This window comes from Puma concolor, chromosome A3, assembly GCF_028749965.1.
Source record: "Puma concolor isolate L17-30 chromosome A3, mPumCon1.1.hap2, whole genome shotgun sequence".
NCBI lineage: Eukaryota > Metazoa > Chordata > Mammalia > Carnivora > Felidae > Puma > Puma concolor.
In genome coordinates this window covers 125,487,396-125,773,584 of record NC_141669.1, presented here as the reverse complement: position 1 = coordinate 125,773,584, position 286,189 = coordinate 125,487,396, and the positions used below count along the sequence as shown (strand labels likewise).

Genomic DNA, 286,189 nt, shown 5'->3' with positions numbered 1-286,189 from the left:
TATAAATGGCTCAAAAAATTTATATAAAATTCAATGTATAACTAAAAAGCAAGGAGGTGATTACCCCCAAAATCAGCTTACTTGTTCCCTTTGCGTGAAGAAGGGGATTACAGCTGGGAAAAGGTGGATAGTGGCTTTGAAGTCATTAGAAATATTGAAATATTTTTTTCATCTTGATCTGAGTGGTGCTTACATGGGGTTTGCTTTATAACAACTCATTACATTGCATATTTATGTTTTAAGCACTTTTCTCCCCGTACTGTAGTCTACAACAGGTTAATTAATATGAATTAATTAATATGAATATGTTCGCAAATTATATATCAAGTTTGTACATTGGAAATATTAGAAATCACAAGTACATCAGAAAAAGCGGACCAGAAGAATATGGAAAAATCTCTGAAGTAGGCATCCATACCCCCTCAGAGAGAATGGAGACATTGTCTCAAGTGCCTGAATGTATTCTCTCCTGTGGGAAGTTGTCTCCATGTCCTAAACAGGAGGCGCGGCGGTAGCTGGCTTCTTCATCAGACAAACTCGTCTTAGGGCAGGCAACTCGCTGGCTGGGGTTGCAAGGTCAACTGAGAGGAGGGGCACAGGTTCCAAAACCGCGGACTAACACTTTCTTCTTTTTTTTTTTTTTAATTTTTTTTTTCAACGTTTATTTATTTTTGGGACAGAGAGAGACAGAGCATGAACGGGGGAGGGGCAGAGAGAGAGGGAGACACAGAATCGGAAACAGGCTCCAGGCTCTGAGCCATCAGCCCAGAGCCCGACGCGGGGCTCGAACTCACGGACCGCGAGATCGTGACCTGGCTGAAGTCAGACGCTTAACCGACTGCGCCACCCAGGCGCCCCAACACTTTCTTCTTTAAGGGTCTCAGTTTCCTCATGAATACACTACGAAGACTGGATCACATGACCCCTGGAAGATCAACTGAACGAAACACAGGCGTGCAGACTGTCTGAGCGGGGGGGGGGGGGGGGGGGGGTAGCAGAAAGGAGGTAAGAAATTGGGAAGAGATGGCGACGGGCTGCACCCTGGTGCGAAGACGGAGAGACTGGGGCTCTGAAAGGGCAGGGTGTCGCCCATGTGTTCATGGGGCATCAAGTGTGGGACAGAACCAGAGCCACAGTCCCAAATGCCCCTTTTCCTGACGCTGCCTGCCTTTCTGACCCCGGGGCAGTTGAGAGGCTGGGGCGGTGGAGGAGCTAATTGCTACTGGAGGCATGGATCTGAGGAAGGGAAGGCTGCCAGGTTCCAAAGAGGTGGGATCTGACATTTCGGGAGGAATCCAAGCCCTATTTTGTGGGAGCAGCACTTATTTCAGGGAAACGTTGTCTCGATTGTCCTATCCTGTCCTTCTCTGTCCCACCTCCCCCGCCCCCGGCACTACCTGAACCCTGGCCACTGCTTTTATCTGTTCCCTCCTCCCTTGGCAAGGACCAGCCGGTGTTTCAATGCAGCCCCAACAAACCACAGAGCATAGCTTTTCTTAGGTTCTACGTAGGTGTTAACATTGTTTCCATCAGGCATGGATCCATGCGCTTGAAGTCTGACTCCTGTTTCCTATTGTATTTCTGAGAAATTGTAAATGCATGTCCATGTGGGGGTTTTTACATATGCCTACATGTGTGTTTCTAGGTGCCTGTTGTGTCTTTGTGGCATACCTGCTTGGCACCCAAGAGGTAGTCCCCGGGCCAGCAGCATCGGCATACCTGAATGCTTAAGAAATATAGCAGCTCAGGTCCCATCCAAGACCCACTGCATCAGAATCTGCGTTTTGTTCTTTTTTAATGTTTATTTATTTTTGAGAGAGACAGAGTGTGAACAGGGGAGGGGCAGAGAGAGAGAGAGAGAGAGGCAGAATCCAAACCAGGCTCCAGGCTCTGAACTGTGAGCATAGAGCCCAATGCAAGGCTCGAACTCATGAACTGTGAGATCATGACCTGAGTCGAAGTTGGACGCTTACCTGCCTGAGCCACCCAGGCACCCCAGAATCTGCATTTTGTGGTTCTTTTCACATTAGAATTTGACCAGCCCGGCGTGCCTGTTTGTAGATTCCCAGGAGAGCATACACTTTATGTGGACGAGAAGGTCAGTACCAAGCGGGTGGGTGCATTTGTATTATAGATCTGTATGTTTACAGGCACCCTTGTGCATCTCTGTATGTAAGTGTGATGTGTCTCTTGTTTAAAGGTGGGCAGCATTTCTTGAGGGCTGACTATACGCCAGACACCCTGGGAGTTCCTAACATGATCATTTATATCCTCTGTCTCATTTGATTTTCATAAAGGCCTTGCAGGGAACAGAGAGTGAGGATGATTTGTGTTGAAAGCCTTAAAAATATCCGAACCCTTTGACCCAGTACATTGCACTTCCAGACATCTGTCCTAGCACAAAAATCTGAAATAACGAAAAAACGATTCACGTACAAAGATTTACATGTACATGCAATCTATAATAGAAACCAAGAACTGGGAATGACTGTTTGTCCAGTGGAGATACAGGAACGATGACACAGCCTTGAAGTGAGCAATGTGGCCATTAGCTGAGTTCAGCTGAACCATGGTTTCCTGTCCATGCCAAGTACATGCTGTGCAAAAGGTTGATAGGGCAGATCGACCTGGCCCCTGCTCTCATGAAGATCATGAGAGCTATGAGGTTTGCATAACACTGGGAGATTGTGTTATCATGTAAACCAAAAAAGAGGATCTGAAACGGTATATCAAATGTAATTGCAATCAAGGAAAAAATGCACTTGAATCAGAAAGAACAAACCATATCTCCCCTCCAGACTGGGAGCTGGGAGGGGGCAGGTGACCTGCTGGGCTGCACACACAGTCCTGTGAAAGCCTTGACTTGTTTTCTGTATAAACTGTTTCCAATTCCCCACAGTTGCAAGAGTCCCAGTTTGAAAGGAACAAAGGGAATGTTTTGTGAAATAACATTCAATACTAGCTCCTTTGTGGAAAGGATAGCTTTGCAAATTATGGGGAAAATTTTTAGGAAAATGTTTCTCTTTCTCTGTGTAGATTTAGACTGTACATTATCCGTGACTTGTCCATGCTTCAGGGTGTGTGTGTTGTAAGCCCGTCTGTCATCTGGTCCAACCAATACTCACTGGACACTTGGAAAATAAAGATTGCCTGGAAGTCACAGCAGATGGAGAGCTGAAGACGACTAACCATGTTATGTCAATGCCCACTCTGGATCATTTGAGGAAACTTGGAATGCCAAAGACCTCCTCCCTAGGCCATCTTGTGTCACCCTTTCCAGAATGAGGACCCCAGGCACAGGGAAATACAGTGCCGGGCTGTGCCCACACATCACTTCATAGGAGAGGGAGGCTGAGCCCTGAAAAGAGAGGGATTTCTGGGTTACACACAGAATGTGCTGCATAACTTGCTTGGCTCTTTGTCTTTCTACTTGTCTTCTCCAATTGTTTGGATAATCATTACGTAAAAAAAAAAAAAAAAAATGAAACTCTTGGGGCACCTGGGTGGCTTAGTCGGTTGAGTATCCTACTCTTGATTTTGGCTCAGGTCACGATCTCACAGTTCTTGAGATGGAACCCCACGTCTGCTGACAGTGCAGAGCCTGCTTGGGATTCTCTCTCTCCCCCTCTCTCTGCCCCTCCCTCACGTATTCTCTCTCTCTCTCTCTCAAAACAAATAAATAAACATTTAAAAAATGAAACTCTCATCAACAAATTAAAAAATACTGAAAGAGTTCAGAAATTATATTTGATTCCCTGATTTTTTTCAAGACAGGTGTTTTTTTTTAATTTTTTAAATATTTATTTAGTTTTGAAAGAGACAGAGACAATGCGAGTGGGTTAGGGGCAGAGAGAGAGGGAGACACGGAATCGGAAGCAGGCTCCAGGCTCCGAGCTGTCAGCACAGAGCGCGACGCGGGGCTCAAACTCATGGGCCGTGAGATCCTGACCTGAGTCGAAGTCAGACGCTCAACCAACTGAGCCACCCAGGCACCCCTTAAGACAGGTTTTTTAAAGAGCAGTTTCAGATTCACAGCAAAATTAAGAGACAGGGACAGAGATTTCCTGTAGCCTCCTCCCCCACATGTGCAGAGCTTCCCCCACGATCAACATGCCCCACTAGAGTGGTACATTTGTCACAATCCATGAACCTGGGTCGCCTGGAGTCCACAGTTTCCATTAGGGTTCACTCTTGGTATTATACATTCCATAGGTTTGGATAACTGTATAATGACATATATCCATCATTATAGTATTTCACAGAGTAATTTCGATGCCCTAAAATTCCTCCACCTCTTGATTTCCCCATCCCCAATCCCTGGCAACCTCTGATCCTTTTATCGTCTCCTTGGTTTTGCCTTTTCCGGAATGTCATAGAGCTGGAACCATACACCATGTAACCTTTTCAGATTGGCTTCTTCTACTTAGTAATATGTATTTACGTTTCTTCCCTGTCTTTCCATGTTTTCGTGGTTCATTTCTTCAGAATAATATCCCATTGTCTGGAGGTACCACAGTTTATTTATCCATTCACCTACGGAAGGATATCTTGGTTGCTTGCAAGTTTAGGCAACTATGAATATAGGTGATATTAACATCCTTGTGTAGTTCTTTTGTGTGGACATAAGTTTTCTGGTCCATTGGGTAAATACCAAGGAGGATGACTGTTTAGTCATATGATAGAAGTATGTTTAGTTTTGTAAGAAACTGCCAAATTGTCTTCCAAAGTGGCTGAACCATTTTCTGTTCCCGCCAGCAACGTATGGGAGTTTCTTGTTGCCTCACATCCTCGCCAGCATTTAATGTCGTCAGTGTTCCAGATTTCAGCCATTCTGATAGGTGTATAGAGTATCTCATTATTATTTTTATTTGCATTTCCCCAATGACGTATGATGTGGAACATCTTTTCATATGCCTATTTGCCTTTGGTATATATCTTCTTTGGTGAGGTGTCTGTTCAGGTCTTTGGCCCATTTTTTAATCAAATTGTTTTCTTGTTGTTGAGTTTTAAAGAGTTCTTTGTAGATTTTATGTAACGATCCTTTATCAGATGCGTCTTTTGCAAATATTTTCTCCCAGCCTGTGGCTGGTCTTCTCATTCTTTTGACATCGTCCTTCACAGTGGAGTTTTTTGGTTTTTTTTTTTTTTTTTTAACTTTAATGAATGTTTTTGCAGTGGTCCCTTTGAATATTCTTCCTTAGGTCAGATGCCCTGGGAAATGTGTCAGAGGCAGAGATTCATGTGCAAGAGGTTTACTGGGGTGTATTCTGAGGAACAACAGCTGTGAGAAGTAGAAGAAGTGGGGCTGGGTAGAAGGGACAAGTGCACTTGTGATGCAGTTACAACAGGGGTTCAGCCGATCCCATGGGGAGCTCAGGAGTTACAAGGGCCCTTCAAAGTTGTCCCTAGTCGAACTAGGAAGCTAGGCCTTTGTGCCCCCAACATCCACCAGTCAGCAGACACAGGTTGCCCCTGGGAACGGGGCATTACCCTTGGATGAAGCAGATTGCTTTGGCCGGAGAAATTCCCAGGGAGGGACTCAGCTGTGTGTGTCAGCAGCCAATCCTCCCTGCACTCAAAGGCATGGGCACCTCAGTCCCGTGGGAGGATCTGGACGGCACACCACAGCATCCACTATATCATCTGAAAAATATAAACTTGCAAATAAAGAAAAAGAACGTGAGGCTTTGAGTTCCACCACTGACTTGCTGCGTGATCTCAGGCACATCCTCTCTTTGGACCTCACTTTTCCCATCTATCCACTAAGACATTACTAGACAGACAGCCTCTGATTTTCTAGGTATTACTAGACAGACAGCCTCTGATTTTCTAGTTGTGGCTAATTGGGACACTCATAAGTCACAATCACGAGGCAAGCAGGTGTCCTGGAAGCTGGCCACGGCAACCAGAGAAGAGGAGGCTGAGGTGAGGCCAAGAGATGGGGGGAGTTCCTAGAACAAGATGAGGTGGCCTATCTTATCGGGGGTTTCCCTCAAAGGTACTTCTATGAATCATTAGTTCGTAAAACAGCAGAACAACGTGTGGCATTGAGAGTCAGCTGAACCAACCCTTCCTTACACAAATGAGAGGTCATGCCCAATACCACACACTGAGTCAACAGCAGATCTGGGGACAACCATAATTCCTGAAGCCTGGCCAGGTGGTTTCTCAATGTCCCTGCCACCTATCCCTCCGGAGACTGAGTCAAGGTTTGTTTTGGCTGAAAGAAAGGGATGCCCCCTCCAGCCAACTTCCACGAAAGGAGATCTATTTGAAAAGAGTCAGGATGAGAGGAGATTTTCCCTATCCTCTTCTTAAGAAGGGGAAAAACCAGGGGATTGGAAAGAAGCAGCTTGAGCACAGAGCTGTCGGTCAGTGTAGGGCAAGTTCAAAACGTACCCAGAGTGCTGGAGACGCACACACTCTCTTAGCGTAATAAGGTCAGAATTAATAGACCCCATGTCATAGGTCAGATTCCTTCATATAAACCTCAAGAGACTTTTGGGGAAAAGTTCAGATTAATTTTGTGGTCTAGGTATTGGATTTTAGACAAGCTGCTCACTCTCAAGTGACCTTGAGCCAGGGTGAAAGATTGCAACCTTTTCCCCTTACTTCCAAAAGATTGTTTTTTCTTCCTCCCCTCTTCTAGACGATCACTGCTCTGACCACACAGAATCCACAGACACTGAAATTTGAGTCCCATGCCTCCCCACCAAACACCAGAAGCATAGGTGAGAAAGTTACTTGCTATTTAGTGGACTGGAGGGGGTGGTTCACGTGTCGATGCATGGTATTCCTGTCGTGAGGGATGCCATACTCCAGGAAAAGGAGATATAGTAGCACAGAGAAGGGAACTTCATAAAAAAGGAAAAGGCTTTGAAAAAGAGCTGGGAAGGAAGGAACCCTTGGGGAGTCCTCCAGAGTTCTAGGGCCTATCCACAGGGATGCCCCAGAAGGCCTGGCCCCAGAGCAGGAGCCGGGGAAGGCACTGTGTGGTCTAAGAGAGCAGAGGGTGAATACCTGCCTCTCCTCCAGCAGCTCAGCATGGCTACAGATGGAAATGCCTGGTGAAACTGTCTAACCCCGCTCATGATCTGTCGCACATAATGTTGCATCAGGGAAGGTTCTCGCCTGCAGTTGACAACCTGGCCAGAGAGAGCAAAACTGAGGTTTCAGGTTCTTCTCTCTTCTTTCCCATCCCCAACCCCACCCAGAGATGGACTAGAAGCCCTTTCATAGGGCATCCATGATGAAATGAAGCATTACAAAAAACTCAAAGGCAGGACATGAAGCAAGGCCACCCAGGGGGCTGAAAACAGACTCCAAACAGGAGTCAGGAACCGTACGATTCACGTAACACACAAATTCCAAATCTCAGTGCCTTAACCCAGTACAAATTTATTTCTTGCTCATGTAGTAGTCCCAAGCAAGCGGGGAGGACAGGCCATGATCCACACAGAAATTAGGAATCCCAGACTCCGTCCTCCAGGTCCTTGACGTCCTCTCCATGACGCCAGCAGACGGTGAGAGAGTTTTATGGGGAAGGTCCAGAACTGGAACACATCACTCCCACACTCTTTTCACTGACCAGAGCTCAGTCACGAGCTACACTCAATTGAAAAGGGAGGTGAAAACCTCAGCCTAGCCGTGTGCCCGGGGAAAAGTGGGCACCGTGGGTACTGGCGATCGCTAAGGTTAGTTATCTTGAGTGCCGTCTCTCTGTGGCTGCAGGATCTTTGCTCTGGAGTAGTTCAGCTTTTCCAGAGAAGGATCCTCTCAGTCTCTGCCTGATGGCTTTAGGCTTGGCTGCAGAAGGTCTGCAGCTGGGGGGAGTGAGGCTGGGGTGCCGCTGAGGTGCCGGGAACCCCACCATTAGCGAGCAGCTTTTCACCACTTCCTGTCATTAGGGGACAGTCAATAGGTCACTCATTTCACGTGTTGTACCTCCCATCCTTATAATTTTATGGAATTCACACTGCTATTATCCTCCCCATGTTACAGATGACAAAACTGAGACTCAGTGGGACCAAGTCCCACAGATTTGCCTCGAGTTGCAGAGCCCGTAATGTACAGATGCAGGATTTCTTTTTTATTTTTCTTTTTAAATTTTATTTGAGAAAGAGAGGGCGTGGGGAGAGGGGAAGAAGGAGACAGGGAGACGGAATCCCAAGCAGGCTCCATGCTCAATGCGGAGCCCAACAAGGGACTTGATCATGACCTGAGCCTAAATCAAGAGTCAGACGCCCAACTGACTGAGTCACCCAGGCGCTCCCAGATGCAGGATTTAAAGCCATATCTGCTTGGCTCTGAAATGCTCTCTTCTTTTCCATTTCCTAGCTTGGGGGATAAAACCACACACAAGCAGATCTGTCTTTCTTCACCTCACCCCTCATCCCCTAGACCAGATGCAATGAGTCAAGGAAGACAGAGATGCAGAGAAAACGGTGTATTTATTTTTTCAAGAACCAGTAGACATTTCCCTCTTGTGTGCCAAGCCTCACGTTGGCTGCTGGGCACATGCAGATAAACCAAGCCCGACCTTAGGCCCCTGGAGGTGTTGGTCCCAAAGCCACACATTCATCAAGGCACTTTCCTCTTTCTCTGGTTTGGGGAGAAAAGGAATCCTCCAACCACACGTACCAGGAAGTCCTAATCTTGTTGAAGTGGTGAGAACGTATCTGTGGAAAGAAAATAAAACAGAACCTCAGCACAGGAACAATCCCAGTGATCCTCGTGTTCCTCCCACCCAGAAGGTCCTCCTTTCAGAGGGCCCTATGTTCCTTGGGATAAGAGAGAGAACACGGTGCTGGAATGGTCAAAACAGCAGTGGTCTTTGATCTAGGAATCAAGAACGAATCCATGTTGTCCGTTGACTCTCCGCTTCCATCTTCATTCTAGTAAAATCAGGGCATTGGGCCAGATAATTCAGGAATGGCCTCTACACCTGGGCATCACACTGGGCTTTCTTATGGTTCCAGGTGACCTAGCCCTATCGAGGCCACAACCATGGCAACGTTCTCTCAATGCACACAGCACTTCAAGTTTTAAGAGACACTTTTACATTTAGTATCTCAGTGGACATACTTGTATCCACTTTACAGATGGGGACACTGGAGCTAAGAAAGATACAGGCATTGCTCACCGTCACATAGTCAGCCAGAGACAGAGGTGATAGGAAAAGATCAACTTCTTGCCTTGGGTATCATGGCTCCTTTCGCCTGGCTCATTCCAGGAATCCTTCCCTCCCAGGACCCAGAACTGCCAGTCATAGGTGACCCTGGGGACTGCTTGTTTAGAAAACTGGGGGTGAATGGTGTCGAAGGGCAGTGGGTCTGCGTGGTGGGTGGGGGGGATACATAGGGAGAGGCCAAGCATCCTCCTTCACATGGAAGAGCACCAGGGAGTTGAGACCTGTCGTCGGCTAGGGAATATGGGTGTGTGCCAGACCTTACCTTTCAGTGGCTCAACACATGAATTCCCACATGGCCCCTTGCAGCACTTCAGACCGGTCAGGCAGTCACCGTCATTCAGGCAGGTGTCTAGGGGTTTGGGCTCCTTACACTCGCCAATGACCAGTGGACACCTCCCAGGATTGACCTTAACTGGTGAGAACAAGGCATGCCAATCACTTCCTCTCCACCTCGGCACCCAAACTGAGGCCCATGAGCGTCCCGAAGGAGCCCCCTTTCCGCCAAGGGGGCCCCAACCAGTGCTGCAAGTGTCTGACAGACAGAGTGACTCATTAGCCGAATGAGTGGCTGAGGGGCTGGCCGGCTGCCCCCACCCCCCCCACCCGCAACTTCTCCAAGATGTGTGTCCTCAAGTTGAAATCTCTCTTGTCCTCTCTTCCAGGACTCTGTTTCCTCACCTTGCTCTGATGGGTCTACAGGATCCAGGCATTTGTTGCTGCAAATGCTGGGACAGCATTTCTGATCCTTTGGACACTCCCAGTCATTCAGGCATTCGTGGGGCTCGTACACAAGGCATAGGCCATGAGGTCTGAAGGGGCAGGCTCCACTCTTAACTTTTTCTACGGGCAAGAACAAAGGAGGAAGAAGGAGATGCTTCTGAGTCATGACCACCATCCTGGACTGCCACCATGGCTGATTCCCAGCTACCAATGCAACGTGGACTGGCTCACAAAAGTCTTGAAAGTGTAGCCTTCAGCTGTTGCGAGCCAGTATGAGCCACCTCAGGCACGCAGCCGGATAGAGGTCATGGTCAGGTGCTCCCAGCCCGGGATTGACTGGGAGGGAGGCAGAGAGGGACTGCCATAGCAGGAGAGGAGACTCGTCAGAGCCCGAAGGGAAGATTGCAGATAGGTTGACAAGAAAATAGAGAAAGAGAGCAACCTTGAAAAAAGAAACAGTAAGAGAAAAAAAGAGAACATTTTGGAAGAGTGACCAGACAGAGACTGAAATGATGTGACAGAGAAAAAGACCAAACAGTAAAGAAGAAACTGTAGAGAAAGAAAAGCAAGCAATACAGGGGCTGGAGTCAACCGGTCCATCTGGCAGAAGGTGGGTTTCTGGACGCTCAGAAACTCTTAGCTGAAGTCTTCAGAGAGACACGTGAAATTAGGGGCCAGGAGGGCGCCTGGGTGGCTCAGTTGGTTAAGTGACCGACGTCGGCTCAGGTCACGATCTCACAGTTTGTGGGTTCGAGGCCCACATCAGGCTCTGTGCTGACAGCTTGCTCGGAGCCTGGAGCCTGCTTCGGATTCTGTGTCTCCTTCTCTCTCTGTCCCTCCCCGGCTTGTGCTCTGTCTCACGCTGTCTCTCAAAAATAAATAAATGTAAAAAAAAAAAATTCTTTTAAAGAAATTAGGGGCCATGGGCCGGACCACTGGAAAGGTGGCTACAGGGTCAGTCCCTGGGTTAGCAGGAAGAGGTTACTGCCATGCGGAGCCGTCACTGACCCTGGCACCTGGATACGGCCTGAGAGACTCCAACTCACCTGTGCTAGTACCTTCTGCAGTCCAGGGCGTGAGGATTTCAAGGGCAAGGAGCACCGTGAAGGTGATGAGGCTGCTGGGTTTCATAGTGACGGCAGATGGGGCAGTGGTGGCCAGAGTCAGCCTCTCCCTTTGTACCTCCGCCTGAGGGTGTGGTCCTTCCAGAACTGCCCTGGGCCCTCCCAGCTGCTCTTTGTAAGCAGGAAATTCAGGGGAAAACAGGAACTCCACTGTATTGATGACTCTATCCCCCAGAAGGGACATGTGTAGAACAGGGGGGGTGGGTTGTCACCAGGCTGGTCAGGAAACTTCTGGAACCACCTGCCTTTGGCCTTTGGAGTGGAGTGGGGGAGGGGCCACGAGGGGAGAGCACAGGGTGGAACAGAAGGACATTACAAAGGAGCCTCTCTACTTGCCTTGACTGTCCCACACTCCTGGATTACCGGGGTCACTCCCTTTCCCAGACATCAGGGGACAGATTCGCCTGCTCGCTCCAGACTTGTTTTCACGTAACACATGCAGTTCCAGGCACTCGGCCAGTCCCACCGGGGTTTCTCAAAGAGCCCCTGTAGGATGGTGAAGAGAGGACAACAACCCAAACCACTTCAGGCCTCAGTCTTCCCATCTAAGAGATGGGGTAATAATACCCAACTGGGTCACTGAGCAGGACTGGAGACAAAGGGGGTGGAAGAGGCTGGAGGAGAGGGAACACGTTGCCCCGAGCACTGGGTGGAGGCGAAGTGCATGGGAATACACCCATTTTGAGCAACTTGGCCCTGAGATGAGCCCATAGAACTCTTCCCAGCTGTCAACTGAGCAGCCGGGTAAGCAAGGAACGTCATTTAACATGCTCAGAAAGTTTCCCCACATCCCAAATTACCCCCACCGTGCTTTCATAATTACACGAAGGTTCTCATTTTACTGAGCATTGGCTATGTGGCAAGAAGTTCGTGTGGAACATTTCTAAATATCAAAAGGAAGCCCATTACGGCGTAACCAAGAAAAAAAAATGCATGGGATAGCCAGGCCAGACTGGAAAGGGTGGGAGGGCTCCAGGAAATTCACCTTCTGGAAGGTGAAATTAATAACACACCTGATGCATATGAGCTCATGCGGAGAAGATTTCGGCAACCAGTGAAGAGCGTGCAGTTGAAAAGCGGTATGTGCTGGAAAACCAAGAAAACACACCCCCTGACAATTTTTCATGTCAAAGAAAATACAAAGTTGCGCCAGAAAGGAGAAGTAGGTGGTTTGCTCCTAGCTCAGCTGTGGCTGGTGTTCACACAGGCATAGTAATGTAGTGCTGATCTCATCAAATTGTCACAGGACCCTCCCAGGAGGGAGGGGAGGGAAGGGTGAGCCTGTGCGCTAGAGGCGGAGGGGGCAAAGGCGGGGACGAAATCTTATTTTCTTTTTTTCTTTTTTTTTTAATGCTCATGTTTTAAAATTTAGTTTTGAGAGAGGGAGAGAGAGACAAGCATGAGCGGGGGAGGGGCAGAGAGAGAGGGAGACGCAGAATCCGAAGCAGGCTGCAGGCTCTGGGCTCTCCAGCTGAGAGCCCGATGCAGGGCTGGAACCCATGAACCGCGATGATTAAACAACTGAGCCACCAGCACCCCCAAAATCTCATTTTCTTTTTAAAAAAAAAATTTTTTTTAACGTTTATTTATTTTTGAGACAGAGAGAGACAGAGCATGAACAGGGGAGGGGCAGAGAGAGAGGGAGACACAGAATCCGAAACAGGCTCCAGGCTCTGAGCTGTCAGCACAGAGCCCGATGTGGGGCTCGAACTCACGGACTGTGAGATCATGACCTGAGCTGAAGTCGGACACTTAACCAACTGAGCCACCCAGGTGCCCCAAAACTCAACCAGTTTAGTGTGCGGTTCTGAATCTTGACAAAGGTGCGAAGCCACATAACCACCATCACAACCAAGAGAGAGAAGAGTTCCATCCCCCTTCAAAATTCTCAGGCACCCTTTGGAGTCCATCCTGTGCTCTGCCTTCAGCTCTTGGCAACAATTGGTGTGTTTTCTGTCCCTATCATCTTGCCTTTTGGAGGGTGTCATATGAACGGAATCAAACAGGATGTAACCTGTTGAGTCTGCCTTCTTTCACTTAGCAGAATGTCTATGGTCCCAGGAGTTTGTTCCTTTGCAAGGCTTAGCAGTATTCCCATTGAATGGAAATGTCCCAGCTTAGGCATTCCCCAGTGCAAGGAATTTTGGATTACTCCTAGTTTTTGGTATGATGAGAACAAAACTGTTGTCAGTATTCATGGACAGGTTTTTGTGTTCATGTGACTTCCATTTCTCTTGGGTAATATCTAGAAGCAGATTGATAGGTAGCGAAGAAATGTATGTTAACTTTATACTAAATGGCCATCTCCGGAGTGGCTGCACCATTTTGCATTTCCACCAGCAGTGGATTCCCACCAGAGCTGTCATTGCTTCGCATCACTGACAGCACTTGGTATTGATGGTGTGTGTGTGGTTTTATTTGTTTGCTTGCTTTCTGTTGTTGTTGTTGTTGTTGTTTTGGTTTTTGGTGTTTTTTTGTTGTTTTTTGGGGGTTTTTGTTTTTGTTTGTCTGCTTGCTTTGGGCCATCCTAATAAATAGGTAATAGATTTCATCGAGCTTTTACTTTACATTTCCCTAAAGACTAATCGCAAAGTGATGATTTTCGTGTGCTGATCTCCTACCTGTATGTATTCTTTGGTGAAGTGTCTGTTCAAATCTTTCACCCATTTTTATTGGGTTGTTTTCTTATTACTGAATTCTGAAGTCTTTGTATATATTCTATATACAAACACTTTATCAGATATGCATTTTGCCGGTAGTTTTCCCCAATTGGAGGCCCGTCTTTATTTTCTTAACAATGGTTTTCAAAGATCAGAAGTTTTTTAAATTTTTGTTAAATTTTTAATGTTTTTATTTATTTTTGAGGGGGTGGGCAGAGGGGCAGAGAGAGAGAGAGAGAGGGAGACACAGAATCTGAAGCAGGCTCCAGGCTCTGAGCTGTCAGCACAGAGCCCCACGCAAGGTCTGAACTCACGAGCCGTAAGATCATGACTTGAGCCAAAGTTGGATGCTTAACCGACTGAGCCACCCAGGCGCCCCTAGAAGTTTTTAATTTTGATGAGATACCACTTATCATTTTTTCTTCATTATGATTTTGCTGTTGCACCTGAGAAATCTTTGTATAGCCCAAAGCCACAAAGATTTTCTCCGTATGCTTTCTTTTCAAAGTTTTATAGTTGTAATTTTTGCGATTATGTCTGTGATTGATTTTGAGTTAGTTTTTATAAATGATGTGAAGCATGGATCAAGGTTAATATTTATATATATATGGATGTTCAGTTGTTCTGGCATTGTTTGCTGAAAAAACCATTTTTTTTCCTCCAGTGAATTCTCTTTGTACTTTTGTTAACAATTGACTCTATTTCCATAAATCTCTTTCTGCACCCCCTATTGATGCACAGGCCTGTCTTTGGGCCAGTACCACAATGCCTGTGTTGCTGTAGTGCTATGGACTGAATGTTTGTGTTTCCTCAAAATTCATGTGTTGAAGCCTTGGTCCCCATTGTAGTGGCACCAGGAAGTAAGGCCTTTGGGAGATGTTTAGGTCATGAGGGTGAAGCCGTCCTGAATGGGATTAGTGCTATTATAAGAAGAGATGTGAGAGAGATGATCTCTCTCTCTCTCTCTCTCTCTGTCATGTGAAGACACAGTAGGAAGGTGTCCATCTGCAAACCGGGAAGAGGGTTCTCACCAGACACCAAACCTGCCAGCACCTTGATTTTGGACTTCCCAGGCTTCAGAACTGTGAGAAATCAATTTCTGCTGCTTAAGCCACCCAGTTTAGGATATTTTCTTATAGCAGCCAGAGCAGATTAAGACATGTAGCTTCATAGTAAATCTTGATTCCAGCTCAAGTTTTTTGACTATAGTTTACAATTAAGTTTTATAGCTGACCCTGTCTGTGCCCTGTCCATAATTTCAAGGCATTCACCATCCCGGTACCTTCTAGTGGCATCTAATATAAGTACTTGGGCTATCCTGCCTGAGGGTTGTCTCTCAGCCCAAGTCAGGGGAGCCAAATGCTTCAGCCAGTGACAGATAGGAACTGGAGGATAAATACCCCATCTTTTTAATCTGGATGGGAAATTCCAAGGCAGGTTCTATACCACCTTCCAGAGTTTTCTGATAGTATTGAGCCCCAGTTGCCCATAATAGCTATCTTCTCAGTATTGCACTCTTCTTGGCTTCCTTCTTCCCTGTCTCACAAACCTATTCTGTGAATAGTGTTCCTTGGATCACCTCCCAAATAAGTTACTTGTCCTCAAATTACTGCCCCAGGGTCTGCTTCCAGAATAACTCAACCAAAAAGATATATCCCAGCACCTAGCTCAATGACTGGCATATGTAGATTGCAACTGTCATCAGACCAAAGACAATACCTCTTTATGTAGTTCAGGAACATGACACGGTACATATTGAATGAGTGAAACAATAAATAATTCATTGAATGAACTAATGAAGGAAGCCTGGAAGAGCCATTAGCCAAGCATGAATCCCCCCTTCCCAATTCATGGTAGTCCTTGGGGACACTCATTCAAGTCCAGATTTGTAGGGCTCCTTTCTTATATTTGGAAGAGGTTCTCTGAAACACACTAACAACAATCTCTAAGGGGAATGAAGGGTGCCTCCACCGTGAGGCAGGTCACTTGAGATGGTGGCCTGGTGCCAACACGTTGGTGGAGGGTGTCAGGATACAAACCTGCTGGACTGAGCCAGAAGGTACAGATTGAGAAATGGGGTAAAAAATGAGGGAGCATCACATCAACCACACCCCCTCTCTACCAACGATCTGATGGACAATGGTAGCTGTCAGATCTCCTCCCACGGGAAATGAACTTTACAGATGAAGTCCTTCCTGCTCAGGTTTTCCCTACCCGGCTCTTCCTAGATGGGTCTTTTGAAGCTTACAGAAGGTTTGAAAGACCTCTCGACCACCCCCACAAATCTGTTGAGTCTGTGGAAATAAACTTGCACAGTGCCATGCCACGAAGACTTTGCAATTGCTTGCTAATGCAGCACCAAGTACATGGATATTAATTATATCGTGACTATTGGAGTTCTTGAATATATATTTGGCCTCATAAATAATCATGTATGTAAAATGAAAGAAGACCGCAGTTTTCATCAGTGATTGACAAAAATTTTAAAGTCTGATCATATATTATTATTTTTTTAAAGCAATAGATTTTTTTATTTCTTTTTAAAAATGTTTATTTTTGAGAGAGATGGGAAGTGCAAGTAGGGGAAGGGCAGGGAGAGAGAAGGAGGGAGAATCCCGAGGAAGCTCCATGCTGTCAGCACAGGGCCCGACGTGGGACTCGAACTCATGAACCGTGAGATCATGACCTGAATTGAGGTCGGATGCTTAACTGACTGAGCCACCCAGGTGCCCCATGTTGTAAGTGATTTTAGACTGAAGAGGGCAGAATGGTTTCACCTGCAATTCTGAGATCAGAAATTTTTTTTTAAAGTTTATTTTCAGAGACACAAGGCACCTGAGTGGGGGATGGGCAGAGAGAGAGAGGGAGAGAGAGAATCCCAAGCAGGCTCCATGCCATGAACAGAGCCCCACCCAGGACCTGAACTCACGAAACTGTGAGATCATGACCTGAGCCCAAACCAAGAGTCAGATGCTTAACCAACTGAGCCACCCCTGGAAACTTAATTTAAAAATAACAAACCACTAGGGGCACCTGGGTGGCTCAGTTGGTTAAGCCCGGACTCTGGATTTCAGCTCAGGAGATGATTCACGGTTGATGGGATGCAGCCCTGAGTAGGGCTCTGTGCTGGCAGTGTGGAGCCTGCTGGAAATTTTCACCCTCTCTCTCTGCCCCTCCCCCACTCATGCTAGCTCACTCTCTCTTTCTCAAAGTAAATATATAACATTACAAAAAATAAAAACGTTCTTTAAAAAAAAAAAGCAAAAAAAAAAACCCCACTAAAAGCAAAATATAGGTCTCCTCTGACACGACCGCACTCATTTTTATCCTCCCCTCCCAGAGGCAATCACAAACGTCAGAACACCAGTGGGGCTGAGGGATTCAAGAAATTCAAATACCTATAAAGAAGTAATCAAGGGGCGCCTGGGTGGCTCAGTCGGTTAAGCGTCCCACTTCGACTCAGGTCACGATCTCACGGTCCGTGAGTTCGAGCCCGGTGTCAGGCTCTGGGCTGATGGCTCAGAGCCTGGAGCCTGCTTCGGGTTCTGTGTCTCCCTCTCTCTCTGCCCCTCCCCCGTTCATGCTCTGTCTCTCTCTGTCCCAAAAATAAATAAACGTAAAAAAAAAGAAAGAAGTAATCAAGATGGGATAGTAATGCCTCCAGGTGAATTTCATTATAAAAGTTTCCATAATCAACGAACAGACTTTGGGCGGCTCCTCCGGGCACAAGGCACATACACCAGGTCAAGTGTGGAGAGAAGAAGGACGACCCAGAACCTACCTGTGCCAGCTACATAATCTGCGGGGCCCAGTGCAAACCAAAAATGCAAAGCCCCTTGTTAGAAACCGTTAAGGATTTCAAGGTGGGGGCAGCAGAGATTCACCCCAGTGTGACTGTGCGGGTTCCTGCACCCACGAAGCTGGCGCACCTTCTGGAAAGTCCCAGTGCTGCAACCAACCACCTCTGTGATGCTGGAAGAATCACCAGCCTTCTTTTTTTTTTAATTTTTTTTTTCAACGTTTTATTTATTTTTGGGACAGAGAGAGACAGAGCATGAACGGGGGAGGGGCAGAGAGAGAGGGAGACACAGAATCGGAAACAGGCTCCAGGCTCCGAGCCATCAGCCCAGAGCCCGACGCGGGGCTCGAACTCACGGACCGCGAGATCGTGACCTGGCTGAAGTCGGACGCTTAACCGACTGCGCCACCCAGGCGCCCCGGAATCACCAGCCTTCTGAGGCACGGTCTCCTCTTGCCTCCAAGGAGGGCTTTAACTTCCTCACTCGGTAGAGTTGTTATCACATAGAAAGCTGTCACCGTCACCGTCAGTAAATAGTGGCTATGATTTTTACCTTAAGGGCCCCGCACATATCACCGCAGGGGGTGCTGCTGAACTGCATTCGGGGCCTCAGGCCGTGGTGTCTGCACTGCGGTTGTTCTGTGCCATCCACCTCCTGCCCGCTCTTGGATCTGTTTCTCTCTGCTCTGACCAGCACATGCCCTCTTTGCCTTGGCTGCAAGTCCCTTCCTCCCCCCGACCCACTGACACGGTGTCACCAACTTGTGGCTGTGCCTGGGGCCACCTGACCTTGTCCAGATATTGTCATTTTATTTCATGTTATTTAAGAAGGCTATTTTTTTTAAAACGGGACTTCAGTATTTCTTCTTTTTTTTATGTTTATTTATTTTTGAGAGACAGAGAGAGGGAAGGGGAGGGGCAGAGAGAGAGAGAGAGAGAGAGAGAGACAGAGACAGAGGGATCCAAAGCAGGCTCTGACGGTCAGCACAGAGCCCCATGCGGGGCTCGGACTCATGAAATCACGACCTGAGCCAAAGTCAGACGCTTAACCGACTAAGCCACTGAGCCACCCAGGTGCCCCAAGGCTATATGTATTTTTAAAGGCAATTATGCCAATTCAGAGATAGGACAAGTAGAGAATCCTTTGGGTCAAGATCTGAGTGCACGTGGAGGCTCCAGGAAAGAAACCTGAGACCAGTGCCACAGAGAGATTTGGAAAGAGTGGGCAAAAAACAGGGAGTCTTACAGATAAAATTCTTCCCATAACACTGTATATTAGCTATACTGGAATTTTAAAAAAATAAAATAAAATAAAATAAATAAGATCCTTCCCAATCATCAGAGGGAGACAGCTGTGACCCCAAGACTTCCTACCGTCCTCACAGCCTCATCGATCCCCATGGCCAGATTCTTCCTGGTTTGAATTTTGGAGGTTTTGACAAAGCTGAATTCAATTCCCTCTTAGGCACTGCCCCAAGTCTCTGCTGAAATGGGAACTGAAATGGGTCCCCAGGGGAGTGGCCCTGGAGGGTGGTGAGGGAAAGAGAAAGTACAATCGTCTGGGGAGCCAGCAGAGAGGACGCGGTGGGACAGTTGGGGGACTCAGCCAGTCCCCCAACCACATAACCCCCAGCACAGAAGCTCTGTTAAGGGTGCTGGGACTGCACTGGAAGACTATAACCTGCCAGAAAGCATAAACGAGAAGATAAAGCTTGCCAGCTGTTTCATTATAGATACTCAATATTCTCATGTATTTACCCCAGCTTTTGTTCTTCTTCTTTTTTTAATGTTTATTTATTTATTTTTGAGAGAGACAGAGCACAAGCAGGGGAGAGGCAGAGAGAGGGAGACACAGAATCTGAAGCAGGCTCCAGGCTCTGAGCTGTCAGCACAGAGCCCGACGCAGGGCTCGAACTCACAAACTGCAAGATCATGACCTGAGCCGAAGTCGGACGCTTAACCAACTGGGCTACCCAGGCGCCCACCCCAGCTTTTGTTCTGTGTGTTATTTTACAAAATTGGAACTATACTGTATAGAGTACCTCAAATTAATTTGTTTTCCTTAACGTAGCAATGCAGTACACAGCTTGAAGGTTAAAATGCTACTTTTATTGGTAAAATTCGTATTCAAGGATAACAAGGATAATTGTCACTGCTGGGTCAAGTTGTATGCCATGATTACATTTCATTCTTCGTACAATTTTTGTTTCTTCCAGAGATGAATTGCCTTATTATTTCATTTTTCTTCCCCTTAAAGAAAAACGATTCTAGCGAAGTCTGTGAGTCTCCAATGGCACCTGTAAAACGCCTCTGACCAAGACAGTAAAGATACAGAGGATCTAAACAACATAATTCACACCGTACTTTTGTAGGTGTGTGTTTAATTTTGGACACTGATAACAGAAACTGTACTGTTTCTCAAGCAGTGGAGCATTAAAAAATATTCATTATATACCAAATCACAAAGAAATCCCCAGTATGTTCTCATAAAATAGAAACAATACAAATGATATTCTCTAGTAGCCATGCAACGTAGTAAGAGATTAGTAATACTTTTTTTAAGTGATTTTCTTCCCAGAAATTTAGAAATTCTGTAAAACAATGGTTGGTTAGGTCAAAGAGGAAATAAAAACTAGAATCACAGAATTTCTAAAAATTACTCATAATGAAAATGTTGTATATGAGACTCTAAGTGATGTGAGTTAAGCAGTAATCCAAGAAGCATCCATAGTTTTAAATATGAATAGAAAAAAAAATTGAAAGGGTGAAAAAAAATTAAATACCCAGCTCAAAAAGTGTAAAAGAAACACAAAAGTAAACCAAAGTGAGAAAAAAGCATTACTATAGATAAAAGCAGAAAGTAACAAGTTAGGAACCCCAAAAGTATGCTGAACTAACCAATAAAATGGTATGTTCAGAAAAAGATCCATAAAAATAAATCAATGGCGAGCTAATCTAATCAATAAAGTAAGGAAGCACAAATACACAACATAAGAAATAACAAGGGAAAATAGCTACCTACCCAACAGGGAAAATTCTTTTTTTTTTAAGTTTATTTTGAGAGAGAGAGGGGGAGAGAGAGAGAGAGAGAACAGGGGAGGGGCAGAGAGAGAGGGAGAGAGAGAATTCCAAGCAGTCAGCTGTGCTGTCAGCACAGAGCCTGATGGGGGACTCAATCCCAGGAACTGTGAGCTTATGACCTGAGCCAAAATCCAGAGTCAAACGCTTAACCAACTGAGCCACCCAGGTGCCCCTCAACAAGGAAAGTTTCTAAAATCATGAGAGGTTTGGGGCGCCTGGGTGGCGCAGTCGGTTAAGCGACCGACTTCAACCAGGTCACGATCTCGCGGTCCGTGAGTTCGAGCCCCGCGTCAGGCTCTGGGCTGATGGCTCAGAGCCTGGAGCCTGTTTCCGATTCTGTGTCTCCCTCTCTCTCTGCCCCTCCCCCGTTCATGCTCTGTCTCTCTCTGTCCCAAAAATAAATAAACGTTGAAAAAAAAAATTTTTTTTTAAATCATGAGAGGTTTATTTGCACAGAATTATGTAAGTAGATATAAAATTTTCTCACAGATGCTGAAAAGACCTTCCAAAAAGTCAACTCTCATTCATTCTTTTTAAAAACTATATACACATTTGATAAACTAAAAAATTGACCAAGACCTACTTCATGGAGAGACCCAAATCCTTTTCCATTAAGGTTAAGAAGAAAGATATCCACTAACTTCACTACCATTTCATATTATACTGGAAGAATTAGCAGTGTGTTGTACAGGATTTTAAAAATTAGACACATGAAAATTACAAATAAATAATTAAAATTATCATTGCAGATGACATGATCGTGTATCTATCAAAGTCAAAAGATTCTATGCTAAACCCAACAAAGAATTTTGTATGAATATTAAAAAATCATTGCTTTTCTTATGTATCAACAAGAAGTTAGAAGATTTAATGTAAGGGAACATTTCATTTATAACACAACAAAACATTTAAACACCAGAAATAAACACCATAAGAAATCACCAAAATTTTAAAGCATTTCTGAAAGACTCAAAAGTACACTTAATTAGGAAGACATCTCTTGTCCTTGGATGGAATGCTTGCAGCATAATAAAACTGTCCAATTTCTTCAAGTTAATTTCACATGACCTCAACAAAGTACCGATTAGGTTTTTTTTCTCCCCCAGGGCTTAGAGGAGTTGATTGATTCTAAACTTCATATGAAAAGTAAACAAGCAAGAATAACTAGGAAATCCCTGAAAAAGGAAAGTATCAAAGGACTAGCCTTACCATATGTTAAATGATAGTATCATGTCTCTAGAGTTAAAGCAGTGTGGTATTGGTATACGAATAGATTAGTTAAAGGAACAAAATAGAAAGCTCCAGAGAAGACTCAGCTACAAATGGAAATATAATGTATGACAAATGTGGCATTTCAAGTCACTGGAGAAATGATATAAGGAAAACTGTAATAATTTTTCAATGCATGTCAAAAAAAAAGGAAAAAAAAATTATAGACAAAATCAAAAGACAGAAAAATTTGGAACAAATATTCTCCATTAATATCATAGAAAAGGAGCTAATCCCCCTGATATATAAAAAGCTTTTTAAAATAAAGAAGAAAATGATCAGAAACCCAAGAGGAATGTGGGTAAAACACAGGATAGAAGATTCATAGGAAAAAAATTAAAATTGCTCTTGAAATAAGGAAAAAAATAAATATCAGCCTCTCGTATAGGAAAACTACGCATTGAAATTATGCTCTGATACCATTTTCTACCAGACTAGCAAAAATCTAAAAGTTGAACAGCAAACTCCATTGGCACAGCCGTGAAGAAACAGTCTTTCCCAGACATAGCTGGTAGGAATCCAAAAGAGTGCTGTCCCCGGGGATGGGAATTTATCAGTGTTTAACCAAATTATGCATGTATCTATACTGTCAGTAATCCCATTCTAGGAATCTCCCCCGAGGACGTATGTCAACAATCATGCTAACATAATTAGTGACATTTGTAATAGCAAAAGATTGTAAATGCAAGACAAGGAAATGAGAGAAATAAACTTATGATCTATCCACACAATATTACAACACCATTAAAAAAAAATCGAGTGATGGTCTCTATGAGCTGAGATGAATTCTCAGTCACACTGCTAAGTGAAAATAATGTATGTACTAAGCTATCCTTCACCATAAGAGACAAATGCAAATAAGAATATATATTTTTCTATATCATAATATATATTATTATTATTTATATTATTATATATTATATATAATGAAAATGTAAGAAAGATAAAGCGTAAATGAATAAATGAGTGAAACTGTTACTTAAAGGGATTGGGTGGAAGAGGAATGAGAAAAAGCTGCTATAACTGTAGTGTTTTATATAATTCTGATTTTTCACCCCCAGCTTTATTGAGATATAATGACCTATAATGTGTAAGTTTAAGGTGTGCAATGTGATGATTGGATACATGAACATACCGTAAAAATTTTCCCACAATAACACTAGTTAACACGTCTTTTATCTCAAATAGTTACCATTTTTGTTGTAGTTGTCATTAGAGCAAGAACATTAAAGCTCTACTCTCATAGCAACTTTCAAGCATACCATACAGTTCCATGAACTACAGTCACCATGCTCTACACCGATCCCTGGCACTTAATTCCTCTTTTATTTCCAAACTTAGTTATCTTACTACTGAACGTTTGTACTCTTGGGCTATCTCCCATTTCCCCCACCCCTCCACCCCTGGCAACCACCATTCTAATCTGTTTCTATGAGTTTGATGTTTTCAGATTCCAAATGTAAGTGGGACGGGATAGTATTTGTCTTTGTCTGACTTATTCCACTTAGCATAATGCCCTCAAGGGCCATCCATGTTGTCACAAATGGCAGGATTTCCTTCCTTTTTAATGTCTGAGAATATTCCATTTTATGTATGCACCACGTTTTCTTCATCCATTCATCTGTCAGTGGACACTTAAGTTGTTTCTATGTCTTGGCTATAGTGAATAATGCTGCAGCGAACATCGGAATGCAGGTATCTTTTTGAGATGGTAACTCAATCTCCTTTGGATATATACTCAGAAGTGAGACTGCTGGATCATATGTTAGGTCTATCTTTACTTTTTTTTTTTTTTTTTAGGAACTCTCCTACTGTGTTCCCTAGTGGCTGTACCAATTTGCATTCCCACCAACAGGGCACAAGGGCTCCCTTTGCTTTACATCTTGCCAGACTTTGTTATCTCTTGTTTTTTTTGATGATGGCCATTCTATCAGGCATAAGGTGGTATCTCATTGTGTCTTTGATTCACATTTCTGTGATGTTTAGTAAAGTTGATCACCTTTTCATGTACTTGTTAGCCATTTGTATGTCTTTGGAAAAATGTCTATTCAAGTCATCTGTCCACTTTTGAATTGTTTAGGGTTTTTTTTGCTATTGAGTTATATAAATTCTTTATATATTTTGGATATTAACCCTCATATCAGATATATGGTTTGCAAATATTTTCTCATCCTGTAGGTTCCGATGTCAGGAAGCTTTCCCCCTATATTTTGTTCTAGTAGTTATATGGTTTCACTTCTTATGCTTAAGGTCCATTTCAAGCTAATTTTTCTGAGTGGTGCAGATAGGGGTCCAATTTCATTCATTTGTATCTGGATATCCAGCTTTCCCAACACCATCTATTGAAAAGACTATCCTCTCCCCACTGAGTATTCTTGGCTCCCCCGTCAAACATTAGTCAACCATGTACACGAGGGTCCATTTCTGGGCTGTCATTCCATTCGTCCATGTGTCCACCTTCATGCCAGTAATATGCTGTTTTCCTCTGTGCCCAATGTGGGGCTTGAACTCATGACCCCGCGATCAAGAGTTACACGTTCCACCAACTGAGCCAGCCAGGCGCCCCAATACTACACTGTTTTTATTGCTATGGCTTTGCAGGAGAGTCTGATATCAGAAGGGGTGATGCTCCTAGCATTATCCTTTCTCAGTATTGCTTTGGTGCTCCAGGGTCTTCTGTGGCTCCATAGGAATCTTAGGATTGTCTTTTCCATCTCTGTGAAAAATGCCATGGGAATTTTGGTAGACATTGCACTGAATCTGTAGATGGCCTTGGGTAGTATGGACTTTTTGGCAATATTAACTCTTCTAACCCATGAACACAAGATATCTTTCCATTTATTGGTGTCTTCTTCAATCTCTTCCATCAGTGTCTTTAGTTTTCAGTGTACAGATCTTTCACCTCCTTGGTTAAATTTATTTCTAAGTCCTCTGCTTCTTATCCTTTACAGTCCACATGCTTTTGCAGGGAGGCCACACACACAGATGTCTTGTCACTCATTTTCTCCATCCAACCACCAGACCAATGAAGCCGTATATGAAGAAGAATCATGTTCATTTGTTCATTTTCCAATCAACGGGCCTTTCCAGCATGTCCACTCTGTTACTCAGAGTGTGCAAGTCCTACCCTGGCTGCTAGGGGCACACAGATGAGTCAGGCCAAATTGGAACCCAAAGGAGGTATTAGTGATAAAACCAGGGCTTCATCAGGGACGCTTGGGAAGCTTTGGGGCTTAGTGGGGAAAGAGAATTCAGAGACCACATACACCAGGGATTCGTCTGTGGAGAGAAAATCAGGTCAGAGCGATCATACTAGAACTAGCCAGGTTACCTCCAGGTCCATAGGCATCCGTGGCCACCAGCCCCCCGCATTTCCTTAGGCCAAGCAGAGAGGGAGAATGGAGGTGGTATAGTTACATGAACACTGCTCATGAGGTCAGGACGCTGACCTTCAAATCCTAGCTTTTTACTGCATCAGTGCCTTCATTTTTCCATCTGTAAAATCTGGCCATTGGACTAATCCAAGGAGTTCTTTATATTCTGGTCCTATTGGGTTTGGCCCTTGGTATCAGACTAGACCCATTCGACCTGGGGAATGACCACAGCCATGGCCCTCCAGATACATGAGCTCCGCAGCACACAAGATTCCCTGCACCACTGTTGCCTTGAAGGATGCGATTATGGCCATTGTAATGAAGAAACTGAGTGTCACTGAGTCTCAGAGAGGTGCTGCCACCTGCCTGAGGCAACAAGCAAGTCAGAGGCAAAGCGGACATTCAAACCTCGGTCTCATGAGCCCTGTGACAGGGCTGCTTCTCCAAGCTTCTCCCTCCCAGGGCCTAGGTCAGAGAGATCGGGCCTAGAAGCACAGGCACAGGCGACCCTCTAGGTTCTGCACCTGGAGGACGGCAGGAGGTGGTGTGGAAAGGCAGAGGTTCTGCCAGCTGTTAGGGGTGAGGCAGCCCCTGGCCAAGGACAGCAGAGCATCAGCGGATTTAGGCCACGCTGGGGGAGGGGGTGGCCGGTGTGTCCTCTATCTGAGCCTAGCCCTTCTTACCTTCCTCAGAGTCCTTGTATCAGAGCCTCAGCCCCGCCTCACCCGGCCCCACAGAAGCCAACCCCTCTCCCCAGCCCCCAGTGCCCCCAGGCTGAACCATCTGGTAGAGGAAGGCCTGATTCCTTTAATCCAGTGGGCCCCCTGGTGGACCGGCTGGTGGTTGCCCTTCAGTCAAGAAATAAGATTTACAACGTGGGCAGTGGCAGGGACCTAGCCAGGCCTTGTCCCCAAGCAGATACAGAGCGAGCCCTGTTGCACCCCAAGACTCTGTCCTCAGTCTCAGCCTTTGCCCCTTCCTTGTAGATAGGAGCTTCTCCCCCAAGTCCAGAACATTCGTAGGATTCCTGCACTTCACGCAACAAGCACGAGGCCAGCATCGCTTCTTCTCTGAGCATGGCTGGTCATCCTGGCACAAAGCTGAGGGCCGACAGACCTGGCACCAGTCCAGGGAGAGGGGCAGGCTCTAGCTTTTTCTGCTTCTGCAGAAGGACAACAGGGACAAGGAAGGAGTGCATTTGACAAGTGTGCAAGAGACCATCTTCCCAGAAGCCCAAAGGAAGGGGGGAGTGTCAAGATCCTTCAAGACCCAAAGCAGCCATGACCCAGAGACGGGCGAGGAGAGAGTGCCAGGGACCAGACTGATAGGTGGGCAATAGAGTCACCGGCTCAGGAGGGAAGGTAGAGGGTTCAGATTCTGGTGCTCCTGGCCCAGGGAAAGAGACACACAGAACAAGGAATGGCAAAAACAGAGAGAGGGAGGAAACGAAGACAAACATCTGGAAACATGATGAAAACTGAGAGTCAGAGACAGAAGGACAGGCAGAGAGAGAGAGAGAGAGAGAGAGGCAGTAATAAAAATTTAAATGACCCAGAACTTAAAAGAAATCCAGATAGATATCGAGAGGGAATGCGGTGAAGAATAAGGGGACAAGGAGATATACATGAGGTGACACATATACGTGGAGATATACGTGAAGTGAAGGACAACAGAGAGACAGAGGGAAATGTGGCAGACAGAGCTGTTTGGTCAAAGGATGATTTCAGGTGGTCCAGACACACTAGGAAATGGGGCCCTCACAAAGAACTTGCCACTGTTTGCCAGGGTGCCCTTTCTTGGCCTGCCCAGTAGAAGGACTTGACCGAGCTCCTGCCTTGAGAAAGGAAGAGAAGGTCACCCCCAAGCTAGCCAGGAGCCCCTCCATCTCTGACCCACTCGGAGAGATATAGTAGGTGAAATTCATTCAGGCACCCTCTGTCAGCGTGGCCGACGTTCTAGATTGTTCTGTGTTCTGAGACTTCCTCCACCATTCCCCTTCTTGTGCTCCTCCTCCAGAGGAGGCAGCCCTGCCTTGTGGTCTGGGGGCTCTCCTTGTCTCCTTGCCTCCCACTGACCACCCCTGTCCCCAGGCATTTCTCCCAAAAAACTCTTGATTATCTAATCTTGTCTTGACATCTGCTTTTCAGAGGCTCCAAAGAACGCACACATCCATTTGTTTTGGCTTCAATTATTCAAGCAGGGACGGAAAAGAAAATAAGGAGGCAGAAGAAGTTTTGGAAAAGTAAGAACATGTGTTTTTCTAATACATATCATTATTAAATGAAGACGGTTTTCAGATTTCATTAGAAACATTAGAATGAGTGAGGTCCCTTGGGTGCCTGGGTGGCTCAGTGGGTTAAGTGTCCGACCTCAGCTCAGGTCACGATCGCACTGTTCCTGAGTTTGAGGCCCTGCATGGGGCTCTGTACTGACAGTTCAGAGCCTGGAGCCTGCTTTGGGTTCTGTGTGTGTGTCTCTCTCTCCGCCCGTCCCCTGCTCGTGCTCTGTCTTTGTCTCTCAAGAATAAACATTGAAAAAAATTACAAAAGGAAAGAGTGAGATCCCCATTGTATTTATTTTTTTTAAAGTTGATTGATTTATTTTGAGAGAAAAAGGAGGGAGGGGCAGAGAGAGAGGAAGACAGAGAATCCCAAGCAGGCTCCGCTGTCACTGCAGAGCCTGACGTGGGGCTTGATCTCATGAACCATGAGATCATGACCTGAGCTGCAATCAAGAGTCAGATGCCTAACTGACTGAGCCACCCAGGCACCCCTCCCATTGTATTTAAATGAAAATACTCACCATATCCCTAAAATTTTAGCACTTGCAACCATGTAAGTTATGATGAAAAATATTATACGTCAACTTGAAACATTCTAGGCAACAGCAGCTTCACAAAACTTTGTTTCAGGTGTGTGTGTGTCCAAGAAAAATAAATTTCGTGAAGGCCACGCTCCCCGACCTGAAATCCTTGTGTGACTCCTAATCAAGACTGAATCACATAGCAGAAGGTAAGAAATGCAAGGGTATCATTTCATTATTAGGTAGCTTAGGGGCTGCACCCCCACACTAAGACTTAAGGTTGCTAAACTGGGTCACAGTGTTTCTTTTCCCGATTTATGATGGGTCTACATTTGAGACCCTAAAGTAGCTTGGAACAAAGGCACGACCTGCTCCATTTCCAGCCCTAAGTTCCAGACGTGGCCCGAGAACACGCTACTCGCACAAGTGGAAAGGCAGCAACACCAGAGACAATCATCCGTCTTCCTCATCCACCTGGGGGTAATGTGTACAGCTTTCACAGGATCCAGACCCAGAAGATATGACTCAAAAATGCCCCTGGAATCTGATCAACAAAAAATCTGAAGGTCAGGAGACATTGCGAGAGAGAAACACATCCGAAAAAACAGAAGTGCAAGAACCAAACAAAATGAAATGTGAAACAGTAACTTCTTCCCTTTTAACAAACTCTAAAGGACCCCCCCCCCCCCCCCCCGCAAAGGCTGAAGACAGAGAAGCGAGGTGGGGGGCGGGGGGATATCCAGGAGTCATAGATTTTCATGTAGTTTTAAATATACAACACTATTTCTTTCTGTTGTTTTCATATTAATAAGCATTTAACTTTTTGATGAAAGAAAGTTTGGGGAGTGAGAAGAGCGTGGAGGAATTGGGGGTCAGTTATCCAGGTCTCAGCCGGTGCCCATGGGTCTTCTCAGGTCTGGTTAAGAAGGGGTTTCTACCTGGGGAGAGAGGAGGGAATCAGAGATGTGGGAAGGTGCAAACTGTAGCGGGGTGGGGGGCATAGACTGGGTCCCCAGACCACCCAGGGCCTGAATCCTGCCAGCTACTCTCTTCCCAGGGGCACTGGGAGGTGCTGCCCAGGAATCAGGGACAAGGGAGAGAGAATTCCAGGAGAGACATCCTCAGGAATGAGAATCTTAGAATCCCTTACCTCACATTTTTAATGTGGAGAGGAAAGTGATTCACTATTATAAGCTGTAAGAAAAAACAATGGCAATTGAAAATAATCATACTAAAAATTCGGGAACAGTTGAGGGGCTTGGAGATCACTTCATCCAAACGGCACCACCATTCAAAAGAAAGGCGAGATGTCTATTACAGGAAATTAAACTGCGCCTTTTCCTCGGAAGGGGTTCTTGGGGCCTCCCTCTCTAGGGCCCACGAGACGAATTTCAGGGTAGATCCCAATTGTAAAGCTCTGTTCTCCAAGGTTTCTCAGGGCAGTGACGGTTCTCGATTCTCTCCGGGACACCGTGTTCTTCGGGAACATTCCTGGGGCAGAGGCTAGGGCAGCAGACGCGGGGTTGGGGCGGGGGTGGCGGTGTCTCACCTCAATCCCAGCTTGTCAAGGGCTCCAGACACTGCTTCTTGCAGTTGTAGAAACAACACTTCTTCGTCCTGCGGCAACCCTTATCGCGCTTGCACGCAGGGAAGAGGGTGAAAGGGCATTCAAGAAGAAACTCTGGGCAATAGCCAGGTTTCTGGTAAGCTGGGGAGAAATGCCACAGGGTGAGGTGGGGGCACCGGAGCGTCGTGGCCAGGCATCGAGGCCGGCAGGTCCCCGGGACCGCTCCGAGGAATGTTCCCCCACCCCAGCCACACGCGAGCCCGCTGCGCCCGGACACACTCACGCCTCTGCCGCTTCCGCTTCGCGGGCTGCGCCGTGTGCAGGCAGACGAGGAGGAGGAGGAGGAGGATCACGGCGAGCGCGTAGAGGCCAAGCAGCTTCATGGCGCTGCCAAGCGTGTGCCTAACGCGCGGTCAGATTCTTGGCTTATATCGCCTCTGGCGGGGGCCCGCCAGCAGGGGGCGGTGTGGTTCCCAGGGTCCAAGGTCACAGGTGCCTCTCTGGGACCAGGAAAGAGCAGCGGTTTCCTTCCCCACACCCCCCAGGAGAGGCTCTGCAAGAACTCCTAGGCGTCACTTTGTAACGTGCGAGAGCCCAGGAGAGCTCCCGCCTTTTCAGGGAGGGTCCGGGCTGGCCTGGCCCCTGATTCTTCGTGCTTTATGGAGTGGATTTTGAGGCAGTAGGAGGGAACTGGCTTTCCCCGGGGGCGCTCGTTAGATCGGACAGACTCCTCTCTTCTCACTGTGTATCCAGAACGATGTAAAACCCATACCTCTGAGCAGATTTCAGAAATGGGTACATTTGAAGAGCTTACTTTGAACAAATGAACATTGGAAACACACACAGGCACAACAACAAGGCAAGAAAATGAGCTATTAGCAAGATAATATCTAGATTTACGAAGACTAGATTTATGGAGACTATCAATACATTGGGCACTGACGAGACAGAACTTTAAGATGTGTGATGAATGTTTTCTACCGCCGGTCTTTATGCCTCCATGACCTCGTATAAACTTCATTTGCTGCTGAGGTCAAAAGTCTAACTGCAGGTCACTTTGGAATGTGAAACCAAGGCCCCAAGACCGTGCTGGCTCTCCCTGCCCTCCCATAAAAGTGTATGATGTCCCTGCTTGCTTGGTGGCCCTTTTCTGCAGCTGCCTCCCACAGCTGATCCCGATTCTCCTGTGTGTATCCATAAGTCTGCTTCTTCCCATTGCTTAAGATGGGTATGGTTTTTTTCAACACTATATGGTCGGTTTAACTCTCAGAAGTCGGTAGAATACTTCTTATTAACAAATAAAGGGAAAATCATGATCATCTTCACATCAGCAGTAGAATATATAAAAAAAAATCATTTCTCTGTTGATGGTAAAAGAACATACTGGCACAGGGTTAGAAGTTCACTGAGTTCATTTGATAGCAAGCGTCTATGAAATCCCTATTACGGAGGTAAGTACTTTCAGAATGCTGGAGTCAGAGCTGCCCCTCCATAAAAGCTGTTCGAATACTACAAATATTGTCAAAATCAACCTTTTCAGGATGTTGGGACTTACCAAAGGCTTGCAACAATCTATGAAGTGTTTATTCAAGAAGAACAGGTGAATCTCAACGAGAAGAGAGAGCGCTGTGGCCAATTGATTTGCCCCGTTCCCATCCCTTTCTTCCTGGCTGTGCGGCAGCCCGGGGGCCAGCGGGCTTGCGCTGCGGTAGCTCTGAGGACCAGCAGAATGGCAGGTGCAGAAACAGAGAATGGATTTGATGCTACTCAAAAGCTCCGTCTCCAGAAAATTGTCACTATTTGACCTGTCTGGCACCTTCCTTTTTTTATGAAGAGCCTGTATTTATTCCACATAACTCAGAGCTTGCTTTTTGTGCTCAGTCCTCTCCCTGGGTCAGTCCTTTTGACATCGTGGCTTCTTCAGACAAGGAGACCAATTGGAGCTAATGAGAGCCTGACCACAAACCCTAAAAGGAGGAAGTGGGGAATGAAATGTCCAGGAGGTTTTGAAGATTCTATCCTATTCACGAGAATTCATGGGAATCGAGAGGCCCACACACACGCGTGGGGTTGTGCTTCTGGCTGGGGCTGTGTACATGCCTCTGAATAGAGGCCAGCCTGCTGCTCCATTTACATATTGGCCACATCCTTAATCTCGATTAGGATTTTACGGAAGATTGTGATGGTTGTCATGAACTTACTATTCAGGTTGGATACCATCACTATTTTGGGATCTCTCTTGGTGTCCACCTTGTTGTATATGATTGAGTGGTTCTTGTTTTGTTTTGTTTTTTAATTTTTTAATGTTTATTTTTGGGGGGAGAGAGAGAGAGAGAAAGAGACAGCGTTGTGGGGGGAGGGGCAGAGAGAGAGAAAAGGAGACACAGGATCTGAAGCGGGCTCCAGGCTCTGAGCTGTCAGCACTGAGCCCCACGTGGGGCTCGAACCCACAAACCACAAGATCATGACCTGAGTGGAACTCGGAAGCTTAACTGACTGAGCCACCCAGGTGCCACGAATGGTTCTTGTTCTTGATATTAGCCTGGCATGTCACTGTATATAGGCCATGCCCTTGATTAGGATTTTGTGTCTGATTATGATCACTGTCACATACTTGCTTTAAAGTTAGGCTATAAAGTTGGTCTTTGGAGCCAGCCTGGTGTCTGCCTTTTTGTTCAGAATCGTGTGGACCTTGTTTTCTCTTTAGAAATCCATATGATCCATCTGGTAATTGATAATAAGAATCTTGGGGCTCAATAGTCTCCAAAGTTCCCTTCCATCTCTTACCACTACCCACCTGTTCCCAACCACTCATGATATTCCCCAAAGGGCTGTGGTTTGTGTGGTTTGGGTTGTGGAAGACTTTGTTCCAAAAAAAAAAAAAAAAAAGGAATTAGTTCCCATCAGGGAAGAGAGTATGTGGTTCTCTCCTAGCACCCAGGATACCCTTAAAAGCCATTCTCCTTGACTAGCTTTTCCCCTAAGCTCACCTCCTACACTCACTACTGAGTCCCTTCATAGCTGCTTGCTTCTTAAAAATGAAGAGCAGAGGAAGGACAAAGATGTGGGACTTCATCTTGCCAGGAAAACCTTGGCTGAGAGCTGAGTTGAGTTTCTCATGTATGCCTTCCCTTGACTGTGTGTGTCAGGGGTCAGCCAAAGTTACAAAAGGCCCTGCCCTTTCTTCGCTTATCAGTAAATGCCAACTTCCTCACTCCTGCTCAACAGGGGCCACTGTCAGAGTCCCCAGGGACTTTGCAAAGGGATACAATGTCGGAGGCCTTTGTCTTCCCCTATAAACTCCAGCAAATCTTTATCAACACGCATAGATCATCATGCTAAGCCTTCTGTATTTACAGAAGAAACTCAGTCCAGAGAAAAGAGACTTACTTCAGGTTACAAAACTAATCCTTCCATGATGCCATCATTTAAATATTCCATCACAGAAACGCCTGTATGGCTCAGTTGGTTTAAGCATCCAACTCTGGATTTCAGCTCAAGCTCATGAGATCGAGCCCCTCGTTGGGCTCCGTGCCGACAGCGTGGAGCCTGATTGGGATTTTCTCTCTCCCTCTCTCTCTCTCCTGCTCACTCTTACTCTCTCTCAAAATAAATAAACATAAAAAATTTAAAAAATATTTAAATACTCCATCACAAATATAACCCTGTACTTCTCCTTGTTTCAAAATGGTCTTGAGACAACATTCTATTTTACTGAGGAGGAACAGTCACAGAGGTAGAAAGACATTGAAGACAAATGAAAGCCAAAGAAAGAAGACTTCAAGAAGTAAACAGTGTGCACCAATTACAAAACTGACTGTGAAGTTCATCACAATAAAGACTGACATGTGCCCAAAGCTTTATTGTCTCCAGCTGCTGCTAGTAACTTTAATTACAGAAGATTAATACAATTGTTGGGCTGAGTTGTCAGTTGGAGGATAGAGAACAGAAGTAGTCTTTTCAAGAAGTCCGAATTTGCAATGGCATGGGAGTCTGGGGTTTACCTGTGGGTAAGGTGAGCTCCAGAGATATTTTCAAAGGATGGGAGGAATTTGACAGGTTTTAATGGTGATGGCAATGAGTATTGGATAAAGAAGTAAGAGTGTTGGTTTTTCTATCGAGTTCTTTTCAGTAAATCTACCTAAACAACAAAATTAAATTTTTTAAATGTTCATTTATTTACCAAGAGAGGGTGGGGAGAGGAAGAGAGAGAGAGAGAGAGAGAGAGAGAGAGAGAGAGAGAGAGAGAATCCCAAGAAGCCTCTGTGGAGCGCAACAGAGGGCTCGATCTGTGAGATCATGACATAAGCCAAAATCAAGGGTCTGATGCCCAACTGAATGAGCCATCCAGGTGCCCCCAAATTAATTTTTTAATAAAAAAATTTCCTGCATCAATAGTAAACAGCTACAGCCCAATAGTCTGTGAAGAATGTTTGCCACCATCGATGAATTTATTAATATATTGAGAGAGGATGCAAAGAGAATATTTCCAACTTATCTAGAGAAGTGCAGCTTTCTGCAAATGTGAGAAGGTCCTGAATAGTCCAAAGAGCATTCCTTTACTTTGACCCATGACCCATGAAATTGGCTAGTGGACAGACCACAGGACCAGTGAAGCATCCCAATAGTGACCGTGTGTGGATTCAAAACACCATGGAAGGTGGTTCTGAAGGAAGGATGGCTTTGACAACATATTTCCAATCATTCTATCCTAAAATCCTGATCTACTTGTAGGGAATGCCATATGTAAATGCCATATGTAAAGATCAGCCAAGCTTTTTATGTAAAGAACAGAGATTAAAAATTACTAAGTTGTCAAACATAATGCATGTGGGCTAAATGGTTTCACTAAGCCATTCTGAGCTCCTACCAAGGTTATGTGTGTGCCCCAAGGGTGGTAATATCAAAAGCTGAGGGGCAAAATTTCCCTTGGTCAGAGACCTGAGCAGATTAGGTTGAAATGTTCCTGGACTATAATTGTCTACAGTGCCTATTGTGCCCTAATTACCTTTGTACTCCTTCCTGCCATTCCCTCAGGAAAATACCAGAAACCACTCTGTTCCAGGTGGGCCAGTAGAAGAAAGTATCTGACAGCATTAATTTTAGTTATGAATCCAAGAACAAAATCTTTGTCGCATCCTGTGTGCAGAAGATACAGATAAAACAAAGGGGCTGAAGATTTGCAAAAACAAACCAGAAAATCGCAAACCAAAAATAGCATGAGATTATGATATTCATATTAGAATACAATTCAGGGGTGCTTAGGTGGCTCAGTTGGTTAAGTGCCCGACTCTTGGTGTCAGCTCAGGTCATGATCTCATGGCTGTGGGATCGAGCCCCACAACAGGCTCTGTGCTGACAGCAGGGCTGACAACATGGAGCCTGCTTGGGATTCTCTCTCCCTCTCTCCCTGCCCCTCCCCTGCTCTCTCTCTCTCTCTCTCACTCACTCTCTCTCTGTCTCAAAAAAAAAACTTTAAAAAATAGAATTCAATGACATTTGAAAAAAAATGAATTTCAAAATTTAAAAAGAATGTATTGATACAAATGAAAGAAGCAATCAGTGCTTTCAAAAGCATAAAAATGGTATTATTGGTGAATAAGTCCTTGGTATGATGTCTTGATAGGGAAAGGAAAAGCTCCTCCTGGAAAAATCAAGAAGAGGGAGGAAAATATTAAAATATGTAAAATTTGATATGAGAATGGGAAAATAATACACCCAAAGGAAAAAAGAGGGGAATTTTACAGTGTTTTGCTCAGTTCAATGCAAAGTTACTTGACAACATAGAAAATGTTACAGAATGAATTACCTCATTGCTTTAAGAATAGACAGAAAACCCGAACTGTACAAATATGAAAGAGGTACAGGAAATTGTCTATTCATCTCTTGCCTTAGTGCCACAAAGCGCTAGGCCTAGATGATTTAATATAGAGCAACAGGATGAGAGAAATCATAGTAGAAAGCTCCTGCAGAAGCTTCCTTAAGACTGTGGAAGAAGAAATGGTTGCGGAGAAAGTACAAGCCCCACATTAACATGTACAGGAGCAGGATGGGTGACAGGGACATTCACCGGGCTGATAGTTTGGATCAGCTGATACAGCAAAGCCCACCCCTCTCTACCACTTGTATTTGGAGTAGTGTTCATCTCCAAGAGTTTTACAGCTAGCAAAACTACCCATCAAAAATGAAAGAGAAATTAAGACACTCTCAGAAAAATAAAAACTGAAGGATTTCATCATTGCTAGACATCACCTATGAGAAATGCTAAATGGAGTCCTTGAGGAGAAATGGAAGAACACTCCACAGTAATCCCAAGCCAGAAAAAGAAACAAAGAACAATAGTAAAGGTAAATATTTCATCCACATTCCTGGTTACAGCTGCCATAACAATTCAGCGTATACATGTGCCACCATTGATTAATCACCCTCCTTCCTGTGTGTGGGCATTTAGTTTGTTTCCAGTACTTTGCACTTGCAAACAATACTGCAATTAATGCATTTACTTTAATTCCACACTTTGGCTTATATTGTTCTATGGGTTTGGAATTGCTACTGGACAAGTATCACTCGCCACCGGAAGGTATAACCCTATACTTTCGTTCAGGGTCAGGCTAAACTAATGTGTCAATGGTCGTTTTTGAAAAACTCCTAAATCCCCCTGCCTTGGTCTACGTCCTGTGGAAAGAAAAATGATTTGAAATCAGAACAGACAGTTCCCGTTCCCAGCTCTGCTCCCGACTCCTAAACAGTTTTCCCATCTGTAAGGAGGATGCGGTTTTCTGATCCTGTCAACAGGGATTTCAACTCCGAACTCAATGTAGGGTTGTGGCTTGGGGCATCTGTTATGAGCTGCAAAGAACCTGGATGCCTGGGGACAGACACACATGGCTGGCTAGAACAGAGTCTGCAAGGTCCTGGAAAGTGGCTCAAGTGTAGCTAAGCTTATAGCGATACTCGTTCTTCTAACCCCGGGGTGCACAAAGACCCTGGAGAGGGGGTATCTGATTCTTTGTCTCAGCAACAGATAGGTGGTACTGGGGAACTGTGGGTGTCTTGTGGAGGGTGGTGTCAAACAATGACCTATTTTCTGGGCTCTTTACTCACAAGCCACACTGAACACTATCTCCAACACAGCTCCATGGATGTAGCTCAGAGATTCTGCCCAGGGTAAGAGGCAGTCTGTAACAACAGAGAGCTCTGAAGCTCTCCCCCCAAAACTGACTTTATTTAAAACAGAACGTGGGAAAGTTCAAGCCTATAGGCGCTCTTGAACACAATGAAGATTTTGATGGGAAGCAATTAAGAAGAAGGTGGCAGCTCCGTGAGAGCAAAAAGCTCAGTGACAGGCCAACTAGTTGACTAATTTACAACTAGTAATTCCCTGAGAGATTCATAGAAAAAGAACCCTCCTGGGTGGGAACAAATCTCAAAGACTGACCTCATAGACTACTTCTGCAACGGGGCTCAAATAATTGGATAAAACTGTGAAACAATTTCTGCCACAGGGAATGTTTGGAAAAAATAGAGCAATCAATTGTCAATTTCGTGGAGCCTACAAGCTGGGTGTGATGCTGACAGCCACACAGCTTAACAGACAGCCTGGAAGAATGATGGTGATCTTTCTAAAGTAACACTCACAGGCTGGGACATGGGAAAGGACCTAAGCTTGTTAGAAATTTTCAGTATTTGAGTGTTTTTGGTATTTGGAGGGATCCAACGTGCTCTCAACCAGGGCAGTTTTGCCCCCCTGAGGACACCAGACAATGCCTGGAGACATTTAGTCACACCACAGGGGGATGATCTAGGCAGAGGCCAGGAATGTTGCCAAGCATCCTACAATGCACAGGAAAACTCTGATCCCCACAAAAAAAAGAATTATCTATCCCAAAATGTTAACAGTGCCAAGGTTGAAGAATCCAGGGTTGGGTGTCGTGGACCAGTACTTGTGTTCATCAGGGACAGTTAAGGAAAGGATGTGATTGGGTGCTGAGTCCTCCCTGAAAGGAGCAGTGTCAAGCAGACTTTGGTCAGCTGTCCTTCTGCATCTTAGTCTTTTTTTTTTAATTTTCTTTTTTACATTTACTTATTTTTGAGAGTCAGAGACAGAGCACGAGCGGGGGAGGAGCAGAGAGAGAAAGAGACACAGAATCGGAAGCAGGCTCCAGGCTCTGAGCTGTCAGCAAAGAGCCCGATGCAGGGCTTGAACCCACAAACCGTAAGATCATGACCTGAGCTGAAGTTAGATGCTCAACCAACTGAGCCACCCAGGCGCCCCTGCATCTTAATCTTTATGAGACTTTGGTTCTTCCAGTGACTCTGTTGCTCACAATACGTAACGGTGTCCTAATCCATAGATTCCAGATTCTCAGCAGGAGATCTTCCGCTCTTGGTTTTATTTTGAAGATCAATTTTTTAAACCAGGAGTTTGTTTTGATTTTTAGTTTATTTACTTTTTAGAGCCCATTGAACATATTCGGCAACATGCTTGCAATCTTCTAACTGGAATTTCCCAATGCAATTAATGTTTTCATAGCAAGTGCCCTATTTCAAGTAGAAGCCTATTTATGAAGGGACAGGACAAGTCTCCCTTTACTTCAGCTGTTAAGTCCACCCACAAAATTGTTTGAAAATTTTCAGTCTATTTTTAAAGGCTCTTTATCTTTATTTTGTTACAGATTTGGTTCTTTGTGCAGTTTACCCTTGAGAGACAGTGTTTCTGAAATGGCCCTAGTGTGTTTCCTGCTTTTCTAGTGCTCTCAAGGCTATTTTAAATAAGAAATTACCATATTTCATAGATCAAGTAACTTTCCTACATTCAATAACCAGTGAGAAAACATAGCAAAAGATAAGATTCCATTCACAAAAACAGATATCTATATATAGATATATAGATATATATAGATATATATATAATTTTTTATTATTATTTTAGAGATAGTGTGCAAGCATGGGAGAGGAACAGAGAGAGAAAGAATCCCAAGCAGGGCGCACCCTCAGTGCAGAGCCCCATGCAGGGCTCGATCCCACAACCTTGGGATCATGACCTGGGCCGAAATCAAGAGTTGGATGCTCAACCTACTGAGCCACACAGGCAGCCCAGATACACTATTTCTTACACTATAAACTTGATGCATTGCAATGAAATAACCAATAGTTAGGGTTTCTAAATGATTTAAAATTGTTCTAAATGCCACCTGATAAAGAAAGCATTTGAGATTTGCCAGGACAAAACTGATGATAAATTATCATGGGAGGAGTTACCCAATGACACATTTTCCCCCTTGTGCTAGACTGTCAGGAATTTTATTTTATTTTGTATTTTATTGAGGTATAATTGACACATGACATTATATTAGCTTCCAGTGTACGGCTTATGATTAGATATAAATATGCACTGCGAAATGATAACCACAGTAAGCTCAAGGACACATAAAATTTTTTTTAGTGTTTATTTATTTTTGAGAGAGAGACAGAGTGTGAGCGGGTGAGGCACAGAGAGACAGAGAGACACAGAATCCGAAGCAGGCTCCAGGCTGCCTGGAGCCCGACGCAGGGCTCAAACTCATGAACCATGAGACCATGACTTGAGCTGAAGTCAGATGCTCAACTGACTGAACCATCCAGTGCCCCAGCTCAATGACACATATTAATGCAACCAAAATTATCATAAAAATACACCAACATAGTTAGGACATACAGTAATGGTGGGGGCATACAGACACATGTCAATGGAAGAAAAAGGAAATTCAGGGCCTATAGGAATTTATAAATGGTAAAGGCAGAATTCCACATCACCAGAGAAGTGTCAGAAAATTCAGTACGTGATATTGAAAGAGATGGTCAGCAATTCCAGCAGGAAATACTGGATTTCTGTCCCATCCGTTATCTCAAAACAAGTTTTAGATGATGAAGGATTTAAGTTATAAAAATACTCAAAGAAAACATGACTACAGTTTTGTATAATACTGATATGGAGACGACCTTCTGAAAGCCAGTTGATATAGCTAAACACATACAAATGGAAAACTTTTGTAGGGCAAAAATCAATCAGAGAGTAGGAAAAACAATTTGAAATTGGAAAAATAAGAGTAAAGACATATGATGGAAATATACATTCTATAATGTATCAAAAGACTGTTTATAAAATAATAAAGAAAAGAGATGACCTAATAGAAAAATGAGGGGCGCCTGGGTGGCCCAGTCGGTTAAGCGTCCGACTTCGGCTCAGGTCATGATCTCACGGTCTGTGAGTTCGAGCCCTGCGTCGGGCTCTGTGCTGAGAGCTCAGAGCCTGGAGCCTGTTTTGGATTCTGTGTCTCCCTCTCTCTCTGACCCTCCCCCATTCATGCTCTGTCTCTCTCTGTCTCAAAAATAAATAAATGTTAAAAAAATAAAAAAATAAAATAAAATCTTAAACAAATAAACATGACTCCTTTTTTATTTGGGCCTATGAGACTGGTGGTTCCCCACCACTGATTTGGGCCAATTCCGTCTGTCACTGGCCTTTGCCTCCCTTACTGTGAAATGGGTGGCTTAGTCGCTTAGGACCTTTCTTGCTTGAGAAACACTCCAAGAGTCTCAGCAAAGGTCTCTCTGCCCTGTAAGGAGGAAATTGGCAAGAGAAGAGCAGAAAGATCAACGTGAGGACATCAAACTGATGCAGAATGCCTCGTGATAATGGCTACCTGGGCCTTTTGTGCACTGTCTTCTTATCTTCTCCCCAAACCTGCATATCTTTGATTCTACTCTTTGTCTTGAGTGATGTTGTAACCATGGAATGCCTGCTGTGAACTTGATTTCTGGTTCAGGTAGAATGAATAGATCAACAAGTCTTTTTGGAAAGGTTACCAGTCCCCCAGGGTTAGTCAGCTAGTCGGCATCCTATGGAAAGAGAAAAAACAGTATCAGGACAGGTAGTTCCTGGCCCAGCTGTGCCCTTGACGCCTAGTGTGGACTTTGATGGCTCCCCTAGGCTTCAGGTTTCCCATTGCAGGAATCTGGATTATGGCGAAGGGGATTTCCAATCCAAATGCAGCAGAAGGTTGCAGCTCAGGGCATCTGTGACAAGCTGAGAAGCACGCGGTGTCGGTGCATGACCCTTGTCACGCTGACCTCCTCGGGGCAGACACACATGGCTGACTGGAACAGAGTGTCCTCGTCCGAGGATATTCTGCACAAGGAGAGCCTAGAAAGCGATCAAAGAATGTCCAAAAATTATCAGTGACCCTGCCTTTTCAGCCCCCAAAGTGCACACAGAGCCTGCAGATATGACATCAGGGTTTTATCTCAGCAAAAAAACTCCTCAGCTGGAGAACGTTATGTCTTCGGGAGAAGCGCGGTAGCAGTTGAGCTGTTCCCAATTAACCTCTCAGGGTAATTTCACTAATATCACACAGCCTCTCATTTCCCATCTTTCCCATCGTCACCACTGCATGCAGAGAGTTATGAGGCAGTGGGTGGTTTCGAGGATGCCGGCCAAGAGGCCTTGGAGACCCTCCTGCTCCGATCCCCTTCCTTTTCACACGTGGTTCAACTACAGGCAGGAAGTTCGGCCAGACCCTTGAGATGGGAGTGTTTTAGACAACGTTCATTTCTTGACTTCTAACCGTACAAACACCGTTCCTGTAATGAGGGAGTCTCCTGCCAGGCTAGTCTTGGCAGTGGGAGGCTGAGGCCAGGTCCCCCGAAGATGATGGAAAGTCCAGATGCCTGCTGTCCCTGCCTTCTCCGCAGCCACCAAGCAGAGCACATGCACGGACAGCACAAACAGCTGTGCTTCAAACAGCACATGCACGGACTGTCACGGATGTGAGGACTAGTGGTAGTAAGCCGTAGACACGGGGACAGAAAGAAGCGAGGATTTATTGCGGCAGCCAATGGCTGCAGCATCTCACTGCCAGGGAGGGGGGTGAACACGATGGCCAAGGCTTTGGCCACGTAGGCTAACAAGATGTGACGTCAGCTTGCCCGGAGGCAGCAGTGCTGTGCTTTATTGTGGTTCAGGAGGAAAAGACCGTGGGACAGTGTTATTGAATAAGTGTTCCCATAAAAACACCAGGCTGCAGACTAGGGAAGACCAAGCACCGTGTAGTGTGGAAAAGCGGAGAATGTAAACCAGGATTAAAATAGGAGCAGACCAGAGTCGGGCTCTGTGCTGACAGCTCAGAGCCTGGAGCCTGCTTGGGATTCTGTCTCCCTCTCTCTCTGCCCCTCCCCTGCTCACATTCTGCCTCTCTCTCTCTCTCTCTCAAAAATAAAACATTAAATTTTTTAAAATAGGGGCAGAAAATTGATTTGGGGTTTATTAAAAGTCGCCTTGTGAAATAAATGACTGTCGAGGGAGAAACTGGTAAGACAGCTGTCTTGGTGTTTAGCTCAGTATGAGAAGGCACTTTCCCAGGACATTCCCATGGTGACTAGGGAGTGTGGCCTCTGTTTCAGAGGCAGGAACCTTTATGCCATTCCCTTTGCAAATGTCACCTCAAAGAGCTTCGTGGGGAGTTTGGAACCTTATGGAAATCCACAGTGGAGAAGCTACTTAATGTCTGTTGACTGCCCACTGTGTGGGACACCCTTCTTATATGTTGGGCGCCCTTCTTTCTGAGTCTGTATTTGAGTCTGGATGAGAGGCAGAGACGGTTTCCCACTGCAGGAACTGAACAAACAGACTCACTTTCATTCGCCCCCGACACCCAGGGCTGCTCAGCAAATCCGAAGTTCCCCTGGCACGTCACATCTCCCCGAGTGGCTCCAAGCAGCAAGGACAAAGGGGGCATTCTTCCCCAGGGCCACACAGTATCACTGTCCACGCCAGCGCCCGAGTCACGGGCACCGGTGGCCCCGGGGAGTGTGCGGCAGCCAGGTGTCCCCATCACACAGCTGTGGAACTGGCTGTGTTTCTGGCTGTGGTCACACTGGACGCTCTCGTTCTTACGATACCCCCCTCAGCCCGAATCTTCATAAATCCCTGGAGGCACATTTTGCAGACTGGGTTCTTAGCGTAGCAGTCGCTGGGACAGAGGGAGGGGCGCAAGTTCCATTGCAAAGTGCCACCAGCAAAAGTACCAGAGAGAAGCAGGACTGGGCCCACGAAGGGAGCCAGCGCCATGCTGACCTGACCGCGTCTCTGCCGGCCCCACCAGGAGCCCTGGAGCAAGCATTTTCCATGAGGAGTCCTCCCTTGGGCAGAAAGTACCATAGCCCTACCCTGTCCCTGGCTGGGGGGCCCCAGCTCGAGCACCAAGGTGGTGCCTGAGAAGCATTCAGTTACGCTTGCGCAGCTGGGCCGAGAGGGGCTCCTTGAAGGGGGTCTGGGCTGCACCTGTCCCAGTCAGACCCAGTGCCCGCCTTGTGCTGCAGTCACACTGGGGGGCAGTACCTCCAGATGGATGCTTTTGCAGAGGGAGACCCCAGAGGATGGGGGTGAGTGGGACAAACTTCAGCACCAGCCCCTGCTGCTGGCGTCAGGCCCACAGCCACTCTTCCTCGTCACCCTCCTGGTCACTCCATTCCACGGCCTCCTTGTCCTTGGCCGCCATCAGTGTTACGCTCAGTGGCTTACCTGGTGGTGCGACCAAAACCCTTCTTCTGAGGGTCACCACACTTTTCTCGGGCCAGGCCGGCTGCACTTGTCCATTCACAGCCGCACGGGGAAGATGCCTTTGCTCTGGGCGTCTTCCCTGCTGCCCCCTGGCTCTGCTGGGCTGGTCCTCGCTGAGATCCGGTGCAGGTTTAGGAAACCTTTTCAGATTGGTTTCATGGATCAGCTCAAGAGTCTGCCCTGGGATTCTCCTGACATTTGTCCCCAGCCCCGCTCTGTAAAGCTGAAACATCATTCCCCATCAGCCTTGAAAATAGCAGCCTGCCTGTGCATCGGGGGAGACAGTCGTTGGTCCCCTCTGTCCTCACCCTGACAACAGCCATGCACGCAGCACCTGACAGCCTCCTCACCCTGAGGACAGCAGCCAGAAGCGGTGAGGAAGGAAGCTGGTCTGCCAAGTGGTCCAGGATGATTTTGTCTCTCTCAATAGCGTTTTCCACTGTTGTACTTCATTTTATTTATTTTTGCTTCCTTTCTTTTTATCAAAGAGGGGCGCCTGGGTGGCTCAGTCGGTTAAGTGTCCGACTTCGGCTCAGGTCATGATCTCGCAGCTCGTGAGTTCGAGCCCCGCATCAGGCTCTGTGCTGACAGCGTGGAGCCTGGAGCCTGTTCCTGATTCTGTGTCTCCCTCTCTCTCTCCCCTTACCCCACTCATGGTCTGTCTCTCTTCTCTCAAAAAATAAATAAATAAATAAATAAAATAAACATTAAAAAAAAGTTAAGTAGGTAGAGATTTGTCTATTTTGTAAATATTTTTAAAAATAAGATTTTGATTTATTAACCAGAGCTACTGTTTTCCTAGGCTCAACCTCAAAAATTTATTATTTTGCCCATATTATTATCACTTTTTTAAATGTCCTCTGGTTTACTCTGTCCTTTTTTTCCTGACTTTTTGTTTGTGTGTGTAAATTTTGATCTACTTGTTTTTTTTAAAAATGTGTATTTATTTATTTTGGAGTGGGGGAGGGACAGAGAGAGAAAATCTCAAGCAGGCTCTGTGAGGTCAGCAAAGAGCCTGACATGGGGCTCGAACTCATGAACTGTGAGATCATCACCTGAGCCGAGATCAACAATCAGACCTTTAACTGACTGAGCCATCCAGGTGCCCCCATTATTCCTTTTTCACTGATGTAAGTATTTAAGGATACTCTCCTCTGATCTTCTGTACCCTTATTTTTTGTTGTCCATTTGAACCATCTTGCAGTGATGGTGTGTTAAATTCTCCTGTGGGTGACCTTCAATCTATGTCTCCCTGCATATCCTGTAGATCCTGATTTTTTTTAATTGAAGTACAGTTGATATATGATATTATATTAGTTTCAGGTGCACAACATAGTGAATCACCGATTTGATACATCACGCTCACGATACTCACCACAGTAAGTGTCGTCACAATCTGTTGCCATACAAGGTTATTAAAATATTATTGATGGGGCACCTGGGTGGCTCAGTCAGTTGGGCATCCGACTTTGGCTCAGGTCATGATCTCACAGTTGGTGGGTTCAAGACCCGCATCGGGCTCTGTGCTGTCATCTCAGAGCCTGGAGCCCGCTTCCGATTCCGTGTCTCCCTCTCTCTCTCTCTGGTCCTCCCCTACTTGTGTGCTCTCTCTCTCTCTCTCTCTCTCTCTCAAAAATAAATAAATAAATAAATAAACATTTAAAAAACTGCATATCTTTACTGTGAATTGTGGTTATTAACATTAAAAATGTCCTTCTGACAACTTGAGCCACAAAGCAAAATACAACCCAAAATACATAATGTCTGTAAGTCTACACTGATATAAATGGATAGTTAAGTAAAAAAAAAAAAAAAAAAAAGCAAAAAACCAAGGAGAATAGACAAATCTTCCATACAGATTAATTCCAAAGAATGTCTTGAGCCTCCTCTCCCTCAAGGAGTATCGTAAGTGTGGGGTATGCAGAGTGACTTTCTTCCTGAGAGAATAACATGGAAAGCGAGGAAAAAGAATAACTTTACAACATAGAAGCCTGACAAACCTGACAGCCTAATCATCAGGTCAGCATCACCAGTGCTAAATCAAGTTGATAGTATGGACCCTGGACATGATGTGATGAGAAGCGCACTTCGCCTTGGTGGTCTTCCTCCGAAAAACCATAACCCCAGTCTAATCATGAGAAAAACAATCAGACACACCCAACAGCCTAACCAGTGCCCCTCTCAACTGTCAAGGTCATCAAAACACGGAAGGTCTGAGAAACTGTCACAACCAAGACCCTCAACAGCTAAATGTAACATGATATTCTGGGTGGGATTCTGGGGAGGGGGGAAGAACATAAGGCAATATGAATGAAGTATGGACTTTAGTTTGCAATAATGTATAAATATTGCTTCATTAATTGTGGCACCTGTACCATAGAAATGCTCTACTCGGGACTTTTTTCTGGTATTTTCACACTTACCAGAGCCATCTTCTTGGAATGATTTTAGTTCGGTCCTAAGCTCTCCATTCCTCTCGTCTTCTTTACAGATATTTCTGGACCTCGCTTTTCTCACAGAAAGGGGTAGAAGCAAGAATTCAAGAGACGTCTCCTTGAAAATCAGGAGTCTTTTCAGTAAAGGTAATTTGAAGGTTTTGCTATTCCCTGACTTCTGACTACATTGATGTCAGGGGGTTTATGTGGTTTTATTCTTCTTCTTGTTGGATTCTATAGTTACGGAAGAATGGATTTGGAGATTTAAATTTACAAGGACACCAGCTGCCCTGGAAATCTGGTGAATTTTTTTTCCCCAGTTATAGTGAGATGTCAGTGTCCACTGACAGATGTGTGAAGAAAATATGGTATATACAGTGGAATATTATTCAGCCATATAAAAAAAAGGAGTTCCTGGATTTTTGACAACATGGATGGAGCTTGAAGGCATTATGCTAAATGAAATCAGTCAGACAGAGAAAAGCAAATACTGTATGATCTCACTTATGGGGAATCTAAAAATATCAACTCATAGAAACAGAGTAAAATGGTGATATCCAGGTGATATCATGGGAGAGGGGAGGAAATTACCTGGTCAAAGGGTACACTTTCAGTTATAAGACCAACACATTCTGAGGAGTTAACATGGAGCTTGGTGAATATAGTTAATAATGTAGTATTATATCCTTGAAAGTCACTGTGAGAGAAGAGTATTAATGTTCTCATCATAAAAATAACAAAATGGTAATTATATGAGGTGAAGGATTTGTTAACTACCCTTATGGTAAACATTTTGCAATATATACATGAATCAAATAATCACACATACCCTTCAAATCATACCATATGTCAGTTTTATCACAATAAAGCTGGGAAAAAAGTCAATTGAAGAGGTAAATATTGGTATCTTCACCATGTGGCATCGGCATCTTCCCACAGATCAGTGAGTATTCAATCCTTTTTTTATGTACCTCGTGAACACTTGTATAGGTTTCTTTTTTAAAGTTCCTCCTGCCTCTTGTTACATTTATTTAAAGGAATGATATAGGGATGCCTTGTGGCTCAGGTGGTTGAGCATCCAATTTCAACTCAGGTCATGATCTCGCAGCTTGTGGGTTTGAGCCTCGCACTGGGCTCTGTGCTGACAGCTCAGAGCCTGAAGCCTGCTTTAGATTCATATTCTGTCTCCCTCTCTCTGCCCCTCCCCCACTTGCACTCAGTCTCTCTCTCTCTCTCTCTCAAAAATAAACATTAAAAATTTTTAATAAAAATAGATAAAGGAATGGTATAATTTTGTTGATAGTGTAAGTGCAATTTTAAATTTTTTATTCTGATTATTGCTTGTTTATATTAAAAATAAGATTTATCATTTACTAACTGTGTGACTTTGGGTGGTTACCAAACCTCTCATGGCTTCAATCTTTTAACGAAATTAAAGATGTGTGATAATACCCATTTGAGAGCGTTCTTCTGAGACACAAATAAGATAGTACATATAACACAGTTAGTATAGGGTCTGGAACAGAGAAATAGTACATAAAGTAATCCTCATGGGGTGCCTGGGTGGCTCAGTCGGTTAAGCGTCTGACTCTTGGTTTCGGCTCAGGTCATGATCTCACAGTTCATGGGTTCGAGCCCTGTGTTGAGTTCTGTGCTGTCAGCACAGAGGCTGTTTGGGACTCTTTGTGTCCCTCTCTCTCTGCCCCTCCCCTGCTCATGCTCTCTCTCTCTCAAAATAAGTAAATAAAACCGTTTTTTAAAATGTAATAAAAAAATAATCTTTGTGCCAGTGCTGCATTTTGCACTTGTCAGGCCAGAAGTTTGGGCACGGCTCTTGCCTACTGTCCAAGATGTCCTGGGATCACGGCTTCGGTGCAGTGCAGCCGGTCCCCTGGAGAACGAGAGGGAGCCCTGGCTTGCATGCTTCTGGAAAGGGCAGAGGACACTGCACTCCCTGATCTCTCACCCTGAGTCTCTGCCCCCCACTTCCACTCGCAGCAGGAACTCAACACAAAAAGAGTTGTCTCAGGTCCAGAATGGCTAAACTGTACTTCTGAATAATTACATCCAACCCCCTCAAATTTAACAGACAAATGAAGCTCAGGGAGGGAAAGACATTTGTCCGAGGTCATCCAGCAAGTGGGGAGGCTGGACTGGGACTAGAACACAGGTCCTCTGATTCCTAAGCCTGTGCACTTTCAACTCCAGCCCGAATTCTCCTCTTTCTGTGAGAGCCTCCTTGTTCAAGGGCAGTGGAGCAGGTGGGTCAACAGCAGAGCCATGAGGTCATTCAAGTTCGCCCAACACGCACCGTCCACGATCTGCACTACTCGAGTCTGCCTGCCCCCACCTTGTGTGTCTCCAGAGGACACTGTTCACCGTCCACACTAAAGGATCAAGGACTTAGTGCGTCTTGTCTCCTCATTCACATCTTAAAATAGAAAGCTGGGGGAGGGTATGGCTTAACCCAGAGGAATTATGGGTTAATGGAGGCATCTCAGGCACGGACAGGTGAGCAAGAGGGGATTTCCAGTGTCTCTCTAGGGCCTCTTGAGAAGATCCCTGGGGAACAAGAAAGGAAAGGAGGGAGGGCCACTGGAGCTGGCTGGTCACACTGTCGGGCTGGCAGTAGCGGGGTCAGGATGTGGGGTCGATTGGAAAGAAACTGCCTGCTGTCTGTGCAACCTTTTGTTTTTTATTCCCTGGTCTTAGGCGAAAGGCAGCATCCCCTAACGAAATGGAGACTCCAGTTGTGGGGTCAGTTAGTGGAGTTCTCATATGAAGCCCTAGGAATGGGCCTCTTCCACCCCTGCTCTCCTTCACATCCCGCTGAGGGGAGGGACACTCAGCCCCTCACCCATCTCCCTGGGGCTTCCAGGAGCACAAAAATCATGGGAGCCAGAAGCAAATGGAGCAGAAAGTGGTCTTTTATTGCAAAGTCAACGAGAGAAGCAGCCAAGTCCGGTCTCGGGCATCCTGAATGAGAGCGAGAATGCGCTGGCCGGAGAGGGTGGTGCGACAGGGCCAGGGCCAGCAGCCCTGGGGACTTCACAGGGGCAGCAAGGACACGCCCCACCTGGCCGGGAGAGAAGAGGACCAGAGAAGTGATTCGGCCGGTCAAAGCACTCAGAGGCAGTGGAGGGCAGGATCACGTCCACGTGACGGCCCTCTCAGGTCGTCAGTTACAGGCTCAAAGAGCCTCAGTCCCTCCATCCCCTCTCCACAGCCTCCCTCTCACCCACCCAGGCTCATTCCCATTGCTCAGCCTTCTCTGTGCCCTCGGGGTCTCCTCCTGCTCCACCAGGTTCTCACCTCACTGGGGATCCAAGCAGGCCAGCCCACAAGGGCCCTGACAGCACTTCTTGGCCCCGGGGCACTCGGTATCCCTCAAACAGCGGTTAGGGGGGTTCATCATGGCACACCGCATCAGAATGTTGGGGCAGGAGCCAGGCTTAGTGGACACTGGAACTTTGAGCAGATCTTTGGTTTTGACTGGGTCTTGACCTCTAACCGGATCTTGTCCTTTGACCAGAACACGACCTTTGTCTGTGCCTTGCCCTTTAGGAGGAACGGTTGAAAGAAGAAATGTAGCCACATTTAGACCCAGTGCGCTTGCTTCACTATCTAGTCTTTCCTCTTCGTCCAACCACTGCTCTCTGCCGTGTTTCCCAAACCATGGCCGGAGATGGGGCAGGGTCATCTGGGCTAGCTGGGGTCTGTGCCCTAGGAAAGCTGTGCTCTGGGCTTTGGGGAGAGGGTCTACAGGACCACGGTTCCCTTGGGTATCCATTTCTCCCCCTGCCCTCCATGACAAGTCCTCTCAGGAGGAGAGGCCAGACAGGGGTGACTTCCAGAGGTGAGAAGGACACATTGTCATCTCTGAGGCAACTTGGGGGGTGGGGAAAGAGCCCTGAGACATACGCCAGGAGCCCTGAGCTCCCTCCTGGCTCTGGAGGTTGTCTGGACAATCAATGTCCTCCTTGGTAAAATGGGGGTCTTCAAACGACAGGATTTCTGAGGTCTTGTTGGTGTGCAACCTCCTTTTAGAGGCTGATTACTCAGGTGCTTTCTGGGGGCAGACAGGCAAACCCCACACCCAGGCCCAGATTCCTGGGGTTCCCCACTTCATTGCACATTCTGCCCAGCCATCAACCCCTGAGGCCAACGCCACATGGCCACGCTTTGTCCGGCAATGGTCCTGATAGCTCAGTCTTAGCATGGAAAGCACATGATTCTACTGGACAACTTCTGCTCTCTCTGGATACAGCGGAAGCAGCCACAGACCAAAGCATGCGATCCAGCCCTGCCTGCTGCCCCAGAGTGCTCCCTGCCAGGGCCCAATCCAGCCTCACCCAGGCCATTTGTCTACTCACCTATGACAGCCGCCTGTGCTGCCAGAGTCCCAAGGATAAGGAACACCGCCAGGACCAAGAAGCTGCTGGGCCTCATGATGTCAGGAAGATGCGTGTGGCCAAGAGCTGAGGCCAGCCCGTTTTATGCTGTCCAGCGTGGCCTGGAGCCAGGGGGCGGGCCTGTGCTTGTCTCTGGCACAAGACCTACATTTTCTTAATTCTACCAGGAAGTATCCACCCCTATCCTGGGAGGGGCCGTGGGACTTTCCCCAAGGATTGTTCACGGAAGAGAAATGGCAGATACCATGTCACATCAGCCTGGGAGCTGTCCCACTTTCTCACAGAGAAGCAGGGCTGGCTGGCAGGTGCAGTGTTCTGAGTTCCCCCGTTACTCCTGTTCCTGTGGGCCCCACCCAGATCTGTCCTAACTGTTCACCCCTCCCAGCATTGAGGCTTTTCTTTCATGCCTTCCTGGCCCTGAGAAAAACTGTTGAAGGGAAATCTGCTTTGCAAGTCTAACGACAAATCACCTCACTTTGCTATTTCAACGGGTAGTCTCTGAGACGCACCACGAAAGTCATAGGGAAGGCGGGATTCTAGATCTCACAGAGCGACTCTAATCAAACTAATGCTGGGTGAAAAATTCAAGTCTCACAAGAAAATATTTTGAATTACACGCGTGTGTCTAAGGCTCAAAACGAAGGCAAACTAATAGATTGTCTAGGTGTACTTAGATATGCGGTAAAACTCATTTACTCGGGGGTAGATGAAAATGAGGAAGCCATATACACACAAAATCTAGAATCGTGGTTAACTCTGGAAGTGAGGGAAGAGACGTTTTGGATGGGTGAAAAGTACTCGGGTTGGTTTAAGTTTTTGGTTTCTGATAATGTGCTAGTACTTGGGTTGATTGGTGATTTCCCTTGGGGTGTGTGAGTGTGTGGGGGTGGGTGGGTGGGTGCACGCACCCGTGCGTGTGTGTGCGCGCGCGCGCGCGCACGCGTTTCCAAGGCTACAGGGTAAATCATTTATGAATTATCTTCACTTTCCATAAACCCACACCTGTCGCTGTCTCAAGTGGTTTCCAGTCTTTTACTATTACAAAATACACATGTGACTTTTTGCATTAACTTGCAAGCTTGCTTCCCAGAAGCAGATTTGTTAGTACAAAGATTAAATGCATTTGAAATTTTTTCCTGGCATAGTGCAGTACGGTTGACAAATGGATTTTATATTTATTTAATGTGTACGATATGATGTTTTCACGTGTGTGTACATTGTGAAGCGATTACCACAACCAGGCTCATGAACATATCCATCGACTCCTAGAGTTACCATTTTTTAAGTGCTTTTGAAATTTTTACAATCTTGGCTTAATGCGCTCAGTGGGGGCTGTACCATTTTGTATGCGCACCGGCAGTGGGCGACACGTCCTGTGCCATTCCAGGCACACACGGTGGGTCTGATGTGGGGATGAGACTAATGTCTCAGTCTGGTAGGTGAGAAATGATACTTTACTGATGGCTTTAGTTAGCATCTCTCACATTTCCATGTTTGCACATTTTAGGAGCCCCTGACGTTTCTTTTTCTGAAAGCTTCTTTTCCTTTGCTCACTTTTCTATAGATTCATTAGCCCTTTTCTTCTTCATTTTTAAGCACTCTTTATATATGATGGAGAAAGGTCCTTTGTGACATGGTGTGCAAATGAAAACTTTAATGTCATGCTAAGACCTGCTCAGAACAGCTCAGGCCACTGTCCTTTCCTCGTCTTACCTGGACATTACCTCCTATTGTTTGGGTTTTTTTTGCACATAGTGAGAGTGTGTTCTTAATATAGTTATATTAAACAAATCTGGCTATGGTTCTATTAAGAAGGCTGCACATCCTATTAGTAGAGGTTCACCAAACAGTTGATGAGGGGATAGAGGTTAGGAAGGTAGGATAGGAGAAGAAAAAAGGGTAAATAAAAGAAACAAAAAAGTATTGTTTCATCAAAAAACTCATCATGTCTGATGTGATCCTATTATACTTATAAATAGAAAAGGCATGAATATCACTAGATCTCTGTTTACTGAATCCTAGCAATGTTCACAAAATCATACCAACAGAAAAAAACAAGTTAGAGGGTAACATATGTGTTTGATAATACTTTGGTAGAAACACATAAAACTACTATGCATGGCTTTATTTATGTAGGAAAGAGGAGAAAGTTATGAAGGAATATATGCTACCCTATTAACATTGCTTACATCACTGTGATGGGAATAGGAAAAAGCAAGATAAGTAAGCTTTCCTTTTTTAAAAAAGTGTATTTATTTATTTTGAGAGAGAGAGAGAAGGGGAGAGGGAGAGCAAGAATCTGAAGCAGATTCCATGCTGTCAGTACAGTGTCCGATGTAGGGCTTGAACTCACGAACCATGAGATCATGGCCTGAGCTGATATCAAGAGAGGGACGCTTAACTGACTGCGCCACCCAGGCGCCCCAACTAGGTTTTCCATTATACATACTAGTTTCTCAGTTTTTCACTTGTCACAACAAAAAGTCACTGTTGTGATCAAAAATATCAAAGAAAATTATCATCAATAATTAAAAAAAAGAATTCAAGGGGCGCCTGGGTGGCTCAGTTGATTAAGCAGCTGACTTCGGCTCAGGTCATGATCTCATGGTTTGTGGGTTCGAGCCCAGCATCAGGCTGTGTGCTGACAGCTCAAAGCCTGGAGCCTGCTTTGGATTCTGTGTCTCCCCCTCTCTCTGTCCCTCCCCCACTCATGCTCTGTCTCTGTCTCAAAATTAAATAAAAAATTTTTTTAAAAAGGAAAAAAAGAATTCAAGGAAACATGTGAATGAAGAAAAGAGTGTAACGGACAGTAACATCTAAATAAACTATATACATGGAATATACACATGTAACCATTGGTGCCAATGTTAATAAGGGGTGCTGAAAATATAAGTGTCATAATGTAAAAATATAATAGTGTGTGTCGGGTATGATTCAGATGCAGTGGAAAGAAATCAGTCCAGGTAGTTCAAGCAGAAGAATCCAGCTATTGTGTGAATGCATTTGATTGTAAGAACTTGAATCACATCTGCAGTCCTGGAGATGAAAGAGTCTGGGACACATAGTCACTGGATTTCCAACTGCTGCAGGAAAGCATGCTGGGAGCAGCTGAAATGCACGTCGATGAAGACACTGAACAGTGCATGCCACCATCCACTCTTTTTTTCTCCTGCCACTGTTCATGCCCCTGGTCCATCCCCTACTTACACTTCCAAACATCAGCAAATATTCACCTCCTAGAAGGAAGAGTGTGCACCTTGAGTGGGAAGTTGAGGTGAGCAGGGCTGAGAACAAGAAAGGTAAGGTACAGTGCTGGGAGGTGTCGAAAGAAAAGAAATAAGAAAATGCATCCGGGAGAAGGAGGAGACGTATTGAGGAGAGAGGTCATCATCTTGAAACACCGGAGCAGTATCTCTCTGGCCATGGCTGATGGTAGGAGACCTCTTGTTTCAGACCAGTACGTAAGAATCGGGAAAAGCCCAAGTATTTAAGGAACTGCCCATTATTGTAGCAACGGAGGAGGGAGCCCTTGAGCTAAGAAACTAAGAAACCCCTTCTAACCCCCTTGCTAACCCCCCATACTCCCTCCCAACCCCCTACACCCGTACCCCCGCTCCTACTCTATTCCTTTCAATAGCTGGTCCTTGAATATCTAGTGATTTTAAAATAAGAAAGAAATTTGGAAATCACATAAGCCATACAAAAATACTAATTTTGAAGGCAGAAATGAGTCGCAAAACTTAAAAACATTTAAAATGGGATTTTGGGGTGCCTGGGTGGCTCAGTCGGTTAAACATCTGACTCTTGATTTTGGCTCAGATCATGATTTCACAGTTTGCGGGTTCAAGCCCTGCTGTGCTGACAGCACAGAGCCTGCTTGGGATTCTCTCTCTCCCTCTCTCTCTGCCCTTCCCCCCTGCCCTCCCCCCTCCCCTGCACACGCTAACGTGCTCTCTCTCCCTCTCAAAATAAATAAATAAAATGTCAAAAATATATACATTAAAATGGGATTTTAAAAGTCCTAAGTAAAATGCCACCACAAAACTGAAAAGATGGATATTCTAAAATGAACATGGAAAATTACTGAAACAAATTGAAAGTATGAAGAACCACATAAAGCAGAAATATAGAAATTCAAAGAAGCGATAGCAAGGTAGCAGGAAGATGTGAAGTGAAATCTGACGGAGCTCAGAAAAGAAATCGAAGACAAGGAGAAAAACAATGCACAAATAAAAACTAAGGAAGGAAAATAAGGAAAGCAAAGAACACAAAATAAAAATTAAAAACAGCTTTAAAATGATTACAGAGAAAGCCTTAAGTATAAAAAAGTCAGTAGAGACCCAACAGACATATAAATCAAGTCCCACAAAGAAGAAAACCAAAACAACAAAATAAAAGAATTACTTAAAACTGTAATTGAGGAAAATATTTCTGAAATAAAAGCAGGCTTGTGTCTACATATTGAAAGTTCACATCGTGGAAAACACAAAAGGCATGCAAGTCAAGTATTTAGAGTGTAAAGATAGAAAATAGAAGCCCTTAGGAAGCCAACACCCCTCAAAAAATCCAAAATCCGAGTTAATCAGATTAAATGATAGCCCGAAAAGAGCAGAGCCAAACTTGAAAGAAAGTATGCACTGAGGATTTTTTACACAGCTAATCTGTCTGTTAAGTAAAAAGGCTATAAGAATATATTTCTGAGCATGCAAGAACTCAAGGAAAATTGTTTCCAAGAGCTTTCCTGAGCGTTCTAAGGGATGAGATATACCTGACCCAGAAGGTTTGTAGGAATTACCAAAATGACTCGTGTTGAACACTGGACATTTTATTTTATCTTTATTTTTTAATTTTAATTAATTTATTTTTAAATTTACATCCAAGTTAGTTAGCATATAGAGCAACAATGATTTCAGGAGTAGATTCCTTACTGCCCCTGACCCATTTAGCCCATCCCCCACTCCCAAAACCCCTCCGGTAACCCTCAGTTTGTTCTCCATATTTATGAGTCTCTTCTGTTTTGCCCCCCTCCCTATTTTTATATTATTTTTGTTTCCCTTCCCTGTGTTCATCTGTTTTGTCTCTTAAGTCCTCATATGAGTGAAGTCATAGGATTTTTGTCTTTCTCTGACTAATTTCACTTAACATAATACCCTCCAGTTCCATCCATGTAGTTGCAAATCGCAAGATTTCATTCTTTTTGATTGCCGAGTAATACTCCATTGTATACAGATACCACATCTTCTTTATCCGTTCATCCATCAGTGGACATTTGGGCTCTTTCCATTGCTGCTATAAATATTGGGGTGCATGCGCCCCTTCAAAACAGCACACCTATATCCCTTGGATAAATGCTTAGTAGTGCAATTTCTGGGTCATAGGGTAGTTCTATTTCTAATTTTTTGAGGAACCTGCATACTGTTTTCCAGAGTGGCTGCACCAATTTGCATTCCCACCAGCAGTGCCAACAGGTTCCTCTTTCTCCGCATCCTCGCCAACATCTGTTGTTGCCTGAGTTGTTAATGTGAGCCATTCTGCCAGGTGTGAGGTGGTATCTCATTTGAACACTGGACGTTTTAACTGCGGAAATAAGACTAAGGCAAAGTGGTAACAAACAGTATGTAAACATGCCATGCTGCGAAAACATATAAACAGTAAAACTTCCATCAACAGGAGGAAGAGGGGAAGGAAGGTAGATAAAAGAGTAAGTTCGCTGATTGCTTTACATATAATAGTTTCAAGATGAAGGATATTTAAAACACAATAAACTTCAACAGAGTTCAACACTTCGGCACATCAAAGGCCACTATCGGGATAATGAAAAGACCACCCGCAGAATGGGAGAAAAGATTTCCCATTCGGGCATCTGATAAGGGCCTAGTATCCAACAACAGTAAAAAGATAAATGACCCAATTTTAAAATAGTCAAAGGCCTAAATGTCCATCAACTGATGAATGGATAAAGAAGATGTGGTTGAGAAAGAATGAAATCCTGCCATTTGCAGCAACATGGATAGAACTGGAGGGTATTATGCTGAGTAGAATAAGTCAGTCAGAAAAAGAGAGATCATATGTTTTCACTCATATGTGGAACTTGAGAAACTTAACAGAAGACCATAGGGGAAGGGAAGAGGAAAAAATAATTACAGAGAGGGAAGGAGGCAAACCATAAGAGACTCTTAAATACAGAGAACAAACTGAAGGTTGATGGGGGGGGGCGGAGAGAGGGAAAAATGGGTGATGGGCATTGAGGAGGGCACCTGTTGGGATAAACACTGGGTGTTGTATGTAAGCGATGAACCACGGGAATCTACCCCCAAAACCAAGAGCACACTGTCCACACTGTATGTTAGCCAACTTGACAATAAATTATATTTAAAAAATTAATAAAAATTTTAAAACATGGTCAAAAGACTAGAATATACTTTTCTCTGGAGAAGATAGACAAAAGGTTGATGAGCACGTGAGAAGGTATTCAACATCATTAGCCATTAAGAAAACGCAAACCCAAATCACAAGATACGACTTCACACCCTGTAGACTGACTATAAATTTTTTTTAATTTTAAGCTTATTTATTTTTTTTGAGAGAGAGAGAGAGATTGAAAGAGAATCTGTCAGCACAGAGCCTGACACAGGGCTAAATCCCACGAACTGAAGAGTGAAATCATGACCTGAGTGGAAATCAAGAGTCCGGCACTCAACCGACTGAGCCACCCAGGCACCCTAAAAATATTTTTCTTAATGGAAAATGCCATGTGTTGGCGAGGATGTGGTGTAATGCCCGAGGTCGCGAAACCCCCCCACAAGAGACCACCAGAGTCATAAGTCAAAGCCAAGCGGCAAGGGTTTATTGCAGGTTCGAACCTGGACCTCCGCGCACTCGTTGCCAGTGACGCTAAGAGGCCCCGATCAGGGTTGGTACAGCGTTTTTATAGACAGAGACAAATAGCATAGGGGAGGTTTCAGATTATGAGGGGCCTGATTAGTTGATTTTAAAGTAAGGACATTTGTTGTTCTCTGATTGGGCGTCCTTTGTCTGTCCTTTGGCGGGGAAGGCTTTGTCTGTTACTTGTGGTGGGAGAAAGAGGGGGAAGGGGGAAGGGGGAAGGGGGAAGGGGGAAGGGAAGGAATGTGTTAAGCAAGGAAGATTACAGAAGCGAGAAAATGCTGGTTAGTAAGTATTTCCATAATCTTAGGGTATAGCAAACTAAGTCTAGAAAAATTTAACGGTGCTCACATCGAACAATAGGCAAGACATACAAAATTTTAAATTCATTCTCTACAGTGGAGAAATTGGAACCCTTGTACATTGCTGTTGAGAATATAAAATGATGCAGCATGAACAATCCCAAAGATTTGAGATACGATAACCCAGAGCTTGGGCCTGGCTGAACAACACGGTTCATCTCTCTCCCACGCAAGACCACTCAGTGAAGACTGGGGGAGGTGGCTGTTTTATCTCATGCACAGAAACTAACATGGGGAGCAGAAGAAAGCGAGGTTTCCGCACTGACCCTGGGACATCCGGAAATCCCTGCCTCCAGGCAGCTCCCCACCCCCTCAACCCGCACCACCGCACACCCACTTTCTCCCCAGCTCCCAGCTCTGCCAGTCCTGCCATCTCACCAGACAAATGTGAGACCCACTCAGCAGCCCCCTTCCCTCCTTTCTCTATGGACTCCCAGTGCCCAAGTGTGCTCCAGAAATAGCAGGAAAGTCCTGTTGTAGCTGCCACTGGGAGGTCCCTCTCTCCCCTGTTAGAGCCCGAGAGTCTGTCTCCACTGGCGCTCCATGAGGAGGTGAAACACCCTGTCTCTGACACGTTGGAGTGATTTACTAGAGTGAGCAGTCCCCCCCTAGACACCTCTACTGGGGGCAGGACAGACTTGGGGGTGACAGGAGCCTAAAGCAGGGAGGGGTTCCTAGACAGCCTTGGAGGACCTCAAGGCTCTGCCATCTACGTACCAGTCCCACCACTCAGTTCCAAGCAAGCGCCAAGGAAGGCCAAAGCTCCAGCAGGAGCCACACTGAATGTTGCGGAGAAAACACTGGCCTGGAAAGTCACTTCTAGTCTCGGCTTTGCCCCCAGCTTGCTGGGTGACCTCAGGCAAATAGCTTTCTCTCTCTGAGCCTCAGTTTTTGTTTTTGTTTTGTTTTTCATTGGACTTGAGGGGCTTGGATGCAAAGGGCCAGACTAGCCCTGATATTATGGGGTCTGAATACATCAACTCCCCTACTAAGAATAAAACAAACTCCTTTTGAAAAAAAAAAAAATCAATAGAAAGAAATTCGACATGAATAAAGTGGAGTTTCCCCTGCCCAGTTTTACTGAAAAATCATCGACATACATCACCGTGTCAGTGTAAGTGCACAGCATGATGGTCTGCTTTATGTATACTGTGAAATGATCACCACAATAGGGTTAGTTAATATTCATCTTCTCCCGTGAATACAATAAAAAAAAAAAAAAAGAAACAGAAAAAGAAAAAGAAAAACACCTTAATGTTCTCACCATAACAACAACCACAGAATTGTAACTGTGTGAGGCAGAGGATGCACTGATCTCATCGTGGTAAGTCTTCTGCAATATGTGTGTTGAATCATCACACTGGGCACCTTAAGCTTACACAATATTATACGTCAATTATGTCTCAACAAAGCTGGGAAAACTGGTAATCGCTTAATATAAGTGATGGGGTATACAGGGCTTCGTAAAAGCACTTACTGTTCTTTTCGGTAGCTTTGAAGATTGTTACGGTAAAATGTTTAGCAAAAAACAAATTTGGTTTTGAAACTTAAAAAATTATTAGGGTCCTAGGGAAGAATGGAATCCTTGTGTGATGGACAATTGAAAATGTAGATTAACAAAGGGTAATGAATGCTACCGGTCACTAAAATGTTGTGAAGCAACAGTTACAGAAGTATTACTGGCTTAGGAATAAATAGCCAAGGAAAGAGGATAGAAAACCCAGAAACGGCCCCTGTTGCATATAAGATGTGAGTTTTTGATAAAGTTCTGACTTCCAATCAATGGCAAAAGTTTGAATTATTCACTAAATGACACCAGGTCAGCTGCTTAATAACCTAAGAAAAAAGGCATTTCCATATGTCACATGCCACACCAACATAAATGTCAAATAGACTAAAGAATTAACATGTTTTTCAAAAACACAAAAGAATTATAAGAAAATATAGTGAATATCTGACATCAGAATCAAAAAGATTTTTTTTTTAGCATAAAAACCAAGGGAGAAAATACAAATGAAAAGACTGGTTTGACTACCCCCCAAATTTAAAACTTGGGTCCAGGGGTGCCTGGGTGGCTCAGCTGGTTAAGCTTCCAACTTTGGCTCAGGTCATGATCTCACGGTTCATGGGTTCAAGCCCTGCATCAGGCTCTGCGCTTGACGGTGTGGAGCCTGCTTAGGATTCTCTCTCTCCCTCTCTCTCTGCCCCTCCCCGACTCGCACTTTCTCTCTCTCTCAAAATAAATAAATAAAAACTTTTAAAAAATAAATAAAATAAAACTTTGGTGCAAAGCAAAACCAAAGAAACAAACATTTGCAGGATGGGATTAAAATAAGTGTTTATTAAGCTCATCTTATTAAATCCTCAGAACGATCCTGTAAAATAAATATTATCTCTATTTTATAGAAAAGTAAACTGAGGTTTAAAAAAGTTAGGTGGGGGCGCCTGGGTGGCGCAGTCGGTTAAGCGTCCGACTTCAGCCAGGTCACGATCTCGCGGTCCGTGAGTTCGAGCCCCGCGTCGGGCTCTGGGCTGATGGCTCAGAGCCTGGAGACTGCTTCGGATTCTGTGTCTCCCTCTCTCTCTGCCCCTCCCCCGTTCATGCTCTGTCTCTCTCTGTCCCAAAAATAAATAAACGTTGAAAAAAAAAAAAAAGAAATAAAAAAGTTAGGTGACTTGGGGCACCTGGGTGGCTCAGTCGGTTAAGCGTTCAACTTTAGCTCAGGTCATGATCTCAGGGTTCGTGAGTTCGAGCCCTGCATCAGGCTCTGTGCTGACAGGTCAGAGCCTGGAGCCTGCTTCGGATTCTGTGTCTCCCTCTCTCTGTCCCTCCCCCACTCGTGCTGTCTCTCTCTCTCTCTCTCTCTCTCTCTCTCAAATAGATAAACATTAAAATTAAAAGAAAAAAAAAGTTAGGTGACTTGTCCAAAGTCACACAGCTAGAACCTGGTGGCAGTTGGATTCAAATCCAGGTCTGCCTGACTTCAGTTTACATTGGCTACCTACTTTACCATACCGCCTCTTGCGTATGACACCTTAGTAGTGTCCCTAATATGCAAACAGCTTTTACAACTCAATAATAAAAACAAATGCATTCCCAGTAAAAGTGGGCAAAGTAGGGGCGCCTGGGTGGCGCAGTCGGTTAAGCGTCCGACTTCAGCCGAGTCACGATCTCGCGGTCCGTGAGTTCGAGCCCCGCGTCAGGCTCTGGGCTGATGGCTCAGAGCCTGGAGACTGTTTCCGATTCTGTGTCTCCCTCTCTCTCTGCCCCTCCCCCGTTCATGCTCTGTCTCTCTCTGTCCCAAAAATAAATAAACGTTGAAAAAAAAAAAAATTAAAAAAAAAAAAAAAGTGGGCAAAGTATAAAAACAGGAAATACACTTGGTCAGTACAAACATATGAAGAAATGCTGTCACCAATTTCAGGGAAAGGTAAATTAAAATGAGATACTTTTCCATTGGTAAAGGTTTTATATACTTCTCTCTTAATATCCTATCTTTCTTTGCTGAGTATATCTGTTAAGGATCTTGGGTCGCAAGCAACAGCAACTGAAGTTTAGATTGTTCTCTTTATGACACTGCCTTCTCCATTCAGGATTTGAATGGAGGGGTGGGCAGGTAAGAGAAGAGTCCAGTTAACTCAAGCCTGAGTCAAATGCCCTCACCTGTAGCAGGGGAAGTATCTGGTGATTGACAGCCAACCAGAATTACAGGACTGGGGAGCAATGACTCCACCAAAGGAAGAGATACCAGGCAGACAAGAGCAGGAGATTCCTGCTACAGCGGCTCACACACTCATTTACATCTTTTCTGAGATGCAATTTGACCGGGTATTCCAAACCTGAAAAGAGATCACTGCTGTTGACCCGGTGTTTCTTTTTGTTTGTTATTTGCTTGTTTGGGTTTTTAAAAATTGGGTTTTGGTTTTGAGATTCTTTACTGAGGTATAATTGACACATAACATTATATTAGCTTCCAATGTACAATGTAATGATTTGATATTTGTATGTACTGTGAGATGATCACCAAAATAAGTCTAGTTAACGTCCATCACCACATGTAGTTACAAACATTTTTCTTACGATAAGAACTTTTAAGAGCTACTCTCTTAGCAACTTTCAATATGCAATACCGTATTATTAATTATAATCACCATGCTATATGTTACATCCCCATGGCTTATTTATTTTATGCCTAGAAATTTATACCTTTTGACTGACCTAGCATTTCTACTTTCACAAATTTACCCTAAGAAGATAGAGATGTGGGGGCGCCTGGGTGGCTCAGTTGGTTAAGCATCTGACTTCGGCTCAGGTCATGATCTCATGGTTCATGAGTTTGAGTCCTGCATCAGATGAGCTCGAGCCCCACATCAGGTGAGCTGGAGCCCCGCTTCCAGTCCACACTGTCAGCGTGGAGCCTGCATGGGATTCTCTCCCTCTCTCTCTCTCTCTTTCTCCCCCTCATTCACTCGTGCTCTCTCTCTCTCTCAAAAATAAACCTTAAAAAAATGACAACTTAAAAAAAGAAAAAGAAAATAGAGATGATTCAAAATGTATACACAAAGGTTGCTGTCACGGCTTTATTTGAGTGAAGAAAATGGAAACCTAAGTGCTACGATAGGAAACTATATGCTTTAGCATATCAGTCTTACAAAATACCATGTAATCATTAAAAATGATGAAATTGGAGAATACTTCATGACACAGGAAAATGTCTGCAAAATCATCTTAATTGAAAAAGCATTTCTTCAATATATATGTGTAGTTCGTAATCAGGGAAAAAACCCAGTCCCATAAAATTCTCCTATTCCAAAAGAAACATCACATCATAGAACATAGGGCCCTTCCCTCTTCTCCTGAGAGCTTCAAAGACAGCATGAGGGATTCTAGTTAAACCCAACGAAGAACTTCCCAACTGTGAGGGTTGAAAGGAATATCCTCTTTCTTTCTTGGCGTGAGATGAAGTTATACCTTGCTCCCAAGGCCTGGTAACTGATGGGGACCATGGAGAGGCAATGACAGAGGTCCCACCTTAGTTAGGAATTAACTGTGGTTTCTTGAGTCAGTTCCCACCCATCCCCGGCTTACAGTTTCTTCATCTTTCAAATGGGAGGGTGACGAGGAAGGCCTTGATCCCCTGTGGTCCTGGTAAGATGCTATGGTTCCACGGGGGTTTCTGTTTGGGGCCCCTTAAGACTCTGAGCCCTAGTGCCTCTTCCACCAAATGCAGGAGCCAAATAATGTGAAATCTAAGGTGCAGTCCTTGGCTCTGATGATTTTTTGCTCAGGATCTCTCAGGGCCAGGGAAAGAGGCCCAAAAGCCACCTACATCTGCTGCAACCGGTAACCTCAGCCAAACAAACGTCCACCCAGACAGCTGAGCCAGCCCAGGGCAGAGGGCGGTTCCACCAGAGGCCACTGGAGGTGACGTCATGAAGGTGGGGAGATCTCTCTCTCTCTCCCACCCAGAGAAGCCCAGGAGAGGCCAGAGCTACCCTCACTCACTGTGCCTGCCTGACCTTAACCCCAATTCCCCGTAGGCATCCAGAACTCTGCAACCCCCTTCTTGCCATTCCAAGCCGACCTCTATCTCCTGCCTAAGCCGTTGTTGGGGCTTCGAGACCTTCGAGAGCCAGGAAAGGGATTGTCTGTCTCAACAACCTTCATCCTTTAGACGAATGAGAAAAACCGAGAAAAACTGAAGAGGGAGCAGACTTGCCTGAGATCACAGCCCAAGTCAGCAATACAGGCAGGACTGGATCCTGGCCCCCAACACCGAGCACCTGCTCCCACCTATCTTTGGTTCTTGCACAAGCGCCCTTGCACTGGAGCTCTGGGGCACGGGGTGGGGCCAGGACAAGGCAAACAGGTGCCATTCCAGCCACCTCCTGTCCTTCCTCCCCTGACTCAGCTGCTCTACCCTCCCTGGAGCTGTGAGAGTTCATTTAAGGGCCCCTGGGCCCTGGATTTATTAAGTGCCGGCAGCAGAAACATGAGGGCCTGGGGCCTTCTCCTCCTGGTGGCCCTCCTGGCTTTGGGGAGCCAGCTGCCTGCTGCCTTGGCCAGGAGGAAGGGAGGTGAGTGTGGGTAGGTTTCTCTGCTCTGGGGACCTGGCAGCTCCTACCTCTCTGGGGAGAGTGAGGGTTTGGGGAAAGCAGGCAATGGTGTGTGTGTGTGTGTGTGTGTGTGTGTGTGTGTGTGTGCGCCTTTGCTGTGTCTGCACAAGTATGTTTAGGTATGGCCAATGTGTGTGTCTGTGCACCTGTACATGGGTGAACACACATCCCTTTGTGTCTCTGCGGTGGGGGGAGCAAACTTGTCTGTACCTGCTCTCCCACGTTGTCTCCATGGAGGTATTAGGGTCTGTGGGCCCCCATGGCAACGAGATGACCCTTTCTGTCATCTTCTGTTGCTAACAAGGCTGTGACGGGTCTGGCCCCTGTCCGTCTTGTTTCCGTCTTTCTCGAGTCCTTCCTGTCCCAGAGCCCAATCTGTGCAAGGGACTCTCGAACCGGGCAGGGATATGGTTTCTGGGATCTGTTGTTAGGAAGCTCCGCCCTCACCCCTCTTTTCCCCCAGCCTCCTTGAAAAGCCTGGGGCTTACCTGTCAACAGGTGAGGGAGGATGGGGCTGTTGAGTAGCTAGACAGGTGCCTCCCCACCTGGCCAAGGTCTCCACCTCCTGTCTTTCTGCGACGGGTACACTGTGACCTACATACACCTGTTCGTCCCTGGCCCTGCCTTGGGGGAAGCAGACAGTAATGGGGACAGGTTCCCTCCTCAACAGGTCCTGGAGAGCAGTTCCCTGCATCTTCTCTGCCCCCTCTACTCTAACTTGTGCCTTCCTCAGAGGCAGGGTTTGGGGAGTAGAGTGCTCAGAGACCCCAGGCTGAGGAGGGAAGGTTGCTAGCAAGTTCCAAGGCCAGACCCCTGCTGGCTGGGATTCATGTGTCCTCACCACATTCCTCCTCACTGAGATGCTGAGCGATCGGGACTATTTTTATCCCCCTTTTGCAGGTGACAAAACTGAGCCACTTGAAATGCCAGTCCTGACCCTCTCTTCCTGTCTGTTCCTCAAGTCTCACCTCCTGGTCCCTCCTCCTAGAAGCCCTCCTGGCTGTATGATAGGGTCCCCAACCCCAGCCCACAGGGAGCTCCTTCTCTGACTTCAGACAGCTCCTCCCAGCTCACTCCCCAAGGCTACCCCAGGGACCTCAGGGTCTTCCCACCCATCTACCACCAGCCTGGGGAAGAGGCGCTAATCCGAGTAGTGGCCTCCCTCACAGACTAGCTGTTCTTTCTCCAGCAGGGGGCAGCAATTTAGTATAAGACAACCCAATCCAAGCCAGTGAAGTCAGTTTTGAGCACTTACTGTGTGAGCAAGGTGCCTACTGTGTGTGTGGCCAGCATCCAGTCAGGAGCTGGAGGGGGGAGGTAGACACAAGGTAAAGTCCCAGCACCGGATCCAGCTGGTGCTGGGGACTCTTGCACCTTTTCTCTGATGCTAGACTAAATGAAGGCCTGGGACTGGCCTCCATCCTCTCCACAGGACTCAATGGTGGCCAGAGCAGAGGGGTGGGTCATCAGAGGAGTCAGAGTCCTAGCCCAGGCCCTGTGGGTCTGGGCAGTCAGTGCCCTATCAACCCTTGCTTTCTCCCTCCCAATGGAAGAAGGTACAGATTCAAGCCTTCTGCATGACATCTGGAAATGGCCCAAAATGCTAACAAGAAAAATGGCGGGATAAGCTCTGGGACAAAAAATTCTAGAGCCGTCTGAGGACTACCTTAAAGTCAGAGTTAATACAGATCCCTGAAACAACGCCACTTGGAACAGGACAAGCACACAGTGCGGTTGTGGCTGACTGTGGCTGTGTGACAATGCACCAGGCTGGCAGCCGCTGACATTGTCGCGATGCTGGACCCCCTTCAAAATCCTTTCTTTCAAATAGTCGCTGAGCCACTGGTGTTCTGCATTAAGGGCTGTACTAATGGTGAGAGAAGCAGGTGGGGGTGTATTCTCATAGCCTCCAGTCAAGTGAGAGAAGGAGACAAATAGAGTCGGAGTCACAGCGCTGAAGGAAAGATCCTCTGGGAGTGTGTGGGGTGGGGGACGGGGCTGACCTGGTTAGTCAGAGGCCGGAGAGGTAGGTCTCCCTACCGCTGAGACCTGATGAGTGGGGTGTAGGCCAGAGCACAGCAGAAGCAAGGCTCTGAAAAGAGAAGCAGCTGGAAGCAGAGCAGAAGCCCCAAACGGGAAGGTGTGGAGGCTGAGAACAGTGAGGTGGGCAGCCCCAGACCAGGCACAGCCTGGTGGCCCAGGTGTAGATTTTGAACTTCATTTTTTCCTATCCTTCATGTCATTGGAGTCTCAAACCAGCTCCGGGAGGAAGGAGTCCAGTTTTCCATTGCACAGACAGAACACTGACGCTTGCAGTAAAAAACAAACAAAAGAACAAAAAACCAAAAACCATAACCCTTGCCAGCCATTTGTAACACTGTGAATGGACCTCGAAGGCATTACACTAAGTGAAATAAATCAGCCAGAGAAAGACTAATACTGTATGATCTCACATTGGAATCTAAAAATCAAAACTAAACAACAACAACAACAACAACAGCAACAAAAACAACAAGCTCATAGGTACACAGAACAGATTGATGGTTGCCAGGGGGTGTGGGTGAAAGGTGGGTGAAATGCGTGAAGAGGAGTCAAAGGTACAAACTTCCAGTTATAAGAGAAATAAGTCCTGGGGATGTAACATACAGCCTGGTGACTATAGTTAACAATACTGTGTTGCTTACTTGAAAGTTGCCAAGCGAGAAGATCTTAGAAGTTCTCATCATAAGGAAAACGATGTGTAACTGTGTGTGGGGACAGGTGTTAACTAGACATGCGATCATTTCACAATATATACAAATATCGAATCATTTTGTTGTATACCGGAAACAAATACAATGCTATGTCAATTATACCCCAATAAAAATTTTAAATAAAAGTAAAAGCAAGTCCACTCACCCACCCCCCGCCCTAAAAAACAAAAACAAACTTACCAAAGGACAGGCAAGAAGTAAGGGGTAGAGACTTCAGACCTTGTGATTCCCAGGTGGGTGCTTTATGACGTGACTCTGGACTGCCTCCGGACTGCCTCCAGTTGCAAGATTCGGGGGGTTCTCTTATAGAGAAATCTGGGGGCTGCCCACCGGATGACGGGCCCTGCCTCCTTTCGGTGCCTGACCACTGCGTGGATGACAGCCAGTGTCCCGCAAGGATGAAATGCTGCTACAAAGCTTGCTTCCGCCAGTGTGTCCGTAAGATCTCAGGTAAGTGTCCTCCACCTTGCGGAGCGCCAGAGCCCCGAGCCCCACGCAGGGCTCAGCCAGGCCCCTGTGTTGCAGTCAAGCCCGGCAGCTGCCCGGAGGACCGCCTGCGCTGCGTCAGCCCCGTACAGCATCTGTGCCACCAGGACTCAGACTGCAAGGGCTCGGCTCGCTGCTGCCTGGGCGCCTGTGGCCGTGACTGCCGCAGCCCTGCACGAGGTACGCTACCTGCGCATGCGTGGCAGGGTCTTCCCTCTCTCAGCCCCTGCCTTAGACGTTCTTCCAGTTCGGTAAGCCTAACCGGATACCCACCTTCCCAGAGGCCTGGGGCTGCCCACACCAGACCTGGGGAAGAGGGTGGGATGGGAGGGGTCCTCGTCAGGCCCGTGGAGGAAGAGGACACCCTCCGTTATCTTGTGGACCTTGCTGTGTGTCCCCTGGACCACAACCCTAGACTTTTAGCTCTGAACTTTGGTTTGTCCTTGGGAAGGAGGGTGGGCCGTCCTGCCTTAGTGGCCCAGGGCTGGGCTCAGGGGGTGAATGGGGGATCAAAGTTTCTAAAGAACCCAGAGCCATATGGTGGGTGGGGTAACCCTTTCCTTCTCTCTCCTCAGGCTAATTCTGGTTTCGGATATTCAGGATGGGGTTCCTAGCAGGAAGAGGTGATGATGGGGGGAGCCTGGGACCCCGCCCAGACAGCACTATCTCTGCCAGCGGCAGTTCCAACCTTCTGATGAGCACTGATCTGCTGTCACTTCCCATCCACCCCTCGTTTCTCTTCCTGGGAGTCGAGGTGCACAGATAGACTCCTGTCACCCTGTGCCCCAACAATTTCTTCATACAGTTTCTCCTAAAATGCCCAATTCAGATAGGCCCTTCTTTTGGGGGGTCCTAGCCCCTCCCTCAGGCAGCCCAGCCACCACCAAGGTATGTTCTAGCAGAATTTTCCAGACATTACCTAGCCACATACCCCTTTCCACAACTTTCGCCACGCCTGCAAAATGGCATTGCGATATCTTGTGTATTCTCTGTACTATGTGTATAATGTTTTTCTTTAAGTGGAGTCGCTTTTGTATATAAATAAATTTATTTCCAAAGAAAAGCTTGCTACCATCACTATAAAATGGGACATGCAGGATGACTGCCTCAAATAAAATGTAACTGTAACAGCAGATGCAATGAAAATGGCGAAGTTCCATTAAAGTCGGTCTTGTCAGATCACACGGTATTAAATAATGGTACTGAATTCTACCTAAATGCTGCCACCTGCCAAGGCTGCTCTCTGTCTCTGTTGTAAATGAAGATGAGCGGGGGTTAAAGATGTGTTAAAGACACAAATCTCAGAACTGTGACCTCCCTCCTGGGGTAACTGAGTTGTACAATTTTGCACCCCAGGTACACCCTATGATCATTTCGAATTGCTGCCCATGTGGGGAATGTTGCTTGAATGGTTGGGATGTCGTTATTTTGGGGAGGGTGTGCCTCCCATTGGGCAATACCTCATTTACCTCGATTTCTCAAGGGCCGGTCTATAGTCAGGGCCTAAGGGGGCAGAGAAGGGGGTCAATGAGGGAATGACATGCTAAGGGACATTCCTGGACCCACACAGCTGGATTCCTGACTGTCCCATTCACCCAGGATTTGCTTTGGGGAGGGGAAGGAGGCAGGCAGATTTCTCCCTGTTTTATCTGCTGGGTTTCCTCTTGTGTCCCAAGAGAATCTGGGGCTGGGAAGTCAACTGTGCAGGTTAAGTTGGGAATCCTGGGTCTTCTCTCCTTGTTCCCTTGACCTGGCAGTGTGGTTGCAGGTGAGTCACCACTCAGGGATTCTATTTGCCCTTTGGAAGATGGAAAGGATTCTACTTCCTCTCTGCCATAGTCCTTCTCATGGGGTTCAAATGGCTGAGCTGTTGACTCCAGAGGAGCAAATGCTAATGTATGGATACATGGTGAAGTCCAAGAGAGGAGAGGGAGGAGAATAATCTATGAGCTTGGATATTTCCCATCTTTCTGGGACTCAGTCTCCCCATCTGTAAATTCAGGTGCTTGGAACAGATAATACGGTACATTGTACTGTTGCCCACAGATGCCTCTTCCCTCCCCACCGTTACCATGGCTTCCCTGTGGGGGAAGAGGTCATCCGTGGCCCAAAAAGTTAGGGCTTGGCCCTGGAACTGATGGGACACGGATGCAAGTGACAGTGTGCCAATTTCAAGGCAAGGCACCAGCCTTCTTGGAGCCTCTGCCCTCTGCCATGAGAAGCGTTTGCCCAGAAGCCCTCTGGTCTCAGGATGAAGGATAACTGGGACAGCCTGGGCTGGAGCTGTCAAGACTAACTTGGAAGAGCAAAATAAATGTTTGTGATAGGAAGCCAGTGAGATCTGGGGGCGGAGGGGGGCGTTCATTATTGACCTATAGCAGTCAGAGCTTGTGGAATTCAGATGATTGTTTCTCTTTAGCGAGTGCCCATTCTATGCCTCACACTCTAAACCATCATCTTATTCATCCATCCCATCACCCTGAGAAAGGTCGCCATTGTTATTCCCATTTGACAAGAAGAACCTTTGAGATAAGTGATTGTCTGAAGTGGGTTCCCTGGAAGCAAATCTTTAGATGAAGGTTCACAGGATGGTGATGCTTTGGAAACGTTCCAGGAAAAATGGGTCTGGGAGCAGAGAAGTGTACCAAAAAGGGAAGGAGGCCAGTAAGGGTGTGACAACAAGCAAAGTCTCACAGGGGGGTCTAGAGATGAGGTAGGTGACTCTTCAGAGCTGTCCCGCAGAGCAAGGGAGCTGGAGCATTTATGCCTCTGTATCCCTCAGGCATCAGTTAGTAGTACCTATGGGACGGAGGACATAAATTCCCAGGCACCTCAGGGACATCTGGGTGGCTGAGTCGATTAAGCGTCCAACTTCGTCTCAAGTCATGATCACACAGTTCTTGGGTTTGAGCCCCACATCAGGCTCTCTGCTATCAGCACAGAGCTTGCTTAGGATCCTCTGTCTGCACCCCCCTCCCAGCGCATTCAATTTCTCTCTCTCTCTCTCTCTCAAAATAAATAACCTTAAAAAAATTCCCAGGCACTCCAGGCTCTCCCTGTGTGTGGCATAGCAAGCTGCAGGAGGCTGAAGGATGCCAGTTGACAGATTCAGATACTAACTGTCAGAAGGGAAAGCATCCCAGGAGCCGGTGTGCACAAAACTGGAAAAGGGATCTGAGGTGATCTGGGCAATGCATGGACCTCACCTGCTACAAAGATGAGAGCCACATGAGGACAGTGGAGGAGGAAGCGACAAGGAGCCTGGGTCTTCAGTGCCACTCACGGACAGCTGCACCCGGACTGCTGAAAAGAGTCACCTCCCCTCCAGTTAAGCCACCAAGGCTCGGTTTGTATTCTTGCAGCTAAGTTGAATCGTACCTGAGATGGTGGGTGAAGAAAGGCAGGAAGAGTTGTTCATGGAGGAGCGACAGCGTGCGTTACTTCTCATCACGCTCCTGAAAGACAGGCGTTGTTCCCATTTTACAAATAAGGAAGCTGAGAATCCAAGAAGAGACATCACTGGGCCCATGATCCCACAGAGATTTAGTGGGAAAGGCAGGACACAAACCCACTGTATTCGTTATTTATCACTGAGTAGCAAATTACCACCCATGTAGCAGCTTAAAACAGCACGCATTTATTATTTCGTAGTTTCTGTGGGTCAAGGATCCAGGCACAACTTAGTTGGGTCCTCAGCTTCAGGGTCTCACAAAGCTGAAATAAAGATGAGCAGCTAGGGCTGGTATCTCACTGAGTCTCGACTGCAGAAGGATCCACTTTCAAGTTCATTAGGTTGTTGGCAGCATTTCAGTTCCTTGAGGGCTGTAGGACTGACTTCCTCAGTTTCTAGCTGGTTGTTGGCCAGAAGTTGCCCTCATGTCCTTGCCTTTCCAGCACGGCAACTTGCTTCGCCAAAACCAGCAGGAAGTCAATCTTATGTTACTCAATCCTGGAAGCAACATTCCCTCACCTTTGCCATATTCTGCTCATTGCAGACAAATCAGGAAATCCTGCCCATCCATGCTCAAGAGGAAGGGATTACACAAGGGCATGCATACCAGGAGGCAGACATCACTGGGGCACATTCTAGAAGCTGCCTGATGTGCCAGGTCTACTTAAGTACAAAAATTTCTGCACTTTATGCAACATCAGACTTACTCTTTGGGGTAAAGCCTCATGGATCCAGATGGCCCTTTCTGGCCAGAACTGAAAGAGAATTTGGGGGCACAGACCAATGTAATGGGTACGGATACTTCTTTTAGCCTCAAAAGCCCATAATGACCCTCTTCCCACTCTACGTTGGTGAATTCATCCAACACTCCATTTACTTCCCACATGATCTGGGGATGAAACCAGATCCTAGATTCAGTGTCTTCTGCCCTTGGGAAATAGGTCTGTCTTTTCTCTTTTTGGAAGCTACTGGTCCAACTCCGGGGTAGAGGGTACCTCTAAGTGGGGGCCGTGAAGGCTGCAGAGAGAGTACTAGGCCAAGAAATGGGAGACCTGCTTCTCTGCAGATCTTCATTTCCTTTGTTGGTAAAATGAGGGAATTGGGCAAGTTGTTTGTGAACTTCCTGCTCTAAGTTCTTACTTTGAGGGAAGAACTGAACTGGTAAAGTCTAGAGCTGCAGTGTCCAGTATGGCAGCCACTGGCCCCATGAGGCTACTGAGTATGTGAAATGTGATTATTCCAAATGAGAAGTACTGTATGTGGATATAGGAGTCAGAATTCTTTTTTTTTTTAATTTTTTTTTCAACGTTTATTTATTTTTGGGACAGAGAGAGACAGAGCATGAACGGGGGAGGGGCAGAGAGAGAGGGAGACACAGAATCGGAAACAGGCTCCAGGCTCTGAGCCATCAGCCCAGAGCCTGACGCGGGGCTCGAACTCACGGACCGCGAGATCGTGACCTGGCTGAAGTCGGACGCTTAACCGACTGCGCCACCCAGGCGCCCCAGGAGTCAGAATTCTATGATGATTCCCGGTGACCCTCCCCCCTGTATAACCTCCTCCTCTTCGAGTGTAGATGGAACATGTGAAATGTGTTATGTGAGGAAAGGGAGACTGTCCTGGGTGGGCCTGTCCTAAGCAGATGATGGTCTAAGAGCAGAGCATTCTCTCTGGCTGCTCACAGAAGAGGAAGTCCACACACTAGGTTGCCTGGAAGAAAGCAAACATCCATGCGGGGAACTGCCCATGGGGCCATGTGGCAAGGAACCACAGGCAGCCTCCAGAGGCTGAGAGTGATCCCCAGCAGATAGCCAGCAGGAAGATGGGGACCTCAGTCCTGCAACCACAAGGAAATGAACAATCTGCGAGCTTAGAAGTGAACCCCGAACTTCAGATGGGAACCACAGCCCTGGCTGATACCTTGACTTCAACCTGGTGAGACCCTGGGTTGAGAGTTCAGCCATGAGGTGCTCAGATTTCTGACCTAGAGGAACTGTGAGATAATAAATCTCTATTGTTTTAAGTTGCTAAGTTTGTTGTAATTCGTTACACAGCAATAAAAAACGAATATCTTGGATTTCCAAGACTTAGTACGAGAACAAAAATGTGGGGTGCCTGGGTGGCTCAGTCGGTTGAGCGTCTGACTTTGGCTCGGGTCATGATCTCGTGGTCCATGAGTTCGAGCCCCACGTCGGGCTCTGTGCTGACAGCTCAGAGCCTGAAGCCTGCTTCAGATTCTGTGTCTTCCTCTCTCTCTGCCCCCTCCCACTCATGCTCTCTCTCTCTCTCAAAAATAAATAAACATTTAAAAAAATGAAATTATAAAATACCTCCTTAGTAATTTCTTTATCGATCCCATGTTGAAATTATATTAATTTGAATATAGTGCGTTAAATAAAATATATTATTAAAATTAATTTCATCTGTTTTTAATTTTTTAAGTTGCTATCAGAAACATTTATTTAAAAAATTTTTTTAATGTTTATTTATTTCTGAGAGAGAGAGAGAAAGAGTGCAAGTGGGAGAGGGGCAGAGAGAGAGGGAGACAGTATCCAAAGCAGGCTCCAGGCTCTGAGCTGTCAGCACAGAGCCCAACATGGGGCTCAGGCTCATGAACCGCAAGATCATGACCTGAGCTGAAGTTGGACGCTCAACCGACTGAGCCACCCAGGCGCCCCTTGCTATCAGAAAAATTTAAGTCACATATGTGGCTCACAGACTATTCAGTGGACAGGTCTGTTCTAGAGGTCCTGGAAGTTAGCCATATGACCTTAGGAGTGAGTCACCTCACTCTCAAAGCCTTGCATTTCTCTTTCATTAAATTTTTTAAAGATTTTTTTTAATGTTGATTTATTTTTGAGAGAGAGAGACACACACACAGAGTGAGAGCAGGGGAGGGACAGAGAGAAAGAGAGACCTAGAATCCAAAGCAGGCTCCAGGCTCTGTGCTCTTAGCACAGAGCCTGACGCTGGGCTCAAACTCACAAACCGCAAGATCATGACCTGAGCCCAAGTCGAACACTTAACCAACTGAGCCACCCAGGTGCCCCTATTTTTTATTAAATATTTTTTTAATGTTTATTTATTTTCGTGAGAGAGATAGAGTGTGAGCAGGGGAGGGACAGAGAGAGAGGTAGACACAAAATCCCAAGCAGGGTCCAGGCTCTGAGCTGTCAGCACAGAGCCCGATGCAGGGTTCAAACTCATGAACCGTGAGATCATGACCTGAGCCAAAGTTGGACATTTAACTGACTAAGCCACCCAGGTGTCCTAAAGTCTTCCATTTCTTATCTTTGAATAATAATAGCACCTATCCATTTTGCAGCATGAATGAGATGAGGCCTGTAGGACCCGAGGCCCAAGGCAAGGTCTTAAAAAATGCTGGTTATTATGATTATTAATAATAACAATTAGTATATGTGAAATAGAAATCCTTTCTTGAACCCAGATCCTAGTCTCCAGCACCCTCTCTCCGTCCAGACACACAGTAGGCACTTGATGAATGCTTGTGGATTATATAATATAATCTTTCTTTTTAAAAAGATTTTATTTTTAACCTCTACACCCAACACGGGGCTCGAACTTGCAACCCGAGATCAAGTCTTACACACTCCATGGACTGAGCCAGCCAGGCACTCTGGATGACATAACCTTGACAAAGCTCTGACACAGTTCTCCTTTACCCTATCAACCCACTTGGAAGGTGGAAATCAGGGACCCATAGCTAGGGGGGAGACAGAACTTCTGGGGGACAAAATGATCTGTTTCAAGCTTCACAGCCCCAAGGGGCTCTCGGGGAATAAGGCCACCTTCTCTAACTCCCTAAGGCAGAGCCCCACCTGCAGTCCTGGAAGACATGAGACACAAGACCAAGCTAGGTGACCTGCGCAGGTGACTGAGCCTCATCTGTCCTCGTCCAAGTCTGTGTCAGGAAGGACTTGGATAAGTCACCTGAAGCAGAGTGCCTTACACATGTCAAGGGCGCAATTAAGGAAGGGATTATTACCGCTGTTGTTGTTCCTTTGTAGGCAAAACCCGGGCTGAAATCCCTCCCTAGTGGCACCTCAGTCTCCTAAATGACCCCTCCTCCCCTGGCCCCTGACTGGGGGGAGGGGGATGTCCTGGCTGTTGGGCCCAGTCTCCAGCCACCATCTCCACCCAATCGAGTCAGGAATAGAAACCACCGCCTCCGACAGCCCGCGGTCTCCCTCCCTCCCTCCCCCGGCAGCGATCGATGTGGCCTCCCCCGCGGGGGACAGAGGAAGACAGGGAAGGAGGGGCGGCGGGGCCTCCGGCAGCAGCGAGGTTCGGCAGCAGCGAGGTTCGGCGGCGCCGCTGGGACAGAGACGATCCCTGCCTGGCCAGCGGCTCCCCAGCCACGGAGCCCTCGGGGACTGAAGTACCTGGTGGGCGCCCTGGAGGGGCTTTGACAGGTAAGGGACCTCCCCTGGGGAGGGGCGTGGCCCGGGACGGGGCGGGGGCTGCACAGTGGGAGGCGAGGGTGGGGGCACTGCCCTTTCCGCTCCAGAGTCCCCTCCTTGAGACCCTCCCCCTCGCCTGGAGGGAGCGCTGTGGGGTGGCGGTGACCTGGGGTCGGTCCTGTTGGTTCATCTGTAAAATGGGATTAGAAAACCTCCCTAGCAGGGTCGGTGTAGGCATTGAACCGAGTGAAGCTGTATATAGAGCCCTGCGAAGTGACCAGCACATAGTAGGTGCTCAAAATAAGTTTGTGGAGAGAGCCTTCAATGGAAAAGCCTAGTTTCCAACCTTAACTGTGTGCCATGGACTAGCTGGGTGATGCTGAGCAAGTCATTTAATCTTACTGATATTCAGATTCTTGTTAGGGAAGGTTTGTTGAATTCATGATTCATAATCATAGAGCAGGAAGGTGAGTTCCAGAAAGAGAAAGGGATTTGCCCACCGTTATGTAGCTATAATGGGTGATGGCAGCTGGGTTAGAAGCTTCCTCTTTTGACACCAGGTGCAATGGAGGAGGTGGGAGTGGAACTGCGTCTGCGTCCCAGGTATTTACTGTGCACAGATTATGAACCAAGGGCCGTGCTGCCCATAAACATCTTGCCATAGTTAACCCTCATAACCTCTCAAGGGGAGTGTGATGTCCTCCAGTTTACAGATGGGGAAACTGAAGCTCAGAACGGAGCCCCTCAAGGTCAACAGTCAGCAAATGGCAGACTCAGAATTTGAACCTAGCTCTGACCAGAAGAAATTGCAAATGATTAACATTTATTGAGCACCAACTGTGTTCCAGGGGCTTTGCACATGCATTCACGGTTTTAAGCTTTCACCCTAAGTGCTATTGCTACTTTCCCTGTTCTATAGATAAGAGACCCAAAGCCCAGAGCAGGAGACTGGCCTGAGGACGCAGAAGTGACGGAGGTAAGGACACCACCCTGATCCCGACCAGCTTAACACGAAGCCCAGGGTGAGTGAAGGGCACCCCACCTGGCTCCCTGCCAGGCACCAGGCCAGCCGCTCCATGGTGTACATTCCACCCTGGGAAGCGGGCATTGCTGATGGGATGGGGCAGATGGGATTACTGAGGATCAGGAGGTGAGTCACTAGCCATCAGTCCCAGTAGAGTTCGGAGACATGGGCAGTGGAAGGACCCAACATCTTCTGGGGTCAACTAAGGCGAAGCACTTTCCCCATAAGCTACTTTAGTCCTCCAGCCTGCCTTGGGTAGGTGCTGTTGTCTGCATTTGGCATTGTGTAGGAAACTGAGACCTGGAGAAAAGCATCTTCCTCAAGGCCCTGGGGGGCATCAGGGATGGAGATAAACCCAGGTTTGGCTGACTCTGGGAGACAGTGAAACAGGGGGATAATTTACTGAACCCCTTCTGGGAGCCAGGCCTGATAAAGACAATAGTTCAATTAATCTTTTTAACCACACTTGGAGGTGGATCTTTTTATCTCCACTTGGCCGAAGCTCAGGGAGGTGACAGGACTTGTCTCTGGTCACAGAAGACAGTGTTCCATCTGACTGACTCCAGAGATGCTTCAAATGGTCTAAGCCAACGGCTCTCAAATTTGACCATGGATCAGAGTCACCCTCCATGCTTGTTAAAACCCCAATTGCTGAACTCCATCCCCACAGTTTCTGATTCAGTAAGTCTAGAGCAGGCTGACAATTTGCATCGTTGACAAATTCCCAGGTGGCACCGATGCTGCAAGTGCAGGGGACACACTTTGAGAACTACTGATCTCTTGGTCTCAACTGATTCTCCCAACACCCCCCCCCCCCCGCCAGGGGTGGTCAGTATTACTATCCCCATTTTGCAGAGGAAGAAACTGAAGTTCAGAGTGCTCATGTGTCCAAGATCCCACATTAAGCCCCTGGCATATGAAAATCCAAGTTTGGAAAAGGGAGACATCCTATCTGAGCACACCCTGGGGTGCCAGGACATCCTGCCATTCAGTCACTTTCATAACCCCCCCAAGATAGATCCCAGCATTTGTTCCGTGCCATTGAAATGGCGGGGGGGGGGGGTGGGCAGGCTCAATGATTTGGCCGAAGACCCTGAGTCGGGGGAGTGAGGGGCATTCAAACCCTAGTCTGAGATCAGAGGGCACTTACCTCCCGAGCGCCGTGTGCACACCACAGCTGGTAGAGGGGGCAGGAGGGTTAAACCCGGCCTTCTGGAAGGCAGGCCCGGGGACAACCCCCGCCCCGCATCCCGCCCTCCCCGTGTCCACAGGCCATGGTGAGCGAGTCCCCGGGGCCCGGCGCCCGCGTGCCCTGGCGGCGGAGCGACGAGGCGCTGCGCGTGAACGTGGGCGGCGTGAGGCGGCGGCTGAGCGCACGCGCGCTGGCCCGCTTCCCTGGCACGCGGCTGGGGCGCCTGCAGGCCGCGGCGTCCGAGGAGCAGGCGCGGCGCCTGTGCGACGACTACGACGCGGCGGCGCGCGAGTTCTACTTCGACCGGCACCCGGGCTTCTTCCTGGGCCTGCTGCACTTCTACCGCACCGGCCGCCTGCACGTGCTCGACGAGCTGTGCGTCTTCGCCTTCGGCCAGGAGGCCGACTACTGGGGCCTGGGCGAGAGCGCGCTGGCCTCCTGCTGCCGCGCGCGCTACCTGGAGCGGCGCGTGGCGCGGCCGCGCGACTGGGACGAGGACAGCGACACGCCGAGCAGCGTGGACCCGTGCCCCGACGAGATCTCCGACGTGCAGCGCGAGCTGGCGCGCTACGGGGCCGCGCGCTGCGGCCGCCTGCGCCGCCGCCTCTGGCTCACCATGGAGAACCCCGGCTACTCGCTGCCCAGCAAGCTCTTCAGCTGCGTCTCCATCGGCGTGGTGCTGGCCTCCATCGCCGCCATGTGCATCCACAGCCTGCCCGAGTACCAGGCCCGCGAGGCGGCGGCCGCCGTGGCCGCGGTGGCCGCGGGTCGCGGCACGGAAGGCATGCGCGACGACCCGGTGCTGCGGCACCTGGAGTACTTCTGCATCGCCTGGTTCAGCTTCGAGGTGTCGTCGCGCCTCCTGCTGGCGCCCAGCACGCGCAACTTCTTCTGCCACCCCCTCAACCTCATCGACATCGTGTCGGTGCTGCCCTTCTACCTCACGCTGCTGGCCGGCGTGGCGCTCGGCGACCGGGGCGGCGCGGGCGGCGAGGACCTCGGTGACCTGGGCAAGGTGGTGCAGGTGTTCCGCCTCATGCGCATCTTCCGCGTGCTCAAGCTGGCGCGCCACTCCACCGGGCTGCGCTCGCTGGGCGCCACGCTCAAGGTACGGCCTCTGGAACCCCGCGAGGAGGTGGGGGGTGGGGGGGGAGAGGTGGGGGAGGCAGGCGGGGGTGACCAGAGGACAGGTTAGCAGGTGAACTTACAAGCGCGTGGTGTCCAGACACACAGTGATCCAAGGCGACATTCTGTTCCTGTGCCAGGCACAGGGCTGGACACCAGGTGTACACGTCACATCTTTTCTGATGTTCCCAGCAGCCCTGGGAGGGCTCTTTCCCAGGGGTGAAAACTGAACACGGAGGTTTGCTTTTCTTTAAAAAAAAAAAAAAAAGAAAAGAAAAAAAAAAAAAAGCAAGGGGTGGGGCGCCTGGGTGGCTCAGCCTGTTAAGCATTCAACTTTGGCCCAGGTCACGATCTTACGGTTAGTGAGTTCGAGCCCCATGTCAGGATCTGTGCTGACATCTCAGAGCCTGCAGCCTGCTTCAGACTCTGTCTCCCTCTCTCTCTGCCCCTCCCCCACCCACACTCTGTCTCTCTCAAAAATAAACATTAAAATTTTTTTTAATTAAAAATATAAGACAAAGGTCACTTTTGGTCTGTCAAATATCAGATAATAAATAAGTGCAGAAATTTGCAAAGCAGAATGCTAAATGCCTTCTCCACTGAGCCTTTCCTCTGGCATTATCAGGGGGCACAGATATTGTAGGTCACCCTTGATGGGCCAAATCTAGCAGCAGCCCCAGAGCTAACACTTACTGAGCGTTAATTCTGTGCCAGTTTTACATCCATTATCGACGTTCTTAGGACAACTTCCTCAGGAAGATGCGGTTATTTATTCCCTTCCCGTAGATGAACAACCTGAGGTTGGAAGGTTGGCTTTTTAAAGCCTGGTTGCAATTTACTGAGCACCCTCCTTCTGCCGGGCCTTGGACTGGGGTGAATCACTGCCCTGGCAAGCTTAACCTTGAAGGGGTGAACTTAGCCTGGTGTGGAGAAGGAGGAAATGTGAACGGCTTGGACAGAGGCCTGGAGAGAGAACAGGATGAACGCTGGAGTGGGTGTGGGGGGGACATGGAGGGAGGGGTGTCAGTTGATGAGGTTGATGAGGTGAGAAGGACAGGGTACTGAAGGGCCATGGACTCTTGGACCAGGATTTTGAACTTTATCCCGAATATTAGGGGATGGAGCCTGTGAGGGGTTCAAGGGTTACTGTCACTACTTTGCAGATGTGGAAACTGAGGCTCCAGGAGGGGACAGGACTTGTCAGAGGTTCCTCAGTGAGTAAATTGCAGAGCCCAGAGAAGAACCCAGCTGTGCCTAATGCCATGACCTCCTGCTCTTTCTCCTAAAGCTCCGTGCAACCCTCCTGAGGATCCCTAGAAAACCCCTTCTACTCATGGCTTCCTAAAGCCCTTTTCATGCCCTGGAGGCAAGACAGCCAGGAAGCTGGGTACAGGCAGGGTGACGTGAGCAGAATGCTGGGGCATCGGGCATGTACGTGGGATTCAGTATCTGTCCAGGGAAGACCCCTTTGCCCCAGAACTCTGCCTTGTCTCCAGCCATGCAGGGATCCAGGGCCTGATATCACTAGCATTTTCTGCAAGGAGGGAAAAGGATATTGATGGAGGCTGCCAGATTCCAAGACACGGGTGTAAGTCTCCAGATGATAGCCTTGCTACTCAAAGCAAGGCCCTTGACCAGCAGCAGCTTTCTCGTTACCTGGAAACTTGCTTAGAAATGCAGAATTTCCAGCCCTACCCCAGACCCGCTCAATTGAGTTCTGCCTTTTTAACAAGATCCCAACATGATTCCTCCACACATTATAGTTTGGGACTAGGGGACTACAGTTCTAGGCTAGGAGTCTCAGCCTCAGCACTATTGATATTTGGAGGGAGATAATTCTTGGTTGTGTGTGTTGGGGGCGGGGGGGATGGCTATCCTGGCATCGTAGGATGTTTACCGGCATATCCGGCCTCTATCCAGTAGATGCCACTAGCACACCTGTCCCAGTTGCAACAAGCAAAAATGTTTAAGGACTTTGCCATGTGTCCCCTGGGGCAGATTGCCCTATTTGCGAACCACTGCTTGGCCTCCGGGGTAGGCAGGTGCATTCAGGAACGTGTATCCTGTCAGCTTTCTCGAGGGGCAGAATGTATTTTTGTACTTGTCAGAAATGAGATAGACCAGTCAAAAGTACATGAAACCAACGCTTTGCATTGTGGAATACAAACTGTGGTCCCCCCTTGGTTCTGCAACTGTGGAAGAGTCACAAGCTTCTTATTCACTGGCTGGTGCCGCCAGTGCCCCCTGCATTAGAAGAAACCACTATGGCTTAGTGGGCGCCCTGGACAACAGAAGTTAGGCCTGTGTTTGCTCCCAGGGAGCTGGCTGCCTCTTGTAGATGAAAGATCTTAGTTTGGAGTCAAGGGACCTGGGTCCTGGCACCAGCTCTACTTTGCTCTGTGACTTTGGACCTGCCCTTTCTACTCTCTGGGCCTGTTTCCTCATATGCTCCATACCAGGTCTGTGAGCCCACCCGGCTCTGACTTGGCTTCCTGCATTCTCTTCCAGCACAGCTACCGCGAGGTGGGCATTTTACTGCTGTATCTGGCCGTGGGCGTGTCCGTGTTCTCCGGTGTGGCCTACACAGCCGAGAAGGAGGAGGACGTGGGCTTTGACACCATTCCCGCCTGCTGGTGGTGGGGCACGGTGAGCATGACCACTGTGGGCTACGGGGACGTGGTGCCCGTGACGGTGGCTGGCAAGCTGGCAGCCTCAGGCTGCATCCTTGGGGGCATCCTGGTGGTGGCGCTCCCCATCACCATCATCTTCAATAAGTTCTCTCACTTCTACCGGCGCCAGAAGGCTCTGGAGGCTGCTGTGCGCAACAGCGACCCCCGGGGGTTTGAGGATTTGCTGAGCAGTGTGGATGGGGTGTCGGAGGCGTCTCTGGAGACCTCCCATGAGACCTCCCAGGAGGGAAGGTCTGCAGACCTGGAGGCCCAGGCCCCGAGTGCACCTGCAGACTCTCAGGTTTATTAAAGCCAGGGCTCAGTGTCCTTCCCACACCCCTACAGTCAGCTGAAGCAGCAGAGATCCTTCCCTGCTTACATGGTTCATGGTGGCCTCACTGCTCAGGATCACTCCCCCAGCCCTGAGAAATGGGGACTGGGTCCCTTCCTCTAAAGGCCCAGGTTAGGATGGTGTCACCCTAGGTTCTGTGAGCCTGGAGAACAGCCCAGAGACTTTCGTAAATGAACCTCCAAGCTACTGTGAAGCAGGCATGTGCTACAGAGAAAACCAAAAGGATGCTAACGGGTCATGAACACTCCCTGCCTGTCAGCCCTATCACACTCAGCCCTGTGTTGGAGGATGAGAATTGGCCCCATTTCGCAGATGAGGAAACTGAGGCTCAGAGAGGTGCAATGACTCGCCCAAATGTCTCCCAGTTAGAAGTCGTGGAGCCAAGTTGGGAATCCAGACTCTTTGGTCGACCAAGCCAGTGTTCCTTCCATGCTGTCTTTCTTCTGCCCTCCTAAAGTTTGCATGTGGTTTTAGGGGGTTCATGAATCCTGAGAAGATCCTCTATCAGGGCTAGGGAAAGGCCCAGACAGAGGATTCAGATGTAGGAGCGCTGGACCTCAGCTGTGGTCCTTTTCCATGAGATTCTTTTTTTTTTTTTTTAATGTTTATTTATTTTCAAGACAATGTGAGACACAGAATACAAGCAGGGGAGGGGCAGACAGAAGGAGACACAGAATCTGAAGCGGGCTCCAGGCTCTGAGCTGTCAGCCCAGAGCCCGACGCGGGGCTTGAACTCACAAACTGCGAGCTCATGACCTGAGCTGAAGTTGGACGCTCAACCGACTGAGCCACTCAGGCACCCCCTTTCCCATGAGATTCTAATGGCAGTCGGCTCTAGGTGAGGTTTGGGAGGAAGGAAGAAGACCTGCCTTCCTAGCTACTGTGTGAGCTTTGCTGAGCAATAGTCTTGCAGCTTCCCGCCAGGGCTGGCTTGAGATACAGACCCTGGAGGGGCCCCTGCCTGTGGCCTGAGGTCTAGACCCAGCTCTGCTAGGACACAGTGTGGGAGGTGGACGCCCCATCTCCAGGTCCCAGCCCACCTGTCACAAGGTCACAGTCTGTGCCCCGGAGGGAGATGAAAGCCAAATTCAGCAGGGAGTCACCGATTTAAAGCCAGCTCAGCTCTGAGAGGTTGGTGGCAAGAAGCTGCTATGCATGGACACCTGTGACCCCCCCCCCTGCTGTCCCCAGTCTGACTGTGGCAGTTCCCTTCTTTGCGCTGCATAGGCCTCCAACCCTTCCTTGAGTTACCGTCCAGGCAGACGCTTGAGACCTCTGCTCCTTTTGACCAGCTCCAGCCCTTCATCCTTGCCGAGGACTTACCCTTCTACTCACCTGCTGAATCCTTCCTACTTACTGAGACGTTGGGAGGGAAGGACTCCCGTAGCCCCATTTACATACTGTTTCTAGAACACTCATCACTGTACTGTCCTTGGCTGGCCATGGCTCTGTGCGCCGCCACCCCCCACATGCTGCACTTCAACACAGAAGACGTGTGGTGGAACCCAGGCTTGGTGGGGAGTAGGTGCTTAGTGAGTACCTAATGAATACCTACTGATGGATCAGCCAGTTCGAACAGCACACTGTGTGTCAGGCGCCGGGATGGAAGAGGAAATGACCAGAGAGGCCTTGCCCTTGAAAGGGTATGGACAGGACCAAACAGCATGTCCTTTGGTCCTGCCCCTGGTTCCTCCTTACTTTACGAGGCTTTTACGGCCATTTCTCTGTAGATTCTTCATTCACACATTCAACAAATATCATTGGAAGACTCACAAGCCTGGGCTTCATGTGTGGCCTGCAGAGGCGTTTTATTTAGCTGAACAGTACTTTTAGTATATTTTTTTCATTCAAATGCCTTTGAGTGAGGCATGTACTTTCCAGTTCCCCATAGCGTCTCCCCCGAAACACACACACACACACACACACACACACACACACACACACACACTACTGTGGTAGTCCCGCTGCTTCTCAGATTTACTTGCCACACCTGTCCTCTGATTCATTGACTGCTAGGTTCAAGAGATATAACGGGGAACCAAATATATATATATATATATATATATATATATATATATATATATATATATATATATATTCAAGAAGCTTACAGACTAGTGAGGGAGATGGATTTTAATCCAGTAATCACAGAGATGTGTAACAGTGAGCTGTATACTGAGTCCAGGAACTCCAGGCACACATGTAGCAGGGACCGTTAACGGGGGTCAGAGAAGACTTTCTTGAGGGTGACCATACAGATGAATCGTTAATTAGGCAGCGGGGGTTCCGGGAAGCATTTCCAAGCACAGGGCACAGCCACGGGCAGGCCTTGGGTATGACGTGGTAGGCCCCCGCGTACGGTTGGAACCCGAGTCTCCAGCCTGAGCAGAGACTAGAGCGGCGCCCGACCCCCCGCGTCCATACCAGCCCTCCTGCAGGCTCACCCCCGTATGCACCGCCCTTCCTGAACCGCTTAATGTGTCAAAGAGCCAGGTAGCTTCCAGACTTTCTCATCCCACAGACAAGTCCCTAAAGCCGGTATGGAAAAAGCTCCGGGGTGAACTGACCAGCCTGCGTCCCTCCCCAGGTGTGTGTCATCCTGGCAGAAAAGCAACAACTCACTGTCACTCCCACTCCTGTGTGTCTGTGAAAACTATTATGCAAATAAAGAGGCGGGGCGCGGGGACCTGTTTCTGCCTGTACTGGAGCTGGCTGCCTGGGCGTGTGTGCTGAGTGAATGGGGAGGGTGGGGAGGCGCGTGGAGTGACTCCTTCCACGTCCTCTGGTTCCAGTCTCGAGTTTGGCACAGGACGCAAGTGACAGGAATCCGGTGGGAACTAACTTGGTCAAAAAGAGTAACTCATTATGAATAAGTGATGAGCAACCATCACAATTATAGTCCTTTGGTTACAAGCAACAGAAACAGACTCTCTTAAGGAAAAAAAAAAAATTATTGGAAGGTGTATTCCTTTCCTGTTGATGGCGTAAAACAATAGAAATTTGTTCTCTGACAGTCTGGAGGCCAGAAATCTAAAATCAAGGTGTCAGCAGGGCCGCGCTCTGAGGCTCCAGGGGCGAATCTTCTTACCTCTTCCAGCTTCAAGTGGCTGCCAGTGTTCTAGGCTTGTGGCTGCATCCCTCCATTCTCTGCCTCTGCCCTGATGTCACCTTTCCCTCCTGCGTGTGTGGGAGTCTCCCAGTGCTCCTCTCATAAGGACTTGTGTGATGGCATGTAGGCCTCCCCACCCGAGCTAATCTAAGATGATTTCAAGACCCTTAGCCTAATCACATCTGCAGAAAGACCCTTTTCCCGAATAAGGTAACATTTACAGGTTCCAGAGAACAGGACTTGGACGTATCTTCAGGACCACCATTCTTCGCACTACAGAAGGGTACCAGTGATGCTCACCCGTCAAAGGAAAAGCTGGCTGGCCAGGCCTCAGGACACGCAGGAATGGGGGGAACTCTGGGGACCTCAGTGGTGGGACCCATGAGCCTTCTGCCTACGGCACCGCCAGCTAAATGCTCAGCCTTCAGTGGCCTTCCTCCCCTGTGTCATTCCACGCCCGGTTCCGATCCCAGCCTGCCTTGAGTCCCACGCCTCTCCCTTGGTGGAAGGGGGCAGGGCACCTGGGCCATGTGGGATGGAAGAAAGGTAGTTACCCAAAAGAAAAGGCCATGTGACGTCACCAAAATAAAGGGGAGGGATGTTAAGCAAAAAGAGCAGGCTGTCCACAACCCTTGGCTGCCCAGCACATTATATGCTCACATCTTCTCTCCATAAGCACAGTCTAAAAAAGTGTTTGTAACATAAGGAAACTATCTTGTATATAACGGAAAACACACTTGGTGTGTTTGGGCCCTATTAATGTGAGTTAATCAGTGTAGTGGATCAGTTTGATGTCTTGTGGAATAGGACAAAGTCAGAGATCTAATCAAATCTTTCCAGTGTAGAACTGGTGAACCAAAGTGTCCCTGAGTCAAACAGTAGAGGAAAACTGTTCTCTCTTCCAACTATTAGCAAAAGGCTTCCAGTGGTTTGTGTTTCTTGGAATAGAAAATGAAACCAATAGATGCATATTAGCTCCAGAGATTGTAAGGAATACATATCTAACACAGCAGTTAAAATTGGAGTTGTCACTTCATTAAAATCATCCACGGCCATTTTCCAACATCCATCTAATTTTACACCAGCCAAACAGGGGAAACTAATGGTGTTTTGATGGGAGTCCTCACCCTGCCGGGTCTTTATTGGAGGTACTAATCTCTGCAGCCTCCCCCAAGATGCGGTACCACTCTGAGTTTTCCATTTCAAAATAGTCGTTCAATTGGATTCTATTGGCCTTTTATATTATAATGGCCTCCCTGGGTCAGGGAGCCAATGTGGGGATCTTTTCCAGCTGTCACTCAGAAACTGGAGATCTAGCCCTCCAGTGACATGGACAAGGGCCAAAATCTGACTTTTCACATGATGGGTGGACCTACAGTGGTACTCTCAGACCCAGGAAATTGGCATTGATTCAAAGTCTTCGTCCAATGCCTCCTGAAAGGTTTGAGTATTTCCCTTTCTTCTCCCAGTTCCCCCGGTGAATGACCACAGGCGTTTTTGGAGAAAGCAAGACAAATGTTGCCATTACACTCGTGTGGTAGTATAGCGGACATGCTTCCCAAGGGCAAGTAGCATATCCTTCATTCAAGGGGCTTTAGATCAATAAATGAACTCAAGCCTAGGTGTTAGGTGATGGTTGCAGTGACGTAAGTTAGGGCTTTTTTTTTTTTTGCCAGGACTAGGTTTTGTTTTGCTTTGTTTCTTATGTTTTATTCATTACTCAAATCAAGTAAGACCGGTGGTCACCTTTACCTCTTCAGGGCCCTCTAGCAGAGATCCTGCCTCATTCAGAACCTGCTGAATATTATGACGACCACTTCACTTCATTTCTGAGGCACTTAAATGCCACCCCCCGGCCTCCCACACGTCTCCATTCTCCCTCCCGTCTGAGGTCAGTGAACCCATTTCACTGCAGTTGCAGCCCCACCACCAAGCTCTCCTGATGTAGACTTTCCTCAAAGCAAAGGTGAAGTGTTCTGGGTTCAGTGAAGGCCATAGAGATATTAATGGGAAGGAGGCACAAAATAAATCCAGTCTTCAGAAACTTTTGAATCCTTTCCTCTACGTGATGCCCAGGGGTTTCGGGCCTTTACATTGCATTTCATGTGGGCCAGGATTCGGTCCAAGTTTGCTTTAGCCAACCCATCAATGGTCAGAACGCGGCCAGCTCCTGGAGCTAGCACAGAGAATGCCGGATCCCTGACCCGTGCATCCCTACCAAGGAGACCAGCCTGGTCCAACATTACATTTCCCCTCCCCTCATCAAGCACCACAAAAATCCATTCTCACAAATATTGCCCAGATTTCCACTGGTATCAGTGAACAGATTTTTGCAGTTCTGTATGGGTCCAAGATTCTTTCCTACTCGGTCTGTTTTTCACACTCCAGGCCAAAACTCATCCCCACCATCCCGGGAGCTTGGGAGCTTTCTCCACAAGGAAGGTGGGGACTGCTTCCACCCAGTGTTTGAGATCACCTTGGATTTCTCCCACATTCTCTTGCGTGGCTGTTCTGCTGGTCATAAGCCACACATAAAAGTGTAGCCGGCCTGTCAAATCAGCAACCGGCATAATCAGTTACCAACTTTGGTTTTTGGAGATCTCAGCCCTATCGCAGGTCATGAAGTTCTTTTCACTGTGGTCATAGAAATGTTCTATGACCGCCACCCCCAAATTATATTTCGGCTTGCTTTGTTGACTCTCCGTTTACATTATTCTATGCAGTTAGAAACAAAACATTCTATCCCACAGCCTGGGCATTTCTCATCTCAAAATTGAACCGTGACAGAAGCTATCCTTTCTCTGAGAGCCACATTCTCGGTGATCAAATGATACCAAGCAGTACAGGAAACAACCCTTTCCTGCTGTATATACCGTGGGCTGCTCTTCAGGACCAGAGCAACAGCAGCAACTTCCCACTGTTTTGCCCCAGGAAAGCCCAACTGTTTTTAATACCCCACACTTCCTGGAGGACATGTGAACTATGACTCCATTCTTCTTCCAGTTTCTCTGTCAGGAGACTTGGGCTGCAAACAAGTTAATCCAACTCTGGGCAACTTAAGCAAAAAATGGGTGCATTGGATAGATACCAGTTGGAATCAAAGTAAAATTAAACAACCAGGCTTTGGAGGGGGGGGGGCGCGCCTGGGTGGCTCAGTCGGTTAAGCATCCAACTTCAGCTCAGGTCATGATCTTGCAGTTCATGAGTTCGAGCCTCACGTCGGGCTCTGTGCTGATTGCTCAGAGCCTGGAGCCTGCTTCAGATTCTGTGTCTCCCTCTCTCTCTGCCCCTCCCCTGGTCATGCTCTGTCTCTCTGTCTCTCTCTCTTAAAAATGAATAAACATTAAAAAAAAAAAAACCAACCAGGCTTTGAGAAAAAGATAGGAATGAGGGCAATATGGGGATGGAGGTACTTAGAACCCACGAATCACCTTTTTCGGGTGTTGCCATTAAAATGCTTGGGTGACAGCACTCTGCTCTAGCTAAAACTTCCCGGAGAAGTGGGTCTCCCTGGACTAGTTTGGGTCACATGCCCACCCCACGGCTGAGGGAATGGAGGAACTCCCACTGACAGTCTCCCCAGGACACAGATGGTGGAGGCGTAGTTTCCTGAAGAAAACGTGGGGTGCTTTCATTAAAAACGAGGGAAAGGGATCCTGAGTGGGCAAAACGAACAAATATTTATTATAATACCACCGATGGGAATGGTAGATAGGTGGCTTGGCTTCAGCAACAACAGAAACCAGGAATAAGAGAGAAAGACAGACATTGAATCTGTACGACACGGCAGACAACAGGGTCACCAATATCTCTCTCAGTTCCACATCTTGTGGCGCCTCCACCAGAGAACTTTTTCCCAGTTCTAGGTTGAAAACTGTGTCAGAGGAGATGACTGGCCCAGTTCTGGATGAGGTTGCGGGGTCACTCCACTGTGGCAAAGGGTTGGGTCTATGAGAACACAGCAGCCACCATGTGAACCCCTGGCTGGCGTGGGAGTCGAGCAATTTCTAAAAGGACAGATCCCATAGTTATCCCCCTTACAGTCTTGCCCTCTTGGGCCTTAGTTTCATGTTCTGTAAAATGGAGAGATGATGTCCAGAGATGTTCAGGAGTAACCGGGGCACTAGGCCTGGAGGGTACATGGGAAAGCTCAGGTCATTTGGAGCTCTGGGATGTGATGTCTGTGGTAGTTTCTCCCTGTTTCCAATGACCTGGGGGTGCAGACTTCCCTGGTTAGTGAGACACAATGTTCCTCAAGGAGGATCCAATTTAAGATCTTCCCCCTCCCCAGCCCCATGTTATAGATCAAAAACCAGAGACCCAGGGAGGTCCAAGGTCATACCTGAGTCTCTCTGTGAGGAGAAGAGATTTTTGGCTTAAATAAGGCCAAGAGGAGTGTTCCTATTGGAGGAAGGGGATGGAAGGGAATCTAGTTGCCTCCTAAGGTACTTCTTGAGGCTCCCAAGAGTGAAGGTGACCTGTCAACTAATAAAAATAACCACTCATCACTTACCTGTGGCACTCTACAGTTTACAGTATGATTTCATGTCCCTTATCCACTACTTCTCACAACAGCCCTATAAGGCAAAGTCAACAATGAAATAGAATAATCAGTTTTTGGACAGCTGAGGAAACTGGCCCACAGTCAGATGATCAGAAAGCAGTGCATCAGGGATTCAAGCTCAGGCCACCTAATATGGGGCTGTACTCAACTGGGCACCACAGCTCACTGTTCTCACTCTCTTTGGCAAACTTAACTCTCTGGGTGCCATTGAAGGAAGTGGTTTTGAAGTGTGGGTCTTCAAGCTCTGGACGTGGCCTTCAGGTGCTGGCTGGGATGGTCCTTGATGACTGCCAGATCTCATATTCCAGGCCAGCTAGGCCCTGTGCCTGAGTGTGGAAAGAATTCTCCGGGAAATTTAGTAAGTTGAGACACTAACCTCATAAGGCAGGAGCTTTTGAGATGAAAGGGACAGTGTCTTTCAGAATCTTATCTGCTAGAAAAGAAGACAAGGTCATATGTAGACTGGTGATTAACCTGTTCAAACGGAGTGGGTTCAGAACCTTCAGGAAATTCATGAGCTGAAGGGGAGGAACTGCACACACCTTGCTCCCAGAATCAGACCTGGGTTCTGACATTGGCCCTGCCACTTACCAGGTACATGACCCTGGACCGGATCTTTGATCTCCAAGAAGCATGTCTCAAGGTCGACCCCCAACCTCTGTCAGGCTGGTATCCAAAGCCCTCCCTGCTCCACCTTTTCCTGTCTTCTTGCATGGGTAAGGAAGCGTTCAGTTACAAATGACAGAAATCCAACACCGTGGCGTAAGTTCAGGTGGATCCAGAGGTTCCACAGAGGTCATCAGGTCTCCTCCCCTGCTGCTGTCCTAGCTCTGCATTCCTGTGTTGGCTTCAGTCTTAGGGGAGTTACTGGAATTACTTGAATAGGATGGAAGAACACGAGTGATACCACATGGTGAGGAGGAAAGAACATGGGCCCTGAGGCCAGATGGACTTGTACTTGAATCTCTGCTACCAACAAGCTGTGTGATCTTGGTTGTGTTTCTTGCCTCTCTCAGCCTGTTCCTTCACTTGTCTTGATATAATGACCCCGACACCTCAGAGTGTTGATGTCAAGTTCAAGTGAGGTAACCTATGTGAAAACGCCTGGCACAATAAATGTTAGGAAGAAAATAACACACATGAAGGAAATGTAAATCCAGCAGTGCTCTGGTTTTCTTTGGGAATGGTAGAGCAACTTCGAGCAGAGGCTGCTGGGAAGGGAAGTAGTCTGCATGTGTAGAGATCACAAACCAGACGCATTCTTGTACTTGAAGCCACAGTTGGGGTCTCAGAATGAATAGCGGGGTCAAGAAGTCTGGGGTGGAATCCAGACCCGACATGGCCAAACCTCGGGCCTCAGTTGCATTGTCTGTAAGGCAGGAAGCTGGCTGAGAGTAAGCATCTCTTACATTGCACAGGGTGGGGTGGTTTCCCTCTGATGCTTCAGTCTCATCAGGAATGACACCCCTTCCCATGGACCACAAGGCCCCACCTGCTCATCTTCACTCACCCCTCTGATGTCGCTGCCACCTACTCTGTCCTTTATTCACTGTTCCAGGCAGGGTGGCCATCCTTCCAACAAATCAAACTTCTGTCCTGGCCTCAGGGCCTTTGTTCTTGATGCTCCTTCAGCATGGAATGTCCACCATCCATGGGCTCTGCCTGGCTGGCTTCTTCCTGTCATTCAGGTCTCACTTCAAAAGCCATCTCTTCAGAAAACCTGCCTGGATCACTCTACGTAAAGGTGTCTCTGGGGCGCCTGGGTGGCTCAGTTGGTTGAGCGTCTGACTTCAGCTCAGGTCGTGGTCTTGCAGTTTGTGAGTTCAAGCCCCGCGTTGGGCTCTGTGCTGACAGCTCAGAGCCTGGAGCCTGCTTCAGATTCTGTATCGCCCTCTCTCTCAAAAATAAATATTTTTTAAAAATTAAAAAAAAAGCTGTCTCTCTCTGCATCTTCGTGCATGCACATGTGCAAACACACACACGTACACACACACGCACACACTCACATATTGCTCACAATCTCATTACTGTTTTATTTTCCTTATGGCACTTCATCCTCCTCTGAATGATGGTTTATTTATTTACACGTGACACAGACTCGCTGTGAATATGCGTTACAAGTGCACTAGTGACTCAACTATTGCCGGCATCGGTGCCGCGGATGATGTGGTTTTCTGAAATGGAGACCAGCTCTTGGGAAAGCTCCACACAAAACAAACCGCAAGTGTCCCTTCATTCCACATAGTTCATTCTTGGAAAATTAATAGTGAAACCTTGCACAAAGTACTTTGTGTCTAGAGGTCAATGAGGTTTGGTTTTGAATGAGGTGTTGATAAACAAGTTTCTCACCAACAGAAATGTCCAGTGGGGTTTGATGCTGTGCAGGACTGCCCAGAATGCACTGCAGGACACCTAGCATCCCTGCCTCTGCCCATTAAATGCTGACCGGATCCTGCGGTCATGGTCACAACAAAACCATTCTGAAGCATTTCCAGAATGCTCCCTAGTGGTCAGTACTGCACACTATTAGAATCCCCTATCTATAGAAAGGGCGTAGGACTAGGGGCACCTGGACGGCTCAGTCGGCTAAGCGTCCGACTCTTGGTTTCGGCTTAGGTCACGATCTCACAGTTCATGAGTTCGGGCTCCACGTTGGGCTCCACACTGGCAGTACGGAGCCTGCTTGGGATTCTCCTCCTCTCCCAAGCTCTCTGCCCCTCCCCCACTTGCTCATGTGCGCATGCTCGCTCGCTCTCTCTCTCTCAGAATGTAAATAAACTTAAAAAAAAAAGCGTCTAGTACTAAATACCTCAGAGTCTGTGCAAAAAGATGAAACAACCTGAAAGGCTCGGCCGTGTGTCTGATGTCTAGTAAGTGCTTAGTAAACGGGAATTTACTTCATCTCTTCTTTCCACCTTCTGGCCACAGGTTCTGAGTCTGAGCAATAGGAAACACCTGTCATCAAACCCTGGCAACAGGAAGGAAGACACTGACTCTTTCAGGGAATAAGGGGAGTAAATTAGGCAACAAGAGACACACATCACCCCCACTCCCAGAGGGCTGACAGAATAGCACGACGTTATGCAGAGAGACTGTGGAACTATTATATTAAACACTGTAGAGCAATTTGACTCAAGAGACCCACACTCACTTTTTGGTGTAACTCCGTTCCTTCCCTGCTTTGGTATAAACTTTGAGACTGAGAAAACCTGGGGTGGGGCGGGCTAGCGACGTATTTCTGGATGAGGATGGGCCACAGGAGGACAGCTCCGCTCTGAATGCTGGGCTGTGCCTGGCCCAGTTCCATGCAACAACAGAGATGAAGGATGTCATGGTGACCTTACATCCAGACTCTCACACCAGACCCTCTGCATAGGCCGGTCACTCTGCCCAGGAGGTCTTCGATCCCTCACTTCTTGCCCTTCCTTGACCTGGCCATCTCTTGCCTATTTCAAGTTCAAGATGCACGATTTCCAGAAAAGCTTCCTTGGACACCCCAGCAGAATTGACTCATTCTCTCCTCCTGTGTCCATGGTCGGTGAACTTCTTTCCACTGTGGTATTTCCATATGCACTTGACTGACTCCCCATCTGGTCTGCAAGAACTATGTCTGGTTTATCTTTATCTCCCTGACGACTAGCTCAGACTGGGCACACAGTCGGCATTTACTCCCTACCCTACCTACTTCTCCCCCAGCTTTGGATTCTAAAATAAACATACGACACAGTCAGTGTCGCAGAGGTTCCCAACACCATTATCCAGGCTACAGAGGGAGGATCTCATTTTTAAAAAGAAGAAAGTCTTGTGTTCCAAAGGACAGTTTATTTAAAACAAAGGTGACAATGTGTAGGAAGTAGGAAAAACAACAATTCTAACATAAAAGCACACAGGAAGCACCTCAAATTAAAAAAGGTGCAGGGGAGGAAGCTATGTTTCGTACATATACAAACTGCTGACCTCAATTGATTATTTACATCCAAACTTTATAAAATAGCATTTCAAGTCAGCACTTAAGCCAGTGTTATTAGTTTTTATTACAAAAAGTTAAAGCTACAAACTTCACATTTTTAAGTTGTACATCTGCAACAGCATTTAAGCTTTTTCCAAGTTGGTTCGAGTGCAAGCTGGTAGAGGAGATTTTTTTTTCCCCCAGACACAAAAAAGAACATGGAGTCCAAATACAATGAATATAATCCTGATGAAAACACAGAGTGCATAAGAAAGGATGGGGTGGGAGGCTGAGGACTGGGAAGAAACAATTTTCCAGGAAATAAGGAGCTGCAGTCTTTAGAGGCAATGTGGTGTGCTAGAAAGGGCACTGGAATAAGAATCAGAAAACCTGCATTTGAATCCTAGCTCCACCATACTTTAGCTGCATGACCTTGAGCTTAAAAGACTTCACCTCTCTGAGTCTCAGTTTCCTTATCTGTAAAAAGAGGACAGTAATACCTATACCTCCCGGAGCTATTAAGTTTTAACAGATATAAGGCTATTCAGATTATCTATTTTCTTCTTGAATGAGCTTTGGTGTTTTGTATCTTTCAAGGAATTCGCCTATTTTATTTAAGTTACTGAATTTATTAGCATAAAATTGTTCATGATATTGTTCTTAGCCTTTTAATATCTGTAGGAGCTTACTGATGGCACCTCTCTCATTCCTGATATTGGGAAGAGCTACTGAGTTTTAAATGGTATAATAAATCTCTGGCATCTGACAGGTGCTAAAGAAATGTTTCCTGGATCAGAATACACAGTCTCAAGGAGTCAAGCTATAGCTCTCCAGTGGCTTCAGAATTTTGGTTCTCTCTATCTATCTATCTATCCATCCAGTCACTCATCAGCCAGCCCCCAGCCAGCCAGTCAGCCAAACATTCATCCATCCATCCATCCATCCATCCATCCATCCATCCATCCATCCAGTTGGTGACTGGGAGAAGGGACAAAGAAAAAAGGAAAAGAGAAATTTCTTCATAATTACTGATGAGGAAGCAATCAAGATATTCTTGGAGAATTTGAGATTTTTAAATCTCAAATATGAATCTTTTTAGGCTACAACTAGGTGAGGGTCCTTGTTTCTTAAAAGTAGAGAATAGGCGAGGTGCAGAGTCCCTGGAAACTTGAGTCAAAAATGCTGAGGCAATTACTGAAGCTCGGGACTCAATGAAAGCAAGCTGACCTAGCCTGAAGTTGGTATTCAAGGGGAAAAAATGACTGGGACTTGCTCCTCTGGCTTTCCGTCACTAGAAAACAAATACACCTTGTCAGGAAATGTATGTGGTCCAAAGAAATTGACTTCTGGCCAAAGAGTTCTGTCTCGCTAGACTGGTGAGCAGTGTTCTTTGTTGGACCAGCATGGTGGGTGCACACATGCCTGAAAGAAAATAAACTACGGATCAAGATTCATGACCCAAGAATATTTACGGGGAAAAACGAAAACCTTTTACTTGGATCTAGCTTAGGAAGGAAGAAATGGGCATTCCTCTCCTGTCTGGCCAAGTGCAAAGTCCTTTCTAAAGAGAAAGAGGCTGAGGCAGGCCTGTTCGTTAGCACAACAGATGGTGTGGGGGAATGCACGCTCCGTGCTGTGGTTGGTGAGACTCGCTTGGCTGTCAGACTTGACTACTAACTCAGCTGTTTCCCAGCCTAAAAATGCCAGTGAGAGTTATTTATTCTGTGCGAGAAAGGTGGTCACTTCGTTTTAAAGATTTGTGACTTTCCTTTTCCCTGTAAATATTGGTCTCACATGGTGATGCTATGAATCCTGATTCAGCCACTTACTAGCTGTATTGCCCTGGGAAAGAACTTTTTTTCTGTCTGAACTTGCTCCTTCATCTATGAAGTGGAGATAAAGTACTTAACATATGGGGTTATCCTGAAGTTTGGATCTCACATATATAAAAAGCCCACCTAGCTCAGTGCCTGGTGTATACTAAGTGGTCAATGAATATTAGCTGCCATCGATTATTCTAGCGGGATCCTCTAGTCGTCCTCTGTTCTCTGTACCTAACACATAACTGCCTAACTGGCCAAACCCTGCAGATCAACCACTGCCTCTTACATTTTTAAAAACTTGCTTTAATTGCAAAGAACAGAATCTGGCCAGAGAAGAGGAACATCCCCTGCCTTTCCATTGATTCCCAGGTTTGGGAAGCAAAAGCAATTACGGAGTCGAATTACACTATCCTTAGGTGCAACCCAGTCAGTGCTCTCCCAGCAGGGGCGTGGGGGGGGGGGGGATAATTAAAAATGAGCAGACATTTGCCTTTCCTCACTGTCTACTCTTTGCTGTGCGATGACAGGACATGTGGCCTTGAGCCCATGCTGCAGAGGGATGGCCAGTGCTGTTCTGTGAAGCCCTCTGATCTTAGGCCCGAAATTGCCCACATGGTGCCTCTTACTGGCCAGCAGGCGCTGCAGGGCTCCGGAAGGGCCGAGACTCAACCATCAGGCTCCCCCTGGGGGTCTCAGAGCCAGTAGCCCTCTGAAGGGACCAAGCAAGACCAAGTCTGCCTTGTAGACCTCTTGGGGAAACTTTACCAAAACTGACACAGGTTTCTCCCCTTGGACGGGGCTGTTTGGATCAGGGCCCAGGGGTGAGGAGCTCTGGTCTAGTCTCAGCTCTTCAGCTTGCTTTGTGATCTTGTCACCATATCACTTCCCCTCTCCAAGCCTCATTCGGGCCAGAAGATGCCTATGGTCCCTTCCAGTTGTGGCATTCTGTGGGCCCAGATGGAGCCTCCTGGAGAAGAGATCTTAGTCTGATATTCAGGTATCCTTTCCAGACCCCTCAGCAGTAAAGTAAAAAAAGAAAACAATCACATATTGGAATATGATCACCAAAAGCAATGCCATCTACCCATGTCTGTAAGGAATGCGGAGCAAAATGCATGCCCCTGTGCGATCTTCACATGATCATTGAGAAGTCCGAAGACACCTTCTCTTCTGTGGCCTGCACACAGCCCCGTGTTTGCTGAGAGGACCTGGCAGGCCCGTTCCTGCACGGGGTCACGTCTCCTCTTAAGGCACTGGGCAGTATCTGTGCTGTGACTTTAGGCGGTTGGGAGAGTGGAAATGGATGAAAGGCATTGAAGCCACAAGGGGCAGTTTACAAAGAGGGTGCCAGGCTTCTCCTGGGACTCAAAAAGTAAACACAAACTCTCAAGGCTTTCCCGTGGACATGGTCAGTGGCTCCAGAAGCCAGAGATGACCCACCCAAGGCTCAAACCATGGGGAGAGAACTGGCCCAAACCTAATTTTTAATTGCAGCCCTGCAAAAGGGTGAGGTTGGCCCCTGGGAGCTGAGTGACCCCAACAGCCTCCCGCTGTCCCCTGCCCTTGTGTCCCACAGTACCATAATCTTACAGAAGAGGCCAACTGTTTAAAACTGTACCTGTACAGAGATGCCACCACCACACTCAGTGGGGAATCCAGTTATAATTTATATATATGTGCATATTTATATATTTTTAAAAAGTTTTCCAGAAAGAACAATCGAAAGCTATTGGAAGAAGAAAGACAAGACAACATGTAACACTTTCCCAGCTATCACTCATCTAGGAGTCTCTGTTCCTGGGGTTAAAAACTCTGAGTTTAAAAGCGCTGATATGAATCCTTTGAAATAATATAACTGATCGATTTAAATACATACACAAGATGGCGCGCTGACGGCAGGCAGCCCTTCCCACTGGTGCACTTCCTGAGTTCACGGAGGCGAAGGTGCCGTGGAAAAATGACGGGGCGGAAGTGTTGGCTGACAAGCCTGAGTGGCGAGCAGCCAGGGTTCACCGAAGGCCTGGTGCGCAGGCTGGGGCCCTCCTGGCCGGGCCTTCTCAGAAGTTCTGCTGCCGCCGCTTCTTAGCCTCGATGGCATCCAGGATTGGCTGCCTCTTGGACTGGTACTTCTGCCGGATCTCTTCGATCTCTTGCTCCATCATGGGGTCGAGGGCCAGGAGCCTCTTCTGAAGGTCCTCTACTGTCCAGCTCTTAAGCTAGAAGAAGTGGAGCGTATAGTCACGACAAAGCCAACGTCAGCACAGAATAGCCGAGAAGCCCAGCCTTTCCGGTCACCCAGAAGGGAAGGGTTTGTGGTCAGACCAAGATGGAGGGGGGGCAGTGGCTGGAAAGGGACAATTCATTCATAAATAGCATGCCACCAGGCTTTTTGGAGATAATTTATCCCTGGACAAGTTGTAAGTGCTAATCTCTTTGACTTACCTTGCTTTGACCAGAAACTTAACCAATAATACTTTCATCTCTCCTATCTTTTCAACAAATTACGTATCAATTTATTAAAATAACAGCCACTTGGTGTAGGCAAAATAATGCTTGCCCCCCTAGTTCTTGTCTCCTGCTTGTTCATGTTACCCGTGAGATGAGTGTCTGGATGGTGACCGTGTCTCTTTCTGGATACCACACCAGGGAGGAGGGATGCTCACTGAGGATCAGATGCCATCCCCTGTACCCCCAGTGTCTTGGCACTTGTCTTACTAATAATCATCGGGTGCTAATTACATACCAGGCACCACTCTAAGCACTTCCCATGGATTACCGACACAGGCGTCTTGAGAATGCAGATACAACCCTTGGGCAGGGAGTGCGAGGGGTAGTTGGAAACTTCTGAGATTAAGTTTCCATCATCCGGAGAAAAAAACAACAGAACTTGATATATAAATTAATAATAAACGGTAGCATTTATAGTGTTTTCTATGTTCCAGATGCTCCGTGCTTTACACACATTGACTCATTTCATCCTTGCGACAAGCCTACGATTTGCATGTATCATTATCTCCATGTTACAGAAGAACAAGCCAAAAAAGAGGGTGGTGAAGAAAACTGCCCCGGGTCTCATGGCTAGTAAGTGGCAGAATCGAGATTCAAACCCAGGCAGGAAGGCCCCAGAGTTCATGCTCTTAACAGGGATCACAGAAGAGCAGATGAGCAAAGCACAGGTTTGAGAACCAACTCAATCTGTGGTTAAAACAAACATGGCTCTGCCTCTTGCAAATGCTGAGATTCAGGCAAGTCACCTGTCTCTCCAGGCCGTCCTCACCCATAGAGATGGGACAGCCATGCCGCGTCATGCTTATTTTAAGAATTAAATGAGATCATGTCTGTAAAGATGCTAGCACAATCCCTGGTACACCGTGCACTTAAAGATGGCAGTGCGTGTTACAACCCTCCCTCTACCAGAGCCCAGGAGTGTGTTCATGTTCAACATGTGTCTGCAGCTGTCGGGCGAGTGGTTTCACTGCCATATGTAAGGAGGGTCACTGACTCCAAGCAAGGCCAGTCCTGGCTGCCAGGGATGGGAATGAAAGCCAACATTATCCACAGCGGGTGGTGATAAATTCTGTGAGCTCACAACCAGTTTAATAGGTGCCGTGTTTCAAGAACTCAAAGGCTCACTCAAGTCTTAGCACAGATTTATGGAATCAACATGTCCCTCAGCCCCTCCCTGAGGCCCCAACAGGGAAGTGGTAGAGGAAGGGGGTGAAGGAACCTCTTTCTGTCCGCCATTCCTCTACAGGGTGGGGTGTGACCGAGTGTGAAGTGCTTACAGTGGCTTCCCCAGGAATGGTTTAGTGACCTGTCGCCACAGGAATTTACGTTGGCCAGCTTCAGGGAGGTGGTCTGAGAAGCAAGAAAGGCCTAACAGTTCAAGACGAAAGGCTCTTTGTGATGTGGGAATGCAGAGAGCGAGTGTGGGGGATGCTAGAAAGTTGGGCTGAAGAAACTGCATCTCGTTTCCAGCCCAGCCTGTGGTTTTAGACCAGCAGGAGGGTGGTGTTCTGGGCCCAGGGACACTCCCCAAGAGCAACACTCACCTCGTCGTTGGCTTTTTCAGTCCCTTCTCCAGAAAGAAGCCACCCCAGACCTAATACCTAATGTTCCCAGCAGTTGAGGTGCTAAATCTTAAGGGTCACAGATCATCAGTCTGTAGAGGCTGTGCAATCTTAGACAAGTAACTTCCCCCTCTGAACCCCTCAGTGTCCTCCTCCGGAGAAGAGACGCCAGTTCTGCCATCCCTGGGCTCTAATGAAGATCAGATGACTTCACGGGTTGACGTTCTCAGCACAGAACTTCACATGGTATGCATTTCCCAGACAGTAAGCATGCCATAAACTGTAGTGGTCACCACAGTTATTAATGACCGCTATTGTTGCTGGTATTAATACTATCATTATTATTAATATTTTGGAAAGTCTCTAATTAATCTCCCATAAACAAGCTGTTCCTATAACCTCTGATCCAAGCCAGAGTCAAACAAGTAAAAAAGAAAATATTCTACTCTATCTTGGGCTAACAATGCCTAAGGGTTGGCATTTTCGCATACCATCTGTTACCTTATTTATAGTTTAACAAAATATGTTTTTATCCAGCCATCGTATATTCACTGAACACCTACCATGGGCCAGGTAGGCACACAGGATACTTCCGTGAAAAAAAAAAAACCCAAAACAAACCCCCCAAATCACTGCCCTTGTGAAGCTCACATTTGAATGAGGTGAGACAGGCAACTGAGAATTAAATGACTCAGAAAATGACTCTTACGTTAGAGGGCGATGGGGAAAGAAAAGAAACAACACAGTGAAGGAAGGGGAGCTGGGGATCGCGAGGCTTGCTCTTCATCATCCATCAGGATGAAGCGTCAACTGCGAGATGAAGAAATCAAAGTCAGTGGAGCAGCACTGGCTTTCTGGTTTGTTCGGCAGCTTCGGGCAAACCCCTTCTCCTTCCCAGGCCTCCGTTTCCCCACCTGTAACAGAGGGCTGCTGAGATGACCTCAAGATCTTGTTGGACTCAGTATTTCTCATCTATGACCCATGGATCCTGTGCATTGGAGTCACCCGTTAAAGGTTACAAGTCGTGAGCTACTCGATCACTCCCCCGGAGGTAAGGACTTTGCATGCTCAAGAAGCTACTGGTTTGTTCCTTGTAATTCCTCAAGTGTGATGAGCCTGGTTCTACATCCTCCTTCCCGTTTTCCTGACAGCAAAATTCTCACAAAGTAATTGCTGCCTGTCTCTGGTCAAGGCTTCTAGGTTTCCAGTTTCTGCACAGCCCTTCTGCCCTTGATCTAATCTAAAGGCCACAACATGAACCCCTGCTTTATCTCCACCACCTTTGGGCTAATTTACTTGCCCTAAGGCTTTGTTTGGGCTTAAGTTACACCTGACCCATTAGAACACTGCCAGCCAGTCACCGCTAATGCCTCAGTCACACTCCAGATATGGATTTTTCTGAAAACAAGCTCAGAGAATGGTTTCATGGCGCCAATGTAGCATCTCACCTCCCTGGTCCTTGGTGGCATAAATAAATTTCAAACGGATATCTTGCAGAAGAGGAACTGTGATGCTCAGGTTTTGCTATAGCCAGAGTTGTGACGGAGCACACCGCGGCCCGCCACCCCCCTCCCCGGACCGTGCAGGGGCTGAGCCGTTTTCACCAGCTGCAGGAAGTCCCACCCTGTAGCACACCTCATCTGTCCCCTCGCACTTACATAGCCTCTCTAGACTGTGACTCCCCATGTCCATCTGCAGACCAGCATTCTCCTCTGAATTCCAGGCTCACACACCCAGGGAAGGTCCTGCTTTATATCCCCATCCCAGATCAGCTCGTGGAAATCGGCACCTTAACGCCAACCAAAAGAAAACTCTCGAGTCCCACCCCTCCCAAACGGGCAGATCTATTCTCCTTACATCCAGGTCTTCCCCTTCTCAGGAGTGGTACCACCGTCCTGCCACGTGCACAGAAATCATCCCTGATTCTTCCTTCCCCTCACCACCCCCTGCCCACAACCCATCCTTCGATCTCATCTCTAAAACGCTGGGGTGACCCAAATCCAGCCCCTCAATCCAGGCCACCGTCATCTCACAGCAACGAGCATCATTAAAAATACAGAGATGAACCTGATCGAGTCCCCCTGTGTTTCCTGCCGCACTTAGAATAAAATCCCCGGGGCTACAAAGGCCGTCCATCTCTGGCCCCACAGTCCCCTCGAACTGCATCACCTACCACTCTCCCTTTTGTTCGGGACACTCTGGTACCCTGTATTTCAAATCGTCAGACAAGCTGCACTTTTTCTGGCCTCAAGGGCTACATGGTGACTGATCCTTCTGCCTGGATGGGTCGTCCTCAGTTCTTCCTTATCTTTTAGGCCTTGGCTCCAAGGTCAACTCCTCAGAGAATCTGAGAAAGCCTTCCGAAAGGGCGCCTCCCCTACATGCACTGTTGTGCCTCAGCCCATAGTTTGCTTCCTTCAAAACGATGTGGCACGAGGTAATCAATCAATCGTTCTTATTTATTTTCTTTCATTTAGTGCGTCTCTCACTAGGACAAAAGTCCCAGGAGAACAGTGACTCTGTCTTGTTCACTACACCATGTGCAGGAATGAATAAATTGCCCTTTGTTTCCAATCAAATAATAATGGAAGCCACTGAAGTCGAGGGCGAAGCTCCCCAAGCGCCGCCACAGGCAGCAGGGCTCTGGGAGAGGAGTGGAGAGGCCCCGGTGTGGAACAAGGAATGAGGTATGCCCCTCAGGGAACTTGTATTCCTCTCAACATTCTTTTGGCATCGAAGGAAGTCTCTGCTCCCTGGAATTCCATTGGTGTGTTTGATACTGAATGACAAGGAGGAGGTCTCCAGCCCTGGCTGAGTCACCTCTAATGGGCACGTCCACTTTAATTTTTCGTTCTGACAAAAAGGAACTACTACTTTGGAAAAGGATGAGGTAATCAAGAGAATAAGACCTGATCCCTGGGGACAAGACAAAATGAATGCCAAGCCCCGAGCCCCAGGCTCATTAATGAAGGTGGGTTGTGCTGAAGAGAGCAGACCAAGCGCAGGGAGAGGTCACAGAAGGAAAGAGAAACTAAAATAAGCCTCTTCACAACCATGGTTATTTAGAATTCTCTGACCACTCGGATGCTCATCAACACATCAGTCTTGAGTACGCGGCAGTGGGTGGGCTCCGAATCTGACGGTACTGAAGCTCTGGTGCTGTGCTCACTGTAGCTGACCAACACTTGGACTTCCCTCACCCAGTGTGACGTCTGTCGACGGATGTCTGAGCAAGTAAAGGCAACCACACACGCGCAGGGAGATTTCTCTTAGAGGCTGTGGTCTCCGGAAATGTTCCGTATCCTCAAGGAGGCAGTTTTTCAGTGTGAACTTTGGCCTCACCCTGTTTTAGCCAGATACGACGCCATCTTACCACTGGATTCTACACTTAGACATCGAGGCGGTACGTTAATTTCTTGAGCTTCTGCCATGCGCCCAGCACTGAGCTAAGCGTGTGTCCGCACAAATCAATCTATCTGCAAGGCAGGTATTATGACTGACCTCCTTTTACAAATGAGGTCAATGAGGGTACGAGTGAGCAAGCAGTTTGCCCAAACTGACACAGCAAGGAACCAGAAAAGACTGTAACCACCACCCTAAGGGTTTCTGGAAACAGGCCTATCTGTTAGGGAACAACATGGAAGGCCAGAAGAATTACAAATTCGGCTGATGTTAAATACGTGAGATGGCCTTCGCATTCAAAACTGCCACTGCTAGGGGCGCCTGGGTGGCTCAGTCGGCTAAGTGTCCGACTTCAGCTCACGTCACGCTCTCGCAGTTTGTGGGTTCGAGCCCCGCATCAGGCTCTGTGCTGACAGCTCAGAGCCTGGAGCCTGTTTCAGATTCTGTGTCTCCCCTCTCTCTCTGATCCACCCCGTTCATGCTCTCTCTCTCTGTCTCAAAAATAAACGTTAAAAAAAACCTCAAAATTGCCACTGCTAGTGATGATGGGTGACTTCAGGGAAGTCACCTGACCTCTCTGGGATCTGGTTTCCTCATCTGTAAAATGGGGATGATACTGTCTACTTGGCTGCCTTTCCTCAAGTAAAACCACCAAAGGCCTACTGTGTGCCAGGCACCACTGCAGAGGGGCAATGACTCAATTCACGTTTGCTAAACACGCTGCAAACTGAACCAACCAGCTTTCCTGGCAGCTCTACCGGGCCAGGCACACCGCAGGGCAACAGGAACGTAAAAGGCGGTATGTGTCGGAGAAGCAGCTGGGCTTTGGGGCAGGAGCACCGGCTTTGGGTCACACGGACCGGGGTCCCACGGCAGCTCTGCCCTTGGGAGCTGGACGCCCTTGGGCGAGTCACATAATGTGTGCCTCACCTTCCCCATTTTTAGAGAGCAGTATTTCTCCACCAGGGGAAGTTGTGAGGTTCAGAGGTGTTGGGAAAGTGTATAACAGTAGTGGTACACGCCAAAAACAAAGCGGATAAGTGGGAGCTACCACCTTAAATCCCTTCTTCGGGAAACGGAGAAACTACAGAAGTAATATAAAGAGTAGCTGCTGCTGCTGTCAGAGCTGAGCTTGATGAGCTCACGGTAGGGTGAGGACACAGCACACACACAGAGCTGTCTCTAGTGAACTCTGCGTGAGAAACCCCAAATCTCAGGAGTCGGGCTTGTCTCCCCTGGGCCAGACCACAGCGAGAGCCTCAGATTCCCAGCATCAGTACAAGTATAGAAGGCTGACGGGAACTGGTTTCTCCTCAAATGGACTTAGCAACTCTGAAATTCTGAATTACCCTGTGTCAACCAGCCTGAAGAACAACCGGGAAGATCCGGCTGGTTTCAGACAAGCGGGGACTCAGGAATCACGGTGACAGTTGGCCCACCTTGCATGAGCAGAGTGAAGCTGAACTAAACACATCCGAATATACAGCACAGGTTCACCCTGTCCTGGCAACAAGGCCCACGGTGAACAGACAGGTCTGGTCTATGTCCAAGGAACAGGGCTCAAAGTTCTGCTCCTCCGCTGCTAGAAACTCACCTCAGAAGTCTATTGTACAAATAGTGTCGTGCTACGTCCCTAAAAAAAACCAGCAGAGAGAGAGAGAGAGAGATGCCAAAGCGTTTGAGGACAAGCTTCAATTCTGTACTTACTGTATACTTAAGGACTCATAATTCTGCATCTAATATCACAACCAGGATTTCTCAAACACCTTGCCCCTTCTGAACAGGTGAGTCAGGCTGATGCCCTGTCAAAGGTGATGTTTTTATAGTGGCCAAGAATGAGGAAAGAACACGCCTTTGGAATTTAGCAAGACGACAAGGAAGCTCGACAGAGCTGAACGAAGCCACCAATGTGCCAATCCATACCTTCAACACCAGCCGCTAGAAGGTTAACAAAAATACACTAGAGAAAAGGTACCAAGGTCTGTCAAAATCATGTAGGGCATTGACTTAAATCCACCAGAGATACTTATCCTTCCTTGATGTAAATTTGTCTCTATCAAGGAATGGATTCTAGATTGGAAGGAGGTGACTCTCAGATGATGCAATAATCTCTCAGCAGATGACTGAGAACGTAGTCATGCAGAAAAGCAGGGAGCTGACAGTCAAAACAACTTGCGTGGGCTACGTAAGCCCTAGGCCACTGAATTTCGAAACATCTTACTGCTTAAATGAACCTTGTGAGAATGTTAATGGGAAATTTCCTCTGATTCAAATTATGGTCATGCCAAAGTATGCTTCCATCAGCCCCTTATAAAATCTTCCTAATGCAAAACTATTATTAATGATTACTTCAACCCCACTTTGAGTTTACAATTACTTCAAGTCAATACATGGAACTGTTGTCAGAATCCTAACCAAAGAAAACATGGCTGCATGTATTTAAAATATTTACCAAGAAGACTGGAATGAAATGCAGACCTTTGAACCTGGGTAAAACAAAGAAATGTGGCTCCAGGCAGGCCCAGTGATATAATGACACAAACTCTGATGCGGGTCAGAAGACCAGCCTCAAACAACCTGAAGATTGCATCCAGAGAGCCTCCCACCTGGAGAGCTCAGTACATGGTGCGTGTGCTGTGTGTATGAAGGATACAATTTGATAAATGGCATAAGCCAAAAGACGAAAAGCAAAAGTGTTTTCTTTAAACAATGGGGTTTCACTATTATATAAAGTATATTACTTGCATACTGTTAATTTTTTGTGATTTATCAAAGATCATCCGTCAAGTTACACAACAAAATTAATTTTTGTAGTAGTTTTGCGTGCTTAGAATTTACTCCAACGTGAACTTTCACCACTTACTCTTGAAAATCACAACGCCCCTGCTTTTGTTGTTATTTTGTTTTCCTTCTGTGAGTTTTACAACAGTCTTTGGCCAAAGGTAAAAATGTTTCGACCAAACACAGATTGTTTTCCTACCATCATGCCTCTGGCTTTCCAGAGCAAGAATGCATAAGGAACTTTCATACCCCAAACACAGATGACTAACAGATGTTAAGAGGCACTGCATTGCTGCTATGGAGAGTTATATCTTTAATCATGAAGATGTAGCGAGTACCGGCTGACACACGTGTGACGGGGGGCCTGGACAGGGCAGGAGTAGGGACGACAGAGGTGAGGGTGAGTAAAGGTGTGCATGGGGCAGAAAGAATATGGCAGGATCCCTGCACAGTAAACGTAGAGCTAAATGAGGTGGTCAAACGAGCTACAATCCATGGCGTTACCGACTCATGACTGCTAAGTAGGTGTCATCACAGAGCCACCTTTCATTGAGTGCTGTGTGCTCAGCACCTTACGTGCATTATTTCATGTAACCTCAGAACAGTCCATGAAATAAGTAGTAATATCCTACTCTACGGAGGTGTAAACTGAGGCATAAAGAAATACAGGAATTTGCTCCTGGCCCTGAAGCCAGCAAGTGTAAATGATGGAGTTAGGGTATGAGCCCTGGCACATCTGACCGCAAAGCCCAAGCCAACCTCTTGTCAAGGCAACGTGCTACAGGAGTTGAGACAAGGAAGAATCCCTGTGGTTGGAATATCTGAGAGACCTTCCATTTTCTTATACATTTATAATAGTGTGTATATATACATATATATACAATATAACAGAGGAGGAGCACTCACTCTGACTCAGAGCAAAGTCTGAATTGCAGAATTTTTAAAAATTACACGCAAATCTTGTTAATTCAAGTATTTATTGCATTCGAGATACAGGGGACTAATAAAATTAGGTTAAGTAAACAAAAGGGCTTAGGAATTCACTTGTCAATATTATTAAAGCCACTCCAAATTCCTTCAGGCGCCACATTTTTTCACACCTCCATGCACCTGCTGAATATAATCCTGTCTTCAGTTTAGGGAAAGCCCATTCCACCTTCCAGCCTAGCCAGAGCTCTAACTCCTCCCTCTCCCCAACTACCTTTTCCTTCCCTGGGGTGGGAGCTATTTCAGAGAAGGAACTACATCTATTTTCAGAGAGTCAGGCCAGCAGAAAAGAGTTCTCAATAAATATTTAATAAAGAAACATATCCTTAATCTTTAAGCATTTATTTGAAAATGGTACTGACTTTTTATTCGGTTCCCTCAAGAAGCTTTGGAAATAGATAATCAATAAACAAACCTAAGAGTATAAGCTTGTTAAATAAGATTATGCCAATCAGCCCAAACTGACCCCTGCACGCCAAAATCAAAATGAACAGCTCATCTGGTATCATGACTGCAATAAAGCTACAAGGAAAAAAATGGACATAAAAATCCACTCTAGTCCTGGTTGCTTATGACAGCTAAGAAAAACTCTATTTTAAGAGTATCTCTAAGCTGGTTTATAAATTTCACACTGGAGGAAGCTAAACTGTGAGCAGAAAACTTTCAGGAAGTCGGCAAACACATAATCTAGAGTGATGGCAAATGTCTAAAGAAGGCAGAGCACAAGAACAGAGTAGAGTGTGAGGCTCTTGACATCTGAAAGCGCTGAAGGGAGACACCCAACGTCCCATCATTCTTGAGGAAATATTAATCTTTCAAAAGATATGAAAACCTAAAGCACAAACTGTACCAAGCTACTGTTTTAATGTAGCTTAATAATTCAGGAAAAGAGCTAGCTAATCACCTGAGAACCCCTGCAAGCTGGGCCTCTGTACACTTTCTCGGGCTGGAAATTTCCAAGATAACAAAAAGGCCAGGCCTTTTTGTCTCATCTTGCCAAATGAAAGAAGCCCAAAGAATCCCAAGCAAAATCTGAAAGCTAAAATACAAATTGATCTCAGTTCATCTAATAAGGCAGTCTTGAAAGGGATCCTCGACTAAAGAAGGTCCAATTTAAATACACCCAAAGAACAAAATGTTTACAGAAAACTGGCCAAGAATGCAAACCAAAGTACTCTGAGTAAGCTACTTTGCAGGCCTGAATTTTTACAATTTGAGCTTTCTGATGTGGGAAAACTTGTAAGTGAACAGTACTTAATTTCTGGAAAGTATATAAAACCTCTGTACACTCTACTGCTGGGTAGTCCCATGTAATGAAGTGTCAGAGATTTACAACCTAAATACCCAAAAAGAAATATCCTCTCAATATCCTTTGAGGAAAAAAAGAATCCTGTAACAAAAGCAGACTAGCTCTATCTGCAAAGCATGTCACAATCCTTATATAATGGCCATTCAGTCTGGGGACCTGAGCCCCCTGCAGTGTCAATAACATAAATCAGGTTAGAGGGGTGGGGTGTGGGAGTGTGTGTGTGGGGGGGGTAGACTTTCAATTCTGCCAAAACCACATAATTGCTAAAGAGGAATCTGTATCATTTTTTCTTTTATTTTTCTGACTCAGGATTGTCCAAAAAGGACAATTAAGATGGCTTAATTCCTTATCCTGTCAAAGCATTGATATGTATATGTTCTTGGTACTTTGAGACGGCCCTTTATTCTTTTCAACAAGTGTTTAATTGGGTATGGATAATCAAATGTGATTTAATTTATGCCATCATAATACTTTTCACATGTGTACAAATTCACAAACCAGAGAAAACTCTTGGTAAAGCCCATGTGTCCTAGTTTTTTCATTCAGAAAGGATCATCACCATATTTCTAGCATGAGCTCATCTAAGCTCAGAGATAAAAACCACTTAGCTTTTCAAAAAACAACACTTGGTTCTTCTGGTATGAAGCTTTCTTTTAAATGTGTATCCTAAATGTTTTCTATAATGAGCAAGCATCATGAAGAAAGAAACAGCCTCTAACCCGCGGTCTGACACAAAGCTTTCGATCTATACTGAACGGGAGCGGGGAGAACTGTGATAATAGCATGATGTGTAATATACCATAATTCATATGATCTTTATTTGTGTCTGTAAACGTATTGTTTGCAAGTTCTAATTTTCATAAATCCTTGTCCCCTCATGGAAGTGTCTGTGAACAGCACAAGCACATGGGTACTGCTGTTCTGACTTGATGCTATTTCTCTTAAAAAGAACAGGGAGAGTCTGTCAGTTGCCAGTTCCTGGCCCCTCTGCTCATGCACTGAGGTGAACAATGGCAGTCTTAGCGCTACTCCTAGAAAGCGTGTGTGACGCTAAGCTTTCTCAGCAGAGAGGCTGGAGGAACAGTGCAGGGAGGAAAGGCTCTCCTGAGTCTCCAGCACAGGGGCTGGCAGTGTGGCTGGGAGGACAGCTGGTGAAGTACGGCCCAGCAAAAGTCCAGGACCCGTTTTCTCTGAGACCTTGAAGCCTCGGCTTGGCCATGACCTTTCGGCAGCCACGGTGACACGGACACCGGCACCCCACCAGGGCTAACAGACTCTGAAGGCCGCCTGCCCCCACCAGCACCCACCTCTCCTTTGCTCACCCATGCTGCTGGCTGCTGATCACCTGCTCCTCACCTGTACTGCAGAGGGTAGTCTATGGCGGGCCCGGAGCCTCTGCACCAGCTCTGGTCTAGCCAAACCAGCAAACTCCCCTGCTGTGCCATGGGTCAAACTCTACTTTCTCCACTGAGGCTGGAACCCCCGGTAGTTTGTCCCCCCCGTGGGCATGCTCCCTTAGCATGGGAGCCATGCTAAGAGTTTCCCTAGATCCCCAAACCACAAAGAGTTTCCCTAGATCTTATAGTAACTCCTTTATCATAGGCAATAATTCCTTGTATTAGTTTAACTCACTGTGTGGCTTCTGTCTCTTCACTGGACCCAGACTGCTACAGGGAGGAAGGCGTACGTGAGTACACATGAGCACATGCTTGGCCACTAACGGGAAGACTTCCAAAATGCCAAACCCCAAATACAAATTTAAACGTGAAAACTGCCCAGACAACCTCAAATCCAGAATAGTCTAGTGTATTTACAGCCTGCGTGTGGAATTAAAATACTCTGACTTGCTCCCACTGAAAACTGTATTATTGGTGAATAGATACACCAATTGTGGTATATCCATACAAAGAAAACTACTCAGCAATTGAAAAGAGCAAGTCCATATACTTGCAACGACACGGAGGCATCTCACAACATGCTAAATGAAAGTGCCAAACACAAAAGATGATATTCTGTATAATTCCACTCACATGGCCTTGTAGGAAAGGAGACTATTGGGACAAAAACCAGGGCATGACGGAACTTTTCAGGGTAATGGAAATGTTCTAGATCTTCATTATGGCAGTGTTTATACAACTGTATCCATTTGTCAAAACTCATCAAACTGTGCACTTAAAAAGGAGCAAATTTTATGGTATGTAAATGAAATCTCAATAAGCCAGACTTTACCAAACAAAAAACTATATATTAAAAATTGTGGAAGGTATTTAAAGTCATCCTTAAAGGGAATTTTATAGTCTGATATGCATAAATTAGAAAAGAGAGAGGACTGAAAATTAGTAAACTTAACTGTCCAACTAAAGAAGGAAGAAAGCAACCAGAATAAACCCACAGAAAGTAGATAAAGTAAGAACACAAATTTATGAATTTAAAGCCAATTCAATGGCAAGGCTCAATAAAACCAAAAGGTGGTTGTTTCAAATGACGAAAAGAAAAGAAAAGAAAAAAGAAAAGGAAAGGGAAGGGAAGGGAAGGGAAGGGAAGGGAAGGGAAGGGAAGAGAAGAGAAGAGAAGAGAAGAGAAGAGAAGAGAAGAGAAAAGAAAAAAGAGAAAAGAAGAAAAGAAGAAAAGAAAAAAGAAAAGAAAAACCTCCGATAAGTCTGATTTTTAAAAAAGAAGAAACAAATATTGGGAATGAAAAGCAAGCTGGACTTAAAGATACTGCAAAGTTTAACATTCAAAACTTTATGCCAAAAATGTTTAAAACTCAGATGAAATCAAGATTTCTAGGGAGAAAAAACGACTAGATTTACCTGGCAAAAAACCATAGAGACCATGGACTCAGAAATCTGGCCCCAAGGACAAAGGAGGAGAGCGGCATGTTCAGGCACGTTCACAACGTACACCAAAATGAAAGCCACAGAGGATGAAACAACCTTGCAAATACACACAACCCTGAGACTACTGAGCAAAGGCATTTCCCTATAAGCAGGAAAAACACATGAATTCCCAGAACTTCCAGTTCTGGCAACAAGGTCCCCACAGAGTTACCTCCCAGAACTTCTTCCTGGAAAAGAGGGGGAGCTCTCCAGAGGCCAGAGATATGGTTTGTGTGCCCACCCCCCTTCCTCAGAATGCTGACACTGCTATTCCCAGTAAACCAAGGAAGCATAGAGAAAGGTAGGGCAGAGGGACCAGCCGAAGCTCCACTGGTGCTGCCTTGCTGAGACCGCAGGATTTAAGGACCTGGTTGCGTAACGATGACGATAGTAATAATAACCGTAACGATGATTTAAGCCAGTGTTTAAAAAAATATTTATTCACCATTATTAGCTGGTCACTACATTAAGCACTCTTCCTGTGTTAAAATCTCATTTGTTCTTAATTAAATCTACAGCTATAATTATTAATCTGATTCTGTGGATGGGGAAATTGAGGTTTGCAGAATCGCATAATTTGTCTGGGCAAGAGACCCAAACTGAATCTGGTTCTGTCTGGTTCTGTCTAACCCTAGTCTGTACTCTTAATGAAACATCACTCAATATCTACTATTGGTCAGGTGCTTTGCCCCTCATAATCTGAAGTCTAGGGAGGATAAAGCACAAAGATACCATCAACGCAACACTAAATAAAGAAAGAGAATACCCAAGATTTCGTTGCTTGCCTTGCTAAGAGAGACTTAACATGAAGACAGGCAAGGTTTACTCAAGTCAAGCGACCACAATACAAAGTGGTTAAAAGCAAGAGACTTTCTTGCATTCTCTACCTGTAAAATGGAAAAGCCAGATAATCCTAACCAACTGTACAGTCTCTGTGAGAAATAATCAAAATAGACACATGGGTAGAAGTTCCCTGGGGACAAATTTTGGGCAAAATAAAACAACAGCATCTTTAGGCAGAGCTTTCGAGCAATGGCCTGAACTACTTCCCAGCTGTGGAATCCTCCCTTTCCTCTCAGAAATGACCAGACACAGTCAAGTGCCTCTTGTTGGAAATGCTGCAGGAGCTGGAACACGTACCCTTTAAGAACCCGTTCTGTTCTGACAGCCCGTCGTTCTCTGAGACGGTGTTGGAATAGCTTATTGAGAGATGATGGCTCCAAAACGTATACCACTCGTTACCCGTGCTTCCTGTGAAGCCACAAGGAAGCGACCTCAGGGCCTAAGGTGCCAAGAGATGATGTGCAGGTCTTAGGGTCCATTTCTGATCTTCTACGCTAAGCTACCTAGATTGAAATTCTTTATCACTGTTCTCACTACTGCTACCAAAACTCGCAAAACCATGGTCTGCACTCTGGCTCACCATGCGGATGGGATGAAAATCATCCTAGGGGTGCCTGGGTGGCTCAGTGGGTTAAGCATCTGAATTTTGACTTTGGCGCAGGTCATGATCTCATGGCTTGTGAGTTGGAGCCCCATACCGGGCTCTGCACTGACAATGCGGAGCCTGCTTGGGATTTTCTCTCTCTCTCTCTCTCTCTCTCTCTCTCTCTCCCTCCCCCGCCCCCCCCTCTCTCCCCCTCCCCCACCCACATGCGCGCTCTCTCTCTCTCTCTCTCTCAAAATAAATAAACTTAAAAAAAATCATCCTATATTTTAACAGCAGAGAATCAATGACCATGAAGAACGAACTTTAAAGAAAGGTGCCAAGCAGTCACAGATCAAGCAGTCTCAGAGCCAAACAAAGGGAATGAAAAACAGTGGCAAGTTCACAGGGCTGAGACCATTTAAGCAACCTCCTGGGGTCACAAACCACCAGCATTTAAAAGGTCTTCCTCTCAGTGCCATTTCAATAACTGAGTTAAAAACTAAGCTCAAACTGGCTAGCACGAGTCACCAGCAGAAGCAGGCTGCTGTGACTGGAGACAAAGGCGACATTCATTTGCTGTGTGGTTTCTCAGAAAGCGTATCTAAACAGCAGGTTTCCCTGGCAATGTTGGATACATACTTCTCTTTCAGACTGCTATTCTTGGCTGGTTTTCTGAAAGTAAAAAGTACAAGATCTCATTATAGTCCCAAGTACAAGTGAATTCAGCCTTAACATACTTTAAACCCAGCTTTACAGGAAAAATAAGAAATCTGAAACAAAAATAGTATACCTTGTCAAGAACAATTTAGGGCAGTCTTCTTACCAGAAACCGCTCGGTATGATTACCCAGTAAAGATCCATTAACATGCAACTGGTGTTTATCCTGGCTAGCTCCCCGGCATCCTCGTGGCCCTGGAGCTGGAGACCATAATACTAATCATGGTCTCCATTCATCTTTCTTCCAGCACAGGATTAGGAAAAGAAACTCACCAAAAAAAAAGTGAGAAAGCAAACAAGTATGGAGATACTCCAGAACAGAAAGGCAAGAGTCTGAGGGCACTGGGTCTCATGTTTAAAATGCTGCCTGAATTCACACTCGACAGACAAAACAACAACAAAAGCAAATGTGAAGCCTCAACTCCTAGAGCTGCCCACTGACAGGAAGACACCCAGGCTTCATAGGGCAGAGTGACCTAAAGGCAACCTAACTGCAACCAAAAAGGTTCCAAATACCGAATGCCAAATAAAAGGAGAATGATTAAGTCAAGCAAAAGAATACAATGTGAGGGACTATTATGTAATCGTCAAGTCATAATTTTATAAATGTTTTTAATGATATGAGAAAAAGTTTAAGACATTTAAGTGAAAAGGAATCAAGATGCCATATTACACACAGAATGATCTCAGCTATGAAAAACAATATGCAAGTATAGAAACCAGAAGCAGGTATGTTAACTGTAAATAGGGTAGTGGTGTGATGGGAGAAATTTTCTTCCCTAAGCTTTTCTTCAATTTCTAAACTGTCTACAACAGGCACGTATTCTTTTTACACAAAGAAGGGGGAAAAAACAGCATTGCAACATCTCAGGAGAACAAAGCAACAGTAAAAAAGATGATGAAAACCAACACTTATCGAGTTCTTACTGTGGGCCAGGCGCTGTCCTAAGTGCTTTGTTTTTTGTTTTTTTTTAAGATTTATTTTATTTTTAGAGAGGGAGAGTATGAGTCGGGGAGAGGGGCAGAAGGAGAGGGAGAGAGAGAATCTCAAGCAGGCTCCACGTTGTCTGTGCAGAGCCCAATGCGGGGCTTGATCTCACGAACCATGAGATTATGACCTGGGCCAAAATCAAGAGTCAGATGCTCAACTGACTGAGCCACCCAGGCACCCCTGTCCTAAGTGCTTTGTACACATTATCTCACATGATATTCTCACCAGTCCCATGAGACAGCTGTGACTTTTACCTATATTTGACAGGTAAGGAAATTCAGAGTTAGCCAGGTGACCTAACAGGTGCAAACAATGGGATATACAGCCAGAATGCTTCTGGTGGTTTTAACCACCACGTACACTGCCTTTAACCACAACTGTAGGACCTACCTCCCTGCCTGCACACTGAGCCTAAAACAAGCATTGATAATAAAATCTACCTTAAGAGAAGTTCCGATAATTTAGGAGACTATGACTGCAAAAGAGGAAACTGCCAAGATACTAAGATACTCAAGTAATATTTTCAACTACTGAAAGCACCTCTAATGAAAGCTATAAAGAGAATCTATGTGACAGAGCAACCCATCACCGTAGGGGAAATTATACCAGCACAACAAAGCCAACCCACAGCTAAGGTCCCCAATATAAGAGAAAGCTAGGACTATCTGGCAGAGGAAGACTTCTGCTATCTAGTCATCAAACAGCCAGGGAAAAAAAAAAGTACTTGAAAAATACAATTGGTAGGACTTGAACAAACAGGATCTGAATTTGCCCTTCCCTCCAGAAAAGTCCTCAGTTACAAGAGGCATTGACCACTGGAGGCTAGAGAACAGAAAGAAACTTACAAGAAAAGTAAGCATTGTCCTTGATGCCAAATTCTAACATGCAAGCAGCTCAGGAGGACCCCCTGACTCTTTTTTTCAGTCCAGCACTGAGGGCCTTTTGGTTAGAAATAATCAATTTTGCTTGGCAAAAAGGCATCAAGACATAGAAATATTCTGGATCCAATTCTGTAAAATCAGCCTATTTCAGAGGCATTAAAGTGAATGCCAAAACCAGTCTGGTGTTCTGTTCACAGATCCTTTCTAGAGGTTTTAACAGCAGAAAAATACTGAAACTCCGAGTTTTAAATGGAAATTTTCTATCTATAAAAACAGACACTATTAGATACCAGAAGCCATCAAGATTTGGTAATTCCAAATTCACCAGGGATATTAAAATTTTTTGGTTGTTAGGAAAACTGGCTAGCTGATAAGAAAAATATGAAGGTGGATTGCTACCTTACCCTTTACATCAACACAAATTCCAAACAATAAATAGTGAAAAAAGAAAAAAAGTATATGTTCTAAAACAAAGGGTTAACATTTTTATAATCTTGGGATATGAGAAACTTCTAAATATAGCTTAAAATTCCAGAATCCACAAAGGAAAAGCTGCTAAATCAAAATCAAAAATTTTAAATATCTGAACAGTTAGAGACTATCAAGTTTTTAAAAACTGGGAAAATCTGTATTTTTTACATGTACCCCAATGTTTTTAGCAGCATTATCAACAATAGCCAAATTATGGAAAAAGCCCAAATGTCCATCAACTGATGAACGGATAAAGAAGATGTAGTGTGTATACACACACACACACACACACACACACACACACACACACTGTAATATTACTCAGCCATTAAAAGAATGAAATCTTGCCATTTGCAACAACATGGATGGAACAAGAGTGTATTATGCTAAGTGAAATAAGTCAGTCAGAGAAAGACAAATACCATATGACTTCACTCATGTGTGGAATTTAAGAAAGAAAACAAATAAACATAATGGGGAAAAAAGAGAGGCAAACCAAGAAGCAGATTCTTACCTATAGAGAACACACTGAGGGTCACTGGAGGGAGATGGGTGGGGGGATGGGTTAAACAGGTGATGGGCATTAAGAAGGGCACTTGTTGTGATGAGCACTGGGTGTTATATGTAAGTGATGAATCACTGAATTCTACTCCTAACACTAATATTACACTGTATGTTAACTAACTGGAATTTAAAGAAAAATTTGGAAAAAGAAAAAATAAATAAAAATAAAAACTGGGAGGGGTTCCTAGGCGGCTCAGTTGCTTAAGCATCTGACTCAATTTCAGCTCAGGTCATCATCTCCTAGTTCATGAGATTGAGCCCCAAGTTGGACTCTGCACTGACAGTGCGGAGCCTGCTTGGGATTCTCTCTCCCTCTCGCTCTGCCCCTCCCCTGCTCATGCTCACTTTTGTGCATGCGTGCTCTCTCTCAAAATAAATAAATAAACGTGAAAAAATTTTTAAAAACTGGGAAAATACCTTTATTGTACATGTTAAAAGGCCTGTAACCTTACTTTGAAATCAATCAGGAAAATAAGAATTCCATTAATAACTGCATAAATACACAAACCGGCAATTCAGACACCAAAAACAATAGGAAAATCTGAGAACATGAATCACAATTTCAAACTTATAAACACTTTGGCCCAGGCATTCTACTTGTAGGAATTAATTCTAAAGCCATACATATCATGCAAAGATGTTTATTAAAGCAGCGTTTAATATTAAAAAGCTGGAGGCCACCTAAATGGCCACAGTTTGGGGATTAATTAAATCGGGGGTCACAAAAGCAGATGTTTTCAGGGGCTGGCACAGGCAATGAAAAAATAAGCTCAACAGGCCAGCTCTGAAACTGCAGACGGGAAGTGGTGCGGTCTGCAGTGAACTGGAGAGCTCCGGCCCATTTCAGCAATTCCCACCGTAAACACCGTGTGTGCCCAGGCCCCCCACCCCCCAGGGTGGGATGTGTGATCCCTGTGATCCATTGCCAGGGGAAGAGTACTGCTGCCTGGGGCTTCTCTCTGAGAGCAGCTGGGAGGATCCCCTAACTGCCAAGGTTCCTCAGGCTGGAGCAGCTCCAAGAGGATGGCGCCAAACCTGACAGGCATCTGCTCCCGCACGGAGCTGTCCTCCAGGCTCCGGCCACCCAGCCTGGTTTTACGGGCCCAGGCTCAGATCGCAGAGAAGGGAGGGGTAGGGGGGCGGGGGCCGGGGCGGCAGTCGGGGAGTGAACACTAGGCCTTCTGTGGGGTCTTCCCTCTCCAAGGGAACAAGATGGAGATGGGAGGAGTGTGAACGGGGGCGAACACATGCAGCACGAACCTTGCTGAAGGGTACATGAATCGCCATAGTGATCTCACACCAGCAACTCGAGCACTGTTTCTGCAAATGCTCACACCAAGTGCTGAATTCACAGGACGGTCGCTGGACATTCTTTCAGCAATAAACCTCTGGGCCGAGGCTGCCTTCAAGGGCCCAGCTGCCACAGAGAAGTGTGGCCACAGATAACGTGGTGGGTGGCATATGGTATTTTATCACAGGAGCTGGACTCATCCCAGGAACTGGTTTAAGTTAATCCTAGTTAATCCTGGTTTCGGTTTATCAGTACAGCCTTGGCAGCCCGCGAAAGCGGGAAGCTTCCACGTGGATCTGGAACTGTATGTTTCTTCACAATGCGTGAGGATGACCTTGTACTTGGGCCTGCCGTTTCTGGGAATAAGAACCCCTGGGAGAGGGCAGCAGATTTCCTGACTTCACTTCATTTGAAACACCACTCCCTTAAGATTTTTTAAACTCCAGAAGAGACACATCAAATGGAGAAGAGATTAGCAGTCACCAAGAGTTAGGAAACAGGGTGTGGAGGGGGTGCCTTAGCAAAGCCAGCAGGGGTGCTCCTTGTGACAATGAGCTGTCCTTCATCTCCACGTATTAATGTCATATCCTGGTTGTGATAAGGCACCGTAATTTTGCAAGATGTGTACAAAGGACCTCAACACATATTATTTCTTACAACTGTACGTGAACCTACAATGACCTCAAAATAAAAAGTTTAGTTACAAAAAGGGAATATAATCTTTAAAAGATACCTCCCTGTCTGAAGGCTACAAAATCCTAGAATAGTGTTTCATATTCAATAGGATTTTCCTGAACAAAGAGCAAATAGAAGGGACCGGTGGCTCTGTAATGGGGATCTGAGTTTGCCCTTCCCCCGGCAGCTGGCCACCCTCGGACCCAATGTCGTGCACAGTGCAAACTCAGCATTTACAAACGGAAGCGTTCGACAGGTGTGGGTGCCCAGATCCAGCTCTCGGTGTCTCTCTGGGGATCTGTCTCTTTTTCTCTGATCCTCTCTCTCTCTCTCTCTCTCTCACACACACACACACACACACACACACACACACACACACATCCATCTCTCTCTCTCTCTCTCTCTCTCTCTCAAGGGCACCATCAGGATTAAAGCGGTTTTGAAAAAGAACATCAATGTGGGAACTTCCCAGGTCTTACAGCTTCTAGGCAGGCACAGAAGGGATACCATCTGATCGATCGGAGAACACATAAAAGGTCTGTTTGAATCAGTGTGTGTGATATTTGAACTCTGTGACTAAGAAAGTCACAACAGAATTAGGCTCATCTTAAGTACTAAATAGACTCTTCAAAGCAGACAACATTTAACCAGGAAGTGGAGCTACCACAGCAGGGCCCTTGACAAAACCATTAAGTAAGTTGGGGACCTGGCCCCACCTCTGTGTTTTGGGCAGCCCACATCGTTATCTTTCACTCTTCCCCTGGTGGTTCCTCTCTCCCACCTCAGTATTATGCACATAAGTAAGATTTACTGAATGCCTGCTATGTCAGGTACTCTGCTAAGCACTTTAAAAGCATTTTTGAATTTAATTTTCTCAATAACCCTGACATAAATACGATTAGTATCTTCCTCCTAGGTTAAGTGGCTTGCTTAGGGTTACGTATCTTGTCAACAGTGAAGCTAGGACTGAATCCAGTCTCTTGGTCAGTATGTTATACTGCTTCCTATGCTCATTTTGGTCTCCAGGGCATCCAAGGCACGCCCTGCATTCTAAAAGGGTGGGGGGGGGTGGAAATCCTGCATAGACTGAACATCTTTTATATGCTTTACACAAGCTATCTCTTCTAGGCTCAAATAACCCCTTATGACAGATATGCATTATCTCCATTTTAAAGATTAGCAAACAAACACAGAGAGTCTGAGGGCCCTTGAAGAGTTTTAATCTCACATTTATTTAGCAGATGAAGAAACCAGAGCCCCAGAAAGATTAGGTGGCTTGCTGAAAGACACAAAGCTAGTTACTGTCAGAACTGAGATCTGATTCTCAATCTGTGGCTCTCTCTAACTGTATCGAAGTTGTTGCTCTGAAAGGAACCAGCATATGAATAATAGAGCAGGACTGCCAGGCACTTCGCTAAATGCTTTTCATGCTTTACCAACTCCAATCTAGGGGATTCCCAACACTTCAGTTCCAATCAATGTTGTCTACCAACGTCTTACCAAAGAAGTGGCAAAGAATTTAAATTACACATCAATCCAATTTATAAGCCAACTAACATGCTCCTACACACACAGATGAATGGCTGTTGCAAAAAAAAAAAAAAATGATGAAAAGATGTGGAAAGTTTTTCAAAGAACACACAGTGGTTTCAAACAACGTAATCAAATGACACACTCTGAGCACCTGTGTGTCATGGCTAAGGCTAGGCACGTCCAAGAAAGAAAATATGGAGCCTCTGAATTAGACAAAGGCTTACCACCAGTGCACACATAACACTTCTCACGTAAGTTGTGACAAAAACAATGGTCTTATCATCAGAAAATCAGGATTAAAAAAAACCTAAGGCCATCACTTATTCACCTCAAGTCTCTGGGCCTCACTGTCAAGTGCATGGGCATAAAACCCATTGTACGAGGGTTCTGTGAGAGGCAAATGGGAGAAAACATTTACAGGGACCAACCACACAACATGCACTCAATAACTGCTACTTTCACCATTTTCTCCTCGAATTCTACAACCTTAAGAGAACAAGTGTCCCTGCCAATAAAATTTAAAGACAAGGTAAAGGGGAAACAAAGACGTTATTAGTCAAAGCTTCAGGTAGACAAGATGACTGTGTCCTAGAGCTCTACTCCACTGCCTGATGCCTGCAGTTAACGACCTGTACGGTACCCCTAAACATTTGCCAGGAGGGTAGATCTTATGTTAAGTTGTCTTATCACAATAGTAATAATAATAAAAAAAGAGGGTGGGAGGAAAAGAAAGACAAATAACCAACATGAAGGCTACTACAAATATTCAATACCTACGTCTAAGGTAAGAAATGGAAATTTACAGAAAAGCTAGCATTGAACAGACAACAGAGTATGAGAGAAGGAAAACCGGGGACTGAGTGCCCAAATGACACTGACAAGCACACTGTGACAGAGATACAATGGGAGAGTATATCAAATGTTCGCCACAGCCATTAAGACTTCTCTACAATGGATACCTTTGTTTTCACAGAGGTTACATTTAGTCAAACTGAAAGTGTTCTGAAAATAATGCCTTTTTGGTTAGCATGACACTTCCTGAACAACAGCATAACTACTGCATAACCCATAGTTACAAAGTAAACAGAAACAGCAGAAGAATGTAAAAATTAAATTGTTCCAACAAAGAGAATTATTTATATAAACAATGAAATGTAAGGCCTGTCAATCTGCAGTATGTTCTGAATCAGCATGAAAAAAATCATTTGGTGTCAATAGCAAAGACTCTTCTAGTATCAAAGAATTCCCAGTAATACACAATAAACCTGAAATCAGTTTTCCTGGTCTCCATAGTCCCCATCACACATTATCTGAAAGAAGATTCTTTTACTGCTTTGTAGCATGGAATAAGTACCTAGTATGTGCCTGGAGTTCATTGTCGGTTTGTTTTGTTTTGTTTTCTTCATGTAAGAAAGCACTTGAGGATTAACAGAGACCGGAGGCAACCTGGGGATTTGGGTTCTAGGCCTAACTCTGGCATTAAGTAGGAAAGTTGCCTTTTAATGTCTCTGGACTTCAGCTCTTCAAACTCTGAAAGACATAAGAAACCTTGCCTTGCCTCCTTCACAGGAACACAATAAGCATCACCAAATTGAAGAGGAAAGTATAAATGCTCTTTTAACTATATTAAGTGTTATATTAACCTAACATGTGATGGCGGTGATAACATTACCACCATCGGCAAACAAAGGTATACCAGAAGTCTGAGCTTAACTACTCCCTTGGCCTTCTGCGTCTGGGTTGTTATTGTTTGAAGATATCATTTTCTTTTACAAAAGTAAAATAAAAAGTGAGATGCTAATAAAATAAGTAATACTTAATATACTGTGAACCAAAACCAAACATAAGCAATCTTACAATTCTCTGCTGGTAGAATTCTACCATAGTTCTAAAAATAAACCTAGTTCAAATAACCCCAACCTACATTTTCATTTGATCCTTCTTCTAGCTCTTTGGGAAAAACGGGACAGGTGGTATTATGCTTTTTACAGACCACAGAGACAGGTCGTATAATGCTTTTTACAGACCACAAATCTGAAACTCAAAGAGGAGAGTGACCCCTCCACAGTGCCAGCTGAAGCCAAGGCCACGCACCCATCTTCTGACATGAGTGAACATTCGTTCTGCTCGCTTCACACAATGTCCAACTTCCAGAATGATGAACTACTTTTATTACTCATTTTATGCAGCCGGCCACCACTCTGTACCACAAATAAGTTCCACACAGGAGGCTACATGCGTGAGAAGCGAGGGGGAGGCGTCTCTCGGCACCAGGTGTGTGCTGCAGCAGAAGCAATAGAAAAGTGGCCGATTTGAAAACTGCCAGCATGTTAACAATTTATGAAAGGAGGGGCGGGCGCAAAGAAAAACTATACGGAACAGAGAAGTAAGGGAAAGCAAGCAAGCACTGGGAAGCCCCAAGAACGGTACCCACGATCACCCTGGGTAATCCATTTCCAGCAGGCAACAGCTCTCCTTCCTCTCTCTTACAGCAGGTCGACGTCAGTGTCTCTGGGATGTATTTCTGGTTTTCAAGTGGAAGTCAGTGTCAAATCACCAGGGAAAGGGGATTGGGTTACTGCAGTTTCCTCTGCGGACAGTGTTTCAGGAAAGGCAGGAGGAAGGGAGGGAAGGAGGAGGAAGTTAACATTTATGAAGTGCCTATGTTGAGGGCACTTAATATGCACTACCACATTTAATTCTCATACAGACACAAAATCCATCTGATAGGTGCTAGGATTACCTCTACTTCGCAGACGAGGAAACTGAGGCACAGAGGGGAAAAGAAACTAGCCTAAAACTAGACTCGGTAAGTGCTGGGGTCAGGATCAGAAAAGTCTGACCGCAGGGCTTTTAACTAGCAGGCGTTAGCAAACCAGCAGGCACTTAGGCACAGGTACGCATAGGCAACTCATGTGTCCTCACAAACAGACCCAACGGCAACATTGTAAGACCTTCTAAACAAATGTGAAATACAACACTTGCCTGTCTGATACTTAGATGTGCAGAACAACCTATGTACCCAAAGAGCTCGATCTTTCTCAATAGTGTTTCAATACATTTCTCAATAAATATCAATATTTATTTCTCAATAAATTTCTCAGTAGCATTTCAATTAAACCAACCATTCCTCCTGTCTGAATCCTCTTCTCCCTACCCCTTCTTCCCTCAAAATCTCAGTCCCAACAGCATCCAGCTCCAACAGTGAGATGAAGAAAGGAAAAGAGACTTGCATCCCAAATGCATTCCATTCAGTTTCTGCTGCTTACAGTAAACGTGTCATCAAAGGCAGAAGACGCTCGATTCTATTGTATTTCATTTGAGTGGCGGAACAACAAGATTTTTTAAGTAAATGTACTCCCGTCAGAAGACGGAATGATACAAGGAATACATCTCAGGTAATGAGAAAAGTTCACATCATGTTTTTTCTTTCAAAGGCATGAGGCTATAAAAGCAAATACTGCTTTCAGAATTCTAAAGGAGATTCTTTCTTCAGATGGGGGTGAGAAAATTGGCATAAAGCTCCTTGTCTTCTCAGTATTTCATGTTCCAGAAATATAGATTACTGAACTGTCAGGAGTCCATGTGAGGAAAAACATGGGAGGTGAGGCTGAGAAGGAAGACTGGAAAAGTATCTTTGAAGCTCAAAGGAAGAAGAGTGAACACAGATACGTCGAGGTGAATGAGATCACAATTCTAAGTCATGGCTGTGGGGTCGGCAATAAAAAAAACAATTCACATTTGCCCCAGCTGAAAATGTCAAGTTCTGCTTTCTAGATTGATAAATAATTTACATTGAAAAATATTTTTTAGCCTTTGGAACCTTCTTACTGATGAAGAGTAAATAATACTAAACTTAGAATAGTTTTCCTTTCTCTCCTCTGACTTCAAATATAGCAAAATTAAAGGAACTGAACCAAACCTGGCTTTGGTTGTAATGAGATTCATACTCAAAGAAATTTCAGGTTCTGATTACAGCAATTAGGAAATCCCGTCCTCCGAGAATTCCTTCACTTGTTAATACCAACCCAAGAACATTCGGACACTGCCGCCTCTAAGTGTTTGCCAGGAGACTGATCACGCACCTTCCTGTGATACAGGTGCTATGACTACGTTGAAGTCTAATTGGTTTATATAAACAGCACCAGAGTGTGGCAGAGAGAGAACTCTGAATAAATTTACTAGCTGCCAATAAAACAGAAAACAAACAAACAAAAACGTTAACTACAAAAAAAAAAAGAGAAAGAGAAAACTATAAAGGCATAAGTATGTAACTCGCTTCTCAAAACTGAAAGACTAAAGCATGAGCCTTACAAAACAAAAGTGGCAAATTACAGAAAGCTTCGTTCTCTGTTTAGGAATGGGTTGATGAAGTGATCGACTTTAAAATCACTACGAACAACCTAAATGTCTATCGACAGAGGACTGGCTGAATCAGCTGTCATACAGCCACACAACACAACACTAAGCATCAGAAAAAATGGAATGAGGACTCTCTCTGTACCATGCTGCGGAGTGATTTCTAGGCTATACAGTTAAGTGAAAACAGGTAGATTAAAGTACATGATGAAAGTATGTGAACTATTGCTTATCTAAGGAGAGTACAAATACACGTGTATATGTAAATATATATAACCAAAACGTAACAACAAAAAAGGAGAGAGGCTTTAACAGAAGTTTTAATAGTAGAGGGTTTAAGGACAGAAGCAAAGTCCAAATAACTCTGTTCTGTAAATCTACCTTTGGAGCTGTATAGTTTATATAATTGTAAACTGAAACAATAAAAAGCAGTATCTAAAAACACAAGATGAGAAAACAAATCTATCTACATACTGTGTCTGTGGCATAACCACACAGACAGAAATTATTGCAAGTGACTTAAGCATACAATGATTTGACTGCACATGTCGCCGGGGATATGGCCTAAGGACAAAGAGAAGTGCAATACAAATATTAAACCGTTTTCAGTAATTATTGTTGGTGGAAGTAATGGTATTGTGATTCGGGGATGGCATATGTACTGTGGGACATAAAGCAGATGACAAGTTACATTGCAGTTGCTGAGACCGTTAGGGTGAGGCAATGAGTTACAGATGTAGGATCAATGTGTTTAAGAGCAAGCCCTGTAGTATTCAACCTGTACTGGAAATAGCGTAAGAACTCATGAGTTTGTAATAAACATACTTTCTGGTCTTACCCACTGAAAAGGCCTATGGGAAAATGATGACCTAACTGCGGTGAGCACTCCCTGTACCCAGAACATGGTCTCTAAATACTATTTCCCACTAAAAGGAAGCAGAAAATTCCTCCTAACAATGGCTGTTTCCATGAATTAAAAAAAAAAAAAAAAACCAAAAACCAAAAAACAAAGAACAACAATAACAACAACAAAAAACAGCAGAATGGTGGTTGCCAGGGACTGGGGGTCAGGGAAAAGGAAAGATGTTGGTTAAAGGGTACAAAGCTCTAGCTATAAGATGAGTACTCTCTGGCAATCTAATGTACAGCATGGTGACTATAATTAGCAATAGTATCATATACTTGAAAGTTGAAAGTAGATCTTAAAACTTATCAACACACACACACACACACACACACACACACACACACATAATTGTGTGTGGGGATAAAAGAGTTAACTGACCTGACTGTGGTAATCATTTCACAATATATACATGTATCAAATCATCATGCTATACACCTTCAACTTACATATATTCTGTGCCAATAATATCTCAAAAAAGCTTTAAAAATGTGGCTGCTTCCAGGTTTGGAGCAAGAAACATACAACATGAGCCTGGAACAGCTCATCACATTAGAAAGAAAGGAGGCCATGAGAAAAGTTGCTGGGGAGTATATACATCACTAAACCAATTTTTTTTTTTTTTAAAAAGAACTATTGGGGTCATAGCGAGATGGAAGAATTTGAACATAAAAAATAATAACTGCAAAGATTGAAATGCATCAAATATTTTAATATTGCTGCTTTTCCTATATAAATTATAGCTGAGATTACATAATTAATGAAGCACCTCACTATAGAAATATTTCAGTTGGTAAATGGAAAGGAGTGATCAAATGTCACAATTTTGCAACCCCTAGTGAAATAATGCATGTAGGCAATGACCCTCAGTGGCTTATAGAAGAGAAAGAGAGATGAGCATATATTCAGGTATTCTGAACCTCCTGATGGAAGTGCACATGCCATCTATGAAATATCCTTGCCAAAAAGAACTGATTTTAGTCTGAGTTAGCTTCTAGATCAGCAGTTCTTACGAGTACAGCCTGCAGACACCTGGGAAACCCCTCACACCCTCTTAAGGAAACTGTGGAACCAAACTGTCTTCATAGAGATACTATTTGCCCTTTCTACTGTTGCTGCCATTTACACTAATGGTACAAAAGCAACAGTGAGTAAAACTGCTAGCCCCTCTGTATGAATCAAGTGGCACTAAACGGTCCTAGCAGCTATTGAATTCTTCACGACCACAGGCTCCAGTTAAAAAACAAAAACAAAAACAGAAACAAAAAACCTAACAAGGGGCAACTGGGTGACTCAGTTAAGCATCTGACTCTTGATCTCAGGGTGGCGAGTTCAAGCCCTGCCTTGGGCTCCATGCTGGGTGTGAGGGCCCACTTAAAAAAAAAAGAAAACAAACAAACAATTTCCTTAAGAATGTCCTTGATGGGGCACGTGGGTGGCTCAGCTGATTAACTGTCCGACTCTGGGTTTCGGCTCAGGTCATGATCTCAACACTTTGTGAGTTTGGGACCCGCATCCAGCTCCCTGCTGACAGTGTGGAGCCTACTTGAGATTGTCTGTCTCTCTCTCTCTCTCAAAATAAATAAATAAACAAACTTTAAAAAAAGAATGTCCTTGATGAAGTAGTAAAAAGCAGTAATTTTATTTGAGTTCAATCTTGGCGTATGTCTTTTTAATACCATCTGCGATGAAATGGGAAGTTTGCATAAAGCACTCGGGCCGTGCCGTGTGCTGGCTTGAAGCGGAGTGCTTGTGCAAATAAGCTGTGATGCGAACGAGCTGCTTTTCTCATGGAACACTGTTTCTCCTTGAAAGAATGACACACCGTGGCCACTCGGAAACGTGGAAGCCACGTTCTCACAAATGAACAAAGTAAGGCTTGTCGCTTCACGGGAAACCACGCAAGAGTGTGCGCTGCCAGTGATAAAACTCCAACTTGCAGACATTAGGTTCCATTCGGCCAGTGGGATAGTTAAGGCTGTGTACTCGTCTTTTAAAACTCATTTCTAAATAAATGGGCAACAAACTCAAAGACAAATTGTTTGGACAGTGATTCTTTTGTTTCTATACAATGGCAGATAAAGTTTCAAGCTGTAGATACCTCGTTCCCAGAAAACATCAAGACGCATCAATTTAAACATGAGTCAATAAAGCATTCCTGCTACCATATTGATAATTTTAAATTACAAATAAAGTATTCATTCTTACCTCCCACCTAATGTCTAATTGCTGAAGTGCATAACTAAAAGCAAAGGGCGCAGCCTCTCACACAATGAATAATCAATTATGTCCTGACAGCAGCATAAAGCTTCTTTATAAAAACCCATAGAAATCTCTGCTTCACAGTCACATTTGGAGCCCTGACCTAGGAAAGGAGAGTTAAGACAAAGTTTGATCAAATCATAGGCTGTTGTCACCCTCCTGGGGAAACCTCAGCGCTAAAATTTATCTTTCCCTACCACAAAGAGCCATCTGAATGGCTTTAACTGCATAGGGAATCCAGACAATCAATCTTGTTCAGGTTCTGTTACTTTTATCAAATTAAATTTGAATTAACAGTTCAATGGTTTTACATCTTGATGGGCCTATTATCGCACAACTTCAGAGAGATACTAGTTTAGCTCTTTGAGTTGCATTAGGAGTCTATTATTAATTTTTCTGATACACCAAGGAAAAAACCTAAAAGACTACTAAATATTTCCCAAGAAAGAAGGGCACACGGGGCATTTCCTTATCGACCAGCTGGCCTTTAGTCCCGCACCTCTCCGCTCACACACCCACACCCGCTGGGCTCCAAAAAACGATCTCTCCGTGCTTCCCGGCATCCCACATTCCTCAAGGCCTCCACGTACCCTTTCCCTCCTCTAGATCAAGAATTCCTTTTCTTCTTTCAAAATACACTTCAAATAACTTCCTGATGCCTTCCCTGGGGTTCCTGCTGAGGTTCTTGCTCCCTCTTCTGGGCTCCTACAGCAATTTTTATATGCACTTTATAAACAGAATTTACCACAATAGCTTAGAGAAGGTGGTTCAGAGGATGGACTCCGGTGCCAAACTGCTTTGGGTCAAATCCCCGCTGTGCCATTTACCATCTGTACCACTTTAGCCCATTACTTACTCTCTTTAAGCCTCACTTTGCTCATCCATAAAACAGCAACAATACTACCTGCCTCCTGGGAAAGTTACAAGGACTGAGCTAATACATAGGAAGGACTTAGTCCAATGCCAAGCACATAGGAAGTTCTCAATAAATGTAAGCTATTATTAGCACAATGTATCAAAGTGATTTGATTTTTGCTACACTATCAACTCTCTCAGGATAGTGACTGTATTTGTTGAATTAATTCAGAGACTGTGTCAGTATAATCAAAATAGTGTGCTAACCATGGGGCTTTCTGCTGTCAGCGTAGAGCCCACTTCAGATCCTCAGTCTCCCTCTCCCTCTGTCTCCCCCATTCACACACTCTCTCTCTGTCTTTCAAAATAAATAAATCAACTTAAAAAAAATAGCGTGCTAACTTTAAGTCAGGCAATTGCTAGATGTTAGGAATACAAAGATCAGTTAAATCAGTCCTGGCTGTCAAGGATCTCTCAGCCTTGCCTATTCACACAAAGTATACATACAGAGGGCTTCAATGAATAGAGACTGAGTTAACGTGGGGGGCAACTACTATCAATTCTGTAGAACGAGTCGTAAGATATCTGGAAACAACTTCATTTGAATAAATAAGAAACTTGCTCCAAAAACTAACATACCAAGAACTAATAATCAATAATACTTAATAAAGTTATTAAGACTGAAAAGTACTAGATCATTTAGATCTGCAGAAGCTCTGGCTGACTCTATTTAGACTAGAACCAGGAGTGGGGGTGCACCTGGGTGGCTCAGTTGGTTAAGCATCCGACTTCAGCTCAGGTCATGATCTCGCGTTTCATGGGTTCAGGCCCCACGTTGGGCTCTGTGCTGACAGCTCGGAGCCTGGAATCTGCTTTGCGTTCTGTGTCTCCCTCTCTCTCTGCCCATCCCCTGGTCATGCTCTGTCTCTCTGTCTCTCTCCCTCTCTCAAAAATAAACATTAAAAAAAAAAAAGGTGGGGGGCACCTGGGTGGCTCAGTCGGTTGAGCATCCAACTTCAGCTCAGGTCATGGTCTTGCGGTCCGTGAGTTTGACCCCCACATCGGGCTCTCTGCTGACAGCTCAGAGCCTGGAGTATGCTTTGGATTCTGTCTCTCTGTCTCTCTCTCTCTCTCTCTCTGCCTCTCCCCTGCTCACACTCTGTCTCTCTCAGAAATAAACATTAAAAAAAAAAAAAACCCACACAGAAAAACCTATGCAGAATTTTTTAAAACATTCTATTTTTTCCAAATTTAAGCAATAGTTTAAGAGTAATAAATATGTTCTTGCTGTAAAAACAGTTAAAACTGACGCTCTCAAAGGTAATGACTCATCAGATCATTTCATATGCTGTTTTTTATCTCTGCAGTCACCTGTGTGCATATACGCAGAAATATGTACCATGTTTTGTGGTTATTAAAAAACAAAAATGGTATCACACTGTTCACGTTATTTTGCATTTTACCGTTGTTACACAGACTCCTATATATACACAGATATGTTTCCTGACTATTCTCTACACCTCTAATCTGTGTTCCATTCTTTTTTTTTTATTTTTTTTTTTAATGTTTATTTATTTTTGAGACAGAGAGAGACAGAGCATGAACAGGGGAGGGGCAGAGAGAGAGGGAGACACAGAATCTGAAACAGGTTCCAGGCTCTGAGCTGTCAGCACAGAGCCCGACGCGGGGCTCGAACTCACGGACTGTGAGATCATGACCTGAGCCGAAGTCGGACGCTTAACCGACTGAGCCACCCAGGCGCCCCATCTGTGTTCTGTTCTTATGCCAGTTATCACAATGCTTTCATTGCTGTGGTTTTGTGCGATCTGACGCCTGGTGGTATAGGTCCAACCTCATTATCCTTCTGGTTCAAAAACATCTTGATACATTTCCACATGGGAAGTAACTCTGGCCTACGTTTTAGACATCTATGTACCTAGGTTTTCAATTGTAAAGACATCACATCATAAATAGTAATATTCTCTTCCCACTCTGACATTCCTCTATCTTTAGTAACTCTCTCTTCCCTTCTCTCTTGCAGTTTTTTGGGACCTTCTTCCTTTTCAACTTGATCGAATCTGTCATGTGTGGGTCCTTTCCAAGAACCAGCATTTAGTTTTACAACTTTGACAACTCTGTTGTCTGTTTCCTAATGCACCGAATTCTGCTTTTACCTTTATCCTATTTTGTCTTATTTTCAGTCTTTCTTATATCCTGAAAATACACTTAAGCCTATAAATCTTCCTCAGAGTACCATTTTTGCTGCATCCGGGTGTTTCGGTTTAATTTACAGATCTGAACCCTGCAGGGTACTTGTAACTCATTTCTAAATAGCTTACAACTTCTACTTTATCTTGAAAACAATAAATATTTGGAGATATACTCTTACATTTCCAAATGGAACAAAGTGGTTTTAGCTATCTCATTGTTAATTTCTCATTTTCCTGTGTTATAGTCTGTGAACGTGGCCTGTATGATTTCTTTATGGGATTTTTTTCTGAGCACTTTAAAACATAGTCAAATTTTGTGACTCTTCCATATATGTTTTATTTTTTTTTTTAATTTTTTTTTTCAACGTTTATTTATTTTTGGGACAGAGAGAGACAGAGCATGAACGGGGGAGGGGCAGAGAGAGAGGGAGACACAGAATCAGAAACAGGCTCCAGGCTCTGAGCCATCAGCCCAGAGCCCGACGCGGGGCTCGAACTCACAGACCGTGAGATCGTGACCTGGCTGAAGTCGGACGCTTAACCGACTGCGCCACCCAGGCGCCCCTTCCATATATGTTTTAAAAGTGGCATGAGGATTTGAAAAGTGTTCCTATTTTCGGTTTTATCAACCTTGTTAACTGTAGTCCTCTGTTTTTTTTGTTTGTTTGTTTAACTGAAATGTCCAATTCTGAGAAGACAATTTATGCCTTCATCTATGGCTGCCGTTTTCTCATTGCCACCTGTGTTTCTAGCAATTTGGGAGAAGTATACATACTTACAGAAGTTCACGACTTAGGACTTCTGACCAAGCACAGCTCTTAGCAATAGAAAACATATCTTTTTTTCCCCATGCACTATGTCTTAGATTCTATTTTATCTGATATTAATATTCTTTCAGCTACTTCCTTTCAGCGAGGATTTTGCTGAGTGTGTCTTTTTCTTGTTTTAAACTTTTCAGTGATATTTTATTTTTGTTATTATCTCTTATTAACAAGATTTAGCTGGATTTTGACTGTTATTTTGATTCCAAGGTGATTTTAACACGCTCACACGTCTATAATTACCGAAGTGTTTACATCGGGGCTGCTATCAACCATGTCACTCTGCTCCCGCCACGACGGGCTTCGTTCTCTCCTGACATCACGCCCACCACATCCGGCTTCAGAGCCTTTGTACATGCTGCCCCTCTTCATTCAGGTCTTGGTAAATGTCTCCTTGCTCTGCAAGACCTTCTCTCATGCTATCTCTTTACTGTGGCTTTTTTTTTTTTCCTTCAATGCCATTATTACCTGAACAGATAGATTATCTGACCTAACGTCTGTCTCCCTCACCACTGCAAGCTCCAGCCGCATCTGTCTTGTTCACCCCTCCTGGCATTCGAGCCACCTTAGACTAAAAGATTACAGTGTGTTTCTGGAAGATTCGTGAGTCAAACTGGATTTAAGCTTATGGCTTTTTGTGGTTTTACAAATGGCAAAATGGGAGGGTCTGAATTCTCCTTGAAGCAACTTTCATTGCTTGCAATGTGTTTACAGACTCTGAAATGCCGATTTTAGAGAATATTGCATTTTCAAGCATCTTTTATTATACTTTTATTTATTTATTTATACTTTAATCACAATATATATTACACATTAAAGGAAACCTTTGTTGCTTTTCCAACGTGGCAAATAAGGTAATTCATTTAAAAAAATTTTTTTTTTCAATGTTTATTTATTTTGGGGACAGAGAGAGACAGAGCGTGAATGGGGGAGGGGCAGAGAGAGAGGGAGACACAGAATCGGAAACAGGCTCCAGGCTCTGAGCCATCAGCCCAGAGCCTGACGCGGGGCTCGAACTCACGGAGCGCGAGATCGTGACCTGGCTGAAGTCGGACGCTTAACCGACTGCGCCACCCAGGCGCCCCAAAATTTTTTTAATGGGTATTTTCCTTCTTTTATGTGCTTCTTTGGAAACTCCAATAGGAGTACAGGAGACGCAAAAGGAGAGTAAAAAAGAAATTTAAAAAAATCACACAAGGCTAATAAATCACGAATACATCCTTATTTCTGAATTTCTATACTGCCAGTAGGAAAGAAAAAAAAGCTATACCGCACTCTAAAAACCTTTAGACCAGGATTTAGCAAGTTAGAATCAAGTGTAAGGTAGGTTAGAAAAAAAACTGTACTGCACTCTAAAAACCTTTAGAGCAGAATTTAGCAAATTAGAATCGAGTGTAAGGTTGGTTAGAGCACAGATCACTCGGCACTGCCCCCAGAGATTCCGATTCACGAAGTCCAGGGTGGGGCCTGAGAAACCGCATTTCTAACAAGTTTCCAAGAGATACCAACGCTGCTGGCCTGGGGAAGACTCTTCAAGAAACTGTCTGAGGCCGTTATTTCAAATGCTCAGTTTGGGATTAAGGCAAGAGCTACCTAGCAAGAACTTGAAGGCATTAAAAATCATTTTCATCTGCTCTCTGGTCCTTTTTGAAACAGCAGCTCATGTACACCCCACCTAAACTTTCTTTCATTGCTTGGTCTGAGATTCTCTTAAAAGAGAAATTAAAAGTTTTGTTGAAATTTGGACAGTAAAAGTAGAATAAAATTTTACATGGTAGGATAGGTTGGTTCAGGTACAATGTGGACATATACTCATCCTAAGGATTTACAGCAAGAATCCCAGTCAAATGCCCCTAAATGCCAGACAGGTCAGTCAATACACATGAATAAAGGAGGCCAGACATTGAGAACCAGACCTAAAAAGGGCAGCTGCTGTGCAGCTGCAGACAGTTATGGTCAGGTCTTCCAAGTTTTCAAAATAAGCCAGCGATCCACCATTTTATCTAAAAGCTCTCAATTTTCAAACCTGAGCAACTACTCAAAGGTTTGTAAACACAATACAGGCACACAAAAAGGTCTGTGGGCCGGAGGCTGCCAGTTTACAAGCTCTGTGTACAGGGAGCCTCAGGACCCCCTCCCACCCGGGCCAGGCACAGTCCAGGTTGGGCAATGTGCTCACCTACTTGCGGCGCTCGTGGCCACTCCCTCCAGCAGCTGCCTATTCCCAGAATGGAAAGCACGCTCTCTAAACACCTATGAAAGAAAGCCTCTCTGCATAAGCAGCTTGCCCACCAAAACAACTTCTCAGCCAGTAATCCTAGTATGGGAAAACTATGGCAGAGAGAAGAGAATTCTTCCAACACTGGAGCTACCGATCCAAAAACAGTGATTAAAATGCCCGGAATTTCGGGATCACTAACTTTTATCAAAGAAAAGGACACTACACCTAGGAATACAGATTTGAGGATTCTGAAGCTTTCTGTCACAGTGATGGTATCTGGTATCCAGAAGTTATTTCATCTTTGCCTAGAGACTCACTCAACCGAGAAAATCAGTCCTTACAAATACGCTGAAGGCAACCACGTGGGCAACACCGAATCGCCAAAATAATTCAAATCTCACGAGTCTACTAATAAATGAGTGAACAGCTGACAGTAACACGTGATGCTGAAGAAGTAAATGAACGAACAGATGACAAGGCACACGAAGCGGGCTCTAACAGGGCTTCAGGGACTCAATAGTAAAACAGCCTCAGGTGGGTTATTCTGATGCTCAAATGACCTCTGTCACCGTTAGCACACACTATGACATTCCTGCTACTATACAGTGGTAGAAATTACATATGGGATAAGGAGGTCATTACCTCAAGGCCAGTGAGTAGGAGAGTAGAAAGACAGGGCCAGAAAGGCCTCCCAGAATCCAACCACAATGTCCAATCCAAATTCTTTCATAAGCAACATCAGAATGACGACAGAATTTAAGAGTGTAAAAGTTAAAAATCCCTAAAGAGAAAATTCTTTTCTAAAAATGTTCAAAAAAAGGAATGCAGACTCCTTAGCTTACTTTTTCCCCCAATTTTTTATTGCCTCTGCTCACTGAATCTCTGTGAACATTAACACGTGTCTGTGGTTGAGGGAGAATGTTCCACTGCAGAGAAAGGAAAAACACACCCAGTTTTTCATAAGAAACTTTGGAACAGTTTAATAGTCATCCTCAGGCAACATTCAGAATAGTCCTCTCAGAGAGTCTAAAATTAGGGTAATGATTAGCAAAACAGAAAAGACACCACACACCAGCATGAACTGCCCTCCAGTGTAATTCTTAACTATAAAGTCACAATCCCAAATCAACTAGAAATGTGGGTCCTTACTTGATGAGGATTTCTTTTACCATTAAGAATTCCAAGCTCGACAACAAGACAAATGGCAAGTGAATAAAGGATTTTTAGAGCAAAGAAGATGCCATTAGACCCAGACCTACTCAAATGTCAGTGAAGATGTCGTCTCGAACCCATGAGGCCCTCAGGCCAATGGCCAGAGGCTTACGCTGCACAAGAAAATGCTCTAGCGCTTTTGGTGAAGTGACAGAACCGGATGTGTGTTGTGGCAAATAACTCTGCCCAGCAGACAGAACCACTGGCTTCCAGCACTACTTACAAACTCATAGTCTCCATCCTGCGGCACTTTCCAATCTGAGGAGTTCCTCAGGGGGCCAGGTACACTTTTGCCGAAGCTATTGATCTGATTTTCCTTTTCTTTTTGTTCAAAGTATTCAAGGAACGATGGTTTTGCAGGCTGCATGGTCTCATCCCTTCCTGAAAACCAAGAACAACAAAAGGAGAAAAATGATATCTTCGACCTCAGATAAGTTTAATGGATACATCCATCTCCAGACGGCCTTCATTCGGCCTGTGTGTCAGTGGCTTTTTTAGAGAAGGACCCTGAGGAGAATCTAGTAAAAACCACAGGAAATGCACAAATGCTCACTCCAAATGCTTCTCATGGAATTTCAGAGGACTGTGGCCCCCCTCAAATACATGCAAATACTTCCCCAGGGCCCCTTTTTTTCTGGATGGAGAGACTTGGGTGATGTAAAGACCCCGAGTAAGATGCAAGTAGTATTTTGGGGGTCTCCGATGGCAACACATTCCTGTAACATTTAGACTTAAAACAGAGAAGCAAGCAAACACATTTACTTGTCATCTACGTAGACAACATTTTCTAGAGCCAACGGAGCAGAGAAGGGGAGTGATACAATAGGGTGACTCCCTTTTGATAAACTCATGATCGGACTGGACTAATAAGAAAAATATGCATGAAAAAGCAAATAGAAATGAATCATAATCCATCCACTCCAGGAAATATTACGTAACTTTTAAAATCTTATTTATAAACGGTTTACAATAAAGCTTAAAGTTAAAAACAGGATACGCTATTATATGTACAGAATGATCTCAACTCTGTAAAAGCATATATGTAGCGGGGAGAAAAAAAGACTGGAAGAAAATATACCAAAATGTTAACAGGGTTTGTCTCTCATAAGTAGATCTCAAGATCTCACAGAAGGAAAGATCTTGCAAGCTGGCATGGTCAGGGAAGACTGGTAGAGGGGGGCTTCGGCTGGGCCCCAAACATCCCTGAAGAAGAATCAGCACTTAGGTGGCAGGGCAGTTACACAGCAGAGGCAGCAGGTATGAAAACAGCAGTCAGTCACTAGTTAGTAACAAGGGCAAAAAGAAAAATTGTACCTGGCACGACTTAACAACCTAGCTAGCTGAATGTATCTACTTCACACGTCAAAGTAATCTGTACTTCTAATTAGTATTCTAATACCAGGAAGTACAGAAGTTTTTTCCCGGTGCTTTCCATGAATATGTGGGTTTATACTGCCCTTTTCCCCAGTAACCAGGAAAAAAGACCAGAAGGCTCAAAGCCTTGAGAAATGAATGGGGAGGGGCATCTGGGTGGTTCAGTCAGTTAAGCCTCCAACTCTTGATCTTGACTCAAGTCACGATCTTGCGATTCAGGAGTTCGAGCCCCATGTGGGGCTCTGCACGGACAGCACAGACCCTGCTTGGAGTTCTCTCTCCCTCTCTCTCTGCCCCTATCCCACTCGTGCTCTCTCTATATAAATAAGTAAACTGAAAAAAAATTTAAGAAGTGGATGGGGAGGGGTCTAGAAGAGAAACACCAACAAGTGTTTGTCCCATGCAACCTTATCTCCCGACACCCCCTGGTCCAGTGTCAAGCAGGCACCCTGACTGCCTCTCAGACGTTTGTCATCTCACTTTACCATTGCCAAGTTCAAGAGCAGCCAATCCTAGATCTGCCCACTTCCAGATGCTGCCCAAAGCCTACTTCACTGGTGCCTCCTCACTAATGAGGGATTACACACAGTATTTACTAAGATCAGTGATTATCTGGTGAGTGTGTGTGTTGTTTTGTTTGTTCTAGGTACCACATTAAGGGCTTTGCACGCTTATTTTATTTAATTGTTGAGTTAAATGTAAGGTATCATTTCATAATCTACTTCTGAAGGGACTGCAACAAAATAAAACCTGTAGAAGTGGAAGTGTTTTGGATTTGTCGACAAGTACTTTTGATCGGTCCCCCCCTCTGGGACCAGGAACAACCGTGCGGCAAGCCTCCACAAATCCCACACACAGACAAAGAGTACTTAGAGAACCTCCTGGAGCCATGTAACCATGGCCGTGCTAGCGACAGCTGTCACATATAGCACATGGTGTCCTTTCATACAGAATCTCCTGGCACAAACGATGTATGGTGTCCTTTCATATGGAATCTCCTGGCTAGACAGTCCAACCAGCTGACCAGGACAGGAAGTCCTGAAACAAAATAGAGAGCCCAAATGGCTTCAAAACAATTAGTTATTTAGAAAAACAGTGAATTGGATCCACACTTCACATCTTAAACCAGGAAAACTCCAAATGGGTAAAAGCTCCGACTGTAACAATGGAAACTATAAGCACTGTTAGAAAACTTGTGTGAATGCATTTAAAACCTGGGTGTGGAAGGGGTGCCTGGGTGGCTCAGCCTAATGGTTAGGTGTCTGACTTCAGCTCAGGGTCATGATCTCACGGTTCACGAGTTCAAGCCCCTGGTCAGGCTCTGCGCTGACAGCTCAGAGCCTGGCGCCTGCTTCAGATTCTGTGTCTCCCCCTCTTTCTGCCCCTCCTCCACTCATGCTGTCTCTCAAAAATGAATAAATAATAAACATAAATGTAAAAATAAAAAAAAACCTGGGTGTGGAAAAAGGCTTTCTACCTATGACAAAAACCCAGATGCAATGAAAAATGGAGAAATAAAAACCTTTTATGTAAAGAAAACATCATACATTTTTAAAAATTAGTAAGCACATATATAAGCTAAGACAAATGACAAACTGGAAGAAAATACTGGCAACAAGTACCATAAATTTGTTTAAAGAATTTAGGGGCACCTGAATGGCTTAGTCAGTTAAGCCTCTGACTTCACCTCAGGTCATGATCTCACGGTTCATGAGTTCAAGCCCCGCGTCAGGCTGTGTGCTGACAGCTCAGAGCCTGGTGCCTGCTTCCGATTCTGTGTCTCCCTCCCTCTCCACCCCTCCTCTGCTCATGCTCTGTCTCTCAAAAATAAATATTTTTTTTAAAAAGATCCAGATTTTGGTCCAACTATAAAATCCTGGGAAAACCATAGGTTCCAATCTGCAAAAAGAGGCCCCTGGACCATTATTTCCCACGCCCTTTTACAGCTCCGAAAATTTCCTAATCCTATGAGTTGGCAGTAACTTACGAAAACGTATTTATGCTCAGTTACTGATAACCATTCAAAAGAAGTTCTTATCTCCAGAGGGATTATCACACTTGATAACCACTAATCTAAAATATGCCACAGCTTAGATGTGTATGGGCATAAACCAAAGACCAGACCAAAGCAAAAAGTAGTTAGGACTCAACAAATACTTGTGACAAGACTGTCTCTGACTCTTTGAGTTTGTTGTTGTTGTTGTTAGCGGGTTTTTTTTTTGGAGGTGGCAGGGGAGAAGTTGTCTTTTTTAAAACAGATGGAAGAGGTGACCAAATTTTTCTTGGCCCAAACTGTAATAAAGATATCATCTAGAGATGTTGGTTATAAAAATGTTTTATATAAGTAAAGCTGAAGACATGAATGAATCTACTAGTAGGAGAAGCCAACTCAACTGGCAAGAAACAGCATGCCTTCAAAAAAGAAAAACAGTTAGGTGTATTTGTGATTCCTGTTATTTAGTGGTTCCAGAAATTAACTGACTGCATCACAATATTCTTCCTCTGTGTTAGACTGCTTCCGTATTAAGTTCACATGGATCAGTCAGCACTCCTGTTGTGACCAACATTTTCTTACTAACACTGTGATTATAGTACCTGTTTTCACTCTGATTTTGTAGACTGATAATTCTCAGTAAACAGATCTGTATTACTGTAATAATTAGTATCTCGGATAGAACGTTTGCAAAAAACGGCCATGAGAATTCCCTCCCAGTGTCATCGCCCGTTGGTAATGTCCTCCCGCAAGATCAAGATCATGACCTGAGCTGAAGTCAGATGCTTAACCGACTGAGCCACCCAGGTACCTCTCAAATTCAATTAAGATTTACTGAGTATCTTCTAAGTTTCAGGCATTTTACTAGGTACTTTTGCCTGACAGTCCTATCCAAACTTCATGAACACCATGAAATGAAGCAGGAGGGAGGAGGACCCGCATTTATTAGGCACCAAGTAGTAGATGATATACCATTTCACGTAATCCTCGAATCTTCTGAGGTATGTATTATTTCCACCTTATAGGTGAGAAATCTGCTTAAGATTACGTAGCTAGTTACCAACAAGAATGGGATTGTCAGTTTAAGTCTGACTGTCAATTTAAGTCTGGTGAGCTGCATCTCATACTGCAAATTCTCTAAAATTGAAATGAAAATTCTTTATATGTCAGAACTGCCATTAAGGTGAGTGTAGAAAGACTGAGGGAATGGGATTTTCCCAGTAACCTTATCTTTGAACTTCTCTTTTAGCGCTCCTGAGCTGGATAATCAAGTGTGCTGGACAACAGCCTGTCAGTACTGAAAAGTGTAAGAGAATCAGTCCAAGCTGATTAAAGGCAATGCTGTCCCCAGGGCTTCAGCTGGCTGGTGGGCTTTTTGTTTCGATGTGAGCTGGGATATTTTTTCAGATGTATCCCAGGAAATGAAGACGTTCCGCTGAATGAGAATTCCAGAAACCTGAAGCCGTAGGGAGAATAGACAGAGCCGAAAAGTCAAACTTTCTAAATGGCCGTCTCTTGCCCTGATTCTTTGATCTGACACAGGAAATGCATGAATTCTTATACTATGACTGACCCATTTTTCTTTGTAAGCAGCATCTGGCAAGCTCAATGGAGGATCTGTCTAAGCTCACAGACCAGGGGTGAATTCATAAGCAACTGTATCCCATGTTTATTTTTCTTTGAAAAATGCTATATAAAAGGAGAAAGACCTAACAAGCCAATGTGCAACAACTGAAGAATGGATACATAAAATATGGAATACCTATATAGTGGAATATTATTCAGCAATAAAAAGAAATGAAATACTGATACATGATACACGGATGAACCCTAAAAGCATTATGCTAAGTTCAAAGAGCCAGTCACCAAACACGACATATTTTATGCCTCCGTATGAAATGTTCAGAAAAGGCAAATCTGTAGAGACATAAAGCAGATTAGCTGCCCAGACCCATGGGGTGAGTGGGTAGGATGGCAAGTGACTGCTAATGGATATGGAGTTTCTTCTAGGGGTGATCAAAATTCTCTAAAATTAGAGTGTCAACAAAACAGGGTATTATCCATACAATGGAATCATTCAGCCATTAAAAAGGAATGAAGCACTGACACATGCTACACCACGGATGAACCTTGAAAACATTAAGAGGAAGAAACGGAACACAAAGGCCACATTTTGTAGGATTCCATTTATATAAAATGTCCAGAATGGCAAATCCATAGAGACAGAAAGCAGATGATAGTTGCCCGTGAATGGGGGCAGGGGGTAGTAAGAAGTGACTGCTAACAGCACTGTGGCTTTTGGGGGGGCAGTGAAGAAAATGTCTGGAATTCAACAGTGGCTATGGTTGCACAACCTTGTTAACTAAAAAAACCACAGAATTGTAAGTTTCAAATGGTGAATTTTATGATATGGGAATTATATCTCAACTAAAAAAGATACATTTTTTAAAGTTAGATTGTGGTGATGGCTGCAAAACTCTGTAAATATACTAAACCCCAATAAATTGTATACTTCAAATGAGTAAATTACATGGTATGTGAATTGTATATCAATAACTCAATTTTAGGGGTGCCTAGGTGGCTCAGTTGGTGAAGCGTCCAACTCTTGATTTAGGTTCAGGCCGTGATCTCTGCTCAGGTCATGATCTCACAGTCGTGAGATCAAGCCCTGCATCAGGCTCTATGCTGGGCACGGATGCTGCTTAAGATTCTCTCTCTCCCTCTCCTTCCACCCCTCTCCCGCTCACACACTTGCGCGCACACCCTCCCTCAAAAAAAAATTATTAAAAAAACTAGAGATTAAAAACAATAATTCAATTAAAAAAAAAAGAAGGACTTCTTTCCTCTACGGTTTACTTTTTTTTTTTAACGTTTTTATTTTTGAGAGAGAAAGAGACAGAGTGTGAGCAGGGGAGGAGCAGAGAGAGGGAGACACAGAATCCAAAGAAGGCTTCAGGCTCTGACTGTCAGCACAGAGCCCGACACGGGGCTCCAACTCATGAACCATGAGATCAATGACCTGAGCCGAAGTCAGACACTCAACCGACCGAGCTACCCAGGCACCCCTACAGTTTACTTTTATTTCTAGATTCCTTTGAGCTATGACACAATGCCAGGGGAGTCAAAATTGGGAAAGAGATTGACCAAAGACTGAAGCCTGTCTTTTCCTATGGAATGACCACCTACTAGACATTAAACTTAATGCCCTTTCATTTTTACGTTCGTTTTTAAGACTGTCATTAAGTAAACCATAATGGTCACTACTCTGCCCTTAATTTCTACAGTAATAACTCTTTTCTACCTTAACAGTAATACATTCTGTTTAAGTTAGAGAAGTACACAGAGCCTGCATTTTCTTCTGTTTCATATTTGAATACTTGCAAGGAAAAAACTCAAGTAATCTCTCAAATGTTTTCTTCTGGCATGGAATAAAATGCCTTATCAGAGCGTTGTTTGTTCTGGTTTTTAATCTAACCTTTATTAGATTTTGGTCTTTGTGTGGTTTTTGTTTTTGTTACTAGGCACCTAAGTGTCTTCCACATATTAACTCATTTCATTACACAAGTTATTATCCAAGTTTCTGTGTCGGGCCATAAATATTCCTTTGAATGTTCTTTGAAATCACTGAGAATTGCTGGAATCATAAATTAGAAGATTCCCTGGAGTCCAACTGGAATAACTCTTCCAGTTCACCAATTTCGGCAATTGCCTCTTATGTAAATTGACATGACTTCTGGGCAGTGGTACTTAGTTATTTAAGTCTGGTGAGCTGCCACATATCTATTCAAAGAAATCTGAACCCAAATTTCAAAGAATTACTAACTGGAGCAAAAGAGGTACACATCTAAAAAGATATAGGAGGTTAACAAGTGAGAATGATCCATATCTTGGTTATTGCAAAAATTTCCCAACTGATCTTCCCTTTTCCAGCCTTTTCAAGCTCCAAATCATCCACGTGACTCTTCTAAAAAGCCACCTTGTCCTATCACTTTTCTGATCAAAATGTCTCTAAAATACCCTATTACCAACAGTAATTACCAAGTTCAAACTTCTCAGTGCGGCACTCAAGGTCCTCCAGCATCCAGTCAAAATCCACTTCAGCCAAATTGAATATTCAATATGTATGTTTACTTTCTGACTTTGCACCTGCCTAAAATAGGCTCCCTCAGTCTTTCTGCACATCTAAGTCCTTGCTTTCCTTCTCACAAAACCTTTAATACTTGTCTGCACCACTTACCCAGCATTTTGCCTAGTTATATTACCTGCATATGTAAGTTATGGCAACATCAAATACCACTATCCAAAACATCTAGGGTAAGGCCCCAGACATATAAGGAACTACAAGGAACAGTTATAGTACAGCAGGCACTCCATAAGTATTAGACAATGATAATGACAAATGTCATCTTTCCCTCTTAACCTATAAATTCCTGGTCAGCAGAAAATGACTCGTTTGGTTTTTATACACTACACAGGCATAACACATTGTGACTACCTAATAAATACTTCTTGGTTGGCATTAAATATTTATTGTTAACAAATACTGATTCCAAATTGATATTTTTAGAGCATAAACAGTTATGAGAATCATCTACTTTTTCTATATAGATCCATTTAAGTTGATTAAAATGCATCTCCATTTCTTTGCTGAATAAGAGTAAGCAAGTCAGAACAGCTTAGAGCACCAGAGAAATATATTCCCTAACCAGTCAAAACTGATTTATCTGCCTCTTAAGCGTAAGAGCCGAAGTATATCTTTTAAGACTCATTTTCCCTTGTTCTTCATTACTCTCATGCTACTGCCCTCTCCTGGAAAATACATTTCCCCCACGGCTATTCTTGGCTCTCTCTCCTTTTACCAATTTAACTGTAATGGAGTACCTTATCTTCCCAAAAATATAGGCCTTGAGCCCTTCACCCAGTACACTGAGATCTGGTACTTTCATATCCTAATCTGTGATCTGGCAGAGTGTTTCGAATGAATTTTCAGGCACCACGTGTCTGTGCCTTTTGGCTCATCCCAAAAGAATCAAGAATGTTAATGGTTTCCAAAGATAAAATTGAGCCCAACATCTGAACAGAATTAGAAAAACTGCACAAACAATTAGGATTTAGTCTCCACTTTACAGGATGACCTTGAAGTATTTTTCTAAGATAATTTTTTTTAAGTTTACTTATTTTGAGAGAGAAAGCACAAGTCAGGAAGGGGCAGAGAGAGGGAGAGAGAGAATCCCAAGCAGGCTCCATGCTGTCCACACAGAACCCAACGTGGGGCTTGAACCCACAAACTGAGCTCATGACTAGAGTCGAAGTCGGACGCTTAACCGACGGAGCCACCCAGGCGCCCCTGACCTTGGAATATTTGTGCAACCATGAGAAAAGTCTAAGGACCAAGATGTCTGCTCTTCTACCTTAAATCCCACCCAGGAGAAAGATTCTGATAAACACACAGTGAACCACAGCAATTATCGTTCAGGGATAGAAAAAAATCCAGTCAGTAAAAATTCCACAGGATTAAGATAACAGTTTGAACTCAACAAAGGAAGGTTCAGGTGGATCCGAAGTCTAGCCTTCTTTAAAATCTGCCATCTTGGGGCGCCTGGGTGGCTCAGTCGGTTAAGCGTCCGACTTCAGCTCAGGTCACGATCTCGCGGTCCGTGGGTTCAAGCCCCGCGTCGGGCTCTGGGCTGATGGCTCGGAGCCTGGAGCCTGCTTCCGATTCTGTGTCTCCCTCTCTCTCTGCCCCTCCCCCATTCATGCTCTGTCTCTCTCTGTCTCAAAAATAAATAAAGGTTAAAAAAAAAAAATTTTTTAAATCTGCCATCTTGTATTTTGAGCTATTTAACAGATTCTCAAAATACCTCTATCTTATTGCCAAGGAATGTAAAACACGCACACTCACTCACTCTCTCTCTCCCTCCCTCTCTCACTCTCTCTCCCCCCTCAGCACATTTTTAAAACATTACTGAAACTGACAGGTAACCTTACTTTAGTTCAACCATTTTCATGGTTTTAGTTCACCAGTGCTCAGAGAGATAGCACTTACAAAACACCATTAATGCCAAGAATGAGAACATAAAAACATAAAAAAAACATAACTAGCAAGAGAAAAGGAATTAGGATGCAAAAAAGTAGCCCTGGTTGAAGGAACTTTCAGGTCCAATTAAAAAGCCACTGTCACTCATTAAAAGACTCATAAACTTACACAACTCACCATTTTGAAGCATTTACATTCTAAGTATTTTCCATACGTTATTCCATATCATCTTACCAGCTCTACAGAGTAGGAACTTTTATGCCCCATTTTTTTAGACTAGGAAACTGAGGCTCAAAAAAGGACGTAACTTGCCAAAGTTGAACGAAGTTTATGAGATTCTGAGCAAGTTTCAAAGCCAAGACTCTCATTCCAAAAATTAATATTCTTTCCATGATCCCTTTTTCTTTCTCTTACCCTTACTGAGCAGATACATTTCTAACGAAGGGTTGTAAGTTTTAGCTTTGGTACTTTAACTATACCAATGCATGTGTAGAACTCTCAGACAATGTTGTGAGTAGAAAAAATACATGAACACTTAACATTCTCTGACAATAGTTCTAAAGCAATTGCACAGTAAGGCTACTGTAGTAAAAGAAGTGTTAAGACACACACAGTACATTACGTCCTATTTACTACCCTTGCATATGCGATCATCAGTCAGGGAGAATGAGATGGAGAACATACAAGGGAGGCAATGTTAAAACAATCCCCTCCAAACCGCTGCAGGTGTAAAGAAACTAGGCTGTGAGTCAAGAATTTCCAACTTATGCAGCTCCAAAATTGTATCTGATGGGTAGTGTTGAAATAAAATCATTTCAACAAGAGCCTGGACTTTTTAACATGAAGAAACTTATGGCAACAATAGGGGCCTTCATGAGACTTAGGAATTTCTGGGGAACTACAAATACACAGTGTTTGCCCCACATAATACTATCAAGTAATTTGCCCACAACATGCTTCTGAGTTGTCCTAACTAATTTATGCCATTCACTTTAAAATTCTACTTCCAAGAGATTAATGTGGTCATTACTCTAGAATAAAAATTAGAAATTTATGAATCATGTTCAAGTTTTAAATAGAAATCACCCACTTACTCCCTTTCAGAGTCTCATTTAAAAGGCTGGGTCTGAACTTGGACCACTGAAGGATTGAAAGATTGAATCCACTGACTCAAGCCTTTCAAATAAGAATGCCCACTACCGCCTCTACTATTCTAGACTCTACTGGAGGGCTTGGTAAGAAAGAAAAAATATATAAGGATCAGTGGCGACTGGGTGGCTCAGTTAAGTGTCCGATTCTTGATTTCATGATCTCATGGTTCGTGAGTTTGAGCCCTGTCTCAGGCTCTGCAGTAACAGCACAGGGCCTGCCTGGGATTCTCTCTCTGTCCCTCCCCTGCTTATGCTCTCTCTCTTTCATCTAAAGTTAATATATATATATATATATATATATACATATATATATATGTATATATATGTATACGTATATAGACGTGTATATATATATATATATACACATACATATGGATCAAAAGAAAGAACTAAGATTGACTTTTGTGTAGTCAACGTGGAAACAGATTAGATGAAAACTAAAGAGAGAGTCAACAAAGCTATAAACTGCCATTAATAATATTTACTTTGATATACATATAACTTTCTCCAAGTCAGTTTGCACAGAGTTTTGAGTTTTATTTTAAAAATTTATTTAATTACTTGGTTAGGGCCATTTTAGCCGATGATAGCTGCAAAATTACATCGTACAAATTTTGTCCAAAATTTCTGCATCATACCATGCTGCAGAAAGAAAACATCAGTTCTCGTGAAGGTCTACTGAGAAATCTGGGAAGAGAGAGGAAGTTTAAACTATTTTGAGACATTTTGGCAGATTTTACTCTTACTTGAACTTTGCCAAGTATGAGGTGTCCAATTTCCTACCTAAATAAAATAAAGACACTGTCCTAATGTTGCTGCGCTTACTTAAAATAGATTTTAAAATAAATAAACAATGGTCTTGATCGAGAATAAAGCGTACCATAGAAAGGGGATTTGATGGGAATGCCATTCTAACTCATAACCTGTTACAGAGCTCCCTCTGCTGGCCCCGTGAAAGCACAACAATCCTGACACTGACCTAGAACCTCTCCAGTCACTTCAGATATGGGGGGTGGGGAAAATAAAGTTCTTCCATAGCACTTATCAAAAAAACAAAACAACAACAAAAAACCCACACTTATGTAGACAAATAGAAGAAACCTTCCAAAATCCCCAAACTGATATTTTATCCAGACATAGTTTTCCAAGTAGTGCAGGCGATGGTTTCCCTCCTCAGTTCTTACAGATGCTCCTAAGGTCTAAGGCAACCAGGTCTCCCCTCACTCTGACCCCCTCCCTCCAGCTGCAACCGGATTCTTTACTCTAGACTGAGACATACGCAGCCAAAACATACTCCCTCAGACGGAGATACCATTAAACCTATCGTCGGAGGCTGACCCCCTTTGACAACCATCTGCCCTTCACTTCTGGAACTCTGGGGAAACATATAGAGTAGCTAGTTACTTGAACAACCAGCAAGGAGAGGTATATTACTGCAGGCTGAGGCTTACCAACATATGATCTGTAACATGAGCCTTGGTCCTGTCCCTCAACAACTAATAAAAAAGGCTCTGCGGAACAGGAATATAATATAATAAGCTTTGAAATCAAACATACCTAGTTTCAAGCCTTGGCACTTCTATTACTCACGATGTGATCACGAGCAAGCTACTTAATCGCTTTGTAATTCCATTTCTGCTGCGACAAAATGGGGGGTGGCTGTATTTACCACACAGCATGGGAGCAATGACTAGTATGTCAAATGTTTACAAAGGATTAAGCACAATGCCTGACACGGAAAATGCCTAATCATTAATGATTATTAACAGTTATAATGTCTAACCTCCTGAGTATAATAAAGAAATAACTTATATAATAAATAATCGGTCCTAAAAAAAAAATAGATTATCTCTGGAATCTCCTCAGAAGCCAGCGCTAGTCTTCATCATGAATTTTCATGAGTCTTAAATTAGGTCTAATGCCCATTAATGTAAGGGAATGCTTCCAAAACAAATTAAAGTTCAGGAGAACAAAAGGAGCACAGACTCCGGACTTGAGATTCCCAGCTCTAGCACTTACTAGCCAGGTGACCAGGAGCAAGGAACAACCTCTCCCAAGTTTTCCCTGGTAGAGAAAGTATAGACATACCATCACTATAGACAGGTCAAGATGACTGAATGAACGGAAGCACTAGAGGGCCCCCCTCCTGCTCTAAACACAAAAATTCAAGACCTAACAAAACAAAAACACCGTAGTGCTCAAAACTAGAACAGGAAACTTCGCAGATGCCAAAAGCAACAGAGGAACCCACAGCACTGAGGTGAGTGGCCCACCGGGAAAACCAAACCAGAGGGACTAGTTTTTAGGCTGATGTGGGAACAGGAACTGAGATAAGACGGGAGCCAAGATACATCTATAAAAAGGCAGCTAGAACTCCATTCCCAGCACAAAGATGAAGCCAGGACAAACTCTACCCACAAGCACAAGGACATGGCCTAGGAATGTAATAAGGGGTGGAAAGAGTCAACTGCCAGAAATGTCATTCCCTTGGCTGTCCCACAAGCACACTACAGTAATGATTAATATCTAAAAACTACACTGGAAGAAAATACCCCTTAGGGACCCACAAGGATACCTATGCAACCCCAGAAACGTAAGAGACCTCCAAAGAAGATACTTCCCACTAAAGCTCACAACAAAAATTACAAAATACAAAAAGAAATCTAACATGAGAGATGGCAGACACAAACAGCAGAGATCAGACCCAAAGGGACACCTGGGTGGCTCTCAGTTGGTTAAGCATCTGACTCTTGATTTTGACTCAGGTCATGATCCCACGTCTCTTGAGTTTGAGCCCCACATCGGGCTCTAGGATGACAGTGGTAAGCCTGCCTGGGATTCTCTCGCTCACTCTCTCTCAGCTACTCCCCTCACACACACACACACACACACACACACACACACACACACACACACCTCTCTCTCTCTCTCTCAAAATAAATAAACCAACTTATAAAAAAAAGGGGGGGTGGGGCACCTGGGTGGCTCAGTCGGTTGAACGTCCGACTTCGGCTCAGGTCATGATCTCGCGGTCTGTGCGAGCCCCTTGTCGGGCTCTGTACTGACAGCTCAGAGCCTGGAGCCTGCTTTGGACTCTGTGTCTCCCTCTCTCTCTGCCCCTCTCCCGCTCATGCTCTGTCTCTCTCTCTCTCTCTCTCTGTCAAAAATAAATAAACATTTTTTTTTTTTTAATTAAAAAAAAGGGGGGTGTGCCTGGGTGGTTCAGTCAGGTAAGCGTCCCTACTTCAGCTCAGGTCTTGATCTCACAGTTCATGGGTTTGAGCCCTGCGTCCAGCTCTGTGCTGACAGCTCAGAGCCTGGAGCCTGCTTCTGATTCTGTGCCTCGCTCTCTCTCTGCCCCTCCTCTGTTTGCATGAACATGCGCGCTCTCTCTCAAAAATAAACAAACATTAAAACAAAAAAAAACAAAAAAACAAATCAGACCCAAGGAGTTCAAGATAATAGACTGATCTAAAACAAACCTTAAAATAATGACATTTATAATATTCAAACAGATAAAGCAAGAACATTTGCTAAGACAAGACTGGATATCACAAAAGAAAAAAAAACAGATTTAAAGATAACTAATTAAAACTTTTAGGAAGCAAAAAAAGTAGTCACAGAAATAAATTCAATGTCTGGGTCAAACAGTTGATTACATATGGCTAAAAAAAGAATGAAAGAAGATAAATTTAGAGAAAACACCCAAAAGTAGCACAGAGACTTAAAACATGGGAAATAGGGAAATAAAAAGGAGAAATGAATATAAGTGAAGAAACCAAGGGTCCTGACAGCTGGTATTATTCTCGTGGGATATAAAGTGGTACGACATTTGGAGGACAATATACCAGCGTCACAATATGACAAATATACATGAAATAATTCAAATACTTCTGAAAACTCCTAGGAAATACTAAAAAGGAGGCACATTTATACATAAGATGTTCCCTGCAGAGTTATTCATAATGGTGAAAAATTAGGAACAACCAAAATGTCCAGCACCAGGTAAATGATTAAAATACACTGGTAAGTGTGATAAATATAATAAAGGGCTATGCAGCAACATGGAACATGCATACACTTACTAAGTGGAAAATAATCAGAAAACAGATATAAGCAAATTAGGGGCGCCTGGGTGGCTTAGTCAGTTAAGTGTCCAATTCTTGATTTCAGCTCAAGTCATGTTCTCACAGTTTTGGGGTTCTGGAGTTCAAGCTCCAAGGGCTCAACACTGACAACATAGAGCCTGCTCGGTATTCTCTCTCTCCCTATGTCCCTCTCCTGCTCTCAGGCAGGCATGCACGCTCGCGCGCGCTCTCTCTCTCTCTCTCTCTCAAAATAAATAACCGTAACAAAAGAATATCAGGGCACCTGGGTGGCTCAGTTGGCTAAGCATCCTACTTCAGCTCAGGTCATGATCTCACAGTTCACGAGTCTGAGCCCTGCATCGGGCTCTGTGCTGACAGCTCACAGCCTGGAGCCTGCTTTGGATTCTGTGTCTCCCTCTCTCTCTGCCCCTCCCCCACTCGCTCTCTGTCTCTGTCTCTCTCTCTCTCAAAAAAATTAAAAAAAAACAAACCTAGGCAAATTATTACTGTATAGGAACCATACTGGCACACAGTCAAAAACAGGCATTCTTTGGTTGAGTGAAAGGGTGAACTACTTTCTTTTTTAACAGTGCATTAAGGGGCGCTTGGGTGGCTTAGCTGGTTAGGTGACTGACTCTTGGTTTTGGCTCAGGTCATGATCTCACAGTTCTTGGGATCAAGCCCCAAGGCAGGCTCTGTTCTGACAGTGCAGAACCTGATTGGGATTCTCTCTCTCCCTCTCTCTCTACCCCCTCCCGTGCTTATGGACGCTGCTCTCTCTCTCAAAATACGTCATTTTAAAACACTGTGTTAATATTGCCATAATACTGATGGTATAATAATTTTTAATATGGTAATGGAGAACAAAAGCAAATGAAATATCTAACTTTTCTAAGACAAGGAATAAACTTTTTAAAAAATCTGTAAAATACAGTCAATTGTCAAAAAGTGTATCAAAAAATTCAGAAAAGTTTCTGACCTGGATGTCCTACACAAACTGTGTACAAGTCTTCTAATTTTCTTGTTATAATTTCTTTAAAATTAGAAACTAAAATTAGATTCTATGAAACGAATGCAAACCATTATGGAGATATGTCATTTTTTGTTAGGTTTATCGAGGGTAACAATTATAATTTTAATTTTTAAGGGTTAAACTTTTCACAGAAGTTCAAAAAAGCAGTAATTGAAAGCCTATTTGTGAAAACGGATTTTAACTTCTAGCAACTTCAGTTCTATATTAGTCCTGAATTGTAAAAGTTTTATAAATGCTTGGACTATTTGAGCTGTAAGAGACAAGGAAAGTAATAAGCTTATAATTCTTGAGTTTTACCCATTACAGTACAGAGGCCCATACAAGGAATGTGACTTCTCCAAAACAACACAGACAGCTTCTGAGCCAAGCTTGGTCAGATAGCCTCCTTTAAATGTTTAAAACTAATTCTGAAGAAATGGTATGATGTCTTAGATCTGCTTTAAATTAATTCAGTTCATTTTGAGGGGCTGAAATATGATGGGCAGTGAGCCAATCATTTTTGAAACCGTATGACAAGTCCACTGGGGTCATGATAGTATTCTGTGCAATTATGTTTTAATTTCCCATAATGAAAAGTTTAAGTAACTCCTAGAAACATAAGCGGTAAAGATTTCAAAGTAAGTGGCAAATCTGTCAAACTTGTGGCCCCAAAACTGAATTATAAGACCTGAAGTAGATGATTGATGAACTGAGTTTATTTAATGTCACTTGGCTATGACCGCTGAGGTTTTTAAACAGTTTTTCATCATGACTCTAATATAAGATGCATGTTTCTGATTAGACACACTAAACTATCCAAGCTCAGAAACTGAACAAACAACCCACTGAATTAATTAGCACTTAAAATACATTTGGAAAATTACATTTGGAATAAAATTAATTCTTTAAATAAAAAAAGAGGCAGATTTTCCATAACATGTGCATGCACAGCACATGTTAATGGGCCAGCCAAGTTTACTACACAGTGATTATAACCATCTGTATAATTAAAGCCCTTAAAACAAGTAGAAGCACGCAGAGGTCAGCAGCTACAAAACAAACCTAACAAATCACACTGGCTACTTAAAAATTTAGGAAGAGGGGCGCCTGGGTGGCGCAGTCGGTTAAGCGTCCGACTTCAGCCAGGTCACGATCTCGCGGTCCGTGAGTTCAAGCCCCGCATCGGGCTCTGGGCTGATGGCTCAGAGCCTGGAGCCTGTTTCCGATTCTGTGTCTCCCTCTCTCTCTGCTCCTCCCCCGTTCATGCTCTGTCTCTCTCTGTCCCAAAAATAAATAAACGTTGAAAAAAAAAAAAAAATTAAAAAAAAAAAATTTAGGAAGAAAAACTAAATGTAGTATATAACATTCACTGATAATTTATGTAACACCAAACACATATCTAAGATATGTATCTAGGATAGGATACTCCAATATGGAGTTTAAGGGATAAAACATACCTAAGAACACTAAATGAAATCAGCATTAAAAGGGACTAGCAGGCCGACAATGTTTTTATAAACTATTGTAAACAACCATTTTTAAGGCCATAAGAAGAGGGAAAAAAAAAAAAAAAGAATTCTTAAGACAATCCAGAGACAAAACCCTAATTTACCAGACACACTATCCCAGCAGTATTTCTGGTGGGATTTCTTTACGATAGTAACTTTAGAAAATAATTTGGAAAATAAATAAAATTTAAAACAGATATAATCCTCTTACCAATAATAACCACTTTTAATATCTGATTTATTTACCTCCAGCCTTTTGTTTTTTCAGTCTTTTTTCTATATACACATTAATGTATGTTATCTTTTTACTTTGTAAAACTGGAGTCATGTTATAATTTTGCTTCCTTCTTTTTAAAAAGATTTTTTTTAAGTTTATTTATTTATTGTGAGAGAGAGAGCCATGGAGGGGCAGAGAGAGAGGGAGAAAGAGAATCCCAAGCAGGCTCCATGCTGTCAGTGCAGAGCCCAACGTGGGGCTCGAGCTCACAAAACTATGAGATCATGACCTGAACTGAAATCAAGAGTTGGTCGCTTAACTGACTGAGACATCCAGGCACCTCTCCTTCTCTTTTTCACTTAACAACATATCATAAGTATTTCCTTAGCTCACTAAGTATTTCTCAAACACAGGATTTTTAATGTTTTTATATGGTATAGTAGTCCCTCTTACAGAAGTATCATAATTTATTTGACCAATAATCTGCTGCTAAACACTTAATCCAGATTTTTTGTTTTACAATTCTAAGTAACATGTTTGGGAAAACTCTTGCATATAATTTGTCTACATCTTCGATTATTTTCTTGGACCTGATTCCTAGAAGTGGAATGTGCTGAGTTAAAGGTTTGAACTTTTTAAACCCTTGATGCATACTACATTCCAGGAAAGTTATACCAATTAACACATCCATCAACAATATTACTACTTTTCACCACCTGTATACTTCTGACCAGAATCCAAACACAGATAATAAGCCTCGGCCCCAAAACAGAAAAAAGAAAACCTTTCCCTTCGTAAACAGAGGCTGGATTATAAATACACAGACCTGAGACACCGAAAGCAGAGGGGGCTGCCTGGGACCCACGGCCCCAGAACTGCTGGCTCCAGTCCCGATGAACCAGCCAACCAGCCGCAGCTCCCCTGCACTGACCTACCCCTCTCTCGCCTCAGGGCCTCTGTGTATGCTGCTCCCTCTGCTGGAACACCTCCACCACCCTTTTCACAGCCCAGATTAAATAAAATACTCCTCCACTCTGTTTCAACAAGACCCTGGGTTACCTCTACTTTAGAAATTATTTCATACACTGAATTGTAATTAATGGTCCATCTCCCACACTAAACCATGATTTCCTTTGGGGCAAGGGCTGTTTCTTCATTTCCTGCTGTGTCCTCAGCACCCAGCTGAGGACCTGGGATCCAGCACGGAAGAAAAATTCACTGAATGAATTAATCATGAAGCAGAGGGTCTAGAGCAGGAGTTAGAGAACTTCTGCTGTCTGTAAAGAACCAGACAGCAAACATTTCAGGCTTTGGGGGCCAGATGGCCTCTGTCACAACTGCTCACTCTGCCTCTATAGTGCAAAGCAGTCACAGACAATATGTAAACGAATGGACATGGCCATGTTCCAATAAAACTTTATTGCCAAAACCAGGTGGTAGGCTGGATTTGGCCCATGAACCATAGTTTGTTGCTCCCTGGTTTAAAGGAAGGACCTTTAGGGGCGCCTGGGTGGCGCAGTCGGTTAAGCGCCCGACTTCAGCCAGGTCACGATCTCGCGGTCCGTGAGTTCGAGCCCCGCGTCGGGCTCTGGGCTGATGGCTCAGAGCCTGGAGCCTGTTTCCAATTCTGTGTCTCCCTCTCTCTCTGCCCCTCCCCCGTTCATGCTCTGTCTCTCTCTGTCCCAAAAATAAATAAACGTTGAAAAAAAAAATTTTTTTAAAAAAATAAAGGAAGGACCTTTAAACTTTAAAAAGGAAAGGGGGGAAAAAAGATGATGAAAAGATTATAAAGCCTTAATGCTTTAAACCTATGCAAAGTTCATGGGGTGCCTGACTGGCTCAGTCAGTGGAGCATCCGACTCTTGATCTCAGCGTCATGAGTTCGAGTGCCACACTGGATGTAGAGATTTTTAAGAATACGGGGCTCCTGGGTGGCTCAGTTGGCTAAGCGTCCGACTTTGGCTCAGGTCACAATCTCACAGCCCGTGAGTTCGAGCCCCGCGTCAGGCTCTGGGCTGATGGCTCAGAGCCTGGAGCCTGCTTCCGATTCTGTGTCTCCCTCTCTCTCTGCCCCTCCCCCGTTCATGCTCTGTCTCTCTCTGTCTCAAAAATAAATGAACGTTGAAGAAAAAAAAATTAAAAAAAAAAAAAAAAAAGAATAAAATCTTTAGGGGTGCCTGGGTGGCTCAGTCAGTGGGCGACCAACTCCAGCTCAGATCACGATGTCAAGGGTTGTGAGTTTGAGCCGCGTTGGGCTCTGTGCTGACAGCTCAGAGCGTGGTGCCTGCGTCGGATTCTGCGTCTCCCTCCCTCTCGGCCCCTTCCCTGCTTGTGCGCGCACTCTCTCTCTCTCTCTCTCTCTCTCTCAAAACCAAATAAATATATTTTTTAAAATAAATAAATAAAATAAAACCTTTAAAAAATTAACTAATTAGAAAACAAATAAATAAACCTGTGCAAAGTGCAGGCTAAAAAGTGCATACAGAATTCAATTAGAACTGTTTGTACTCGCAAATTCCTTTCCTCTGTGAGCTGGTCTGTGATGCACAGAGTAAGGGAAGGGAAACAAGTGAGAGGAGGGGAGAGGACAGCACTCCAAGATGAGAGCAGAACATGTGTGTCAGGCCTCAGTCACAGGCAAAAAAGTATGAGCAGGATAAGAAGTGAAGCAGAGGTGGGTTTCAACTAGAAGGAATTTGACAGGACTTTCACAGTTGTACAGTCATCCTGACTAAGTATTGACTGAGCATCGGTAAACCTGGGTTAAATGCACAGAAAATAGAAAATACACTGAAGCTATGTTAAATAGCTCAGAATCTCATTACTTTGATTATGCATCAAAACAGTATGTGTGCTTGCCTCCACGGATCAAGGAAAAAGGAGAAAATGACAACATTCGATGAGAAAAGGGCCATTCAGGTTTGAAAGAAAGTCCCTCCTCGTTGCTGTTTTCTTGCCTCTGACACCGCAGGCCAGCTGTCCCCTTCCCCTTCCCCTTCCCCCACTCCCGCACCACCAGAAAGTGACTCGAGCTGAGCCCATGTGGACCAGGAGAGCCCATTTTCTCTGGAATGTGTAGGGTACGTCCAAGAAGGGAGTATATTTAACCAGAGCCTTACTTTTCATAGTCCCTTCCTCTTCCTCATCCTCTGCGTTGATCACCATGGTGCCCAGCTGTGACGGCAACGTGTCCCCATGCTCGATCATAGTGCTGGCTCCATCGGTCACTGTGCTGGCCACCCGGACGGTGCCCATCTCATCACCTGCTGCTCGAACCATCGTGCCAGAGTCCATCTCATCCTCTTCCTGGAGGAGGACAAAACCTCAAATTGGGCTAACTGGATTAAAAGACTGAATCCTTCCAATTACTATTACTCATCTCAATGCAACCATTTCTGGATTTGATGCCAACTGGGGTTCTAGACCCACACCTTGTAGAGCAGAGAGCACTCTTATTTAACCAAAGAGAAACTTAAAGTCAGCCAAGCGAGACAGCATATCGAACCAGGAGGGCCCTCATGGGGCGCCTGGGTGGCTCAGTTGGCTAAGCATCCGGCTTCGGCTCAGGTCATGACCTCATAGTTCATGAGTTCGAGCCCCACGTGGGGCTCTGTGCTGACAGCTCAGAGCCTGGAGCCTGCTTGGGATTCTGTCTCTCTGCCCCTCCCCCGACTCACACTCTGTCTCTGCTTCTCTTTCTCAAACATAAGCATTTAAAAAAATTTTAAAAATTTAAAAAAAAAGGAGGGCCCTCTTCCCTCACCCCTTCCTCCCTCCTTCTTAAGGGTTTTACAACGTAACCTGAGGAGCTGGGGTGCACACCCTTGGAATCTCAGGCTTGGGAGGGAGTCTCTGAGGATAAAATCTGCATATTTAGTATAGATCTTTGATTCTCTAAAAGGGCACAAAAGACCAAGTCTCCGACCTAAGCATTCCCTTTCCCGAATAAAAAGTCAAATTCAGTAAATGCTGTGGGGGCAAAAGAGTAAAATTTGAAAATGTCTTAGGAAGCACCGCGGGAAGAACAAGCACAGACAGAGCAAGTCCTTCGCAGGGTCAGGCCAGGGCACAATCAGCCAAGCGGCGTCTCCAGCTCCAGGCTGATCTGGTATCTCCTACTCGTCCCACTGGACCCGGCAATTGCGAAATAACACGCATTAATGCCCGAGGCCCACGGCATGCCTGCCACTCACTGAATTGTCCTCATCGTCCTGGTCCACCTCCCGCTGCTGGGCTTCCTGGCGTTTCAGCTTCACATCCATGGCCTCGTTAATTAAGTCCCGCAGTATCGACACTCCTTTGGCACTCTTGACAAACGGGTGCTGAAAGCATAAAAAGAGACAGTTTATACGGCACCCGTGCCCAAACGGTGCCTGGCACCCCATAGGCACTCGATCACATTTGCTGAATCGATGAATCTAATCTTTCTCTTTATGGTAACATAACAGCCGTGAAATCACACTCACTTTATAACTGTGACCAGGGTTTCAGGCTTTGCTGTCTTTTTCAGCCTGGCTACAAAGTCTCCTCTCTCTCTGCCAAACCTAGATATTCTCAGTGGGGTGGTACTGCCCCCTAGAGAAAGTTTTATAAACGTGTCGGGAGCTTGTAGTTGGTGTTTGAACACCAATGGCACATGAGGGGAAGGAGGGACACCGGCAATCCTTCAACGCGGGGACCAGTCCTGCACAGCAACAAACTGTGGCACATTCTGCAGGTCTTTCAAACGTCTTAGAGTATATATGCACTTTAGTAAATAATACTGACAAATTTTTTTCAAGAGATAAGCAAAAAAGTCCAGAGATGATGTTGGAGGGGGCTTAAATGTCATAAAGATATTGTTTAAATATTACTGGATAATTTACTCATCCTGCTTATTCTCTCTACACAATGCACTATACAGTATTTTCAACTACATATTTAGGTAAAAAGGGATTTTAGGGCAAAAGTGTGGTTACTGCAGAAAAACACTAAAACAGGTCACAAATACGGAACAGGTGTAGGCCCAAATACCAATCAGCACAGACACCTGAAACCCAGGGATATTGTGGAATTTCATTTATACAAGCTGCTTCAATTTTTTAGTGTTTATACTACCTTGTTATTTGTGTTTACAGAACATTAGGAAATGAGGCTATGAAAGTTACATGTGAAAATTCTCTTCGGGGGGTTGCCTGTTGTCTCCCCAACTCATTGTGACACTGTCCCCATCTTTCTCTTTATAACCCATTCTCTATTCCCCAGCACCCATCAGAGGAGATGGTCTGTAAGATCTTTGTAAGAACTTTGTAAGTGCATCTCAGCCTGTGACGGGTTGCAAAAGAGATTTCTTTTCCATAAAACTTCATCAGTACCCCATCCCGGCAGGAAAGAACTTGCCAATGCTTAGAACTAAGGCCCAGCTGATTTGCAAGAATACCATATTTCCTTGTTCTCTCCAGTGGGAATATCTATAAGATCATTTCCCTCCTCTTAGCATATACAAATAAGCCTGGTCTGTTATTATTTAACATCACTTTTATGGTAGTGTCCACCCATTCATTTTCCTGGAGTGCCTGAATGGAACGGTTACCATTCTTAAATCTAAGCTCACTTATGGTGCTAGATACAGGTATTCAACTGCTGCATTTTGTCTGCAAATTGAGTCAAACTGGAGCCTCTTTTTATACTGCCACACATTTTATGAATTATTACCTTTATATCTCTCCATTATATCATACACCTTATACTAATCCTTTTTAAATTATGGGAATAAACAGATTGTATTATCTACAAATTTCATTCCAGAAGAGTAGTGAGAGTACTAAAAATACACATATTCGTTATAAAGAGGGGGCACTGGGTCTGCCACGGCTGAAAACCACTGGCCCAGCCCAATAATAACCACAGACATTTGTCACCTCCACGTCATTCTACCTTTAACACATGTGAAACTTCGTTCAAAGTTACACATATCACTTAATCTTCACAAGGAAGGTGAGGTAGGTAGGAGGCAGGTAATTAGTCTCCACTCATAGATAAGAAAACTAAAGCAACAGAGAGGGCTCGTCACTTGCCCATGGTCATAAAGCTAGTAAACAGGGAGCCAGGATTCAAACCTGGACAGTCTGACACCTGAATTCAACCTCCTCAGCACCGAGCAGACTGCCTGCAAACCCCACCCGTCCTGCAAGGCCCACGCACCGAGGCGACCTGCTCCAGGGAAGCAGTTTCGGTACCTCCAGCCCAAAGTCACCTCCTCCTGTCATGAGCTACAAGAGGACCTACCATTAATCTCAGGTCCTTGTCAGAACTGGGTAGACTTGCAGGCACTTGAGTTTTGGAACTAAGAAGGCCCAGGTTTTAGTCTCGGCTCTGCTGTTCCCCAGCTGAGTGCCTCTAAACGAGCTAATCTCTTTAAGCTTCCATTCTTTCCCCAGAAAACTGAAATAATACCTTCCCCTCACAGGGGATGTGTGATGATTAAAGGGCACAACATGTGCAAAGCACTCAGCACAATGGCAGTGCTCACTCTCAGTTCCCATCTCTGACCCCACAGAGCCCACCATTTTCTGGTATTATTATCTTGTTCCATGATTTAACATTCTTTTCTACCCAGTTAGAGTCAAAGCTCCTTAGAAGGCAGGGAATGTCTTCTACTTCTTTACCATCTCCACGCAGGTGGGTTAGCAGCACCTTTTGGCCAGCAGGAGAGTGGAAGAGCGGGAGGCAGCATCTCAGGGAGCATCATACCTGTAGGAGTTGAGTGGCTGTGGCTCTCTGCTCAGGGCTCTTTACAAGACACTGCTTCACGAAATCCATGAAGTTATCAGACCACAGTTCTGGCTTTCGAAATGTAGGAGGGGGGTTGGTGGGAATCATGAAGATTGCCTAGGTTAAAAAAAAATTGTTTTTGGTAAAATAAAAGTGATGTACTAATTAAAATATGACTAGAGATACATTTAAAGTTTGAAACATTTTCCTCTTCTCCATTGATAAGCCCAACCAAATCCCAGCTGAAGTCTAAGTGTCTCAAAGGAGGAAGTATGACAATTAGAGAAGTGAATATAGCTCTCTCTCCCTCTCCCTCTTTCATATGTATTCCTGTCTCCTCAACCTCCAATATCCAGCAAGCTTTTTGGAGTTTTGTTAACCACTGTATACTGCCTTTCAAAATAAAAAGGCAAGACCTGAGAGCATTTTTACATTTTACAAACTGTTAAGTCTTTTTTTTTTTTTTTTCAACATTTATTTATTTTTGGGACAGAGAGAGACAGAGCATGAACGGGGGAGGGGCAGAGAGAGAGGGAGACACAGAATCGGAAACAGGCTCCAGGCTCTGAGCCATCAGCCCAGAGCCTGACGCGGGGCTCAAACTCACGGACCGCGAGATCGTGACCTGGCTGAAGTCGGACGCCCAACAGACTGCGCCACCCAGGCGCCCCAAGTCTTTTAATAGAAGTACTAAGAAGAGGGAGAGCTGAGTTGGGACGTATGGTGAGAGGACTATGGAACCCCTGAGGAAGGCAGGATCAAGGCCTTTTTTGTTGTTGTTGTTAAGTTTTTAAATGTTTATTTTGAGAGAGAGAGAGACAGAGCACAAGTGGGAGAGGGGTAGAGAGAGGGGGAGACACAGAATCTGAGGCAGGCTCCAGGCTCCCAGCTGTCAGCACAGAGTCCAACGTGGGGCTCGAACTCACCAACTGTGAGATCACGACCTGAGCTGAAGTCGGACACTTAACCCACTGAGCCACCCAGGCGCCCCAGACATGATCAAGGCCTCTTAACAGTGCTGTGATGAGGGGCCTGGCTGGGAATAGCCTGCAAACCCCTGAGGGTGTCACACTGGTAGTTTCGGTGAAGACTGCACCGATGGGCCCTTACTACTCTAGAAGCCCATGGAAGCTGCAAAGGACAGAGCCTCTGATGAGGAGAGTCTGGGGATCTCCAAACCACAACTTACACATGTAAATACCTCTGAGGCTCAGGCAGGAAAAAGACAACAAATCAATCAGGCTGGGTGCTAGGGACATGACATCAAAAAAATAGTTTGCTTTCCTCTTAATATTACTATGAGAAAAACAGAGAAAACACTGTGATAAGGGACAAAGGATACTTGGTGACTAGGGAATCATGGAGACTGATAAAGTAGAAAGCCCATGCCCTGTATAAATGAGGGGACCACCACTCAGTTCCAGTTAATGTTATGTTAAAATGTGAGCAACTAAACTATTAAAAAATATACATTGCATTTCTGTGACCTACGTCCTGCCAGACAGCTATCAATACACAACCTCTGGTATGGAGGGGGTGGATCACACTTAAACTGATTAGTGACTTGAACTGATTAGTGGAGTCTAGACTGCCACTTATCAATTATATACAATTAATTCATTTACTGTTTGGTACCTAATTAAGTAAGCCATTTAACTTTCTAATGACGACCAGTAGCTAACCACCCTACTGGTTTTGTCCATTTCCTTACCCTCATTGGATGGATGTCAGCATATGGGGGCTTTCCCTCAGCCATTTCTATAGCTGTTATTCCCAATGACCAGATGTCTGCCACACAGTTGTATCCAATTTCTTGAATCACTTCTGGAGCCATCCAAAATGGTGTTCCTATCACTGTGTTTCGTTTGGCCATCGTATCCTAAAACAGAAAAGAATAGAGATCAACACTAAGCATTAAAACTACTGAGAGAAAAAGAGACTTTTCCAACAAGAAATGTCTTGTACTTGGAATACATATAAAAACCATACTCAAGGCATGATTGGGCAAGTCACAAAAGAAATTCAAATGAGGTGGAAACATAAAAGATTCTCAATTATTAAAACACACACACAGGGGCGCCTGGGTGGCTTAGTTGGTTAAGCAACTGACCTCGGCTCAGGTCATGATCTGCGGTTTGTGAATTCGAGCCCTGCATCAGGCTCTGTGCTGACAGCTCAGAGCCTGGAGCCTGCTTTGAATACTGTGTCTCCCTCTCTCTGTTCACACTCTGTCTCTCAAAAAATAAACGCTAAAAAAAAAATTTTAAAACACACACACAGGTAACCAACCTGGCCCAGTTGGTTAAACATTGACTCTTGATATCGGCTCAAATCATGATCTCACAGTTCATGAGATCGAGCCCCACGTCAGCCTCTGTGCTGACCACACAGAGCCTGTTTAGGATTCTTTCTCTCCCTTTCTCTCTGCCCCTCCCCACCTTGCACACGTGCTTGCTTTCTCTCTAAATAAATAAACTGTAAAACACACACACACACAAAGAAAAACACACACAAAAAAAAATCAAGTACTAAAATAAGGTTGACAAGCATTTAAAGAAATAATAACCAGTGCTGAAACAGCATAGAAAAACAATAGGCACTGAAATACAGTGTTACCAGGGTATAAATTGGTATAATGTTGTGTAAGCAATTTAGCAATATTTATGAAGTTAAATGTCCATATCCTTTGAGCCCAATCTTTTTCTAAAAATGTATCCTATGTGTAGGTACCCTAAGATACATGCACAAATGTTGGAGAAATATTTGTAATGGGGGGGGGGGGGGAGAAAATGGAAACAACTCAAAAGACCACCTAATTAAAAACAATAAATATCCATACAATTTATTAAAAAGGAGACACATATTTCCTGGTATGGAAAATATATTGTAAAGCTAGAAATTTAGATTGCAAAATTTTATGTAATATAGCCTTGTTTTTGTAAAAGAAAACTAATGATCACAACAATAAAACAGCAAACAATAATAAATACTGTTGCTATATGGATAGCAAATGAAAAATCTCAACACACACCAAACTATTAGCAACAGTTATATCTAGAAGGTGGAATCATGAAGGAAGGATGAAGAATGCTTACTTTCCATCCCATCTACTTCTGTAACACTCTGATGGTTTACATGAGCATACAGTCCATGTACAATCAAGAAATGAAAGAAAAATCGTGTGTTGTTTATGTACATATGTAATTTTTCTTTCCATGTACATATATTCTATAAAATATAACGTACACATAGAAAAAGTCTCAGTTTGGGGCTTAAAGAAAAATATATGAATGTAGCACACATGGGCAAGTAACTACTTTCATACTTCCCCAGAATGGCCTGGCCTTAATGAAAGAGAACCTTTTTGGGATCCTGCATTTAGGAAGAGAAGGATTTTAAACAGAACTAAATGTACATCAAGACTTCCCATCACTATCACTCATGTTCCTTCTGAAATGCCTGTGACCTCACTTAGGCTATGCCAGTGAGGAGCAAATGACAGCAGTATTGTTAAATCGATCACACTTTGTGAGTCCTATGCAAAAAAACTAGCACAGGAACTAACTTATTGCTTAGTCATTTCCTTTGGTTTGAAACCTAAATTTGCAGTTTTCAAATGGTGGTAGTCAAAGTTGTTTTCAAGGATTATATCCTTGAAATACTCATTATTTAGAAATAAGTATTTGGATATCTAGAAATTTTTTAAAAACTAAGAGTAATGAGTGGATACTAACCCAGCTTGATCTGTATTACAAAGTTACATTAATGCAGTAGCATAACAAGGGAAAGTATCAAGTCCAGAAACAGACTATGGCAACGTATGTGTATTTATGTGTGTGTACACACAGGCACACATACACACATATACATAAAGCTTGAGATATGATTAAAATGTCATTCCAAACTACCAACCAAAGGACTAAAAAAAGCAGTGGGAGTCTGGCTAGTCATTTCTAATGCTCTACACTTAATTTCCTAACTTATACTTTTCACCAAAGGAAGTTCAAACACGTTGAAAATTTAAATACAAAAACCAAAATCTGTCTGGCTCGGTACTAAAGAAAGTACTAAAAGAAAGTATAGATGGACAGTTCTAGAATGTTGAAGCAGAAAAGGACTCTTAAAGGATGGCATCAAAGGCAGAAAGCATAACATAAAAGGGAGGTGGATTTCCCTATATAAAATTTGGAAACTTCAGTGCTTAAAGAAAAACCATAATCAAAGTCAAAAGGCAACTAGCAAACTACAAAAACATGTTTCAACATATATAACAAAGGAGTCACAATTTTAACAAATATTTTTTTTTAGTTTTGGTTTATCGTTTTTTGTTTTAAAGTTTATTTTGTTTTTTTTTTAATTTTTTTTTTTAACGTTTATTTATTTTTGAAACAGAGAGAGACAGAGCATGAACGGGGGAGGGGCAGAGAGAGAGGGAGACACAGAACAAGAAGCAGGCTCCAGGCTCTGAGCCATCAGCCCAGAGCCTGACGCGGGGCTCGAACTCACGGACCGTGAGATCGTGACCTGAGCTGAAGTCAGACGCTTAACCGACTGAGCCACCCAGGCGCCCCTAAAGTTTGTTTATTTTGAGAGACAGCATGAGCCGGAGAGGGACAGAGAGAGAGAGAGGGAGAGAGAGAATCCCAAGCAGGCTCTCAGCATGGAGTCTGGGTCGCTCATCAGTTAAGTGTCGGACTACAAGATTGAGCCCCGCATCCGGCCCTGTGCTGACAGTGCAGAGCCTGCTTGGGATTGTCTCTCTCTCCCTCTCTGCCTCTCTCTCACTTTCTCTCTCTCTCAAAATAAATAAGCTTAAAAAAATTATTTTAAATAAATTTTTTAAAAAGAACTGAGCTGAGATTAAGAGTCAGATGCCCAACCAACGAGGTCACCCAGGTACCCCTAGCAAATGGATTTTTTTCATGTTTATTTATTTATTTTGAGAGAGAGCATGAGCAGGGGAGAGGCCGAGAGAGAAGGAGAGAAAGACCCCAATCAGGCTCCACACCATCAGTGCACAGCCCAACACGGGACTTGATCCCATGAACTATGAGATCATGACCTGAACCAAACTCAAGTCAGATGCTTAACCAACTGAGCCACCGGGGCCCCCAACCAACAATTAAGATGAAGAGTTAACTTACAAAAGAAGAACTGTAAATGGCCAATTGTCAAATGTAAAAATAGTTTCAAAATGATTAAAAAGATACAATTTATTTCTCATTCAGTATTGGCAAATATGAAGGAAAATGGACATTTTTTAATTCATTCATTTTTAATTAACTTACTTACTTATTTATTTATTTATTTATTTATTTATTTATTTATTTATTTATTTATTTATTTTAAGTAGGCTCCATGCCTAATGTGGGGCTTGAACTCACGACCCTAAGATTAAGAGTTGCATGCTCTAGGGGCGCCCGACTTCAGCTCAGGTCGTGATCTCATGGTTCTGTGCTGACAGCTCAGAGCTTGGAGCCTGCTTTGGATTCTGTGTCTCCCTCTCTCTCTGCCCCTCTCCTGCTGGTAGTCTGTCTCTCTCTCTCTCAAAAATAAATAAACATTAAAAAAAAAAAAAAAAAAAAAGAGTTGCATGCTCCACAGACCGAGCCAGCCAGGAGGCCCGAAAATGGACACATTTATATACTACAGTTGGAAGAATAAATTGTTCCCTAGAAGGACTTTATGTGTTAACAACAAAATCTTTTGAAAGACCCAGAGATCACAATATGGAATAAGTTTCTGATTTTGCTTTTCAAACATCAAAGAAATTTCTGTGCCATTGCAATACCTATTAAATTCCCTAACATAATTCAGGCAGATTTAAAAACAAAAAACAAGACAAAAAAACCAGAAAACTCTACCTAATACCAGCTCTAAACAAACAAGCAAAAAATATTTTTTCTGCCGCCCAAGAAAATTGTTTCATGTATAATGTTGTTGCTGCCAATTTTAGTACATATCTGTCCAGAACTGTTTCTGTTTTTCTATATATACTTTATATACACTTAGGTATTTTTCAAAATCAGGTAATGCTACATTTCCTGTTTTGAAACCATGGTTTTTTCATTGCCATACACCGGTGACGTAGGAGGAGAATCAAAAGGCTGTATCCTGGAACCAAACGAAGACAGTGTTTTCAGTAAAATAACTGCCAAATGCTTCCTGGTTGACATGATGCTATGTCTTATTCAAGGAAAGCAGTTTGGATTGAATTTTTCTTCCTTTTATAAGTATGATGATGAACAGAATTCAAACTTCTACTCTTATCATTTCTTGTTTTAGCTTTTATTTTTATCAAAGTTAAAATCCAGGACCTGAACCCCAGGAAAGGATCTGAAGTAACATACTAGCTCTTTTGTAATTTTATTGGCACCTTTTATAAACTTTTTATGAATACAATGAAATTAAGTATTATATTTAAAAAATACCTAGGGGTGCCTGGGTGGCTCAGCCGGTTGAGTATCCAACTTTGGCTCAGGTCATGATCTCACAGCTCGTGAGTTTGAGCCCCACGTCAGGCTCTGTGCCGACAGCTCAGAACCTGGAGCCTGCTTTGGACTCTGTCTCCCTCTCTCTCTGCTCCTCCCCCACTCGCACTCTCTCTCTCTCAAAATAAATAAACATTTAAAAAAAATTTTTTTTTAAATACCTAAATAACAGGAATTCCTTCTCAGGACAGAGCTGAAAGTTACCAAGACAAGTAACATTTCTACTTACTGTAAGTTGACCCGCTACCCCAAAATCTGCAAGTTTTGCATGTCCTTCTGTATTCAGCAAAATATTTCCTGCCTTGATATCTCGGTGTATTTTTCTCATAAAATGAAGGTATTCCAGTCCCTTTAGTGTTGACTGTAATATTGTAGCTATTTCATCTTCTGTTAACTGCGGGGGAGCGGGAAGAATGAAAGGTTAAAATGCCATCAGTTTACATCAAGGGGAAAAATTAGATCGAAGCTCCCATCCTAGAATATAAGATCTTACTCAACCTGTCACAGCATTGGACAGCTTGTACCATCTCTCCACTAACCACTTCTAAAGTGGTATTTCCTGTCCCATCTCTCCCCAGATATCAGATTCACATATCTGCCTACACAGCATCTCCAACTGAATACCGAACAAGCCTCATACACATAACAGCCAAAATCAAATTCTTTATTTATTCCTACCGCCCCCCAGGCCTCTCCATACCACCCACCCAACCTGCTCTATTCCTCCTAGTCTTCTCTCAGTAAAAGACACTTTCAATTGCTCTGGACAAAAACCTTGAGGTCGTCCCTGGCTCCTTCCTATCTTCAAAATATATCCAAACATATCCTCTTGTCATCACCCTGGTCCAAGTCACCCGCAAGTCCTGACTGAATTATTCTAGTAATTTCCTCAATGGTCTCATTGCTGGTCCTAACTGGTCTCACTGCTTCCGCCCTTGACCCTCAACAACATATTTTCCACATGGCAGCGTGCCATATGAACCTTTTAAAATGCAAGCCAGATCTGCTCAGAACCCTCCAATGGCTCCCTAAGTCACTCAAAATTAAAGCCAGTCCTCACCAGTCTTCCATGATCTGGTTCCCAGCTACCTTCCTCCTCTACTTACTTTCTACCTTGCTCATTCTGTTTCAGCCACGTACCCTTCCTTGCTATTCTTCAAACACTCAAAGCAAACTTCAACTTCTGGGACTATTCATCTGATGTTCTCTCTGCCTACCATGCTCTTCATCCAGGAAGTCAGAAAGGCCTTCCCCAGCTCCCTCCATTCCTAGGTCATTCTCTACCCCTTTATCCTATCTTACCGGTAAATACAGCATTATCCCCAACTGTCGTATTACACGTTATTTGTATACCTACTATGTGATGTATTTCCTCTTAGGAATGTAAACTCCATTTTAAAATTGATTTGTTTACTATTTGTTTACTATTGATTTGATTTGTTTACTATTATAACCTTAGCACCAAGAAAGGCACGTGACACACAGCAGGTCCTGAAAAAGTATTTGCTGAATGATGACGAATAAATGAAAGCAAGAATGCTGATCGACACAGAAGATCGGCCCAGTCCCATGCTGATGTTGTGCAGATCCAGGGCTAAACAAACTCAATCCATCAACAAACTCTCAGTGTCCATTTTAACAACTCAAACAAGAAGACAGTAGGCTACGTGGTGCAACAAACACGGGACTGGGGATTAGGAAGACCTAGTTTTTCCCATGGCTCTACATTCTAACTGTGTGACTTAAGCAAGTTCTGGAACCTCCCTCGGTCCCAGTTTCTCAGTCTATAAAACAGGACTATTGCCTTTCTTCAAGAATGTCAGGAAAATCAAATGATATAAGGCATGGAAGAATGCACATGGCTTAATAACTACTATGCTATCAATCAATCAACAAATAGTTAATAAGCATCAATTGAGAGCCAGACGCTGCTTGGGGCACCTGGGTGGCTCAGTGGGTTAGGTTTCCGATTTCAGTTCAGGTCATGATCTCACAGTTCGTGGGTTCAAGCCCCGCATCTGGTTCTCTACTATCAGCACGGGGTCCGCTTCAGATTTTCTGTTCCCGTCCCCACTCTGCCCCTCTCCCACTTACACACACTCTCTTTCTCAAAAATAAATAAACATTGAAAAAAAAAAAAAAAGAGCCAGACACTGCTAATAAAATTAAAAAAGGCTAACCATTATTAAGCATTTACTCTATGGCAGGCACTGTTTTTGTAATCTCATTAAATCCTTACAAGAATCACGTGAAATAGTACTATCATCATCATCACCATCACCATTTTATAGATAAAGACGCTGAAGCACAAACAAGTCATTTGTTTCAAAGGTCACAAAGCTAACAAGAGACAGAGCTCTCTCACTGCAGCCCAAGCAAACACTATTGGCAAAGGCTGCAAACTAGAGTTTAGGTACCTCCCGTAGCTGAAGAAAACAAAGTTCCTGTGACCTGTTTACTGATCACTTATTCTAATGAATTGAGCTAATCAGGTAAGGGAGCAATATAATGTGAGCCACAAATAAAAATTTTAATTTTCTAATAGCCACATTTAAAAAAAAAAGCAAAATTAATTTTTTTAAGTTTGTTTTTTTAGTAATCTCTAACACCTAACATGGGGCTTGAACTAATGACTCCAAGATGAAGAGTCACTCTTCACTCCAACTGGGCCAACCAGGCACCCCCAAATTAACTATGATAATATATTTTACTTAACCATATTTATCCAAAACATTATCATTTCAACATATAATCAATATATAAACAATGTAAATTTTTTTACATTCTTCCTTTTTGTAATAATTCTTCCAAATCTGGTATTTTATACTTACAACACTTCTCAATTCAGACTAGCCACATTTAAAATTCTCAGCGACCACATGTAGGTAGTGACTATCATGCTGGACAAGACAGAGTTAAAACATTTTACAAAATAACATGCTATAATTAAAGATCAGCACTTAATAGCTAAAAATTACATAAACACAATAAATTAATATTAAAACATCAAATTCACCATCAAATTAGTTTTGGATTTTTTCAAAATACCTGAAACAAAGTAACTTAATGCTGCATATAAGAAAGCTTGGAATCCAATTTTTAATTCAATAAATTATTCAAGCTTTGGGACTTCTTTATCATATTGTTGGATATTTTTCCTACCTAAAGAACTTGCTATTTGATCAGAAAAACACACTAACTCTGAATACTATAAATTAAGAAAAGGATATACTTGTATAGATAATCCAAAAGTTACAACTAAGTTTTATTTTTATTTTTTTAATTATTATTATTTTAATTCCAGGGTAAACTTAATGCTATATTAGTTTCAGGTGTACAATAGATTAGACTGTTCCATACATTACTCTGCTCATCAAGGTTAAGTGTCCTCTTAATTCCCATCACCTATTTTACCCATCCCCCCACCTGGCTCCCCTCTGGTAACCATCTATTTATTCTCTCTTAACAGAGTCTGTTTTTGGTTTGTTTTTGTTGTTGTTGTTCATTTGCTTTGTTTCTTAAGTTCCACATATGAGTGAAATCATATGGTATTTGTCTAACTGGCTTATTTCATTTAGCATTATACACTTTAGATCCATCCAGGTTGTGGCAAATAGCAATATTTCATTTTTTTACAGCTAAATAATATTTGTATGTGTACACACACACACACACACACACACACACACACACACACACACATCTTCTTTATCCATTCATCTATGATGGACACTTGGGCTGCTTCCATGATTGGACTATTGTAAATAATGCCGCAATAAACACAGGGGTGCATATATCCCTTTGAATTAGTTTTTGTGTTCTTTGGGTAAATACCCAGTAGTGTGATTACTGTATTATAGGGTAATTTTAGTTTTAATTTTTTGAGGATACAACTGAGTCTTAAAATACTCCCATCTTGGGGCGCCTGGGTGGCTCGGTTGGTTAAACAGCAGACTCTTGATTTTAGCTCACGTCACAATCCTTAGGTCTGTGAGTTCAAGCCCTGTATCGGGCTCTGTGCTGATGGTGCAGAGCCTGCTTGGGATTCTCTGTCTCACTCTCGCTCTGTTGCTCCCCTGCTTACTCTCTCTCTCTCAAAATAAGTAAACTTTAAAAATAAATTAATTAAAAATAAGAAAATTAAAAATAAAAATAAATTATTCCTATCTTACATACAGCACCTCATGATTTACAAAGTACTTTCATATATTTAAATTAATTTTCACAATTCTGCAAATATTTAATATAGGTATTATTCCTGTTTCTCTTATTAAAACAAAACAAAACAACAACAACAAAAAAACTAAAGGCTAAGATGTCCCCTGCTTTTACTTTTATCCATTCACAGTCCACACAGAAGCCACGGTTTATCTTCTAAAATGTAAATCAGATGGCTCCTCACTTGCTTAGAACCTGGCAATGGTTTCCTATGGTACCCCAATAAAAGTCAAACTCATTATCGTTGTGGACAATCCCAACATAATCCAGGCCCGCTCACCTGTCTCACCTCATCTCCTACAGTTCTCCCTCCCCTCTCCCTCCACTCACAGTGGCCTTCTTTATGTGCCAAACCCGTTCTAGCCTTAGGATCTTTGCATTGCTTATTCCCCTACCTAGAATGTTCTTTTTCTGAGACAGAAAGAGAAAGAGAGTGCTAATGGGGGAGAGGGGCAGAGGGAGAGAGACAGAATCTTAACCAGGCTCCACATTCAGCACAGAGCCGGACACAGGGGGTTTGATCCCATGACCCAGAGATCATGGCCTGAGCCAAAATCAAGAGTCAGATGCTCAACCAACTGAGCCCCCCAGGCAACCCTCAAGTTTTACTTTAAATGCTACCTCCCTAAGAGGCCTTTCTCAGCTGTCCACTCTCAAGTAGCTCCCCAAGCACCCTCTACACCACTCCATTCCTTCAAATAAATTATCACTCTCTGGGATTTCTTTTCTAGTTACCATCAGGTGGCTTTTTTGTTGCCCTACAAAAAAATGTACTAGCACAAGAGCAGGGTCGTTGTGTTCTTTACTCCTGGATGCCTAGAACTCAGAGTATTTACTGAATGAGCAACTGAACCTGAATTAAACCCACGACTCCTAGCTTTTATTCCAGCAATCACAGTAAGAGCGAATATCTTCCACAGAGATTATTCTGTTTAGTAGGATACAGAAGTTAATTTGTGAACATGCTGGGTAAGAGGAGAAAACCAAATCCTATTTTAAATGTTTAAAATCCATTGCTTGGGGTGCCTGCATGGCTCAGTCAGTTAAGCATCTGACTTTGGCTCAGGTCATGATTTCATGGTGCAAGTGTTGGAGCCCCACATTGGGCTCTGTGCTGACAGCTCAGAACCTAGAGCCTGCTTCAGATTCTGTGTCTCCCTCTTCTCTCTGCCCCTCCCCAGCTCATGCTATGTCTCTCTCTCTCTCTCTCTCAAAAGTAAATAGACGTTAAAAAAAAATTTAAGGGCACCTGGGTGGCTCAGACGGTTAGGTGGCCAACTTCAGCTCAAGTCAAGATCTCAACATTCATGAGCTCAAGCCCCACGTCAGGCTCTGTACTGACAGCTCAGAGCCTGGAGCTGCTTCAGATTCTGTGTTTCCCTCTCTCTCTGCCCTTCCCTCGCTTGAGCTCTGTCGGTCTCTCTCTCTCTCTCTCAAAAATAAACAAACACTAAAAAACATTTTTTCAAAGGGGCACCTGGGTGGCTCAGTCATTTAAGCATCCGACTTCAGCTCAGGTCATGATCTCACAGTTCATGGGTTCAAGCCCTGCATCAAGCTCTGTGCTGACAGCTCAGAGCCTACAGCCTACTTCAGATTCTGTGTCTCCCTCTCTCTCTCTGCCCCTCCCCTGCTCACACTCTGTTGTGCTCTCTCTCTCTCTCTCTCTCTCTCAAGAATGAATAAACATTTAAAATAATTTTTTTTTATTTAGAATAGATAAATAAGTAAATAAAATAAAATCCACTGCTTAACCAAGATTTGTTGGCACTGTTTTCCTTCCCAGTATGAAGTAAGCAAGTCATGCTACATATCAGTGGACTGGGCTGATGTCAAAACTGCCACTTTTAGGAGGCATCAGAAAGCAGAGAGGGAACAAATGACGGAAACAGGGCAATCTGACAGTCATCTCTCTTAAAACAACAGTAGGGGGGCGCCTGGGTGGCGCAGTCGGTTAAGCGTCCGACTTCAGCCAGGTCACGATCTCGCGGTCCGTGAGTTCGAGCCCCGCGTCGGGCTCTGGGCTGATGGCTCGGAGCCTGGAGCCTGTTTCCGATTCTGTGTCTCCCTCTCTCTCTGCCCCTCCCCCCGTTCATGCTGTCTCTCTCTGTCCCAAAAATAAATAAACGTTGAAAAAAAAAAAATTAAAAAAAAAAAAACAAAAAAACAAAACAACAGTAGGAAAGTTACCACGAATACAAGGCCAGAAACTAGCCCAGATGCATTGTTCCAGAAGGTAAACTTACCGTTTTATTTCGTAATCGAATGATATCAGACACAGAACCAGCCCCACAGTACTCCATAACGATCCACAAGTCTGTGTTCTTAAAATAACTTCCATAATATTTGACTACATGAGGGCTAAAGAGAGAACAACAATATGAATTAGTGCTGCAGCCTTCGATACGTGAAAATTAATTTCTCTGCTCCAAAGATCAATTATTCATATTTCAGGTTAAAATAGACACCCTCTTTATTGATAAAAATATACATAATAAATAATAATAATTTTCCAAATAATAAATAACAAAAGTGAGAAAATGTATGGGTCTGTTAACCTGCATTTCTAGGTGTACAATTCATCCCAGGAAAAGAACTACAGCTATTCAAAAAGAAATAGTTTCCATCACAGCAGTATCACAATGAAAATTTAGATACCATCTAAATGTCTAACATTAGGGAGTTTATTAAAGGAATAATGATAGACCCATATAATGGAATAACCACAAATCCAAGGAAAATATTATAGACAAATACTTGATAACATGAGAAGATATCCTGCTTACAAAAAAAAAAAAAAAAAAAAGTGCTTACCAAAAAGAAAAAAAGTACAGGTGCAGGTTACATAATAGTAAGAAAAGTGAAACTACATTAAGAGATATGAAAGGATATGTACACCAAGTAGTATTTAACAACGATTACTTCTCCAAAGGGAAAAATGATTTTATTTTCTTTTTATTTGCATTTTTCCCAGAAGTCATGTATACTTTGTAACAAGAAAAAAAAATAAGTCGCACTACAATCTACTATAAAGAAAAAACCTTCAGAGTCAGACCTGGAATTTTGGTTCTCAGGCTTGAAGACAGATAGCAAGTGAGAAATTTCAGAGAAAAGTCAAACATCCCATTAAAATGAAATACTCTGCCCACTGAGAGCTACCAGCTTTAATTGGCTAGATTGTTATCAGGGCTAGACAATGTTGCATGATAACTGAAGATGCTAAAACCTACTCGGCGTCATTAATGCTCAGAATTTCAAACGCCCCTTTATCCCCGAGAAACATGCCAACGACAAGGACAGCAGGAAACACACACACACAAACACTACTAACGAAGACATGGATGAATAAGCCTCTTAAGGTACCGATCACATCTGCTCTCCCTTCCTTACATTCCTGTAGGATTTACTGCCTTTACAAGGCAAGTAATACCAGCTACTTACTGTTGTAATATGTCCTATACTATTTTGTATCATCGGCTAAATTCTCCCATACATACACAGGCATGTCTGGCATGACATATTTGTCTATAAACTCACAGGGGACAAGAAGTCTGCCCTGTACTTCTCTGTACTCCATACCATGCTTAGCACAGAATAGGCTCTTCAAAATAACTCTTCTTTAATTAGAGATATTTGCATACTCTGTTTGAAACACAGCTCTTGGGTGGCCTATCAGCAGTGGCAAAGTCCCAACGTGCCAATTGGAAAGAGTTTCTGTACAGTATCTCAGAGCAGAGGAAAAGGAAAATGGCTACCCGACCACGATCAATCCGGTCAAGTGATACAAAGGGAAGGAGGGAGAAGAGAAAATAACTGCATTCGCAAGTCAGTGAAATCTAAAGGCTCTTGGGCAAATTTCCTCGTAGGCTGCCCCACCTGCCCCAATGCTGAGCTTCAGGAGAACAAATGCAGCCTCCAGTACAAGACACTCTCATTCTCCTTTCATCTCCCTAGAGCTGGCATTGCCTCTAAGTTTGTGTATCTCTGACCTTTTTTTTTTTAATGTTTATTTATTTTTGAGAGAGAGAGAGAGAGAGAGAGAGAGAGAGCGCACGTGCGCGAGCAGGGGAGGGGCAGAGATAGAGGGGGACAGAGGATCTGTAGCAGGCTCTGTGCTAACAGCCCGATGTGGGGCTCGAAGTCATGAACCATAAGATCATGACCTGAGCTGAAGTTGGACACTTAACAAAATGAACCACCCAGGTGTCTTTCTCTCAAATTTAAACAGTAGTGGGGAGAGGCCCCTGGGTAACTCCGTCGGTTAAGCATCCGACCTCAGCTCAGGTCATGATCGCACAGTCCGTGAGTTCAAGCCCCGTGCTGGACTCTGTGCTGACAGCTCAGAGTCTGGAGCCTGCTTCAGATTCTGTGTCTCCTTCTCTCTCTGCCCCTCCCCAGCTCTGCTCTGTCTCTCTCCCTCAAAAACAAATAAACATTAAAAAAATTTTTTTAAATAAACAGTAGTGGGGAAACCTGCTCCATCACAGAGACCAACCCATGTTGTCACAGAATTTCAGAGCAAACCACGTGCTTTACTGTGGTTGCTTGGTGGCCTGACTTCCTGCTTACAACATTTGACAAATCTTAGTTCCTCAAAAATACAATTCTTAACTACTCTGAGCTTGAAGAATTCTTTTTTAAATGTGAAGGAACAGTAATACATAAAAAAAGCATTTTCTTTTTATAGATCTGATATTCCAAGGCTTCTAGAGCTGAAAGTATTTGAATTATCTCTCCTTAGCTATTTCTGCAGACATGTTTTCTCAATAGGAAGTAAAAGAGATCATTATCAGTGGGGGAAAAAAAAGCCAGCACCACTTTCTGCCTCTTTGCCTCCTCTTCCTAGTTTTGAAAGGGGCTTACTAAGAGAAGAAAAAAAAAAATCTATCCAGAATAGAAACCATAAAAGTTTAGCTACTAAAACACATTTTTTCATCAGATTTTTTTTGTCTGAAAGGAACATGCATAGTGACTCCACTAAACTCTCTCTTCTGCAAAATATCTAAGGAAATGCATCTGTAGGTGTTAAACTGTAAATAATCCAAAACCATGTCCTCTCCAAAGTAACACCACATGGCTTTACCTGTCACATTGTTGCATTATAGAGATTTCTTTGATTATCTCCTGCAGGTCTGATTCCACAGGAACTTGCTTAATCGCAACAATCTGACCAGTCTCTTTGTGAATAGCCTTGTACACGCTGCCATAGGACCTATAATTGGGGTAAAGAGAACGTTTGTAAAGGCACAGCAAGACCAGAGATACAAAGTGGTGAAACGCAAGCAACTCATGGTTCTAAATTATACCCCCAATGACTACAACTGCAAAACTGAAACAGCTAAAGTACTTCAGAGAGGAAAAACAACCTGTTAACTTCACATTTAAATAACTGAACGTATTCATATAAAATAATCACTGTTATAGTAGCTACCATGCCTGATGTCTGTCAGAAGCTGTGCATCATCCCAGTTCATACACACACACACACACACACACACAAAACAAAAAACAAAGAAGGGGTCATTATCCCTATTTTACAGGAAAAATGTGTAAAGGCCCAGAGGTTATAAGACTTGGTCATCACAAAGGTAAAAAACTAAGTGGTCAGGCCAGGAAGTGAATCTAGGTTTGTGCGAACACAGAGCTCCCAGGGCTCGAACACAGAAACGGACGCCTCTGTGCTCTTGTGTTCACTCCAGTCCCATGAGGTCTTTCCGTCCTTGCTCCTCTCACTCACAATAATACTTAAAACATTATGGAAACTAATTAAAAATCTCAGGCCCTTCAAAGGCTAGTATCAGATGAACGGAGCACATATAAAGCCATTTACTCATGCCCCCTTACAAGATTATTATCGAAATAAGTAAAAAGTGTGTATGTCGGTTCAATTTGGGGGTGAAAAGAGCATGGGATTTAGAATCGAAAGACCTAGGATTTGAGCCCTATCCCCCACTACATATTAACCATCATTTACATACACATTAACCTTCTCGTGCCTCAATTTCCTCACCTGTAAAATGACAATACAAACTACAAGACAATTGTGGTGGTCAAATGACATACCATCATCACCTTGCATGGATTACATTTTTACCGGAAACCTCGACGGCTGTCACTGAAAACACAATGAGTAAGACATCCTTCCTATTTCCCAAACCCACCTGTTTCTTCACACTGTCTTGGTGAAAAAACATCAACATCACAGGGCCACCTGATCTAGCAAAGTAGCTGAATGCTCTAGCTGCCAAGAGACACTTGGGAACCATTTCAATGTGAAAGTAAATAAAACTTTAAAAAAAAAAAAAAAGTCTATGCAGAACACACAAAAAATTTCCATTCCATCAGAATCCCTTATATTGTCAAACTAGTATAATAATCCTTAAATGTTACAATTTTTTTTTTTTTTTTTGCCAGAGAAAGGCAACCATTGACCCTGTGTGGAAGCCTGACTGCTGCTTCTTTTTCCTCACAGTTAAACTTTTGATTCATTAGGGTGGTGAAGGCTTGGTCCCAGGGGATAAAACATGGTGGTCCAAGCACTCAGCATTCCTATTTCTTCTGCTGGTGACTGAAGTAGTAATAAGCACATGACCTAGCTCTGGCCAATGAAATTTGAGGGGAATTCTGTAGAAGGGATTCTGGGAGAGACTTTCTTCCCTGATAAATCAGATGGTAGCACACAAGAAGGCCCATTTTTACTCGCCACTTCCTTTCCTACTTTGATTACTATTACATAAGGCATGATGCTGGAAAGTAATGTAGCCATCTTGAAATAGAGAACTACACAAATAGCTAACCCATTATCAAGCCAATCAACCATTCTGGAATCTTTCACCCCAGATTTATTATTACTTAGTTATTAAATGCCCTTATTGGTTAGCCATTGCTAGTTGGGTATTCTATTACTTTCATCCAAAGTTATTCTTGATACACTAGGTCCCATATGTATGAAAATGTCTGTATTTCACCTCCTCTTTGGAATCGGTTGTGCTGGATACAGAGTTTGTAGACAATAGCTTTCCCTCAGCACCTTTTCTGCAGTTTTCCAGCTTCTATTGCTGCCAAGAAGTTGGCTACCATTGGATTATCATTTTTCATAGATAATCTTTCTATAGTATTCCAGATTTCCTCTTTATCCTTAACATTCTACAATTTTACTATAATATAACTAGGAGTTGCTTTATTTGATACTTCATAAGTTTCTTTGATCTGAAGGCACATGTTTTTCTTCAAGTCTGGAAATTCTCAGCCTTATCTATTTCCTATCTTTTCTACTATCTCCTAGAATTCCTACTGGACCCATACTGCATCTCCTCAATCCACGTTGCCCTCTTGATTTCTAACACCATGTTTCTCTGTCCTGCATTTTGTGATCAGTCTCATTTCTATCCTTCAATTCACAAATTCATTCAGCTTGTCTAGTTTACCGCTTATCCAAATTATTGGACCTCCTGAACTTCAATCATTATAGTTTTCATCGTCAAGATTCCCAACTTTAATTTTCATGGAGCTAACTGTTCATGTTCATAACCAGGTGTTCTTCTTTCAAGGATGTTAGTCTGTGTCTTCTCTTTTTGAAAATCGAAAACATGTTAAATCCCTTTTGAGATTGCTCCACTATTTCTATTTCCTTGGGTGTGAATTCTCCCATGTGTTAGTTCTGATCATTATTTCATGGCAGATTTCCTTGCAGGAGTTTCCTTTTATCTTCAATAATTTTCCTCTACACAATGCTAACTGCCATGACCAGTTCATGATGCCATGGTGGTTTCATGGTTCTTTTAGCCCCATCATCTAAGCTGTACAACTTAAACTTGGTCCCCCGTTAGGAGTTGGGAGTTGTTGCCTCTCCCAGTTCCTATTGTCCAACAGGCACCTCCACTTTTTCCCCAGGCCACAGGCAAATGATACTTTCTAGTGGTGTTTGGGCAAATTTATTTCAACTTTAGCTCATAGATGGGGAACCTCATCCATCCCACAGCTTCATGTAGGAAGCCCACCTGCAATCTATCTCCTGACAAGGACAAGGCAAGCTTTCCCCACCCCCTTACTATTACATATCTTTTCCATCCCTGGTCCGTAGCTGGCCATGTGTCCTTTTATCTAAACTTTTAATTTTCATTCATTAGTTTTATCTGTTTGAAATGGAAAGAGAGATCTCTGCATGTGCTCACTCAGCAATCTTGACCAGAACACTCTCTATGCCTCCCTATGCTCCCTTGAGAGCAAGGAATACTCCGAGAGTTCACATAACAATTAAGATTCGTGATTTCCATGTACTTCATTTCCAGTAATCTGAAGAGAATTTAGAAGGCTTCAGCAATTGTTCGCACTTTTAGGCCGGTTCCATAAGACCAGATTCCCTACCACAAAACTACAGTGAATTTTAACTGGCAGAGAACAAAAATGGTGGGGAAGTAGGGGTTTCATACAAGCCATACAAGGCAAGGATCAATTTGGAAAAAAAAATAATAATACAGTGTCTGAAGCCAAAGTAACTTGATACAAGTCTTAACAATACCACTCACTAGCTATGAAACCATGGGCAAGATGTTTTTGTTACTACCCGCTGAAAAAAACTTCAATGAGTCAAGGTGTAAAACTTTTAAGTATAACAGAAGGACAAAAGGTGCTAGGCTGGCACTCAAAACACTTTCCAAGCATGGTCCACTCATTCTGGTCTGGAGCTTTGGCTCTACTCTGCCACAGATCCACAGCGTTTCTTCCATACACAGAAGGACCACGGCCTCCAGAATCCAATACAGTCCGTCAGCCAGAGCTCATTTCACAAGACACAAGTCAGTGAGTGTTCACAATCTATTTGTTTTCCAGAACAATTTAAGGATGGCATGGCAGTTTGTGTTTAGACAGAAAAGGGCAGCTAAGGTCTTCCTTTAGGATTCTGTTAGTTAAATGAAACTTGTTCAGGTTCATTCAGCTATGATGACAGAAATCCAAGCATCTGTGGTATCACTTAAAAGAACAATACGGTGATAGCACGGGGAGAAAGATCTGAAGCTTTATGCCAATTTTCTTGCTGGTTATATCTCTATAGGGAAATTTCCAAGTTCCTCAATGAAGACATGCATAGGTCTAAAAGACAATTAAAAACAATCGTAATTAGCTTAGTTTTCCCTTACGCTACATTCCTGATATATTCTCTGTCTGTAGTTTTCTTCTGGCGTTCCCCAAACCCAATCAACCCAAACAGAGCTCCCTTCAAGAACACCTAAATATACTGGAAGAGTTAAGATTAACTTTAATTTGACATGGTAAGGTCTGAAAAATGCTTCAGTTGGTAGACATAAAAATAAAATAATCATGGTTGCCACTTATTGAGGACTTACTCTGTGACAAGCACCATACTCAGTACTCAGTACTTTACCCCCATTACCTCATATAATACTTGACTTAACCCAAATGAGGGAGATACTAATGTCTGCACTTTATAGCTGAAGTTTACGAAGCTTCAAAATATTAAATAATTTGCTCAAGCTCACTCGTTTATTGTGACTAAAAAACAGTAGAGCAAGAGTTTTAACGCAGCTCTAATTTCAGAGTCCACACCTTTACGACTGTAACACATTTCGATTAAAACTGAAAGAAACAAGTTACTTACATATTCAGTTATGCCTACCATGTTTACCTTATTCAAAGCATAACCTGTCAGCACTGTTAGATTAAGGGCTTTGGACTCATTTCCTTGAGGAAAAGAGCAAGGATGCCAAGCTAAAGCTGAAAAGGGCAGGCAAGAGATGTAGAGGGACTGTCATTTTTCCATACCTTTAAGGATGCCAAGTCAACTTGCAGTCTTCAGATTCATCTTGTACTTGTCTTTTCACAGCACAGCTGGTGTCCCCTTTTACTTCCCTTCCTGCTTGATGTCTTGTTTGATTCCAAAGAGTATTTCTCCAACTTACAAAGAGATGACTAATGTTTTTTACAAGGAGGCAATCCATGAAAACCTATGCCATGTAATCCACGATCAGGTTTAACATTATTGCTGACCTATATTAGACATAAATAACACTAAACTCCAAAATAAAATATGGAAGACTTGATTTCAAGAAGCACACAGTACTTAAACAGACATTTTTAAAAGCTAATGTTTCAAGTCTTCTATTGAACTAAAATCACTCTCAAGAGACTGAACACACACACACACACACACACACACACACACCTGCTTATTTATGCAGAAACTGTCACTGGAGGATACACAAAAAAAAACCACTATACTGATTGCTACTGGGTGGCTGAGAGATAGAAGTAGAATGTGGATTTTCCTCATTGTATACACTCCTTTGCTTTTGAATTCTGAATCCTATGAATTGATTACCTATTCAAAAATTAACAACATAATAAAAAATGTCTCTCACATTTTAATATCTGGTCATTACAGAAAAAGAAATAAATAGGTTAAGGGTACAATGAAAAGGATATGTAAAGGTATAAAAAATTATGCTGTAACCTTTATTGCATCATGAAAGTCAATGACAGCCACTATCCACTACTAATTACCATTTCAGCAGTATTTTATAAACCCATTCACATATCTGGGTTTTAAGAAGACAACTCGTTCCCAACCTGGGATTTTCAATCTATTGGAAGTTATAAAGGTAGTCACAGTCCCTGATTTACTATATTTCACAAAGCTACACTAACCAAAATGCTGAATTCCATTTTTTTATTGAAACAAGTTATTGCATGTTGATCAGAAACTACGAACAGCAAATAAAAACGTACGATCAACAAAAATTCTTGAAGTATAAGCTAGTTAGTGCTGTTACATACATAAAATCACGTAACCCATGGATTCTATAAGAGAGAAAGTAATGGATGCCGTTGGTGTGAAAGAAACCAGAAATCAATGAATCTGTCTACAATGGTGACTGGGAGAGAGAGGAAAAGGGCATTTCAAGCTGTAAGCTGACCTTCCTCCCAACCCAGAGCAGTGCCATACACAACATTTCTGTCCCTCCTCCTCAGGTGTATGAACTATTGACATGAGAAAGGTGCAGCTACTTCCAGTGTTAGGGGAAGAAAAAGACTGGGACCTACTGTCCACCTGTTTGTTCTGTATACTTACCCTTCTCCAAGTTTCTCTAAGACATCAAATACTTCTTCCGGCTGTTTAGTTAAACTATCTTCATCCAACTTTTTCAGCTGCCTGTGAATGAAGAAATAAAAACATAAAATACATTTTATTTACCAGCAACTAGACCACAAAATACGTTATTTATATTAAAATTAGCATCTTAGGGATTTCTCTACAAAGCCTTCACTAGTGAACATGAAAGGCAAGCTAAGAGACTTTTTTTTAAGTTATTTATTTATTTATTTAAGTAATCGCTACACCCAGCGTGGGGCTCGAACTCACGACCCTGAGATCAAGAGTCGCATGCTCTTTTGACTGAGCCAGCCAGACACCCCGAGCTAAAAGACTTTTAAGGGACGCTGAAGGGCGGCTCTATGGCAGTGCTGCACGTGTTCTGGCTCCCTCTGATGAGCATAATCAGGACCAGAGGGTAGACAGCTACCAAGAGTCAGATTTCAGTTCAACAGGTATAAGAAACTTTCTAACAGTAAAAGTTGTTCTGAAATGGTTTAGACAGCCTTAAGAAGTCCCTAGTTCCCCATCATTGGAGAATTTAAACAGAAAATGAATCATCATGTGGCTAAAATGCTACAGAGTGGGTTCAAGCGTTAGAGGGAACCTTTAAATCCATTTAAATCTTGAGATGCCATGAATTAAAATGGCATAACTATCTCTTCAAAAAAGATGTTTAATGTAAGGTTAACTATGAATTGAAATATGGTCTCAGCCTGGAGGCCAAGGAAGACAGAGTCTCTCACCCTTCATTAGCAAGATTTTGGCAATTTGGTCAAAACATAGAGATTCTACAGGTATCACAGAAACAGAAAGGGGAAGGTATACACTTAGACATGATCAAAAGTGAAAAATAACTACGCAGCTAGCAATTTCAAATAGTCTCACAGGGACTCTTCCACGAGCAGCAGTGTACCTCTGATGAGTCCCAAAAATCAAAGACATATGGGTGCTTATAACTTCCAGATAATTTTTCAGACTATGCCAGACATAGTAAATAACAAACACAGGAGGTTAAAAATTAACAGTATTTTTTTAAAACTCTGAGACCTCTGGGGGCGTCTGGGTGGCTCAGTCGGTTAAGCGTCTGACTTCGGCTCAGGTCACGATCTCATGGTCCGTGGGTTCGAGCCCCGCATCGGGCTCTGTGCTGACGGCTCAGAGCCTGGAGCCTGTTTCAGATTCTGTGTCTCCCTCTCTCTGTGACCCTCCCCCGTTCATGCTCTGTCTCTCTCTGTCTCAAAAATAATAAACGTTAAAAAAAAAATTAAAAATAAATAAATAAATAAATAAAACTCTGAGACCTCTGAAAATTATTAATGGGCTTAAGGAAGAAGCTTGCCAAGGAATATCTGTGTGTGTATACGTGTGCATCTTCTACACAATGGCTTCCTGAAACTACAAAAGACAACAAAGAAAAGACATCTCAGGAAACGGTGAAATATGGAAGTAGTAACACTAGAGATTTCTTTGTAGACAGAAGGTTCAAACTAGCTGGACAATACCAATTTTTACATGAAAAGACTTGAATTACACATGCATGCGCGTGCGCGCGCACACACACACACACACACACACACACACACACACACACACACACACCTTCCCGGAAAAAATAGCAAAACCAAAAGAAAAGACAAAAAAGAAATCCCTGAACACGTCAAGTGTATCCACCCATAACCACTGATCTCTAAAGGACAATCTTTTATAATTCTGTAAATGTCAAGACTATGTACTAGAGAAATGGAGAAATGCTCCACGTCAGTAATTGCCACAACTTGAAAATTAACAAAATGACCACCGCGACCTTTGAAAATCAAAAGGTCCTAAATATTAAATTCCAATGACATCATAAAAACTAGCTTCAAAACAAAAAGGGCTGAAGTGAAACTCCTCTTAAAGTTCAGAAGCAACATGTCTATGAACTCAGAAGTTAGAAAGAACATCGCATAAACCAAGGGAGGCGGGAGGCAGGGGGCGGGGAAGCACTGAATTTATAACTGTATAAACAATGGACAATACCTCATTTCTCAAGTATAATTAAACAGCTTATATAAAGGAAGATCAAATGTGTTCCTCTGCAGTGTTGACTTTGTGGTCTGCAAAAAAACAAAACTCACGATTTCAACTACTCTGAGACCACAACATAACAAAGGAAACTGCCACTGCCGTGACAGAAACAGCTGCAAGTGCCTGATAATCCTCTGACAGAAGAACTTTCTATACCTGCTCAGGCAGTTCTCTGAAACAATCGAAGTGGGGTGTTTGTTTGATTTTGATCTGGGCTTAAACATCTTTATTTCTCTGATGCCTCACAACCCAGAAGTGGTCGATAAATATTTCCTAAATTGATCAATGAACGTCATGATGGGAATCCTAAGCTTTTACCATGAATCCTTGCGCGTTTTCAAAAGAATAGAATTCCACCCTAAAAAGGGTTAGCAGGTTATCAACGATTAAGATTGCTATGGAAAATCTTTTGGTAAGTGACTCTTAATGACATTTATACCATAAATTTTCATGGAAGAAGCACAAAACAGCCCCGACTGATGATTCAGCTCTCAGCTGGGACTTCCCCAAGTCATAGGTAGTTTCATTGCTTGCTCATAAAAGAACAGGCCTGGCCAACACAGCCTCCATGGACCAAACACCGGCAGATGCTCCTCTCCTAAGTCAGATGGCCACATGGACAGCCAAGCATCCCAGAAATGCTCTCTGCATCCTCCACCACGCTATTATTATCTGACACCAATTCACTTTTTTAAAAATCATAAACTCCTACATAAGCCATCAACTTTAATCTCTCATCACTCAGTCACACGCAAATGAACGCAGAGAGGATTTCCTGCATTGAGACTGCAATCCCTTGTTGGGAACACATGCCAACCGAATCTCTGACAAGACACCTGTACCTTTCCAAACACAAACAAGGGTGTTTAAGAAGTAGTTACTCACAAGTCTGGCTAATTCTGAAGCCTCTTTCTCCCATCTTAGAACTCTTGCAAGGTTCATTTTATTAATGTCTACTTATCCCTCTTTCCACTCAGAATTTGATAATGGTTACAACAAATGTGTAAGATAAATTGATGACTTTTTTAATGATCATAAAAATCAGTATGTTCTCCCTCCCCAAATTCATATGTTGAAGTCCTAAATGCCAAGACCTCAGAATGTGACTTTATTTGGAGACAGGGCCTTTAAAGAGGTAATAAAGGTAAAATGAGGTCACATAGGTGGGCCCTAATTCAATAAGACTGGTGTCCTTATAGGAGGTAAGCACACAGATAGGAACAGAGGGAAGACCATGTGAAGGCACAGGAAGGAGACAGCCATCTGCAAGCCAGGGAGACAGGCCTCAAGGAAACAGCCCTACTGACACCCTGATCTCAGACTTCTAGCCTCCAGAACTATAAGAAAATAAATTTCTGCCATTTCAATCACCCAGTGTGTGAAACGGACATGGCAGTCCTAACAAATGCAAGTAATAAAGTCCATCTGCTGATGAGGTTCACCTAAGATGAGCAATTCATTCAAGAATTCAGCCCTGCAGGGGCGCCTGGGTTGCTCAGTTGGTTGAGCATCCGGGCTCAGGTCACAATCCCACAGTTTGTGGGTTTGAGGCCCGTGTCGGGCTCTGTGCTGACAGCTCGGAGCCCGGAGCCTGATTCCGATTCTGTGTCTCCCTCTCACTCTGCCCCTCCCCTGCTCGCACTCTGTCTCTGTCTCTCAAAAATAAATAAATGGTAAAAAAAAAAAAAAAAAAAAAAAAAAAGAATTCAGCCCTGCAGTGCTCTCCTCTTGCACATTTCACAAATTTCTGAAAATCCAAAAGGTGCGGAAATGAGTGTGCCAAAATGCACAAAGGTTGACTCTTTTGCCCAAGCTAATATAACACAAGGCAAAGGTAGAAACAAAACTCAGATTCCTAATCCTCTTTTCAATTAAACCAAGACCTCGGAAGAACAATGAATATATTTCAGAAAGAAATATAACCCGTGTACATTTATAACTGGATCACTATGGTGCTTCAGCAAATACTTGCTAACATACACAGGCCCTGTGGAACCGGGATCCTTCCACAGAGGCATCAGACTGAGGCAGTTAAGAGCATGGACTTTGGACCAGATCGCCTGGTTTAAAATCCCAGGTCTGCCCCTTACTAACTGTGGAACCTCCCACAAATCACTTAAACTCTCTGTGCCTCAGTTTAATCACCTGTGAAACAGAAATATGGAGATAACCACCTCATAGGGTTGTTGTGACAATCAAAAGAGTCATAAGAAGTTGAATCACGTGAAATTACCATTTTTATAGGTCAATTTCATGAGGCTCATCAGGAGACATGGAAAGCACTGGGAAGGTGTCTGGCTCCCAGTAAGTGCCGTTTGGGTAAGAATCATTATTATTTCCGTCTCAGCACACTAGAGTGGGGTGATTAGGAGTCCACCCCAACCAGCTATTTGCCTTCCGCAGTGTTTGCGTACTTCAAACAAACACCAAGTGTGCAGCCCAGGCTGCCAATCCCTTCCCTTCACCTCTCCTTTGCCCCACACTCCCACACGCAGAACACTTCCTACTTTAGTGCTCATTCTGCTGCAGGAAGTCAGAGGTCTCTGTGAAATAGAAGCTAACTACACTGCACCCCAGAGAAGCATGACTCCCTTGATCTCTGCACTCTACTTTTCTCCAGATGTGGCAGACTGACATAAGATCCTGGTGTCCACAGAGCAAATCAATGATACAACTATAACCAGCCCAAGAGTTCAGACTTTCTAGGATCTGCTACCTCCCCGATCTTGACTTAAAACAATTCCAGGTAGTAGTAGGATCTGGAGCTGATACAAAACAATAGAGGCCTGAAAAGGGCCCAGTCTGGTCAGGTCACGACCCAGACCTGGAGCAAAGAAGGAAATACACAGAGCTGTGTCGCAACTCTTCTGGGCCTCAATTTGCCCATCTTGAAAACCTCCTCTTATTTCCTTCCCAATGGCAGATTTGAAAAGCTGAGGAGAACATGAGGAAAGCTAGGAAGGCACTGGGCATCAGGAATGAAAGATGCCATCATCATCCTAGAGTGGGGACACTATCCAGCAAATCTTCCTAAATGCTACCCTCCACAAAGCCTTCCCTTGCTGGACCTTCAACCTTTCTCGGCACGCCTTCCGCCTTAGGCGCAAAGCTTTCCCCCTCAACAGATCCTCCCCACTGCACCCCTCAGGTGGGACCCCTTCCCTTAGAAAGTGCATCCAGCCTTCCTCTGCTTGTTCCTGATCCATACCTTGGACCTCTCTAGGTTCCCATCCTGCTTCAGCATCCTCCACCCCCCACCTCCCCGCTACCTCGATGAATCCCTCCTAGGACAGCCTCCCCGCAAGAGCCCCCGCCTTGAGCAGGTGCTCTCCCTAACTTGTCCCCACGTCCCTCAGTAGCTGCTCCCTTCAGCAGCGCCCCCCTTCCGCCAGGATGTCCCTCCACAGCAAGCGCTCTCCCCAGCCAGCCCCACGTTTATTCCCCCGGGCGCGCGCTCCCCTCTGCCGGACCCCCGCCCGGGAGAGATTTCCCCCACCCCCCCCAACTCAGCAGGTGCCCATCAGCCGGATAGCCTCGCCCCGCGGGTCCACCCCTACGGGGGCGCACCTGGTGCCTCCCCTCTGCGAGTTCCCGCCTTTCCCTCTCCCCACCCCCTGCCTCTTAGCCAGCGGCCCCTTACCGGCGCGGCGGGTTCCTCAGCTGCACCGTCTCCATGGCGCTGCCGGCAGCCGCCCAGACCCGCTCACTGCTCCATCCTCCCCCGGGACCTCCCCGAGCCCGCCCCGCAGACCCTCCCACACTTCCGCTTTCCGCCCCCACCGGAAGCGGCGCGCGCCGCGGGAGCGGGGCGGGGCGGCAGGGACCGGGCTTGAGCCACGTGGTGTGGACTTGAGTCACGTGGCGCTCGGGGCGCGGCCAAGGAACCCGGAGCTCCCTGCGCGAGACCGGCATCAGTGGGCCATGCTGCCTCGGTGCAGAGTTCCTCTGAGTTAATTCTGTGCTTACCGAGCTCCGTGTGTGTGGCGCTGTGCTAGGCTCTAGGTACGTAATAGTCAAGATCTAGAGGAGTCCTACCTTTTTCTGCAATTTACGGCGTAGAAAAGATAGTTACTAGACTGGTAGTTAACATAGTGATAAGTGATGATAGACAACTGTGATGTGAGAACCTAACCAACGCCAGTAGGATCAGGAAAACTGAGAAGGCTGGAACGAACGGGCATTCATTCAATATATATCTAGCATCTGCTCTGGGCCAAGCACAGTACTAGGTGCCGCACAGTGAGCAAAATAAAATTTCTGCCCTCATGGACCTTAACATTCAAGTGAGAAAGGCAATAAACGTAAAAACAAACAAACAAACAAAAACAAACTGACTAAAATGAGAGTGTAAGTCATACTAATGTGTTTAAGATTTTACGCACTCAGTCTGGGGCTCCAACTCACAACCCAGAGATCAAGATTCAGATGCTTCACCTACTAAGGCCAGCCAGCTGCCCCTAGTCACACTAATATTTTTTAAAAGAGTAGTTAAGGCAGAGGGAACAGTAAGGACAAAGATTTGTGTTAGAAGTTGCCATGTTTGGAGCAGAATGAATAAGGAAAAGTAGTAGATGACGTAGGAGCTGTGGCCAGAATCAGATTGAAAATGGGCCATGTACAGATACAAAAAATTACTAGAAATTAGTTAGGTGTACCATTAGCTATCACTATGTAACAGACCACCCCAAAGCCCAATGGTGTAAACAGTTTCCAGCTTTTGGTTATTACAAATAAAAGTTATGATCATTTGTATACAAGTGTTTGTATGGACATACAGATAGGCATACATACATTTCATTTCTCTTGGGTAAATATACAGGTGAGAAATCGCTGTGCCATAGAAGATACATGTTTAATGTGCTAAGAAACTTTTTCAAGGTGATTATACTATTTTTCATTTCTACCAACCATGTATATGAGTTTCAATTGCTCTATATCATGTACACTTGGTATGATCAGTCTTTGCAATTTTGGCCAATCGGATAGGCGTGTAATAATGTCTCATCATTTTTTTTTTTTTTTTTAATTTTTTTTTTTCAACGTTTTTTTATTTATTTTTGGGACAGAGAGAGACAGAGCATGAACGGGCGAGGGGCAGAGAGAGAGGGAGACACAGAATCGGAAACAGGCTCCAGGCTCTGAGCCATCAGCCCAGAGCCCGACGCGGGGCTCGAACTCACGGACCGCGAAATCGTGACCTGGCTGAAGTCGGACGCTTAACCGACTGCGCCACCCAGGCGCCCCGTCATCATTTTTAATTTGCACTTCTGTAAGGACTAATGATGTTGAGCATCTTTTCAAGCGCTTGTCATCTGTATATTTACTGAAGTATCTGTTCAAGCCTTTTGTCCTTCTTAAAACTAGATTGTTTTTCTTACTATTGATTTTTTTTTGAGTTTTTAATATTCTGGATGCATGTCCTTTATCATATACGTGATTTGCAAATATTTTCTGAGGTTTGTATTTTCATTTTCTTAACAGTCTCATTTGAAGAACAGAAATTTTAATTTTTATTAAGTCCAATTAATCAATTTTTTTTTCATTTGTGAGTCATACTTTTGATGTCACACCTAAGAAATCTTGAGGAGGAGACCAACCCTGCAAGCTCACTTCCCAGGTTCCCATGTCAGCTGACTTCTGGCTGGTTTCAGTGGAGGGCAGAACTGAGAGAGAAGCCAGACTCTTTCTCTGACTTTTTTGCTTCTGATTAAGTATCCAACAGTTATCTTCTCTTCAGCTCCTCCTAGAGTGGCCTGACATGGCTCCAGCTTCCATTCTGCTGCGGCTTCTGAACTGTGTAAATATCACCATTTCCTTCTTATATCCAAGTCCTAGGCAGAGTAGTTCCTTCCTGCTACTGCTGTCCTTTGGGCTCCCTCACTATTCTCTGTTGGCATCTTGGCTCCTCTGTCATCTATCAAAACAATTCCCTCAATTAAATTCTTTTTTTTATATACAAATCAAAGCCACACTGAGATACCACCTCACACCGGTCAGAGTGGCTACAATGAACAACTCAGGAAACTATAGATGCTGACGAGGATATGGAGAAAAAGGAACCCTCTTGCGCTGTTGGTGGGAATGCAAACTGGTGCAGTCGCTCTGGAAAACGGTGTGGAGTTTCCTCAAAAAATTAGAAATAGACCTACCCTATGGCCCAGCAATAGCACTACTAGGAATTTACCCAAGGGATACAGGAGTGCTGATGCATAGGGTGACATTCACCCCAACGTTTATAGCAGCACTTTCAACAATAGCCAAATTATGGAAAGAGCCTAAATGTCCATAAACTGATGAATGGATAAAGAAGATGTGGTTAATATATACAATGGAATACTACTTGGCAATGAGAAAGAATGAAATCATGCCATTTGCATCAATGTGGATGGAACTGGAGTGTATTATGCTAAGGGAAATAAGTCAGTCAGAGAAAGCCAGATATCATGTGTTTTCACTCATATGTGGATCCTGAGAAACTTAACAGAAGACCATGAGGGAAGAGAAGGGGGAAAAAATAGTTACAAACAGAGGGGCAGGGAAGTGAACCATAAGAGACTCTTAAATACAGAGAACAAACTTAGGGTTGATGGGGGGTGGGGGGGAGGGGCAAATGGGTGATGGGCATTGAGGAGGGCACTCGTTGGGATGAGCACTGGGTGTTGTATGTAAGCCAATTTGACAATAAATTATATTTAAAAAATAAAATTTTTTAAAATATTTATTTATTTATTTTGAGAGAGTCAGGAGGGAGGGGCAGAGAGGAAGAGGGAGAGAGAGAATTCCAAGCACGCTCTGAACTGTCAGCACGGAGCCCAATGTGGGGCTCAATCCCACAAACTGAGAGATCATGATCCAAGCCAAAATCAAGAGTCAGATACTTAACTGACTGAGCCACCCAGGCGCCCCTTAAATTCTTATTTCAAATCCCTTCTGTAACCCATCTTACTCAGAGTGTGTTTTCAGGTTAGATCATGTTGATACACCTGAGTTGAAAAGCATTCAGAACTGTAAACTGACAAATTACGATGCTGTCTGTACTTCTTTCCCCAAGACTAAGTGGTTTATGATTTGAAATCAGCATATAAAAGTATTGGCTGTGCCTGGCTCTGTTAAATGAAATGTAACATTTTCCTGATTATAACACATCTTTACTCGCCAGTGTCTCTCAACCAAGGAAGGCAAAGATATTATTTAAAGAAACTATCAATTAACCCTGAAAAGAAGTGTTTAAACAACAATAAAAAAACTATTTCCAATAATAATGTCTGTGCATATTATTATCTCATTAGGGAGACCATGGCTTTAATATCTATTCCTTCCCCCATTAAAGCTGAATACGTATTAAATATGGCTTTGATGAGATGGTTAACTCAGAGAGATGAAATCTTAATGTCAAAAAGTTACTTCCAGCCAAAAAATAGATAGAACCCAAATGTCCATCAGCTGATGAATGTATAAACAAAATGGACACCCAAAATGCATACAGCGAAATATTATTCAGCCATAAAAAGGAATGAAGTTCTGAGGCACGCTACACCATAGATGAACCTTGAAAACATTGTGGTATGCAAAAGAAGCCAATCACAAAGGATTCATATGGTTCCATTTACATGAAAAGTCCAAAACAGGCAAATCTATCAGAAAGTAGGTTACTGGTTGCCTTAGACTTGGGGGTGAAGGGGTAGATGAATTGGACATGACGACTAAAGGAAGTGGGGTTTCATTTGGGGGTAATAATATTCTAAAATTGATTGTGGTGATGATTGCACAACTCTGAATACAATAAAAGCCACTGAACTGCACTCAACTTTAAATGGGTGAGTTATATGCTAGTGAATTATTTCTCAGTAAAGTTGTTTTTATTTTTTTTTTTTTCTCATTAAAATTGTTTTAATAATATTTGAGCCTCCAGAAACACTGAGAATGAAAGTTTTTTTCAGGCTTTCTGATAATGCTAAAATCTATGATCTATTTAATACCTGAGAAACACATGTGTTAGGAGTCAAAATGTTTTTTAAGAAGTAAAACCTCAGAATAGTACTTTATTTTCACAGCCTGTTGTTACATACTGTAACTAAATATTAAAAAACAGTATCACATCAAATTCTCTTTTTAGCCTATCTATATAGAAGCAGTTTTGATAGTGCTTCTCATGCGTTTCCACCAAAGTAATCTTAACAGCTAAAAGTTGAAATCTTGGGGCGCCTGGGTGGCTCAGTCGGTTAAGCGTCCGACTTCGGCTCAGGTCATGATCTCACGGTCCGTGGGTTCGGGCCCCGCGTCGGGCTCTGTGCTGACAGCTCAGAGCCTAGAGCCTGTTTCAGATTCTGTGTCTCCCTCTTTCTCTGACCCTCCCCTGTTCATGCTCTCTCTCTGTCTCAAAAATAAATAAATGTTAAAAAGAAGTTTTTTTTTTTAAAGTTGAAATCTTAATTTTGATGGCCCCCTCTTTTCATTATTTGGCAATATTCAAACAGGAATTTGGAGGTAACATATCAGAATCAGAATTCAAGTGACAGAGGATAGCTCAGATTGGAAATGATGGGAATTTGACCCACAGACAGACCCACAGGTGTGTAGAATTTGGGAGTAAAACTAGAGTTGATTTTATGAGGCACGGGTCTAACCGGTCTGTGGAGAGAAAAAAACAGATAAACATCAAGTACAAACAAACTCCATGTCGATTTCAAAATATAAAGTCATATCTTGCTTTTGGGTAGAGGGAGTCACCAATACAAAGCTATCCAAGTCCTTGGATTAGTCAGTAGGCTTAATTAGTCAGTAGGCTTAATACAATCCAGTTTAAACGTCCAAGAGCGTGTGTGTGGTAGTTAAGTTGATTCTAAGGTTTATGCGGGACTAAACATATAGGAGTGTCTGGGAAATTAGTAAAGTTGTTTTTAGAGTCACCTCTGGGGCCCCTCGGTGGCTCGGTAGGTTGAGTGTGTGACTTGATCTCAGCTCAGGTCTTGATCTCAGGGTCATGAGTTCAAGCCACGTGTCAGGCTCTGCACTGGGTGTGAAGCCTACTTTAAAAAAAAAAAAAAAGTCACTTTCTCCTAGAAGACTTCCCCTCTGACGCCCCCTCCCCTAAATTTCTTCAACGCTGCTTTTATCAGCCCTGCATTTATAGGCAACATTGTGGGAAGGGGATTGCCAGTTATCAATTACTGTGTAAGAAACCACTCCCAGGGGCGCCTGAGTGGCTCAGTAGGTTGAGCATCCACTGCGGTCGTGATCTCACGTTTCCTGAGACGGAGCCCCACATTGGGCTGTGCACTGATGGTGTGAGCCTGCTTGAGATTCTCTCTCTCCCCCCTTCTCTCTACCTGTCCCCCACTTGTGTTCGTGCTCTCCCTCTCTCGAAATAAATAAATTAAAAACAAAAAACATTAAAAAAGAAAAAAGGAACCACTCCCAAAACCTAGTGACGTAAAACAGTATTTGTTCTCTCTCATAAATCTACAATTTGAGCATGGGTTAGCAGGGAAGGCTCATCTCTTTCCCATGGTGTCAGCCAAGATCAGTCACTATTTGGATGGATTACGACCCAAAATGCCTCACCCACATGGCTGACAAGCTGGTGCTGGGGGTAGAGGGGCCTTCTCTGTTTTTGTTTTTGTATCTCCTCATAGATTAAAGGCTGGGTTCTGGGGGCGCCTGGGTGGCGCAGTCGGTTAAGCGTCCGACTTCAGCCAGGTCACGATCTCAGGGTCCGTGAGTTCGAGCCCCGCGTCAGGCTCTGGGCTGATGGCTCAGAGCCTGGAGCCTGTTTCTGATTCTGTGTCTCCCTCTCTCTCTGCCCCTCCCCCATTCATGCTGTCTCTCTCTGTCCCAAAAAATAAATAAACGTTGAAAAAAAAAAAAATTTAAAAAAAAAAAAAAAGGCTGGGTTCTGAACGATATTTGTGAGCGAGAGCCAGGAGGAAGCTGTAGTCCCTTTTAACAGCATAGCTTTGGAAGGTAGATAGAAATATTTCTACCGTTGAGGGGGCCCCAAAGTCCTGAGCAGTTTCAAAAGAGCCGACATAGACTCCATCTCTTGATGGGGAGTGGTAAAGTTCTGGAAGTGGGTGGGACTGGAAAGTGTTGTTTTCCTCATTTTTGGAAAATATAATTTGCCACAGGCATACTTGTCTGGTGTACCATTTAGAATATACCCACCTCCAAGCAACTGAAAAAAAAAAAAAAAAAAAACCAACAACACCTAAATAGTGGCTTAAGGCACCACGCATTTGTCGTTTATTAAGGAGTCCAGAAGTCAGTAGTCCCAGGGTTGACTCAGTGGCTCGACAATGTCAATTTCATCTTTCCCCTCCCACCCTACTCAGTACGTTGGCTTTTCATACCTGTGCTTATTGCCTCACAACTGCAAAAATCAGTATATATCCAGGTGTATATCCTTAACCCAACAGTGCCCAAAGCAGAAAGAGAGCAAAAAAGGTTATTTTGAAGTCCTGTACCTCTTACGTGGGAGGAAAAACTTTCTCACTAAACACTCAGCAAACATCCCATATCACTGACCGGATCAGGGTCATGTCCACCCCTGACCAATCACTGGTAAAAGGGAGAGAGAGTATTGATTCCCTTAAAGAAATATGATGCATCCCCTGGGCCAGGAGAATCTCAGGCGAAATTCAAACTTCTAGAAGCAAAGATGGAAGCTGTGGAGTAGATAAGCAGCTGTGTGTGTGCCGTCTCGAGTTTTCCCACCACACTAAGTGTTCGTTCTTTCTTCTTGTGTGGAGTCTGTGCTGGACTGAGGGGATTCATAGGCAACAGTCACTCCGCCCTCAAAGTTTACAGTCTGGTTGAGTTTACATAAATAATTGTAACTAAATTCCTGAGAGACCAGGTGTTTGTCAACAAGCCTTTATAACTGCAGGCTTGGTGCCAGATCCTACTGGGTCTTGTGGAGACAAAAATAAAGACCTAGCTCCTGCCTTTAACGACCTCAGTCTTTGAGAAAAACTGTAAACTTACAATCACAGAGTGTTAAGTGCTAAATAGGGGTAAACCCTGGTTGCAATAGGAGCAGAGGAGAAACAAGGTAAAAGAGGAGAGGAGGAAAGAAAGGCTTTCAGAGACGATGGTTGAGTCGATTATAGGTGGAGTCAGGACTGGGCAAGAGGAAGTGTTTGGAAAAGACGGGGGGGGGGGCGGGGGGGGGCGGTGCATAAGCAAACGTTAGGAAGCAAGAGAAAAAGCTTAATGTCCGCAGGTAGCAACAAGCAATAAAAAACACTGGAGTATGAAGTGGGACATACAGTGAAGTCAGATGAGGCTGAAGATAAATAAGTTTAGGGAAAGATCCTCATCAACCTATCAGTCCATTCATTTATTAAATGATTATCTACACAGCACTAGGTACCAGCCACCCTCCAGCCTCGGTGCCTTGGCACTCTCTGCCTGGAACAGCACTCCCTAAATCTTCTCAGGCTTCAGCTCAATTAGTCCCTCAGAGACGTTTTCCCCACTTCCCTTACCTGAAGCAGCCCCCACGTGGACACTTGGCTTTACATCACTGTTTTACTTTCCTTCTAGCACTAATCACTTTATGAGATTATCATCTTCGTTTGCTCAAGAGTTAACAGCCTGCCAGTTGCCACTGGAATGTAAGCTCCTCGCGAGCAGGGCCCTGGCCCCTTTTCATCTTCTTCATCCACAGACCTTCAGCATCCCCAGGAACCCGGCGCAGCTCCGGGGACCCAAGCGCGCTTCACCAGGGACGTCCGCAGCTGAGCATGCGCAGAGGGCTTCTGGCGCGCGGCGCCCCGGCCCCGCCCCGTCCGTCCCGCCCCCTCACGGGCTGTTTGGCCGCGGGATCTAAGTCCTCGCCAGAGGGTGCTCCCGCTCGCTCGCAGTTGCGCACGCCTCAGCGCGGTAACTGACGCGCCCCCGGTTCGCCGGCCCGGCCCCGGGATGGCCCCCAAGCTCTCAGACTCCGTGGAGGGGCTCCGCGCCGCCGGCAACCAGAGCTTCCGCAACGGCCAGTTCGCCGAGGCCGCGGCGCTGTACAGCCGCGCGCTGCGGGCGCTGGAGGCGCAAGGTACGACCCTGGCCCCCGTTTCTCCGCCAGGCCTGCCTCCCCCTCTCCGGTGTTTCCTCCCCCAAGGCCCCGCGGCCTCCCAGACCTCTCTCGGCCCCCGACCCCCCGGGGCCTGCGTTCTCAGCGGTCGTCTGGCTCACCAGGGCCACCCGGCACCCTTCCCGCCCGCTCCCTGCTTTGGCATCCTGCGAGAGACTTTCTTAGCTCTTTCTTCGCCCGCCTCCCCACCCCCTTTTTTCCTAATGGTAATATGGTTTTGTTACTGGTTCTTTTTCACTTGTTGACATATCACAAACATATCTCCGTATTAATGGATGTTTGATCTCATGTTTTCTTGCTGTAAAAAAACAAAACAAAACCCACAACCTTAAATTTATTTTCGTAACCATTTTTAAGCGCAGGTAAATTCACATTGTTGTGCAACAGATCGCTAGAACTTTTTCATCTGCGACACTGAAACTCTACGCATTGAACACTGTCATCTTCCTTTCCTCCCCCTCAGCCCTTGGTTTCCACCTTTCTACTTCGTGTATCCTTGGTATTGATTAGATACTTCAAATGAGTGAAGTCCTGTGGTATTTGTCTTTTGGGACTGGCTTATTTTGCTTAGCAGAATGGCCTCGAGGACGTTGCAATCGGTGTTGTAGCATGTAACAGAATTTCTTACTAACTTTTTAAGGCCATATAATTGCCATTGTGTGGATATTTCACATTTTCTTTATCCAGATGTAAACAAGGCCTGTCTGATCGCGATTAGGACTGCAAAGAAGACAAATACAGTGATGTGGTAAGGCAGGAGACTGGGGAGCTCCTTTAGAGTGGAAGGTCAAGGACAGCTTTGAAGCAGTGACATTTGAAGTGACGTCTGAATGATGAGAAGAAGCCAGGTGCACAAACTTTTGGGTGCTGCGTGTTCCAGGTGGAGGAACTGTTCATTCCAAGGGCCCCAGATGAATAAGCACGGTGTGTTCCAGGCGCCACAGCGTATAGTGAGCTGTGGAAGAACAGGAAGTGTTGAGGGCAGTTTGAGCGGCAGAGACTTAACTGGCCTTATTTTACACAATAGGCTGTGGTAAGGAGTTTGGATTTTATTCCCTGATGGGAGGCTACTGGGAAGTTTTGCTTTAAATAGAGGTGTAGCATGGGCACCTGGGTGGCTCAGTCGGTTAAGCGTCCGACTTCGGCTCAGGTCATGATCTCGCGGTTCGTGAGTTTGAGCCCCGCGTCGGGTTCTGTGCTGACAGCTCAGAGCCTGGAGCCTGCTTCCGATTCTTTGTCTCCTTCTCTCTCTGCCCCTTCCCTGCTCGTTCTCTGTCTCTTTTTCTCTCTCAAAAATAAACATTTAAAAATAACTTTTAATAGAGGTATAGCTTGTCCTTGTCCATTCTCCCAACCTCCAGCTCATGGGTGAGACACTTTGGAGAAGTGGTGAGCCTCATTCTACCAACCACAGCCCTTTGCCCCAAACCTCTTCTCCAAAAGTGTCTTACCCGTGAGCCCTCATTTTCCGTAGGACCAATTTCCCTATGTCTTCCTCCTCTCCCTTTCTTGGCTGGTATTGGTTGAGTGCTTTACTGTGTGCCTGACATTACAGACGTCAGTTCTTTGACCTTCATACAAACCTGTGGATAAGATACTTTCTAGATGAGGAGTCCAGAAGAATTACACAATAAAGACATGTCAGAGGCAGGATTTGAATATGGGTCTGATTCGCAAGTCCAAGTTTTGAGTCACTTTGCTAGACTTCTCCCCAAATCTTCTCCAAATTCCAGTCTTTCTTGTTTGAACTTTTGCAGTTTGAAGCCACTCGTTTGCCCACCTCTTATTCTTCTAGAACACTCCTTTTTAGGCCCACCTTCTCATCTCAGCGTCACTTGATGAAGTCACGGATGAATCTGTGAGACTGCTATTTCTGCCTTTTTCTTTCATCCTACTCCAGCCGGCCTGGAAAAAAGCTGGTGCTTTTGTGTGGATTTATTCTGGATCCTTAGAAGGGCCTAGTGTCTGGATTTAGTAGGGGACCAGCGTTCGGTTCTGATCTTGCTGTTGATTGTCCAGATAATTTCTGGGCAAATCCCTGGATTTCTGTGATCTGTTTTGCGGCTCTTGAAAGGACAGCAGGGAATAACCTAACAAAATGAACCCTTCCAGCAGGTCTGTGAAGTGGTATCTTCATGTGATAGTCACGTGGGCACATTCGATCAGCGGGATTGAGTGGCGGGATTCGAGGTCCCAGTGCCCTTGCCACTGCCCCACTGCTGTTTCTGTGCGCTCCAGTGACTTGACGTGCACTACAAGTTGCGAGTAATTGTACTCTTCCCTTAAAGGCCAGGATATAGTTTACTTTTTTCTGTACTCTGCTGTCTCCCTCAGGGCCTGGCAAAATAAGGGCGGAAAAGTTATTATTTTATCAAGTTTGTCACCGTTGATGTTGAATGGAAGCTGTCATGCCTCAACGTGGAAACATACTTAATGGAAAAAAAGCAAATTGCTGAAGGATAGACAATAGCGTGCCACTTGGGAAAAGCTTAGGAATGCAGCTGTAATGGCAGCAGGCACACAGGCATGCAGGAGGATGTCGCATCCCAACCTCAGGGCTGTACTGAGCGCTGGGCGTCTGAGGAGGGAGCAAGAGAGAAGGATGAGGTTGAGTGGAGCTTTGGCCGTATCAAAAATTCAAAAGGCTGGAAACAAATATAACATGTGCTAAGTCCAGTGGTGGATGTCAAGTACCTGTTACACTGTTTTCTTCTAGCTATTTCATAATTTTCAAAAGAGAGTTTGTTTCTAATTCTTTTGTGTATATACCCAGGATGGAATTACTGGGTCAGCACTTGGTAGTTTTCAGGGTTTTTCGTGTGTTTTCCATTATGGTCTATGCTAGTGGGTATAAAGTAGTTGAAAAATTATTTTAAAAATGGAAGTTGGGGTGCCTGGGTGGCTCAGTCGGTTAAGCGTCCGACTTTGACACAGGGCATGATCTCACGGATTGTGAGTTCAAGCCTCGAGTCAGGCTTTGTGCTGACAGCACGGAGCCTGGAGCCTGCTTTGGATTCTGTGTTTGTCTCTCTCCTTCTCTCTCTCTGTCTTTCTCTCTCTCTACCCCTCCCCTGCTCCTGTTCTGTGCATGTGTGTGTGTGTGTGTGTGTGTCTCAAAAATAAACATTTAAAAAAATGAAAGTCATTGTGGCCACATAATAAAAGACATAGGCTTCTGAGATTCCTGAGGATAAGGACTGCCTTTAGAGAAGTGCCTGATAATTCTCCCTCTGGGCTTCTTGATCAGGCTTGTTGGTAGCTCGAATCCTTCCTTTGATTGAGTTCTGCTTAATCCTGCCACACCCAGAGGACTTTTCCCTGGCAAAGTCCTGTCTGATTTGACCAGGTGGAATTACTCTTGTCTTTTATGTCCCCACGACCCTTGTTCAGTCTACGTATCACGTTTTTCTTTTCTTCTTTAGGAACGCTTTTATTGGGTTTACGTGATTTTTGTAATAAAATTCTCACACACACACGTGTAGTTACAGCATGGACTTCTCTGAGCAGAAGGCAGCTATTTCGTGTCTTGTCTCTTGGCTGGTCCCAAGTTCAGTGCTGGAGAAGAGGTTTGGGGCAACGGGCTGTGGTTGGTAGAATGAGGCTCACCCTCCCTGTGAGTGGCAGGAAGCCTCCCGTTCTGGCTCCACGTGAGAATGACAAACCCGGCAGCCCATCAGACCAACAAGCCTGATCAGGACTCATATGAAATACATCCCAGAGCCCCAGGGCATCCATTTCCCACCCTGTTAATCTCCTGCTGTCTGCTTCCCCCTGGGCAGGTTCTTCGAACCCTGGAGAAGAAAGTATTCTCTACTCTAACCGTGCAGTGTGCCACTTAAAGGATGGCAACTGCAAGGACTGCATCAAGGATTGCACTTTGTAAGTGGGCAGGGGTGACCTTGGGGGCCTGGGGGTCTCAGGAGAGGAGGCTGGGTTTATCTGGCCTGTGTTACTGTTTGGACCGATCCCACCAGTTACAGCCATGCCAGATAATTCAGAAGCAACTGCTGGGTCACTGAGGATAGGAGGCTCTACTTGGTCCTCGTGGCCCCTGACTTGTGTCTTTGGAGTCTGCCGAAAAAGGAGTAGGGTGGGAAGTTAGAGGTGGGCCTTAAAGGCCTTTGAGGTTTGGGACCTGAGGGTGAGATTGAGCTGCAGACTGGTGACTGGCTTGCCCAGGATTTTTCTGCGGTGGATGTGTGTGGAAGCAAGGGAGGGAAAGAAAGAGGGATAGAGGTTAGTGAATGGTCTCAAAAGAAACTAAGAGGTATTCATTGGTGACCAGGGGTAAAGGATGTTAAACATTAAACAGTTTTTCATACTTCTTTCTTCTCCGAGCTAGTCTGACCCTGCCTTCTTTCCTCCTCACTGAACTAGCACATGGGACTTCATGTTCTCAGATCCTGTGTCCTGTGGTATTGCCTTAGATTCATGCCCTGGTGATAGGTGGGAGAGGAGGAGAGGTGAGCAGGCTCATGGAGCCTGTGCTAAGGTCATTTGTACCAGGCCCGTGCTAGGTTTCCTTCTGGGAGCGCTCATGACCACTCTGTGGGGTAAGTTTACCACCCTGCCCAGGCTAGCACTGGGTTGCAGGGGACCGAGACGGTAAAGTGACCTGGCTGGGGTCACGTGGTTGGTGGCAGAGGTAGAATTCCAACACCGCTCCCCATCTGACTCCAGAGCCTGTTTTCCCACCAGGTCAGCCTCTGCAGAAACACATCGAAGAATGAGAACTACAAGGCACTTGTGCTTGACTTGGGGTGGGGTTGCAGGGTGGATTGCAACCATGAAAACTGATGGACGGGCACATAGATTTCACAGTATGAGTGGCCTTGTGTCCATCAGCCCTTCTCCACCTCAGTCCAAGTTCGAAAGTCCCTCCTCTAAGGTTTGACATTTTAGCAGTGTCTCTACCAGATGTGACCTCCTGTATACTGAATGCTGCACATGACCCTGCCTGGAAGGAGCTGCAGGGGAGCCCTGGTGACTCAGCAGCCAGATGACATTTGTGCCTCCTGCCCTAGAGCACTGGCCCTGGTTCCCTTCAGCCTGAAGCCCCTGCTGCGGCGAGCGTCCGCCTACGAGGCTCTGGAGAAGTACCCCCTGGCCTATGTCGACTACAAGACCGCACTGCAGATTGATGACCGCGTGACGTCGGCCTTGGAAGGCATCAACAGGTGAGCCTGAGCCACCGCCCGCAGTCTCTCTGGGACTCCCTGTCCTCCGGATGCACTTGGGGCCACTGCTTTGGGCATCTCCTGGGGGTCCCTTTGGGCTAGGCTTAGAAACTCCTAATGAGCACGTGGGGAAAGCGCAGGAGGAGAGTCAGCTGTCGTGTTTAGCAGGTGTGTTTGGGGTCAGACTCAAAGGACTGGTGGATTGATTCCCTAGCTGTTCCGAGTCATTCACCCTGTAACCACTTACTGAGCTCTGTTGGAAGGATTGTGCCAGGTTCGGTGGGGAAGACCGCAGTAACAACCAGGTACAGATCCCACTTGCTCCGCAGACCTACCTAGAGCAGGGAAAGTAAGACAGGGGCACAGGCAGCCGCAGCACAAAGCGGCGGGTGGTGTTCGCGGGGATGGTTCTGTATGTTGTACTGTGACCCCTTCAGGTGGTCCGTCGGGCAGCACTGCTTTCTGGGCTTCTGAGTGGTTGTACCGCACGGATACCCTCATTTGTGTGCCTGAGCATGTTTTCCCCTCTTTGCACGGGCTGCTAGAAAGCCGAACATGACACCGTAGCAAACCCTTCACAGGACTTCATGGTATGTATTTAGTGCGTCATTTTTAGCTTCACTCGTTTTCTCTCTGCCTCCTTTTAGTTTCTGTCCTTCGACAGAATCTGCCACTCGTGTGCCTGTCTTTGCCCTAGGGCCTGGGCTGATGCCTGACACATAGCTCTTGCTGCCGTAATGGAGCCCCCAGTCTCATGGCGAACCCCAGTAGTAGCCAAGTGCACCCGTGTATGTCGAATGCTGTGGTAGGCGGCGGCCCAGGGGGCTGTAGGGGCAGAAAGGGGCACCTGACCAGCCAGGGGGAGGGAGGAGACTGGTCAGGACTTTCCAGAGGAGGCGAGCCGTGGCTGAGAAATGAATAGAAATCTGGGATCGGGGCAGCCACAAGGCCGCCTGCGCAGGGTGAGCGAGGATGATGGATTCCAGGAATTGCGAGAAGTCCCATTTTGCTTGGCACTGCTGGTGAGGAGCTCAGCTCGGGCAGGTGAGGTGAGACCAGATCACACGGGGCCTGGCACTCAGGGGCCTGGACCTAATCCAGGCATGGTGAGGCTTTGTGAAAGGGGCTTTAGCAGGGGGACAGTGGGAGCAGATTTGAGAGAAAAGCTGATTAGCTTCCGTGCTGAGGGATGACACGAAGGAGAGCAGGGTAGGAAGGGCCCAGCAGCAACTCAGAAGAGACGGTAGGGACAGACTCAGAAGAGTCTGGGGACATTTGGGTAGTAGTTCAGTGAGATTTGGTGTTAGGAGGGTGGTGAGAGGGAAGAATAGAAGAGACATCCCGGAGGCTGACAGGTTGCATTGGAGGGGACCCGAGACGGGAGATGTAAGGACAGTGGTTGGGGGCAAAGGAGAAGAATACAGGGCAGACATTTGGATTCAGAGGTCATCGGCGTCGAGGTGGATTGAGGTTGTGGGAGAGAAGAAGACCCCCACGGCAAGTGAGCTGGGGGGAGAGGATGGAGCTTTGAAAGTCGCAGCATTTGAGGGACTTCCAGGAGAACAGCAGCTGGAGGGTAGGAGGGAACTTGGAGCATTTCGGGAGAAAGTGTTTCCAGAAGGACGAAGACATCCTTCCTGTTGGGTGTTGCAGGGAGCTTACACGGACTTCTGGGTTTAAGAATGAAGTCACTGGTGGATGTGACAGCAGCAGTTCAAGAGGTCTGGCTGAGGAGAGGCAGAGGAGTCCAGCTGTGCAGTCAGAGTGGGGCCTCCAGGCGGCCCTCCGGGCACGGAGAAAGGTTGAAGCTGTAGAAGAGGTGCTGGCCGTGGTTGCTGCTAGAGGCAGGGAGAGGGGAGACCCGGAGCTTCAGTGGAGAGGTTGGCCTCGTCACTTCTTCATTTGTGACGGGAGAGAAATGGGAAGGGTCAGGTGCCCTTGCAGGTGGGTTTGCATTTTCAGGATGGGGACTTTTGCCCCGAAGAAGGAGGAGGGTGAGGGAGCCGGGCCGAGGAAGGTGGAGGTTTGAAACAGCCTTGCCAATCAGAGTCCAAGGACATGAGTTTGCGATGATGCCGGCCTGTGACGCTTTCATTCTAGTCACACTGCCTCTAGGAGGCAGTCGTTGGAGCCGAAAAAGCACACAGTTGGCTCTGTTCACTGGTTGAGCACATACAAGATGGATGAGGTCCCCGAGCAGCATTTGAAGCAAGTTAGCTGGGCCAGAAGGGGGAGATGGGGAATGGGAGGTGGAAGAGATTGTTCTGGGTAGAGGGAAGAGCGTGTGCAAAGCCTGGATCATACGGATCAAGAGGGAACGTGCCACACGGTAAAAGTGGAGAGGCGGGAAGGGACCAGGTGTCAGGCCCCGTCAGCGCAGGGAAACGGGAACCACTGAAGGGTTTTAAAATGAGAGAATGACGGAAGATTTGCACTTTTTAAAAATCCAACGTCAGGTGCTTGCGTGGCCTTGTCATAGATCCATTAGGAAGATATAAAACATTTCCTTTCTTGGGGCATGTGTGGTCCTCTGGGGATAAGGTGGAGTACGCTTCACGAGCAGCGGTCACCACTTTGAAGTTAATGTAGATGAGTAATGTCATGGCAGCAGGGGGTACTGTCGTGTGCAGACTTCTGTCCCTTTCCCGCTGTGTGTTAGAAGGCCAGGAAGAGATGGTGGCTCTCGTACACCCGCTTTGGATTTATGAGAGGAGGAATATCTTCCGGACCCAGCCGGAAACCTCCCTGTAATTCTGTCTGCCTTTCCAGGATGAGCAGAGCTCTCATGGACTCACTTGGGCCCGAGTGGCGCCTGAAGCTGCCCTTGACCCCCTTGGTGCCTGTTTCGGCTCAGAAGAGGTGGGAGTCCTTGCCCCCCGAATGCCACAGAGAAAGAGCTAAAAGCAAATTCAGAGAAACCACAACGGCAAAGAGCAGAGGTAAGTTGTGACTTGCCGCCCGGAGTGGCATAGTCTCCCCGTAGCCACTTTCTGTAGAGTAATCCTATAAAAATTGGCCTTGGTTAAACTGCGCTATAAAAAGTATCTAAAAGAAAAAATACAAAACGAAAAGTCCTAACCTCTTAGAGACTGAGGTGATGAGAAAGCCCACCCACCGCTGTACGGGTGAAGCGATAGAAGACGCCTGGAACTCCCAGCCTGGTGCGTCGGTGTACGTATGGCATTGGTTCCTCTGGCGGCGCTGGGGATGGATCGTCCAGGGTGTTTCGGTAGCAAGAGCAGAAGACTCAGCGTGGTGAAAACAACAAAGAGAACGTACTGGCTCATGAAACTGAGAAGTTCAGAGTTCAGGTTCAGGCAGGGTTTGCTCCAGCCGCTCACAACATTCTCAGACTCTGAGTCCATTCCTCCGTGCTCTCTCAGCTCTCTCCTCTAGTGTGTTGGCTTTGTCTTGGGGCAGTCATCCCTCCTAGTAGTGAAGCGGCTGTAGCAGTTCCTGGCCTCATGTCCATATGCCGTGCCTCATGGCTCAGAGGAAGAGAAGAAGGTTGGTTTCTTCTTCCAATAGCCCCCGAAGAAGGAGAGAGTGTCTTTCCTTTAAATCCCTAGGTCACATGTTTTCTCAATGATTCCGGCCCATTTGGTCACAGGCTATTGTCTGAATTAGTCACTGTGACCAGGGGCTGAGATTTTGTGATGAGCTCCACCGTAAGCCATCTGTCCCACCTTCTTAACTAGAGGGTGATGCTTCCCCAAGAACGAACACACACCCACACGCGTGCAAGGAGTCCCTGGAGGATGAATAAGAGAAGGGAGACGAAAGTCAGGTAACCCAAAGACGGGAGACTGAGTAAGAGGCCATTTTTGAGGCACAGACAGGCTCACCAGTGCTCCAGGGGCCTCAGGTGGGCCCAGCAAGCTAGGTGGTGAGGGGAGGAGGTGCAGCAGGTGTGCGGGCTGGAGCCCAGCCATGGGTGTCAGGGGAGGGCAGAGTTAACTCCCCTTCCCAGGAGGGAACCTATCTGACCATGGGTAGCACTCACTCTGGTTTGTGGAAACCTGCTAAGTGTCCCCTGTTCTTCTCCGGAATGAAAATGTGGGGTGCTGATGAACTAGATGGCTTCAGAGCACCTACCGTTAATTTCCTTCTTTCAGAGCCACTGAGCCATATGTTTTGCAGGTGCTGTGCTAGGCAGTGTGACATCGAGAAGGCAGGCAGTCTCGGCCCTCAGGCAGCTCTCAGTCTGATGAGACTGGGATACATAAACAGCATTTTAAAATACAGGAGGAAAGGGGTGCCTGGCTGGCTCAGCCTATGGAGCACATGACTCTTGATCTCAGGGTTGTAGGATCAAGCCCCACACTGGCGGTAGAGCCTACTTAAAAAAAAGAAAATACAGGAGGAAGAATAAGTGCTTTAGAGTCTTTAGTATCTGGGGAGTTCAAAACGTGAACTAACGTGTGCACTGAGGGGTTTGGGAAATGGCTTCTGGGGGAGGTGCCAGAGAACGTGAGAGAATGCAGCCTGTGGGCATCGCAGGTGAACAGTGGGAATCCGCATGCCTGCAGCGTGCTGTGTCGCAGAGCCGAGGTCAGGCTGAAGACGTGTGTATGCGGCAGCCCGTTGGCTCTGCTTCTAGAGAACCTCATGCATGTGCGCAGAGGAGACGTGTTCAAGAATGTTTGCAGCAGCAAAAAACACAACCGGAAAACAACCCAAATCTGTAAATAGAACAGATAAATCAGTTGTACCACAGCAGTGAGAGTGAATGAACTCCAGGCATCGACATCAACACAGGTGAATCTCAGGATCACGTTGGTGAGAGGAGAAGACAAAACCAGATCAAAGAAGCATAGTTAGAACAGTTTATTCTTTTATACGAAGTTTAAAAACAAAATAAACAGCAAATGGTTTATAGAAACTGTTGTATATAGTTAACCTACCAAGAAAAAAGCGGGGGAAGGGAGCACAGGATTGGCGATAATGGTTTCCTCCAGGAGTAGATTGATTTGGGGAGGGGGCCCCACAGGGCTTTAAAGGTCCTAGTGAATGTTCTGTTTCTTCAGGTGAGGGATAAGTTCAAGGGTGTTAGTTCAGTTCCTAAAACCTTACCTGTGCCATACATATCCAGTATTTTATAAAGGTAGTTTTTAAAAATGACAAAAACAGGTGAAATGGGAGTGAGGTCTGGAACGACGATGTGGGGCTGCTCAGTGAAGGGCCGGAAAGCCAAGTGAGCAGCTTGCATTTCACCTTGTCTCCCTGTCAGGGCGGGGGTGGGGAAGCTGCACGCACTTCGTGAGGGAGGATGCAGGCCCGGGCCAAAGCCATCGTGAAGACTGGCGGGCTCTTCTGCCCTTTTCTGAAGCCTGGGAGCTATACCCTTTTTTTCTCAGATGCTTGCTTATTTAAATCTCATTTACTTACTCTCCTGCTTTAAGTTTATAGGATGTTCTGCATGCTCAAATTTCATCCTAAACTAGCCACGTGTGGGGCAGGTAGTGCCCCGGTGGATGGAGAGACTAAGGTCCAGAAGACTTGGGCCCCACGAGATCCCCAGCTCCTAAGTGGCAGCACCGGGACTAGAACCCGAGTTCTGTCTATTCTTATGTGCATGTCTAAGTATGTTTGTATGGGAGTCCCCAACCTCCTATGACTGAAAAATTGTTTAATTTCCCAGAAGCCACATGGGGGACTCCTTCATCAGGGAGGCTGCTTTAGGGCAGCGTAGGGATCTTGGCGGGGGGGGGGGGGGCAGTGGGGGAGGGTGGCAGATGACTTCGAAGAGACGGGGCCGGTGAGGCCTCGTGGGTCTCGCTTGGGCACCCGCTCCATGGCTTTTTCCTCTTCTGAATTTGTATCTAGTGCCTTCTGCTGGGGATGTGGAGAGAGCCAGAGTTCTGAAGGAAGAAGGCAATGAGCTTGTAAAGAAGGGAAACCATAAGAAAGCTATTGAGAAGTACAGTGAAAGCCTCTCATTTAGTGACGTGGAGTCTGCCACATACAGCAACAGGTATCTTCCATGTAGCTGCTGGCCCGGGGGATTTTAGGACATTGGATACTGTTCCAGAGTCTTCTCTCGGACTGGGGTGGGCTCTTCATTTCTAGCGTTTTGGTCAGCATGTTGTAGCTCCAAACCTACCTTCACACGGGTTTTGGTCACCATGAGGCAGGTGTTGCCCGTGGCATCTGCTACCTTAGAGGAATAGAAAGAGCGGTGCCAGTGTGGAGCCTGGGCTTTGTCGGGGCTTCTCCCCCTCAGATTTTCCTGAACCACCCAAATAAGCACACTCCGAAAGTAAAAGCCTCAATACATGTCTCTCCGCCTTCCCCCTAGCCCCACGGCTTCTCTAAGCCCCTCCGGTTAGAAGTGTTGGCACTGTCCCAGCCCTAGGGCACGACCCAGGCTGTGGACTAATGGTCACCTGGCCCAGGAGCAAGAGAGAAGGTCTTGCCTGAAGGGTTTGACCTGTGGGTGGCGCTGTTGAGCGCTCTGCACCATGAACTGCTGTCTGTGGCTGGTGCTTCTTTCCACCCACAGTGAGGACACCATCCCTTTTATTGTGTGGGAGTCACTGCTTTGCAGCACACTCCCGACGTATTGGTAGGTGGTCTTCCCCTGTAAAGTCAAGAAATCGGAGGCTCAGAGCAGAAAGGGCTTTACCTCAGCTCACCCAGCCATTAAATGGTGGAGACAGAATTGGAACCTGGCTCCGATGAGATCTTTCTATTAGTTTTACTGTCAGAAGTTGAAATATTCAGCAAGGGACCATATCTGATCCAATCATTTGTCATAAAAGATATACGATAAAATGTTGTGAATCTGTTTCTCCTCTCCTGCTCACATACACATGTTACTCTTGTTCAAAAACCTTGGATCGGGGTACCTGGGTGGCTCAGTCGGTTAAGCATCTGACTCTTGGTTTTGGCTCAGGTCACGATCTCACGGTTTGTAAGTTCGAGCCCCAAATGGGGCTCTGTGCTGACAGTGCAGAGCCTGCTTGAGAATCTTTCTCTCTCTCTCTCCGCCCCTCCCCTGCTCACCTCTCTCCCTCTCTCAAAAATCAACATTTAAAAAAATAAAAACCTTGGCTCTACTGTAGTGTCTCCATTCCCTATGCAAAATTCTTGGGATAAAAGGCATTCCAGGTTTGAGTCAGGTGACATGGTCCGTATACCGAATCACATAATGCTCGCACAGAGTCTGGGGCAGCTTGCTGAAACTCGCTGTTAACATTTCTGCCGTGAAACATAGCAGAATTCCACTTGTCACGGGGCGGTGTTAAAGAATGACCAAGTAGCCTCACGTCCATGCAGGTCAGGTTTCGGTGTCAAATGAGGTGAAAAGAGAACTTACAAAAGAGTGGATTTGGGGCTTTGGCCCTGTGGTTTTACTGGCTCATTGGACCAGGGGTGCCTGGTGCCTCAGCCTGGCCGGCTCACCTGGAAGAAAGGGCTGCTGCCTGCTGTTCTGTGTTGACGCAGTGGCAGCTTGATTCCTCTATCTCTGGGCCTGCCTGACTCGCTGACCTCATCCTGCTAGAGACTCCTGCCAGCCTGTTTTCCTGGAGTTTTACCACTTCGGGGACAGTGTTTTGTTTTGTCTAAATACAGTTTTCGTGCAAGTGTGTCCATGCCACACTGTTTCAATTATTACTGCTTTATAATATCTTGTAGGGCTAGTCTTTTCCTTATTCTTCTTACTCAGAGCATCACTGACTGTTTTCCCAGGTTCGTTCTGGCTAAACCTTAGGATCATCTTGACAGACTCCAGAAAGTATCTTGGTGCGCTTTTGGTTATGGTTACGTTGAATTTATAAATTTGTGAATTTATTTATTTTTTTAAATGTTTATTTTTGAAGGAGAGAGAGACAGAGTGTGAGTGGGGGAGGGGTAGAGAGTGAGGGAGACACAGAATCCAAAGCAGGCTCCAGGCCCTGAGCTGTCAGCACAGAGCCTGATGTGGGGCTCGAACTCACAAACCGCCAGATCATGACCTGAGCCGAAGTCAGACGCTCAACCGACCGAGCCACCCAGGCGCCCACGAATTTATAAATTTAATTTAGAGGTGCCTGGGTGGCTCAGTTGGTTAAGCGTCTGACTCTTGATTTTGCCTCAGGCCATGATCTCCTGGTTCATGGGTTCAAGCCCTGCCTTTGGCTCTGCACTGTTAGTGCAGAGCCTGCTTGGGATTTTCTCTCTCTCTCTCTCTCTCTCTCTCTCTCTCTCTCAAAAATAAACAAAATTAAAGAATTTTTAACTTAGAGAACTGTGGGACACCTGAGTGGCTCAGTTGGTTAAACGTCCAACTCTTGATTTCAGCTCAGCCATGATCCAATGGTTGTGGGATCGAGCCTCGCGTTGGGCTCCGTGCTGACATTGTGAAGCCTGCATGGGATTCTCTCTTTCCCTGTCAGCCCCTCTCCCGCTCACGCTATCTCTCTCAAATAAAAATTTAGAGGACTGATAACTTTATATTTTATATTTACGAATTTTCCATCCACTGAGACTGAAATTATACCTCATCCCAGATGCTTTTTTTTTTTTTTTTTGAGACAGAGTGCATAAGTGAACAAGAAACAGAGAGAAGTGGGGCTCCCCCAAGGCAGGGCTTGAACTCATGAACCGTGAGATCATGACCTGAGCCAAAGTCAGACACTTAACTGACTGAGCCACCCAGCCACCCCCCAGATGCCATTTTAATGCTCTACCATGCCCTTTCCTCTCTACTGGTCAGTCCCCAAACCTACCTGAATCAGAGGGGAGAGAACATAGGACTCCTTCAGTGGGAAGAATGACAAAGAATTTGTGCCTGCTTTTATTAACAACAAAAAAAAATTTTTTTAATGTTTATTTTTGAAGAGAGATAGCATGCGAGCTGGGAAGGGGCAGAGAGAGAGAGGGAGACACAGAATCTGAAGCAGGCTCCAGGCTCTGAGCAGTCAGCACAGAGCCCGACGTGGGGCTCGAACACGCAAACCATGAGATCATGACCTGAACTGAAGTCAGATGCTTAACTGACTGAGCCACCCAAGCACCCCTGTTGTGCCGGCTTTTAAGTTGGTATGCTGGGGGGCAGGGGGGTCTGGCTGTCTCTGCCAGCGGAGCATGGCGCTCTGGCTCTCAATTTCATATGTTCAGGTTCCATTGCTGGGCACAGAGGTTACTTTAAAAAAATTGATACAAGGGGGAGCTTTTTCTAATTTATAAATCCATGCAGTCTCAGTAAAAACATTAGAGTTTTTTTAATTCATGATAATGATTCTGAAGTTTGTCAGGAAAAAATGAGAATAGCAGCCTACGAGAATTTAGCATATGATAAAGTGTAGGGAAAGAGGGATTTTCCAATGAGTAGTGTTGGGTTGACTGGATAGGAGTTAAAAATAAGCCTGAATCCCTACCTCACTCCTTATTAAAATAAATCCTAAGTGGACCACGGTTTCAAATGTAGAAAGTAAAAATTATGTTCTAGAAGAATGCGTGGGTTAATTATTTTGCAGTGTGGAATGTATTATAGAGCTAGGGAATTGGGGAGGTGGGACCACAGAGGTCATTAAAGGTAAATTTTATTTCATAAGGTTAAAAAGTCTTATGTAAAGACACGGAGCTTTGCCCACATTTAAAGCGACTACGTTAAAATAGACACTGTTTTCTTCCAATATTAATAAGTTAAAGGTTGAGACCCAGGATTAGTTCACTTACAGGAAAATAGGCTCTATCAATAACTGGTTGTACGAGAGCAGCTCTTTTGGAGAACATTTTGGCAGTAAGAGTCAAGATTTTAAATGCGTGTATCTGTTGACCATCTGTCCCTCGTGATAGGCGCTAAGCTTTATGCACAAGGATGCTCATGGCAGCACCTTGTGTTTACAAACTGGAAGAAATGAAAAAGATCTGTAGTTAAGGAATTGGTAAAATAACTTATGGTTCATCCAACTAAGCAAATACTCTATTCTCACTGAAAATAGCAAATGCGTTCCAAGACTCCTGTTTTTCATGACCGTCCTTGGGGAAAATAATTGAAAATGGATGAAGATATACATACTTCTTTCCCCGTAGGTGTAGAGCGTCTTGTTGTATGATGTATGCAACTGTTTTTTCCCATGAGTGTGAAAATTTTCACAATATCAGTTGAAAGAACTGGACACCGGACACCCGCATACCTACCGTCGATCCCTCATTAACGTTTTATCACATTTGCTTTATCGCTGTTTAGCTATCGATTGTTCTTAGTTTAGGCGCATTTCAGGGTGAGCTGGAGGCATCTTTACTTCTCACTGCTAACACGTCTGCATGCATATCCTCGGAGTCCAGTATTTGTTTAAGGTAGATGACTTTTTAATCCATCGAGGGGGAGGTTTCAGGATCCTTTTCTTGATGTGAAAAGAGCACAGGATGGGAGCGTGAAGTAGACCAAGTGATGACTGGATGTGGTTAGGGGGTGGAGACCTGCACACCGGGCTCCCATCCGGGCTCTGCCTTAGGCTGGCACTGGTGCGTGCACGGGGCCCCTGGCCCCTCCGGGCCGAGCCAATGGTTTGCTTCGAGGGTGAGGAAGCTAAAAAGTATGCAGCACAGAGCAGGTGTTTGGCGAGTCCGAGTCCGAGGTCAGCCCTCAAACCTCCTTGTGGCTGGTGGGCGGCCTCCAAGCAGTGATTGAAACCTCCAAACGGTCTTTCCCCATCAGAGCGCTCTGCCATTTGGTTCTGAAGCAGTACAAGGAAGCAGTGAAGGATTGCACAGAAGCCCTCAGGCTGGATGGAAGGAACGTGAAGGCGTTCTACAGGCGAGCTCAAGCCTACAAGGCACTCAAGGTAAGAAGACCCTGACTGAAAGGGACCGTCCGAGACGTCTGTGCTGGTGGCGATCCTCCCAGAGCAGGGCGAGGTGGTGCCACGTCCCTTCTCCTGGGGCCCCCACGTGGCTCAGGGCAGGCCTGCCGTCTCCATCTCGCCTCCATCAGGGCCTCATCCTCACCCCCTGCTCTCTTCTCTCAGGACTATAAATCCAGCTTTGAAGACATCAGTTGTCTCCTGCAACTTGAGCCCAGGAACGGCCCTGCCCAGAAGTTGCAGCAGGAAGTTAACCAGAGCTTAAACTAAACACCCAGAAGGGCAGCGGGAAACCTCTGCCTGAGCTCCCTTCTCCGTGCCTGCTCCTGGGACCTCGCCTGCCCCAGAGTGAGCTCTGAAGCAACTCAGAGGTGATGACTTCCCACCTTGTAAGAGGCTTGGCTCGTTCAAATTAAGCCCAGTGTAGTAAAAAACCAAAAACGATGTTTTGCTGGAATGGTCCCCACTAGAGCCCTATTGTCCCCCACCCGCCCCCCCCCCAGACAGCTAGCAGGACGGCAGAAACAGGTCCTCCTCAGCAGAGCAGTTGGCTCTGTCCCCGCCCCAAGCATACTACCGACCGCTGCCCTTGTAGCTTCTTCACCAGACCCATCTCACTGTGGTTCATCTGAGCAAACTGAGCTCCGGGGTGGGGGCGGGTGAGGGATAAACCAGAAGACCCCGGCCCACCTACACCCAAAGCAGCCTGTTGAGCTGGTTCTCCAGGGCTGCCGTGCCACCCCGTCCTTGGCAGAGTCCCCTGTGTTCTGAGCCCCAGTGCCTTTTGGCTGGGCCCTCCTCTGGTGGGGATGCGGAATCCTGACCCGGGGGTGGCTTTGCCTGTGGCTCTGTGCTACTGCACCTGCACGGAGGTGCCTGAGGTGTTTGAAGAGTCCAGGGGTGAGGGCACTTCCAGAGGTGGGCCTTTCCAAGAGAGAAAGCCCTTCTCGAAGGCAGTGTTCTTCCAGTTTGGGCAGAGACTTCCTTTTGACCTCAACAGTGGCCCCCTCCAAGCTTCTTGGTTCTTTGTAATACAAACTTAATTTGAACTAAACTGACTGATGTCCAACTGTGTATTTGAGCTTTTGCATTAAACATCTTTCTTGTACAAGAAAGGTGTGCTGTGCTTATGTTTGTGCTTTTTCTGCTCTGTGCTTTGAACTTTGCAATAATAAAAGCCACTGCCTGTTCAGCACTCATCCACTCACTGAACACACTTCCTGGAGTATCCGCATGGGCCAGGCTCTGTGTATAGTGCTGGTGAAATCATAGTCAATAGACATGGTCCCTGCTCTCAGAGGGCTGAGGCTCTAGTGGAACAGCAAGAAGGTAATCAGGTAATCCCAGGAACAAACGGCAGCCAGATTGAGTGTTTTAGAGAAGCCGCCACACGATGCTTTCCCTGCCTCACTGGGGGGATTGGACCCTGTGGAGGGAAAGGGGTCCCTGAGGAAGTAGAGCTCGAATTGAGTTCTAATGTGGGAGTTTAACTGGTAAAGAAGGCAGAAAAACAATCCAAGCAGACAAAACAGACATTTGTCAAGGCCCTAGGTAGGAGGACAGGGTGAGGACCAGGACCAGAAAGTACCCCTCGAGTTCACAAAACGGTGTGGATGAGGCTGGAGGGCGCTTTAGGATTTGTCCAGAACTAAGGGCTGCTACCCTTTCCTGGGCTGTGTCCCAATTAAATTGTTTTCCCCTTAAGCAGAAATTTGAGGACTCTAAAGACAGGGTTTTCATTGTCCCTTTGCTCCCTGTCACATAGCGTGTTGAGCACCACTCAGCTGTTACACTGATTCTGACCTTTCGGAAGGATGAGATGCTTTCCTGTGTGAGCAGCCACAGACCTCTGAGCTAAGCAGATTTCAGGGTCTGGACAGACTCCGTGGGCATGGCCAAGGACTAAAGTGGGGAGCTGGACCCTTATTATTGCCCCCCGCCTTTTTTTTGAGAGAATACAACGCTTTATTATATTTATCACACTTTTTTAATCATTTATCTGTTGCTGGACATTTTGGTTGTTCTTAATTTTTCACTATTATAAATAACTGCAGGGAACACCTTACATACAAATGTTCCTTCTTTTTTAGTATTTCCTAGGAAATTTTTTTTTTTTAACATTTATTTTTGAGAGAGCATGAGCAGGGGAGAAGCGGAGAGGGAGACACAGAATCCCAAGCAGGCTCCAGGCTCCGAGCTGTCAGCACAGAGCCCGATGCAGGGCTTGAACTCAACAAACTGAGATCATGACTTGAACTGAAGTTGGATACTTAACCAACTGAGCCACCCAGGCTCCCCTCCTAGAAGTTTTCAGAAGTATTTGAATAGTTTCATGTGTATTTGTCATATTGTGACGCTGGTCTATTGTCCTCTGTCATACCACTTTATATCCCACGAAGATAATAGCAGCTGTCAGGACCCTTGGTTTCTTCCCTTTATGGTCGTTTCTCCTTTTTATTTCCACATTTCCCATGTTTTAGATCTCTGTGCTACTTTCTGGGTGTTTTCTCTAAATTTATCATCTATCATTCTTTTTTTACCCATATGTAATCAACTGTTTGACCCAGACATTGAGTTTATTTCTGTGACTACTTTTTTTGCTTCCTAGAAGTTTTAGTTATTTTTAAATCTGGTTTTTCTTCTTGTGACATATAGTCTTAACAAATGTTTTTCCTTTATGTGTTTGAATATTATAAATGTCGTTAAGGTATTTTTTAGATCAATTATCTTGAGCTCCTTGGGTATGATTTTTTTTTTTAATGTTTATTTTTGAGAGAGAGTGTGCGTGCACAAGCAGGGGAGGGGCAGAGAGAGAGGGAGACACAATCTGAAGCAGGCTCCAGGCTCCGAGCTGTCAGCACAGAGCCCGACGTGGGGCTCAAACTCACAGACCACGAGATCGTGACCTGAGCCGAAGTCGGACGCTCAACCGACTGAGCCACCTCTTAGGCAGGCACGACTCTTACCTGATTTGAGGCAGGTTGAATGGTGCCATCCATTCACAACTGACTTTTTCTTCTTAAAGTCTAAAAGGCAAGCATCTTGATTTACTAAGGAAAACATAGAAGGTAAAACCAGGACCCGGGAAGGGATCCTAAAGCAATTCTACATGGGTTCTTCTCTGATGGTGTTACAGAGCCCTCAGCCAGCCAGCCCAGAGCCTACAAGTAGTTGCTGCTTCCGGGGTGTATACCTGCACTGCAGGGTACTCAAGCCCGGGGTCCAGAAACCTCCGTGTACGTCACATGTGGGCACCTGTAGCTTTAGCTCCTTCTCTCGGTGCCGTGTGAAGACAACCATTCAGTCCCGCACTGAGCCACTTCCTGGTGGGCTTCTGCTCCTCTGGGGCCGTTCCAGACGGTCCTGCTCAGTTCCTGGTGACCTTGGTCTGGCGCACACACAGCTTCTCCCATAACTCTTTGGGCTTCTGTTCCTTCGAGCCACATCCCCAACCCAGTCAAGTCCACCCTTGGCTCTGGCCCACCTCCCTCAGACACAAGAAAGCCTCCTGGGAGACAAGACAGTTTGCAGCACTTTTAATGCACAAAAGGAAAGGGTGACAGGCTGGCGGGGGGGACCGGCCTTCATTCCACATACAGAGCTCAAGTACAGATACAGCCTGAGTGGGAAATAAGTTACAGCTCCCGGGGACAGAGAGCCAAAAGCAGGAAGCGCTGTTCAGCCGAGGGAGTGAGGATCCCGCTGTCTGGGGATGAAAGGAGAGGAATGAATCCTTCTAACATACAGCAGACACCTGGTCTCAATGGAGAAGGCAGAGCAGACGAAGCAGGCCACATACACAAGATAAATTCACCCAGTGCCCAAGGACAGCCCAGCCTATCCCCAGTGACGCCAGGCAGGGCAGCTGGTGAGAAAACACCCGCACTTCGCACAGGGGTCAACACTCATTCTCGTCCCACGGTCTGTCCGCTCCTTTGCGCCTCGCAGCAAACTCCTCGGTGCTTCAGAGAGCGAGCCGGCGCCAACATGGTTTCTCCGCGGGTTTCTCAAAGTCAGCCCCTGCCCGGCTCTTCCCAGCTTCTCTTGGGCCCACCGCTGCTTCCATCTCCGTCTCTCCCACCCCCAGCCACCCACCTGGTTTCAGAGCACATTCACTTTTGTCAGCTCCGCGGCCTGGTGTGCCTGCAGCACCGCCAAAGCCTCTTCCACCTGTGGGTCGTTAGTGGGGGTTAGTGCAGCTGCCCAGCGGGGTCCCCAGGAGAGCCCTGGCCGCCCACTGCCTCTGCCTGCTAGATGCCACAAGTCGCCTCCCTCCACGGCACTGCCGTTTGCGAGCGCCCGTGATGAGCGGGTCGTTGGTTGCCTTCTCCAGACAGATGGACGCCACCAGACAGCTGGGAGAACCTGAGCCCGGTCCTCAGAACACCGCTGCCCGTACCGACACCTTGTACTTGGAGCTGCAGAGAATTAACCTGGAGGGGCTGGAGGGGCCAACCCCGAGGCCTCCCGCTCGCAGATGTAGCCCGTACGAGCTGGCATCAGCGGGAAGGTAAACTTCGTCCAGGCGGCAGCCTGCTAACTCCTCTAGGAGAGGTGCTCGTCATGAGCTCTCCTCCTATCCTCACGAGGCACCCTGCCACCCAGGCCCCAGCCCACCTTGGCATTGAGGGACTCGGGGGACTCCAGCATGAGCAGCAACTCTGAGTTGTCGATCTCCAGCAGCATGCCCGTGATCTTGCCAGCCAGCTGGGTGTGGGCATCGTAGATAAGGGGGTACAGACGCTCACCTGTACAGAACACCTGGCTGACATCCCAGCAGCCCCAGGGAGGCAGGGGGTACTGTGGAAGGGAGCAGTAAGGCATGTGGTGGGGGGTCGTCCCAGAACTGCTCCTTCTGGGCTGTGTCACTTAGCCTCACTGGGAGGCTCTCTCCCAACTGTAAAGTGCGCAGAGCAAACCCTGCTTCGGAGGCTAGTTTGAAGAATCAAATTTGACATTCTACATGAACGAATCTACACAGAGCCTGACACAAACTTGGTTGGTGTTTAAAGACTACTCTTGTTTGGGGCAGCTGGGTGGCTCAGTCGGTTAAGCATCCGACTTCGGCTCAGGTTATGATCTCACAGCTTGTGAGTTCGAGCCCCGCGTCGGGCTCTGGACTGACAGCTCGGAGCCTGCAGCTTGCTTCGGATTCTGTGTCTCCCTCACTCTCTCTGCCCCTCCCCCGCTCACACTCATGCTCTCTCCCTCCCTCAAAAATAAGTAAACATTAAAAAAAAAAATTTAAAGACTACTCTTATTCATTTTGCAAGAAATAGTTCTAATACACACATTGAGATTCTAGACAAGACAGGCTAAGGCTGAACTGGACTTTTTTGGGGGTAGGAGGAGCCACACACACGAGATAAATTCACCTTCCGCCATCAGGCACTTCTGGTGGCAGAGCCTAGCGTTGGTGGTCAGCCCATCTTGGCCATGTGTGGAGGGTCTGGCCAGGATTGTGTGCTGGGTGGGAGAGTTACCCCGTGAGGAAAGTGAAGAGGTTTGCAGGGAACTGCTAACAGAGCCTTCTGCCTCCATTAAGCCCATTTAGAATTTTCCTTTGAAGAGTGGGTAGTAAAGTGGCAAAACCCCAAGTGAGCCGAGAAAACAAGTGGAGGGAATCGGGACGGACTTCAGAGAGGTTCTGGAAATCTTGGTGGCCGTGAAGGCAAGAACCTGGCAAGTTATTCACTCAGCAGTTAGCGGCATCCTTTAGCAGGGCCTGCCGTAGACCCTGGGCTGGAGGAGAATTGCACAAGGAACTCGCAGTCCAGTGGGGAATGTGTAAATACGAATTTCTGCACATTTATTTCCCACCTCCCTGCAGCGGGCACTGGGAGACAGAGGACATGTGGTGATGGCTTCTTCCCATTCAGGAGATGTAAGAAACAGCAACACCCACCAACAGAAAGAAACCCTTAGTCCTGGCCGCAGATCTGCCCACAGCTGGGATCTCTCCAAGCCTGTCACGGCCCTTGAACAGCAGAACTGAAGAAACCTCAGGACCATCTGGTCTGACCAGTGCTTTAAGACGAGAGGGAAGCCGAGGAGAGCAGAGGCAACCCGGACCAAGCCACCCAGCAGGTTGGTCAGCGGCAAAGCTGGACCTTGTCCACGTGTCTGACCTCCACTCAACATGTTTCCTGCCAGGCTGGCCAACTCCCCCTGCTTCCTGCTCCAGCCACTCACCGATCATCTGCTTTTGTTCGTGCAGTGGCGCTGCGGCCAGCATGGACGCCGTCAGGGGCTCCTGTCCCGGAATGCGCACAGCAGGCTCCTGGACCTGCAATGGTGCCGGGGACACATCCCTTAACCACCACAGATGGGCAAGGCCTCAAAACCCTCACCCTGTCAGGTGAGCACAGGCCTCCAGGAAGGCTCTGGAAGAGGGGAGCAGGGGGCAAGGTATGGACAATCGGGTGGGACAGAGTCCCTAACAAGGGCACAGTGGGATAGACAAAGTCACCCTCTAATTCAGACGCCTTCCACGGTGCCAGGAACCTGTCAAGGCCCCACTGGATGTTGCCAAGTGAAAGTCACACATTACTAACCACTTCGTGCCAAATAAGGCACTTTTTATCAAGTAGCTTTATGGCCACATCCCCAGCATACTTCTGACCCTTCCCTATTCTGGTAACTTTAAAAGCATGTTGCTGTTTAAAGACTACTCCCTTGTTTCTTTTGCAAGGAAGAGTCTGAAGTATACACATTAAAATTCTAGGCAGGATACGATAATGCCGAGTTTGAGACTTGGGCAGGAAGATAAATACATAGCATTTTAATTTAATCACAGTAGGTATTTTTAGTTCTGTTTTGTAGATTAATCCCATCCCTTCAATATTCAGCATATCGCTAGGATATTTTTCCTTGCTGCTCAACACTGAATACGAAGGAAATACAGATTACTTTTGTTAATAATCCAGGCAGAGCAAACCATAATTAATAAACCAAACATGATCTTGGCTCTTTCCCTCCTTCTGTTAGTAAGGGGGATTGTTTCTCAATTGTACACGTTACTAAACGAAACTTTGCTCGTTTATAATTCAAGAAGAGAAACAAACAAACAAACGAGGGCCAGTGCCTTAGCCAAGGTTCTGAGCCAAGGCCCCAGGAGCCCAGACTAAGAGGGCAGTCAGGCCAGCCTTACCCCGTGGTTGTATGTTGCTGAGGAATATTTGTGTGTCAGCAGAGGCCCACTTGGTGCAGGATATCCCGCCCCGCTGGCTCCTGTGGTCTGGGTACCAATATTGGCTGTAAGGAGTAAGCAGGGGAGTTAGGGCCTGACAGTGATCTAAAGCCAGGAAGCCTAAAGACAAGCATTCACGTAGAATCCCCAGCACCGACTGTGAGGCCGGCACACAGATGTACAAACGTTTGCCGAATGAAGGAACAGATGTGCTGGCCTTACAGCTCAAACCTACGCCCTTGTTCACAGCTGCCGCAGTACTTGCTAAGGTTCTGATGTGATGCTAAGCCCCGCCATGTGTGATCTCATTCACCCACACGACAAAACAGGAGGGCTATTTTCATCCCTATTTTAAAAAGATGAGGTAGGTGATCAGATACAGTAGTTAGCGAGGCCACAGAGCGAGTTGGCCCCAGGAACCGGGTCTGTGGGACTCTGGAACCCACACGAACTACTGTGCCTCACAGCCTCCAAAGTCAGCTCTACCCTCCAAGAGGCAAACGGCAAGGTCACCACAGAGGCCAGTCCTGACTCCCCGCCTGTGCCAACCCAGCACCAAGCCCCTACCCCACCCTCCGCGCACACCCGTTCCCCTTGACCCAGCCCACACTCACCCACTCTCTGGGTGTGGGGCACCGTGGGTGGCACCTGGGTGGAGGCCTGCCTGACACCGCTGACCTGCGCCGGGGGGCGCCGCAACATGGCTGGTGGTCGGATCATTGAGGCAGCTGGAGGGTAGGTGGCTTGTGGCACAAAGAACACGGAGAGAAAGGTCGGTGGGGCAGGGGCAGGACAATCAGAGCGGCGCACTGCGCCCTGAACGTTCTGGGGTGAGAAAGGCAATGGGTGGGAAAGGGAAGTAGAACATTCGCAGCAAAAAAGATGGGTGAATTCACCTAGTCAGGCAGACCCAGAACTCCAGGGACCGCAGACCGCATGATCACACCCGCTGGGTCCCCAAGCAGCTGCAAGGGAGGGCGAGCTCTGCTCCCAGAGAGGGGCCGGAGGGGCAAGACTGCCATGGGAGTGCGTTCTCATGGTCACAGATCAGACAAGTCTTGGGAGCTAACTGAAGAGAATGGCTGCACCGCTAGTCTTTCACAAGGTCGGCACTGCTTGGGGCTTTATGCACACCTCATTCAGAAGGGGAAACTGAGGTTCAGAGAGGTGAAGTTACCCACCCAAATGAACACCCTGGGAAGTAGAGCCAGGCTTGCCCCCAAAGCCTGTGTTCATAGCCCCAGGTTCCATGCTGCCCTGAGGGGTCCACCATCTGTGGGCCAGGCTGAGGGTACAAAGGGCGGAGTCACTCACACGAGGGTCTCGGAGGCTGGGCCGTCCACCTGGGGGCAGGCTGCACGGGAGAGCTGGATGCATAGTACGCAGTCTGGGCAGGAGGCTGTGCGGGAGAAGACTGGGGGTGAGGGGGTCGCAGCAGGTGAGAAACCGCATCCCCTCATGGACACCCCTGCAGAAACTCCACCGCCCCCCTCCAGGGTTACTGATTAGTAAAGACCCACAAGCTGGAATGAAATCTCCACTACCCCAGTTCAGGCTATTTGTTAGCCCTGAACCTTCCAGGGCAAGGTCTCAGGTTCAATCCTTGCTCCTTGTCATCAGAGCCACTGGCCCAAACAGCAGCATAAAATGGTGACAGACCTACTCAGACTTGTGCCAGCTTAAGCTACTGCTAAGAGGAGTGGGGGGTGGGGCGCCTGGGTGGCGTAGTTGGTTAAGCGTTCGCCTCCTGATTTCAGCTCAGGTCACGATCTCACAGTTTGGGAGTTTGAGCCCCACACTGGACTCTGTGCTGACAGCATGGAGCCTGCTTGGGATTCTCTCTCTCCCTCTCTTTGTCCCTCCCCTGTTCATGCTCTCTCTCAAAATAAATAAAACTTCAAAAAATTAAAAATAAGTAAAAAGAGCAGGGGAACAGATACGTCCATCCCCGCAGCTGCAAATGGCCAACACCTTTCCACTCCCTCTAAGTCCTGGGAGCTCCCTTCCCAAGGGGGGCTGCTCAGAACACTGGCCTCCAGGAGAGAGGTTGGCAGGCAGCCCACAAAACAGGACCATCTGAGTTGGGGAAATGCTACATGCTCTCTGCTGGTTTGGGAAAGTCCTGACGCACACCAGCACGTTAGGGTAGAATAATGTGTGCGGTAAAGCATAGTATAATAAGGAAAGCTAGTTCCTTTTCCTTAATGCATGGTTTCTCAAACTTATTTGACCAGGGAGCATCTTTTTTAGCACAACACGAACCTCTCCCTGGTTGGGGACACACACTCTTACCCCCCGTTACCAGGTGGGGTTAAAGTGGCCTGCCTGCCAAGTTTCCAGCAGAAACAAGTTGAGAAGCTACATCTACCTGTGAGGCTGTCTTCCTGCTCTACCTGGCTGTCAGGGAAGGGGTGCAGCAGGGTTCGGGCAGGCCATCACCTGGGGCACAGCGGGCAGGAAGTAGCTGGCGGGCTGCTGGAAGGAGCCCAAGAGGGGGCCACCCAGGGCCCGCACAGTAGACAGGCGCTGCATGTACTGGTTGGTCAAGATGGCCTTCCGTTCCTCTTTGCGCTGGGCCAGGGCCACGTACAGCGGCTTGGTGCCCACGATGCGCCCGTTCATCTCTGTCACGGCCTTTGTCGCCTCTTCTGGAGAGGAAAAACACACAAAGCCAAACCCCTTGCTGTGGCCACCCTCTGTCATCACCTAAAAGCAAGACAAGACAAGGGCTGCTGGGGGTGGGGAAGGAAGACTCCTGGGGCTGTGTCCCCCTCCTCCCCCGGGGCCCAGCCGGGCAGTGAGCAGACCCAGGAGAAACTGTCACCCTGACATTGACTGAGGCCCACCGCATGCCAGATGCCGGACTGCCTTCTTGCTCCACAGGCGCCGCCACCTGATCATGGGGGGCACCACGACTCCCACTTCACAGGTGACGGAAGCGGGGGCTCAGGAGTGACTTGGCTGAGACCAGTCAACTTGCTGAGGGCTGCTCACTGTTTTTTTTTTTCATTTTTTTAATGTTTATTTATTTTTGAGACAGAGAGAGACAGAGCATGAACGGGGGAGGGTCAGAGAGAGAGAGGGAGACACAGAATCTGAAGCAGGCTCCAGGCTCTGAGCTGTCAGCACAGAGCCCGATGTGGGGCTCGAACTCATGGACCGTGAGATCATGACCTGAGCCAAAGTCGGACGCTTAACCGACTGAGCCACCCAGGTGCCCCAGCTGCTCACTGTTTAACAGGACATTCCCTAGAGTCTGTGAGAACAGCAGCATTTCAGAATTTTTTTTTTTATATTTAAATTCTTTCTGAAATGATTTTCCTAGGCTGTGATGGAAGGCCGGTTTAAATGGTATCTACCCTCATCAGAGGGGCTAGGATGAAGAGGACAGTTTAGGATTGGTTAAAATCCAAGAACAGGGCAGGGGTCCTTAGCCAGAGCCACGATCTTAAACACTTCGTTTGAGGTCACTGTGATGAAAATCTGCATTTTGACTACCCTCTGGTTATTTTAATTCTTAGGATTCTTTAGTTCATTTGTGAAATTATGGACATAATAAAATGTTCTTAAGAGTTAGGTATCCTAGACTCCAATAAAAACTTAGATTTGAATGGGGGCACCTGGATGGCTCAGTCAGTTAAGCGTCTGACTCTTGATTTCAGCTCCGGTCATGATCTCAGCGTCGGGAGGTGGAGCCTTGTGTTGGGCTTTGCACTGGGTGTGGAGCCTGCTTAAGATTCTCTTTCCTTCTACCACTCACACACGCTTGCTCTCTAAAATAAACTTGTAAATAAATATTTATTTATTCAAAAAATTAATAATTAAAAAAATTAAAGTTAAAAAAAGGTATGGAATATAAAAATTAAAAGGTTTAAATTTATATTTTTTTGTGCCTGTTAATTTTCTTCATGGTGGAAATAAAAATCCTTATTACAATTGGGGGGGGGGAAAAAAAGGTGGGTGGGAACTTGTCCAGGGTCACCCAGCCTGTGGACACCCATCAGCCAGAATTTGAACCCAATGCAGCATTCCGGTGACTTCCATTGCCTCTGCAAGGCACTGAGCCAGATTCTTTAGGAGAAATCTGGGGATTTCTCCTTCTGGGGAAGGCATTCTTAGTGTTGTTATTAAAATAACCTTTTTATTTTGCAATACCTCTAGGTGTACAGAAAAGTTGCAAAAATAGTACAGGGTAGCCATCTTTCACCCAGGCTTGCCCTAATGTAAACGAGTCAGAGGGACTTGGCCGAGACCAGTCCACATGTGTCAAAACCAGGATGTTAACAATCGATACGGTTGTTATTAGCTACAATGCTATTGACTGAACTGCAGATTTCATTGGGATTCCACTAGTTTTTCTAATATTTTTTTTTTCTCTTCCAGGATCCAATCCACATTGCATTTATGGTTCTTATTTTGGGGGTAGGGGGAGGTCTAGACACTGGCCTGGCCCATGCATTTAGATTTGAACTGACATACTTTTTAAATCTGCTCTATTAAAGCCCATTCTCTACAAATCATCAATTTTCAAACTGCACCTTGCAACCCATTCATACGGGGGCCTGACCCTGAGGGTTCACAAATCCCCCCCCCCCCCCGCCCCGCCGAGGGAGGCCAGTGGATAGAATTCAGGGGGTCTGTGAACTTGGATGGGGGGGAAAATGGCATCTTAATTTTCACGTTAGTGTTTCCTTCTATTTTGAACACAGGCAACAAAAATAGGGGAGTCTTGGCTGTGCTTGTGATTTTGTCAGGAAGAGAAAGAAGATATTTTCATGTGTCAACCACTGCGGATCTCAAAATATCATTTGTGCTAATTGGTACCTCTCTAGACCTTCTCGTTTGATGTAATTATGAACCACATACTGCTGTTACCTTAGCATTTTGATAATTATATTTCAGTAGAATTGTTTCTCTGCAATCCTATGAATTTTCTTTTAGGCATTTAAGAATATTCTCAGAAGGGATCTGTAGGCTATCATCAGACAGCCAAATTTTCTTGACACAAAAGTATTGTCTTAGCAAGGTAATAAAAACTTGTTAGGTAGTAAATAATGATAAAATGCACTTATATAGCTTCTATGAATGTGACAGTGTTATTAGCACTTTATCTACCTTAACTTGTTTTCATAATCACTGTATTTTATACATCATAGAAATCATATAAATATGTAAGCCTACATAAAATCCCCATTTTATAACCTAATTGGTCAACTAACAAGATAGTGCCACAACTCTAAGTAACCCAGATTTTTAGAATTCCTTCCACTCGAGGAGTCCTCAAGGAGGTGGGTGAATCCCCAGAAATTACACACAATGTGTGAATAATCAGATCACTATTTTACCGCTTGTGGGCAGGCGCTCTACATGCTGACTCTTTAGTGCTCAGGACACCTCGAGAGGTAGGGAAGTTTGCTCCCACTTTACAGACGGGTAAACGGGCTCCAAATGGCAAAGTCACTTCCTGCAGATCCTACAGCTAGTTAATGGTAGGACTGGGATTTAGACCACAATACTACCCAAATTTATACCCAAAGTATAAATTTGCTGGGCAAGAGGGCCCACAGCTTTTTTATAATGTTTAAGCAAATTTGTTGATGCTTAATTTACATGTCCCACAGCTCGGTCACATTTGAGTCCTTAACTCAAAAACTGTTAGAACCTCTTCCCCAAACACCAGGCATTTAAAATTAGATTCAACAGGGCTGCCTAGGTAGCTCAGCTGGTTAAGCATCAGACTTCGGCTCAGATCATGATCTCACAGTTAGTTCAAGCCCCACATCAGCCTCTGTGCTGACAGCCCAGAACCTGGAGCCCACTTCGAGTTCCGTGTCTCTCTCTCTGCCTCTCCCCTGCCCCTGCTCACACTGTCACTGTCTCTCTCTCTCTCTCAGGAAGAAGTAAACATTAAAAAAAAAAATTTTTTTTTTAATGTTTATTTTTGAGAGACAGAGCATGAGCAGGGGAAGGGCAGAGAGAGAGAGACACAGAATCTGAAGCAGGCTCCAGGCTCTGGGCTGTCAGCACAGAGCCTGATGCGGGGCTCAAACTCACAAACCATGGGATCATGACCTGAGCCGAAGTCAGATACTTAACTTACTGAGCCACCCAGGCTCCCCAAGCATCTGACTCTTGATTTTGGCTCAGGTCATGATCTCGCGGTTCGCAGGATCAAGCCTCATAGCAGGTTCTGTACTGACAGCATGCAGCCTACTTGGTGTTCTCTCTGCCCCATCCCTGCTCTCACTCTCAAAATAAATAAAAATAAACTTAAAAAAATTGGATTTAACAGGCACAAGAACTTCCTAAGAACCCAACCATTGTATCACATGTGCTGGTCTCCAGCCCCCTTACTCACACTGATCTCTTTGGAAAGTTCCTCATTCCCACCTGCAGCTCCCTACCTCCTCACAGCCAAGCCAAATGTGTCTCACACTTCTTACAGGAAGCCCTCCTTCCTGTTCCCCTGGGCTACCATACCTCTGCCTCCAGTACTCCCACCCTCACTACAAAAACACCTTATAATAGATTTGAGTTAGTGATGTGTCTGACTTCCCCACTTGACTATAAGCTACTCGAGGGCAAGAACCACATCTAACTTGTTACTGTATACTTCCCAGAGGGCCCGGTAAGACAGGAGGTGCTTAAGGATGAAACGAATGAATGCTGGGTCATCTTAAAATCACCTGGGGAGCTTTTAAAATAAAATGCCCAGGCCCTACTCAGAGAGCGTGAGTCGTCTGACTCAGGTGTCTGTCTTTAAGAGCTCCCCAGGGGAGTTTTAAAAGCCAGGGTTGAGAACCACCCAATGAGCCCAACGCTCTCCTTGTAGGGATGAAGGTCAGAAGACATCTGCTGAAAGTCACAGAGCTACTGAGAACAGCCAATCATCACTTCTCAGGTGCTAAGGGGGCTGGACACGTGGTAGGTGCTCAGTAAATGGGGAATGAATGAATGAATGAAGAATATAGCAGCCCAACCTCCTCATTTTCCAGATGGGGGATGGGGGTCCGAAAGACAACAAAACAAGCAGTGGAAATTCTGAAACATGAATTTCTAGAATCTGGCATACAGTAGGCACTCAATAAATGCTTATTAAATGAACCAAGGTTACAGTGAGCCCCAATAAGTCCAGCTGTGTGATTGGGACTGGACTTCAACCCTCTTCCCTTCCAGAGCAGACAAGGCTGCAGATGGACGTCAAGTTCCAATGGGGGGGTCAGACATAATCCCCCCCAAACTCTTAAAAGGAGTAGCTCAGCACCAACTCCCTGGAAGAAGGGGTATATAGGCAGCAGGAAGATGGAGGGGCAGGCTCTCTATCCCCTGTAGGTGCCCCCCCCAGCCCTCACCTTGGCACTGGTAATCACTCCATAGGGAGAGAACTCTCTTCTCAGCTTCTCATCATCGATGGAGTCATCCAGGTTCTTAACATACAGGTTCACACCCTAGAAAGAGAGGTTACTGTGGATGTGTCCCTTCCCCTCCACGCCCCAGGTTACCTCATGTCAGGGACCAATGTAGGCCACGGGGGCCCTGCAAGCCTTGGCCACCAAGCCTCCTGCTTCCAGTCTGGCATGGCACCCACGCCCCCAGCCGGCGTGCCCATCACTGGAAGCTGCAGCCCCCAAGGCCCCTAAAGCCAGCTTCCTGGGGGTGGGATTGCTGGAGAAAGGCTTCATATTCAGGACCCTCCACACACACACACTCACATGGCTGCAGCTGTCACCAGGGGTCTGACCCTCACCTGGTAACGGGTCAGCCGGTCCTGCTTCATCTGCTCGAACCTACGCTTCAGCTCATTCTGCCTTTCCACCCGCTTCTGGGCCCGGCCCACGTACAGTAGCCGCCCTCTCACCTCCTTCCCATTCATGTCCGTCACGGCCTGGGCAGAGAGGGAGCGAGCGTCCTTGGTAACCACCCCCATGAGGCCCTGGCCTCCAGTCCCTTCAAACCAGGCCAGCCTTGTTAGCTGAGAATAATTAGTATCAGGATAAAAGCCACTTAAAGAATCCACTTTTTTAAAAACATGGGACAAAATTTCAGAGTAAATCATAGATTTAAAAAAAAAAAAAAAACTTGATTTGCGCTCTACTTTAAGAAGTGAAATTGAAATTTGCAAAGTTTCCCACAGTTAACCTTTAGGTTCTTAACTTTAGGTACACACTGATGATCTGAACAGAGCAGGGAGAATTCTTTCAAAACGGCATGAGCGCATAATCAACATCCTTCACTTCATGCTGGATTTCACAGCACAAAGAATCCTTTTTACTAACTACGAAGGCTTTCGTTTTTGTTAAGAAACATGTCTTAACCCTTTTTTCTTCTTCTTTTCTTCAGATAGCTGGCCTAAGCATGCCACATCCTAAATGGTCAGTGGCTTTGATTGCACGGAATCCTACATCTTCTACAAGATGTGCAACTTCTCTTAATGCATTTATACTGAATTTTTTTTTTTAATTTTTTTTTTCAACGTTTATTTATTTTTGGGACAGAGAGAGACAGAGCATGAATGGGGGAGGGGCAGAGAGAGGGAGACACAGAATCGGAAACAGGCTCCAGGCTCTGAGCCATCAGCCCAGAGCCTGACGCGGGGCTCGAACTCACGGACCGCGAGATCGTGACCTGGCTGAAGTCGGACGCCTAACCGACTGCGCCACCCAGGCGCCCCTATACTGAACTGAATTTACATGGACTTATCTGCAAAAAAAAAAAAAAAAAAAAAAAAAAAAAAAAAAAATCAGTAAAAAGGTAGACTCATGTGTGTCCCAGCTCGATGGTTAGAGTTAGACACTAGTGTTAGTGAGGAGATGTTTGAAAAGGGCCTTTTTTAAACGTAAGCTCTAACACCCAAAGTGGGGCTTGAACAAAAGGGAATTTTTTAAGTGGCCAACTAGTTAGTAAATATTTTTACATCATGAGGATATTTCCTTACCTAAATATGCAAATCTATGTAAACATAGTCGAAGGCCACAGAAACTGCTAGTTGTACGTCAGTCTTTAAGGTCATTACCTGGGTTTTCTATTCTGTTCCACTGGTTTACATGTCTATTTTTCTGCCAGTACCACACTGTTTTGATTACTACAGTTTTGTAATATAACAATGGAATATCACTCAGCGATTAGCAAGAAGGAAATATTGCCATTTCAAGATCATAGATGGAGCTAGAGAGTATAATGTTAAGCAAAATAGAGTAAGGCAAATACCGTATGATTTCACTCATTTGTGGAATTTAAGGAAAAAAATGAGCAAAGGGAAAAGAAGAGAGAGAGAGAGAGAGAGAGAGAGAGAGAGAGAGAGAGAGAGAGAGAGGCAAACCAAGAAACAGACTCTCCACTATAGAGAGTAAACTGAGGGTTACCAGAGGGGAGGGGGCGGGTGGGTTAAATAGGTTAGTTAACATACAGCAGAATATTAGTTTCAGGTGTACGATATAGTGATTCAACACTTCATCACCCGGTGCTCATCACAAGTACACTCCTTAATTCCCATCACCTATTTAACAAGATTTCATTGTTTTTTATGGGTAATATTCCATTGTGTGTGTGTATGTGTGTGTGACCCCACATCTTCTTTATCTACTTGTCAACTGATGGACACTTGGGCTGATTCCATAACTTGGCTATTGTAGATAATGCTGCTACAAACATCAGGGTGCATATAGAATTGTTGAATCACTATATTGTACACCTGAAGCTAATATAACACTGTACAAAAGAAAGTCATGCTTACAGAAATCATTAACATAAAAGTCATTACCAAAGTCTCTAAGACTGTGGAGTCTATAGACCCCTGAGGCTTCACCCACCTATTCCAACTTGTCGTTTTACAGGTGAGCAAACCAAAGCCTAGAGAGAGAGTGGCATTTGTCCAAGGACACACAAGAAGTCACCTCTCGAAAGAAGCCATTCACTTAAGAACAAGACTTCTGACTCAGAAAGAGCTGGTTCTAATCCCCATGTTGCCTCTTGCTAGCTACCACCCTGTGGAGCCTGAAAACGGTTTAGCCCACACTGGTGAAGCAGCGAGGAGAGTGTATGCAGCCCTCAGCACAGTGCCCGGCCCATGGCAAGTGCCCAGCAAGAAGTGGCTGCCGTCAAGATGGCACCAGGTAGGGTCTCTAGCCAGAACCCACAATGAGCTGAGATCCCCCTTGTCCAACGGTCTTCATGGGGCAGCATCCAAGGAAAGAGCTTTAGGGTAGGAAGGCAAATGGGACAACATCACTCCAGCTCGGTCACTGTGTGACCTTGTACCATTCACTTGTTCAGCTAATAGGTAGCTAGTACGTACTGGCAGGTGCAATGCTGGAGATTTAAGGGTGAAATGAGATCCGGCCCCCACCCTCAGTCCTATTACATGGAAATCTGTGTTAATGATGGAGAGAGACAGAAAGGGCACCTCACCAGAAGCACGGGATGGAAGAAGAGGCTTCTCGGTGGAGGGAAAGCATAAATGGAGACCCACAGGATAAGCACTAAGTAGTCTGAAGCCACGCCGTCTGATACGGTGGTCACTAGCCGCATGCAGCTACCTGAGCACTTGAACTATGGCTAGTCTGAGTTGACATGTACTGGAAGTACCAGGTTTCAAAGAATCAGTACCAAAAAAGGGGGAATGTAAATATCTGTTTTTATATTGAATACTCACTGGAGTGATAATTTCAATATGTTAAATTGAATGGTAGACATTATTAAAATCAATTTCTGGTGGGTTTTTTTTTTTTTTTTTACCCCTTTTAATATGGCTACTGGAAAATTTTAAATCTCGTACGTGGCTCCCATTACATTTCTACTGGATAGCACTAATCCAAAGAGTAAGAGAAGGGAAAGGTTTGAGAAACAGCATGTATCTGCAAAGGCCTGCGAGCAAGAAATAACCTAAGCGCTTCCCCTCCCTGGCCTCAATCCCACCATCAATTCAAGAAGAGGGTGGTGGCTGTCTCAGAGACCCCTCTACTTCCCGTGGGTGACAAGAATCTATGAAAAGCAGTCAGCCTTAGGGTTTAGAAGCACCAGGTGAGGCTGCAACCTTCTGCCTTCACCACAGGCAGGCAGGGCCCTGACTGTTGTGGGCCCAGGCTGGGGAGGAACTTTCTTCTCCTCTGTGGGCAGCTGGAGCCCCCTCCTCCTGATCTCCTTTCTTCCTAGTACTGGTGTGGTACCTCCTCCAGGAAACGGCCATGGGGAGGCTCCTACCTTCTGGGCTTCCTCATGCTTCTCAAAGTTGACAAAGCCGAAGCCCCGGGAGTGGCCGCTGTCATCCCTCATCACCTTCACACTCAGCATCTTCCCTGGGAAGGGCCAACCTGGCTCAAAGGGGAGTTGGGGAAGCCCCAAGATGCTCCCCTTCCTTCCCCCAGTTCCTCAAGAAGCTCCAGAAAGGCCCCTCCGCCCAACCCAACCTGGGGACAGAAGACAAAGTGATGCCCGATTCCCTTGGGGAACACGCCCACCAAACTGGGAGAAGAGGTCCTGTAGGCCCTGCTCGTCCACGTCCATGTGGAGGTTCTTCACATAAATGTTGGTGAACTCCATGGCCCGAGCTCCCAGCTCTGCTTCCCTCTCCCGTCGAGACTTGAAGTGGCCGACAAAGCTGTGGACACACTGACAGGGTAGGTAGCTGCCAGCCATTAGTCACCCCCATTCCACCCAGCAACCCTGGGTCACTTGGGTCAATTGCCATCAGCCTCCAGGCACCTATATCCCTCATCGAAAGGCTGGGAATACTCTTTAGATGGATTTAGAAAGGCAATACTCTTTAGATGGATTATATCCAAGGCCAGACCACTTCCGACAGCCAAGATTCTATGTTCTAGCATCGGGTTAAGAAGATTTCATTCTATGGGGCACCTGGGTGGTTCATTCCATTAAGTGTTAGACTTCACCTCAGGTCATGAGCTCGCGGTCTGTGAGTTCAAGCCCCACATTGGGCTCTGTGCCGACAGCTCTGAGCCTGGGGCCTGCTTCGGATTCTGTGTCTCCCTCTCTCCCCTCACCCCCCACTCATGCTCTCTCTCTCTCTCTCTCTCTCTCAAAAATAAATAAATGTTAAAAAAAAAAAAAGATTTCATTCTTGGGGTGCCTGGGTGGCTCAGTCAGTTAAGCATCGGACTCTTGTTCTCAGCTCGGGTCATGATCTCATGGTTCTTGAGTTCAAGCCCCGCATCAGGCTCTGCACTGACGGCGTGGAGCCTGTTTGGGATTCTCTCTCTCTGCTCCTCTCTGTCTCTCTCAAAATAAACTTTATTTTAAAAAGATTTTATTCTTGTGGCAAATGCACAGAGACCTCCTACCATACACCAGGCAGTTGAGTGTACATGAGGGAAGAGCAGGAACTAAAGAGTCCTACAGAGGAGGGCTTGAGACCCCACTCTGCAGTTGCCTACCAGTGTGACCCTGGGCAAGTTACTTCACCTCTCTGAGCCTCAGTGTTCATTCTTATAAAACTGGGGATGAGGGACACTTGGCTGGCTTGGTCGATAGAGCATGAGGTTCTTGGTCTCAGGATTGTAAGTTCAAGCACCATGTTAAATTAAATTTTTTAATTTAAAATTTAAATTTAAAAAATTGTTCTTAAATGATTTTTGAGAGACCGAGTGCGAGCGGGGGAAGGGCAGAGAGAGAGAGAGAGAGGGAGACACAGAATCTGAAACGGGCTCCAGACTCTGAACTGTCAGCAGAGAGCCCCACGCGGGGCTCAAACTCACGAACCACGAGATCATGACCTGAGCCGAAGCTGGACGCTTAACCGACTGAGCCACCCAGGTGCCCCTAGAGATTACTTTAAAAGAGAAATAAATAAATAAAATAAAAACTGGGGATGAAACTCAGATCGCAGGCATTTGCTTATTCACTTCACAGGCACTGGGTACACTAGAGAAGCAGTAGTGACAGAACCAACATGGTCTACACATGGGGAAACACATCTAGGAAAGTATCCTAGATTAAGGGGAAAAAAACAGGAGAAAAGTTAATGGTGTCTATGGCACACGTAGCACAAATAAGCTGTAGCCGGCACTACAGATGGAACAGCAAAGGTGAGCTCGGGCAGATGGTGGCTAACGAAGGTCACGTCCTTTGCAGAACTGGGGAAAGCCGGCCGGGCTCAGTTGCATTGACAGGAGCCGCCCCCGAGAAACTGGCCAAGGTAACCCTCAGTGCATCTTCCGGCTCAAAGCCACTTTGCCTCCACGGCACCGAGCGTGGGGCCGGCCATCACCGGGACAGAGTCACAAATGGGGACGGGGAACCCCAGAGCAGGGTCTCTCCAGCATCTGCAGCTCAACTGTCCCATCCATGAAGAGGGGCGGCAGGGGGTGGGGGAGGGATGCCGCCCTTAAAGGTATGAAGATGGTGGGCTAAGCCCAGGCCTGCTTCCCTTCCTGTCCCCAAATCCCATGGAACGACACAAAAGGTTTACGAAAAGAATTTTCACAGCCATGCCAAGAAGGCTGGAAAACAGATGAAGTCACTGACTCCAGGGGTGACGTGGGCACTAGCTGTTCCTGCTGGAACTGCAAAATCCCTACTCGGAGCAATGCTCTCACGAGTCTTAGCAGCCCCGTTTTGACTTGGGGCAAGGGAGCTCCTGAGACCCTGAACTCTGCTGAGGTCACACTGCCAGGAACGTTACCAGCTGCGGCTCAGTGGCTGGTGCCCATCAGACGGTGATGGACGGCATCAGCCCCCCTCCCCAGGTCAGCCGCGGCCCTGCCCCCCCACCGCCGCGCACCACTCACACTTTGCGGTCATTCAGCAGCATCCCGTTCATGGTGACGATGGCCTGCTGAGCGGCCTCATGGGTTTCAAAGTGGACGAAGCCGAAGCCTCGGGAACCGTGATTGTCACACACCACCTGGGCCACGGGGGAGAAGGACAGAGGCAGCATGCAACCGAGGGTTCGGGTAGTAAAGAATGGCACAGGTAACAACTGCTATTTGAGTAGTTGCTCTGTGCCCCACACACAGTCCTTCCACCTTTAACTCAAGCCCCGGCTCTTCCATTCAGATTTAATCACGGTGACTGGGGCCCCCACTCTGGGCCGAGCACCACTAAGGGTATCACATGCTCATCTTGTTACATTTTACTATAAGAACCCCTCCAGGCAATTCTGAGCCTCTGAGCCCCAGCCTGATTGGGGAAAATAGGAATAAATGACTAGCCCAAGGTCACTAGCCAGCCATGCTTCTGATTATTATGGCTACCACTTAGACGGGGAGCAGAGTACCAGGTATCCTTACGTTGTGAAGATTACCAGACATAAAACACAGGCACAACAAGCCTACGAGGTGGCTTCTACAACCGCCCCCTTTTAGAGGAAGCTGAGGTATGGAGAGCTTAGAAAACTGGCCCAAGGGTACATTGCTAGCCACGAAGTGGAAGTGGCAGGATCTGAACCCCAGGCACCAAAGTCCAAGGTCTGACCGACTCTGTAGCGCTGACTCTGCTCAGCAGCTGGCCGCACTACAGGTCTGGTTCTCTTCCCACTGTGCTACGGAAACCTTTCCTGGGCCTTTGACTGCATGGTCACTATGCTTTTCCCTCAGAGCCCCATTTCCAGCTATTCCTAAAAGTGTCACCATCTCCAACCAGCCTGAGAGATCCCAGGGCGGGGCTGACATTTGTGTGCCTTGCAGCTAACCCGGCCCAATGGCCCACAGCAGGTCCTCAGTAGGCCTCAGACACTCGCCTGAGTCACATACAGCTTTCTGTCCAATCCATAGGGGTCCAGAGGAAGCCTCAAGGCTTGGCTGCCAGGATGGCCTTAGTTAGCAGCCCTCCTATATCCCTTTATAATTTCTGTCCTGTCTCTCTGAACCTGGGCTGGTCTCAGGACTTGCTTTGGCCAAAGAAGGCAGTAGAAGCAGTGGTGTGCCAGTTCCGAGCTTACATCTCAAGAGGCCTGGTGAGCTTCCACTCAGTCCCCTGGGCCACTGCCACGGTCACGAGAATAGCCTGAGCTAGCCCACTGGAGGAGGAAAGACTGTAGGGAGGGGAACCGAGGTGCTCCAGCTGACAGCCAACCGCCCTCTAGAAGCAGAGCCAGCCAGCTCTCAGTGGGCATATGAAGGAGCCCAGCCAAGAGCAGAAATGCCTGGCTGAACCCTGTCCAGATTGCCCACTGCAGAATTAGGAGCTGAATAAATGGTTGTTGACAGCCCCTAACCTCTGACGTTGGTTACGCAGCCAGAGCTGACTGATACACAGGCGGCCTCTGATGGATCTGCGAGCAGACCAACTGAACGTGCTTGCTGCGCCTGAGCTGTACCGAAAAGCCATGGGCCGCGGGGCAAGGCGTTGCTCGGCGTCCCTCTACCATACAGGTATGCGACACAGACCCTCCCCCACGAGGGGGCACACCCACCTTGCAAGAGAGGATGTTCCCAAAGGTGGAGAAGGTGTCATATAAGGCCTTGTTGTCTATGGAGTCCTCCAGGTTCTTGATGAAGATGTTGCCCACACCCGACTTGCGGAGTCCTGGGTCCCGCTGGGACCACATGATGCGGATGGGCTGTCCTCTGATCACTTCGAAGTTCATGGTGTCCAGTGCCCGCTCCGCTGGACAGGAGGAGGAGGAGAAAAGGGAGCAAGTAAGGGTATTTCTTTCCCTGAGCCCGGAGGCGCTTAACTGGAATCAGAACAAAGAAAACAGTGCCACTGTCTCGGTGTCACTTGAGAGAAGAGCCTGGAGCCTCAGAGGAGATGAGCAGAAATAATTAACGTGCATGGTGCTCCTCCCACCCTCGTGTTGGGGTCCCATTCAGCTCCTCACAATAGTCGCATGAGCATGGATTCGTAGCCCCACTTCACGGAGGGAAACTGAGGCTCAGAAAGGGGGAAGGATCAGTGGCAGAGCAGGTCTACCACGGTTTCGAGAGCACGTGGAGTAGATAAAAAGGTAAAGGAGGGCCCTTTAGACAAAGAGTGGCAGCAGTTAGGGGAAATGAAAGCTCAGAAGTGTGGAGAGGCAGAGCGGAGATTCAATCCCCAGCAGCAGGACTCTGGGGGATAACACCTCTCTGAGCCTGTTTCTTCACCTGTAAAGTGGGGATGATGAGACTATTACCCACCTTCCCACATCTAACAAAGGGAGAGAATACCACCCACCCCCGGGTTGAAAATTAAATCAGGGATGCGGGGCACCTGGGTGGCTCAGTCACTTAAGCGTGGGACTTTGCCTCAGGTCTCACGAACTGTGAGATAGAGCCCCCGCATGGGGTCGGGGGTGGGGGGGCTCCTTGCTGACAGCGCAGAGCCTGCTTGGGATTCTCTCCCTCTGCCTCCCCCACTCCCCCACTCCCCCACTCTCAAAATAAATAAATAAACTTAAAAAAAATCAGGTATGTAAGGTGCCTTGCATTTTGTGCCTGGTACAAAATAGGAGTTTGGTAAATGGTAGTGTGTCTGAGAACAGCACCCTAGGCCCATTCTCCGGCCACTGCTACGGCCTGCTCCCTGCCAGTAAGAGGTAAACTTTCTCTTCCCTGGAGCTCGATTTATACCATCTGTGAAGTCTGGCAAAAAGGTCAGGACGTGCAGGGCTTGGAGGAAGATGTTAGAGGCAGTGCGAAGTAAAGCAGAGAGCAAAGGAGAAGGCTCTCTGGGATCCAGCTCAGTCACCTGCTGGGAAGCCAGCAAAACCACCCCCAGCAAACCCCCAGTTTAGGAAACCTCCCTATCCACCCAGGAGACCCAGAGTAAGAGTGGCGGCTTTTGAACTTGGCTGGGGCAGCCCTTTTTTGGTGGTTTCTGGAGTCTTATGCCTGAAGGTTATAGCTACCATTCTTCTCTAAGATTAGCACTTACTGAGCCCTCCTGCTGCACCAGATGATACTGGAGAGACGTCATAGACACAGTTCATTCCTTCCACGCTACTGGGGGATAAGCCGTAGCCCCATCTCACAGAAGAGGTACTGAGTGTGAGCTCTTGCTCCGGCTCACAGCCCGACCTGGCGCTCTCAGTCTTTATCCTCTCCATTGTCAAAGTGTGGCCGTAACCACATGGCAAGCTCTAATCAATCCTATCAGCTCTGAAAAACTCTGTTGGGGCCTGGAGTGGAGGGGTTTTCAGGGTTCCCCAAGGAGGAGCCTCTTGGTGCAAGCTCAGGTCTGGCAGCCCCGCAAGGCGGGAGCCCAAGGCCCAGCTCTCCTGGCTTCCCCACTCCACCTGTATCCTCCCCAGGTGCCTTGACTTTCTCACCCTCCCGACCACTCTGCATAAGGTAGGTACGATCCCCATTTTTCAGACATGCGACTGAAACTCAGAACGGTTCATTAATTGCTCAGTCACACAGCTGCCGGCCTTCTGATCCGAGGCCGGCGTGACCCCTTAACCCCTTAGCTGTTTTCCCTCAGCCTTTATAGCTCTCCTCTGTACAACGGAGCACCAATAAAAGACACGGTGAGCTCACACTAATTGCTCGTAGCGGTCTCAGGGGGCTCTTAGGGACAGGGCCCCTTCCAACCCCTTGTATCTCTGGGCCTCAGTGTCCCTGGTTGCAAAATGAGAGATGCAGGAGCAGCCAGAGATGGCAGCGCGGGCCTGAGATGCCATCTGTCGGTCGGTGCGGCTGTGCCCTCCCCCGGGGGCTCACCGTCGGCGGGCTGTTGGAAGTTGATGTAGGCGTAGCCCAGCGAGCGGCGGGTGGCCACGTCGCGGCACACCCGGATGGACAGGATGGGGCCGGCGGGCGAGAACTTCTCATACAGCATGGCCTCGGTCACGTCGGGGTGCAGGTCGCCCACATAGAGCGAGGCGAGCGGGTAGCCCGGGCCGCTGGCGTTCATGGCGGGAACTGAGACGCCGCTCCGGGGCTCTCCCTCTCCGGCGGCAGCCCCTCCCTTTAGCGCCCGCCCCGCCCCGCCCCCCCAGCTGGGACCCCTCAGCGCTCCAGGGGCCCCAGGTGGTGCCCTTGGGACCCCGCCTCCGGAGGCGGGGCGCGCCCTCAACGGGGCCTGCGGGGACGCGGGTTAAGAGCGGGGCCGGATCCCAGTTCCAATCCCGAAGGTCATTGCCTTTCTGGGCCCTTCTCAGTAACAGGGATGGCTCTCTTCTCAAGCGTTCGAGGGAACCGCGCATTTTGTGTTTCACACACGAACAGAATCCCGAGCCGGAAACTCAGCTTCAAAGATTGTGCACCTCGCCTCCTGAAAGGAGTCTTTTTATCGACACAGCCCGAATCCAGCACCCCCTCCTGGAACTGGCCGTGTGAATTGGGACTGAAGGCTCCACGTGAGAATTTGAGACCACAGAGGTCTCCCTTGACACCGGGAAATATTTTCCGGGACCTTCCCTGTCTGCCTTTCTTTTGAACAAGCCATTCCACCTGCATTCCATCTGGAAGGTTCACCATTACTCTCTAGGGACAGCAGGGACCTAACAGTACAAGGTTGTGACAGTGACCCCAAGCTCAGCTTGCAGCCTTAACCTACCTGTGGTGTGGGGGCATAAAAAAAAAAAAAAAAAAAATCCCAACCCACAGTGGACCACTAAGACTTGCCAGTATTTCCCCTCGCCTCTCACAGCGACTCTCCCGTCCTCTACTATAACAAAGCAGGCAGGTTCCCACGGCCCTGAGGGTGGTTGCCACAGATGGAAGTTCTGGAACTAGTCTGGTTGGGCAGCACATGGTAGCAAGCCAGCCCCAAACCCATTCTCACCTTGGGCTGAAATACACTCTACCCTGATGTTTTTCCCCCTCTCCTTGTGGGAGTGTGCAAGTTTTTGCAAAGGGGGCAGACGCCATAAGGAAACAGGGTTGCAGCCTACCATGAACCATAAAGTGTTAGGACAGTGACAGGGATTCGTAGAACCCTGGAAATGACCAAGCCTTGTGCAACCACCTCACAGGGTTTAAAAAAAGGGGGGGGGGGGGGGGGGGACGTGTGTGTCTTGAATGGGATGCAAAATAAATGTAGATAACAAATCCCAGAAGCTAAAAAAGACTTTGTTGTGGAAGGTGGAGAGGTGGCACAGAATGGGTGGAAAATGGTTGTTAATTAATGCTAATTTCTTCCCTTTTACACCTTGACTTGGGGTTCTAACTGGGATGAAATAAGGATGTTTCCTACTTCTAAAGAAAGAATTGAGCCAAAAATAGTGTGATCAGAAGAGGTAGCTAGTTCTGGTAGTGAGAGAGATGGCGCCATAGATCAATTCACAGGCAACTGATAAAATTTTTTATTTCACTTTTGAATTTTTACACTTTTCCTGATTATTCCATGTAAGGTGGAAACTAGAACTGTTGAAAAGACATACACAAATCTAGTACATCGGTAACCGGGGATTTTTCTTTTTTTGCTATACTATTTTCACAACCACAGGTGTGCTTGCTCGGCAATATAACCGTCACAGAAGCAAACGTGAGGCAGAATACTGGTGAGGAAACACAAAGCAAGAAAGAGCTACCAGATATACAGACAGGCTCGTTCCACATTCACTACTGCATTTTCAAGCGCCAAGTATTAACTGCACATTTTTGTTCAGCTAGAAGGGGCGGGGGGAGGGCAGGGATTTTTTTTGGGTTTTTTTGTTTTTTTTCCTTTTTTTTTTTCTTTTGGTTTGTTTTAAATCAGTGCATGAATGTTTCTTTTCTCATTTCAGCAGATGGACAAACAGGTGGACACTACGGCTACGTGGAATGTTCAAGGGAGAGGGGGGAACTGTGAGACTGGTAGGCCTGGCTATTCTGGACTCTCCCCACTGCGGCATTCATGCAACTTCCCTGCATCATAGGGTCTTGTTCAAACAGGTCTGTGAACTTGGCTGGAGGAGGCACACTTGGGAGATCTGGTGACAGGTACTAACAAGCATTATCAGGGCTGGCTGCAATACAGGGAGAAATCATGGATATTTAAAAATACTTTTTTCATTCAGGTTTCCGTATGACTGAAGAGCAACAAGCGTGCTGAGAACTGGAGGAAGCCAGAGCTGTGTGCTGGGAGCTCTTCTCAGAAACTCTTTGAAGCGCCGCCTGCTGACCAAAGTGCTCAACAACTCTGCTCACTCCCTGCAGGCCCCCATCCCTGCCCAGATGGGATTACATCGGATGATGAACGGAAGACAACGGCAGGATTCAAAAAGAAAACGGTGTCAGGAAGCAGGACAGAAACTTAAAGAGGGAAAAGAATACCGAAGTCAACAGTCAAAAGGGACAGTGGGAAGAATGTTTCGATTTCAAAATTTAGAAGCCGGGAGCTAGGAAGCACCTGAAGATTGAGTACTTCTCAAGTGAGAGGAAATCTCTGCAGAACATTACTCTTAAAGGTATCACCCAGGAAACAGAGGCGGCCTTTTTGACAGGCTACACACACAGCTTTTTGCCCCTCTAGCTCCTGGTTATAAGGAAAACAGATTCCACCACGGGAGCATAAGACAAATCAGTATGACGGCTGTAGGAAGGGGGTGTTAGCCACACATCACACAACACGTGTTCCAGGAGCACTGGACCTTTTCACGGGGTCAAAACCCAATTATCTGCCACAAAGAGTTTCCATTTCAGGCTTCGAGTTTACTCAGAGGAAGACACTGTGGACGTCTGCAGTCACGAACTTTTGACTGGCAACAGCCCGGACTGGCCAAGCGCCTGTAATCCCCAAAACACAGGCAGAACTACTCTGAGTTGCTGTCACAATTGAATGTCACAGGACAGGTGTCTCACTCCGCGCCCCAGCATCACAATATAATCTCTATAACTTTCTGTACAACTTTACAATGGAACTGTAGTTCAGGGACTAGTTGGATATCAGATTAAACTTTCCAAAAAGTTACACATAATTCAGGTCTATTTTTTTCTACCAGTAAGAGGTCTGCTAAGTTACAAAACCCCATAATCACAGTGTTCAGTTAAAAAAAAAAAAAAATTCAACACACAGTAATCCTGTCAATGTTAATCAAAATAAAAACTTCAGAATGCCGTGGCATTTATGTGACCAATCGGAGTTTTAGATACAAACGCCAGCTGTTTATCCCATGGACCATTTTGCTAGGCTGAGGCTGTGAAAAATTAAAAGTCGACGTACGACTCCTTGTTTTTTTTTCTTTTTATCGCACAAAAGGGATATATGTGGAGGGTACAGAGTGACATTGAACAGATCACAAAGCACAACAGACATTAGTTCTCTCCCTCCCCAGCATCTCCTTCATCTCCCTGGTTTTCCGACGTCCACAGCTGAAAAGAGAAAAACAGAGCTCGAATCAAAATAGGGCTACTCAAATTTACTCAGCGAGGTAGGCCCAGTCTGTGTCAGCTTATCTTCCATCTTCACTGCTTAAAATTCTTCCTGTATTATTGAAGGCAGGGAGACTGCAAAGGTCAAATTTTCAGCAGTCATTTCTAACCAATTTAACAATTTTAATACTTTTAACTGTACTTACAGGGTACAGATCCCCTTGAGTCTTGGGCAATAGTGAGTAGGAACAAGATTATACACCCTCCAGAAACAGCTGCACAAACCAGCAATACTTACAGTGAGATTGTCCCTAAGCAACTGCATGATCAGGGTGCTGTCTTTGTAAGACTCTTCATTCAGTGTATCCAATTCAGCAATTGCTTCATCAAATGCCTAAAACAAAGAGCCTTTAGCAAAGCTGTCACAGGTTCTCTGGAGCTAGTTTAGCCCCATTTTTTTTCTGTTAACAACAAGTGAATACAATTTCTTCTCCAGTACCGTACTTTGGGGGAACTGAGGCTATTACGACCTTGTTTGCTAGCTGTTTCAGCAAACAGATAATGCATGTTCATAAAGCACCAACGAACAATGACAAAAAAGTCCTAGCTGAGAACTTCACTGTATGTGAGAAGATAGCAGGTGTTACTGTCAACCCAGCACAAATTCACATAACTTTTTAACTGCCAAAGATATTTCCAATAACCCTTTTCTTCTTTCTTTACTAAAACTCCAAAGGTCTGGATACAGGGAATAAAGTGAGAACGGAAGTTCACACCACTAAATCTGATTCAATTAAGTGCCAGACCTTAGAGAATTCATTTCATACAACTTTTCCGGATTAAAAAATTCTTAAATAACAGTGTGCATGTTCAAAGACTAAAAAATATGTAGAAAAGACAGCTGAGTTACCAACAGAAGATAGGAGGTAACCCAGCACACAAAGAAAACCTGGTCTGATTTCTTTCTTTGGTTTACATAGTAGTAACTTCAAATCTTGGTATGAGAAATAGAATACCTAACAGCGCCTACAGAGCCCAGAGCTTGACAAGAAATAACACACTACCTTCCTCCTGAATTTTCTTAAACTCAGGTAATAAAAACAAATTCTTAAAAAACAAGCACAAAACCAAAACCAACCAAACACACACACACGCGCGCACACACACACACACACACACACACACACACACACACACACACACACACACACACACACACACACACACACAGTTTTCCTGTGATCAGAAAGCAGAGAAGGTCATTCTCACCGTTTTTGCCAGGCTGCAAGCCTTTTCAGGAGAGTTCAGAATCTCATAGTAGAAGACTGAGAAATTCAGTGCCAGGCCAAGTCGAATTGGGTGTGTAGGCTGCATTTCTTTCTTACTAATTTCAAATGCTTCCTGGTAAGCCTGCTGGGAGTTCGACACAGTGGCTATAAGAAAGATAAGAACATTAAAGGGGAGGTTCTTTCCCAGGTGCATCACACATTGGACCACCATCTAGTTATTTTACCACACTGGGCGTGGCTGAGGAACCATCAAATGAGGGGTGTCTCCGCCATTTGATTAACAACCATTCGTTAAATGTATACTCTCAGCCAAGTACTACATGACATGCTTTGGGAGAAAATGAAAACAATTAGGACAAAGTCTCCTAAAGCAGTAAAGAAATACAGAAATAACCTTTAACAAGACAGAACACGGGAAACAATACGCTCCAGCGGAAAAACCATGGACTTTGGAGTCAACAGACCCAAACTCGAATTCCAACTCCTATTCACTAGATGTGGGGTTTGGAGCACGTGAAAACTTCCATGAGCCCTGGTTTCCTTATCAGAAAAATGAACAGATTCCCACCGCAACTCCTAGAGTTTTGTAAGGAATAAACGAGATTCTAGAATACTTGGCACGTAGCAGGCACTCAAATAAAAGCACAGCTGTAGTTATCACCGTCACGAAAACGCGTATGTGATGAAAGAAATGCATCACTATTTACTATAGCGGTTCTAGGCTACCAGATACTTCAAAGTTTCAATAACGAGCCTTTTTTTTTTTTTTTAAAAGAAAAGGATCTCTTTAAACGCACTAGTGCGCCACACTTTTCATGCCGTTTTCCCCTTAGATACATTCTGATTTGTCACTCCCCATGACCCTGCTAATCACAGGTCAGCACAGTGCTGTGGTCTTCAAAATTTTCAGTACTGTGACAGTAGTGTCTATAAGGAACAAAGCAAAAACGGTTTTAAAATTCTTATAAAGGAAGACTGGCTCCACTACTGGTCAAATTTCCAAGGAGAAAAAAAGTTACTTACTTTGTTTATTGTCTCCAGATGCCACCTCAGAAAGATATCTAAAATAATCTCCTTTCATTTTCAAGTAGAACACCTTACTTTCTGGTTGCGTAGCATTGGGAATAAGATATTTGTCCAACAGCTCCTAAAAAATGATTCACATTCTGTTAAGAATCTGGAAATATTAGTTAGAAGATGTTATAACTATGTTTGAGGTTCAAAACACATACTACCACTTCTAAATAATATTTTTGAAGATTTAAAAAAACATAATTTCCATCCAAATCTTTTAAGTGGTTTTTAGCCCAGGTCATAACAGCAGATGCCTGTGTCCTTCTGTTAAAAATCACTCTGACCATCCACAAGGGGTTGATTAAAATATAGCCACACAATGGAATGCTACATAAGGCCTTAAAAATGACGATGCAGAACCACACTGATAACATGGTAAGGTTCTCAAAACAAGTCAGTGGAAAAAAAAAAGAAAAAAGGATTATAAATACCACATGAATCCTATTTGAATATTAAAATATGTATGTGCACACGCAAATATGGAAGAGAAAACTCTTGAGGGATATTTATCAAGATGTTAATAATGGTTCTCTATGTGACAGGATTAGAAATGATTTTTACTCTCTTATTTATACTCTTCTGCCTGGCTCCCCCCACCCCTTTTAAAAACAATGAACTTGTATTACTTCTGTAATTAAAAAAAAAAAAAAATCTTTACCTTTTGGGAGGAAAAAGGCGGTAATAGAGCAAAAGTGCCAAAAACTAAGTTGAAAATCAATCGGACCTGGGTAGAAATCCCTCCTCTGCCACTTACTATCTGTGACCCTGTATTTAAGCACCTGTGCCTTAGTTTTCCCGGCTATACAATGGGGAAGCATAATAGCCATCTTCTAGGATAATTATGAGGATAAATGAGCTAGTGTATATGAAGCGCTTAACACGTTGCCTGGCACGTAGTAAGCACTCAAAAAGTAGCTAATACTATTATTAATAATAAATTCCTTTAAACATTTATGCTTACAACAAAAGCAGTTCTGAAGGAGTCCAAGCTTCGTATACAGAGCAATATTTTCGAAGAGTTGTTTTAGAATGTGGCATCCTGAAAAACTGGTTAAGAGGCAGTAAGTACCATGCTTTTCTTCACATTCTTTCAGATGCTCTTAAAAGCTGGTCTACATTTCAGGAATTATGGAACTTTCTTGCCCTTGGAATGCATGCCATACTTCATCTGAATACCAGATGTACCTAACATTCAGGAATTAGTGCACCATTAACAAACCCCCAAATTACGAACAGGCAACAAATTTAGCCATGACACTCTTACACCATGAGTCTCATAAGAAGGGCAGCTCAATGCAAAAGCTTAGCTGTAAGGGAATTTAGTCAATCAGAGTGAGAAGCTGCAAGGGGCAGTCATCATTTTAATACTCTCTGCAGACAGACAGGGTGTGACTCCTTATGGGTTAGGGAGGAGGAGTACTGCCTGATGGCTGACAAGCTTTGTACTGGTTTTCAAAAGAAAGGTGTCATGGGCAGTAATTCGGAGAGGCAGCCAGCAGGGGAGGAGGTAGATCCACAAGTGTGAATTCCTTTTCCCTTCAAAGCAGCCCTCACCGTTCATTTTTACCTGATTTCACCTGGAAGAAAAAGAAAGTTCCCAGTGGGCTCAGGATGTGAGGGAAAGACAATATGATCATGACTTGCTCTAGGATACGCACCCCTCCCATCCAACCCCAGACTGTGGTCAGAGTGAAATAGTTCAGAAACAATCACTTGACCAAGGCTTATCTAAAACCCAGGAGAGGACAATCCCCAACCGCATCTGATCTGGCTTCGGAACACAGGCCAAACTGACGGGCGCGGCTAACTTTCAGGCCTTTACACTGTGCAGACGCGACTGGGGAGAGGGTGAAAGGGAGCTCAGCTTCTTGCTCCCATCTCCCCTGCTGGAGAGGACATCACCACTCAGCCTGACATACAGAACAGCCTATCTGTGGCTGCACCTACCTGGCATCCTGCCTATCTGGACACGGTTTCTAAAGAAAAGATGGAGGGATGCTGACTCAGTGTTCCTGTTTATCATAGGTCTTTTTGAGGGGAGGGGAAAACACCCCATTTGTGATGAGCAACCTCTGATCAAATAAGAGGTGAGAGAAATCACATCATACGCTCACAAATTAGTTGCAACTGGTTTGCAGCTTTCCAGTACATTCCAACACCTTTCTCTCAGAAGTCGTTTGAGAGTTTGTATTTGCACATTAAATCGATACTGTCTGGAAATCACTATCTGCAACAGAAGCACTGGCCTCTTACCAGAACGTCATTGCAGATGTCCTGCAGTTCGGCCTCTATCTTCTCCCGGTACTCTTTGCCCATCTGCTGCTTCTTCTCGTTCCTCTCTGTCTTCTGCTCGATGCTGGAGATGACGCGCCAGGAAGAGCGGCGGGCACCCACCACGTTCTTGTAGGCCACGGAGAGCAGGTTTCTCTCCTCATTGGAGAGTTCGTGCCCCTGCTCCGTGACCGCCTTCATGGCCGCAGCCATATCGTCGTAGCGCTCGGCCTGCTCAGCAAGTTTGGCTTTCTGTACCAGCTCACTCTTATCCATGGTCGTTCCCTAGAACAGGAGCAAGAGAGAAAAAAGAGAGGAAGCAAGTGTCAGGGTTCAGGGCCCAGGAAATGCAATGTAAATCTTCTTCCAACCGTGTGGTGAGAATCATACCTAGATACGAAACGTGTGCTTCCAAAAGCCCTCGGCAATGCTGAACATGAGCACTTACAGGGTTAAGAACTTTGCTAAGTTTTCTAGGGTTTTTTTTGTTGTTGTTGTTGTTTTTTTAACCAAGAGTAGATATGTTTACAACAATCCCTTTCCCCTTTTTGAGGTGAAGAAATGGAGGTTCGGAGAAGGCTCTGGGCAACCCTGCTGAGAGACCCCTGGAGACTCGTCTCTGTCCCCACGTGTCCTGTCTGCCTTCCCAGCACATGGAGGCTGCTGTACCAACTATTTCTTTAGAGGCTTATGCTAAACACACATCCTTAACTTCTTTCCAGAACTGTCTGGTTTTGACCAGTATGACTTTTTCCCCATAGTACAGAGAAAAACACCTTACGTGTGATGATTGCTTCCATTAATTTTAAAGCAAAGCTAGAGCTTTAACTGTTACATTTGGTAGTGCCCATCAAGAGCCGGCACCTAAAAATAGGAGCCATTGTTACGGATCTTCTGCACTTTGCTAACTTTGTTACAAGGACACATTGTAGACAAGAGCATAAACCAAAGGCAGGCAGATTCAGCTCTCTCCAGCACCCGCTCTGCTACTTACAAGTGGAATATGACCTTGGTCACATCACTTAACCTCTGAGAGCTTCAATTTCCTTACTGGAAAGTAAGAACATTACCTACTCTCCGTGGCGCTGCCGTGAGGAACAAATGACCTGATCTATGTGAAGGTGCTTTGAGAAGTTTAGAGCATTACAAACAAACATCAGGCACTAATTTTGTATATGGCATAGGTTGTAAGAGGAATGCATTCAAGATGCATAGCAACAGAACTTCAAACCATAACTGAGTTCATTTTAAAAAAATTTTTGAGGGGCACCTGGGTGGCTCAGTCGGGTAAGTAAGTGTCTGACTTTGGCCTAGGTCATGATCGCGCTGTTTCCAAGTTCACGCCCCGCATCGGGCTCTGTGCTGACAGCTCAGAGCCTGGAGCCTGCTTCAGATTTTGTCTCCCTCTCTCTCTGCCCTTCTCACGTTCGGCGCGCACTCTCTCTCTAAAGTAAACAAACATTAAAAAAAATTTAAAAAAAAATTTGGAATAGTCACTTTCAGTGACCTCAGCTTATCAAACCTTTTAGACACCCATCAGTTAATATGCCTCAAATTATTCACCTCACCTTAGTCAATTCCTCACAATAATCACTATTTACAGAGAATTCAGTTTTTGGATAATACGTAGCTAAAAAATTTTGTTAAACAAAACGAACCAAAAGTTTGTTTTACGTACTGTTAGTTTAAATTTTGATATGTCCCTCTGTGCCACGGTGCACAAATATACTATTATCTTAGGTACAAAAAGGGAAAATACTACTTTAAATAATAGTAGGAATATCAGTATCTGTTTAAAGTTTACTTATTTTGAGAGAGCATGGGGGAGGGGCAGAGAGAGAGAGAGAGAGAATGAATGAATCCCAAACAGGCTCCACAAACTGAGATCACGACCTGAGCCAATATCAAGAGTCAGACGCCCAACCAACTGAGCCACTCAGGCACTCCGGAGTTATCAGTATTTTTAAAACAAATTCTTTCAGGGGTGACTGGCCGGCTCAGTCAGACTCTTTCTTGATCTTGGGGTTGTGAGTTCGAGCCCCATGCTGGGTGTAGAGATTACTTAAAAATAAAATCTTTAAAAGATAAAACAGAAAACCCAAATTCTTTCATTACTATATACACAGCATCACAATTTAAGACTCTGAAAATGACTAATAATTTTAAAATAGCAAAGGAAGTACAACCTCTCCTCACAACATGGTTTTGCCTCAAGTATTTCTGCATTTTTAAGCGAGAAATTCTACAGACAGGGCCCTATCACATGAAAACGTGTTATTAGATGGAGCATAAGATACACCCCAAACCTAGACAATTCCAACAGATTTGGTTCTCTAAGTTCAGAACTACTATTTTCCTTCCCACTGCCTATGATCTAAGTCATACTCAGAGCCTCGTCCTACATAAGGCTTGCTAATTCTAAGCTCACACTCAGTGAAGCAAGTCTCACCTGATCTGCCCGACATCTTCACCCACGTCACTAGAGGGAGACTGTAACAGAGATAATAACCCTCATGAAACATTCCATTTGCTCTTCTACATTTTCCGGCAGTCCCCAGGGGCACAGCGTCAGTTCTAATCAAACAGCGGCAATGATGCTATTTCCAGGTGACAATTGAAAGCCTGTATGTCATCGGAGAGGCTCTCTTCTTATACAGCAGCCACCTAGAAGGCCATGTGCTCTAGACGCTGTGCAGTGCCGGAAGCCTGAGTCCCCGAGTGACTGTGTCGTGCAGGGACTCCTACAGGCTGGCCCTGGACTGGAAGTATGGTCATTGGGTGAAGTCATGGAGATGCTGGTGCTGTTGGCTGCCACAACACAGCCTAGTCTACTCTGATCAAAGTCCATCAAAAGGACGCCATCCTTCGTGTTCAAATTACACACTTACTATGTCTAATTTTCTTGACCACAAAGTCGTTCAGACTTTCAGACAGCAAATAATCCTATCTTCGCTGTTCCTCAAAGTGAGAAACATTCTGAGAGAAGCTAACTTTCAATAACTTCAGAAACGTTCCAGTTTGCGGATGAATTCAAAGTTAGCGATCGCTTAGTGGCCCACTCTGAAGTTCATTGAACAGCACCTGTGCAACTCCACCAGGAAAGATTCCAATTAATAAAGTACTGGCCCAAAGCCAATTCAGAGCCAAGCCATCACATGCGGGATTATAAAAGAGTAGTAGAGAAACACAAAGGATCAACACTGCCCCAAAGATGCCACGAGACTCTTTGGCCTTGCCAGCCCCCCACTTAAGCTTCCCTCCCAAACAGTAAAAGTTGAATCCTACCTCTCTGATGAATCCTGACTGTTCCCTGGGAGCTCCCAAAGGTACATGCCCTATTTCTCAAAATCAAATATGGGCTGTTTCGGGGCCAAGTATTTCAAGCTTCTTCAGAAGTTGCAAGAGCTTCTTGGACATTGAGAGCCATCACGGTATGTTAAGACTGAATACACGTCTTCAAAAATGTACCCATCTGTTTAAAAAACTTTAATTTCATACACACACAGGCACACGACAACTACAACAAACAAAATCCACAGCCAAGTGTCCTGATGCCTACTGCTTACATAACTTTTGACTTATATAACACGGATTTTGAAGCAGCTAGACCAATTTCAACAGGAAATGGGTTACACAACACCCAGCAGTTTGGAGGAAGGCAGGAGACGAGAGAGATCTGGAACAGTTCCTAGTTCTGCATCTGTAATAAGCCTCCCTTCCAGTCTCCCCAGACCACGGCCTTTAGTCTCCTGTTACCTTCAGCCCTCTTGGTGTCTTAAAGAACAGACCCATTCTTAAAACTCTGACTGAGTCACTTCCTGCTCAAAATTCTTTAAAGTTCCCTCCCGCCAATAGTAGTCGGATTCACTCCCGTCATTGAAGATTTTCCAGCCTATCTTTCCAGCCTTTTGCCAAAACATGCCCTCCACACAATTTGTGCTTCTGCCAAAATGGTTTTCCTGGGAGTCTGCTTTTCGGTCTCCATGTCTTTGCTCACGAAGCCACTCCCTCTGCCTGGAACGTCCTTTCCCATCTACTGAGCATACAGAATTCTTCAGAGAGTGGCCCGAGTGCCATCCCCCCATGAAGTCTTTCTGAAACCACCAAGCTGGAGATGTCGAACATGACAGCCACCGGCCACATGTAGCTATGTCACATGTGGAAACCATGGTATTTTGGATATGTGGAGTTAAGTTTTTAAAAAAACTATTAAAATAGGCGCACCTGGGTGGCTCAGTCAGTTAAGTGCTGGACTCTTGATTTCAGCTCAGGTCATGATACCAGGGTCACGGGATCAAGTCCCGACTCGGGTTCCGCGCTGGGCGTGGTGCCGGCTTAAGAGTCTCTGTCTCCCTCTGCCCCCCTCCTCTGCTCACACTCTTTCTCCAACGAACAAAAAAAAATTAAAAATAACAAAAAAATAAATTATTCAAGTAAATCTCACATGCTTTTTGCTTTTTTAATGTAGCCACCAAAAAATTTTAAACATGTGAGGATTGTATTCTATTTCTACTGGAGAGAGCTGCTCCGAGCTGAAAATATTCTCAACAAAGCATTTCATCTATCTCTCTCTTCACGACTTATCCCATTTCTTCAGTACTAAAATGATACGTATTTATCTCTAAGTCCCTCACCACACCATAAACTCTTCAGGGCAGATCTCCCACAGCACCTTGCATCTGACCCGCATCAACTGGCATCTGCTGCATGAACAGATCCCCAAACGAAGGAATAATAAAACTGCAAATGTGGCAGTTTTCCCTCCGCTCAGATAATTCAAAACACCAAGTACCTATTCTTCACAAGCACATTAAATCCTCATAATGTGTGTACCTCATTCCTTGTACGCCTGCATCCTCCTCCAAAATTACTCTGCCAAAGGCATGCATAGCACAGGGAATATCGTTAGTGGTACTGTAAGAGCGTTGGACAGTGACCGGTGGCAGCTACGCTCGGGTGAGCACAGCATTAACGTGTAGACTTGTCGAGTCACTATCTTGTTCACCTGAAACTAGTGTACCACGGCCAGTCAACTGTACTTCAACAGAAAAAGTGAAAAAAGCCAAAGCAACTCTTAGTCCCGCCCCCACCCTCACTCAGTCACCCTCAACGACTCTTCTGGCAGCTCCACCAAGTCGAAACTCTGCCCGGCCTTCGAAGTCCTTTGTCGGCGTGGCTCTTCCGTACCCGTCCGGCTTTCTCACTGGCCACTCTCCAACATGGATCTTTCTCTCCGGCTGGAGAAGACCCTCGAATACCCTACACGTGTCAGGCTCAAACACCCCTGAAAGGGCTTTTTTAGTTCCTCGGTCTAGAATGCTCTCCTCTGTACTTCCTGCCTATGCAAACCCTATCCATCCACCTGGCTAGAAAGCCTTCCATGGCTATCCCAGCCCCTGCTGATGGACCAGCCTGTGAATCCAAATGTACCTGTAGCCTACGACACAGTCCAGGGCCTACATTCCATATGTTTGCTGGTACACACGATGAGCAGGGTCCCTTCACCAACAGTCCCACGTGTTATGTCCTCACAGGAAAGCTCCCCATTGGTTCCTCACTTAATGCCTAACGCTGTGCCAAGCACAAAACTAATGCTCAAATAAATATCTGTCAACTTTTCTCAACAAATCAGTACCGGGAGAGCAGAAAGAGCAGGGTAGCTGTATGTGGTTATGGCAGAAAGGCAACAAGACCAGGTGTAAGAGCGGGATGTGCTACTACAAAGCCCCGTGAGCTTGTTCGATCTCAGCCTTCCAATCTGTGCACTGGAGACATGACATCTAGCTCACAAGAGGTGCTGTGATGAGATGGTGCAGGGAATTAAAGGAAATCTTTTTCTGAAAAGAAATGCATAGTGTGAAACCAATGGAAGCACTATTATTCCTCTAACAGTACCTACACATCCCCGTGCCGGCCCACAGATGTGAGCTCGGTTTTTTATTTATTTACTTAACATTCAACCCAGGAGAAGGAAAGCAAGTCTAGATTCTTCTTGTATAGGAAGTGAGTATGTTACAATGTTAACATTCCTAGATAAGACTCCAGCCTTCAACAGCCTCAAAGTGGACACACATGTTAACCATAACACCTTCGCTCATTAGTTCCTAATTGAATTTTCTTGAATTGAATGCCAAGAAGTGACGGTTTATAATCAGGACCTACTTTTCTTCTGAGACTCTCAACCAATGTCCTACCAAGAGAAACATCAGCAAGAGGTCCTTTATTTACCTCCCCAAAACCTTAAAAGGCTGTGGTCTCACCATTCAGCCTGGCACTAACCGCTCAGAGACGACAGAGCAAACCTGTTGGAGGCCGCAACACATCAAACCAGGCAGAGTACCAGCAGACTTCCTTGTGCTGGGCACCAATCAGGAATGCCGACACGAAGATGCCTCAGAACGGTTCTCAAGCACAGCCATATGATGATGATGGGTGTCTATCTCTGCTAAGCCACTGGATGAGGTCCTGTAAACACTTTAGAGGACTGGGAAGCATTTGCCGATTAAATCAGCAATGCTTAGTGAAAAACTGGAAACAAGCTAAATCTCCAAGAGCAGAGCGGTTAAGAAGATGGATAGTTGGTACGAGACTACAGGCCTGTTAAAAGAAGGGAATTAATGTCACTTATCTATTAAAGAGATACATACAATCGGAAGAGGAAGAAAAAGAGGCACAAAAGTATTTCATTTTTGTAAAATACCGCTAAGTGATATTATGAAGAATAATTCTGAGGGTGCCCATGAAATAACAGGATTTCCTTCAAATACATGAAACATCAAATCTGACAGTAAATGCTGAAATGAAAGTATCTACGAACCAACCACGGCCCTCTATCTCAAAATTCTTTGCCTAGAGGATTTCTTTTAGCCAGGTTCAGAATACTAAGAGGCCATTTCGCAGTAGCCTGAAGCAGATATCCAAGCACAGGAAGGAAAAAAATAAAAATAAAAATGACTACCCAGTGCTAATCCATATTAAAAAAAGAAAAGCAGCCTTGCAAAGGAAGAAAAGAACTGAAAATGACCTTGTAAAACGTGGCCTTCGGCTATATCTAACTTTCAGTTATGTTTTGTCTTCAAGGAAAAGGACATGCTCAATTCTAAAATACTGAGCTTTGGGGCACCTGGGTGGCAAAGTCGGCTGAGCGTCCGACTTTGGCTCAGATCATGACCTCGCAGTCCGTTGAGTTCGAGCCCCGCGTCGCGCTCTGTGCTGACAGCTCAGAGCCTGGAGCCTGTTTCAGATTCTATGTCTCCCTCTCTCTCTCTGCCCTTCCCCTGCTCATGCTCTGTGTGTGTGTGTCTCTCTGTCAAAAATAAATAAACATTAAAAAAATTTTCTTTTTAAATAATAAAATACTGAGCTTTAACGGAGCTTAATAATTTGCTAGAAATTTAAAATAAGGATGCCATGGTCTATCATGTGTCTAATTATGAAACACACGGGAATGGAATCTGTTTCTAGGAAAGCCCCACATACAACAAATATGGGCTTCAAAAAGAGAAATTTAGCGACGTTTAAAGTAACTTCTCTGAGCCTCAGTTTCCTCAAATGTTAAAAGGAGACATTAGTTCCTATCAAATAAGATGATGTGCAAAAAAAGGGCTAGTAGGTGCCGGGTCGGAGTAAAGGAAAGAAAGTAGACACATTCTTACCCTTAAGCTACTTCACAAAAACATAGTGCATATAATTCAGTGTGTGTTGAAATCACTGCAAATGAAAAAACTCTTTTTGAGTATGAACTCTTTTCTTGGAACTCACTGACAGGAGCACCTTAAAAATCTAGACTCCCAAGTTTCTGTGGGGTAGGAAGGGATCGTAAATTCTGACTAGCGTTCAGCCGCACCATTCTGGACAGAGCATCCACAGCACCATAAGGCCAAAGATACAGTTCTGGAGTCACTCTGCTGAAGGAAAAACAGATGCCAAGCTACAAGCAGGAAGAAGTGAGAAAGTCAATGGGACCTGGTGGTCAGGGGGTGCTACCCAGAAAAAGTGAAGTACTCCTAGCTCTTAAAGAAAACTACTCGCTGAAAAACACCCACTCTAAACATGTCTGTGTGCCATTCAACACACAAAATTCAGAGTCATGTCACCAACTTAATTCCGTCCGAACATCTGCAGGCTGTCAGAAAATGAAACAGCATGTCCGAAATACAAAATCATTAGCGCTGATGTCCACAAACACAGAATTGTGGAGGAAAACTTCTATTTCAAAATCTCTTCCCTCTTCCGCATCAGTTGTTGAATATTGTTGTTAATTATGTCCAATTAGCCAAAACTAAAACAATGGAGGCATTAAGTGATACCCAAGGTCACACAATGTGAACCCAGCAGACAGGACAACCAATTGATATCTTGGCTTTAAAGGATCAATCCCAAAAGACAATGTGCTGATTTTGATCCATAAACGCAGCTCAACTGGTCAATCTTGTGAATAGGGTTCAAAAGCTTTGAGCCCACCTACATAATGGAGTGACTCAGCCCAACTACCAGTACCACACCCCAACTCTATAGGTTACCTGACCTCTGTGAGTCTGTTTTCTCATGCATAAAACAGGCAAATCTACACGATACGGTTTTTGTAAGAAGTAAACCAGTTCATGATGCAAAATACTTAACAGTCTCTACGCACTGTAAACACTCAAATAGCAGCCACACAAAAGTCTAACCAACATGGTCAGCCAGGGAAGGGACACTTAACTACACACCTCATTTTTGCTTTTAATGTTTATTAGAGAGAGAAAGAGAGACAGGGTGCGCGCACAAGCAGGGGAGGGGCAGAGACAGAATCCGAAGCAGGCTCTAGGCTCTGAGCTGTCAGCACAGAGCCTGACTAGGGGCTCAAACTCAGGAGCTGTGAGATCATGACCTGAGAGGAAGTCAAAGTCGGAGGCTCAACTGACTGAGCTACCCAGGCGCCCCCACACCTCATTTCTTTTCAATCCAAATGGATTTATTTAAAGACTTTTAAAAGAAAGACACATGTTAATTTACCTATGCTTATTTCTAAAGTAGCACTTAGCATAGTTTACCCTAAATGTCTTTGTTGACTCCCACACTGGACTGTGAGTTTAAGGCAGGAATCCAGACTTTATCTCTGGGCACCCAAATTGTGGCATAATGCCTGCCATGCTGAGTAGGACTGTTTCATCACTTGATGTACCTTTTTTTTTTTTGAAGTTTATTTACTTTGAGAGAGAGAGAGAGAGAGAGAGAGAGAGAGAGAGAGAGAACACAAGTATGAGTGGGGAAGAGAGAGAGGGAGAGAGGGAATCCCAAGCAGGCTCCGTGCTGTCAGCATGTAGCCTGACACCAGGCTCAATCACACGACTTCGAAATCATGACCGGAGCCAAAAGCAAGAGTGGGCCACTTGACCGAGTGGGCCACCTAGGCGCCACTCGATGCACTTTTTTAACAGAAGTGCACAAGGCTGTTATTTCCTATGTGGACAGAGATAAGTAGACCACATCTGACCTATGAAATACAGACTATATTTACACTCTGCCTTAGTCTACTTTTTGAATAGAGCCACCTTAGCTCCAATCAGAAGACAACACTATACTTTTTTCTTTTTTTTAATTTTTTTTTCAACGTTTATTTATTTTTGGGACAGAGAGAGACAGAGCATGAACGGGCAAGGGGCAGAGAGAGAGGGAGACACAGAATCGGAAACAGGCTCCAGGCTCTGAGCCATCAGCCCAGAGCCCGATGCGGGGCTCAAACTCACGGACCGCGAGATCGTGACCTGGCTGAAGTCGGACGCTTAACCGACTGCGCCACCCAGGCGCCCCAACACTATACTTTTTGACTAATGTTTCTCAGCTACTAATATTTGAATTATTTTTTAATGTTTATTTATTTTTGAGAGAGAGAGAGAGAGAGAGAGAGAGGGAGGGAGGGAAGGAGGAAAGGAGGGAGAGGGAGAGAGACAAAGCATGAGTCGGGGAGGAACAGAGAGGGAGACACAGAATCCAAAGCAGGCTCCAGGCTCTGAGCTGTCAGCAGAGCCCGATGCCGGGCTCAAACCCACGAACTGCGAGATCATGACCTGAGCTGAAGTCAGACACTTAATGGACTGAGCCATCCAGGCACCCCCCAATTTTTATATTTATAGATTCAAACTGAGTTTCAACAAGCCCTTAGAATATTTTCTGTCCATCTCCTCTTTTCAAAAGTCCATGCCAGTTGATTGTTGATTTAATAAATAACAAAAATACCCATCATTTATGGTTTGCCTAAATGTGTAAAGCACTAGGCCTTTATTATCAACTCACTTAATCCTAAGTATTCTATGAGGTAGGTGCCATTGTCCCCTTTCACAGATGCCAGGAGTAACCTGCCCACGGTCACACAGGTATTAGCTGCCACATGGTCTTTCCTCTATGTGGCACTACTTCCTAATGCTCAACTAGGATTCCCAATGCTTACTTAAGGAAAAGATAAAATGGACAACTTTTCAAAAAACATACAAAGTTATTACAGTGAGATTTCAGAATCGGCCTTACGTTAATTCATCTAGCTTTAAAAATCAAAATAAAATTAAGGAGTTAAAAATAGCATATGCCAAAAACTCAAGAGACTGTCAAATAAGCTTTGAGGTCTGTGGGCAAATAGAACAATGGCCAGGATTCATATCTACTTTATTGTTACCTCTGTCCCGGTCAAGGCCATTCAGAAATAACTTTTACTGTTGGGTCTCTCAGGTTAAACAATGAAATAAAACTAACAGGAAAAAAACTTACATAAGAGAGAACTGGCCAGATTATCTAAAAAAAAAAAAAAAAAAAAGGTTGTCTCACTAACTACTAACTTACTGTTGGGAATGACTTGTTCTCTTGAGGCCATCAATCAATCTCATCTCATTATAAGTACATATTAGAAACACAACTATGCCTGTATTAGAAGATCTTTTAGCCCAGAAAGCAGTAAGCTTTTTACTTGGCTTTTAGCACACATATCCCAAAATAGAAAGTACTTTAGTCTATTTTTCCTCCCTAAGTATTCCCCTTAGAAAAATTCCCTTAGAATCCAGCTCCAACTGTAAAGTTTCTCCCTCATGACATACAGATGACTACCAGAACCAGATTCCTGTAGAGACCAAGATGGTTGTAATGCTCAGAAGGTGCTTTTAAAAAACAAATTTCTCGCCCCCTTGCTAGTGTGAACTGCCACCTCTCCCACAAAAATGCAGGAACCAAGGGGTGTAAAGTCCCTTTACAAGTAAATCTTAGTTAAGTCTGGGGTATCCTTATTTCAAGGACAGCTGCCTAATGTGATGCCACTGAAAGAATAGGTAGCCTAACAGGAAATTACAATTTTCTCTCTACTTACGTAGATTTATTTTCTCATCTCTTCCTCCCCAACAAAATATGGAAAGTATCAAAATCTACAAAAAAAAGTAGTATGATAAGCCAAAATCAGTGATGATAGTCCTGACCACATCCCATTAGGTAAAAAACATAGGATTAGATAAATCAGTGTGCCGCAAAGTAACTGATGAATCCTTTTCCTAATATGAAGCAAATGCTAGAAACACTGGGGTCTTCACAAGCTTGCTTCCTGATGCACACCAGCAGTATCATCCCTACAGGTCAGAATGAATACGGTCCCTCCAATGTATTACATGATATTTATCCTCAAAAATAGCTAAAATTCCTGCCCAAACACATTTACTGTAATAGGATATGTGTAAAGAAACGTTACGAACTAAACGGTGCTCACACAAAACATGTTCTACCATTAGTAGACACCTATTATTAGAGCCAAAGTGCCTGGGTTTGATTTCTGGCTGCAGCGCTTACTTACCTTGTGCTGTGTATGGATCTAAGTATACACACCCCTGGGAAAATTATCTAACTTTTCTATGCCTCAATTTCCTTATCTGTAAAATGGGGCTAATTGTACTTACCTATTGTTAGTTGTTATGAAGACTTGGTTAATATGTACAAGGTGCTTAAAACAAAGCTTGCCACACAGTAGGCAGTGTAAGTGATTACTATTATTATAGACTAATTACCTGATGCTACCTCATCAGCTGATGAATAAATTACAAATGGACGGATTCTTTTTTAAGTTTATTTGTGGGGCGCCTGGGTGGCGCAGTCGGTTAAGCGTCCGACTTCAGCCAGGTCACGATCTCGCGGTCCGTGAGTTTGAGCCCCGCGTCGGGCTCTGGGCTGATGGCTCAGAGCCTGGAGCCTGTTTCCGATTCTGTGTCTCCCTCTCTCTCTGCCCCTCCCCCGTTCATGCTGTCTCTCTCTGTCCCAAAAATAAATAAATGTTGAAAAAAAAAAATTAAGTTTATTTGAGAGAGAGCTCACGTGTGAGCAAGCAGGAGAGGGGCAGAGAGAGAGGGAAAGAGAATCTTACGCAGGCTCCAGGCTGTCAGAGCAGAGCATGAATCAGGGCTCAAACTCACGAACTGGGAGATTGTGACAAATGGATGGATTCTTGTGTCTATACTATGTAGCATTTATGCTTTGTCTAGTCTCTATATATGTATATTCACAGATATAGTCAACTAACATTTATTAAACACCTACTATACCCCATATGCTTATTTTAATTATTGAGTTTGTCACAACACAACAAAGACTATATTACCATTTGTATTGTACAGATGCAAACAGGCTCAGAAAGACTGGAGATGCTATACACAAAATAAAGTTCTACAATAATATATCGATTTTTGAAAAGCAACAGGTATATAAAGCAGGGATCGGTCTCATGAGAATGCAGCTGAAGAAAAAAGAAAGCTATTAATAGTGGACTCTGTGATTTAAAAAAAAAAAAAACAAAACCAAAAGCTTATATTTAACAGTTTACAGTTTGTAAAAAAGGCCTCAGGACAACTCTGGAGATAGAGAAGCTAAGAACCAGAGATTAAGTAACATGCTAAAGATCCCACAGCTAGAAAATGCTATAGGCAAGACCTGAACCAAATTTATCTGACTCCAAGTCCAGTGCTCTTTGTTTCTATATCCACAGCCAATTGGGCAAAAGTCACTTTTTGCAGTGGCTCAAGTCTCTGGAGACTGTGCCTCCAGAACTAGCATCATGGGAATTTGCTCCGCCTGGTTTTATGGAGGCTGCCTTCCTGATCTATAGAGCTCCAATTCTAAAATGGCTTCAACATAACACAAGCACTGCATGATGGGAAATGTACAGAAGATTATAGGGTAGGAGCCATACTCCAGGAGCTGACAGTCCAGAAACATTTGCTCCTGATGAATGAGGATATTCAATCTAAAAACTAGGTGTGTGGTCTAGTCCAAACGACCTCATTTCCCATAGACTTCATCTGTAAGATGGGTGAATGGTTTCTTATCTCACCGAAGAGAGTGTAGGAAAATAATTCAGTAGTTGCTACGAATTATTAGCGTTCCATTTGGAAGACCACACCTAAAATTCTAAGTAGGGTTCAGTAAAAAGTGACACGTTTTACCCTCACCATTCTGTATGCTGCTAGGGAAAAACATCCAAGAAAAATGAGGGCTCAGACAACTGAGATATTCCTGAGAAATGGGGTACGTTGGGAGCAGTCAAGAAAATCACTAATAATCAAGCACTATGTATACACATAAATTTCCAAAGAGAAAATGCAAAAAGCTGAGTAGCTGTGTGTCCAGTTCTATAAACTGCCTATGCGTGTGGTTTCATATGAACGATTGAGACACAGTGAGAAATTCAGACAATTTTCATGTTCTTGAAAGTGCTTCATCTTTCTGCTTTGGATCCTGTGGCCGCCTGATTTTGTATGTTCATAACATCATCTTGCCAAATTCCGTCTCCCACACAGGACAAGTAAAATCAGAGTCTGATGCTACCTAGCCTTACCAAAGAAAAAGGGAGTGAAGCCAAGGACAAGAGACATGCATTTTTACAGAAACGCTGGCAAATTACCAATACTGCCACCTTTGAAAACCCCATTACATGCAGGTCTCCATTTGCAACAAAGATGTACTCAATCCTCTAAAGATAAGGGGCCCAAATCAATCCCACCCCTTCCCCATCACCAGGGAGGGCACCAGGCAAATTTCAGCCCTAAAAACGTGCTAACACACAGTATGGGTAAATGTTGGGTGAGGACACAAAAGACTTTGGCATTAAATGACGGGTAAATACCGTGGGAAAACACTCCCGATTTTCAGTCTCTGATATTTTTTTCCCGGGCATCAGGCCTGACTCAGTAACCGGTTCCAACAAATGCATTTTCTTGGTTCAAACCTCAACCCTGTGCTTCTCAGGGAATCTCGGGTTCTGCTAGGCTCCCAAGCCAGCGACCGATGAAGAAATGGCTTTACTGCAAAGTGGGAGGGGGTTTCCCCTTTGCTCTCTCCCAAGGTTAAACCCCTTACCCATCCAGGGGAGTCAATACAGGCCCTGGGCCTCGAAAACTCGCCCGTATTGGGTTAAATTTTAATTTTTGGAAACCAGAAAGCAAGGAACAGGGTTAATAGGGCTTAAAGGGTCGGTTTTCGCCAAGGAGCAGGGAGGGGTCGCGCAGGGATCGAAGCTGGGGAGGGGGGGAATGGAGGGTCGGGGGTCCGCGGGTCGACGTCCCTCCGGGTCCCGTTCGGAGCCGCACCCCGCCCGCAGGGCAGGGTCGCAGGCGGCGAGAGCTGCCCAGGCCTTTCCGAGAGCGATGGGGCTCGGCCCCGGAAACAGGGAGGGGCCGCGGCCAGGCCGGGCCTGCGCCGCAGGCGGCCTCGCGGGGCCGGGGAAGCCGCGCGCCAACACCTCCCGAGTTCCACCCGCGGGTTCGCCCGCGTCGCCACGGCAGCCGGCGCCTGGGAAAAGCTTCGCGCTTGGGCCCCCAGGGGCCCCGGGCGGACCCCGCACCGCACTCACCGGGGGAGGACAACAGGGAGCAAAGGTGATTGCGGGCGAAGCTCCGAGCGCGGGTCACCGCTTCCTTCCCAAGCCCACTCCTCAGGCAGCAGCGGCGGCGGCTGCAAAGGCGGCGGCGGCGGCGGCGGCGGCGGCGGCAGCAGCTACCCCGGCTCCGGAATCGGCGGCGGCGGTGGCGGCAGCTCCACTTCCGCTCCGGTCACCACTTCCGCTCCGGCCCGAGCCCCGCCCCGCCCCTGCGCCGGCTCCTCATTGGGCGAGCGGGCCACGGGGTTGCCCCGGCCGCCCGAGAGGGGCGCTGACGGAGGGAGGAGAAGGGGAGAGGAGACCCGGACGCCGCGGACGCGGAGCGAGGAGGAGGCGGGCGGAGGGGGACGGAAATGGGGGCGGAAAGAGGCGGTGGGAGAAGAGGGGGTGGAGCCGGGGGAGGAGGGAACGTGTGGGAACTTGGGGACTGGGCGAGGTGAGGGCTTGGGCGGGCGTGAGCCCCAGGTGCTGCGCTCTCTGCTTGGGCTCGGAACCCGGCAGGACCAGAACCACAGTCTCCGGGGTCATCCGTTCCCTCCCCACCCAAAAAGGAATCGCCACCGGGTCGGAGGCTGAGGTCAGTCCCCTTTCGCCATGTGTTTTGGGAATATTGGACCTAGGGAAGGACAGAAATTGCTTTTCCCTCAATTTTCGCTTAATCTTCCCTTTAGCCCTTTAACGGTACTTACCATTTTGCTCTTTTGTGGCCCGGACCAGGACTGGAACCGGCCAAGTCTTTGGTTCTTTTTTTGAAGCGGGTCTCTGTGATCTCTTCGTTGAGACACGCCCTTCCCAAGCCTCCTAGGGAAAGCTTAAGGGAAGGAAACAGGCCTCTACAGCCCCCACTCCCATTGAACTCAGTTCTCCAGAACGTCTTTCACCTCTTCTCCCTCCCTTTCATTCATTCTTTTAACAAATATTTACTGAGCAGGCTTTGTGTTCTGTGCTGGAGACAGAGCAAGCATGAGACAGACGGGCCTTGCTGTCTTGGAGTTTACAGTCTGGTAGGAGAAAGAACAAAGTAAATAGGCCTTTGTCATCTCTCCTTTACCCATACTTAGCTGAATGCTACAGACTTCTAACTCACCACCCTACCCTCAGCCCTGCCCCCATCAACTGCCAAAGTGATCTTTAAGAAATGCCATTCTTATCTTCCCTTTCTTGCTTAAATCCTTTGGTGGTTACTCAGACCTGGAAGACTATTGATAAGCGCCTTGAGTGTGACAGGTGACAGTCAAGGTTCTCCCTTTCCCTGCTCTTTCCCCTCCATGATAAAACCCCATTTCAGCTGGATGATGCCCTATCCTCCCAATATGCCAGCTCCAGTATTTCTAAACCATTTGTGTTAGTTGCCAACACTTTTTAAAGACAGACATTTCCGTGTGAACAGAAATCTGCATCAGTACTCCATCTGGCAGGACTGCGTTCACATTCCCGTGTGGCAACAATGGGCTGAAGCCAAGGAGTGGCTGTCCATTCTAGGTCAGAGACTTTTCAAAGTGCCAGGGTCCCCTCCTGACCTGAGTCTGCTTTTCTCATTTATGTATCTGCATGTAGGCATTTGTGCCAGTGACCCCTACACTTTTAACATGAGCAAGATTGAAAGAGAGTGTTGTGTAATGTAAACAGCACGGATTTGATGTTAAAACCGCAAGATTTGAACCCCAGAAGAGTTTCCAGTGCAAAAACTTCTCCATGGGGATCCATCTTTGGCAAACCAAAAAAAGATCAGTAATCTAGAGATTGACTCAGGTTGAAATAATGCAATGTAATCTGACTGTGGCTTCTGCCCCTATCCAGAAAATGCCTTAGTGGGGCAGAGGGCTCATGATAATTATACCCAAATGACGTCATCAGTGCGTTGAGGGAACCGAAGTGCCTTTTGCCAGGCACCCCTGAGTGTCTGCTAACAGGTTGCATGGATTCCCTGCTTTCATCATCTCTGCATTCTAGGCCAGAGGTCAACAGACCACAGCTATTGACAGACACAAACAGATACTGAAATACAACGTGGCAGATGAAGCCCAGGATATTTTGGGAGCCTGAGAGAAAGGCACAATCCATCTTGGGTTGGTGGGAGAGCAGGAAAGACTTTTTGAAAGGGAAGATACTTGAGCCTTAGATTCTATAAAGGATTTTTTTTTAATTGATAGGCTATTGGTGTAGAGCAGTTTCAGGTTCACAGAAAGATTAAAAAGGACAGTGTTCCCATACACCCAATCTCTGCCCCTCCCCATTTCCCCTAACATTAACAAGCTAGTGTTGTACATTAGTTACAATCAATGTACCAATATCGATATGTTATTAATGCAATAGTTTACATTAGGGCTCATTTATTTTGTACAGTTCAATTAATTTTGACAAATGCACGATATCTGTATCTACCATTGCTATCTCCTACAGAACAGTTTCACTGCCTTAAACCCCGCTGTGCCGGGGCACCCGGGTAGCTCAGGAGATCAAGAGTCCTTCTGACTTGATTTTGGCTCGGGTCATGATCTCACAGTTTGTGACTTCAACCCCAGTGTCAGGCTTTTGCACTAATGACATGGAGCCTGCTTGGGATTCTGTGTTTCCCTCTCTCTCTGCCTCTCTCCGGTGTGCTCTCTCTCTTCTGTCTCTCAAAAACAAACAAACAAACAAACAAACAAACATTAAAAAAACAAAAAACTCCCCTGTGCCTTATGCCCAGTGGGCCAGCCAGAGAAGATGCCGAACAGGAGGCAGAATTGCACCTTGTTTTGTTCCTTCCTGTCCCTAGAGGGCCTGTACTCTCTCTGCTCTTTCCAGTAAATAACATTTAGGCTAAAACGAAAAAATTTTAGAAGACAAAAGAAACCCTACAAAAACCCAACTATTCACTTACTTGACCCTCATCCCCCGCCCTCACCCCAATTCCTTGGCAATCACTTCTCTTTTACGCTTTGTTTTAATTTTGCCTTTTCCAGATGTCATATCGTTAGAATCCTGAGTGTCACCTTTCCTGACTGGACTCTTGCACTAAGCAATATGATTTAAGGTCCCTCTATGTCGTTTTATGGCTTGATGGTTCATTTCTTTTTATCACGGAGTAATACGCCATTGTATGAACATACCACATTTTTTCCATTCACCTGCTTATGGATTGACTTGTGTCTTTTATTTTTAATTTTTTTAATGTTTATTTATTTTTGAGAGGGAGAGAGAGACAGTGTGTGAGCAGGGGAGGGGCAGAAAGAGAGGGAGACACAGAATGTGAGGCAGGCTCCAGGCTCTGAGCTGTCATCACAGAGCCTGACACGGGGCTTAAAGTCAAGAGCTGTGAGATCATGGCCTGAGCCAAAGTCGGACACCCAGCGAACCAAGCTGCCTAGGTACCCCCTTTAAAAAAAAAAAAAAACAACTTTTTTTTAATGTTTATTTTTTGAGAGAGATAGCAGGAGTGGGGGAGGGAGAGAGAGAGAAGGGGACAGAGGATCTGAAGCAGGTTCTGCACTGACAACAGAAAGCCCAATGCAGGGCTGGAAATCACAAACTGAGATCGTGACCTGAGCCAAAGGCAGATGCTTAACCCACTGAGCCACCCAGGTACCCCTCAACTCCCATCTTCCAAAAAGAAATGTAGAAGTCCTAGTCCCTTGTACCTATGAACTGTGGCCTTATCTGGACAAGCCTTTGCAGGTGTAATCTAGTTAAGATGAAGTCATTAGGGTGGACTTTAATCCAATATGACGGATGTCCTTCTAAAAAGAGGAACAGGCCGCGTGATGACAGCGATTGGGTGAGGCAGCCACAAGCCAAGGAACACCAAGGACTTGTAACCACTGCCTAAAACTAGGAAGAGGCAGGAAGGGATTTACCCAGAGTCCCAGGTAAGCATGGCCCTGCTGACACCAGGTTTTCAGACTTCTAACCTGTAGAACTGTGAGAGAATAAATTTGGTTGTTTGAAGCCATCCACTTTGTGGGGCTTTGTTACAGCAGCCTTAGCAAACAGATACACCTACTGAGGGACAGAGATCTTGATTCAGTTTCCAACAGTTGAGAGTAAAACTGCTATAAACCAGGACCCCTGGGTGGCTCAGTCAGTCAAGCATCTGACTCTTGGTTTTGGCTCAGGGCATGATCTGAGATCGAGTCCCGCACTGAGAGAGTGGGGAGCCTGCTTGGGATTCTCGCTCTCCCTCTCTCTCTCTCTGCTCCTCTCGTTCTCTCAAAATAAATAAGCTTAAAAAAAAAAGAGAGAGAGAAGAAAAAATGCTATAAACCTTGTGCGGGTGTTTGTGTGAACGTAAGTTTTCAGCTCATTTGGGTGAATACCGGGAGCGTGATTGCTAAATCACATGTTAAACCTATGTTTAGCTTTGTAAGATATTATCAACCATCTTCCAAAGTGGCTGTACCATTTTCAATTTCCACCAGTAGTGAAAGAGAGTGCCTGATGCTTCATATCCATGTCAGCATTTGGTATTGTTAGGTCTTGTTGTTTTTGTTTTGTTTTTTATTTCAGCCATTCTTACATGGATGTACAAAGTTAAGAACCTAGTTTGTTTCTCCAAAGTTTCTTTTTGTTCCTATTACTCTGAAATTTCATGGTTTACAGCCTTGAGACACCCAGTGGCTTGCCTGCCTGCCTGCCTTCCTTCCTCCCTTCCTTCCTTCCTCCTCTTCCCTTCCCCACCCTTCCTTTTCTTTCCTTTTTCCCTCCATCCATCCTCTCTTCCTTTCTTTCACTTTTTATTATGACAATTTTGAAGCAAACGCAAAAGTTGAGAGAGTAGTACAATAATCTCCATATACCCATCACCCAGCTTTATTTTACTCTTCAGTCTATCCTTCTTACTATTAGCAGCAGGATTTTACAGCAAGTCCCAGATACTACATCCTTGCCTTTGTAGATACCTTAGTATGTAGTTCTAACAGATGAGAATTTAAAAATGAATAATGAAATAACAATTCCATGATCACACTTCAGGAAATTAACACACACAGAGTCCATGTTTGATATTCCCTCATTGTCTCAAAAATGACTTCTTTTACACTGGCCTACTTAAGTCCAGATTCAAGGTCTACCCATTGCATTTAGTTGCTAATTCTCATTGAATCTGTAACAATTACTCCTCCTCCTTTTTTTTTCTTTCTTTCTTTCTTTTTCTTTTTTTTTTTACAATTGATTTGTTGAAGAAACTGGGTAAATTATCTTATAGAATGTCTCACAGTCTGAATTTGTCTGATTGGACCTTTGTGGTGTTTTTAAAATGTGATACAATACCTTGAATGTCCTGTATTAGATTCCAGTTCAATTTTTGACAAGAATATTTTACAGGTGGGGTTATGTATTTCCTATTGCATCATATGAAGAGGTACATAATGTGTAATTATTTCTCAATGATCTCTTTCCATTTGAAACCCCATTTCCTTCAGCTCTGGGATTTTTTTTTAATGTTTATTTATTTTGAAAGAGAGAGAGAGTGTGAACAGGAGAGGGACAGAAAGAGAATCCTAAGCAGGCTCTGCACTGTCAGCACAGGGGCCGATGAGGGGCTTGATCTCACAACCAGTGAGGTCATGACCTGAGCCAAAATCAAGTGTTGGTCACTCAGCCGACTAAGCCAGCCAGATGCCCCCAGCTCTGGGATATTTTTGTGAATTCTTTCTTTGGTGATGTCTTTCCTCCATCTCCCTATTTTCTGTGTCTTCACTTTCTGGAACTCCTAATGATTCAGATAGCTGAACTCTTGGAATGATTTTCTAATAATGTTTTTTTTTCCCTCTCTTATTTTTCTTTAGTGTTTGTGTATTTGGGTCTACTTTCTGAATATCATCTTCCAACCTGTATTTAGTCAGAATTTTGTGTAGGAGACAGAGGCAGAAACCACTCTAAATATTTTAAGCAGAAAGGAATTTAATATCGGAAATTGGGTGCTTGTAGACTCATTGAGAGATCTGGCATTTCCAACTTGGGGAGGGCAGGGATGGGGTGACAGGGAGGGAAGGGACAACTCTTGTTTCAAAGTCATCACAGCTGTGATTGAGAGGTCAGGGTTGTTACTCCTGCTGCCACCGTAACTTCCTGACCATGTGAAGCTGGGGACTGGGCACTGGATGGTAGAGGCTGGCCATTGACATTTGTTTCAAAAGTAGAGTTCAAGGATCAGAGAGCTGTTGTCTGGCTTGAATAAGAAATTGAAATTGTGGGGTAGTCTATGACATGTCAACTCACGTGAGGTCTTTGATATCCATCCAACCCCTTTTGGCTTTTGTTTTAATGGAACCAAGGCTGAATTCCGTACTTAGATCTATAGGTGTAATCAGAAACAGAGCTCCCATGGCTCTCACTAAGAGCCACATAAGAGTTGACTGTGCCAGGAGACTAGAGTTCTGAATTGAATTTTGGTCATATAATCACCTTTGCTCTCATATAAATAAGGTCACTGGAAAGGCAGGCATCATTAACCTAAAAAAAAAAAGATTATGAGTCTATTTCAATTTCATGATAACTGAACCAGAAATAAGTTTCACAGCGTGTGTAGGTTTTGCAGATTTCTACCTGCAGGGAAAGTGGCAAGGCATGTCATGCTGCAGTACTTCCTCTAGCCTTGGGAAGTTCACAGAGCTATCCGCCTTCAGTCTGTTTCTTCAGAGTGCCAGCTGGGCAACAAGAACCATTAATTTGTTGGGTGTTTGTGCGTGTATTTTAAGAATGATATTTTTTTTAGCCCTGAATTTTAAGAAAACACCTGTATTCATTTTCAATCATGTATTTTTGTTACGTGGTGATGCATGGATATGCTTCCATTGTAAGAAAATTAAAATATTAAAGATTAAAAGTGAAAGTCCCCTGTGATCACCACCCCCCAGTGCCCTTTCGCCTCCCCAGAAAGGAACCAAGTAGCAATTATATAGCAGCTTGCATTAGTCACGGTAGGTCAGGTTATGCTGCAGTAATAAACATCCTCAAAATCTTAGTGCCTTACAACAACAAAGGTTTATTTCTTGATCCTTACATGTTTGTCATGGGTTGGCTTCAGCTGTTTTCTCTGCACATAAGTGAAGAAGCAGCCAGGATGTGCCTATCTCATGGCAGAGGGAGAAGAAAGAATGGTAGAAGCTTTTAAAGCTTCTGCTTGGAAGTATCCTATCATGTTCACTCACATTTCCATGGTCAAAGCAAATCGTATGGCCAAACCTGACTTCAGTAGGGTGGGGATGTGTAGTCCTGCTACAGGGCGGGGCAGTGACAATTTTCCTGTAGTTTTATAGGGTTCATAAAACTATACGAATAGGTATCATTTTAATATAATTTATTATGGTACTGAGCCTTACTTTCTGCGTGCAAAAATATGTCTTAGAAGTCTTCCTGTGTTAGGCAAATAGATCCATCTCCTTTTTAAACAGCTGTGTGATATGTCATAATATGGATGTACTATAGTTATTTAGCAGCTTCCTCGTTTGAAAATGTTTAAATTGGGGGCGCCTGGGTGGCGCAGTCGGTTAAGCGTCCGACTTCAGCCAGGTCACGATCTCACGGTCTGTGAGTTCGAGCCCCGCGTCAGGCTCTGGGCTGATGGCTCGGAGCCTGGAGCCTGTTTCCGATTCTGTGTCTCCCTCTCACTCTGCCCCTCCTCCGTTCATGCTGTCTCTCTCTGTCCCAAAAATAAATAAACGTTGAAAAAAAAAAAAAAAAATTTAAAAAAAAAAAAAAAGAAAATGTTTAAATTGTTTCTAATTTTTTATATATGTGCAAGTTTTTGTCTAGGGCGGGTACAGAGAAGTGGATGTTCTATGCCAGTTTTCTCTCTGTATCCTAATATGGCACACTCATAGGAGAATTCCAAAGAGAGTTTAATAAAGAAGGACTGTCTACAAAGAACAGCACAGTACCCCCGGGGCTGGTAACAATTGGGCTATCACCACTCCTGGGCCAGCAGGAGCAAAGTGAGAGCGGGGAGGAGAACAGGGAGGAGAGTCGTGTGAAGGGATGGGTGAAGCCAGCCCAATATGGACCCGCAAAGAGGGAGTGAAGGGAATAAATGCCTCAAATCACTCGTTTCCCTCTGATCTTCTACTGGGCTGACCTGAACCAGATGACAGAGGGCCAGGTAATCTGTTGTTGTAGCCGATGCACGCCTGTCCCCTAGGACACAGAAGAGGAAGAGAGGACAGGGAGCCAATCTGGAGGACCAAATAGAAGATACCCACACCATTCTCCTACCCACAGTGCAGGAATGACGTAATTGTTTGCCAGTATCATAAGCAAAAAATAGTACTTAAAAGTGCATTTTGGGGGCACCTGTCTGGCTCAGTTGGTAGAGCATGTGACTCGTGCTCTCAGAGTTGTGAGTTTAAGTCCCACATTGGATGCAGATTAATTTTTTTTAAGTGCATTTTTAAATATATATTTTTTATTTTAAAAAGTGATGTAGCCACCTGGAAAACATTATGGAGATTCCTCAAAAAATTAAAAATAGAACTGCCCTACGACCCAATAATTGTGCTACTAGGTATTTATCCAAGGGATACAGATGTGCTGTTTCGAAGGGACACATGTACCCCAATGTTTATAGCAGCACTATCAACAATAGCCAAAGTATAGAAAGAGCCCAAATGTCCATAGTTGGATGAATAGATAAAGAAGATGTGGTATACACACACACACACACACACACACACACACACACACACACACACACACACTGGAGTACTACTCAGCAATCAAAAAGAATGAAATCTTGCCATTTGCAACTATGTGGGTGGAACTAGAGGGTATTATGCTAAGCAAAATTAGAGAAAGACAAATATCATGTGACTTCACTCAAATGAGGACTTTAATATACAAAACATGAACATAAGGGAAGCAAAAAGAATATAAAAACAGGGAGGGGGACAAAACAGAAGAGACTCATAAATATGGAGAACAAACAGAGGGTTACTGGAGGGGTTGTGGGAGGGGTATGGACTAAAGGGGTAAAGGGCACTAAGGAATCTACTCCTGAAATCATTGTTGCACTATATCCTAACTAACTTGGATGTAAAATTTAAAAATAAATGGAATAAAAAAATAGGATAAAAAAATAAAAAGTGCATTTTTTTAATGTTTATTTATTTTTGAGATAGAGGGAGACAGCGAGAGGGGGAGGAGCAGAGAGAGAGGGAGACACAGAATCTGAAGCAGGCTCCAGGCTCTGAGCTGTCAGCACAGAGCCCAATGCAGGACTCAAACTCACCAACAGTGAGATCATGACCTGAGCCAGAGTCGGACCCTTCACTGATTGAGCCACCAGGCCCCCCGATTTTAAAAAGTGCATTTTTAATTTGCATTGCCCTAATTATTAGCAAGGACTCGTGCTGATAATTCAGGGACACAGATGATCTCTTCTTCCCTGGACTCTGTGATGGGTACATGTAAAGCCAGAGACTGCTTCAGCTGTTGTGTAATCGTTTCTGGGCCAGTGGGGAGGAAAAGCCGAGAAATGGATGTGGTGGCATCTTTTGAGTCCTGGATCAAGCCTTACCTGAGGCTACACATGAGTGTTTGGTAACATGAGCCTTTTGCTTCAGACAGTTTTGTTGTTGGTGTGATGTGTGTTTGTATGTGTTGGTCACTCATAACTGAAAGACCTCCAACTGATGTATTCTTTGTATATTGTACCATGCTTCGTATGTGTTTTGTGCATATAAATTTAGGGCTGAATGAGACCTTAGGTATCATTTCATTCAGATTCTTTCATTTTCATTTATAACTTCAAAAGTTTAAACACAAAATCCTAAGACAGTAATGTGACAAATCTCGTCAGTTTTGTTTCTAATTTTATTTTATTTTATTTATTTATTTAAAAATTTTTTTTAAATATTATTTATTTTTGAGAGACAGAGAGAGACAGAGCATGAGCAAGGGCGGGGCAGAGAGAAAGGGAGACACAGAATCTGGAAGCAGGCTCCAGGCTCCGAGCCATCAGCACCGAGCCCGACGCGGGTTCAAACTCACGAATCACGAGATCATGACCTAGGCTGAAGTCGGACGCTTAACCGACCGAGCCACCCAGGCGCCCCGTATTTATTTATTTGTTTAATGTTTATTTTTGAAAGGAGGGGAGGGGCAGAGAGAGAGGGAGACAGAGAATCCAAAGCAGGCTCCTTGTTATTAGCACAAAGCCCAACTTGGGGCTAAAGATTTTTTTAATGTTTATTTTGAGAGAGGGAGAGAGAGAGTGGGAGAGGGGCAGAGAGAGAGAGAGAGAGAGGGAGAGAGAGAATCCCAAGCAGGCTCCACACTGTCAGCATGGAGCCCGATGTGGGACTCAAACTCTTGAAACTGTGAGACCGTGAACTGAGCCGAAATCAAGAGTCAGATGCTGAATAGACTAAGCTACCCAGGCACCCAAGATATGGAACATTGCACATAAAGTTGAAATTCCTTTCGTATCCTTCCCCATTTTATTTCCCTGGGGGACCCACTGTCAGGAATTGCTCACATATCTTTTCCTACCATGTTTTAATAGTTTTATCACACATGTATATACCCAGGAACAATATGTAGAATTGCTTTGTGGGTTTAAACTTTCTTGTATCAATGCCATCTTGTCATATGTATCACTGTGTACTTTGCTTTTACCACTCAGCATTAGGGGTTCAAGACCTGAACAAAGATATGGTTCATTTTCACTGTTGTGATAGTATTCCATTGCCTGAATATATCACAACGTACTTACCTAACTTATCTCTGTAACACACGTTGAGATTATGGGCTGTTTCCTCAATGCTGCAGCAAACATACTAGAGCATCTCCTGAGACACACTTGTGAGACTGTCTTCAGGGTATATATTTAGAAGTCGAGCTGCTGCATCACAAGATAGGCATGTTTTTCAGCTTTACCACAAATGATTAATTTTCATTGATGGTACCAAGTTACAGTTCCCCCAGCATTGTATGAAAATCCCTGTTTTCCCATATCTACATCAGCACCTGGAATTATTAGGCTTTTTGATTTTGCCAGTCTGATTGGTGTGAAATTGTATCTACTTGTCTTAATTTGCATTTCTCTTTTACTAGTGAAGGTAAGCATCTTTTCCTATGTTTATTGATGATTCTGCTTCCTATTCCAAACTCCTCGGTTTCCCAGTGGAAAGAAAATGGCAGATCACACAGTTCATCAGCAACAGTGCTGGGTTTAGAACTTGGGTGTTCCAACTCCAGTCTTCTCTTTTCTTCCAGCATGTTGAACCACTTCCAGATATACATTTTTAATTTTTTTTTTTTACATGTATTTACTTTTGCAAGACAGAGACAGAGCACAAGCTGGGGAGGGGCAAAGAGAGAATGAGACACAGAACCCGAAGCAGGCTCTGGGCTCTGAGCTGTCAGCACAGAGCCCGATGCAGAGCTCAAACTCACAGACCACGAGATCATGACCTGAGCCAAAGTCGGATGCTTAACTGACTGAGCCACCCAGGTGCCCCCAGACATACATTTTTAGAGTGCTATTGTTTCTACTAACAGTTACAACAGAGAAAAGATCTTTTTCCTTCTAATTAAATGTTGGGACTATGAATTGTCAATAGTTGGATGCTGTATCAGTTAGGGTTAGGTTTGTCTGAATAAAAGAGATGCCAGGCTCAGGTCACGATCTTGCAATTCATGAGTTCGAGCCCTGCGTCAGGCTCTGTGCTGACAGCTCAGCCTGGAGCCTGCTTCGGATTCTGTGTCTCCCTTTCTCTCTGCCCCTCCCCCACTCAAGCTTTGTCTCTCTCTCAAAAATAAACATTAAAAAAAGAAGTTGGAGACAAGAAGTTTGGCATTGCTTTGTGCCATGAAGTCTTCTAGGACTTAGGCACCTTTAATCTTGTTGCTTCATTGCACATAGCTGCTGTTTCCAAGCTCACCTCATGTTCCAAAATAGCTGCTCCAACTCCTGACATTATGTCTGCATCCAAGCCAAAAGGAAAAGAGTCAGAGACCCCAGGGGGATGGTGGAGGTATTGGGTGCGACACAGCTGTCTCTTGATAAAGGTTCTAGAATCTGCAATGTGATTATCTGATCTATATCTATTGGGCAAAAGTCAGCTACATGGCCCTACTTGGCTCTAAGGGAAGCTGGGAAGATTAGCATTCATTTGGGGGACCATGTACCTAGGTACAAGGGAGATGATCTCTAAATACTACTCAGATCCCAGGAATTATAAAATCATCTTTTTGTGGTAGGTGAGTTGGTCCTGCTAATCTGGGAGGAATGTCCCTGTCCTGTGACCTCTGTGACCCCTGGCTCTTCTCTCAGGAAAACTCTGCCTTGTCCAATATCCTCATGGCCATATCTAGTAGACATTAGTGTCACCCTTTGGAGGACCTACACAGATTTTGGATAGAACTTCTCATTGCTTTGTAGAAGAAAGAGAGACATTTATTAGGGGACATTTAATGGTCTCTGCCACAGATGCTAAGAAAAAGGTGTGGCCCAATTTGTTCCATGTTTAAGTACCTGAGTCTCATCCTACATGGAGATTAAGTCTAAAGACAGTTCTTTTTTTTTTTAATTAAAAAAAATATTTATTTATTTTTGAGAGACAGAGAAACAGAGCACACGTGGGGAGGGGCAGGGAGAGAAGGAGACAGAATCCAAAGCAAGCTCCAGGCTCTGAGCTGTCAGCGCAGAGCCTGATGTGGGGCTCAAACTCACAGACCGTGAGATCATGACCTGAGCTGAAGTCGGACGCTTAACCGACTGAGCCACCCAGGCGCCCCTAAAGACAGTTCTTGAAGAAAGATCATGTACAGTTGAAATTATTCTTGAGATATCCATGTGTGTTATCCTCTACAACTCTGTGAACATGTATCAATCAGCTATTGCTGCATAACGAGCCATCTCCAATCTCAGTAGTATAAAACAACCATCATTTATTTTCATGTATACTTCTGTAGGTTGACTGATCTAGGTTGGGCTCAGTGGGGCTTGCCTGGGCGTGGCTCCAAGCTGTGGACTAGGTCAAGATCTGCTCTAGGTGTCTCTCATCTTTAGATTAGCAGCCTAGCCAGGCCATGTTCTCTGGGATTGCAGAAGCACAAGAGGGCAAGATTAACCATGCAGGGTCAACATTGCAAGCCTCTGCTTGTGTCAAAACTGCTAACATCCCACTGGGAAAAGCAAATCACATACGTGGTCAAGTCTATTGTCAGTGGGTGGGGGAAACCATGCACTGCTCTCCACCAAGCTAAAGAAGTAGAATGAACAAGCCCACCAGTCTCCAACATAAAAAACCCACTCCTTCTATGGAGGTGGCATGGGGGAAAGACTGAAATGTTTTTACACAATTTGATTTACCACAAAGTGATTTTTTTTTGTAAAAAAATCAGTTACATTTATGCATTAGTCAGTTTGTGGCACCCAGTCCTTCTGTTTCTTATGTGAGGATGTCAAGAAATCCATCACCAACCACTTCACGTGTCCAGATAGTTGAACATTGCATTTTACTTCTTTATTAATGGTTTGGAACCCATGAAATAATCTATATAGTATTTCCGTATGAATTGGTCAAAGTACATTGGTTATTGCAGCTGGATGGCAGGCATGGGCTGAGTCACAGGTGCATTGAGCGATTGGTGGGCAGAACCACTTTCACGCTTTAAATCCCCCTCCCACTATCTATGACACTGACGTTGTCTGCCTACCAGCTGTTCCCCTTATTTGAGCAGTGATGCAGGTAAGATAGGTGCCTGGGTTCTGTAGTGGACACTGTGGCATGCTGCCCAGATCCTCCGCTCTAATACCGAGGCACTCATTCCCCCATCTGCTGGGAGCATTGGCCGCTGACAGTCAGTACTCAACTGAGTCCCTCTTGGGGACTTGCCCTTGGCTGAAGAGCGCAACCCAGCCCGAGTACTGCATCCAATGACTGTATGAAGTGGGAGCCCCAAGGTCCAGCCTCCCTGCCATCCCGCCTCTCTACTCCTCCCCACTCCCCGCAGGGTGGGCGTCAGCTGAGACCTCTGATGAGGCTGCATTGCAGTTTGACTTTTCCCTTCCACCTGTCACCTTGAGAGCACACTGCAGGAAACTTGCTGCATGCACGTCTCCCCGTTGGGGTCTTAATTCCTGAGGAACCAAACCCACAAGGCTCCTAAGTCACACAGAGCTGGGTTCGAGTGTCATCTCAAATACCCACTAGCTATGTGGCTTTAGACTTCGTGAATCTGCTGTAAACCTCTGAAAGTCTCAGGTTTTTCATCTCTAAAGATGCAATAATAATAGTATCTGCCTCTTCTAATGATAGTAGAGGATGAAGAGAAATAATGCATGGAAAGCAGTGTGAAGCCCTTAGCATGCTACCTGGCCCATACTAGGTTTTGCCGAAATGTATTCTTCCCTTTTTACTCAGCCCTTTGTGGGCGTTTCCAGAAGCCGGCGTCCCCATACCTGAGTAAAGCGGAAACGGACCTGTTGTGCTATCTTGTTTCCAGCAGATGGCGCCAGCGGATAAGGCTGCAGTCTCGTCCAGCTTGGTTACAAGGTCCACCATTGACAGATTATATACATCAGTTTTCCATGCATTATCTCATTTGATTCTCCTTCATCAACCATTTACCAAGTGCTGACTGTTCTATCATTTATTCTTTCATCTCTTTGTCTTAAATGCTTCCTGAGCACTTACTCCAGCCAAAGAGTGGCTTTAAATCTCTTCTAAAACATCATGGTGACTAAGAAGCAAACAAGACAGAGAGGGAGAGAGAGAGAGAGAGGCAGGCAGGAAGGAAGAAAAATACGATTCTGGATTTTGAAATGAAAAGTTTTAGGCACTACTATTGGGCTTGTGCCAACTCGTTCGGAAAGGAGGCAGCTTTAATAAAGCGGAAGAGGTACATAATATGACTGAACAGAATCAGGAGGCAGTGGTCCCTCTGCAGGAGCAGCTGAGGTGCTTCTAGAGGCCGTCTGCAGGCCTTCCCCAGGGCTATCGATCTGAGGGCAGAACAACTGGTCCCTGGGCTGGTTAAAACTGCCGCGTAGGAGAAAGGAGAAAGAATCCATAAAGGAGGTGTCAGAGTGCTTGGGAGGAGACAGTTAGCTGGCCTGGAGTCAGGAGCCCCAGACCGGAGTCATTTCGCAGGTCTTCTGGTCATGCCAGGAGGCACGCCTGGAAGCCACCAGCCCAGGACCCGGGAGAAGTCCGATTCTGTGGTTAGGACAGAGGCTGCCCACCTCAAGTCTTCCTGCATCTGCTCCAGAACCGTGAGTGAATGAATGTGCTTTCCTGAAGGTCACCACACAGGGTTGTTGTTTAAGGAAATGGATATACAGTGCCTGGTACGTGGGAAGCTCTCAATAAATGATAACTATTTATTACTGATAAAAATACTACCACTACCGATCAATGGTTCTTACGATCTTCTCTGATGTAATTGCTAAGAGCAAGGTCTTGTGAGAAATACCCAATGAATCTACAGAGAAGTTTTAATTATTTGGGGATTCCGAGAGGATCCAGGACTCTGAAGGTAAAGAGAGAGAACACCAAGTTAGGGAAAGGGACACACGGATGGACTCAGTAAAATTTGTTGAATGGGTGGCTCAGGGGGATTCTCTTCTAACAGCAAGAGTTGCATTCATGGTTCCGATAAGCATTTATGGACACGTACTCTGAGCCAGGCACTGTGCTTGCTGTTGGAGCGACAGAGATGAACAAACATCTTGTTTGTTTTCTTTTTTTTTATTTAAAAAAAAATATTTGTTTTTGAGAGGGAGAAAGCGGGAGAGCAACAGAGAGAGAAGGAGACACAGGATCCGAAGCAGGCTCTAGGCTCCTAGCCGTCAGCGCAGAGCCCGATGCGGGGTTCGAACTCACAATCAGTGAGTTCATGACCTGAGCTGAAGTCGGACGCTCAACCGACTGAGCCACCCAGGCACCCCCCCCCCACCACCATCTTGTTTGTTTTCAAGGAGCTCCTGGTACAAGGGTGGAAAGCCAAGGTAACTACAGGGTCTAGTCTGGTGACATAAATGAGGGAAGTGGACCAGGTGTGAATAAGGAACATGGGTAAGAGAAATATTTTATTTTCTTCTTCCACTGTAAAACAAAACAAAAACAAAAACAAAAAAAAAACAACCCACAATATTGCAAGAGTTATGACAAATGGCTCTGAGATGAGGCTTAAATGCAGAGACAATAGAGCATGGTGGGGACTGTGGAGAAATAAACAGTGCTCTATCTGAAGGGGGCCACTACCACAAGGGTGGAGAACTGCACCTGTCTTACTGGATTTCCAGTTTGTTCAAGAGAAGCCAGAAACTGAAAAAAAAATTTTTTTTTGCACAATCTCTTAATTTTTAATTTTTGGCAATGAATGCAAAAAAAATTTTTAAAAACACCATGTGGGCCCAAAAAAGTACAGGCCAAGCAAGTAAAACATAATTCTCTCTGAATGCCAGATCTGAGTCTGAGGGTCCAGTGTGTGATCTCCAGTCCAATTGGAAAGACAGATGGGAGTTTGGGCGATTTCGACACAGCTTGATAAGTGTTAAGATGCCAAGATGTGATGTGATGGGTACACAGAAGAAGAGCTGGCAGGGTGGTCTTTGAGGAGGAGAGGACGCCTGACCTGAGTCCTAGAGGAAGGGCCCAACTAGCCAGGGAACTGGGGTTGGGTGAGCCAGTCAGGGGGAATGGCATAGGGGAGTGCAGCGGTCAGGAGCCCAGCAGAGCGGCAAAGCTCAGGGCTCAGGTGTCACATGTGGGTAGGGAGCAGGAAGAGATAATTGGGAGGTGGGCAGGACTAGATGGGAGAGTGGCTTTGACCGCATCGTCCATATTTAATGATTTCTTAATTTTCCCCCATTGTAATTTCTGCTGTTTTTAATAGAAAACCAGGAGTTGTGTCTGTGCCCCCAAAACAGCCATTGCCTGTGATAAGAAGCTTTTTCAGCTCTCAAAGTTGACACCCCCCACCCTTTCTCCTTTCCCCACTTTGGCTCATCCTTGTCTATATCTCACTCTGACCCCTCCAGTATTAAAGAAAATAAACACTTTTGACCTTTGTCAGAACACCTTGGACTTGCCAGCACAAAAAGAAACAATTTGCACCGGAGGAAATGATCCCTTTCCTCCCAAAGGGCTCTTTCTCTATGTCCAGAGCCAAATGCAGTTCTGATTCAGAGACCACAGGGGTGGCCAGCAGGGTGAAGACAGGAGGCCGTTCTAGTCCTGGTCCTGGGGACTGACTCCTCGTGTAGCTGCAGATAAGACCAGGCCACCCGTGCCCAACCTGCAGAAGCAGGTGGTTTGGATGGTCTCCCAGAACCTTCTCCATCAAGGCTCAGGGCTCAAATCTCTTGCACACAGAGTCAATCTGAACCTGATGTCCGTGATGTGTCGCCATGTAACCAGCATGTGCTACGTGTCAGGCACTGTGCCCGCCTCTTGCCATACGTGATTTCATGTAGTCCTCATAAAATCTTACCCCACTTTATAGAAAAGGGACCTGAAGTCTAGGAGAGTTGCCCAATGGTGAACTGGGATGTACAACCTCCAAAACTGTTATTTGAAACAAAATGTAGTTCATTCTGATGGTGAGTTCTATGTGTCAACCTGGCTGGGCTAAGGGATGCCCAGAGAGCTGGTAAATGTTATTTCTGGGTATGTCTGCGAGGGTGTATTTGGAAATGATTAGCATCTGAATCAGTAGACTGAGTAAAGATCACCAATGTTGGGAGGGAGGGGCAGGGATCGCTCAATCTGTTGATGGCCAATTTGCTCTTTCTGCCTGAGCTGGGACATCCATGTTCTCCTGCCCTTGGACATTGGCACTTCTGGTTCTCAGGTCTTTACACTCAGACTGTCTGCTCCCTGGGTTCTCGGGCCTTTGGACTGGACTGGAATGTTCCAGCACTGGCTTTCCTGGTTCTCCAGCCTACAGACATGAGATGGTGTGTGAGCCAATTCCTGCAATAAATCTCTCTCTTTGTCTCGTATACACACATGTACGTATACACATATCCATATCTATCTGTAAACATCTATCACCCATTGGTTCAGTTTCTCTGGAGAGCCCTGCTAATACGTTCATATACATGGTAACATACCAAACAGCACAGGAGAGTTTCTCATGAAAAGCAAACTCTCATGCCCATTGCCCAACTCTGTTGGGGCAATCTCTTTTAATCACTTTGATTTTCAGGTGATTATGTCCCTAAATATAAACAATAGCTAGACAATATTTATTGTCTGTAAAGTTTACTTCTACTCTGTGCTTTCTCCAACTGTTGATTATTTATATATTTATTGGTATTTCTCATTTCTCCTCATAAATTCAATAAACAGCACCCCTATTTTCTTATTCTATCACATGGACAATCCCTTTTGACAACTCACTTTCTCTCTCTCTCTCTCTTTGATTCAGATTCAAGTTAACGTACAGTGTAGTATTGGTTTCAGGGGTAGAATTTAGTGATTCATCACTTACATACAACACCCAGTGTTCATCCCAGCAAGTGCCCTCCTTAATGCCCATCACCCATTTAGTCTGTCCCCCCACCCACCACCCTTCCAGCAACCCTAAGTTTGTTCTCTATATTTAAGAGTCTCATAGGGGTGGCTCAGTGGCTCAGTCGGTTAAGCGTCTGACTCGTGGTTTCAGTGCAGGGCATGATCCCACGATTTCTTGGATTCAAACCCTGCATCAGGCTCCACACTGACAGTGCAGAGCCTATTTGGGATTCTCTCTCTCTCTCTCTCTCTCTCTCTCTCTCTCTCTCTCTCCCCCCCCCCCCCCGCCTCTCCTCTACTCGTGCTCTCTGTCTCTCTCAAAATAAATAAATAAAATAAAGTCTCTTGCGGCGCCTGGGTGGCTCAGTCAGTTGAGCCTCCAACTTTGGCTCGGTTCATGATCTCGCGGTTTGTGGGTTCAAGTCCCACGTTGGGCTCTGTGCTGACAGCTCAGAGCCTGGAGCCTGCTTCGAATTCTGTGTCTTCCTCTCTCTCTGTTATTTCCCTGCTCACACACACTCTCTCTGTCTCTGTCTCTCTCTCTCTCAAAAATAAATAAACATTAAATTTTTTTTTAAGTCTCATGGTTTGCCTCCCTCTCTGTTTTTATCTTATTTTTCCTTCTCTTCCCCTATGGTCATAAGTTTTGTTTCTTAAATTCCACATGTGAGTGAAATAATATATTTGTCTTTCTCTGATTGACTTATCGTGCTTAAGCATAATACATTCTAGTTCCGTCCACATTGTTACAAATGGCAATATTTCATTCTTTTTGATTGCTGAGTATTATTCCCGTGTGTGTGTGTGTGTGTGTGTGTGTGTGTGTGTGTATACATATATATACCACATCTTCTTTATCCATTCATCTGTCGAGGGACATTTGGGCTCTTTCCATACTTTGGCTATTGTTGATAGTGCCGCCATAAACACTGGGGTGCATGTGCCCCTTCGAATCAGCGTTTTTGTATCCTTTGGATAAATACCTAGTAGTGCAATTGCTGGGTCATAGGGTATTTGTAACTTTTTGAGGAACCTCCATACTGTTTTCCGGAGTTGACATTTCCCTTTCTAAGATGAAGGCATGAGCAGTATTTTTCCCGCCATCTTTCCTCCCTGCTTTTGTTTTCCATCTTTTGTCAGCCTGGCTGATTTCAAAAGTCCCCCACCGCTTTTAGTTGTGTGTAGCCATGTGACTGGTGCTGGCCAATGGGTTGTGGGAGGGAGTGACCTTTGTTAGCCTAGGCTGGAGCATTTAATGACTGTGTGAGTTTCTCACCCCATACACAGACACGCATGCTCTCCTGCCCACTGCCACACCTGTCACGTGGAAGAGTCTCCGTTAGCCTGAGTCCTGGGAGAGCAGAGCACCCCCACCAGGATACAGGCAACGTGTAGTGTGAGTGAGATGGGAGTCTTCATTGTCCTAAGCCTCTGAGAGTTTGGCGGTTATTTGCTTTGTCAGCAGAGGCAAGCATATCCTAACTTAGGCCCAAATATAACATAATATAACGTTATTATGTTCTGTCCTGCAAATATAGCCATGATGCTAATGTATTCTCCATACTTTAACAAAGATTTTTTTTTTAAAAAAAGACAAACTTTCTCTGTCCTCACAAGTCTGAAAATGTCTTTATTTACCCTCCTACTTGATTCCATTTGGCTGGGAATAGAATTGTAGGTTAAAAGTCTCTTTCAGAACTTTCAAATACTGCATTATGGGCATCTGGCTTTTGACTTCTTTTAAAAAAAATTTTTTTTAATGTTTTTATTTTATTTTTGAGAGAGACAGAGCATGAGCAGGGAAGGGGCAGAGAGAGAGAGAGGGAGACACAGAACCCGAAGCAGGCTCCAAGCTCTGAGCTGCCAGCACAGATCCCAACGTGGGGCTCGAACTTACGAACCGTGAGATTGTGACCTGAGCCGAAGTCGGATGCTTAATCAACTGAGCCACCCAGGCGCCCCCATAATTCCTTTGTTTTTGAAACCCTGTATAAATGGAGCAACTCATCTGTCCTCTTGTTCCGGTTCAGTTTCCTCCACTGTAAATCGGGAGTGATGACACAAGTGAAAGAGAGTGCTAGATTACAGGCACCTAGGACGTGTTTGTTAAGTCTGCACGGCCCATTGTGGCCCAAATCACTCTCATGTATTTATCTTACCTCTGGTAGGATAGGGCACAAAAATAGGTAATATAGTCAATTAAGCAGACAACTCATGGTCATGGGATCTGATGTCAGGCAGACTGGGAGGTGAAAAGCCACTACATAAGAAGAGGGACATTTTTTCCAGACACCGTATTTGACAACGAATGAGAATTCCTGTCGTTACACGTCCTCACCAACATCTGGTGTTGTCAATATTCTGGAGTTTGGCCCTTCTCAGGATTAAGTGGTGGTGTCTCATTGCATTTATTTTGCATTTCCCTAGTGATGTATGATGTGGAACATATTTTCACATGCTTATTTGCCATGTATATATCATCTTTATCTTTTTAAGAGAGAGAGAGAATCTCCAGCAGGTCCCATGCTCAGCACAGAGCCCGACACAAGGCTCGATCCCACAACCCTGGGATCATGACCTGATCCAAAATCAAGAGCCAGATGCTCAGCTGACTGAACCACCCAGACGCCCCCTATATATCATCTTTGGTGAGGTGTCTGGTAGGGTCTTTGATTTCTTTCTTAATCGGATTGGTTTTCTTATTGCTCAGTTTTAAGAGTTCTTTGCGTATCTTGGCTCCTGGTCTTTATCAAGTATGTCTTTTGCAAATATTTTCTCCTAACCTGTTACTTGCCTTCTCACACTCTTCGCATTGTCTTTTGCAGAGCAGAAGTTTTAAATTTTAATGATGTCCAGCTAATCAATGATTTACTTCATGAATTGTGCCATTGGTGTTCTATCTAAAAGGCATCATCCCTCTCTCTCTCAAAGAAATAAACATTAAAAAATAATGCCTGGGTGGCTTAGTGGATTAAGCATCTGACTTTTTATTTCGGATCAGGTCATAATCTCATGGTTGGTGGGATTGAGCCCTGTGTCAGGCTCTGAACTGACAGCTCAGAGCCTGCTTGGGATTCTCTCTCTCTCTCTCTTTCTGCTCCTCCCCCTCTTATGCACAGACTCTCTCTCTCTCTCAAAATAAATAAATAAACACTTAAAAAGCCATCACCAGGGGTGCCTGGGTGACTCAGTCAGTTGAGCAACTGATTTCGGCTCAGGTCGTGATCTCACGGTTTGTGAGTTCGAGCCCCACATCGGGCTCACGATTGTCAGAGCAAAGCCCGCTTCAGATCCTCTGTCCCCCCCCCCCCCCTCTGCCCGTCTCCCACACGTGCTCTCTCTCTATCAAAAATAAATAAATGTTTTTTAAAAAGCCATCACCAGACCCAAGGTTTTCTCCTGTTATCTTCCAGGAGTTTGGGATACATATACTTTTAATTTAACCTGTGCCTGTTACCCCATCCACTTGGTTTCTGACAATGCCCTTGGCACATTGTCCTCTTATGGTCTGGGAAATGTTAACATTCTGCAACCTTCTCTCCTTTATCTTGCTGGGAAGGCAATTTCAGCCCTGCATTTAAAACCTCCCACTACTTATGTCTACCAGATTACCTCCCCTCTCCTTACAAGTCTTCTTATCAAATTCAATTGAGACTTCCACTTCTGTAACCAAGATTTGTTTGATTCTACACAGGCTTAGAAGCTGATGTCTTCCCTCCGAGGTGGAATTACATTTACCAAGCTCATGGGACTGATGTGGGAAATCGGAACGTCAGTGTATTCACTGATAACAAGAAATATAATTGCTGAGAAGACTGGAATACTCTCATCAGTGTGACCAGCACATTCTTTCCCGGAGGCAGGTCTAAGTGAAAAGCCAAATTATACAAAGAAGGTGGCTTGGTGAGCATTTGATCATTGAGTTCTATTGATGAAGAGCCTAATGCAGGTCTCCATTGAATGTCAATGTCAAACATTGTACTGGACACTAGGTGGAGAATGGTGAATAAGAGAGATGGGTCTCCGTGCTCACAGGTTCTAAGGCACTGGGGGAAGACAGGCCCTGAACAGGTAATGAGACTTCTAGGTTAGAAAAACTACACCCCTTACCCTCTGCTTCCTCCCCGAACCTACGAAAATAACAGTACAGGAATTGTTCTGAAAAGGCAATACGCAAAGACAGAGGTCTGCAAACCATGGTCCACAGGCCAAATCTAGCCCGCTGCCTGTTTCGGGACAGCCTGTCCTAAGAATAATCCTATATTTGCAAATGGCTGGAAAAAAATCAAAACCAGAATAACATTCTGTGACACGTGAAAATGATATGAAAGTCAGATTTCAGAGTGCATAAATAAAGTTTGGTGGGAACGCGGCCATGCATTCCAATGCAGGTCCCATGTATTGTCTACGGCTGCTCTCGCGCTACCATGACATAGTTAAGTAGGTGCGAAGGAGGCCATATGGTGTGCAGAGCCAAAAATATTTACTATCCGGCCCTTTACAGGAAAAAAAAAAAAAAAAAATCCCAACCCCTGCTCTAGAACGGCACCATCCAATGGAACTTTCTGCAGTGACGGACGGGTCGTGTACCGCCATCCGATATGGTAGTTGGCCACTAGCTACATGTGGCTACTGAGCCCTTGATATGTGGCTGGTGCAACTAAGGACCTGAACGTTTATTTTATTTATTTTAATGAATTTAAATGTGAGTAGCTGGCAGAAGCTGCTGTGTTGGATGGCACAGTGGTCGACTATGACAAGAGGGCATCTGGGCTGGGAAACACCACGTGTCGTGGAAGATGGGACATCTGCCCGAAAGCAGGGGGATTAAGTGAAAGTTTACATATGGAAGCCTGGCATGCCCCACCCAATCTTCTTACAGGCTGCTTTCCTGACCTAGATTCCAGAATGCTGGCAGGGAGAATTACACTCTCCTAAAAAGAAGCTGGGGGAACCATCTCTGGGGACTTTGACCAGCTCGGGAGGAAGGACCTAAACATGCGTTGGGAGCTTCCTAATCGTCATACCAAATTGGCAGTGAAGAGACCCCCTGCCAATCACATAGCATTCAGTAACCTTTAGCCTAGGTCCCACCCTCCCCCATGAGCAGGCGGCCAAGGGCCCTCGTGCATTCGAGGAACGCGAAAGAGACCAAACAAACAGATGGACAGATCTAAGCGAAGATCTCTGGGCGCACATATTTTGTTAAATTTGGAGGTCTATAATGCTGAAAGAGAAAAATGGCCTTTCTTTTCACTAAGTTCAAGGCAGCATTTTCTTCGCCTACAAACATAAGCAACAAACTGTAGTAGTGTTAGCGGTTTCTGTGACTTCATCATCAATAGAAACCGGGTATTTTCCTGCCATGATGGTATTGTTGGAGTCATTTCATAACATCATTTATGCTCGTCATGACTTTGAAATGATGGTAGTCATTAGACACCCTGCTAAATCTTCTAATATAGAAGCACATATGTCACTATATGACAGATTTGTTTTTTAAATATTTTGATAACTGTATGTTGATATAAATGATTTCCTTTGTAATCCTGTGCATAGAAGTTGATTCATTTAAAGATATTACGCTGAGAAAAGGTCCACAGTCTCCACCTGACTGCAGAGGGGTCCAGGGCACAAGAAGGGTTCTCTTTAGGATGGCTAGGGAATGGAGATCATAATCGGTAAGCACGTTGTGCCAGATTTTAAACCTCAGAATTCTAAGAGTAATTATTATTATTACTTTGATAGCTTTCCTTAGTACTTAAAATGTTCATTTTGTCATTGCAATGGGATATTTGGAGGGGGAGAGAATCATAGAAGGACTTAATCAGCCCCCTTGACCCGAAAGTTCAGTTTTCTTTTCTAAAAATAGTACGTGCACATCATAAATAAGCTAGAAAAGTACAAAGAGGACAACAAAAGTCACCTCCAATCCCACTACCTATTTGGCGAACATTGTTCTGGGCAGCATTGTGTGCATAAACACATAACATAAACATATATCCACACAAACATATAAAGATCAGTATATGTATAAAGATATATACGTAATTATAGGGGCACCTGGGTGGCTCAGTCCACTGAGCACCCACTTTTGGTTTGGCCCAGGTCATAATCTCACGGTTTGTGGGATCCAGCCCCTGAGTCAGCTCCAAGCTGACAGCACAGAGTCTGCTCGTGATTCTCTCTCCCCCTCTTTCTGCTCCTCCCCTACGCACAATCACTTGTTCTCTAAATAAATAAATGCGAACAAAATAAAGTTAAAGACATAGACATAATTTTTGACAAAAACAGAATCAAAGTACACATTTATTATTATTTTATTTTTTACTACACATTTATTATTATCATTGTATTTTTTACCCTGCGTTTATCTTCTATAGTAATAACAAGAATTGAGGTGGGTAATTATTTTCACCAGTCAGTTAAGGAAACTGAGACTCAGATAATTAAAGCCTGGTGCATGGTCACAGGTGGTGAGAGAGAAAGAAATCTCTTGGTCATCCCAGAATGACTTACTGTTCAAGGACCCCATGTCTGTGAGGGGGGAAGCCTGGAGTTCAACTGGACTGAGAGAGCTTCACCCTCCCAGCTGCACTTACCCAAAAGCTTGTGACCCGAAATCTTTGTGATTTGGGGGGGATTCTAGCTCGGGTGCAGGTGACCCATATGCCAAGTCCCAAAACAGATCCGCTGAGAAGCTTCAACTGAATGATCATACTTGGAGGCAGGAATCTGGCACATCCTGGGCTCCTTTCTGTATTTCCATTCTGATTCCTTGGGGAAGCAAATGGGAGCAATTCTTCTCATTAACTCGAAATGCAGCCCTTCGTGGGCACCACGTGCTGCGGTGGACAGTTGGAAAGCCAGCCACACAAAGGCTGACCTCTCCATCCCGTCTGGCTCCCTGGAACTGGAGGAAGATGAGACAAAGTGGACTTCCTGAGGTCCGTCCCAGAATTTATTTAATCTGCAGGATCCCAAAGCTCGGCGGGGCTGCATCAGAGTCACCTGAGGAGCCTGTTGAAAGCAGTGATGCAAGGTTCTGATTCTAGAGTAGTGGATGTCAACCTTGGCTACCCATTAGAATCACCGGGGAAGCCTTCAAAAAACAAAATGGCGGAGTAGGCATGTTATGGACTGAATGTCATCCGCAAATTCCTGTGTTGAAACCTCACCCATCTCCTATCAATGTAATGGCATTAAGAGGTGGAGCCTTCGGGAGGCCTGACCTTAGATGAGGCCAGGAGGGAGGAGCCCTTTAATGGGATTAGTGCCCTTACAAGACTCACCCGAGAGCTGTGCTTCCTGTATCTGCTCTCTGCCTTGTGAGGGTACAATAAGAAGCTGGCAGTCTGCAACCTAGAAGGGGGGTCCTCGCCAGAACCTGGCCATGCCAGCACCCTGATCTTGGACTTCCAGCCTCCAGGAAGGTAAGAAAGAAATTCCTGTTGTTTATTATAAGCCACCCAGACTGTAATGTTTCTGTTAGAGCAATCCAAACTACTGCTCAGACAAGGCGCTCCGAGCTCCCCCAGAGAAACATTGAGAAAGCAAGCAGACACTATCAGAACTAACTTTGTCAGAACTCTGGAAAACCGTCAAGGTTTATAGCAACCAAGTGAATGCTGAACGAAGGAAAAAGCAACTTGAAAATGGCTCAGTGCAAACAGGGGTGCCATCTGAGGCAGAGTTGTGAACAGCCCGGCTGAGTGTTGAAGGAACAACCCAGCACAGAGGCAGTCTGCAAATACTGGGTGGTGTGTGTGTGTGCGTGTGTGTGTGTGTGTGTGTGTGATTGACGTATAGTTGGTACATCATGTTATATTAGCTTCAGGTGTGCAACATAGTGATTCACCGTCTCTAATACGTTATTCTGTGCTCGCAAGTGTAGCTACCCTCTGTCACCAGACATCACTCTTAAGATACCGTTGACTCTATTCCCTATGCTGTGCCTTTCATCCCTGTGACTTATTCATCCCATGACTGGAAGCCTGTACCCTCCAGTCCCCTTCACCCGTTGTGCCCATCTCCTTCCTCTCTGGCAATGACCACTTCTGAGAGGTGTGTTTTGTTTTGTTTTTAAAGTTTATTTATTTGAGAGAGCGAGAGAGCACCAGCAGGGGAGGGGCAGAGAGAGAGGGAGATAGAGGATTCCAAGCTGGTTCCATGTTGTCAGCACGGAGCCCGACACAGGGCTTGAACCCATTAACTGTGAGATCATGACCTGAGCCGAAATCAAGAGTCGGACACTTAACTGACTGAGCCACCCAAGGCACCCCTTGTTTGTTTTGTTTTTAGTTCCTGGTGTTCAAGGAAATCTCTGTCAAAACTCCGTGGAGCATGAGCTAAAGGAACAGAGACATCAGTGACTTCATGTGAGTTTATGTTCATTTGCTACAGCAGTGGTAGGAAGCTAATGCAGCACTCATTGAACGTTAGCTCTGGCCATGGGGGAGGAACTTCAGCTCCATGTTACCTGTGGTCAGTGTGTTCAGTAAATACTGATCACAATAAACATAATGGATACGAGAACTCGCCAGAAGCGGTATAGCAGGAGGTCTGTTCCTTTTCTGCTTAACTGTTGGTATCGGAAGCATCTGAAAGTACTTTGTTCAGTTTTTTTAAAAAATCTGTAATTCTGAACCAGTTACTTTATTCCGCGGTGCAGGCCTGATTCCACACTTTGGCGAAAGTTAGTAATTTTTTAACAGGTAGAGGCGGCGGTGAAATGGAACACACCTCAGGTCGGAAGTCCGAAAGTTGGGCCCTGGTCTCAGCTCCACCTCTATCTGGCCGTGTGACTTAGGTCATCTTGCCTCCTCTCTTTGGGTTTTGTTTTCCCCATTCAGAAAATGAAGGAATTAGATCAATAATAACTCCCATGTGTCAAATGCCTACAATGCACAATTTATACATATGGTCTCATCTGAGCCACATAAAAACTGTGCAAGGTATCATCCCCATTTTATAGTTGAGAAAACTGAGAGGCCCAGAGAGGTTAAGTGACTTTCCCAAGGTCACAGAGTATCAGGCAGAGCTGTGATTTAAAACCAGGACTGTTTGACTCGTTTTGATAAGCCCCTCTACCTTTCCACGTTTTGGAGGTCAACACTGTCTTTACAGAACATGCTTATGAGGCACCTGCTTTTCTCTGTACATCATAGTGAGGATGATGGGTCTCTCTAGCTTCCCACTTGAGGGGCCTGGAACCTGGTCCATCTCTTGTGTTTCTGAGAACCTCTGATTCAGCCCCTCAGAGACTTCCCTCACAACCATGTATCCCTCCTCTCACCTCTAACAGACACTACGAGGTGCTGAACCAATGTCTGGCCTCTCCCTTTTACTTAGTAACAGAATCCTAATTTTGTTCGAATAAAATGTACCCACTTAAAAATACCTGCCCGCATTCCCTTGCAGGTGCACCCTTACAGGTGGTCCCCTGACCCAGCTCTGACCAATGAGATGTAAGTGGACGTTTGGGTGGGGATTCTTGGGAATCTATCTTCTTCATACTAAAAGGTGGGAGAAGTCAGCAAGCCCAAGGCACAAATTGCCTTGGTTTTCATCCTCGCCTGGAACATAGGTGAGGTTTCTGGAAGTGGAGCAGCCATCTTGTGACTATGAGGGTGAGTGCCACCTGCTAAGGATAGCAGAGCCAGAAGACCGAAGAAACTTCTTTGTAATCGGTCCTCTGTACCAGCCTGGATTGCCTAGACTTCTTGTCACATGAGAAAACTAAAGCTTTATTTGGTCAGATTTCTATTCTGTCAACTTCATACCATCCTAACTGACAGGTTCTCTGAAAAAAGTCTCTCCTCTGCCCTGTAGGCCTGACATGTGGCCTTAATAAGCACCTGTGGTGACTCAAAAATAGACCAGGGGGAAGAGAAATTGGCCATGGCTGTGATTCTGAACTTGCTGAGCCATCACCTGTTCAATCCATGCTCTGAAGAAGAGTCTGTTAATTACACTCTCCTTGGCCAGCCAGAGCACAGGAGGCTGCGTCCATGTGTTCTCAGGGAAGCTCAAATATAGCTCAGGCTCCTTCACTGCTTTTGCTGAGTGTGCAGCTTCTGCGTGTCTGGCAGCCCCAGCGAAGAATGGAGAAGCTTTTCCCGGGAGGTGAGAGTCTGAAGAAGGTGCTAGGAAACAGGGATGCTGGCAAGGTCTGGCTCAAGGAAACAAGATCTTCCCTCCCGCCTTCTGCAAGGTGAGTATTATACCTCCTAGTTAGCAGGTGACAAAACTTGCTTGAAGTCCAAACTGAGGCTCAGAGACTGAAGTGGCCGTGTGTCAGTCTGAGCATTTGGTTGTATGCAAAGAAGCGGCCTCTGCATAGCTGGAGGAAAAAAAATCGTTTGGGGGAAGAATATGGGATGGCTCTCAGAATTTCAGGCGAAGCTGAGAAACCAACTTGAACAAAGGGAACCATAGTTCCAGGTGGTCTGGATAGCAGAATTCCAGCATTGGGATGACGTAGCTTCGATCGTGGGCCCACGCCACAATTAAAGAGGGCAGGATGCCTTACCTGACCATCTTTCTAGATGGTGCTGGAAAAGGTGGTTTTCCTGGGGCTCCTTTGGTGGAGTGTGCAGCTCTTGACCTTGAGGTCATGAGTTCCAGCCCCACATCAGGTGTAGAGAT

The 286,189-nt window shown here is 45.3% G+C and overlaps 10 protein-coding genes across 14 annotated transcripts; 4 read left to right on the top strand and 6 right to left on the bottom strand.

Annotated features, from left to right (window-relative positions):
- Positions 1–8,431: 8,431 nt before the first annotated feature.
- Positions 8,432–11,073, bottom strand: LOC112869436 (antileukoproteinase-like). Its single transcript, XM_025932560.2, has 4 exons — positions 10,957–11,073; positions 9,869–10,030; positions 9,453–9,602; positions 8,432–8,678 (listed from the first exon to the last, which is right to left on the bottom strand). The coding sequence occupies exons 1-4, from the start codon at positions 11,039–11,041 to the stop codon at positions 8,650–8,652; spliced, it is 426 nt and encodes a 141-aa protein (XP_025788345.1). The 5' UTR covers positions 11,042–11,073; the 3' UTR covers positions 8,432–8,649.
- Positions 11,074–28,236: 17,163 nt separating this feature from the next.
- On the bottom strand, positions 28,237–30,126 carry LOC147582758 (WAP four-disulfide core domain protein 15A-like). Of its 2 annotated transcripts, XM_086699868.1 has the most exons (4): positions 29,870–30,126; positions 29,569–29,727; positions 29,170–29,213; positions 28,237–28,957 (listed from the first exon to the last, which is right to left on the bottom strand). In XM_086699868.1, the coding sequence occupies exons 1-2, from the start codon at positions 29,967–29,969 to the stop codon at positions 29,570–29,572; spliced, it is 258 nt and encodes an 85-aa protein (XP_086555994.1). In that variant the 5' UTR covers positions 29,970–30,126; the 3' UTR covers positions 28,237–28,957; positions 29,170–29,213; position 29,569. The 2 variants fall into 2 exon arrangements, with proteins under 2 accessions (XP_086555994.1, XP_086555996.1); XM_086699870.1 differs by lacking the exon at positions 29,170–29,213.
- An 18,404-nt stretch (positions 30,127–48,530) lies between these two features.
- Positions 48,531–50,148, bottom strand: PI3 (peptidase inhibitor 3). The gene is made up of 3 exons (XM_086702308.1): positions 49,995–50,148; positions 48,934–49,179; positions 48,531–48,697 (listed from the first exon to the last, which is right to left on the bottom strand). Exons 1-2 carry the CDS (start codon positions 50,068–50,070, stop codon positions 48,935–48,937), a joined length of 321 nt encoding a protein of 106 aa, XP_086558434.1. The 5' UTR covers positions 50,071–50,148; the 3' UTR covers positions 48,531–48,697; position 48,934.
- A 12,986-nt stretch (positions 50,149–63,134) lies between these two features.
- Positions 63,135–67,818, top strand: WFDC5 (WAP four-disulfide core domain 5). Its single transcript, XM_025932630.2, has 4 exons — positions 63,135–63,358; positions 66,460–66,600; positions 66,676–66,816; positions 67,212–67,818. Exons 1-4 carry the CDS (start codon positions 63,274–63,276, stop codon positions 67,214–67,216), a joined length of 372 nt encoding a protein of 123 aa, XP_025788415.1. The 5' UTR covers positions 63,135–63,273; the 3' UTR covers positions 67,217–67,818.
- A 6,577-nt stretch (positions 67,819–74,395) lies between these two features.
- Positions 74,396–81,486, top strand: KCNS1 (potassium voltage-gated channel modifier subfamily S member 1). Its single transcript, XM_086702306.1, has 4 exons — positions 74,396–74,520; positions 75,428–75,484; positions 76,804–77,832; positions 80,358–81,486. Exons 3-4 carry the CDS (start codon positions 76,807–76,809, stop codon positions 80,826–80,828), a joined length of 1,497 nt encoding a protein of 498 aa, XP_086558432.1. The 5' UTR covers positions 74,396–74,520; positions 75,428–75,484; positions 76,804–76,806; the 3' UTR covers positions 80,829–81,486.
- A 10,859-nt stretch (positions 81,487–92,345) lies between these two features.
- Positions 92,346–184,947, bottom strand: STK4 (serine/threonine kinase 4). Of its 2 annotated transcripts, XM_025932029.2 has the most exons (11): positions 184,802–184,947; positions 179,071–179,151; positions 173,065–173,193; positions 170,228–170,342; positions 163,993–164,157; positions 158,984–159,151; positions 157,252–157,389; positions 154,713–154,841; positions 153,639–153,825; positions 133,363–133,520; positions 92,346–96,531 (listed from the first exon to the last, which is right to left on the bottom strand). In XM_025932029.2, exons 1-11 carry the CDS (start codon positions 184,834–184,836, stop codon positions 96,373–96,375), a joined length of 1,464 nt encoding a protein of 487 aa, XP_025787814.1. In that variant the 5' UTR covers positions 184,837–184,947; the 3' UTR covers positions 92,346–96,372. The 2 variants fall into 2 exon arrangements, with proteins under 2 accessions (XP_025787814.1, XP_086558431.1); XM_086702305.1 differs by lacking the exons at positions 179,071–179,151; positions 184,802–184,947 and adding an exon at positions 176,262–176,327.
- An 8,005-nt stretch (positions 184,948–192,952) lies between these two features.
- On the top strand, positions 192,953–210,422 carry TOMM34 (translocase of outer mitochondrial membrane 34). Its single transcript, XM_025932467.2, has 7 exons — positions 192,953–193,210; positions 197,029–197,128; positions 198,274–198,426; positions 201,196–201,365; positions 204,253–204,400; positions 209,075–209,201; positions 209,385–210,422. Exons 1-7 carry the CDS (start codon positions 193,084–193,086, stop codon positions 209,487–209,489), a joined length of 930 nt encoding a protein of 309 aa, XP_025788252.1. The 5' UTR covers positions 192,953–193,083; the 3' UTR covers positions 209,490–210,422.
- A 2,318-nt stretch (positions 210,423–212,740) lies between these two features.
- Positions 212,741–234,261, bottom strand: PABPC1L (poly(A) binding protein cytoplasmic 1 like). Its single transcript, XM_025932631.2, has 14 exons — positions 234,006–234,261; positions 231,776–231,969; positions 230,151–230,266; positions 227,865–228,004; positions 227,608–227,702; positions 224,156–224,293; positions 223,761–223,856; positions 218,848–219,114; positions 217,723–217,807; positions 217,023–217,151; positions 216,370–216,473; positions 215,412–215,505; positions 213,837–213,967; positions 212,741–213,389 (listed from the first exon to the last, which is right to left on the bottom strand). The coding sequence occupies exons 1-14, from the start codon at positions 234,196–234,198 to the stop codon at positions 213,321–213,323; spliced, it is 1,851 nt and encodes a 616-aa protein (XP_025788416.1). The 5' UTR covers positions 234,199–234,261; the 3' UTR covers positions 212,741–213,320.
- Positions 234,262–235,576: 1,315 nt separating this feature from the next.
- On the bottom strand, positions 235,577–257,210 carry YWHAB (tyrosine 3-monooxygenase/tryptophan 5-monooxygenase activation protein beta). 3 transcript variants are annotated; one of them, XM_025932228.2, is made up of 6 exons: positions 257,070–257,210; positions 242,198–242,500; positions 239,894–240,017; positions 238,851–239,014; positions 237,880–237,975; positions 235,577–237,581 (listed from the first exon to the last, which is right to left on the bottom strand). In XM_025932228.2, exons 2-6 carry the CDS (start codon positions 242,489–242,491, stop codon positions 237,525–237,527), a joined length of 735 nt encoding a protein of 244 aa, XP_025788013.1. In that variant the 5' UTR covers positions 242,492–242,500; positions 257,070–257,210; the 3' UTR covers positions 235,577–237,524. The 3 variants fall into 3 exon arrangements, with proteins under 3 accessions (XP_025788013.1, XP_086558429.1, XP_086558430.1); XM_086702303.1 differs by lacking the exon at positions 257,070–257,210 and adding an exon at positions 253,551–253,575; XM_086702304.1 differs by lacking the exon at positions 257,070–257,210 and adding an exon at positions 245,501–245,741.
- On the top strand, positions 256,294–285,299 carry LOC147582756 (uncharacterized). Its single transcript, XM_086702813.1, has 4 exons — positions 256,294–256,300; positions 256,705–257,673; positions 279,237–282,975; positions 283,844–285,299. The coding sequence occupies exons 1-2, from the start codon at positions 256,294–256,296 to the stop codon at positions 257,670–257,672; spliced, it is 975 nt and encodes a 324-aa protein (XP_086558939.1). The 3' UTR covers position 257,673; positions 279,237–282,975; positions 283,844–285,299.
- Positions 285,300–286,189: the final 890 nt, after the last annotated feature.

Coding starts and splice junctions, on each gene's coding strand:
- LOC112869436 (XM_025932560.2), bottom strand. CDS start 11,041: ATGAAACCCAGCAGCCTCATCACCTTCACGGTGCTCCTTGCCCTTGAA. Junction 10,031..10,956: donor TGCAGAAGGTACTAGCACAG/GTGAGTTGGAGT, acceptor TCTTGCCCGTAG/AAAAAGTTAAGAGTGGAGCC. Junction 8,679..9,452: donor ATGTGTTGAGCCACTGAAAG/GTAAGGTCTGGC, acceptor TTCTTTCCACAG/ATACGTTCTCACCACTTCAA.
- LOC147582758 (XM_086699868.1), bottom strand. CDS start 29,969: ATGAAGCTGCTTGGCCTCTACGCGCTCGCCGTGATCCTCCTCCTCCTC. Junction 29,728..29,869: donor GAAGCGGAAGCGGCAGAGGC/GTGAGTGTGTCC, acceptor ATTTCTCCCCAG/CTTACCAGAAACCTGGCTAT.
- PI3 (XM_086702308.1), bottom strand. CDS start 50,070: ATGAGGCCCAGCAGCTTCTTGGTCCTGGCGGTGTTCCTTATCCTTGGG. Junction 49,180..49,994: donor AGCACAGGCGGCTGTCATAG/GTGAGTAGACAA, acceptor TTCCTCCTAAAG/GGCAAGGCACAGACAAAGGT.
- WFDC5 (XM_025932630.2), top strand. CDS start 63,274: ATGAGGGCCTGGGGCCTTCTCCTCCTGGTGGCCCTCCTGGCTTTGGGG. Junction 63,359..66,459: donor CTTGGCCAGGAGGAAGGGAG/GTGAGTGTGGGT, acceptor GTTCTCTTATAG/AGAAATCTGGGGGCTGCCCA. Junction 66,601..66,675: donor GTGTGTCCGTAAGATCTCAG/GTAAGTGTCCTC, acceptor CCTGTGTTGCAG/TCAAGCCCGGCAGCTGCCCG.
- KCNS1 (XM_086702306.1), top strand. CDS start 76,807: ATGGTGAGCGAGTCCCCGGGGCCCGGCGCCCGCGTGCCCTGGCGGCGG. Junction 77,833..80,357: donor CGCTGGGCGCCACGCTCAAG/GTACGGCCTCTG, acceptor ATTCTCTTCCAG/CACAGCTACCGCGAGGTGGG.
- STK4 (XM_025932029.2), bottom strand. CDS start 184,836: ATGGAGACGGTGCAGCTGAGGAACCCGCCGCGCCG. Junction 173,194..179,070: donor TTAGAGAAACTTGGAGAAGG/GTAAGTATACAG, acceptor CCCCAATTATAG/GTCCTATGGCAGCGTGTACA. Junction 133,521..153,638: donor AGAGGAAGGGACTATGAAAA/GTAAGGCTCTGG, acceptor CTTGGTTTTCAG/GAAGGGATGAGACCATGCAG.
- TOMM34 (XM_025932467.2), top strand. CDS start 193,084: ATGGCCCCCAAGCTCTCAGACTCCGTGGAGGGGCTCCGCGCCGCCGGC. Junction 197,129..198,273: donor TGCATCAAGGATTGCACTTT/GTAAGTGGGCAG, acceptor CTCCTGCCCTAG/AGCACTGGCCCTGGTTCCCT. Junction 201,366..204,252: donor CACAACGGCAAAGAGCAGAG/GTAAGTTGTGAC, acceptor ATTTGTATCTAG/TGCCTTCTGCTGGGGATGTG.
- PABPC1L (XM_025932631.2), bottom strand. CDS start 234,198: ATGAACGCCAGCGGCCCGGGCTACCCGCTCGCCTCGCTCTATGTGGGC. Junction 228,005..230,150: donor CTGCTGAATGACCGCAAAGT/GTGAGTGGTGCG, acceptor GTGTGTCCACAG/CTTTGTCGGCCACTTCAAGT. Junction 224,294..227,607: donor AGCATGAGGAAGCCCAGAAG/GTAGGAGCCTCC, acceptor CTCTCTGCCCAG/GCCGTGACGGACATGAATGG.
- YWHAB (XM_025932228.2), bottom strand. CDS start 242,491: ATGGATAAGAGTGAGCTGGTACAGAAAGCCAAACTTGCTGAGCAGGCC. Junction 237,976..238,850: donor CTTGCAGCCTGGCAAAAACG/GTGAGAATGACC, acceptor TCTTTGTTTTAG/GCATTTGATGAAGCAATTGC. Junction 237,582..237,879: donor TGCTTAGGGACAATCTCACT/GTAAGTATTGCT, acceptor TTCTCTTTTCAG/CTGTGGACGTCGGAAAACCA.